The sequence below is a fragment of the Amblyomma mixtum genome, chromosome 2 (assembly GCF_055824585.1).
Source record: "Amblyomma mixtum isolate Tamu chromosome 2, ASM5582458v1, whole genome shotgun sequence".
Classification (NCBI taxonomy): domain Eukaryota; kingdom Metazoa; phylum Arthropoda; class Arachnida; order Ixodida; family Ixodidae; genus Amblyomma; species Amblyomma mixtum.
The window spans coordinates 198,717,739-199,006,096 of NC_143013.1; the positions used below are offsets into that span (position 1 = coordinate 198,717,739).

Consider the following 288,358-nt stretch of genomic DNA (forward strand, 5'->3'; position numbering starts at 1 on the left):
AGAAAGATACTGCACATTTCCTTTCCTCAAAAAGAATTATTCCACTTACAGTGCGCTATACCACGAGAGAGAGAGGCGAACAAACAAAACACAATTTGTTCACTGAAGCTTAAACGGTGGCTCGGGCGGTCAACGCCCTTCTTATATTTTCTCGCTCCACGTCTGTCTGTTCTTCGCGCCAAGGCAGGCGTGCACATACACACAGTGTCGGCTGTGCAGTCTCCTTCTCGTGCTGGGCGCGCGCCCTCATTGGTCAAAGGCCGGGTGTGGCTTCGAAGAGCATCTGGAACTTTGATTGATTTATTTGATTTATTGGGTTTTAACGTCCCGAAGCGACTTAGGCTATGAGGGACGCCGTAGTGAAGGGCTCCGGAAATTTCGACCACCTGGGGTTCTTTAACGTGCACTGACAACGTACAGTACACGGGGCTCTAGAATTTCGCCTCCATCGAAATTCAGCCTGGCGCGGCGCCGCCGCCGTCGCGCGAGTGAAGAGGTAGAGGACATCTCTTACGCAAGGCTACGCTCTCTCCGTCAACATCACGTAGAAACGACTCGGACAGTCTAGAACAATCGACGGCAATCCCCCGCGCACAGCGTCAGAGAGCGGTGGGAGAGGGGGCAGCCACACTCACAAGGCTAGTCGCTCTCCAGGGGTTTCTTCTCCCCCGTTTTACGACGCGCGCCAGCGAGAGCCTTCCGCGCGGCGCTGCTTTTTTTTTTATTGCGTAAGCAATACTGCACCAGGTTTCGAGCCGTCGCGTGGGCCCCGGCGGTGGCCACGGTTGATAGTCCACAGGGAGCGGGAGCATATATAGACGCTTTACAGCGGCGTATCATGGGGGCTGCCATCTTTGATCACGTGACCACGCCGCCATTACTCGCCTCTTGATCGCTCGGCGCGCGCCTCGTCGCGACGGCTGCGGCGTCTGATGTTTCGGTTCCGACAGGCAGTGTTGCGGCTGATACGGTTGTAGAGGAGTGGGAAGACGACACTGTGGTTGGTGCGAAGCTTCGAAGGACATGTTAAAACCGCAATTTGATCACTTTAGGCGTGAAAACGTGATCGGGCTTCATGTCGCGAAGAGCAGCTGAGTTCTCCGCCTGTTCGAGGCAACGGGTGGATCGCCTGAATGCCGCTGAAAGCTTTGCTTATTATTTTTTTATTGTTATTATCTAAAACACCAAAGTTTAATGACCCTGCGGCTGCGCAGGTCGTTGTCGTATTGTGTACATGCATGCAGACACTGCTCTAAAACGTTCACATGCACATCGTACTCATTTGTTTACAACTTGTTAAAAGTGCTCAGGAAGCCTAAAATATTTTCTGTTGGTTTGCTAAACAAAGGAAGGCGACAAAAATAAATAAACAAACAAATGTCACCCAATCAAGTAGTACAACGCATCAAGCAGCCTTCACAAGACTGCATGCAATTGTTTACAAGGATTCCGCGATATAATTGTTATAACGTGCGCATGGCAGAGCGTTCACTACACGAAGTTCACAATTATGTCAGCCTCACATAGTATAAAATTGTGGTCCGCTCCATGCTCGATATGCGGACATGATATTGCTCGAGGTCTCGTTGGTTGTAAGCAATCAGCCGAAGTCACTTTTAACGTCTGTCTCGCATGGATCGCGAGGAAGTGACAACCGCGGAGCACAGCAGCTGTAACACAAATGCTTTATTCCGATTGTGGTCCACGAAAACCGCGCTACTTGGAGCGAAGTTCAACAGTAGCACCAAGGGGGCGTGTAATACACGAACTGACGGTAAGCGTTGTCCGCTCGCACGGCTATGCACTGCCCAATATGATGATGATGATGATGTCCTCGGGCTGAATGGCACATACCCACGGCGGGGGATTGGCCAGGGTGCCCAATATGCAGTAGAGGTATAGGAGCGTAAGTCGTCTTTTTTTTTTCCCCGACGTTTCGGTGGCAGGACAGCTTGTTCATGCGGCTGTGTTGCGCACTTACCCTCGCAGATTTTCGAAGATCGAGACCTTTCTTTCTATATTCGCTGTCTTGCGCTGGCGAACATGTGTTGCGTTCGCCCGTTCGGAAAGGGTGGATGCCCAACGGGCGCGAACAGGGGCAGTACGTATTTGTGCAATTCGGTTCCGTGAAGCTCGCAAACGATCGCATCCCGCCCCTTTAACTCTTTGTCGCAATTCTTGCAATCCACAACAGAGCATGTATTTTCTCTTTCCACATTTCCACTGCTGCGTCGAGGCATACACGCCGGCGACTTACGAGGCAAGTAATGGTGCCGTGTTCCGAGCGCACGTGGGGCGCCATCTAGTCTCAAACGGAAGAACTGCGCGCTGTAAACGGTCTATAGGAACACTACGGTTGACCTTGAACAGCGTTGCTTCAGCCGCGCTCGCCAGATGGAAGCGCCGTGGGCGCGCCGCGCGGCAGCGGCGCCGAGCAGTTTGCTCTGTCTACGACAGATGGCCGCTAGGCCCGCCGCCCGCCAGTTCTGGGCTTCGAAGCCGGCGTTAGCAGCATTGGCGCGCAGTGCATCGATGGCATTCGAATAATATCGGTTAAGCAATTAGCCTCATTTTTAGTCTGACCACATAGATAAAAAATAACACCGAGTAGGAAATTGGTCGAGTTGGGGAATCTACCCAGGGTCCCCGGAGTGATAGACGAGCACGCTAACCACTCCGCCATGCCAGCTCGATAGTTTGGAATGAACAAAGGCGCGTCTAGTGAACACGGTGTCATCGTTCACTCCCATCTTCTTCCCTTCCCGTTACGGCGAGGTACAGGTGCCCACCGAGATATGCGAGACAGATACATTTCCTTTCTCCAAAAACCAATTTACCGACCAGCAAGGTGTGCAGCCGAACGAGCGATGGCGTTCTGTGCACGCCCTGGCAGCGTGGCGGAAGGGTCACGTGACCAAATATGGCGGCGCCCATGCTCCCGCGCGGTTAAGCGTCTTAAATGCGCGCTTGCCTTGGTGTGAATGTTTTGCTATGCAGTCCTCTAAGGAGAAGCGACAACGACAGGAAGAAGCGACAACGTGCACAAGAGACGCCAGAACAGTGTGAGGAACGTCTTGCAAAGCGTCGTGCTAAGGATGCAGCTCGGCGACAACGTTCTACCTCGCAGAGTGGTTCCACGTCATCGGTCACTGATGTATCTCAACACCTGACTGCTCGGGAACGCCGCAGTGCTACCAGGCGAAGGCAACGCGCCGAAGAATCGCCAGAAGAACGCGCACACCATTGCTTACGCAATTTACCCGGTTTAACCAGAGCTAAACCACTGCCAATTTTTTTTGTTTCTTGCTCAGAAGGGGAAGAGGTTGCGCTTTTACCCTCTCCTGGTTGCAACGGACAACGACGACGGTGACGCCGCGAAACGCAGAAACGGACGCCTAAGAGCTGCGCTCTAAAATGAATTGAAAGTTGGCGCATTTAGTGTCCTCCGTTCCGTCATTGTGTTACGCGCGCTACATTTGAGGTTAGAAACCCAATATTGCAGCGGGTCAGAACAGTTATACTAGAAAGCCAACATTTTCCTACCGTCAGGAAACAGCTGTAATCGTCCGCACCAAGAAGCGCAACAGACGATCGGGGCACATTTGCAACCGAAGGTCGGCCTCCCTATTCCTCTCATTAGGACATCTGAAGGAAAGATTGGCTCATGATAATCTGCTATTCCTCTCAGTAGGACATCTCAAGGAAAGATTGGCTCATGATAATCTGCTATTCCTCTCAGTAGGACATCTCAAGGAAAGATTGGCTCATGATAATCTGCTATTCCTCTCAGTAGGACATCTCAAGGAAAGATTGGCTCATGATAATCTGCTATTCCTCTCAGTAGGACATCTCAAGGAAAGATTGGCTCATGATAATCTGCTATTCGTCTCAGTAGGACATCTCAAGGAAAGATTGGCTCATGATAATCTGCTATTCCTCTCAGCAGGACATCTCAAGGAAAGATTGGCTCATGATAATCTACATTCCTCTCAGTAGGAAATCTCAAGGAAAGATTGGCTCATGATAATCTGTTATTCCTCTCAGTAGGACATCTCAAGGAAAGATTGGCTCATGATAATCTGCTATTCCTCTCAGTAGGACATCTCAAGGAAAGATTGGCTCATGATAATCTGCTAGACCGACACGGATCTGGACATGTTTGTACATGCAGTGTGAGACACGCATAGCTCTCCATCTTTTCTCAGTAATATCACCGCACCGTCCACCCGAAGGTTGTCCAGAGTATCATCGAGCAGGCGAGCAGCGGGTGTTGTGTCACATCAACAGAACAGCCAAGCATACGATTCTCCAGCTGGGAAGCGCTCCCAGCGCATGCTCAATCTCGTTAGTTTCGCCACTGCTGTCTTTCATGGGACGCTGAACGACCGACTGGCCGACGCTGCCGTGATATTACTAAAACAATGGAGAACTGTACATGAGAAACGGAGGTAAGTGTACTTGAGAAACGGAGGTTGCTGTGACGGTCCCGATGCTCCTGCAGCACGCACATTACAGAATTAAGACTTTTTTTCTTGAATTCGTTCTCGACTCTTTTCGATTTAGAGTCTACTATAGTAGTAATGATTAATTTCCTGGAATACTTTCATCATATACTTGAAAGCACAACCGACCGTGGAGAACTTCTCGGAATCGCAAATTTTAGGTGGAATCGTCGAAATCACCCATGACCGCTCTAACTTGGATGCCATAATTGACCTATAGGACATTTGAATTGCGCATTTTATCAGGAGAGCTCCTTTAAGTGCATTTCACCTAGCAACCAAGGAAACCGCTGCGGAGACTGCAGCCTGCAATCAAAGCCGCATATTCTTCGCTGCACACATCTCATTTTTATTATTTTTCAGTTTTCACAAATAATGTGGCCGCCTCCAGCACTGGTCGACCTCGTGTAAAAATGCGCGTCGCTCTCTTGGGGCGCGTCTGGGCGACGCTTCTCGTCCGCCAGGAGGTTCCTTGGTTGCGTTACGTGCACAGAAGAACATGCGCCAGGCTCCAGAATAATCCAGACCGCATACCTGCTGGCGTTCTTCTCGACATACGGCGGGCGGGCCGACCGGATGTAGCGCGGGTCCCTGCGGCACCCTCTTCTCAGCGAGGCTGGGCGGCGGCTGGCTGCAGGCAGCGGGCTGGCCGTCCTTGGCCACCATGTTCATGGGTTCGGTTCCTACCACGGGCTCGCGGCTGGCTGCCGGGGGGGCGGCGCTTGCCGCCCTGCTCACACATTAACAACTTGTCAACTTTGACAGCGATAGTTGTTGAGACCACGTTTCCCATCTCTGCTACGTCGTTGACGTTGGCGACGTAACACAAAGGAGAGCGAAAAGGAAAGGGAGCGAATGCAGGTTCAGCGCACCAGGTGCGCCGATTGGTTAGAGTGCAAATGCGGCCACGAATCAGGACATGGCAACGCGGCGCGCAGGGTGGTCCGAACACAGACAAGTCGCAAGTGACCGCGCAGCGACAAAAACCCAGCGCCACCGGTGCTCCGATGTCCGCTACACATCGCTCTTGTGGTGCGCTCAACATTTAAGATACTTCGAGTCGATCCGGTTCCTCACGTTCTCTGCTAAAAAAAGGTTTATCGCGATCAACCGACCGAGATGTTCGGGTCATCGTCATCAGCCCGACCACGTGCACTGCAGGACAAAGGCCTATCTGGTATCCCTTCAATTAACTCTGTCCTGTGCGAGCTTTAGCTACCTTATCCCCGCGAACCTCCTATCTTATCCGCCCATCTGACCCTCTGACGCCCCCAGCTTCGCTTGCCCTCTTTGAGAATCATTCACGAGAACACGATTTATCCCCTGCTGCATGTGAAACTTGACCACCTCCTCCTCCTATGAGTATAACCCACGGTCCTTAGGTTTTTGGCTACCTTATAATTATTATCCAGCGATTTCCGATAATTTGATAGGTCTGTCTACTCGACTCATGAATTAAATGTGGGTTTGACTCTTACAAGTGTGTAACATGAATACGTGGGCGTGTTGGTCAGACAAAATTCTTAATGAACTATGAGCACTGTTTCCTCGTCCCGTCTTCTTTCGGCCTCATGCCGTTGCCCTGCCCACGAAACACAGAAAGCGCTAATAGACGTCTAAAAAAAGTCTCGTAAAAAAAAGCTTGACATCTAGAAGAAGTTTCACCTAAGCAGTTTTTTAGACTTGGACGTTTACTAGCCATCTATTAGCTCTGCTAACGCTACGCTTGTATACGGCTAGAAAACTTCTGAGGTAGAACTGTTCTAGAATTTTTTTAGACGTTACTTTTTTTTCCGAAATGGGTGCCTGTATTATTTTACGCATTTCAAGACTGATTTTAGTGCTGCTTTTAAACCCTCTAAAGCTTTAAAAATGTTATAGTTCATTTTTCTGGTATACACCACTCAAAAATGAACTCAAAACTGATTTGCAATGACCCGAACAATGAGCCCACATTACAAGGGATGTATGGCTGTAGTAATGAGCCATAAATGTATGTGCTAGCACACTTTTCAGTCACTGCGTTACTCTTTATTGAATCCAGTGCATACACTCACACAAAAAAAAGAAAGGGACCAGGAAATTAATGCTAGAAGCCATGGAGCGGTAAGCACTTGGATGGCGGGATGTGGATGACACTGAAGAGCTCGCTAGGTGTTCCAAAAATCGCTTTTCTTGCAAGGAGGATGCCAACTAGACGGTAACAAGGGGAAGTCAAATCCAGCTCTGTTCAGCAGCCTGCAGAAGTGAAAAATATTAGAGTAACCAAAAGCACAGTCAGTCAGGTGCATGTAGAATGGCCAATGAGGAGTCGGAAGCAAATAAGACCAGGAAATGGCAAGGAGTGACAGCACAGGCAATAAAATAAGCTAATTAAAAACATAGATGCATATGATGTCACTGCAAGCGGCATTTCAGCAGAGTGCTACGGCTCACCATAAACTCAAGAAGTCAATCACTGTGGAGGCCTTTAACAGAAGCAAAATCCAAACAGCGTGCATGGACACTGAAAGCCAAGCAGTCAATAGCAAGTGCACTGCCTTACTGTGATGCACACTGTACTCATAGAACCTCCTAAGCGGCATCTTGCAAACAGGCTTTCTCTTACCTGCAAGATGTGGCTGAATCAAATGTGGTTGATGTTTGACATCTTGCACCGTCGCATGAAAACATAGCAGAGATGCTGCTGTCCTGGTAATGCCTGCATCACTTCAGTAAACACCAGAGATGTGTTAAATCTTGGACCTTAACTTGACGGCCACACAGGGCACATCTGAAAGATAAAACAAATAAAAGTGCGTGTGTATAAGGTTTCTAACACTGCATTGCCAAAGAAGCCCTTTCTAATCCGTACGATGAAGCTCAAACAGTGGGCAAGAGATTGCTTACACCACTGCAAGAGATTACTGACACCACTGCACAAGAAGCATTAGTCCAGATTCCCACCTCAGAACTGAAACAATCTCCAGGCCAAGTCGTCTGAACAACCAAGTACAAGGTGCTGCTATTAATTTGCGTGAAACTAGACCAGGTCCTTGCTCCTCCGGCCAACAGTTGGAGTTCTAAAGGACAAACAAATAATGGGGCTTGTGGAATGAACATTAGCAAAGAGCCTAGACATATACAAGAAATCATGAAGTGAAAGAAAAGGAAGGAGTTGCAAAGCGTGCTTACCAAAACTTGAGAAGTTGAGCAGGCAAGGAGGTCCTCTGAAAACCACTGTTGAACAGCCTGTACCCAAAACGAAATGTACACAGTGAAGTAGGGACAACGCCAGCTGTGCACGGTGCAATGGTTTTCCGAAAAATAAAAGCTGCCATGCCTGCAAAGAGCCGTAGTACTTCACTGCACTGTCAAAACAGCCTGCACACATACAGAGCAGCACCACTGAGTAAACTACCTTTGTGCCGGGGCTCTCAATCGCAATGAAATAAAATCTTGACGCAGTTAAGATAACCAAAGCCTTTTTAACGCGAGTTTCACTGATGGCAATCACAGCAAGGAGAATTGGAGCACACAGGTGGCCAGATGAGAGTCCTTAGCAAGAATACCGTTCACCTTGTCATCGCCTTGGTAAAGAAAGCAACTCGCATGCGATAGCAGCCTATAGCTAGTTGTATCCACTTAACAAAAGCTCAAATACATGCAAATGCCCTGTTTTAATACATTCAACGCTGCACTTTGGTATGTAAAACACTGGCTGATACTGTTTTGTGATTTGTAAACCAAAGGTTCAATCAGGCGCGTTAGTGGCTTAGCCGGCAAAGCCGACACTTTCACCACAGAAGAGATATGGAAGGTTACTTACTTTTGCGGAAAACGAGGCTCACATCTCAGTGCAACACTGGTAGTAAACGATACCGCAGAAAAAGAGGAAAATGCAAACTGCAGCGGCGTGAAGTGCCAACCAGCGCGGAAAAAAGTGCGCAGCGAAACGTACTACAACGTGCGCAGCATCCGCTTCGCGCGCGTAGCTATCGCTAGCCTCTGCAACGCCAAATGACCAAATGAAGTACTAAATTTCTAAACGTAAAAATAAACAAATCATCAAAGAACCAAAAACCAAATTGAATCTAATACTTTCATGTAAAACTAAGCACTTGCAGCTTCCACTAAGATTTTTTTTCTGCTTTAAACGGCTAAAACCACTTTGGCAAACTATCCTGCATCGCCACCGTGCGGAGCGACACCAAGCAGCAAGCTGCGGCGTGACTCAAGAAAGATTGGCTCCAAGATACGCCGCCACGAAAAGATAGCGCGCGGGTGATCTGCGCGATAAACCGCGCGAGCGAGGCTCAGCGAGCTCGGCGAAGGCGGCAGGAAGACGGCGAAGGCAGCGTGCGCTGCGCCTGTCAATCCGCATGCTGCCGCCAGCTAGCCGAGGCGTACAGAGGCGTTCGCAACATGAAGCAAATTTTTTCACTCGCGTCGGCTTTCAGGGCAATTATATGTTACCTAAATCCAGCCTTACGAGTGGCGGGTTAGCTGCACTCGATGTGGAACGTGATTCGGGCTCCGCAGGAGAAAACGCGCTTTCTGTGTTCGAATACAAAGAGCGGTCTTTGCACCGGCGCGCCTGCTCTTCGAAACGTCAAGCAGGCGAACCATCTAATTTATGTGCCGTGATTTACAGCATGTTTAATCCACGGTGGCAACTCTATGCTGATTACTGGCGCATCTCCTTGACGTGGTCTCAAGTTCCACGTGTTAGAAACAAGTCTAGAAAACGTCTGACTACAGATGTTTCACAGAAGTTTCACAGCAAACGTCTGACTGCAGATGTTTAAGAAACGTCGCAGAGGAAACTTCTTCTTGTCGACATCTATGAGACGTTTGAACACAGCGCAAGACGTTTGTAGTCATTTGAAGCTGTTCTGAGACGTTCGTAAGACGTTTTGTGTTTCGTGGGTGGTATACTAAGAATTATTTCTTATAATTGGATTATTTAATTTATTTCCACATTCCTAACTGGACATTCCATTCGGTTCCATAGTTCCAACTGAATAGTCCAGCAGGTTCCCTAATTCCATTTGGATAGGTCAGTTGGTTCTTCTATTCCAATTGGATCCAAATGGCAGTGTTCATTTTTCTCGAGGTTAAATTGAGCTAGGTGTCTCCGGGGACTATCAAATCAACACAGGCTCGACATACGCCCCGGTGTGGGCGGAACCAGTTTACAGGCAGTGTTTTTCAGCCATTGAAGTCTGTCGTCCCGGCGGTTGCTGCCTGCACTCTATGACAACTAGTGTTGAGCCGCAGCTGAGCAATATCGGCACTCTACCCCCATACGCAGCGCCCTTAGCTGACTCAGGCGATACTGCACAGCAGTTGCTGGCAGTATAGTTCGAACTGTTGCTCACCCGAGACATTCCACGGTGGCCTGGTCTCGCGTGACGCCCTCCCGGACGACCTCCTTCGCGGACGGGGCAGGTGTTCCGGTCGCGTCCGCAATCGCAGTCGCTTCGTCTGGCCCGGAAGGACGCTTCTTAGACGGGCGTCCCGACTTTTCAGGCGTCCCACCAGCGTGCCGCGTCCTACTGGACGTGCCGCTGCCCCCGGACCGCGACGTCGTGCCCGACGAGGGCTGCTCGTCTTTCCGTCGGCGCCGACGCACACGCCGTGTCCCGTCGTCGCTCCGCTTGCGAGCCCGGCCCGGAGCGGGCGCCTTCTCCTGGTCTCCTTCCATGGCCGCTCTGCCCTGGAGATCGGGCGCCCTTGACGAAGATTCCCCGCCCTGGTGACACCGCGAGGTGGATCGACTTCTGCTGCGGCAGGTTTCACGCTTTGGGCAGCGTCTCGTCGGGGTAACCAAGGGTCGGTCCCCAGCTGAGGCTTGCGGACAGCTAGTCGGTAGCTCTCGGTCGTGAACTGCTGCGGCTCAGCGGTTCGTAGGAGGCTGCCGCGCGCCTATCTCGTGCTGATTCGTCTTCTCCGCGTTCCGAGCTATGCCGCGTGCCTAGGCTCAGTAAAGTCGCTGCAGCTGTGGGCCTGCTCGTGTCCATATTCTCGGAGAAAAATTTTGAAAATTGGAAAACTGTAAGATACTGTGCTGGAAATATTGTTGGTAATGGTCCATTCTTCCGACGTGTAGCAAAATCTTTTTTTTTTTAAGGCTGCCATATAAAACCAATGGGGAACGCTGTTGACGATAACTAAAACGTTAATAGAAAAAAAAATGCAGGACTGCCGTCGGGTGATCTGCGGATATAAACATTGTTAGAGTGAAAGCTTGCATTATACGAGAAAATTGCTGTCATCAATGGTTTTCCGCTCAAAAATGCTTCTGTTTAGAATTGTTGGGTATGTTTCTGCGTTTTTATTCTGAAATTGTTGGCTCTAACTCGAAAAGACGGTGGCGGTGGTGGTGAAAACTTTATTAAAGCAAAGATGTTCAGCCCTTTAGGTCTCTGGGTCCCCGCACTGCCCCACCCGCGATAAAACGTTCATGGAGAGAGACCGGGTTAATGCGCTCCTACGTAGTTGCACGTGAACGGATCTACGTCTTCCCCCCAGCACATCTAACGACCGACTCCTCAAACTCGGTGTGCAAAACACCTTTGAGGAGCTCAAAGAAGCTACCTTTACGGCACAAATATCCCGTCTATCCAACTCATAGGCTGGTCGTACTTTATTGTCCCAGTTGAGCCTGACCTCAATTACAGAGCCTACCGAGGGGGTCCCCCTTTCTGCTACCCTCCGCTGTAACCTCAACGTAACCCCCATACCCAAGAACATGCACCCTGAGCGAGACAGGGAACGCAGAGTAGCAAGGGCTCGGTCCCTCCACAAACATTATAGCTAGGCCATGAGGTGGTCTGTGTGGACGCAGTGGACTATACGACAGGCTCCCGTATGGCCCTGGCGGTAGCCGACAATAACGCAAAGCTTCTAACCTCCAGCTCAATCATTACCAATTCGACCACAGAGGCAGAAGAGGCAGCCATCGCCCTTGCTCTCATTTCTACATCTGCCACAAAAATTATATCCGATTCCAAATCTGCCATTTTAAATTACGCCAAGGGCTACATATCCAGCACCGCTGCTCGTTTACTACGTTTCTGGCAGCCCCGGCACCTCATCACCCTCATCTGGACGCCAGCACATGCTGGCCTCCCTGGCAACGAGGAGGCTCATTCCCTAGCCCGAGGTCTCACATTCCGGGCAGGAGTCGAGCCCCCTCTACGAGCCTCGGAGCGCCTGCTCTCCTTCCGTGATATTCTCTCGTGCTACTGTGACGTTCCCGCCTGTCGGGGGTCAGTCACAATGCAACACAATATTTGTTGCCATCTACGGGTTCTGCTGAAGCGAGGAGAAATGAGCCAACACACAACGCCTCCGGGTCAACCTCATTTATTCACTCTCTGCCTGAAGGTGAAACTGGGGGTTCCGCTCACCGCTGTCTTGTATCAGGCGTCGGTGCAGTCCGGCCAACAGGTGCCTCGCTCTCGGCTGCTATGGTGGGGTGGCGCTCAGCCTGGTGATGGTCCCACGTTTCGGCGACTATGACGGGTTGAGGCGTCAGGTTTCTTGGGCGTCTCGGCTGGCGGTACTATGACGGATTGTGGCGTCAGGCTTCTTGGGCGTCTCGGCTGGCGGTCAGTTTGCTGCGGACCCCTCATGTCCGGCTTCGCCGACTACAGACCAGCGCGATCTGCCACCGTTCACATCGCCCGTCTCTGCTCGTTCTCTCCTTTGTCTCTTCTGTCTCCAACGCGTCTCTCTGAGGATTCTCTTTCTTTTCTTCGGTGTCCTCCTCGCCCAACGGTTTTTCGCCGACGCTGCTCATGCAGCCGACCAAGGGCGCCCGCCGATTTTTCCACGAAGCCGCGGCCGTTAGGACGCGAAGGCCGGCGGCCCCGTTGGGGATGTGTCGAAGGGGATCAGGTGTCCCTCGGAGGGCAACGGTTCCCCTAAACCAGCGCCTCGCCTCCTCTGTTGGGAGCCCTCCTGGTGCTAACTTGCCGGCCTCCCTCGCCGCCTCGAGCCGTTAGTAAGGCCGTTGCGTTGCAAGACACTGCTGGCCTGTAGGTCCGCGAACTCCGGGAAACTGTTAGTGACGCGAGCGTTCCGGCCTACCCTCGGCGCCGCAGGGTGCCGGCCTCTTCGCGAACGCGGGGCTCCTGTTCAGCCGAAGACGCACCCCTCTCGAAGTTGACATATTTATGAGGGTCACGGCTGTCCTCTCTCTTCTCGCATCGGAACCCGGGGTGGTCTCTTCCAAGAACCGCGGCTTGGTCACGCGACCACGGCATTCGAAAACTCGGCCGTCAACGGACAAAGCGAGTCCTCCTCCAGCAGTGGAAGAGAGCAGCCGCTCGGGGAGCCAGCCTGCATTCTCCAAGGGCCTGGGGCCCTCTTTTCTTTTGGGTCAAATTCCCTTAATAGAGAAGGGACCCAACTCCTAGCCTTCACCGAGTCCACAGCCCGTACCTCGCAACATGGCCGTCTGCAGGCGCGCATGCGCGCACACACAAACGCACAAACTTGCCTGTCTCTGCGCCAAAGGGGGGGGAAGTTGGGGACGCATTGCAAAACGGGCCGCGGGGATGCGTGTGGTTGCGCTGGGCTCCCCGCGCGGCCTCTCCTCTTTAGCCCTCTGGCTACTTTGCACGTCTTTCTGTTGCGCCCGCCGCATTCCACACAACCGCCTTCGCTGACATGGCAGGGCGATAATTTTGAAGCCAGACACAGTGTCTCTGGTGCTAGTCGGTGGAGAGAGTTCTTTTGGGCCATGCCCAGGCCTCCCGTACACAGTCATTCACACTACCCAGACAAACGGAGGGAATACGCACCCCCAGCTCCATCCCTCACCATAGCCCAGGCTGCACATTGGCGACAACTATAAACCCGGACTGCTCCATAGACTGCTCCATACCCAATACTGCTGCATGCCCGATATCCAGACCAATTCCCGTCATCATGCAAACTTTGCGGCAAACCAGGAGACTTCTTACACACCCTCCTCACATGCCCCACCTTCCCTCATCCCCCATCACCAACCACGGCAAAGTCTTACTGGGAGTCTCTTCTGACCAGCTCGTCCAGTCAAGACCAGCGCCGGATCATCTCCAGCGCTCACAGAAGGATTTCGCTCCAGGGGCTATCCTTCGCGTTGTAACGGTGCCTCCTCCTCACATTGAGGAGGCATCCAAGTGCCATGTAGGGGGCTTGCCCCCCCCCCCCCCCCCCCCGATTTACATCATTGGCAATAAACGTTTCCACCACCACCACCAAACGTTCATGTGATGGCGCTCCGTGACGTTGATGGCCCTGCTGGTAACGATCTTTTGCCGAGCGGACTCCTTGGATCGCAGTGAGGTCCTCCCAGTCCTCTCAGGTCTTGAGTGCTGTGGTTCCAGTGGGGGGAGGTTCCACCAGGCAGTCCAGAAGGATGTGGTAAGGGTGGACCTTGGGATGCGCAGAAAATGCAGGCCGGAGATGAGGGGTCGTAATGAGAGAGAAGATTGGGGGAAGGGAGCGTGCAGGTCTGGAGTCTCCTCCAGGTCGCCTGCTCCCTGCGGCTTAGAGATGGGTGGGGTGGTGGATGGGTGCGACGCTCCAGGCGATAGGACACTGTAGCTCGGCAGAGGTGTGCACGCGCTCCCGCGAGTCCCCAAGCGCGAGGACCGCCTGAGCCCCCCAAATTAACCCCTGGGGCTAAATTATCGGCGGACTGAATCCCCATGCCCCTAGTGCGCAGGCACCCAGATGAGCTCTGCGTGTCGCGGTAGGTTTCGGGTTGGCCGCCCCAGCAGGCACCGAGCTGGTGCATGCACCCTTATGCGATAGAAGTTGAGTACGGCCGTTTTAGAGTCGCTAAGGGATTGGCCCAAAGTCGGGCGGTATTAAGGCGGAAGCCTTTAATGCCTCATCGTTGTAAGCAGGAGCTGTCGACAGAGAATGTCACGCTTTTCAGTTGGTCGAAACGGTCGTCACGTCACAGTGCGCGAATTTCAATCGGGGCCAATTGTACTCTGGCTACTAACCATGCAACCAATTAAAGGGGTCGTATAGTGATGCTCCAAGTAAGTTTGAGTTTAGTTAATTGCTTACTTAACTAATTAGTCTAATTAACCTTTCTAGTCCTACCAGATAAATAAATAAAACCAAGTAAGAAATTTGCCGAGCTTGGGAATCGAACCCCGGTCTCCGGAGTGCGAGTCGAGCACGCTTCCACTCCGCCATGCAAGCACGATGGTTTGGAATGAACAAAGGTGCGTCTAGTGAATACGGTGTCTTCGTTCACTCCCATTTTCCTCCCTTCCCGTTACGGTGAGGTTTAGGTGTCCACTGAGATATGAGAGACAGATACATTTCCTTTCCTCAGAAACCAATTTACCGACGAGCAAGGCGTAATTGTCCGTGTTTCAGATTGGTCCAAATTGTCGTGACGTCACCGCGCGCGAATTTTGACGGGTGTCCACCGAAATATGTGAGACAGTTACTGCGCAACTTCCTTTCCTCAAATACAATTTTCGACTAGTGTCTACTCCGATATGTGAGACAGTTAATGCGTAATTTCCTTTCCTCAAATACAATTTTCATTTTCTTCATTACGGCCCCTCTTTCTTCTTTCACTCACACTTCCTCCCTTCCTGTACGGTGCGGCTCAGGTGTCCACCGAGATGAGAGAGAATTACAGCCCCATTTCCTTTCCTCAAAAAGCGTTGCGTTCAAAGGGCAACGCATCGCGCCGAACGGGTGGTGGCGTTCCTTGGACTCCGTGGCAGCGCTACAACACGCTGTCGCGTTCCACTTCTAAAGGCGAAGCTTAAGCGTCATTAATTGGCAGTTAATTAATGCACCAACAAAATGTGCAGTGAACAATCACGTAGCAGAATGCAGCACTCAGGCTTTCGCCTTTCAGCACTAGCCGCTAAAGTTCCTCGTAATTTTTTGTATAATGCACAGAGATAAATCTGAAAACAAAAACAAGACTTGAAACTGAAAGAGGCGAAATATATTATTTTTGATGTTGTTCTTTTTTCATTATTTTGTTATATATTTAAATATGAATTTTTCGTTGAATCATATATGTATAATTTCAACGTGACTGCATTTTTACTGTTTTTTTTATTCGAGCTGTTTGCCATTAGGCATAATGAAAAAGGGAAAGATAGTTATAAAAAGGAGTGTAAACAAGCCTCCCTTAAAAAGCGGCAAAAGTTCGCGATAAAGCGATTATCATGAGTCCACTTGCGATAGTCGCCTGCAACGACCCATCGCAGGCCTCGTTTTTACAGAATGGTTGATAATTTAAGATTTTCTGAGATCGTGTGCAAACTTATATGTACAAAAGTTAAAAACACCCTTGTGAAGAGAGTTGGAAATTTTTTAGCGGAGTATAATCAACAAATTGGATAGTGCGGGTAGCACAATCACAATCTAGAAAACGTTTGTGTACGTTCACATATGCATACATATGTATACACACGTACATCATGCATCACATCATCGTTTCCGGTCCTTAGTGGCGAAAAGAAAGACGAAAAGACTCGCACTCGCTATAATCCCTGGATAAGTTTTCACAGTGTCCAGTGACTCTAAGAATCTTAGGAAAGAAAAGTGGAACAGAAGATTTAGAGCGGATGAATGGGCATGGATAAAAACTACGGAGAATGTTTATTACATTCGAATGGGAGCGAAAGCACGGATTTGTTCTACGTAGAAGACGACGGTGAGCAGGCAGTGCCGCGGGACGGAGCAGACGAAAGTTGATGAAGACGACACTCTCCAATGCACAGCGCAATCTTTCAGCAATTTTCGTGAAATAAATTCTCTAATCTTCTCGCCCGTTTATTTTCTTGCATTGTTATTATAATTATTATTACGTATATTTTTTTATTTCTTACCCAACGCAAGACCATTAGGTCCAATTTACCTTCTTCATTTTGGCTCTCCTCACTGAATCCTGGCCTATCCCCCGTCGTGGGTAGGTGCCATGTCATTGGCAACAACAACAACAACACGAGGCGTGTTGGCTGCGGCGATAGTCTAGTGGTATCGCCGGATGAGATCTATTCGCGCACTCATGGATATTGATTCAATTCCTTTTCCCTTTTTCACTGCTTGACCTCTAACCTTGATGAAGGTCAAAACTAGGCATTTGGCGATAGAAGCACGAGGTCTCGTAGTGAAGCTTTCGCTTCAATATATCGTCGAACAGACAACGCCTACAAATGCGATCACGGGCCCTTTACGGCGCGGTTCAGGTGTCCACCGAGATATGCGAGACAGGTACTGCGCCATTTCCTTTCCTCAAAAAAATTCAGGGGGCACTTTGACTGTCTAAAGTGCGTAGAGGCGAAAGCGTTTTCCGCACCACTTTCAGTGCTTCTGTGGCACTGGTGGCGTCACATGTAATTGAGTACTAATTACTAAGTGATGACAAATCACTAATTAATGGTTAATTACTGATTAATGCATGAATACTAATTAACTGCTAATTAAGCTTAAGCTTAAGCTGCGCCTTTAGGAGTGGAACGCGACAGCGTGTTGTAGCGCTGCCAGGGAGTCCACGGAACGCCACCACCCGTTCGGCGCGATGCCTTGCCGTTTCAACGCAACGGTTTTTGAGGAAAGGAAATGGCGCAGTAAATCTCTGTCATCTCGGTGGACACCTGAACCGCACCGTAGAGGAATGGAGGAAGTGGGAGTGAAAGAAGAAAGACGAAGATGGCCCGTAATGAAGAAAATGAAAATTGTATTTGAGGAAAGAAAATTACGCAGTAACTGTCTCACATATCTCGGTGGACACCCGTCAAAATTCAGGGGGGGGGGGGGGGTGCACTTTTTTGACCTAAAGTGTGGTCACTGATGTGTGGTTAAGATGTTAAGCTTCGCCTCTAAGAGTGGAACGCGAGAGCGTCTTGCAACGCTGCCAGGGAGTCCATAGAACGCCATCGCCTATTCGGTTCTACGCCTCGCTCGTCGGTAAATTGGTTTTTGAGGAAAGGAAATGTATTTCTCTCTCATATCTCGGTGGACACCTAAACCTCGCCGGAAGGGAAGGGAGGAGGATGGCAGTGAGCGAAGACACCGTATTCACTAGACGTGCCTTTGTTCATTCCAAACCATCGAGCTGGCATGGCGGAGTGGATAACATGCTCGTCTCGCACTCCGAAGACCGGGGATCGATTCCCGAGCTCGACCAATTTCTTACTAGGTTTTATTTATTTATATGGCCTGACTAGAGAAGTTAATTAGGCTAATTAAGCAATTAACTAAGCTCAGTCTCACTTACTTGGAGCATCACTATATGGTCCCTTCAATGGGTTGCATGGTTACTAGGCAAAGTACAATTGGCCCCGTTTGAAATTCGCCCACTGTGACGTTACGACCGTTTCGACCAACTGAAAAGCGTGACATTCTCTGTCGACAACTGCTGCTTACAACGATGAGACATTAAAGGCTTTCGCCTTAAAAACCAATTTAGCAATTTTAACCATTCTGCCCGGCTCGGGCTCGATATTACCGGCGGTCACCAATAGGCAGTGCTTCCCACATGCGCCATAAATGCATGGCATACTGTTCTTAAAATGTTTGTCAAGCGCCAAATAGGCGCTTGTTAATTTTCAATAAAAGGGCTGATATGTTATTTAAATATTAATTGAGCGGTTAATATAATTGCCAAACACAAAGGTGACCCGGTATATCTGTAGGCGTTCTCCGCGTGCTCGCCGACAACATCTCAGTGAAAATTAGCCTCTTTCTTTAACAAAATGCCAAAGTTGTCCGTTTCGAACACGCTGCTGCGCTCCAGGGGCATTGCGCGTTATATATGTTTATAATTTTTTATTATTATCCTGAACAGTCAAAGGAGTTGAATCTCATTTCATGAAGACGCCTCAAAGAGCTTGTTCGTCAGATGTTGCAACCTTATGTACCGGCTCGAACAACGTATTGCTCGCATCGGGCTCCGCAGAGTTAACACGCTAGGGCGCGTCCGGGTTATAGATTTCTTTTCTCCTCTCCCTGTGCATCGTCGGCTGCTTAGGCTTTTATGTGCTGTCCGACGGCGCGCGGCTTCGATCGAGCGCAGATGGCGACGGGCTGACAGCCGAAATCGAAACATTCCGCTCTTCGCAGCTCAGAAGCGCAATCGCCATCGTGAAAGTCCTCCCCGTCTTATGCTTGGAACCTAGTACAACCAAGAGCACTAGGAGCTTGGAAAAGCGACGTAGTCCCATTAGCCGCTTTTTTGGATGCTTACGGATTAAAGCACCATCTAGGAGCAACACATCAAAGCTCTTGCCATTAATCGTAGTCATCTTTAAAGTGTTATTTTTTATTTTGCGTTTTAATTTATTTTTGGGTCATTATGTTTACAGATTTTTGTTAATACATCTCTTTCAGGAATTTTGTTGCAGGCGATTGTGCGTTTGTTAAAAATCTCGGAGTTTGCACCTTGAACGCACTTTATGTTTATTGACCGCGGGCGGCGCGGCAGTCTGTAACACCCGTATTTTGGCGAACTTGAACCGCCGTTCTTTAATGCATGAAGCGGATGGGAAGGTTCGCAACTAGAAATTTCAACAAGCTCTTCCCCTTTCCTACATTTCTTCTTCCTCTCTCAATCCACCGGGCCGCGGCCGTCCGGCAGCTACGGCAGCTTTGCTGGCTTTGCGTCGGCCATTAGATCCTGTCCCAACCGAGAACGTTCGGACCGGCGCACATCACAGCCTCCTCAAAAACTGTTCCAGGTATGTCGTAACCCGTTCCTCTCACTAGCAGCTGCTTTTGGCTTGTTCGTCACAGCTTATGAGGCTCCCGAAAAGCACGAGGCATTATTTCACGGGCAGTCATGCCACACTGCACGAGCGACGTCGCCTCTCTCGCTCACAGAATTGACACGTTTGATGCAACCCTTCCTTCGTATGTTTTTACTTTGTCGTGTTATCACACCCACACAACGACAGAGCTGTCTGCGCCCGTAGCATTGGAACCCTTGTTCACTTCCATCGTAGGTGCACGTTCGATTCCAACCTGAGCCATCGGCTCTCAGGGTTGCACGGCTTTGACGGCGTAGGGTAGCACGCATTGCACTTGCTAAGGATTAGAGGTATCGAACCGCTCTCTTTACCGTGGAGATGTCCCCTCTTTGCTATTTCATTTCGCCTCGAGCGTACCCGCTCGAGCGTACCCGCGTACCCGCACGCTGGTTAGCTGGACGTGCGAACTGCGAAACAGCTGATGCCCCTCGGCCGGCCTTATCCCGAGGAAAGTTGACTGCACCGCCGCTATCTGCGGTGCGTGCAGTGCGTGCGTGTTTTGTTTTTTTTTGTTTGTTTTTTTTTTCACCGCTGCGTTCTCGTGTCCTTGGGTTGATGGGGGAGGCAAAGGGATATGGGATGTGGAAAAGGAGCGTTTCCTTTCCGGAAGAAGCAGCGTCCTACGCGCCTGCCCCCTCGCCTCATCTTGGAATCGATCGGCGTCGCGGCCTGCATTGTGCGCTAAGCACGCGAGGCTGGACCCGCTGTTTAGCGAGGGCAGCGGTTCTAATGCAGCGTGGTACGTGGCGTTGCGCTTAGTACAGTTCTCAGGGGTCTCGAGCGTGCCATTTCTCCCTTCTCTCCCCCCTCCCCCCTTTTTTTTTGCGTTTGTGAAGAATGTAGGCTATCTTGTGTTTTTCTTAGTAGCGACTGCGCATTACAGAGCCACAGTTGCGGCGCGTAGTGGTGCTTTTCCGGGTTGCGACCTTCGCTTACAACAAAGAAGAAAAAAGTGACAATGCACATAATTGATCAACTGTTCATGCCATGTTGAGACATGTGTTTTACCTGCGTTTTCGCATACTTTAACATTGGTTTCTTGCAGCTGGAAAAGTCTTAGCAGTTTGTTATGACAATTCAGTTTGGTGGATTGCCATTTTCTCTTGTTTGCAAAGTTTCCACGTCATACTCGCCCTTATTTTTTTCTGTCGCATATATATTCATGAATAAGGATTTCTTCCTGTCAGTTTGCAAAGTGCAAATGGTTGTTCGGTCATTGTTCATTGTAGATGTTATTGTGAACATGCATTCACGCAGCCTAGTAATACCTAAGGGTGAAAAAGCAGGTTCCTAAGCTAGCTGGAAACGAACAGATCGTGTAAAAAAAAAATTGTGCGCATTGCACCTTACTTGAACTCTACTCCCCCCCCCCCCCCCAAAATGGTATGGTTTTAATGTAGCTAAACCGAGTAGACATGCCAAAGCATATGTTTAGCCTGGTTGGCTAATAGTTTTTCTTTGATGGATCGTTAGCACATCTGGTGACGATATTATACTCGGGTTAAGCTCTGATCAAGGTTAAGTTGATCTGATCTGTTCACGGCACAGGTGAAAGTTCATGGAAACTATAGTGTGCAGTGCACAGCGCAAGAATGTGTTGCAGTTTAACACAAGGCGTGATCAGCTGCAGCGATAGCATAGTGCAGTGGACAGTGGAGCTGATCCATTCGCGCTGCTGCAGGTTCGAATCCCAGTCGTGGCAATAGTTATTTATTTATTGAAGGTCAAGGCTTCAGCGAGGAATCTGCTTTTGCAGCTTTGGTCGGGAAGTAGAACTTTCGCTCTAAAAATTGTTATACGTGGCGACAGCTTTCCTTGTCAATGAAGGGACGGCTACAATGGCAGAGTATCCATAACGGTCTCGTTCCATCAAATAATTTCGCCGCATGACTCCCTGGTGCATTTCTCTCTCCCTGGTACTTCCATTCTATCGCTGGTGCAGGTGGTGCTATGCATGGAAGTTTTTTGTAACTAGATGCCCCTAGCAAACTCGTATTGAAGAAAACTGTTTCTTCCTTGACTTTGAATAATGAATATTGACAGTTGTACTATAAATATGCCTTAAATAATGAATATTGATGGCGTACCATGTTTTAACAGAAAACTAATGACTGCAAGTGGGAACTATATTCTGCTGCATAGGAAAAGAGGGCATGCGTCAGTTCTGAAGCTTGCGTTCCATTGCCAGAAAAAGTCTCGGAGAATAGTAGCGCTTTTGCTGGGCATGTACCACCATGCATTCCTCTCCCCTTTACAAAAAAAATTAACTCGGGGATTCTCCCGAAAAAAAAACCTTAGGCTATTGAGAGGAGTGCATATTTGTAGGCACTTCCTTGCATCTATGGAACACGTCTTACAAAAAATAAAGGAAACTCCTGTCAGCATACATGCTCCTATCTTTAGCATGGTACACCAGTTTTATCGTCTGGAGGTGAGAGAGCAAAAAAAAAAATGGTTTAAACTTTTGTGTGCATCTAGCAGTCTCACCTAATAGCTTTGACGCTTTTAGCTTTATCCTTTCTGTGGGGTTTTATCCTTTCTGTGTGGCCACCGTGGTGGCTCAGGGGTTATGGTGCTCGGCTGCTGACCTCTAACACGCGGGTTCGATCCCGGCCGTGGCGGCCGAATTTCAATGGAGGAGAAATTCTAGAGGCCCATGTGCTGTGCGATGTCAGTGCACGTTAAAGAACCCCGGGTGGCCTAAATTTCCGGAGCCCTTCACTACGGCATCTCTCATAGCTTGATTGACGTTTGGACATTATACCCCGTAAACCAACCAACCTTTCTCTGGGGGTGGTTGTGTCAGACGGGGCCACCAGTGCGCATTTGTTCCAAATGTTTGCAAATGTGTGCTATAATAATGGAAAAACGAACAGTGCTGTCAGCAGAAATTAGTGCATGAAAAAGTGTGTGGCACATATTGCATAGGCCTACATGTTCTGTGGCTAATTATTTGGAGCGGTATTTTTATGCACACATTCGCTGTCTGTCCCAGCAACCTGGGATATGTGCTACAGCTAATGGTTGCACAGCAAAAGGTCATATTTTTGAAACATTCATAGGAGCAAGAAAGCTGCCTTGCCGAGCACTAGACAAACGATTGCCTGCTGTTGCATGCGCACTGTTTAAGAAGCAAAAGGCCATTGCGGCCTGTAGCTGTAGTTACGGGCTGATGGCCTTTACTTGCTTTTGACAAACGGCTCCCAAAAAATGTCGGCTGTCGCAAGAGATGGCGGAGGTGTTAACAGCTGAGCAGCAGTCATTGTCGTGCCTGTGCTCTTGACCTTTCCTGGAGGGCGGTGAACGTTGGGCAGCCTTGAGCAAATGCTCCAGTCCTACGATTACTGGGGAGAAAACATTAACACAGCGCCATCTGTTGGGGTGCATCTGCTTTATGTGACAGCATGTGCACAATGTCTTCTGCACATCTTTAAGGCCGCTCTGCTTTCAACCTGGTAGGCTGCTTTACTCTCGGTGCTTTGCTTTGCAAGCAGAGGAAAAGGAGGACACGTGCATAAGTTTTTACGCGCATCTTTAAAGGAAGGCGTAATTATTGCTTTGTGCAGTTCTGTAGGAATGCACTGAGCTGCCGAGGAGTTCTTGCTATACCATTGTTGTTGAATTCGAAGCTTCTCAAAACTATTCATTACCCGGGGATTTGTAGAGAGGAGATGCTGTTTCTTTTATGAGTGGCTTCAGGCCGACTTTTCATAAGTGCACTGGCTTCAGTGCTGTATTGGCACAAGTAGAAAGGTTTGGAAAGAATTTTATGGGTCATTTTACTGCAGGAATTTCAGTGGAGAGCATTTTGCAATTAATGGCTGCCTACAAACTTAGCTCCTATGTCAGAGTTTACTCATTCATTGTGCTATGGCAGACATTTAGGTTTTCTTCTAAAACTTCATTGCTCCATTATTATGTGTGTGCATTATTTCAGTTGCAACTTTCCTTCAATTAATAGGTGCTGATCCTTTTTGATATGGCTTTTTGATTTGGGTGTGTGTTTTGTAGTTTAATGCAAGGGTGAAAAGCACCGTGCCTCATAGAAGTCTCTTAACGACAATGAAAAGTGCTGTTTTTAAAGATTGATTAGGTCGTGGTATGTTGCTGGCACACAACTGAATTTAATTCAATTTTATTTGCATCATATCACATGACACTAGAAGTGCAAGGAAGAATTGTCTCAACAACAACTTGGCAAAGCCCCACGCTCCCGTAGTGGCATCACACAACAGTGGCAGAACAGTGCAGTGGCAAAAAAGAATTAAAAGAGCAATAACAGTAATAATGCATTCACAAAGAAGTGCTTCCTGTATGTCAGATTATGTCTGCTTTTATATTAACGAAAACACTTTGTTTCCATTAAGGAACAATTCTTTTTTAAGTATGCAGTCCTTGCTTTATGCAGTTTGCCAGTAAATGTTCTTTAGTATTATTATCACTAACAAGAGAAATGTTCTGGGCAGGCAGCTTCACCTCCTATAAGGCTGAGTGTAACTTTACAATGAACTCCGCACCAGGCATAAGTTGTGTACTAAAGTGGTTAACGTAATTTTCGGAAGTAATTTGTGAAATTTATCTGCAGAGTTGTCCTCACTTCGTCAGTGACTGGAATGCCAGTTGTGTGCAGCATGCCCTTATAAACAAAGACAGGGGAACAGGTTAGCTTGGACACACACTAAAAAATGTAGCATGGCCAAACACAGACATCAAAGAAAAATACTGTGACTGCGGCTTGATTAAGTGTTGTTAAAGTTACCTGATTGACGTTACGCGTGTACGACCCATAAAGCTTATTAAGTGAAACGAAACTGTATAGTTCATCAGCCATAATTCTTTCGAATTGGTGCCTAAAAATGTGCACCTTTGTTTTAATTCAGCTCGGAGATGCAGCTAAGTTAGTGGGTTGCTGAACACTATTTTGGGATGCCCATATTGGTGGCCTGCTGATACTGGGTCCAGTTTTGCGCACACACAGCTTAAAATCATGTTAGTAGTGTTTTCTGTGAAAGCAGGGCAAGCATGCGGTGTTCTTCATAAATGAAATGCTGCATATAATGGTAACGTGGTAGTGTGAACTGCCTGCATTGTTAGCAGTCTATGTTGTTTATTGTTTAAATATTTTTCTGAGCAGTCGTGTCAGTATTGGTATGAGAAACCCAACCGTTGCTGATTTTTAACACGACAGTGTTAAGGCTCCTGTTCTACAGAAATGGTGTCGTTGCGTCGTCACTGTGAGCGAAAAACTCGGGGAGGAGCTACCTAGGTCACGTGACTTTGTGGCATCATTACGACCTGACCACCAGATTGTGAGCAAACTGTCCACCGTGCCAGGCGGCTGAGAAATAAATGATAGGTCACAAGAGGTTGCTCAGGAAGAGCAACCTGTATTGCACAAGCCCCACTGGTAGTGGGGCTTGTGCAATCGCAGGGCAGTGAGGCAGTGGCAATCGCAGGAATGTGGCTGGCCATCGCAGGGCAGTGGGGCATCAATTAACCACTGTGCCGGGAGTGGTAGGACCTGTGAATGTTAAGTCGAGAGTGACCAATTCCGCATCTGTGGGCATTAACCCATTAACGCTATCCTATCATACACTTGAATTGGGGAAGGGGGGGGGGGGGCTTAAGTGTCCCCTGCAATTTTCTCCTTGCATCCCATTTTAGCATAACTGGGCAGTCAATGACAGCTTTGTGTATCTGTTGTGCTTATCTTTTGTGGCAGTCCTGCCCGTACCTCCAGTACATGTTCAGTCCAAATGGCAATCTACACGCAACTTGTAAAGAAAGCAGACGAACATTGCCAGAGTCCAGATGCTTGCCTGCTGCTTACAGAGGAAGAAACACTTGTCTAGAATGCCCGGGCTGTGTGTTCTGAACATGAAAGTTGCTACCAAAGCCGTGGTGGTGACCAGGAAGGCAAGAAATGACTATGCAGTCCTATCAGTTTAACTGCACATTATGTCCTGGCCATTTCAAACCAAGTGTTATTCATAGATATAGTGTGTTAAGTCCTAAACATGCCCAGAGCGCGTAGCTCAGTTTTTCTAGGCAAGCATTCTGCCCTCTGTACATCGTAAGGGAGATAGCTGGTAGTAATACAGCCGCGCACCCGAAAACATTCTTTTAGTTAGGCAGCAGGACTTCGAGTTTGTTTTGTTATTTATTTATTCTATGTTTTAGTGCGCTAACACTAGAAGCCTCAGTAGCGAAAAAGCCGTTCTGTGCCGTGGTGATGCTGCATGCCAGCTGCAGACTAGTTGAAAGGAGGCAGACTGGTTTAGCTGCAGCCAAGTAGAACTGAGAGTATCACACGTCCCTCAGCCTAGTGGAAAGGAGGCAAACCGGTTTAGCTACAGCCAAGTGGAACTGAGTACCGCATCTGCTGCAGGCAGACTGGTTTAGCTGCAGCTAAGTGGAACTGACAGTATCGTGCATCCCACAGCCTAGTGGAAAGGAGGCAAACCGGTTTAGCTACAGCCAAGTGGAACTGAGTACTGCATCTGCTGCAGGCAGACTGGTTTAGCTGCAGCCAAGTGGAACTGACAGTATCGTGCATCCCACAGCCTAGTGGAAAGGAGGCAAACCGGTTTAGCTACAGCCAAGTGGAACTGAGTACCGCATCTGCTGCAGGCAGACTGGTTTAGCTGCAGCCAAGTGGAACTGACAGTATCGTGCATCCCTCAGCCTAGTGGAAAGGAGGCAAACCGGTTTAGCTACAGCCAAGTGGAACTGAGTACCGCATCTGCTGCAGGCAGACTGGTTTAGCTGCAACAAAGTGGAACTGACAGTATCGTGCATCCCACAGCCTAGTGGAAAGGAGGCAAACCGGTTTAGCTACAGCCAAGTGGAACTGAGTACCGCATCTGCTGCAGCCTAGTGGAAAGGAGGCAAACCGGTTTAGCTACAGCCAAGTGGAACTGAGTACCGCATCTGCTGCAGCCTAGTGGAAAGGAGGCAAACCGGTTTAGCTACAGCCAAGAGAAACTGAGTACCGCATCTGCTGCAGCCTAGTGGAAAGGAGGCAAACCGGTTTAGCTACAGCCAAGTGAAACTGAGTACCGCATCTGCTGCAGGCAGTCTGGTTTAGCTGCAGCCTAGTGGAACTGACAGTATCGTGCATCCCACAGCCTAGTGGAAAGGAGGCAAACCGGTTTAGCTACAGCCAAGTGGAACTGAGTACCGCATCTGCTGCAGCCTAGTGGAAAGGAGGCAAACCGGTTTAGCTTAAGCCAAGTGGAACTGAGTACCGCATCTGCTGCAGGCAGACTGGTTTAGCTGCAGCCAAGTAGAACTGAGAGGATCGCACGTCCCTCAGCCTAGTGGAAAGGAGGCAAACCGGTTTAGCTACAGCCAAGTGGAACTGAGTACCGCATCTGCTGCAGCCTAGTGGAAAGGAGGCAAACCGGTTTAGCTACAGCCAAGTGGAACTGAGTACCGCATCTGCTGCAGCCTAGTGGAATGGAGGCAAACTGGTTTAGCTACAGCCAAGTGGAACTGAGTACCGCATCTGCTGCAGCCTAGTGGAAAGGAGGCAAACCGGTTTAGCTACAGCCAAGTGGAACTGAGTACCGCATCTGCTGCAGCCTAGTGGAAAGGAGGCAAACCGGTTTAGCTACAGCCATGTGGAACTGAGTACCGCATCTGCTGCAGCCTAGTGGAAAGGAGGCAAACCTGTTTAGCTACAGCCAAGTGGAACTGAGTACCGCATCTGCTGCAGGCAGACTGGTTTAGCTGCAGCCTAGTAGAACTGAGAGTATCGCGCGTCCCTCAGCCTAGTGGAAAGGAGGCAAACCGGTTTAGCTACAGCCAAGTGGAACTGAGTACCGCATCTGCTGCAGGCAGACTGGTTTAGCTGCAGCTAAGTGGAACTGACAGTATCGTGCATCCCACAGCCTAGTGGAAAGGAGGCAAACCGGTTTAGCTACAGCCAAGTGGAACTGAGTACTGCATCTGCTGCAGGCAGACTGGTTTAGCTGCAGCCAAGTGGAACTGACAGTATCGTGCATCCCACAGCCTAGTGGAAAGGAGGCAAACCGGTTTAGCTACAGCCAAGTGGAACTGAGTACCGCATCTGCTGCAGGCAGACTGGTTTAGCTGCAGCCAAGTGGAACTGACAGTATCGTGCATCCCTCAGCCTAGTGGAAAGGAGGCAAACCGGTTTAGCTACAGCCAAGTGGAACTGAGTACCGCATCTGCTGCAGGCAGACTGGTTTAGCTGCAACAAAGTGGAACTGACAGTATCGTGCATCCCACAGCCTAGTGGAAAGGAGGCAAACCGGTTTAGCTACAGCCAAGTGGAACTGAGTACCGCATCTGCTGCAGCCTAGTGGAAAGGAGGCAAACCGGTTTAGCTACAGCCAAGTGGAACTGAGTACCGCATCTGCTGCAGCCTAGTGGAAAGGAGGCAAACCGGTTTAGCTACAGCCAAGAGAAACTGAGTACCGCATCTGCTGCAGCCTAGTGGAAAGGAGGCAAACCTGTTTAGCTACAGCCAAGTGGAACTGAGTACCGCATCTGCTGCAGGCAGTCTGGTTTAGCTGCAGCCTAGTGGAACTGACAGTATCGTGCATCCCACAGCCTAGTGGAAAGGAGGCAAACCGGTTTAGCTACAGCCAAGTGGAACTGAGTACCGCATCTGCTGCAGGCAGACTGGTTTAGCTGCAACAAAGTGGAACTGACAGTATCGTGCATCCCACAGCCTAGTGGAAAGGAGGCAAACCGGTTTAGCTACAGCCAAGTGGAACTGAGTACCGCATCTGCTGCAGGCAAACCGGTTTAGCTACAGCCAAGTTGAACTGAGTACCGAATCTGCTGCAGCCTAGTGGAAAGGAGGCAAACCGGTTTAGCTACAGCCAATACTGCATGTGCTGCAGCCTAGTTGAAAGGAGGCAAACCGGTTTAGCTAGCTGCCGCCAAGTGGAACTGAGAGTATCGTGCGTCTTGCAGCCTAGTGAAAAGGAGGCATACCGGTTTACTTGCAGCTACAACCAAGTGGAAAGGCAGGAACCATGTCGCACCAATTGCTGCTTGGATTGTCTGTAAAGCCATCAGAACCCAGGCGAAGTCTACATGCATATTATGCGAGCGCACCTGCGTCACATTTATTTTAGGAGTAAATTGGGGGTTAATCTTTGAATGAATAAATTTATTTTTGTTTTCTTTTCTTATTCTGCATTGCTCAAAGGTGTATTTTTTTAGTACATATAAAACTTGAAAGAAGTGGGCAGGATTTCAGAGATGTACACACGAGTAGTGATTGACTACATTAAAGAAGTTTGCTTTTTGTCACTTTTTTGCTAATCACGCTCATGAACAAAAAAGTCAGTCAGTCAGCGACTTCATTTGGGATATGATTGGTTTAGGTTACTCAAAAAGCTTTAAGACTTTCTACAAAGTCACTCAGCTTATCCACGCTGTGTTTACATTAATAACTTCTTAGAATTGAACCTTTTGTCAGAAATATGATCTGAGCGCAAACAGTTCAATACTATGGGGAGAATCCGAGGAAGAATCTTTGAAATGGGTGGCTTATTGTTGTGGAAGACATTGCAGCGTTGTCATATGTGCCGGTTTGCTGCCTAAATACTAGCGAGCCTTCTTTTTTTATATATGTGTCCCTGAGAGAAGTCAAGTCTTCACCATTTTCTAACAGGGCGAGTCGCGTATTGATATATGGACGTTTGCGTCAGGTGAGTCTGTTGTCAAAACGCCTCCTCTCAGGACTGTCAGAAACCACTTGCACTGCAACTTTCACCGTGCTAGTATGAGAGAAGTTCGACAGTCCAGCAAGCAATATGGCAGCGCCCAGAGAACCCTTACGGCAAAAGTGTGTAATGCAATTGATTTTTATCTGCTAGTTATTACAGTAATGGTCGGGTGTTCCACAAGCATTGGAAGCCACCGCAATGCACGATGGGGTTACTTGGAGCTGTCTAAACCGCCTAGAAAAATTACTCCGTTTGAGTGTCACCATTTGCTGGCAAAAACACAGCAAAAACCATTGCTTGTCAGCAAGTCTTGTGATGTCTGAGGTGGCTGCACCGACTCTTTGATGGCTTTCTATTTCTGTTGGTTACGGAAATGTTCCTTAAGCTCGTAGCCATGAACAGATACACATCAGTTAAGGGTTTAAGCAGGGTTAAGGGTTAAATCAACAAGCAAAGCAGGATATCTGCAGTTGCTAATTAGGCTTTGGTGGACATTTTGAAACTCACTTCTCTGCTGTAGCTGCTGATTTCAAAAGGACTTTTGCAATAAGCATTATTAAAGTATCTAAATGCATATAATTACTTACCGTAACCTAGTTGTGAGGATGTTGAAAGGAAGCTGGAAATATATATTCGGCTGCCACTACTTCTGTGCTGTAAAACGTTAGCCTTGGCACTGACTTTGCTCCAACAGAGCATTTCTGAAGCGCGCGCCATTTTAAAGGTTGCATGTCAGGCATTATAGCAAAAATGTTTGCAAAGGTGAAAACTGGAAATGTCTATTGAGTTGGTATATTAATGTTGTAACCGGTTGGAGGAATAGCGGGAAAATTTGCGATCTGAGAGGGAAACATTGCCTTGCTCTATTGGCAGGCCTTGCTGTTTGTTGCAAGAAGTTGCTGAAGAAAGGTAGAAAGTCTGGAGACAAGGCACACAAAAGTGTCAGGCTTGCTTATGTTGTGTGAGTCATGCACAGAGAAGGTTAGCAAAGAAATGGGGCCATTAATTCAAGATAAGCTCATTGAGTGCTGTGTGAGGAAAAGAAGTTCATGCGCCTGTGTGTCTCTGTGCAGGGAAGGCCCATGAGTGTCACATGGAGAGTGGACAGGGACCCCAGGAGGTGGCAGTGGACTCAGGTCAGGCATCGACGGCGGCACTGCTGAGGGACGGCCTTGGCCAGCTAAGCCTCGGTCCGGCCGATCCGGGGGCTGCCGCATCAGCGCAGCCCCCACCTGCTGCGGCCCCTCCTGTGCCACCCGCCAAAGGGGGGAAGAGTGGCAAGCGTGGACAGGGCAAGAACGCCAAGGTGACACTGCCTGCTTTTTCCCTGATTGCATCCACATGTGGCATGGTGTGTCACCACCTGTTAGTAAGACCCGTGATTACAGGCGCATAGATGTAGCTGTAACAGCCACTGCCTCTCCTGACTTGCGCCGTCATTTCTGAACTTCTCTTGCACTTTCTTTCAGGCACCTTGTAGCTCAAGCTGTTTCAGAGTTGCACGCTTCATTTAGTTTGTTTTGGCTTTGACACTACGGTGTATACACTTCTGTCCTGCACCTTGGACACATCTCCTTGCTGAGCCTGATACTGGCAGCTAGCGTGCCAGCAGAGTAGTGCCCGATTGGTGCCACAATGGTACACCAAGAAAGACAAGGACCAAAAGTGGAAGACGACGCAACTAAAACTGTCGGTGTTTTGTCTTTGTCCACCTTTAGTCTGCGTCTGGTTTTCTGTCTCGTGTTGTCGAACCGAGCACGGGGAACTAACTGTCCCAGTTATTTGTTTTAAGAGTAGCACTGCTCCCTTGTGCTGCTTTTACAGATCCACTTTTGTATACAGCGTTGAAAGACACTGCAATGCAATTTGAGTGCCAGCATACCATGTATTACAAAGCTTGCTGTAGTCTGTCTAAATAGTGTGCTCTGATTGCTTCTGTGTAAGGCAGCTAGAGTTAGTGAACTTGCTGGCGAACAGATTTTTTTGCGGAGATTTAGGCATTGCCCTGTTTGCCACTGTTAGAAGCTGTAAGCAGGCTTTTGAAAGCGTTAGCTCTTACTCATCATGTTTTGAGATTTCGTGGGGTCTGCTACCACCCTGAGATCACAGCGCCATCTGTGGCAGCAACTAGAAAACAGCACATCTCGCACTGAGACTTGTAGCGCTATCTACAATAGCATACAACAGCTAACGCTCATTACTTCGTCTTCCAGACGGTGGCAGGCGTTTTCTTTTTTACTCAAGAACTTGCTGCTGTCCTAGCTGGAGTTCACTGTAGAACATGAGGGAAAGAATGCGACATAGGTGTTGTGAGACAGTGCATTGTTAGGAAGAACTTTCTGCGAGCTCATTTTTTACTTGCGGTAAAAATGGTTTCCGTCATAGGCGTGAGCTCACAAAAGCTGTGCCGCTGGTGTGGATGTGTGCAGGCCAAGCGACAGCAGCTGTCCCTGGCCACGTGCGAGCGTGGCCGCCTGTCTCTCAGCGACCCCAGCAACCTGCGTGCCAATGCCTCCCCCGCGGTGGCATCTCGGTCCCCGCTGGCCGGCCGGCACCCCTCTGCCCCGCTGAGCGCCAGCCCTTCGTCGTCCCTCTCGGGTGCAGCCTCCTGGGGCCCCACACGGGACCGAGCAGGCTCGGATCCCCGGCGCGGAGGTGCGAGCGGATCAGCCGCATTCCTGCCACCTGGACTTAAGGAGCAGCACGCAGCTCACCGCTGCAAGCGCACGGGCGGAGGCCCTCCCCCTGGCAGCAGGTAGGCTGATCAGTGGCCGTACACTCCGAAGCAGTGCAAATACAGCTGGCACTGGGCTGAGTAAAATTGCCTCTCTCTAGCTTACTTTCTCTGGTCACTTGAACATCAATACTGTACCATATACCACAGGCTTTCTCCGTAGAGTCAGTGAAAGACCTGTTGAGTTGTTCCAGAAGGGGCGCAGTTTGCTCTCGCATTAGGATAAATGCTCAGGTAAGTTGAACAGTGTTATACCATTTGTTTGGTTTCCCATACACTAAGTGTAACATAAATCTGCTGTGAAGTTTTTAATTAGGGAGATAAACACATTCTACCCCGATTAAGCGTGGCTGACACGGTCCAAAGCAGCCAGGACTCCACCGCGTGGTTGCGTACGCTACCGAGCGCACACCAACCATAGAGGGCCTTGCTCTGCGGGAACAAAGGAACGACACACTGGCTGACACAAACAAGGCATTTATTGCTACAACAACAATAACGCCAGCTAGCAACAAAATACACTGAGGAATCGAGGACATCCGACTCACCAGCACGGTTACGAGCGAACGTTCGCCCACACTAGGGCAGAGGGAAACTCTGAGGCCGGACGGGATGAGCTGTGGGAGAATGTTTCCTGCCCCACGAGGCTTTGCCATTCACCCCGCCAACGAAGAGCGGAGCGTCGCACGTGAACGTCAGTGCGCTTCGCAGGTCCCGAGCCGAAGAGGGCCATCTCCCCCGCACGCACAGCAATCACGCCATCCATGGCGCTCATGTCTCTGCAACGCCGGCGCCCTCCCTTGCTAGTTAAAGTAACTAACACGTCTAAAGAGGGCACATTGTGGGGAAGCAGCACTGTTAAGGAGGGTGCACTGTGGGGAAGCCAACCACAGGGGCAGAGGTCCCCGCACAGTTTAAGATGTACTGTGTTGCGTGTTTCTCAGTAAAGAGGAACTTTTGTGCAGACTGTCTGTGCAGCGGTACTCATGGAGCGTCCATGAACACTCTCGAGGCAAACAAGAAAAAATGTAACCAGGTTTACACCATGGTGCGCAATGCACGAAATTCTGCAGTGGCGGTTGGATGTAGAGAGATACGGTACCTTATCTGTTATGCACTGCGGCCATGCACAGCAAGCACAAACAAAGCACATCCAGTCCCACACTAGCAATCTCACTGCAAAGAGCGCCATGGCGCTTGAGCTTTGATGGGTGTGAATCCTGCTGGAATTACACACAGTTGCACACAGAAGGTGTGACACTGAACGAGTTGTCGCGCATGTTATGGGAACTCTCGCACCGCACTGTCACACGTCTCCGTGTGGGCCCAGTTTCATGGCAGTGGTGGCAGCACAGCTGCCGCCGCCCATGTCACGTGTGTTCAAGTTGCACGTCGCTAGCACGTTGTTAGTGGCAGCTGCTCGCAACTCTGTTCAGCCCAGCTTTGTTGCCCGCACATCAGAAGAGGTGCGCAGCTGCTGCGGACACCGCCAAGGGATTTGCATCGAGCATACAAGTAACAGCTGTCGCTGTAAAAAAAAAATGGCGGCTGATTTAGTGCATTTATCGGATTTTCAGTCTTTTCATTTTCGCATTCCTTGTACCATTTCGCATTTGCGTGCAAATTACCATCAATATACACCTCGTAATTATGATGTTACAGCAATCCAAAAATGCTGTATCACACTTACTGCACTTTAAACTGGGCAAACGACACACAGTTTTCATCACCAGGTGTTTGGAAACTACGCGCTACACTGCGGCCATTTTGGTCTCGTTCAGAAGCGTTCGCTCTCGGCTTTATTTTCCTTGCGAGCAGCAGCCCTGTGCATGTTGTCTTCACAGCAAAAAGGAACGCCAAAGTAATGTGCAGCACATGCTGCTAATGGCCAGGTGAGGCATGTAATCAAAATGGCGCCTTTTGGTTGGCTGCGGCAAGCTAGCCTTGGATAGCAGGCGCCCTGCGGCGCCATTTTGTTTTTTTTTCCGACCATGCTAGTGCAACACGAGAACCATGCTGGGAGGTACGACCGCTCTGTGCACAAGTTCGGGCGAAAGTGAGCGAAGGAGAAAAAAAGCGTGTTAATAACGCAACAGCATTGCATCTTGTGACTGCTGATCAAAAAGCAAGCCCCAGTGCAACGCAATTACCCGACAGTTGTGCTGCGGGCGGCAGCGTTCCACCAACTCTGCCTGGCAACGGCGATGTTCTTTGTTCAGACTGCAGTCGTGTATGAATTGATACCACGCCTGTCACAAAGAGTGACGTAATGCGAGTACTAAGTGCCCGTGAGCAGGCTATGCTTGATTGGTTCGAATCGATGCCGGTGACTGCATAAAAGACCCCGATCTTCACTGATTCAAGGGGTGTGTCCACAGCATCGGCCACAGACAAAGCTGCGTCATATACTGTTATCGACCTCAAAATTTGCAAACATTCTTTTGGGTGCTGTGCAGTGCAAAACATGTCAGTCGCATATGCATGAGGGATGGTTGCAAGAGACAGTGCATGTGACCTCACCATGAAACTTGTCACACTGTTTGACAACTGTAGTGAGATAGCAGTCGAGTGGAACTCACGGAGGGTTGACGGCAAGAAAAAGTGCAATCCTTTTGTGGTAAGTGTGCTTACTAGTCATGCAATGCTGTCGACTGCTAATGGCCAGACAGCTATAAACATCGATTGTCTCGCCATAGAATGCACAACAAGACATTTCAGTGGCACTTGACAAGCACTATTCATCTTGCTGCCAACTGAGCTGCCAGAACCGCTATGGCACAGGCCGCACACGCTGTGGTGAAGGTGTATGATGACGTGTTTTGAGCACAGGGAAACATTACCGCATGCTGTCATGGCACGCAGGTGACATGCGGGGATTCGTCCCAAATAGGCATCGGTGCCGTAGTGTAACTGTTCAAGGGTTATGTGCTGGACTATGCGGTACTATCCAACTTTTTTCTGGGATGTGAAACTGGCCCCAAGCAAAACACTGGTAGGTACGAACTTTGGAAATCACACCACCAGTGCCGGAAAAAAACCACTTGCAAGTCAAGTCAAATGGTGGTGGAAGCAGGCAATACTCTATTTGAGGAGTGGCTACAGCAACACAACCTACAGTGGAGACAGTTACAAATTCAATGCCATTCAAGATTCGAAAGTCTGTGGCCACATTGAGGTGGCCACAGAAGACTGCAGTAATCATGTGTGGAAGCGCATGGGGCCAACGTACATCCTCTTGCAGGAGCACGGCGGTGAGGGCAAGCAAAGCCTCGGTGGCAGGGGCCAAATCACAGCCAAGCTAGTTGACAAGCTGGCTGTATGTTATGGCTGGGAGCTAAGATCTGATTTAGGTGATGTGGATGCTGTGCAGCAAGCCATGATGGCAACATAATACCACAGCACATCCACTGATGACTGCCGCAATCACACCTTGCATCCCACTGGAGAGCAGTCTTGGTGTGCTTCACAATGCAGCAGAAGCTAGACAGGAGCCTGAACCCAGGCACAGTCTGCCAAGCAATGTGGCTAAAGGAATGTTTATAATCACTTGTTGGAGAAGACCTTGCTACAAAGATGCCTGAGGTTGGGGGTTTTAGTGCACTAAAAGTACCCCCCTGCAAGAAAGCATGCTCCTTGAAGAAAGCTTCCTCACACATTTGCACAGAGGCGCAGGGAAGCTTTCTTGCGAATGTGGAGGTGGCATGCTTGCTTGCCTGCACGTAGTACAGATCTGCGAAGTCAGATCTTGGCGTCGTGTGTGGGTCATGTGCGGCATGTTGCCTCTGGTGGACGAAACAGTGTGTAGGCTGCGAGTTCACCTACCCTTTGACTTCAGGTTTAAATCTAATTCGGTTGCTCGGGCAACATAGCATCGCAACACATGCTTTTGCGGCGCAGAGATCTGACAAGGCCATTTAGCGTCATGTGCATGTCACCAGCAACAAATGGAAGGGGTTATTGCGCACCTGCTTGTAGAGGTGGTGTTAGCCGTGCTGCGGAAGGAACCAAATAGGGGAAAGGGAGAGAGAAAACTACGATCAGGGGATTTCAGTCTTGTGGTTAGCCAGCTGAACGCTTTAGGAGCGCCGGTGATGGGTGTATAGTAACAGAAAAAGAACACAAACGGCTGTCATGGTGGAAGAGGGAGTTTGAAAAAGACTAGAGAAAGAGAAGCCTGGACGAATGCCATTTTCAGTTGGGATGGTGGGAGCTTGTTTCATGCCCTCCCTCTTGAACTCACTACGTCCATAGTGCACTGAATCTTCTCTTTGCTAGGGGATATTCAAAATTCTGCAAGTGCGCTTTCCCGCATAACAATGTTGTCCCAAACAAGATGGCTGACCATGCGTTTCCAGCTGAAACAAAGCAAGAAAGTCTGTTTTTTTGTTTGATTCTTCCAAAATACGGTTCTTGCATTCTATCCAGACCTTTAGCGCCTGTCCTGTAGCCCACGTAGTTCCTTTATAGCGAAGTCGGCCATCTTGTTTGGGGCAACATAGTTATGTGGCATGGCGCACTTGCGGAACTTTGAATATCCCCTATTGCAAGGCAAATTTCTATTCATTGTTTTCATGTGGCATATGTATTTGACTTGCGTGACATGCATTTGAGCATGCCCTGCTTGGCTGTTGCGATTTTTGTGCTGCAGATCTGACAGTGGTTCAAGTCCACTGGCTTCTTCATCCCACGTCCGCCGGAGTCCCTGCAGTCCGTCAAGTGCGGCTACGTTATCGGAGGGCTCATTTCCTTCCAGCCGACGGAGCTCAGGTACGCGGTGCCTTCACTCACTGCGGGTGTTGGGCATTGACTGCAAGTACGAAGGGCAAAGCTTTCGTTATGTGGTCTCACCATTGTTGTTCACTGCATAACATGGAGTAGTGAAAAGCGGGAGTACTGAAAAATGCATCTTGCATCATGAGAAAGAGACGCATAATCGAGGCTCCTCTGTAGTAAGAAAAAATTTCATGGAAAAATGCCGGTCCTATGTAAGGGCCGCACCCCGTCAAAACCACTGGAAAAAAAGTGCGGCCCTTATATGAGCATATACGGTAAGTACAGGCACTGACTAGAATGGCTCAGTGCATACCTTGACCATATTTTTACAGAATTGCATGGATAAGCTGCAAATACCCTGGTCGCGGATTGCAGTTCTGATAACCCCTGTGTCCAGAGATATGTCACTGAGGTAGCGGTTGTCATTGGGGAACGTTCCTGTCGGGGATAGATTTGTATTCCTCGCGTGGAGGCACTTTCTTCCATTCTGGGAGCTGCCGGTGACTTGTCCGTTGCCCTCGTGTGCGTATTGCAGAGACCCACCTGGCCTCTCCATCATTCTCATCGCAACGGCCAAAGGCCAAGGAGCGGACTACCAGGGTGAGTGCCACATTTTTACTCTGTGGCTTTCTTATGCCTGTGTTACCTGTGGCAGGAAAAAAAAACTTACACTATCAGATAATGAGTGCAGGCACGAGCCTCTCTGATACAGTACTCTGATACAGTACTCTGATACAGTACTCTGATACAGTACTCTGATACAGTACTCTGATACAGTACTCTGATACAGTACTCTGATACAGTACTCTGATACAGTACTCTGATACAGTACTCTGATACAGTACTCTGATACAGTACTCTGATACAGTACTCTGATACAGTACTCTGATACAGTGCTCTGATACAGTGCTCTGATACAGTGCTCTGATACAGTGCTCTGATACAGTGCTCTGATACAGTGCTCTGATACAGTGCTCTGATACAGTGCTCTGATACAGTGCTCTGATACAGTGCTCTGATACAGTGCTCTGATACAGTGCTCTGATACAGTGCTCTGATACAGTGCTCTGATACAGTGCTCTGATACAGTGCTCTGATACAGTACTCTGATACAGTACTCTAATCTAATACACAGTACTCTGATACACAGTACTCTGATACACAGTACTCTACTCTGGTACACAGTACTCTACTCTGGTACATAGTACTCTGATACACAGTAGCCTGATACAGTAGCAGTACTCTGATACAGAACAACTCTGATAACAGTAGCAGACCAATTTTTCAGACTCCAACAATTAGAACTTGCACAATATTTGAGGCTTTGCTGCGGAACTGTTAGGCACCTCATTGGAATGTGCACATTTTCACGGCTGATATTTCAGGCTCTGTGGAGTTTGGAAGTTTGATTTTTCGGACTAAAATAGACGCTAGCAATGCTGTGGGAATTGGTTCTCTACGGAAAGTTCTTTTCTTTTGTTTTTCGTCGGAACTATGCGGTACTCTGCTGCCGTCATTGCCACCTGAGGTAATGGCACGCTCTTTGTGGCCAACGAGATGGCTTACCTGTCTTGGTCTTTGCCCTCGGAAACAGACTTCTTGCATCGCGTGGCACATTCATTCGTCCACGGCATGACCTGTGGCTGCCTTGCACTGTCTGGTATCGTGACGTGAGATGGTGCGGACATGACGAAAGCATGACTGTATATTATCACTTGCAAGCGGAACATGGGGAGTGGCAAAGATTGTGATTTTTTAAAGCTGGCTTTTCGCAGAAAGATTTTTTTTTTTTGAAATTCGTGGATGTTTCAGACTGATTATTCGGACCATTTTCCGGGTCCCGTAGAGTCTGAAAAATTGGTCGGCAACTGTAGTAGCCTCAAGGTTAATAATAAAGGATAAAAATACGAGCAGCCTTCAGGCAGGGAGAAAGCCAAAACTGGTGAAGATGATTTTGCAGGTTGGTAGACAGTAAATAGTCTCCTGTTCGAGCTGCTATAAATTTTTGGAATGGCCTGCCCCAGAAAACAAAACAATTCGCATCATAGTAATTTTGTTCTGTGAAGACATAAACAATGGCGATCTGCTTTTCAGATCACACTGTGGCAACGGTGTTCTTTTCAGTTCTGTCAGGTGCTTTACTGCGCGCATGCTGTCGGGAGAGTCAGACTGCTCCAAAACAGTACAGGCCCCTATGTGTCAACACTGCTACAGAGCTACAGGACTGGCTGCAAAGGAAACGCATGCCAAAACTGCTAGACTCAAAAAGAAAACCCCAGTGATGCGCAAATCAGTGACCAAAGCGGTGCACATCTGTGCTGAGCTGGCTGGCAGATGTGCGACCAACAGCCGATGTTGCCACGGACCGGCGCAAAACTCGGATGCAAAACCGAAACTACGAACCCGGACTTATCTGTTGACAGGCCCTCCGAACGGCATCACGGCTACCTCTTTTTGCATACGTCGAACGTCCGTGGGCAGCACTGTAGCATGAAATTTAGGCTTGATGAGTGATAATTAGAAGCTCATTTGCTATTCTTATGATACCTCATTTGGCACCTTGTTGAGAGCCCGTCCTAATTAACTGGTGTGAGCACAGATTCATCCCAATTAACGAGGTCCGATGTGGGCATTGACTAGAACCTTGCCACCAGTCCAAATGATCCAGGTTTGTGAATGCACAACAGTGTAATTAACTATGTTTTAGTGTATTCTTTTTGTTAAATGTTGCTGCTGCATACTGTTTCTGCGGCATAAGCCGCATACGCAGTCAACATAAAATCGACAGTTGTCATCGTCTTGCACATGAGCAGAGTTATTGCTGAAGTGTGCTTTCTTTAGCCTGCTTTTGTCTGCTTTACAAGCCTTTTGTGAGTGATCTTGTTTTTGCACCGTGCAGCTCAGCACTGGGCATGCGTGCACATTTTAGTAGGGAAACAGCTGATGTTTGTTTTCTCGTGTGCTTTCACCCTGTGCAGTATGAGGCGTACATGCCCCTGTGCGAAGTGCAGCAGGCCTTGAAGAAAGGGGAAGTCGTGGAGGTGAGAGCCTTGACCTTCATCACTGCATGCCGTCTTTAAGAGTGCAGTCACCATAAGAGTAGTAGCAGTACATTACAGTTGGCTCGCTGGTAATGCATGCCATGGCAAATCATTGCCATGTTGCGACAGTTTAACCTCTCGATGTAAGTTTTTTAATTCCTGAAGGCTGCCTCCATTGAAGTGCTTGTATTTGAGACCATGTAACGAATGTGCAGCGGCGGTTGACCTTGATATAATGAACTCGCTAAGCCAACCATCTATTATCTTGTGCTGAGTTAAGAAATTTGGGAGAAAAGTTTCATGACGATAAAGCATGAACTAACATAAGAGGAACGTCAGCGATCGCAACGAGCGACTGCAGTTGAGTTGTGTCGTGCCCCCGCCTTTTCCATTCTCCCCACCCCACTTGTAGCTGTGTTGCGCGAACCGCGGCATAGCTGGCGGCAGCTGTGTTGCGGCAGTCACGCCTATCAGTGTGATCGCAGAACATTTCTCCGTGTTTGTGACTTCAAGTAACGCTGTTTTTTGTAACATTTTCTAGGTGATTTCACCTACATTTATTTCTTATTTTGGTTTCCATTGTGCAATGTCTTTTCAGATCTTTTTGCAAAAACTTCACGTAACAAAAACATGGATGCAACGAAAAATCCCGGACTTTTTTCAACTTTGTTATATCCAGGTTTAACTTTTTTTTTTATTATTGCCAGTTTGTAATGTAGGACTCTGCTAACACATTGTAGTGGCTTGTGTATGTGTGTTTGGTAGCTATGTGCTACATCAGCCTAAGGTTATGACGGCAGTGCGCATACTTGCGTGCTTGTTTGGCGACAGTGTTCAGTGTCATTCTATGTCTCGCATTGGTTTTATGAAACTGAGCGCCACTTTCTCGCTCTGCAGTAAACTGGCATTTTGGTGCACTCAGCATAAGCCTGTAGCCGCGGCTGAAAAACAGGCGCTGCAGACTGAAACGCTGGTGTGTGCGCATACCCCAGCAGCATATATTGGGCCAATATTATAGCATATATAGCAATATTAGAGCATATATTGGGCCAATATTGGGGAATATTGGGCGAAAGACCAGAGTGAGACCAGGCATTTCCAACATTGGGCCAATCACCCATGCTGCTTGGGTGGGGACTGCAGCCGAGTGCAGAAGCGTCAGTCTTGTGTGTTTTCCTTCTCTCTCTCTCTCGCAGGGGGTGCTGCGCATCAACCCGAGGAACTACGAGGACTCCTTTATCAGTGCGCCGGTAATCCTCGGTAGTCCTATTTCGCTGGCTCCTTCCTCTTTCCCCTCTCTCCCTTTTTTTTCTCTCTCACTCTTTCTCATCTTAACCTCTGGTCTTAACCTCTGGGCCTCTCACTAACCTCTGCTGCTGGTGGTGGTGGTGGTGGTGCTTTAACTGCAGCCCTGGCCAGGTTGCTTATTCTCAAGCAAACGAGGCTTAACGAGTTATCCTGATGGAACCGTGTGTTGGAGGATAGCCTAGCCTTTCCATAGAAATAGCTGGTTGACAGTGAAAAGAGTAAGGGGGGACGCGGCAAATGAAATTGGTCTGTCGGGTCAAATTTCTCATTTTTTTTTGCTTGTGTGTGGGTGGTCCTCAGGTCTTCAATGGTCTCGAATCGAAACGTTAGTGAAATCTGCAGTAGAAATTTGGAAAAGGATTGCATTTTTTTTACGCATGGTCATTGAAAATTGTGATTAAACCGTGCTCGTGGTAGTCCCAGCCACAGTGCAATATATGTAGGTGGGGACACAGTGGCCTGCGCCATGGACAAAGTCCCCTAGTTCCTCTGGGCACCGTGAGCTCTCTTTGATTGGTGGCCTGTTTGCGAGCATTGTTTAAGCCTGTTACACGTGTGAGAAACGCTGCCTTGATGACAAAGTGACACTCTTGCGTGGCATTCTTTCGTTTGTTCACTTGATCATTGGATCGTTCTTTCATGGCTGCCTCTTGTGTCCACCACTGCACACTCATTGAATGCCCACATTATAAAAAAAAAAAAAGGGGAAAAGTCAGATGCCAAGGAACGAGCACCAGGCAGTAGCATTCAGTTTCTATGGCAACGAGATAGGTCGTGTATGTTTTTCTTTGACCGCGAGGTAGCACCGCTCAGCCGACACAAGACGTTGCAATCACAGGCCTGGCCAGGAGGTGCACGAGTGGTACTTAATTTGGCCACTGGTGTCCGGCGCGTTTCGCATTTTGTGTCCCCACCTATAAATCTTGCACCGTGGTCCCGGCGCATAGCAGATTCCAAGGCTTTCCGACTGTGGAGTACCACCATCTTGGTATCACTGTGAAGAACACAAATCGGAGCTTCCAATCGCCACAATGCTTCATTCATCCGAGTAAGAGCAAAAGTAAACAAGGTGATCAAAAAACAGGAAAAGTAGCACTGCAATCAGCTCCTTTAGTCTCGAGGTAACCAGTGAGGGCCTCCACTGGCTGTGGTGCGTACATATCAGTGACACACTTGGCACGTGTGCGTCAAGGTATGGTGGGATCCCTAGAAATCCCTAGTGGTCCCTAGTGGTCCCTAGAAATGTCTGCTTCGGCAGCGTGCTTGGAGTGTTCAGCATGTGCGTTGGGCGAATACGGCAAGATTGCACTCAAATGGCTTTGTCTTGCTAGCTTCGGGGACAGCAGTTTCAGCACAGTAATGATTGAGGTGATCGTCCCCGCCGTGCTATCGAGCTGATCTGCCCAGGAGGGTTTTTACGATTGTTTTTGCGAGAGATGTGGAAAAGTGAACTTTGAGGTTGATTTTCTCAGCTTTCACATTTTTTGCTGTTGCTGTCGCTCATCCTTTCGGCATTTCTTAATGAATGACAGTAGAATGATACTTTTTTTGCACATGAGTGCTTAGATGTTCAGCGCAATCAAGCTCTCAATTTTTCTGCATATGTGAGCAGTTGTTTCTGAAAGTTATTTCTGCAAGAAATGTTGAGTAAATATACGTTCTTTTATTTATTTAGGGATACAAAACAGATCTCATAAACTTGAACCTCGTTATAATGTAGTTGAAGGGTCCCGGCGATTACTTCGTTATACCCATTACTATTTTATAAACAGTTTCGTTATAACGAGGTTCAACTGTAGCTTTATTGCACAGAACAGGTGTCCGTGAACATGCTGAAATCAGAAACTAGTGCATTTTCTCTGTAGTTTATTAACTTTGGGATGACTTAATAAGGGTGTTAATTGTCGTTACTCGGTAACTTAACAGCTAGCATCAAATAAATGTTGCTCTGAAATGCGTATAAAAAGTTGCATATCCGTACTAAATTTTATTGCATTTCATTCAGTGATAATGAAAATAGTTCTAGCTGCCGCGTCCCCCCTTAACTGAGCATAGAGCTAGTGAACAAGCTTGTTTCAATGAAGCCTTAAGACTTGCAACATAAGAAGTCCTCAGTTAATGGCATTTATGGCTCTGCTGTAAAATCACTTGCAGTGTTTTCTGCATGCAAGTCTGGCCCTCGGATTTGAAGTGCCGGCACTAGGATTACATCAGCGGCCAGTGCCTGTCAGTTTTCCTGGCACTAGGAATAAATGTTAGGCACTTGCGCTGATGTGGTGCACGGGTCAGGTTGATTGGCACCTAGTTTGAATTGAGTGTGCAAAGCTGTGTGCACCGCACCATATGCTCACTGCTCGGTGTTAACCCATATATGCCTAGTATCATACATATAGGACACCACATTTTTTGGGCAGTAACTCTAGAAGTTTATCGCATAAAAGCTTGCGTCCGCTAGCTTGGGTTCAAGGGGTTCTAAATGTTTCCTGTGCAAGGGTTGTTTTTTTGTGCGTTCAGAAAGATCTGCCATTCTTCTCTGGACACCATTTTTGTGATTTGACCAAATCGGCTACATTGTAATTCTGCAGGGAAAACAAATAACTTTTACGCGTTGTCCCAAGGAAAGCAGCGTGCATGATGAGAAATGAGGTTTTAACGGTGTCGAGTGTTTGAAGCTCTATGACACTTAACAGGTAGCGAATTAGCCTGGTATCCTGCTCTGTAGGATGACGCAAAAGTTGGTGTTCAGTAATATAGATCCGCTAAAAAAACGATGATTCTAAATTGTGTAGTGAAGTAAACATTTTATAGCAAGACATCTTTTTTTCAAATTTCTGAAGTTCCGGCATATATGGGTTAAAACTCCTTTTGAGAGCAGCTGCCATTAGATGTACCCCAACACGAGGAGTCAGACTGCCGGCACAGATGCCCAGTGTAACTACGTTGAAGTTGCGTGTTCGCACACTTGCAAGGTTTTCCAGCTGAGTCACTTTGCTGAGAGTTTGCACCATAGCTGTGCTCAGGGCTGCGGTTCTTTTCCTTTCGTTCTTTTGCTCTCCTGCTTTTCTGTAGGCTGTTCTGCTGCTGCTGCTTCATGCTTGGCCTCCACTGTGTGCTGCTCTGCATGCCGTATGCTTTGTTTTGAATGTTCGCCTTTTTTTGGCAACAATGTTTGTCAAGATTACAGGGGAAGGATTGTGTGAGTGTGGTAATTGCGTAAAGTGTTTGGGGTAGCCCTCAAAGTGGTGTGGATTTCTATCGAAGGGGCAATCACTTGTTAGTGTTCACCCAAAAATAGCTTACGAAGGAAAGCTTTGAGGTGTGGCAACTGTGCTCATCTGCGATGCATGATGCGATAGAACCTTGTTAAGGAGAACAGGTAAAAAATGTTGATATTGCTTGATTTAGCCGATGTTAGTAATATAAAAGTTCTTCAGAAATGCACGCAAGAGTGGAGTAAAGCTGGACCAGTTGGTAACTATCCATCAAAAAACAGCACAGAGAAAAACACTGAACACACAGGGAGAATGGACAGGACAGGAGCGCCCTGTCCGTTCTCCCTGTGTTTCCCATGTTTTTCTGTGCACCATTTTTTGATGGATGCACACAAGAGGAGCACATTTAGCTGGGGAAGGGACGGCAACATAGGCGAACTTCTACAGAGCATGGAAAAGACTTTTTTTTTTTTTTCCGAGTGCCAAAAGCCAGTTAGGTTGGCTTCCCTGCATAGCAGTGCCAGCACTGTGTGATGGTGGGTTGAATGAAAGCCATTGCAGTTTTCATCGCCTCCGTCACAGCCGATGTGAGCGCATGATGGTTACTGCACCTGTCCACGCCATTGCTTCCGCTGCACCATTGATGGGTGCGATACGCACAAAAATGAATGGAAATGGTTGAACATTTGACGGTTGAAGTTCAACCGTAGTGTTGCAGCTGCTTCTATGCTCCTGGTTGCACTTGGGGACTAGCGAGATAGCCGTTTCTCAAGTGGCATTTTTAATTATGAGTGAAAAATCTACAACACACTTGGTCACCACTGCAAGAACTGCCACCAGGTGGCACTACTGTGCGCACTTCTTTCGTGCGCGGTGGTGGTGGCTTTTTTTTCTAACGCGTGACAGTGTGCGTGTCATTCTGCTGTTAGGCTTAGCCAGGTGCGCACAATCTCAAGCCATGAGAGAGCGAAACTTTGGCCAGTAAGCACGAACGAAGCTCGCAAACTTGCTTGCTGCCTTTGCACAGCCTGCATTGCTCATTTTTTGAACCAGTGCTGCTTTGCAGGCGATACGTGAGCAGAGGTTGCTCTTTGGCTGTGCATTTTCTTTAGAGCACTTGGTTCTCTCTTGCACTGGCATTTGCGATTTGAAAGCACCAGTTTGAAATCAGTCATGGTGGTCCATGTTGCTAATGGAAGCCACCTCAGTCACAAGTTTTATGAGACTGACTGAGAGTGGGCGCATCTAGTGCTTCCCATTTCTGGCAGCAACCATGGATGGCCGTGGCTTTGTTTATCGGCAACAGTGTTGAGTCGGCAGGTGACTGGCTACCAGTCAGTGACTGTAGCAGATCTTGAAAAAAGTTTTCACTGCTAATGGTGGCTTTGGACGCGTAGCTGTAAAAGTGGGGAACGGGCAGAACAAAATGTCTGCCTCTTCCTCACTTTTTGTGCCCGAGAATTTTGGAATTTAGTTTTCTTTGCCAATTTTTGTTTTACAATAAACAGTTGAGTATATTTCATACTGTACGCAAGTGTCTTCCATGCTCTCTTTTTTTTTTTTTGTGATGAGACCAAAACGGCTTTGAATGAGGCGATTTCGAACCATCCTGAGTCCACTGTGTTACATTCAAGCTTCAATGCACACTACATACGGCAAGTTTGTGAAATGTAATGGCCTACGTCACAAATGCACTTTTAGTAAATCAAAGCACGAGAGTGGACAAACGAGGTGAAGTGACAGCGAGCTGAGACATTCCACCAGGTCCCCACTCTGACATTACCACAGAAGCCAAAGCTCATCTTGTGGGGCCTAAAAGTAGTGCAGTCACTGATCAATTGAAAGAAGTGCTGATTTTTAAAGCTTATTTTCTATTTAATCAGTGATTGGAGATGAAATGATGGCCCGGTGTGCTATTTGTAGGCAATGAAAATGTGGGGTGGTGTGGCAGTGGCAGCAGATCCACTTCGGAGTGAGTCACTCTCAGTTGTAGGGCATCGCTCTGGTTATGACTTCATTCTCATAAGTGCGGGGGGCTTCTATGCAAAGGTTAGAACATGGTTTCAGTGTTTTCACGGCATGCAGTGTGAAGCAAGCTGTTTGGAATATCCACTGGAGTTGTCTAATTCATGGTTCAGTAATGTGCTTTGCATCTGGCATCCCATTTTGACACAAGTCTTTGTGCATATGCAATGACAGCACACACAACACTCTACTGTATTAACGTAAGAAGTTGGGCTAGTTTATACGTGTTCATGGTTAGTGAGCGCAAAAAAGACGAAGAGAAGAAGACGACAACATGACAAGCACTCACTTGCAACTGAACGTTTATTGGGAAAAACAGTTATCTGTACACAAAGAAGCAAGAGACTAAAGTTCAGTGACGCTGCACCAGGTATCTTAATCAGGAACGGATTACATGCGCATCAACAAGAGATCTATAGCAATGCAGTGAACTCTACTGTACTTCACGATTTGTTCCCCTTGCGACGGCAGTAGGTTCGCATCACCAGCTGAATGGGTCGATTATACTGTTTCATTCATAGCAGCCAATGCAGCAAAAGCTTAGTGCGCTCGTAAAACCATATTACCGCGTCACGTATCATCTCTTCTTGAATCCTTGGTGAGTGCTTCGGTATAGGACGGAAGTTCTAGCATAGGGAATCGCGGTCGACGCTTTGATGCACTGCGTGTTCACGCCTTCTGGCAATAATTTTCACTGAAGGAGTCGGAGCAATATGCCCTACCATCCGCATATCATACTACCACATGTCACTTTTACCTCTCCAGAGTCTCACCGAGTCCGTAAGAGGTAAAACGAAGTGCGGGAGATTGTATGATTGTATTCACGGTACTTAAGATTTGTTGCAAGAGAATATACCTTAGTCTCACCGAGTCCGTAAGAGGTAAAACGAAGTGCGGGAGATTGTATGATTGTATTCACGGTACTTAAGATTTGTTGCAAGAGAATATACCTTAGTCTCACCGAGTCCGTAAGAGGTAAAACGAAGTGCGGGAGATTGTATGATTGTATTCACGGTACTTAAGATTTGTTGCAAGAGAATATACCTTTGTTCACTTAGGTTGTATCGGTTGTATGGCAAACTACTTTTCGAGATTGTGCTTAGCCTGTGTGTGAACTCGCATGCTAGCTTTGGCAGCGTTGACTGCTATATATGAAAGTGAGTATAGGTGCAGGCAGGAGGAAATTTTCCGGACGTCCGCAATCTCTATACACCTGCGTCTGGAGAAGCTAATTCGTATAAGCTCGTGTTTGGTCTCTCTCTCTCTCTCTCCTGCTGTTGCCAAGGGACGACGCCTGCAGGCAAGACATTCACACAACACTGGGGAAGCGTTGCTTTGTGGTTCGGGCTTTAAATGGAAATGTAATACATTGGAGCCAGAGGGAATTTTGCTAGGAGTGGGTTGCCCAGTGTGTAACACTGTAAAGAACAACATATTGGCCAGTAACATTTCAGGCGATTTCTGTCGCTCATTAGCATGCACAGGATAAAAAACAAATGCCACATGGGCATTGTAGCATATCACGGCGGCTGTCACGTTGCTTAATTAGGGATGTTTGTTTGATACTGCGGATTGTTTAGGAGGTGGCGGGGCGTTGACAGTCAGAGCAAAGTAAACATGTCATTTATTTTGCATAGAGTGACTGATAGCCCATGTGCAGTTTCAGGGCACTAAATCCCACGAACCAAGCCTAACGATTTGCTAATTATTACTAGACAGTACAGTTTTAATGTTCTTCAGGCCAGACAGTGTGTACATGCACAACATTAGTTTTTTCTTTTCTTTTTTACAATTGCTTGTGTGCAGGTTCTTGCTTTTACTTCACACAAAATGCTTCTGCTCATTTGTTGCAGATATACAAAAAGTGATGATTGTTTGCAAACTGCCCAGGCCATATGACAACACAAAAAGAGAAACTTTCACTAACTTATCCTTTGGGCTGCATAACATTACCACATGGATGGCAGGACGATGTAAACTATACACCTATACTCTTTCTGGGGACAAGTGAAGGGCTGGTGGTGTTAATAAAGTCAAATGTAATGAGCCATGCATCCATCTGCTGATTTTCTCTACATGTATTTTGTGTAATCTGGTGAAACCGTGTTAGTTTAACCCCCGTTAATTCGGAAATCGTCTCGGCCAACGTTCATGCAAGTCTGTGGTGTCGGACGCAACTGGGCTCGCACCAGATAATTGGGACGGGCTCCTCGCCGGAGGCAATGTCGCGGCACAACCGGCACAGTGAGTGATCGTCCAAGTATTTCGCTTACCCGCACACCTCGGATGTGTGACAATGTTTGGAGGCTTCTATCGCTTCCCTTTTCGTTTTCCCTGCAGGCTGCGGTGTTAGTGGCCTAGTCGTGCATCAGATAGCCAGATAAGTACAGTTTTACGCAGTTTCAGACGGTGACTGGCACTGGGCTGGTCGTTTCATTTTCTCACCAGGCGTACGGCCGGTCTCGATGCGCGCTCGCTCTCTTGCGGCCTGTGCATGAGGGGTAGTTGCTACCTATCTTCGCAACTCTCCAGGGGCGCTGCGAGTCAACCCTCTCAGCTCGAGTGGAGCAGCTGAAATACACCATAGGGGTAGCCTCAGCGCGCTCTGGTTCGGTTACTTAGCACATATTGCTGAACAGCTGCTCCGAGCTGTGAAAAAGAACTTGACAACCGTATCTTATGCAGCCACTGCTATCAGCACGCAAAGCAGGGAACTAGTAGATGGCTCTCAAAACATTGAAGTCGGCATGCAATGATGACGTGTAGTGTTATCGGGTAGGGCTGTAGCATTTGCGACTGACAGGAATGAAAGTGAGGCCAGATATTTCAGGGCGAAAGCAGGAGTTAGGAAAAATTTATTTTCATATTCAAGGCTCGCACAGCCTCTGTTGGTACTTGGAAATGTAAGAAGACAATAACAGCACTTGCTATTTGAAAATGTTCAAATGTATCTGTGCCATCTGTTCTCACTGCACGAAACACACCAGATCAGAAAGATCCATTGCTGTTTGAAACTCCGACATCGTTTCACATACTTAAAAGAACTGAAAAGAATAGCAGGCACTGCTTGTAATGCTTGTTTTCTTGTGGATGAAACCAGATAGCGTGTCATTTTGGTTTGCCAATTTCTTTGTGTAGTTGACAAGAAGAATTCACAGAAAATTCGCAGAAATCAGATGTGCTAAGCATTTGGTGTGACTTATGTCAACAGCTTTCGGGCAGCATAGCAGAGGTGAATCTTCTAGATGTGGTTCAAAGTTTAGTTGCAAGGCTTTGAGAATTTTTGATTGTGGGAGATCTTTCACCGTCTTTTCAAAAAGCGCCGAAATCATTTCCAGGAGAGCTAGACACAACGACTTTGGACAGTGAAGTTCATCATTCTCTTGAGTATGCCGAATTTTGTACAGAGGACTGCTAGTGTTGTTCGTCGTCACAAGCATGTAAGCAAGGCTTGCGAAGCATGATGTAGCCGTATAGACGACTTCACGTGGCAAACCTTTTGTTCACACGTTTAAGCACAGCGACACAACAGCACACCATAGCCACAATAATGATATGCGCAGCTTCACTTCACAAGGTTCTGAGATGCATATTCATGAAAAGTCTGATGCAGAAAACCTGCTGAGAAACGTGACCTTGTCAGCAGGACGCGCAGAGCATGAGGCGCATGGCAGACCTTTTATTCACAAGTTAAGGGGGGACGAGGGTCTTAAAACTAACTTTTTTATTTATGGCTGGAATCTCATGAAATTCTGCACACAGATGCGTTTTTCTCTTCTGATTCCAAATATGTAATCATATTTGAGCTGGTGGTCTTCAATCTTGAAAAGTCTGGAGTGTAATTAGGTAATTTCTTACGCAGCTTTAATGAACTTTCTCTTTGTATTTTGTTGCTTTTATTTAGATGAATTGATAGCCACAGAATTCCCATACCCGATGACATTCATGCCATCCTGACATACTATGTCGAGAGTAAAACGTCTCAGTATTTGACACTGCAACTCGTTAAGCTAATTGTAAATTGCTTTTTATATGTGACCTAAACAAAAAGAGAATGTCATTGGGTATAGGAATTCTCTGGCCATCAATTCATATAATTGAGCCCCGCCGCGGTGGCTCAGTGGTTACGGCGCTCGGCTGCTGACCCGAAAGACGCGGGTTCGATCCCGGCCGCCGCGGCCGAATTTTGATGGAGGCGAAATTCTGGAGGCCCATATGCTGTGTGATGTCAGTGCACATTAAAGAACCCCAGGTGGTCCCCAGGCTTTGGGATGTTAAACCTCCATAAACCAAACCATAAACCAATCATGTAATTGAAAGCAACAAAATGCGCTGAGAAAGTTCATTAAAGCTGTGTAATTAATTACCTAATCACACTCTAGAATTTAAGATAACTTCTGATCTAAGACCATCAGCTCAATTATGGCTACATTTTTGGAATCAGAAGAGAAAAACGCATCTGTGCGCGAAATTTCATGAGATTCTAGCCATAGATAAAGAGGTCAGTTTTAAGACCCTTGTGCACCCTTAAATGCAAAACCAAGACTTGAAAAAATGGGCCGTGCACGTCGGCTGCTCAAAACCAGCTCCAGCGCTGCCGCAGGAACGGTTGGCTCTCAGTGCCCTCTCGCGGAGACCAGCTGTGTTGCAGTGCAGAAAAAAATGCTTTGTTCTTTCAGTGCCTGTTCAGGCTGTAAGGAGAGAGAGTGTGCACGTCGAGACCGGCCGTGCTAGGAGATGTTTCGTCATTCCATGTTACCCTTGTTTCCATTCCTGTGGTTCAAAACTCGGGAGAATATTAGAAGGAATATTGTTGAAATTACAATGCAATCTCAAACTCCTCAGGGCAACCTTATCCAAGGCTCCTCTGCTGAAGAAAAAAAAAAAACCTGCAGACGGCACGCTGAAATCTGGAAGCAGCGGATATGCCGACTTTGAGAGGCAGTGTTTCAGATCTGCATGCTTCAATTGAGCGAAGCGAGGCCTCGGGTATTTTAATGCACGCAGCCTCGCGCGCAGTAGCATCTGCTGCCATCGCTGTCCTGTCACTGCTTGGTGTTTCAAGCTGCCAGTTCTGTGCCCATTTCCTTTTCTTCGCTTTCCCTACTCCACAAAATTTCTTCTTTCTATATCCATAGCCACCTTCTCCTTAGCACTTGCTTACTGTGCGATTTGCCCACAAGGTCATTAAAAAGCTAGCTTCTCCTGTTGGCTCTGAAGTCTGGTGGCAAAGACAGGTTTAGCTACCTTTAAAAGCTGGAGAGAAAAAAAAATCGCACTAGTATATCCATGTCTCGGTTCCAGATATTCTGGCGCATTCTTTAGTTTTATTTGATATGTCCCGCTGAATTTTGCACATTCTTTGTTTAAATTTTCCACCGCAGAAAGTTAGGGGCCTTAAGCATGGTGCCCTTATCCCTTTCAGGCGCCATTTTTTGTTTTGACTGAAATCAGTTTTTTCACCAAAGTTGTATATTCAGGCCTCGAGAAAGGGAATTTGTTAGTTACCGAGCGTGAAAGACCAGTGAGTAAGTTCTTGCAACAATGTGCTGAATTCCGTACAAAGTGTGAGATTTGTTAGAAATAGTAACATCTCGTGTGTCAGGTAAGCACCCTAGGGATTGTTATGTTTCGGAGGTGCACATTGCACTCAGAATTGAGCAAAAACAATCGTCATTTTCACTCTGGCAAAATCTGTCTGCACAAAAGTGGCGGACGAAGTGCTACCTAGCTCACTGTTATTTACTGCGTTCGCTACATGGTACAAAAAAAAAAAAGAGAACTTATTTGCTACATGAAGGGTGCTCAATTCGACAGAAATAATGAAATCACTACTAAGTGCACCAGTCTCTGAGAAAAAGCTGTAAGTTTGCCGCGTATGCAATTGTGTACAAAGCGCCTGAAAGAATTATACTTGCATCGAGCCCTTTTAACTCTTTCCCTACTGCGCCCATTGAGCATCGTTAGCCCGCTAACGATCATTTCATGCCCCGATTTCAGAACCCTCTGCGTTGCTAATGACCACGCTGTAGATGTAGTTTGTAGGCCAGGAACCAAAGTTTTGTTTCCGATGTAGTTTTCTTTTGTTCCGCGAGGGGGCACTTTCTAACGCGCTGCGAAGAAATGAAGACGCGGGACCTGCGCTCATTGCCCGCCTTGTTGCCCGCAGATGACACCTTTGCCGCTCGACTTCGGAGCCTTCCGCGTTGCTTACAGGCACGATGCGCATCTGGCTTGTAGCCGGAGAACTGAAGTTTTGTTTCCGATATAGTTTTTTTTTTGCCCCTACGAAACGGCATTTTTTTAACGCACTCCGAAGATGCGGTACCAACAAAGTCACTTGGCAGCCTCCGCATGCGCTGCACGCGCTCTAAAACATAGCAAATCTCAGGACTCCGTTTCATCTGCGAGTGATTTAATCAACGTCCTGCGCAACAACGAACCTGAAAATGTTGCAAGGTGCTGAAGATGATTCAGTTTTCACATCGGTGATGATAGAAACCAGCCTGAGCCGCCGCGGTGGCCCAGTGGTTATGGTGCTCGGCTGCTGACCCGAAAGACGCGGGTTCGATCCCGGCCGCGGCGGCTGGAATTTCTTTGGAGGAGAAATTCTAGAGGCCCGTGTACTGTGCGATGTCAGTGCACGTTAAAGAACCCCAGGTGGTCGAAATTTCCGGAGCCCTCCACTACGGCGTCTCTCATAGCCTTAGTCGCTTTGGGACGTTAAACCCCATAAACCAAACCAAACCAGAAACCAGCCTGAAGCACAGGCGGCCACGCTCCGATGCACAACTATAGGGCTTTCAGTTATTGTTTTGTAGCAACAATACTATTCAAAACAGAAATGATATTTTTTTTTCAGAGAGTGGCCACTAGAGTAACAAACATTTTGCATATTTCAGAACATTTTTAGCATCTTTTTCTTTTTAAATACAAGCATGTTTTTGCAAGTTTTCTTGAATTTTTTTCTAAAATCTTTTTAGCAAATAAAATTTTTTGTTGCAACATGCAATTTATTCTTTAAACATATGTTAATAGAAAGCACCTATATTCAGCTCTGTCTTTGGGTATTGCAATCAATACTGAATGTAATAGTTTTTACAGAAAAAAAATGTTCTGATGTTCTGAAACCTTCAGAAAATGGTCATTTTCCCCATGGTACGGAAAGAGTTAAAAACGTCATTTATCTTAACATTCGGGTGCATCAACCAGGTGACCTCTTCGATGAAAATGGTAGTGATGGATCTAGACATGCCCATTGATTTGGCACCTTTTTTACTTCGGATTTCAAAATGTTCAGCCTCAGCCGACGCACAAACGCTAAAAGTCGTGAAGAAGCATTGAAACTGCAAGCTTTGCCGTGAAAATTGCAGAGTTAGACATGTATGACGAGCATTTTCTTGGGGGGGGGGGGGGGGGCCTGTCTAGTCTTCCGGCTTTGAAGAATAGTACAATGAACACAAGGGGTAAATTTTTTTTGCTTAAAAAAATGTTGTACCGCCGCACATTCTTCAATTTTCCCACTTCATATTTCTGTGTTGGTCACAGGTGTTCTGTCATTAAGTCATTTTCATTTTTGGTGTGCTGTTACTCAGCTGATCCTTGAAAAGATCCTTTAGCTGCATTTTGGTTTACTACATTAAATAGTGTGGGTTTTTAAGTGGACACAGGCCACCACCCACCGCGGGTTCGAGCTTCGCGCGAGCCAAGGACCCCGATCAGCCGTCACCACACACACCCTGGGACACCGCTACTGCGCACTCAACCTCTGCTGGGAGGAGAGCGATTCGCCGCAAAGAAATAGGCCTCCAAGTTCACAAAGGAGACGTTTATTCACGTCGTCCTTCAGCAGTACACACAATAGTCACCCCGTCCCGGGGGCGCGCGAGGAGCAAGGCTCCGCTGCGCGCACGAAGCGACTCGAGTAATGCGCGCCGCTAGCACGCCGCTGCAGGAGAATGTCCCCGCGGCAGTGCTGTGATCTCTCTCTCGTGTCGACCATTGGGCCGGTTGCGAGAGAGAGCGGGCATTCAACGCAAGGTACGCCTGTCAGAGGTCGCTGGACCCCGCTGGACAGGCTCGAGCCGCTGCAGGTCAGAGGACACGTGCGGGCGAGCTCGAGTAAGCACTGGTCCGAACGGCAAAGGCCGGCACGGACAAACAGTAGAGTACGCACCTTACACTGTCTAGGAGGGATCTCTCTCTCTGGGCCCCGCTCGGACGGTCGCGCGGTGCGCGGCCGCCCAAAGCGGGTCCCGAATTCCCGCCAAAAGGCGCCAATGGCAAAGGCCGTTGGGGAGCCGGGGCGGAGCTGTGGCCAAATGACAGTGATTAGTCACCTAGCCGCCTCTCCACCGCCTGAGGCGGGAGCAAGGGAAAGAGGAGAAACAACGCGGGAAGCCGGCACAGCCACGCAGAGGCAACGGCGGGAAGCCAGGATTCCCACAATAGAAATGGCAAAATTCAGAGTAATTTTGTTAAGCGCGCTACAGTTATACCCCTGTCAAGCGGGCAAGTTAAGTGCACTTAAGGAGAGTGTACTTCGCTGTAAGTACACTTTGCCGCATCTAAACGACGCAAGTGGAGTGTCACTCGCTGAAGAGTGCACTCCGCTGAGAGTGCATTCACGGACCACACTTTGCTGGTCGATTGCGTAGCCTCGACGCCAGCGGTTCCAATGTACAAAATTTATAGTGCATAAAAAGTACTTACAACTTTATTTTACGTGCTATAACACTGTTTTCAGAAAAAAAGTTGCTTGGTTATAGCTACAAGCGAAGCAACAAAACAACTAAACGTGACCAGATGCAACATTGCTGCCCGCCGCCATCTTGTTTGTTGTCAAAATTCTGGATAGTCTTGGCTGATCTTGGCTTTTCTTCTGTTTTCATTTTTTTCATCGCTAAAAACTGTTGAACCTCGTTTTATTTGCGCTATCACGTTAAGCAATCAAATATTATGAGTCTTTTTTTTTTTTCCATCGTCCTGTTCAGAAATTCCGCTCATTTTCTGTCGCCATTTTTTTTTACTATGAGTGCACTTTGCTTTCCTGTTTAGCACCGCGTAGCCCAAAGTGTCACTCGGGATGCCGAAGCGCACTCCCCGTAAGTGCACTTAACTTGCCCGCTTGAGAGGGGTATAAGACTCCTTTTATCCCTGGGGTGAGAACAGAGTTAACACACATGGTTGATATTGCGCAGCACCCTCGTCTACTGTCGAGGTAGGTTCGAAAGAGTCTGTTTATGGTGAGCCCTACTGAAAAGAAAAACTGCGGCCTAACACACATTTGGCCGTGTAAACTGATAGCTGAATGGCTGGATACATGAGGTAATAAAGTAAATGCTGGGCTGCATCCCATGGGGCTCATTTTAAGAACACAAATTGTGCAAGATCCCTTGGACAAGGGATCTTGTACCGTTCTTGTGTTGGGTACGCACACCTTACTATAGTTACCATATTGAAAAACAAAAGCATGCATGTGACGTGTGCGGAAAAGTGGTTGTGTTGAACCCCATTTTATTTTCACGCACTGAACGGGAGAAACGGCACTCTGCATGGTTTTATGGTGAACACACTCCACCCTAGCTTGCTATGCAGAAAAGATGCCTTTTCTAATTCGTGCCATTTAATGTTTTTAAAGAACCAAATTTTTAAACTATGACATTATAAAATGTAACACGAAAGCACATGTTTAATTTTGCATTAGACACATGATAGCCTTAGCCAATTATGTTCCATGAAGCCTAGCATAAGAAATAACCTTTGTGGGTCTGAATGAAGCCACAGGGATCCTTCACAAACTGGTGTAGTGTGGAACGATCATCGGCATGTAGGCATCACTTATGGAGCGGCTTGTAAGGGTATATGAAGCAGTACAAAAACTAGTGTGGTTTACTTGTAAGTCTCTGGACTACTGCATAATTTCTGAAGCGTATATCAACTTTCTATGCCTGCTTTATTGGGGCAAAAATAACAGAAAACATAGCTTTCCTTGTAAAAATAGTAGTAATTTAAGAGGGCTTTCTCACTTCAAATTCATATCCTTGATGGCTTCTGAATGAAATATTAATATCTTCAACTTTGGGCTGCTTTAGTTTGGAACAGATCTTTGTGTCAATTGGCTGTCGTCTAAAGCTCTGTTTTGCAGATAATTCTGTTTCTTTATAACTCGTAATTTCCCAGTCTCCTTACTGTATTGCACTTAACAGCCAGCGCCTCCTTTTTGTGTGAATGAACAGGTTCAGTGACAGCATGGGGACATTCACGCTTCTCGTTGCTTCAAGTAACTGCTTACGCTCGCCCATTTTTTTTTATTTGTCTATTCATTATTCAGCATTCACTTAATTTGTATCCTTTTGCCACTGTATGTAATGGCTTTCAAATCTTTTTACGAAGTAATGCAATGTCTTTTCTTGGTAGTCGTCATTGTAGACAAAAGATGTGAGGGAATAAACTGTGTCCATACTGCACGTCAAGCTGCACTATTTTAGAACGAGGAAAGTGAAATCAGTTTTGTTGCGTTAGTCTTAATAGGGAAGCCATTGGGGAAGCCAATGTGCATGTGCATTATACATTTAAGGCCTGCATTGTAGACCTGTCTCGCATGATAGTATTTTCCGTAGGTGCACGGTTCACAAGTGTTGCTGGTTTACCACACAGTCGCTGGCACATATACATATACTGTTGCACCTGTGGATCTAGAATGGAGGAGTTCTGGCGATAGATCAGTTTGTATGTGCTTTGCACACAATGTGTGGGTTTTATGCTCACCATCTGATATATTCTCCGAAATTATGTGCATTCTGAATCAATTAAGAGAAATTGCTTGTTACTTCATATAAAACGGTGCGGTTGGCTTGTGTTTTACTTGGTTTCACTGGTTGTTGGCATCTTTGTTTCGTATACTAAAATACCCCTTCACCTTTACATTTTTTTTTTTTTTTCAAATTTGATGCTGCATGCATTTTATAAAAGTCATTGCTGAGGCATAGTTGTCTAGTTCTTATAGTTTAACTGTTAAGTATGTGGTGGCACCATCGTGCAAATATTGAGGAATAAGCAGGCTTTCAAGCGAGCCTTCAGATTTTGTCTACCACCATGACTATGCTCTGCAGTGGGCATAGTCGGGGCATATGCCCTGCAGTGGGCATAGTCAGGCTGATGATGATAACGACATGAGTAGTACAGTTGAACGAGTGACCTTCGCTGCTGTGTAGGTGGTTCATCAGCAGGACACAACTGCGCGAGCCTCATGGAAGTGTAGCCCAGCATTGGTTGCCATGCGGCTGAGTGTCCTCGTGTATTTTCAGGTGCCAATAAGCCTCCAGCTTCTAGGCCCAGTGCCGCATGGCCTTGAGTTGTTGACTGAAGTATTCACTGCTTGCGTGTAATTGCACTGCTTGCAGCACGGCCTCCTCATAGAATTTGTGGAGGGATCAAACGCAAGAATAATAACTGTGTATTAGATAACGCTCCACACTGTCCAGACAAGTGAGATATGTGTTTTTTTTTAATAAAAAAAATGCATTCGTATGTCTTAAAAATCGTGGCAGACATAACTGATACCAATGCTTCCATGTTTTTGCGTATTTGATAAGTAAAGAAAATATCACACGAAGTCTAGAACTATATCAGTCCGAAACCAGCCATGCAGTGCATGCCGCAGTGCAAAAACATAAAGGCCATGAAATGAGCAAGTAGAGCACACAAATTTTAATGAATCTTTGTCGCTCATTTTTGTGCATATGCAACGGCCAGGAAAAAATCTCAACAACGCTTTCCTCTGTTGCAGAGCAGCTGTCACCGGTCATGTATTGCGAGTAGTAATTGCACCGAAAGTTTAGTCACAACAGCGAGCACATGAATAAACGACGAGTTCTGCACAATATGCATTAGAAGTGCGAAGATAAAATGGAGTATTAGAAATGCATTATTAGAAGGGGGGGACACTTATGCCATTACATACTCTGCCGCATCAATCGGATTCATCATCTGCAATTTTTTTTTTTTATTTTTGCCGTGTAATGGCTCCCAATTTTATTTCGCATTATTATTATGCTCAACCAAGAAACCGTAGTAGACTAGGCCAGGGAGCAGAGTGGCGCTGCCTCTCAACTGGTGAGGTGCACAACCATTTCTCGCAGTTCCTCGCTTTTATGTCAGAGTTCCAGTAGCTGCACATGCCTGTGCACATTTTCTTGCATAGCCCGCACACCCTGTCGTTCACATTCCTTGTTGGCACTTTACTGCAGCTGTGAAAGCTGAATGGAAAGTTGCACGGCAATGCCATTTCTGTTATATTTTGTTGCAAAAGCAACACTCCAAAGCCAAAGCGAGACCTCGGGTGGCCACCATAGCTACGCTTACCTTGTTTCAATTGGTCAAAATGATCATGACGTCACAGTGCACGAATTTCAAACGGGGTCAATTGTACTTTGGCTAGTAACCATACAACCAATTAAAGGGATCGTATAGTGATGCTCCATGTAAGTCGGACTGAGTTTAGTTAATTGCTTAATTAACCAATTAGCCTAATTGACGTTTCTAGTTGGACCACATAAATAAATAAAACCGAGTAGGAAATTGGTCGAGTTCAGGAATCGAACCAGGGTCTTTGGAGTGCGAGACGAGCACGCTAACCACTCCGCCATGCCAGCTCGATGGTTTGGTATGAACAAAGGCGCATCTATATAGTGAATACGGTGTCTTCGTTCACACTCATCGACCTCCCTTCCCTTATGGCAAGGTTCAGGTGTCCACCGAGGTATGCGAGACAGATACATTTCATTTTCTCAAAAACCAATTTACCGTCGAGCAAGGCGTCAGTGGCGTTCTGTGGACTCCCTGGCAGCATTGCAAGACGCTGTCGCGTTCCGCTCTTAGAGGCGAAGCTTAACATCTTAATTACACATCAGTGACACAAGCAGCAACAGCGCGCTGACGGCTTTCGCCCCACTGCACTTTAGGTCAACAAAGTGGCCCCCTGAATTTTTTTTTTTTGTTTCTGCTGTGAAAAACTGAAGTTCTAGCACTTGATTGTTTCACCGTTAAAAAGAACTAGCTCCTCCAGTCTAGGCCTTGGTTATGTCTCAGAGCCACTTCATTCCTTGTCACTGTGAAGAGGCCACGAGCAGCCATTTGACGAAAATGTTGTTTTTGCATGCCTGACTCGTGGTCATTGTCATGATCAGCACTGGTCAATGCTGGTGGTGGTCAGATGGATAGCACTGCAGCAGCGGGTGCAGTCTAGCTGACAGTGCCTCCTTCTGGTGGCGTTTCAGGACAGTCAGATGGACATCTATATTGGCGGTCTACATGACCGGAACCGAGCCCTCAACGGGGATGTCGTGGCTGTCCAGATCAAGCCACAGGAGGAGTGGAAGGCAAGTCTTTTTTTTTTTTTTTTATGGCTTAAGCGTTTACAGGCTTCTGCAGAGGTTGTGTCATTCGTATAAAATGATTCTAATCACATAACCAGCAGTGCAACTGCAGTAACAAATGCCCTTGTCACCATCTCATAGTCGTCTTTATTGGCATTCAGAGACGCTTGATATAAGAAGGTCACATTTTATTTTGTTCTCATTTTCTAACTTTTACTTCTCGCGTCTCATTTTCGTAGGTCGTGTGACCAAGTAGTCATATTATGGGCTCACGTCACCCGTAAATCAAGTGAACTCACCAACACATTCTCTTTTAACATCCTATCTTCCACACTAGCTTTGCACGTATGGCTGATGCAAAGTTTTGTTTCATTACCTGTGTACTTTTTTTTGTCTGTTTGTGCTCTCATGCATACCATGCCGAGGCAGTATGGTTGATTACTTGACCATACTGCTGTCTTATTGCTAAACATTGCTAGAAACATCACTTTTGCCTAGCTGTTTTCATTGAAAGTGGGCATCGTTGCAGGAATGGTTGCCAGGTTTGCTCTCTAATCCTGATGGAGACTTTTATCTCTTTATTGGGCATGCATCTCCTGTTTGCCTTTTTGCATTGTGCGCTGCAAACAAAATGAAATTACATGGACAACCCTCATTCTTGTATGCTGCGAGAAGTGAGGCCACTTTGTAAGAAGCAACCATAAGTTGACGGTAAAGTTCCAGATTACGCTGCATGAACGCAACGTAACCTAACGTTAAGAGATCGGAAGCGGGTGGAGTGGCTGAGGGAACAAACGCAGGTTAATGACATCCTAGTCGAAATCAAGAGGAAGAAATGGGCTTGGGCAGGGCATGCAATACGAAGGCAAGATAACCGGTGGTCCTTAAGGGTAACGGAGTGGATTCCAAGAGAAGGCAAGCGTAAAAGGAGAGGCAGGAAGTTAGATGAGCGGATGAGATTAAGAAGTTTGTAGGGATACAGTGGCTGCAACTGGCAAAGGATAGGGTTAATTGGAGAGGCATGGGAGAGGCCTTTGCCCTGCAGTGGGCGTAGTCAGGCTGATGATGATGATGAAGCGAATTCAACTCTGCCTTCAGCTACCTTGACACTGCACTGATGAGCTTGTATGTTAACATCGATGTGTGCCAGCCCAGAAGAAAAAAGAAACTTGGATGGCACTTGACAGAGTGCAGTGCAATAGCGTTGGAGATTCCTCCCACACAGGTCCTCGTACCACTCCTGGCGCAGTGGTGCAGCGGTTAAGCGATGCGCCACTGCCCCGGCAGGTGACGGTTTTCAGACAATGCTGTAAACGGCTGCTTTCACGACGCGTGTAAATGAACGCCGGCTTTTCTCATGAACAGGACCCCTACTGCTATCTCATTAAAAAAATCTTGGGGCCTCGGCACGGCACCAGCCAGTGAATATGTGCCTCGAAGAAGGGTCTGCAAAGCTGTCCCCGGGCGCATTTCAGATCCTGTGGGATCGCATCCACCTGTGGGAGCGCAAGACGGGAGAGTCCATTCACGACGTACTGGAGAACTCAGGCCAGAGTGCTGCGGCTGCAGCAGACAAGGAGGCAGAAGGTGCGCAGGAAGACAAGCAGGACGACGACATGCTGTTGGAGGTGGGTGGCTCAGCAGTGTCTCTCCCTGCTGTCGATTGGTTGAGGCACTACGCCACCACGGGCAACAAATAAGTGCCGGTGTAACAAGCACGTTCAGGCTGAGGAAATGTGGAGTTGTTTTTTGTGTGTTGTATAGTGCACCGTCCCACAGGTAATTGTGTTGACGTCTCCTTGCCACAGACAAAAGTTTGGAGAAAGCAAGAAGCACCACCCAGAACGTATTGCTACTGGTGTACCTAAGTTATTCTGGGGATTTTCTGCGCAGAAATGCATCTCTTGTACTTCTCCCACACATGCTGGGTAGTGGCATGCTGCTTGTGATGTTTGTTGCTGCATCACTGTTAACATATTGCAGTTTATAGCATTCTTTGCCGCTAGGGTGGTCGGGAGCCTCCAGCCAAAGCTGTCCATCAGTTTCATTACTCCACACTGCAACCAGAGATCTCAGCAACAGTCTGCCATGCGAACCATCTTAGAGTCACCTTCTGCTACATCTGCCATCGCGGGTATTCATAGCTTTGCAGCCACAACCTGTGCAGTCAGAATTCATCGATGCCTTCTTGAGCACCACCTCCAGAACCTCCGTTCCATCTTCTTCTTTTCCTCTCCCATCTGTCCACGTCATGTGCACATTTTTGTCTTTACTGGCACGTCATCTTCAGGGCCATCTTCTGTGTCCTCTTCAGAAGCATCACACTGGAATTTTTACATTGGTTTTTAGCCAGCACATTTAGTTGAGGTAATTGTTTCAACGGAGACATGCATTCGTGAATGGGAAAACTAGCTTGGACACTCTTTTTTTTTTTTCACTCTGGAACTAGTTCGGAAATAGTATGGTTGTGAGCTGGCAGTACTTACTTATGTTGAATTCCAATGGCAGATCGGGATCAAGTTTTTCTGCTCGGTTTGGATCAGTCGTATTCCAATGGTAAAATGGGAGCGCGAGTTGTATGTTCCAATGGCAGATCGGGATCAGGCGTAAATCCCGGATCGCTCCGTGGAGCAGCAATACTTGATCCGCCGAAATCGGCAGATTTGACTGCAACCTCGCGTGACGTTTTCTTTTCCGCCACGTCTGCTTCCGGTCGCGACCGGCAGCAGCCGCTTCGTTCCTGTCGTCGCTACGTGGCGAGCCGGGCGAGCCGGGCACTTTCCAGTCAACAGTGAACGGCAACGATCTTGCTTCGAGCCGTGCGGCACTGATTTTGCTTCATGGAAGTGACAGTTCCGACTCGGGCACTGAAAGCTCAGAGTCCAGCATTGAAGATTCTTCTGAAACGGACAGCGAGTGTGAAGCTGCCGGCCTGTATATGCCTGCCGCCGGCATCAGAAAAATGCGCTATGATCCCGGCCGCGGCGGCTGGAATTTCTTTGGAGGAGAAATTCTAGAGGCCCGTGTACTGTGCGATGTCAGTGCACGTTAAAGAACCCCAGGTGGTCGAAATTTCCGGAGCCCTTCACTACGGCGTCTCTCATAGCCTCAGTCGCTTTGGGACGTTAAACCCCATAAACCAAACCAAACCTATTCTTTGTTCACGTTCATAACAAGCCCTGGAGTAGAGGAATGTAACAAATGAATCATTTTTGAGGATCGTTGGCCAATAACGAGTTGCTGGTAGAAGTGATAACTGCGATACAAGCAAATTTCTTCCTGATGCCCAGTGCGGCTGGCCTGCTGTCTGCTAGCTCCGCTGCTGGAGGCATCGCAGAAATCGATCATGTCTTTATTTTATTATGATACGAGGAACACAGTAAAACGGTGACGCGAGTAGCACCTTTACTACAGCGCTGGCCAGTTCCGAAGCGCCCTCAGCTGCGGCATCGATGAAAAACATTTAGGCTTAGCGACGCCTACGGCAGCCAGGGAGAAATGCTGTCCGGGGGGCAGCGCAGTTCGTCGCTCGGCATGTCCGCGTGCGGCGTCGTTGCCGAAAGCTCGACTGTCTCGCTGATTGGTTCAGCGGCTTGCGTCTCACAGTCGCGAGGCTGGAAAATCGAGCAGCGAGCAACTTGCCTGCGCGTCGTTCGCCACTTCTTTCGTGAACGGTAGGGACAGGCTCACTGGCTCTCCGAAGACCGCGGCCGCATACTCGCGTGTTCACGGAGAGTGGACCATCCTGTACATACGCTTTGGTTTTGGCTTTACATTCCGGCCTTCGTACTACCTTCTTTTTGTTTCGCCGAGACGGCGTCTGTCAACGCAGAAATCGCGCCTCGCGCAACTCCTGTCGGACTCGAACACGAAGCTAGCAGGGCGTCCGCTCCGGCGGCGCGCCTAGTTTCCGCGGCTCGCCGCTGCGGCGCTGGCGTCGCGCTCCCGAGGGAGCACTGGCATTCCAATCGCAAAATGGGAGGTGGCGAAGCTACGCGCTCCGACGCGCTCCATACGCGATCCTACGGAGCGGTCTCGATCTGCCATTGGAATTCAGCATTATAGATAGTACTTTTTTATTTGGTTCATAGTCTTTGCTGTCTGATGCCGGTCGTTCTTGTCCTTTCCGTACAGGCAAGAATCGACCTTCCTCAAAAGGGTGGCATACAATAAAACCTCGTTGATGCTTTTTCTAAAAAATATCCGCTTTAAAAATGTATTTATCCGGGAAAAGATATGATCCAAAACTAGTGAGATTTGGAAAAATGTGACTTAGAATGAAGTACAAAGGCATATATTTACACTTCTCCTTTAAAGGTGGGTTAGGGTTTGTTGGTGCAAGGTGTGAAGAACTTTTGTGGTACTTGTAAGCTTCTATCGTATTTGCATTGTCTTTAGCGCAAAACAAACAGCAACGCGCCCAGGTCAGCAGTGGTGAGGGTGTAAGTAGCTGTTGCCGTCATCATATTCGGATGTCTCACCTCATTGCACTTATTCTGCACGGGGGAGCCACTTTTGTTGTCCCTGGGGCCAGCCTGCTCTCACGCATCGTCGATTTGGAGTGGTTCGCCCCATTTCGCTGCGGCGATTCAAAAAAGAAGTTGTGCTGCTGTTGGTTTTGCTCGTTGTTGCTGGTCTCCTGATGTCGTGCGTCCCATACTGTGCTGCTTGTATGTTTGTGCACGTTTGGATGACCATTAAACGTAACACACAGTGATTGGTGAAATTTAGAGCATACTTAGCGGGAAATCGTATGAGCTGGGAACATTTCAGTGAGGTTCTACTGTACTAGTGGAGGGTTTTTGCTTCTAACAGGACGACGAGGAAGGGTGTCCCGACGAGCTTCCCGAGTCGCCAATACCCACCTGGGACGGGTCTTCGCCCGACCCTGACGCTCCTCGACCTTCGGACACCATCGAGGTGCTTGGCATCGAGCGTTTGATTGGACAGGTTAGTGCACAGCCTTATAGCACAGTGGCATAATTCTTTCTGCCTTTGTGGAATGCAGTGTTAAAGAGGGGAGCAGTCTGTCTGATATATTTTCACATCTGAACGTTTTGATCCAAAAGTCTCGCATATTTCTGTCATCGAACTGATCTGAAGAGGTGAGTCCAACGAGCACTGCCTTTTAACCCACCTAGTGGACTTGGACAAGTCAGGCTCGTCATAGCTCAAGATGAGTCTAGATTGTTGTTTATTTTCTGGCACTCTGTGTCCGGTTCAAGGCGAATAGGGCACGTCCAAAGCATTTTTTTTTTTTTTTGTCGACATATGGCAGCACTGGTACTAAATGACCATTTTGGTACCATTTTTGAAAAAAATGTGTCTGTTGGGGCGTTAAATCGGGGACAGATCATGCGTGAATTCCACAGCTCATAACCAAAGAACTAGACACCGCACTGGCACTATTTTAGTCTCGTTTGAAATTCTGTGTTTTGATCGTTTTTTTTTCTTTCTTTTAGGCAGCACTGTGGTCCCCATGGTCACAGAAAGAACAAAAAAGGAAAAAAATTTTGTTGCTGGAACACACTACGTTATTGGACGAACTTTGCTAGTACTACCGTATATTGCCAAGTGAAAGTCGCCACCCCCCCCCCCCCAACTTGTAGCTCTAGGTGGCCAGACTAAGTGTGCAGAATTGTTAGTAACTGTGCTCGTGTCCCATCTTGCATCCCCTTTGGTGGCACCTGATTGGCTGAAACACCGGAAGGAGATATGGCATATACGAGCCACCGCCCCTGCTTTCGGCATATCGGCCAATCGGGTGTCTCCAAAAGGGACGTTGTTGAAAGAGACGCAAGCTGAGGATACAAGCCTTGGTTTCTGTTTCTTATCTTTGTCATATTTGATAGGGTGTGCGCTAAAAAGACGTACACAGGAAAAAGATCGAGACGACAGGAAAGAAGCTCAACTTCCAACTTTAATGATGACAAAAGAAGCCAGGCGCACTTATACAGTGGAACCTCGATTATACGACGTTCAGGGGACCGCGCGAAACCGTCGTATAATCCGGGTGTCGTATAATCGAAAATCAAAGAATGCGGCCAGTGGCGCTCGGCCTTGCGCGGAAAACTGTTGACCGGCTTCAAGCCCGCGGCAAGTACGCCAATCAGATTAAAAAAGACAAAACCCAGCATTTGTTTGAAACAGATTTGCAAAAAAATCTTTATTACCGTTTAAAAAAAATCGGTAATTTTTTTTTTTTTTTGCACCTTTGCCCAACCTCGGCGCATCAACTTTCTTTCAAGAGATGCCACGTCCGGCAGTAGGTCGCCAACATCGTCGCGCGCGCAAGCAAAGCGCCGGATGTTGTCGACGCTCTGCAACACGTCCGCGTAACTAGGAATGGGAGCGCAAACCTAACCTCTGCATCGTTGTCCACTTCCTCGGAAGTTTTATCGTGGGGCACAAGCATCCATTACTTCCATTACAAAAAGCGCAGTGGACGCCGCTGTCCTCGCTTGGGCGAGCCGCGAGCGCGGCCTCGCCCGCTTATCTGTTTTTTCATCAGCGTCGGCTCCTGCGGACGGATCTGTTGCTGCGACCGCGTCTTATCTTTTCTCTTTATCTTTCCTCTGATCTTTTAACTCTCCTCGGCAGCGGTGGTGGCTTGGCTCACGCCAGTAGGCGGGCCCGTGCGCTTTCCTTTTCATCCTTCTCTCAGTCACAACAACAACACGCAGGCCGCGCCTCCTTGGGACTCCGACTGCACAGGCTCGACGAAAAAGAGCAAGTGCACTTGGCGGCCTCGGCAACGCTCTCTTCCGCGCAAAAACGGGGGTGCTTAGATTCACATGCAAAGTTGTTTTTTTTTTCAGAAATTTTTTTCCGAAAATAGGGGGGGGGGGGGGGGTGCTTAGAATCGCGAGAATACGGTACATCCCGGCCTGCGTTTGCTGACGACCTTTTTTGACGGACGGTACGAGCTAGCCGTCGTACGAAGCAGGGTCCTAAAATTTGCGTCGTATAACCGAGGTTTTTAATGCATTGTCTCTATGGGGGTTTTGCCGGGACCGCACAAATTCGTCGTAAAATGCGGGTCGTCGCATGACCGGGGGACGTATAATCGAGGTTCCACTGTATATCCGCTAATAACCAGATATGAGCTGCGCGATGGAGCGTGACCCCAACAACCAAACAAAAGACAGCGCAAGAAATGCATATCTAAGTGACATTAAAAGAAACCCAAGAATGTGAACATATCAAACACCTGCCGAGGTAAGGTAAAAAAAAGTGGGATTCATATCGGCTGATAACAATGCATAACAACATGGGAAAACAGAGCTGTAAGAAAGATGACACTGCAAAAGAGGATAACACCATAAAAAATGCCTAACAACATGACGAAATTTATAACAAAGAACAAGTGAAAGATGGAGATGAAAACCGTGTAAAGGGCGGTAAATAAAAGCACATTAGAACATCTAAAAGGGCACTAAAATATAGAGAGGCGGACGGGTTAATAGTCTAGATGTACCCATCCAAAAGGGCAAGTTCATTTCTAGAAAGGTTAATAGAAGGCGTGCTAACGCACTTGTCTTTCCTGTGTACGTCTTTTTAGCGCACACCCTATCAAATATGAATATGTACCAACTAGCCCGGCAAAAAGCGTTACTAATGCACTTATCTTTGTCTGGCTTCCCTTTTGAGTACAGGGAGAATGAGCACGAAAATGATGAAGAACTTCTTTCAGCAAGAGCATGTTCAGAACTCTTTCTACGCAACCTCTCAAATATAGGTGATGCCATTCAGAAAAAAATGACTGTGAGAGCTGAAGCATAAAAATGCAAAGTATTTTCTTTCACTGTTGAATTAGTGGTCATTTCCATGGTATTTTGCACAGTTTACTTTTATTTAACTTGCAGCACATTGTAGAAGACATTCATATCCATTGCTTAGGCCGCCGCGGTGGCTCAGTGGTTATGGTGCTCGGCTGCTGACCCGAAAGACGCGGGTTCGATCCCGGCCGCGGCGGTTGAATTTCTTTGGAGGAGGAATTCTCGAGGCCCGTGTGCTGTGCGATGTCAGTGCACGTTAAAGAACCCCAGGTGGTCGAAATTTCCGGAGCCCTCCACTACGGCGTCTCTCATAGCCTGAGTCGCTTTGGGACGTTAAACACCATAAACCAAACCATAAACCAAACCATATCCATTGCTTAGTCTTTTGCTGCCAACTTCATGCTCACAGTGTGCCATTCTGCTTATTCTCTCTGTAATTGGAACTCCTGGTAAATGGAATGTATTTCCCTGGTCCCTTGAGGTTATGTTTAAAGAGACTCCAGTGTAGTTTTGCAGTGGACAATCTCAGAGAATTGTGAATGCATTGCGTTACTCTGACAAACAAGGTGCAGGAAACTTGCTGTAATAAACTGCAGAGATGCTTAAAGCCATCTCTGTTGCTAGGTCTATGTACTTCTTGCAATTGTCATGATGGAGCAACAGCTGCATCGACAGCTTCAGGAGACAGTGTTGCCAGGTTTTCTCTGTACAGTAGTACTATACAGTAAAATTTTGATCGTGCATATTTCACTGGGTCAGGAATATTCGTGTCAGCTGAAGTTCACATAAAGATGAACAAAGCCTGTGTGATCGCAGTCCTGTGTAGAGCACGCAACATGCTAATGCCGTCCCACGCTCTCTACCCACATAAAGTTCTTCAGCTGTGCTGTTCAGAGCTTGCTTCAGTGTTGCTAGCAAGTCCTCAGATGTGTTGGGGCACCCTCAACATGTTACTTGCGGCCGTGGCTCTGACTTATATATCATCTTTTGTGGCATGGGAGAGGGTTCAAAGTACCTGAAATTCTATCTTACACAGTGCACTTGGGGCGAGAAATTTTACAAATTTTAAGAGCGTTCGCTCTTACTCATCACGTCTCGAGATCTCGTGGGGTCTGCTACCACCCCGAGATCGCAGCGCCATCTGTGGCAGCAACTAGAAAACAGCACATCTCGCACTGAGTCTTATAGCACCACCTACAGTAGCATTGTAGAAACAATCACCTGTCGCGTGCCAATGATGACGTCACGGTCCAATATGGTGGATAGAGGTGGAACTATGCGAGTATGCCGTCTGGGGACAAAATAGAAAAGTAGCCTAATCACCCTGCAATACATCACATGGACTATAGATGGTGCTACCGAACAGCTAACGCTCATTACTTCAGCATCTTCCAGACAGTGGCAGCATTTTTTTTATACCAAAACTCGTATCAACCATGAGCTTGTCATCGAGATTATGCTGCAGTATGAAAGTGTGCAGCGTCAGTGACCAGCTGGGGCTGTTGCGTCTACGGGTGGTCCACTGAAACTGGCGGGCAACCACAGGTGCAGGAGTACGTGCAGATGCAGCGCCGCAATGGCAAGAGCAAGAACAGCCGGAGGCCCGGTGCCCGCCCTCCAGGTCGCGTGCCCATGCCCTGCTCCCTGGAGGCGTCCCTGGCCCCGCTTCCCTCGGAGCTCATGGCCACCATGCTGGACGGGGACCGGCTGCCTCCACAGCCAGAGCCAGAGCCGGTTGGGGAGTGGCCCGCCACTGTGGACCCCTGGGCCGAGACGGAGGACCTGGGTTCCACCATGGTCTTCTCACCCGAGGAACTGCTCGAGGTGGGCACCGTGAATGAAGCAGGCATGGCCAGAATGACTGGGCATGTTGTGGCTCTCCATGTGCTAGGCAGCTACAGCCAGCCGCTGTTAATCCTCCCTTACTTCTCTGCAGCCTCTAGCCATCTATACAATAAAGGTTTCTTAATTGACTTATCTTGAGAGATGGGAAGAGCGAACTTGATTCTAAAGCAAGGTTAGAAACTTTCTCAAGTGGGCCTCTTAGTCCACAAGCCCTCCCATCCTGCGAAGCATGATCGATCACCTTGAGCTGTTTTCCAGCTTGTTGTGTGGCCAGAAGGGTGCTTTCTCAGGAGGACAGCAATGTTTGTTCCCGCTTCCATTCCCAGTAGGTTTGGATGGGGAAGGGAATGGGTCTACGTTGAGACAGTGATGGGGGTGCCAAGGGAAGAGTGGAACAGGTGGGCAAACTGGGGAGATGGGAATGGGTTGGTTTGAAGCTGCCTCCAGTGTGTGCTTTGTAAGTGGCCTAGAATGGAGTGGGAGGATGCAGTTTTGCCTGTAGTGTATCACAGTGCATTGGTCGATGGGCTCATTTTTGTTGCTAGCTTATGGATAGGGTTGGGGAGGCCATCGGCCGGCACCCGGACACTAAGCTGATGGGTGAATGCATGAATGCACTCATTTCTGGGGACACCCTCCAGCCCAGGATCGCACATAACAGCGGTTTGTTGCCGTGGTGCTGGTACCACAGGTTGTCAGTAAGTGGGCTGAACATTAAGGGGTGGCACCTTTGCGGAGAAACCCGTCCTCTGCTTGGGAGTCTATACTGATGGTTCAGGAGAAGGGTGCAGATGGGTGCTATAGACAGATGTGGCCAGGTATTCTGCCTCTGTGTTGTTTGTAGTTCTGACAGTTGCTGCTCCTAGGGTTGTGCAGGTGTCCAGGAAGATGTCTCTGGGGGCGGTGCCTGGGATTTGGGGGTGCGGTGTTTTAACTGTACATGGGATGTCTTGTCCTGTGAGGTGGGATGCGTGTTCTTTCCTGCAGCCTTTGTGGTAGTCTGGGTGCATGTTTCGGAGGAGTGGTCTCAGCTGTAGGTTGCCTTGTGGATGTGGAGTGCGGATTGTTTAGCTTCGGGGCGCGTGTATTTGCCAGGTTGCAGTCTAGCGTTGGAATGCTGGTAGGTGGAGCCTAATGAAGTGTGTGATGGACCTCAGAAGCAGCGAACCTGGGAAAGGTCAGTGTAGCTGTTTGGGCGAGTAGGTTGCTCGTGACGAGAACTGTAGTGCTTGAAGCATGGAGGCAAAGAGAAAAGCTGACAGCACATGGTCTTACTTTCGACGCACTTTATTCGTGGCTTGTTCAGGTTCTTTACGATTTGGGAGCGCCAACTTGCTCTCTGATAGGCTGGTGGAATTTTGTTTTCATTCTTCAAGGTAACCTTAGCCGGCCAGCAATAAAGTCAGTTGATTGTTTGCGAATACCTGCTTCCCTCTTTGTCCCTGTGTTTGAAGGGCTTCAGTTCATGTGGTTTAACAGCACACTGTATCAGTTCATATGGGACAGGAGCTCTGTACTAACGAAGCTACGACCAGGGCTATACTCTGCGACAGCTTTCTGAGAACGTCTTGACCTGTAGCACGGCAGCAGGAAAGCAAGCCAGCAGCCTTCTTCCAGATATTCTTAACTGTGCAGCCTTTCTACAACACTTTGAGGGAAAATGTATATTAGGAATTTTATTAGAAATTTTAGAAATTTAGAAATATTGCCGCGAATGTTTATAGTGTTTGATTGTTCATTCTTCAAAGCAGCCGGCACTCCGCTTTATCGCTTTGATTGTGATGCAAGACACACCTAGATTTATTTCGATTTATTGCATCCAGGCGGAGCCGATTCTACGGTGTTCCAGAGTGTTCTAGTAACTTTCCACGCTTTATCTCGAAAAGTTCGCTATCAGACTTAAAAAGAGCATGGCCGAGAGTGGCAGGGACTCGGTTCAACGACCGCCGAGCACGCTTGTTGCTATGCCGCCAAGTGATTCAGTTCTTTGCGGGTGCAAGTCAGCCGAAATAAAGAGTTTCGTTTCGAAGCCATTCTCGCTCTTTTTCCTGTTCACCGTACTGCAGTCACCACTATGTGACAATGTAAATTAGGATTTTTTCTGGACATAACAGGGAAATTTTGTGAGAGCAGGATTAAAAGTATGTCTGATATGCCAGAAAAGTGTATATACATCAAGAAATAAAAAACTTCTTGCTGGCAGCCGCGTTCCCCACGTAGCTCTGTGGTGGGTGCAGTGCTCCCATCATCAGCCCCAGAGGATGGCAGAGGAGTTGGTGGTTTGCAGGTTCCCGAGGAGGAGAGGCGGCGCAGGCCCTCTTCTCCGCCCCTGGGGTGTGCAGTGGCCCCCGACGAGCTGAGCGGCGAGGAAGACTGGTCGTCGGACGCCGAGAGCACGGGCAGTGTGGCGCTCGAGCAGCACCTCGAAGACATGGCCTTCCTGCAGGCTTCCCTGGACGCACGCAACAACAACAACAACAATGCCCCTGGCCCCAACAGTGGCCACGAGGGGGACAACACGGGGGTCACCAGCACGGGGCGCCAGTCAGGCCAGGCAAGTGTGGCGGAGCGCATCAGCCGCAGCTCTGCAGCCACAGCCAAGGAGGTGAGCGGGGGAGGGGGAGCTTGCATGCCTTTTCCGCGTTGTATGTTTCCCTCTACAGAGGAGCGCCGATTGTGCATCTCCCTGTTGTGCGGCGAAAAACGGTGCATTAGGCATGGTATTATACTGTATTTACTCAAATGTAACCTATGGGGCGACTGCACAAGCTGCCCAGTGGGGAAAAAGCAAAACTATGAATGTAATGCGAGACCAAAACGCAAAAAAAAAAAAAGTATCTATGAAATCGCTGATTCTGACTGCGGACAGAGCACAGCGTCATCAGACATCACTGGCTCCACCTTGCTCGCGGACGGCGCGGGCTTCACAAGCCAAAATGGGCACATGGGCTGCAGCCTGCTGCGCTTTCAGAAGGGCAACTCTTGAGAGTGGGCGCCCTCATCACTGAGAGAGCTCCCAGAATGACCTCAATTACTGGAATTTGCGCTTGTTTTCTCTTTTGCTAGGATGGCGGCGCTTTTGTGCAATCCAAGCGGTGTAGCTGGCAAGGTTCCATCGCCTGTCCATTTCCATTGTGCTAGTGCAGTTGTGCGGTGCAGGAGGAGAGGCTTATGTAATTGGGGCCATTAAGGGAAAATAAAGGACGATGATCATTATAACATGTGGCACCTGGTTTCCCTGTCCATCCACTTTTTTCGGTATCACCCTCCGTCATGTGCATGTGGGCCACGTCCACCCACGGACAAGGCGCAGCCAGTGATGACATCGGATGATGTGGTGCTCGGTTTGCAGTCGAAATCAGTGATTCCATCCATCGTGTGAATCGGCCTTAATGGACCTTGTGGCTAGCACTAGCTGTGTTTTTCAAAAGCAGTCACTGTTCCTCGTGTTCGGAGGCAGAGTTCTCGGAAATTGAGTCCTACTTCTCACTCTCAACCTCCCGGACATCATCACCGGTGCCATCAAGGTCATTCGATGTGGAGCATCTCTTGAACAACCTACCTTCATGTCATGAGGCAGGCTGCCCCAAGTGGCAGGCACCCACTTGGCAGTCTGGTTCAGGTCGGAGTGTGGAAGAAATGGCATGTCTTCGATAAGGGGCACTGTACGTCATCATCCTCATCAGCCTGACTACACCCACTTGTGGGTAAAATGTCTCTCCATTAACCCTGTCCTTCGCCACTTGCGGCCACCGTATTCCCGCAAACTTCTTAATCTCGTCTGCCCACCTAACTTTCTGCCGTCCCCTGCCACGTTTGCCTTCTCTTGGAATCCACTCCGTTACCCTTAAGGACCAGCGGTTATCTTGCCTTTGCATTACCTACATGCCCTGCCCAAGCCCACTTCTTACTCTCGATTTCGACTGGGATATCATTAACCCGCATTTGTTCCCTCACCCACTCCGTCCGCTTCCGATCTCTTCACGTTACACCTATCATTTTTCTTTCCATAGCTCGCTGCGTTGTCCTTAATGTAGGCTGAACCCTTTTCGTAAGCCTCCGTGTTTCTGCCCCGTAGGTAAATGCCAGCAAGATACAGCTGTTGTGTACTTTTCTGTTGAGGGATATTGGTAAACTGCCATTCATGATCTGAGAGAACCTGCCATATGCGCTCCACTGTGGTGGAGCGCATAGCTCTAGCCCAAAATTGTACACATGTGAAACATTGGGGGGGAGGGACATTGTTGGCTGTTTCGAAGTTGTGGGAATGGCCCATGGCATTTGTGCAGCCAATGTGTCATGCATGGTTCTTGTTTACGACACGAAAGGGCCTAGCGCAGTGCCTTGGCAGCCTTCTCTGTGGACTGTGCATGGAACAACCCGTAAGATGGTCCGGTGACGTCAGCCCAGGCAGGCTCAGGAAGCTGTAGAGAGATTGCTCCCCGCATCTTTCCAGGTAGATGGTGTGGTCAGGCTGCCCCCTCCGCCTTCTGTGCCAGCACCGGGACTGGCCGACCCCAGTGCAGTGGAGACAGCACCGAATGGCGGCTGGGGACAGCGACCGCTCACGTGGGGCGTGACTCCCGACACCGGCAAGGAAGCAGCACCGGAAGAGAAGCCTGCTCCTGCAACAGAAGGTGCGGCTGGTGCAGGCCTCAGAAAGGGCACCAAAATGCACCAGAATTTTTTCACTTCTCCACTTGTGACCTGAAATCGCACACTGCCCAAGTCGGAACAGAGTAGTGAGACAGGGTCGGTCTGTTGGCTTGTGCTGAATCCTGCCGTCTTCGACCCTTCTGAATTTATTGAGCTGCGTGCTACTGTGGTGTTTGACCGTGCCTTGAGTGGCGTGCAGTCAGCACATGTGGCCCTGTCTTTTGTGCGTGCATGTGTGGTTGCATATGTGCGATTATGCTCAGTCCCCTGTCTGGTTCTCGCAAGCTACCGCTTATATTTGATGCTCTCTTGGATTGGTATTGAATGGCACCTGACGCCCAGCACTCGTAGTGCACGTGACGATGGGTTGCAAAAAGCAGAGTGCAAAGCTATATGTATGTTGTCCGTGGTTCTTCTCATGTGAGGTGGCGTGCTTGCATCCTAGAATTTTGAATACCTACCCACTTTCCAGACGTTTGGAACCGCAGCCACATATTCCTTGAGCTCTTTTTTGAACTTTTTCAACATGCTGTGTGTCGTGCATGGCAAACATTGTCACATATCCTGTTGCACTCTCTGCACAATGAAGTTGCTGGCCACGTTGCGAATGAATGGGGCTGTGTTGTGCTGGGCAGTTGACCTGCTCGGGAGAAGTGGCCGTCACACGCTACTTGTTAAGGGCTGAGTAGGGACATTTGTCACTCCCACTTTTGTGCCATCCCTTGGCAACACAAAGTAATCGCACTGCTTTATCGTTGTAACGCTTTCAGATGCTCCGGCGGAGACGGCACCCAAGGTGGAGCAGAACGGTCCCGTCAAAGCCCGCAAGGGCAAGAAAGTGCCCGCCAGCCAACGGCGCAAGGGGAAGAAGATGCGCCAGAAGGGGGCGGCCTCGTCTGGCATGGAGACATCTTTCCCACAAAAGCTGGAGCAGCAGTCACAAGACCAGCCACAGAAGCAGCTGACAGTGGCAGACGTCCTGCGGCATCCGCTCTCCAAGCGCTTTGTCCAGCGCACGGGAAGGGTGGGTGCGGCCAGCCTTGCTGCTTGCTTGGGCAGTGCTAGAGGTGGATGTGACTGGGAGGACAGCTCCTGTTTCTGTTGCGTGTGACGTACAGGATGCAGAAACTGTGGGACAGGGAGGATGGGAGTGCCCGTCATTGTGTACAGCTTCAGCGCTGGTGTTGCTGGTGAGGGGAGTTGTAGTAGGGTGGGAGCTTGGTGAGTTGGATGGGTTCGTTTTATAAAAAGTGTGAAGCACGAGAACACAAAAATGGTAACCAAATAAGAGTGCTTAGTGCTCATTTCAGAGGGTCTGCCATGAAAATTTTACGGTGTGAGCAGTTATGTGCAGTGCATCTCGAGCCGCCACATGGATGAAGCCCGTCCAAGGTTGTTGATCGAAGGGGCCAGTGAAGGAAGGAAAAAGGGACGCAAAGGGGAGAAAATGGAGGGGTACTGTTGCGATAGAGGGTTCAAAGATGAGATGAAAAAAAAACGCTGGCCAGGAGAGAAAAAAGAAAGATTTTTAGTTGGTCTAATCGGTTCTGTTTCTGCCCCAAGCGGCTACAGCTTGGAAGCAGAGTGCTCGGTGAGAGAGTGCTCAGTAGAGATTCCCTGCAGTCTTGGACAAGGTTCGTGCGGAGGACTGCGCTGGAGTGAGAATGTGGGAAGTGTCAGCACGAAGCAGTATCCATTGCCACCGCTCAGCCATTGGTTTACTGGGCTCGGTGTTTGACTAGGCCTTTGCCTAGTTAAGTGAATTTTTTTTAATGATGAAGACACAGCTATTTCAGTGAGTTGAAGCGGCCCCCCAAAAAAATGCACAATTTAGCAAAGGTGGTTAGTGTGGGATTATAAATGCCTATGGGAGGCTGAAGAAGCTAGAAAAGTGTTCATGAGAGACTGCATCTCTGTAGTGTTAGAGCATGCTTCGTTGTCTTTCAGCGTAACCTCGGCCGCGCTGACATTCCTCCTCTGCCCAGGTGGTGCACATTCTGGAGAACAAGAGCTCGCGGGTGACTGCCGGTGTGCTGCGGCTTCTGCAGGACCGCAACCCGACCTGGGTGCTGTTCTCCCCGAGGGATTCGCGCTTTCCCCGACTCATGATCCCCTCCCAGGAGTGCCCGCCCGGTCAGTTCCCACTCAGGGAGATCGGTCTACGCTTACAGGAGCTGCGGGAAGAGTGTTCAAATGTTTTGAGTATTTATTTGATTCAGGCTTCGAAGCGAATGGCAGTAACCAGGAACATATTAAAGGTGCACTGAAGAGGAATCTGAACTTGTCTTTTTGCCACGGGAACTCGATCTACACGTTCCGAGCTTTCTTAGAAACTGTGATTTACTGCCCTGTGTGGCCGATTTCCCCAATTAAATCGAATTAACGTCCGGCTCCCGCCTTTTTCTTTTTTAATTCTCCCCCGTACGGTGGGCGGAGTCGACCAACGCGTGGAGCGCCTTTCACCCAGTCCCGTGGCGGCTTGCCGCTCTGCCATCGGCGGAGTAATACGTAGTAGTCCGTAGTAGCAAATAGTCCGCGCGTATTTTTATTTCTTCGGGCTTATTTTGCGGCTATATTATCTGCGAATGAAACTATTTATTCATGGAAACCTAAAAAACAAAATAAAGCGAAAGCAAAGCCTCCACGGGACTGGGTGAAAGGCGCTCCACGCGTTGGTCGACTCCGCCCACCGTACAAGGCAGAATTAAAAAAAAAAGGCAGGAGCCGGACGTTAATTTGTTTTAATTGGGGAAATCAGCCTCACAGGGCAATAAGTCACTGTTTCTAAGAATGCTGGGAACGTGTGTATCGAGTTCCCGCGGCAAAAAGACATGTTCAGAATCCTCTTCAGTGCACCTTTAAGTGGAAGACAAGTAGTGCAACTCTAAGGAACACTTTTATTGCTCACAATTCTGAGTGCTTGAACTGGGCACATATCAACAAGGTTGTCATGTAAATTTGGGCACATGACGAGTATTCCACTGTGTGGAATACTGGATTGAATGTGCACTTCCTATGTTTTTTAAAGTTTCTTCATTTGAGAAGCGTGCTCAGAAGTGAACACAGTGATGACAGCATTTTTTACTGTAGCTTATGGAGTTCGAGCAGGCTTTTTCTTTTTTTTTTAACCCACCTGATTGACAGAACCTGAACTTTGACTTTTGCAGGCTTTTTTGAGCGGACAGCCGACTTTGCCAACACCCTGTTTCTCGCAGAGATGACAAAATGGCTGCCAGACTCCACCTTCGCTCAAGGGTGAGTGACCTTGGAAGTCGGCAAAATGTCATCACTGGTCATCGCCCGCTTTTTCAAACCTGTGTCAGGTGATTTCTGGGCTGCTTCCTGTAGTGTCGCTAAGCTCTGGTTCACGAGTCTCCACTTCCTTGGGACTAACTGTCTGAGCTGACGATTTTAAGTTTAAAGCATGATTGCCTCTTCTCCTTGAGTGAATTGCGGCAGTGTACGTCAAGCGAGAATCTGTTCCAAAGTGGAGGTAGTGCGGTGATCTTTCCAGTGAAAAACAGGGCTGGGAAAACAAATTGAAGCCTGCAAAAGAAAGGAGGGGGTCTCTGGTGATGTTCTTCCCATGACTTTTCAGTCGGGCTTTGCGCTGTAACCCGCTGAAGGTAGTCAGGTAGTGCCCTGATGCAGGAGCAGCACTTGGGCTAGACATCACGTCCGTGAGTGACATGATGTGTATTCAGCTGGCCATCTGCATGCTGTACTATCAGCAACGAATGAAACGCGAACGAGAGAAGTGCAGTGTCAAAACTATAGCGCCAGAATATTATCGCCTCGAGAGGAAATTGAAGTGCGGTTGATTAGCACTTCGAAAGGACAGTCTTTCGCGCCTTCGGTGTGAAACTAGCCTCCACTAGTACTGAGGCTCCCCCAACTTAGAGCTTCTCATATTGCTGTCCGTGGTCAATTTGTCTTGTTCACGTAATATTTCTTGCTTATGGCTGAGGCTTGTCCGAAGGAAGAGAGAAGAAATGCGGCTGTATACTATGCGCAGGCGGCTCATTCGCCAGCTGGGCCCAGTGGGCAGCCTGGAAGTGGAGACGAACGCCATCCTCGAGTCGTACGGGATAGACCACGCGGACTTTGCGCCAGACATCCTCAACGACCTCGGGGTCAGCCCAGGGTGGAAGGTGCCTGAGGTCAGTGCGTCAGATGTGTCCTGTCTCCTGTAACAGGTGGAATAGCCTTAGAAAGAGCAGCTCATCGAAAGCTCGGCGTGACCGGCGTTGTTGCGGTTAGCTGGCGGCATGAGGCTTTACAGATCCTAACGGACACACAGCACATCTTTGCATCTGCAGCGCAAAAGAACGAAGGTGACAGAGAACGACTATCCTCGTTCTTATTCTTTTGCTCTGTAGGTGTGAATTGTAACTGCATATCGCCAGTTAGCCCAACATTTAGCACTTCCGACACAGGTCATCAGTTGTCTCTGCAGATTGCATACTGTAGCAGCAGTCAAGTGCTGTGCCTTCTGTTGAGGCAGCAGTATTTGCAGTATTTGTCTGCACAGCCTTTCGTGGTTGTGTTGATCAGTTGGAATGGCAGTGTGATAAATTTGCAGTCGGTGTGAATAAGGCTGTGTGACTGTTGCAGTTCGCACAATGCCCATTGCAACAGTCACACTGCTTTATTCGCAATGAGTGGCATAGTGTCAAAATGAATGTTCGCAAACGTCGGACTTGAGTGTACCACTCTAAACACGAGTACGCCTGTATGGGTGTAAAAAGGGCGTGAATGGGGAGTGTGCTGGAGGAGAGCTTGCTCCCTTTTCACTCCCTTCTGTTAAGAGTGCACGACCTGTACTGCACTGCCACTATTGAAGCCGCAACTATCGAAGCAGGCAGGTTGTGTGAATGCTTCTTTTCGAGGGTTCCTATTTCTGTACGCTTGTAGGAAATGTAAAACGCACGGAAATAGATACGGGAGTTTGTTTTTGAAAATGCCTGTGCACTTCAAGTGCACAGTGTTGGTCAGAAGTCTTTAACGCCGAAGGCTTTTCGCTCCAGCTGCATAAGAGAGCCATTGCAACACTATTAAAGACCAAATAACCTTGAAATGCTACCGGAAGGTTTCTTCGTGTGATGGAGACACTTCCTGCTTCACTTGTGTCTTGAATGATCTCCTACGCGGAGCATTGTAGGGAGATTCATATCGCTGCAGCTGAATGCTGGGGCCTTAAGACTTTTGACCAGGACTGTACCTTCGTTAATGTGTAAGCTGCGATGACCGTTGTAGTTCAGCGTCAGCTAGTGCTAAGTTGAGTGGTCCGTGTTTGAGACAGTGTTCCCCCATGGTGACTGAATGGTCTCCAAAATTAAGCCCTGGCTCGCTATTCTGCGCCTGTTGTGGTGAAACACCTGGAGTGGAAAGTGTCCTGTGGGTGCAGGGGCCGTATTAACTGCCCACAGTCGTGGTGGGGAGGCAGATGGTGGCATGGTGGTGGCCGTGCAGGAGGACCTGGTGGGCCGCAGGGACTTCCGGGACCAGCTGGTGTTCACGGTGGACCCCCAGACGGCCCGGGACCTGGACGACGCCATCTCGTGCCGCCGCCTGACGGCCCCCGAGGGGGAGCAGCGGGAGCTGTGGGAGGTGGGGGTGCACATTGCGGACGTGTCGCGCTTCGTGCGGCCCGGCACCCAGCTGGACAGTGTGGCCCAGAAGCGGGCCACCAGCGTCTACCTCGTGGAGCAGGTCAGTGGTCAGCTCTTCGTATCGTAAGAAGGGTTAATTGGAAATTAAGAAGCAGTACAGGCAGCATACTGTCAAGCCAGTCTGTATTCTCTCTACTTTCTCCTTTTCTCTCATGCATGCGAGTGCATGCAGTGTACCTGCCACACTTCGTCTTCATCACACAGCTGTTGTTCCAGAGTTTATACACCCTGCCGACAGGCTAGAAGTTCTATGCGTGAAAACATGCTCTGTATGTGTGGAGTCAATGTTTACATATGAGTATTTTGTATTCAGTGCATGAATAAAAACGCGCTCTGACAGTACGGTTTATCGTGTATACAGTCGAACCCGGATATATCGAACCCGCATATTTCGAATTATTGGCTATATCGAACACACAGATTACCCCCTTGAAAATACTATGTAAAAGTATAGGACAGTTGCGTTGTATATCGAATTCCATTTTCGCCGGATATTGGATATATCGAACGCCGCGCCGCGCCCCTGGAAGGCGCGCTTTCCCCAAAGACATTCCTGTCCGGTCCTCAGCCGCCTCAGCGGAGAACATTTCCGCAGTCAGTCAGCAGGCGCAGGGCCCCCGTTTTTTTTTTTGTTCCCCGTTTTTGCGCCCCACCGGCGCGAGCTTTCCCCCTCCTCCTGTACCGCCGGCATGTGCTCCGTCAAGGTCATTGGAGCTTAGCGAAGAGAGAGTGCGGCATGGAGCAACACCCTCGAGACGCGCGGCGACGGTTCTAAGCCACGCTTCTTGGGGAAAGAGAGAGAGAGAGAAAACGGTCGCTCGTGGGCACATCGTGGGTCTGGAGAAAAGAGAGAGCTCAGAAAAAAAAAAAAAAAAACGAAGCCCAGAGCGCCTATTTTTCTCCCTGATCTTTCTTTTCCCTCTGTCGTTCCTTCCCAGTCACGTTGACTGCCGCTCGCATAGGCTTCGCTCTTATCGCTCCATCTGCGCCTCGCGTTTTTTTTTTTTTGTGTGTGTGTGCCTGTGTTTCAACGCGCGACGTGAAGCAGGCCCCAGTAGCCAACTGTTTTGGCAAGGCAGACCTTGAAGTGGCCGGAGATGAATGCCCGGAAGATTTAGATGACGATGAGTGCGTGGACGACGCGTTTCGCGACTTGTCCAATTTTCTCGGCGCCGTTCCGTCCGAAGTGACTGTTGAGGACTTTAACGCTGACAGCGAACTTCAAGCGGTAGCTGGCGTTCAAGACGCCGACTCCAGCGACGACGAGGGCAACTGTGTTGTCGAAGAAACGCGTCCGTGCGCAGCCACTGAACTGCCGTCAGCGTTAGCCGTTGCGGCGAAATGGAAGGCACTGCGCTCTCGCACCTGGACAGTCTCGAGAAGATCGAGGCCAGTGTTTTGAACTTCGTTTCCCAGGGAAAAAAGCAGCCCAAAATTAGTGATTTTTTTTTCCGCGAAATAAAGCGCTTTCACATTGCGTGCCCATACTATGTGATTCGCGGCTGTTCCAAACGGTAAGCCACAATTTGTTATGATCGGGAGTGCAGTTTTAGCCTATATCTGTATATCGAATTTTCGCTATATCGAACTATTTTCCGATCCCCTTCGAATTCGATATATCCGGGTTCGACTGTATAAAGAGATGGCAAAAAGTTCGTAAGTTTTTCGTTACATGTTTTTGTTATATGCACTTTTTGCATGAAGACTCAGAAGGGCAATGCAGAACAGAATTCAAAATGAGAAATGAATGTAGGGGAAATCGCTTTGAATGTGTTTACAGCGCCAAAAACGCTACCATGGCTCACATAATGCCACTACAAGCAGGGAGATAGAAGCATTATGCTGGGCTAGAAGAGCCGCCACTATAATCCGTTTCATACATAGCAGGTAACACTGCCAAAGCTAGCGCGCCTGTTCGCGCAGGCTGGAAGTCCGCCCGCAAAAAGTAGTTCGCCATACAACCAAAGCCAGCGCAAGCTTATTTCGTTGCAACAAATCTTAAGGGCCTTGACTGGCACCTCCTGGACTTCGTTTTGCCTCTTGCCACATTGTCATCCTGCACCGCGTAAACGCACTCGTGTACGGGCCGCACCCCGTTTTCGCGAAGAAAATGTTAAAAAAAAAAAAAGTCCGTGTAAGGGCCGCACCGAAACTTTCGGAATGCACGCGCCGAGGCCTCCGCGATCGGCTCCGGCTGCGCGCAACGGGCGCTTGATCGCGGAGGCCACACACGCGCACAGGAGCTTCCAGACGCCGCCCACGGAGGGCGCCCAAGGCCAAGCTCATCATCATCATCGTTTTCCTCCGCCGCGAGCTTTCGCTATCTAATCGCCATCAGCATCTCCAGCTCGTTTTTTTTTTTTTTTTTGTTGCTGTCAAGTGCCGGGATTTGCGGTAGCGCGATAGTTATCGTGGTTTATGGCTTTGCCGCGGAGCGTTGATGTTTTAGCTCGACGGGCAAGCACCTTAACAGCTACACGGCTGGGAGTTTACTCTCGAACGCGGCAAGCGTGCGGCAGGTCGGGAAATACGACGTGGCCGAGAAGTGCGGCAGTTGCGAATGCGGCGTCCCTAAATTTTCGTACGCGACTCCAAGCGCCGAGGTTTTCGCGGGCCTAAGTCGGTAACGTTTCCGGCTGGAAATGAAGCTTTCCAAACAGACGTTTAAAGTGAGCATCCCTGAAAACTGTGTGCGGCTGTTCTACGCGATGTCGTTGTGTGTGCTGTGGGTCCGCAGCAGCTGCGACGGCAGCAGCACTAGTAGGGACTAGTAGTCAGTTCAGCAAAAACTTTGTTGAAATAAAGATTGGGAAGCGGGGGGTGGCGAGGCGTAGGCTTGCAATCGTGTAAATACAGTATTGATCACAGTGCCAAGTTCGGGGTGCGCCTATTATGCGCGGAAATAAAAAAATTGATTTTTCGCGCCCTAACTAGGGGTGCGCCTATTATGCGAGTGCGCCTATTACGCGAGTAAATACGGTAAGCCCGAAGAAATAAAAATACGCGCGGACTATTTGCTACTACGGACTACTACGTATTACTCCGCCGATTGCAGAGCGGCAAGCCGCCACGGGACTGGGTGAAAGGCGCTCCACACGTTGGTCGACTCCGCCCACCGTACGAGGCAGAATTAAAAAAAAAAAGGCGGGAGCCGGACGTTAATTCGATTTAATTGGGGAAATCGGCCACACAGGGCAGTAAATCACAGTTTCTAAGAAAGCTCGGAACGTGTAGATCGAGTTCCCGCGGCAAAAAGACAAGTTCAGATTCCTCTTCAGTGCACCTTTAAATGGCGCCATCACCAGCGCGGTGGCCGGCGGCACTGGAGGGTAGGGGTTGGCGGCCGCTGTGGCGGCTGTCTACCCTCTTTTCCACGCAACCTCCGGAACTCGCAACTAACTACTCGTTAATTCGAGCCCTGTTAATTCAGAAATACAGATAAGTACTGTCAGCGCGGTCCCAGCCAACGCCCATGAAGGCTATGACTTCGGGCGGACAAATTACGTGCGAAAAACTTTTTTTTTTCCTTTTCGAGTGCCGTCCATGCTTCCACCCATCAGTCGCCACAGAAGCACACGGTCAACCGCGATCGTGACGCAGGCTTTTAGCATATCGTTCGCTGCAAAAGGCGTTTGCTGCTATGGCGCGTTCCAATGATTGAGTGGCAGTAGATGGCGTCCGCCCCAATCGCCCCAAGCGAGGTTTGCGTAACCTGACAAGCGCTGGCACTCTGCCAAGTTCGCTTCCCCCCCTTGCTAGAGCTAATGCCAAAAGTAAACACACCGTGATGTTATCGCGACGCAGCATCTTGGCGTGCTGCCAAGAAATATGTTGTTTACTGTGATGGTGCGAAACGGAGGGAAGCATTAACAACTGACGTTTTTTTTTTTTTTTTTCAAATTCTTAGGCAAAAATCAGAGGTGGGTGGGTTCATTATGTGAGCGGGTTCGTTACTCGGTACATGTACCGTAATGCAAATGGTTCTTGTCAGTTTTTTTGCGGCCATTCGATAATTCGAACTTTTTTCCTGGCCCCCTGAAGTTCGAATTAACGAGCTTTTACTGTATCAAGGTCGACTGCTGCAACACCTTTGTTACACGGAGTTCACAAGTGCACGCACTTCAGTGGAGGCGGCATTGCGGAATTGAAAAACTTCGTAACATTGCATATTTTGCTACATGTAGGTTCGTTAAATCCAGGTTTTAAGAGGTAGCTGAGGATCAGTAGTGAACTCTGCTGTTTTTGCCATATGGCAATGAAATGTGGCTTGCGTGCATTTAGTGATTGAATACAAAAGTTAAATACCTTAAATGGTTTTAACATTCTGAATTTTTACATGCTCCGCGGCCTTACGAAACTTGCAGAAAGCCTAACATAACACCAAATCAAATCATGGCAGATGCCTGCAGTCACTCTTTACCCAAAGGAATAGTTGATGCCGAGAGTTTCTCCAAATACTTATGTCAGCCTAATTCTTTTCTACACAGTGTTATATCCACGCTTACATAACGCACTCATTATCATCGTGTTCAATTAGCGGCAGATTAAAAGGATGAGAAAGTAGGTAGAAATTTCAGAAAAATCATTGCACAAAGAATTTATCTAGGAACGCAGTACAAAAAACGACATGGATGTCCATCAAGCCATTTTTGTGCTATACTTTCTGCACGCAGGGCAATAGGATAAAAGAAAAAAACACTTAAGAAAACTGGCATTGAAGGTGTATGAGCAGTTCATGCCTGTCAAATTGCATCGAGGGCTGTGTTGTTTAGTGCCATATTGCTGTCCTTTCATTTATTCGTCACTGCACGGCTTGCATGAGTGCGAATTTGTGCTTTGTTGTTAACACCAAGCAAGTGAAAAGCAGATGCAGAATGCTTCATTTTAAGCTGTTTCCTAGGCAACAAATCTTAGTTACAAATGTCCCTGAATAGTGTGCCACCAGCCAGGAAAATGTACATTGTCATCCTATCTATATGTGGTTTGTATTCTCCAGCTGAACAGTTGAGCATCTTTTGTTACTGCATGTCAGCTTGCAACTGCAATTCTCAACAATACTAACTGAAAGGCCAGCACCTGCTTAAGCTTTATTGCATACCATTCTGCCACTAAATTGCTGCAGTGTACCAAACATTCTGGGGTAACAGTGGTGTGGTAATTGCACCCAGAGTTGCCTGTTGTCCCAGCACACTGGGACACGGGATGACAACAAGGAACTGGTATGTCATACACTATTCCTCACACTTTTTTGGTCTTTAGTTTTAGGCTGTCTTCTGTGCCCTTGCTGATTTTGGAACTGCATCAGTGCATCAGGGATTCAAGTGACTGATCTGATGAACATGTCGCTGAGAGCGAAGTGAGTGCTGAGCTTTATAGTGTCAGTGGCTGTTTCTGGTTTGTTTCAAAGTTACGTAATCTGCGTGCAGTTTTTTGAAGCCCTGTGGTTGCTCGTGCAAGTTTTATGACAGTGGTAGTTTTGTGACAGCATGATGCTTGTCAAGATCCCGAGTGCTCTTGCGACCACTTCAAAGCATCTTAATGTACAGAAAACTATTCACCACTTATTTAGAGCTGCTCTATAAAGTGTGTAAGTTTGCAGGTGTTTTGAACGTTGTTCATCATGATCATCGTCAGCCTGACTACGCCCACTGCAGGGCAAAGGCCTCTTCCATGTCTCTCCAATTAACGCTGTCCTTCGCCAGCCGTGGCCACCGTATCCCCGCAAACTTCTTAATCTCATCCGCCCACCTAATTTTCTGCCGCCCCCTGCTACGTTAGCCTTCTCTACGTTGTTCATCTGGTGTTAAAACTGTAATTGGAGATGTGTGGGAAAGGCTCTTGTCCACCTCACTGATGTGCACGTGGCTGATGAGAAGAGAAGTGAATGAAATGCCTGGATGACATGACTGATGTGTGTAGGTGATCCCGATGCTGCCCCGGCTGCTGTGCGACCACCTGTGCAGCCTGCACCCCGGGGAGGACAAGCTGACCTTCTCGGTGGTGTGGACGCTCACCTCCGACGGTCGGGTGCTGAGCGAGTGGTTCGGCCGCTCCATCATCCGCTCGTGCTGCAAGCTCAGCTACGAGCATGCCCAGGTGGGTTCCTGGGCACACCGCCGTCCCTGAACAACCTGCAGCCACTGTGGATGCGTGTTTAGGGGGCTCCTCGGTTCTTCCGAGAAACCGTGGCACACACCCTGGTTTTTCGCAGTGCAGTAAAGGCTTGTTAACTCAAACATCAAGGGACCGGAAAAAAACTTTGAATTATTGATTGATCCCGAAAGAACTGCTGAAATTGCTGGTAGCTCGGTAAATTTTTTTGGTTAAAGACTGGACAAAGGTTGACTGATTTTGAGATGAGGACAGCGTAGCATTAGCTTTATTGTGTTCATACTGCTTGGGACATCGAAGCAAAACTGCTCCAGAATCTTAAGGGCCTCCCATATCCGTCACGGTGCGACGCGGTGGAGCTGCATCGCTGCTGCATTAGAACTATCATGAGCGGCGCCGTCACGAATGTGTTGGCTTCACTGCATGACTGACATGTGAGGAGCATGCAGTTTCGGGGCACTGGTAGAACGGAACCATGTGGGCGCAAGCGATGGAAAGGGTGCCAGAGTGGTGAGAAAAAGGGAAGGGGGGGGGACACCAACTGCACACCAAACGGCTTCCAAAACAGTGCTCAGCTGTGTTAGGTTGGCTGGCCGATGCTGGCTGATGCTGGCTGAGCCACTGCAACTGTGAGCTGGTGTCAGAGGTGCACAAGCGACTGTGCAGCATTGAATTCGGGGTTTTGAGTATGGCTGTTCGGACAGCCTTTTGCCACGCCGGTCACACCTGGATGCAGCCTCTCTTCGGGAGCCCAGTCAAATTAACTGGTGCAAGTCCCATGGTGTGCAAATTAACAAGTGCCCAACGCCATAGACCTAAATGGGTGTTGGCCAGGACTGAGCCAGCAGTTCAAACTACAGTGAAAGCTCGTTAATTCAAACCTCGATAATTCGAATTTTCATATAATTCGAACTATACTACTTGGTCTTGCCAATCTCCGTAGAGATCTGTGTATAAAAAAGCACGTTAATTCGAAAGCGAGTCAGTTCCGCTATGGATAATTCGAAATGCACGCCACCACGTCTGGGCGGCTTGGCACACAGCACATGGCCAAAAAAAAAAAAGCACCTCCTCATAGTTAGAGGCTGCGCACGTCCTAAACGGGGACAGAAGATGGAACCAGATAAAACCGTGGAAGAGTGGATAAAGCCTAAGTGGTGGCAGCACCGGTGCGGCAGCGGTGCCGGAGGGTAGGGGTTGGCAACCACGGTAGCGGCTGCCTACCCTCTTTTCCGCGCAACCTCCGAAAACTGAATACTCGTTAATTCGAGCCCTGTTAATTCGTAAATACGGATAAGTTCTGTCGGCGCGGTCCCAGCCAACTCCCATGAAAGGCTATGACTTTGGACGGGCACTACCAATTGCGTGTGAAAAACTTTTATTACTAGTTGCACTTTCAGCCCGTCGCGTAGCGAGGCCGGTAGCTACCATATTAGCATATTGGATTGGATTGGATTGGATTGGATTGTATAACCGATGCATCACCACAAGTCTAACCACAAGCACCACCACCAGCTACACTACCAGCTGAACCATGGCATAGCTACGGATATTGCTTTTGCAATTACCGGGCTTAACCAAGCTAAGCCACAGCCATTTTTTTTTTTTTTTCGAGTGTCGTTCATCCTTTCACCCATTGGCCGCCAACGGAAGCACGCGGTCAGCCGCGATCATGACCCTGGCTTTTAGCATCGTTCGCTGCAAAAGGCGTTTGCTGCTATCGCGTGTTCCGATGATTGAGTGTGTTCCAATGCGAGTGGGTTCTTTATGCTAGTAAATACAATACATATACCGTAATGCAAATGATTCTTGTCAGTTTTTTCGAGGTCATTCGATAATTCAAACTTTTTTCCCGGTCCCTTGAAGTTTGAATTAACGAGCTTTTACTGTACTGCGTATCGGATTTTTTACACGTTGCTATGTATAATTTAATGATGATTAGTGAATGAAATATGGCCCTAGGATATTCACGTCCTCAAAACTATGGAGAGTTTCCAGGATTGGGGTAGAAAAAGATTGGAAATGGCGAAAAATTCGCAAGAAGACAGGCCGATGGGAAAAGTAACCACATGGTGCGACTGCGATTCTCTCTTGCTTCAACTCTTGCATCAATTTCTGGTCATTCTGCAAAGCTTCCTTTTTGTGCATTAATGTACATGATGAAAGGTGGAACAGTCTGAGCGCAGATTTGGGTTTAAATTTGTGTGAGCCTGGAGGCCTATCAACTTTGCACTTGCTTTAATCAATGGCTGGAAAGTCTAGCCATCCGAGATGTATAACTCTGGCTGCCCATATGCTGCTGGGCACGGCTTTCCTAGAAACCCAGAGTGTGCAACAAGCACCCTGCCCCTTGCAGGACCTGCTGGATGACCCCGCCCAGAAGCGGGAGGCAGCAGGCGAGCTGCCCCAGGTGCTGGGTGGCTACACTGTGGAGCAGGTGGCCGAGTGCCTGCGTGTGCTGCGGGGCATGACGGAAGCCATGCGCAAGCGCCGCTTCAAGGGGGGCGCCCTGCGGCTCGACCAGGTCAAGGTGGTCTTCTCCCTGGGACTGAACTTCCAGCCGTACGGCTTCTCCGTCTACGAGCACACCGAGAGCCACAGGTGAGGGGGGGGGGGGGGAGAAAGGGCGGACAGTTGACCGGGGCAGCGCGCATTGCAACTGCTCATCATCATCATCAGCCTGACTACGCCCACTGCAGGGCAAAGGCCTCTCCCATGTCTCTCCAGTTAACCCAGTTGCAGTTCGCCAGTTGCAGCCACCATATCCCCGCAAACTTCTTAATCTCATCCGCCCACCTAACCTTCTGCCGTCCCCTGCTACGCTTACGTTCTCTTGGAATCCACTCCGTTACCCTTGAGGACCAGCGGTTATCTTTCCTTCACATTACATGCCCTGCCCAAGCCCATTTCTTGCTCTTGATTTCAACTAGGATTTCGACTCGGAGTCTAAAAGTTGGGAAATTTCCTGCGTTCGCTCATTGCGATCACTATTGCTCCTCTCATGATGACTCGTGTTTTAGCATCATGGAACTTGTGGGCCATTCAGCCAAATTTCAAGTAACGCAGCACTGTTAATGACTAGTTGGCGTGGCGAGTTTGCTATAATCGAGGTCGAATACCACTACCAAACCTGGGTGTCCTCGCCCTCACTTCGTGAGGATTTCACTCTGTGAGGTGAGGATAAGGGAGGATCAGCATAAATTTGTGAGGACGAGGGTGAGGGAGGCAAGACATGATGAGGTTAGGGCGAGGAAGGGCAAGAGGCACAGTCTGAGGGCGAGGGTGGGGGCCGGAACTTGCTTCACGCTGAGGTTTCTTGTCTGTGCAGCCTATTGTGGATTCCCTCTAGATCTTAGGGCGAAGGTTCCTGGGGAGGACGTGGTTTCCGCAGTCAGGAAGTACACGAGGCGAACACTAAAGGCGAGGAGACGCACACATTTCCATCACCTTGTCTGTGTTGCAAATAAAACAAAGGAAGTGCAAATGAACAGCCACAGCTGGGCTTCGAAGGAAAAAAAAAGTGCAAGAAACTGCAAAGAAGTGGGAACAAAAGCCATAAAACAGTGGGCACACTTGGTGAACAATGCTTTACGATAGACGACAACTTTTGAATGACCACCGACCCAGCAACGAGCCGTGGGGCTTTGACACGTTCTGCTTTCGAAATGGCCGCCGCCTGGCGACTTCGGGTGGGTGCCGATGCCTATTGCATTGCACCGTGTTGAAGTGTAGCAGTTCCCCTGTCCAGGTACCTTTATGGGGACTTCCGGAAGGGGGAGAGGGGGTCGAAAGTGTAATCTCACAGCTTCTGCCTCTGCCTCTGTCTTCTTCCGCCCCTCCTGCTGGATTTCACGGAACTAGGACGCTCCATAGACATGAACTTTGAAGAAAACCAGAGCAGCCTGCATGAGTGGTATCGGCGATTTATAATGGAACTGAAACGCGATTGTGTCTGCATAGCTAGCGCTTATCATCTGCATTACCACGCGTGTTGCAGAAATGCGTCTTCATCGCATGGCTCTTGCTCGCGTGATCTTAAGTCATGTCTTCCTCCTTTTATCGCCTTTGTGCCTCTCTGCGATTGTTTTTGTGTGTGTTTTCGAGAGAGAGCGGAACAGTGCAAAGATACTGCTTTGCGCTCTGGTTTGGCAGCGGGTTTGGCAGCGGCACCATCGGTGCAAGTTTGGTAGAGAAAAGGCCTAGTCTGCGAGAAACTGCCAGGCCTTGTACACACGTTCAGACAGCAAGACAGCCACAAACAGCAAAGAAGGATCCCTGTGTTGTGCATTCTGTCTGACTGTTCTTTGTATATCTGTAGCGTCGAGAATTTAATAGCTTCCCTTGCTTATTTGGGAAAGAATGCATCTTCTTATGCTCGCTGTCACTTCAGTGTTCAAATTGTCGCACGATTCCAAGCATCAGTTAATTTACTGGACGGCCAAAGCTTTAGAGCAGAGACAAGTCGTCTTCCCTCCTTACGGTGTGGAAATATAGGCCCCGGTTGAAGCTTTCTCTTAAAACAAATCATAATCTTAACATCTGCTTAGAGCATATTGCTAACATAACTGCGAAGTTACAACGTTCGAGCCCTCTGCTACGGCGTCCCTCATAGCCTTAGTGGCTTTGGGACGTTAAACCCCATAAACCAATCTTTTTTCGTGAAGCGAGACAAATGTGAGGCGAGTAAGGCAAGACCCATGTGCTTTGTCATCAAGTCATTTGTGGGGATTATGAGCAGTAAGCGACCAACAAGATAAAGTGATGCGATTATATGTTGGTTATGTAACCGTCCTCACTTTGTATAAGCAAGCATCCTCTTATTTTGTTGCGTTCTTTTGTTTCAGAGCTTCTCTTATTTGGACTTAATGCACTATGAATGAAGGAAGCGTTTATTTTGAAAGCGGAGAAGCGCACCTCTCTGCGGAGCACGCATTCCCGTTCAGGCTAGGTTTCGAGCACTGCAGTTTCAAGTTGCAACGAAACGGCATGAGTGAGCAAGCTGCCATTCTAGAAGTTCAAGTAACATGAAGTGTGTAAATGCCTGTGCTTTTTTTTCCTGTGCACTTATTTAAGGAAAAGACAGGACTAACCCAGCGGGCTGACTGTGCGACATAGTCTTTTAAAGAAGTGCGTGTTAATGAGAAAATTTGGGCTAACATGCGGCAATCATTGCAATGGTGTGTTAACAAATTTTGCCACTGTCTGTTCAAATTGATATGCTTAATGTGGAAATTGATGATTGGATGGCTGTCTCGAGTTTAACCCATCGCAGCACGGATGGAACGTCTCGCTTTATCATGTTTTCACCACGACGGCACCGCTGCTGGTTATGGAATACTTTTTGTTCGGTCTCTTGAATGAGAGCTGTTTGTGCTGCAACTAAAAGGCTCATATCAGTGTTAATGGAAGCAGCTCTTCTTTGAAGAAATTCACCATAACAAGCAGTGAGGTTAGGTGATACGATGTTGCTGGTCTTCATTGATGATGTTCCCACTTGTTTTCTGGCCTGGCGAAGCATTGCAACAGGCGGAGAGAACACTTTCGTCAGCTGGATCCATTTATTTACAGTTAAGCTGCAAAGTATAGTCCAGAGTTTGACGGAATACCGTCTGGCGAGGAGTGAACATAGCGTAAATAATGTACACTCGCCAAATTCTTCAAAAAAGGAAACGACATTTCGGGGCCCGTACGGGTCCCCTTGATCACAAGAGCACTGCATGGAACGACAGTGGCTTATACAGGGTTAAAATTTCCTAGTGAGCGATTGTAGATTTCCGGCAGATTACCACGTGTCCTGTTAAGAGCATGCTTTGTACTATGTACAGTGAAAGCTCGTTAATTCGAACCTCGATAATTCAAATTTCGAATAATTCGGACTACACTGCTTGGTCCGGCCAAGCTTCATAGAGGTCTGTGTATAAAAAAGCCCATTAATTCGAAAGCGAGTCGGTTCCGCTACGGATAATTTGAACTACGCGCCGCCGCGCCTGAGCGGCTTGGCGCACAGCACGTGGCCAAAAAAAAAAAAGAAAAAGCATCTCCGCATAGTTAGAGGCTGCGCAAGTCCTAAACGGGGACAGAAGATGGAACCAGATAAAACCGTGGATGAGTGGTTAAAGCCTACACGGCGCCATCACCGGCGCGGCGGCCGGTGGCACCGGAGGGTAGGGGGCGGCGGCGGTGGCGGCTGCCTATCCTCTTTTCCGCGCAACCTCCGGAACTCGCAACTAAATACTCGTCAATTCAAGCCCTGTTAATTCGGAAATACGGATAAGTACTGCTGGCGCGGCCCCAGCCAACGCCCGTGAAAGGCTATGACTCCGGACGGGCGCTACAAACTATGCGCGAAAAACTTTTTTTCTTTGCAAGTGTGGTCCGTCCTTCCACCCATCAGTAGCCAACGGAAGAACGCCGTCCGCAGCGATCATGAGGCCGGCTTTTAGCATCGTTCGCTGCAAAAGGCGTTTGCTGCTGCTATCGCGCATTCCAATGATTGAGTGGCAGTAGACAGCCTCCGCCCCAATCGCCCATGGGACGATAAGGAGAACCTACTGAAAACGAGGCTTGCACAACCGGACAAGCGTTGGCACTCTGCCAAGTCTCTTCCCCCCTTGCTAGAGTTAACCCCAAAAGTAAACACACCGTGATGTTATCTCTGCGCAGCAACTTGGCGCGCGCCGCCAAGAAATGCGTTGTGGACCGTGACTGCGCGAAAAGGAGGGACACGTTTTTTTTTTTTTTTTCGTTCTTTGGCAAAAATTGGGGGGGGGGGGGTCATTATGCGAGTAAATACCGTACATATATGTACATATATGTACATATATCGTAATGCAAATGGTTCTTGCCGGTTTTTCGCGGCCATTCGATAATTCGAACATCGGATAATTCGAACTTTTTTCCCGGTCCCGTGAAGTTCGAATTAACGAGCTTTTACTGTATATGGAATGATTCCAAAAGGAGGCACGATGAGAAGTTTTTCTCTCTATGGCAATGATTGATGCTTCGTCCCTATGAATGGGGTGTCCTGTTGATGTGTTGTGTTCCGCCAAAGCATTAGATGTCGAGCGGCCGTTCACGACGTCATTCTGATGCTCTTTGAGCCTTCGTCTGAAATTTCCAGCTTCGCCAATGTAGGCAGCGTCACAGCCCTGGCATGGTATCTTGTACACCACACCAGGGTATCTTGAGCGTTCTAGGCGGTCTTTAACTCGGACCAGCTGCTGTTTTAAAGGAAACGTCGTTTCCTTTTTTGAAGAATTTGGCGAGTGTATGTTTGTTATTTACGCTATGCTACAAAGTGTCCGGTAGGTAATCCCATTAAAAGCTACAAACTCACTCTCGAGCAGGCCGGAGTCCACACCAAGCGGGATCCCCATCAGCCTCCAACTATTCAAGAGTCTAACACACAAATACAAGTTAAACACTGGAGAATCAGGCCGGAGTCTGCACCAAGCCAGACCTTTGTCACCTCTGAGTTGACTGGATCAAACCACCTCGTTTGGTATAAAGTCGGTCGATTCATACACTTCTCTCAGATAAACAATCATTTGGCAGAAATCTTAACATTCTGCCTGTTCGAACTGCCAAGCTCCCGAGCTGTGCTTGCAATGTCGTAGTCTTCGTCACCTACTCGCGTTCACGTGTGTTAAACTGCTAGTCTCTTGCTCTGTGGATTGTAAACATGGTCTTCCTCATCTTCTGTCCGTGTGCGTGGAACTTCATGAGACGAGCATGCAGAAAGCCGTACGCAATGACAGGAGATTAGAAGCAGGGAAGTTCACTTTCAAGACCGAGTTCTATCGCAACATCAAAAGGAATGGTAGCTAAGTGGCTTACAAACTTTCGTTGTTCCGAGTCTGCTCTGTGCTTTGCACTTCTTGTAAGTGTCATGATAAATGCTACGTCATTTTGGCCATCTCGCGCAGTTAAAAAAACTCTTCTGAGATGTGATTATAGCGACGTCCATCAAACTGTGTCACTCCATGATGGCGCGCATGACTTTCTCTGTCTTGCCTGTGCCACTATGCTTACCACTCTTCGCTGCTCCATTTCTACTAGGACATGCCCCAACATGCAGCTGGCTGTTGTAGGCCATGTTCAGGACAACTTATCTCAACTGCCACTTTCACTTTGTCATGCTCTATAACATGGGGGTAGATTCTTGGGCAATAGTTTGGAATTTGGGATTACACGGAAGTGGTTGCAGCTCTGGTGTTGTGGCACTGAGTGCAAGGTTGAGGTGGTTTAAAGCCTGGCCTCTGCAGCAGCGCTTCAGTTTAGGTGGACTGTAAAGACCATTCGCGAAGTGAGTTTTCAGCAATCCAATAATCCAGAGCCCTCCAATACCGTGTGCTGCTTAACAGACTGTTTTGGTTACATGCAGAGATACAGAAGTCATTGGAACAGCTAAGTGCAATAGTACCGGATATGAACTATTCTTTGCACTGTGTATCTAGAGTCGCTGCTGCCAAAATGGCTCCCTGACCTTGTCAAGCTGTGCGCACAGCTTTTTGTCAGGAAAGCCATCAACATTGTACTACCAATGTTGAAAATAAAGTTGGTTTGAAGACACAAACAACGCAGCAGTGACTGACCAGCGGCGTGCCTGATGGTTCATCCCTCTCGTGTGCACAGGCTAATTGAGGAGCTGATGCTGCTGGCCAACATGGCGGTGGCGCACCGGTTGTACAAGGCATTCCCCGACCAGGCCTTCCTGCGCTCCCACCCGCCACCGGACGACGCCCAGATGGTGGAGGTGGAGGCACTCTGCTCAGCCCACGGGGTGGCCCTTGACACCACCACAGCTGGCACGCTGCAGGTGGGCGACTGTGCCACCCTTTTGCCACCAGTGGAGTGCTCGGAACTTGCCGTTCACACCATCATGTTGATGGGATCGTACAGGAATCTGGACTTGGCTTGCTCTGCAGAGGGAGCCATTCTCTTTTCATGCGATGCCCCGTCCTTTGACATCCGGGCATGCTACAGCTTGCTGTAGTTTCTCGCAGATTCTGGCCTTTTCACTCACTTCAACAACACCCAGTTCAGTCTAGCCGAGACCCTTACTTTTTTAAAAATTTTGCAATAGTATTCAGCGGGGAATTCCCCTCCCATACTGTGCATTGTTCGACTTATGCATAACCTGGCTGCATCAGTCGGGCCTCCTTTTCGCCCCCTCCCTCCGTTGGGGTTTTCTCTCCTTGCGGAGGCCTTTTCAAACTGCATTCTTTGCCCTCTCTCCCTCTCCAGCAAGCCCTCCCTTCTCTCTCCCCAAACTCAATTTGTTGGGTTAAATCCACACCCCCCCCCCCCCCCCCTCACTGTATATCTCTTTGCCCCAGTCACCCGCACAACGCTGCAGTGCCCTGTGTCCCCCTCCTCTTCGCCTCTCCTTTCTATTCTTTTAATCCCCATTTTCCCTACACCAGTCTGGTGCAGTTGCGGACTTAGCTCAGTGAGCAGTTACATATGCCAGGGCTTCCCTTTCCTTCACTAATCACATCCTTACTCTGAAGTGGCAGAGTCAGCTCTTCACAGCTGTAGTAGCTGCATAATGTATTCTTGCCCACATTCACTTTGGTTCTCTTCATGGGCCTATTCTAATTGATTGATCATTTCCAAGCCTGCAATTCTCTAAACTTTTTTTTTTTACAGCCTGTGGTAGAAACTTTTGAAGGGGGAAAAGAGCATTGCAAACAAAAAGTAGATACAGGTGGAGGCAGACTAATGGGAACATTGTAGGCATCTGCCTTGGCCCATGTATAGCTCTGGGCAGACTTAAATCATAGAGCCCATGCTCATGGTGGCATGCAGAGATGCAGCGTTTAGTGCTACTGCCTTTGCATTTGAAAATTTGGTGCTTGAGGAAAGGAAATGGCACAGTATCTGTCTTGGGTATCTGGGTGTACACCTGAACCACACTGTAAGAGAAGGGAGGAAGGTGGGAGTGAAAGAGAGAGAAAGAGGTGGCCATAGTAGAGGGCTTGTTGGAGCTCTGGACTCCAGAGCGCCCTAACCACTGAGCCACCCTTGCCACCCTGCTTGTGCACCTCTCTCTCTCTCTCCCCCTCCCTCCCTCCCTCTCTGGAAAGTTGAGAGGGGAATGTGTAGTGGAATTCAGGAAGACTGCTACGTTTTACTGCCAGCCATGAGTTATCCGAAGTCATTAATCATAGTTATTCACCTAAGTTCCAGTTTCTTGTCTTTGTTCAGAGGAGGTACCACAGTGTTAGCATTCAAGCAAAACACCCCAAGGGTCTCCTAACCGAGATCTTGACGAGAGCTCAAATGTGCTGAGCCTGGTGTCTGTTCTGTGGTGTGTGCAGGCCTCCCTCAACACCCTGGTGGGTATGGATGATGAGCTGTCGCATGCCAAACTCAACGTGCTCACCCACATGCTCTCCAAGCCCATGAAGGTAAGGCTTGCAGACTGCACTCAAAGAAGGTGTTCCAGCTTTGCTGGAAGAGATCTGGGGACTGTTGGGGACAGAGCAACGTAGCAAAGCCATCACAGGCCAGGCATTTCTATGCAACCGTGGGGTACTGCGTGGCTTCCAGGCCGGTCAACCGCCACTGGCAATTTACCACCATCGGCCTAATTACGTCCACTGCTGGACAAAGGCATCTTTCATATCCGTCAAATTAACCCCCTTCCTGTGTCAGCTCCAGCCGCCTTTTCCTCTCAAACTTCCTAACCTCATCCGCCCACCACCTCACCTCTGCACGTAATCTGTGCCGCTGTGCGCGATGTAAATCATTTCTGAAGCCTTTAATGGCTCATTCTCCCGTCTGGCGTTACATCCAGCGCCTGGGTTGACTCATCGACGACCGCAGCTGCTATGACTCATGGCTAACTAGTCATGACTGGTTAATGACTAACTAGTCATGACTGGTTAATGACTAACTAGTCATTACTGGTTAATGGCTAAGGAGTCATGTCTAAAGTCATTGTTAACTAGTCATGGCGGGTTAATCACAAACTAGTCATGACTAGTTAATGACTAACCAGTCATGACTAGGTTAATGACTAGTTAGCCATATGACTAGGTTAATGACTAGTTAGCCATATGACTAACTAGTCATGGTTAATGACTAGCTAGTCATGACTAACAAGTCATGACTAAACAGTAATGACTGCTTATGACTAGTTAGTCATGACTTGTGACTGACTAGTTATGACTTGTTGACTTTCGGCTTCAGATGTAATGGACGGACAGAGTTATGGACGCGAGTATGAGCCAGTAAAGCATTCACAAAGAAACACAATGGTGTGGTCTCAGTCGTAACAAACATAGGCAGTCATTGGCAGTCAAAGTAGCGCAACGAAGGCTTTCGCCTAGCGCACTATAGGCTGCCAAAGCACCCCCATAGTTTCTTTTTTTTAGCATGCACACGTTTATGTGCCAAGCGTGATACATTCCTGGGTAACCTGAGGAAATTGACTGTTCCATTGCATGATGTCTCTTGCATCATGTACCCTGAGGGCTCCCAAACTGAGTGGCAATCAGCGTCAAGATCACTCCTGAAGTTTTTAGAGGACACTGACCTTATGAAACAGTGGTAGAGACGCAATCATTCAGGTCAGTGACTCAGGCAGAGTGATTGCGGACAGGTCACTGTGAGGCTAATCCCACCTGTACATTCGCGGCATCACCACCACCTCACTTTCAGCCACCCCCTACTGTACTTGCCCTCTGTTGAGCACTGGCAATAACTCCATTTTATGGTTTGGTTTATTGGGGTTTAACGTCCCAAAGCGACTAAGGCTATGAGAGACGCCGTAGTGAAGGGCTCCAGAAATTTCGACCACCTGGGGTTCTTTAACGTGCACTGACATCGCACAGGAGACAGGCCTCTAGAATTTCGCCTTCATCGAAATTCAGCCACCGCGGCCGGGATCGAACCCGCGTCTTTAGGGTCAGCAGCCGAGCAGCAGCCCACTGAGCCACCGCGGCGGGGCCCATTGTATGGTACAGCATGATTAACTTTTTCCGTACCATGGGGGAAATGGCCATTTTCTGAAGGTTTCAGTACATTTTTTTTTTTTCAGTTAAAACTTTTGCATTCAATATTTATTGCAATACCCAAAAACAGAGCTGAATAAAGGTGCTTTCTATTCATATAAGTTTAAACAACAAATTGCATGTTGCAACAAAAAATTTTATTTGCTAAAAACGAGATTTTAGGAAAAAATTGAGCAACACTTGCAAAGACACACTTGTATTTAAAAAGAAAAAAATGTTAAAAATTTTCTGAAATATGCAAAATGTTTGTTACTCTATTGGCCATTATCGGCAAAAAAAAAAATCATTTCTATCTTGAATAGTATTCATGCTACAAAACAATAACTGGAAACCCTACAGTTGTGCATCGGAGTGCGGCCGCCTGTGTTTCAGGCTGGTTTCCATCATCATCGATGTGAAAACTCAATCTTCAGCGCCTTGCACCATTTACAGGCTCGTTGTTGCACAGGTCATCGATTAAATCACTCGCAGACTAAACGGAGTCCTGAGATTTGCTATGTTTTAGTGCGTGTGGCGGGCATGTGGAGGCTGCCAAGCGACATTGATGGTACCGAATCTTCGAACAAAACTTCAGTTCTCCGGCTACAAGCCAGATGCGCATCGTGCCTGTAAGCAACGTGGAAGGCTCCGAAGTCGAGCGGCGAAGGAGTCATCTGCGGGCAACATGGCGGGCAATGAGCGCAGGTCCGCGTCCTCATTTCTTCGCAGCGAGTCAGAAAGTGCCCCCTCGCGGGACAAAATAAAACTACATCGGAAACAAAACTTTGAATCCTTGCCTACAAGCTGTATGTGGAGCGTGGTGATTAGCAACGCAGAAGGTTCTGAAATCTGACCATGAAATCATCGTTAGCGGGCTAACGATGCTCAGTGGGCACGGTAGGGAAAGAGTTAAGGTCCCTAGTTTCCCGCAATTCTGCAAAAATCACAGATTTTAGCATTTTTTAACAGAATTTTGTGTTAGCACCCACATCCTCTTTTTAGATTCTAGTGTTGTTGCGGGAATGAGTCCCTTCTTTCCGTATCCCCACCCGCCTTCTCCTCTGCACTTGCACGCCGCACACATTGCCAAAGGATCGTTAAAAAGCTGGCTTCTCCTTTGGCTGCCAAGTCTGGTAGCGAAGGTCACTTTAGTTGCCTTCAAATGCTCCAAAAAAGAGAATTCACACTATATATTCATACCTTGATTCTGAACATAATGCTAGGTACATTGTGATGGAGTGTTTGATGTCTCCTTTGCAGTTTCACAATTTCTTTGTTCTCCATTCATGGAATTCAAACTTTTCTGCTGCAGAATGTTGAGACTTAAACGGAAGCTTAAATGGTTTAAAGTTATTCAAGAATTTGAATCTATGAAGCTTCTAAGTAAATCTTTTTAATTACCTTTGCACTAGAATTTAAAATGGTGACGTAATCATCGATTAAAACCGGAACAATGTTCAGGCTTGTCCTCACTGCATTCGACAATGTGGGGAAACTTGTTTGTCACTGAAATTTCAGATGTCCGCTGCCTTCGCCTGCTTGCTGCAGTGCTTCGAGTGATGCCACCAAACAATGCTTCCTGGGCTTCACCTTCGGTGGCATTTGTTTTCTTCCATGAAACAACAGTTTCTCTGCTGGAAACGTAGCGCCATCGTAGGTGACGTCATTATTGGGGGGCCTCTGCAGACCGTTGCCGTGCACTGCAGAGGAGCCTGAATGCCGACACTGCTTTATTCAGCGATTATGCCACCATTTCAAATGCTAGCGCAAAATGATTTCGCAGGCTTTGCCTTCATATTTCACACATTCGGCCCTTTTAAACTCTTCGAATTCTAAAACCTCTTTCGTTACTCTTTAAGCTTGATTACGCCTGGCTCAGGACAGGGCTAACTGGACATTATTATGAGAGGCCTTTGCTCCTTCACTGATGTACACAGGCCGATGCTACTCATGATGATAGCTGTGTTCCTTTTTTGTTTCATGCGCACAAGGAAGGCGAATGCTTTGTTCACAAGACAGACTTTGAGGCCAGGTTTTAGCATTGGGTGTGGCTGGCAACACTGCCACAGGTAACTGGCACATAGCGTGCACACTGAAATATCAATGAGAATTCTTCTGATGGCATCTGTTGCTGAAGCCTGGTTGGAAGCTTGGGCTTGAAACTACAGTGGAAGCACATGTTGTGTGGTCGCTATCTTTTGCGCTGGGAATTCTTTGAGAAGTGAAGTGTGTGCGCCCGCTAAGCCAGCAACCACTGTTGCTGTTGCGCACATCCCCCCCCCCCCGCCCACTGTGTGGACGCTCTCGTTCAAAGTCGATGAATGTGTTTGTGCTGCAGATGGCTGTCTACTTCTGTGCGGGGCGTCGGGAGGACCCGTTGTCGTTTGCGCACTATGCACTCAACGTGCCCCTCTACACGCACTTCACATCGCCCATCCGCCGCTACGCGGACATTGTGGTCCACCGGCAACTGGCCGCTGCCCTCGGTGAGTGCCGACGTTGGAGCGTCACTCCACTTCTCGGGTCTCGGTGCTGTCTAGTTGCCATAAGCAGTCATTTACAGTTGCTAAGCAGTTTTTCGGATTCTTTATGGAACATGAAAACGTCTGAACACTCTTGCAGTCCAAAAAATGAAATTTCACCACAAAAGTCTTATTACTTTTAACTTCTAATAGCTGATCTGGACAGGGTTAATTGGAGAGACATGGGAGAGGCCTTTGCCCTGCAGTGGGCATAGTCAGGCTGAGGATGATGAAGCTGATTTGGCAGTCGGTAGTTTTGTGCACATTCTGAAGCTTCACATGACTCAGTCTCACTGCGCATCATGTGCGCAGACAACAGGCGGCGACCACTGTGCGGGCTGGGACACTTTTTTTTTTTTTTTAGTTCCAGTGTAATCCATGTTCAGGTCAGAAGCTCAGTGTTATCACTGTCCGCATGTCACAGACAAACACACAGGCCGGCACGTAGTTGTGGAAAGCAAACTTGCCACTTTGGAAACTGCGCTGCGCTCACTGTACGGAAAGCCTGAAACGAAAAGGCACAGAGATGGCAGTAATGTTAAGAAAACTGACAACGGCCAATGCAAGCACTCTGTCGATGCTGGCCTTCGTATTTAGGTTTAGTGTCCAGAGCCGGAAGCCTATCTCAGAACTGGTGGTGCAGTATTGTATGCATTGTACGGTGGCTTGCGTATAATGAGAGGAATTCTGCCTTTCTTCCAAATGCCAATGTTGATGGTTCTGTGAAAGAACATTGGGAGCAGTGGTGCAGTTTGGCATTGATGTGAGCCCCTCACTTAGAAAAGGGCGGGCATCTTCTGGTTGTTGTTTCCGTGAAGCCATACACCTCCCACGTACTTGGGCACTGCCTTTTCGCATATTGAGGAAATGAAAGGACTTGGCATAGATGAGTGCTGCAAACTGCGACTGCTATTGAACTTTGTGCTGCAGACAATGTCTGAGTATTATACATAACTGAAACCACACGTTCGCAATATGCCAACCCATGAAGAAGCACAGTCCGACCCTTTTAAGAGGCTCTCTTTGAGCTTGTTCCACTTTATTTGATCAAGTTTACACATTTTATGCTAGCTTGGGTTAATGGTGGTGGTACTAGGGAGAGCGCAGATGAGGTCTGAAAAATGAAGTATTAGTTGCGTTCAAAATTTCATCGCTCTTATACAGTCAAGTCCACTTATAACAATACTGGTTATAACAATATATCGGATATAACAATGGTCGGTCATGGCACCATCAGCTTTGCCATGTGTTCTATGGTAAAATAAACTGCTTATAGCAATGCTGTCAAGGCACATTATTGGTTATAACAATTAAATCTGGTAATTGAGTGTCAACCATTACAGAAAAAGAAAAGAAATGCTACAACCACACCAGCAAAACCATGCTTACAACACAAAAGCGCGCATGTGTGGGGCCGACCAGTGGACTAAGCTGGTGCAGCAACGCCACGAAAGCAAAAGAGGCAGGCGTCATCGCGTCAGGAGAGCTGCTGCATTGCTGCATTGGCTACGCAGGCCATGCGTACCCCCAATCAGTTGGTGCAGCGCGCGTGCATGCAGCCAGCGCGGTTTTTCTCTTGTCAGCTGTCACCGCACCCTTGGTTCTGCATGCTTCTTGAATTTCCCATAAGAATAGCTTCCAGAAAGCCGGCTTGATTCCTGTGACGTGGAGGTGCGCAAAGCTCCCGGTGGCGCAGTGATTGGTCATCGGTGAACGTTGTTCCGGTTCCCTCAAGTTCGATTTAACGAGCTTTTACAGGCATTAGAACAATCAAACCCCTCTGGGTATTTACTGTCAATAAATGCTCTGAAGTTTGTCATCCTTTCTTTTTTTTCGGCACAACCCTGTTATAACAATTATTGGTTATAACAATGGTATTTCCATGGCACTTGAATATTGTTATAAGTGGGCTTGACTGTACAGTGGGTATATGGAGTATGTCGTGGTGCTGCGGAGGAGTCTGAATAATCAAGCATGTCCGAAAAATCTGGGTCTGGGTTTTCTGTTGGCGACTGTAAACCTCAACCTACCGTGCCGAGCACAAACCACGGCACAGAATGACACAACACAAACACTTGTGTCATGTCAGTCTTGGGCCATAGTTTGCACTTGCGAGTGTAGGATTAGCTACCGTGTATGACTGACTAGCCGGCATCAATGCGATGCCCCAGGGAAGCGTGTCCCAGAGAAATGTGCTCTTATACATTCGGTGGGCACAGGTGAATTGCAGCTGCCAACTGCTTTTTGGACCTCTGTCAAGCGCGCAAAAGAAAGTGCACTCGCCAAAGTGCGCACTCATATCGGAGTGCATTCACAGAACGCACTTTGAGGGCAGAGTGCGTAGTCTCGCCAGCAGCGACTTCGAAGACACGATGTGTATATTGCATAAAAAGTACTTACAACTTTATTTTGCATGTTATAACACTGTTTTTAGAAAAAATTCATTCGTTATAGCTACAAGCGAAACAACAAAACAAAGGAACGAGATCAAATGCAACATCACTGCCCTCCGCAATCTTGTTTGTTGTCAAATTTCTGGATATTCTTGGCTGGTCTTCGCTTTTCTTCTATTTCTATTTTTTTTTTATTATTAAAAACTGTTGAACCTTGTTTTATTTGCACTATCACGTTAAACAATCAATTATTATGAGTCCTTTTTCTTTTCCACTGACCTCTTCAGAAATTTCGCCGATTTTCAGTCGCCATTTTTTTTTTTTTTACTACGAATGCACTTTGCTTTCCCGTTTAGCACCGCATAGCCCAAAGTGTCACTCGGGGTGCCAAAGCGCACTCCCCGTAAGTGCACTTAACTTGTACGCTTGACAAGGGTATTAGACTCACTGGGAACCAGAGGAATGTTCGAAAAATAAAATTTATTGAGAAAAAAAACTTGTTACTTCAACTTATGATTGCAAAGTCGCCATATGAAATGTGTTGGATAGTTTTATGCAAACGCAGGTGCTTCTTAAAGTAAATTTTGCCACGCATCATGTGCACAGGTAACGAACAATGACAGCAACTGCTTTCGTAAGCTCGTTGTTCGATGGCTGTTCTACCTTCTGTATGTCACCTATGCTTGGAACAGGGTCCAGGTGTGAACGTGAATGCATTGCAATGGGCACTGTGCTGAACCTGTCGTGTGGAGGGCACTAAACAGAAAGGCAGAGTTTGCAAGGCAGAATTGTCGTACTGGCCTTTGTACTAACTGGGCTGATCGGTGTGGCTCTTTCTTTCTCCCCCCCCCCCCCCCCCCCCCCCCCTCTTTTGAGTGCAGGCTGTGGCCCTGAGGTGGAGGCCAGCATCGATCAGCTGCAGGCGGTGGCGGACCACTGCAACGACAACAAGTACAAGGCCCGCACGGTGCAGGAGATGAGCACGGATCTGTTCCTGCATGCCTTCGTGGAGCAGTGCGGCTCCTTCGTGGACCGGGCCATGGTGGTGGCCGTGCTGGAGCACGCCTTCGATGTGCTGGCACTCGGCATCGGCATGGTCAAGCGCGTCTACTGTGATGTGAGGGCGCTTTCCTGCTCCGTTGTGCAGGGCATTCAATCCCATCACCGGAGTGGGACATGCAACACTACTCTGGAGACAACTCTGATGCTTGCACTGTGGCTTCCGAGATGCTTAAATGGGGCAGAATAATTCATCGGCATGTCTGAGCAGCAATTAATGGTCATCTCCAATGAAACATTACTTTGGCTAAATGTCTCTTGTTGGGATTGACATGTCATAAAACAAATTGTGGCGAAGTCCTTGAGTACAAGTACTGTGGTTACAAGTGTTTATTAAAAGGTTCTGTAGCAGATGAGGCAAGCACCTGGCAGGGTGTTGTGAAGTGAGGAGACTTGCTGGATATGACGTAGGTATAGAAAACTGATAGCCCCCCCTCAACCGTCAAAACAGTCCTATTGAGAGTAAATGAAAAACAGTTGGTGTGAAGTGAAGGACTCGAGGCTGAAATGCCACTTGGGAGTCCCAGGTTTCACTCTGTGTGAAATTTCATCAGAGATTACCATGCTGAAAAGCTGTTCAGCCATTCGAGGCACGAACTTGAATGCCACTAATGGACACACATGCCGCGTGCATTTGTGAATTTTGGCAAACGGTGAGCATCTGTAGGAACGGGGGCAAACGGGGGCGATCTGTATTCTTTCACGTGGCACTCTGATAGGGTCCTTGCCTAGGTCATCACGAATTGACAGTCCACATCGCCTATGGGTGCTCCGGCCAAAAAAGCAGTTTTCGCAAGCGTAGATGACACGAAGCAAAATTAGTCCCTCCTCGCTTCTTCGCTGGTGTGTTTGTTCACAGTGCTATAAATTCATGCGGTCAGCGTTCACTTTCTTCACAGTACATACTTGTAAAACATGCCCACCTGCTATGGTTGCTATGGGCACCAGCTAGCCACCAAGAAGCATAAATGCCACTCATTCTTTTATTGGTGTTTTTACTTTTAAAAAAAAAATCGCAGTTGCATTTATGGGCCGAGAATTGGCCCTTAAATCCGCAAAAAAAAAAGTGTGACCCTGACACGCGTTTATACGGTAACTTGGATTTTTAAACAGCTGTTAGTGAGGGTGATGGCAAAGGAGGGTAAGCAAGTTTTCTGAAGTGAGGGTGAGGGAGGAAAAGTAAAAATGAGGGCCTTTGCCCACCTCTGGCCCATTACATGGAGCTCACAGATATGCATGTTTCAGTGGTCGGGGGGTGTTGGGAAATAGAGAAACTTCGGAATATTCGGGAATTCACCACATGGAGGTTCGTTACATCCAGGTTTAGCTCTGTACCAGGAGTTTCTGGTAAGCCTGCCGCTAATGTTTTAAGTTAGGTTTCTTGAGATTCAAAGACGCTTTTTGTGGCATAATGACATTAGTGTTGGTGAACACCAGAAAGCAGTCAAATCATGATGACTAGTAAAGTGATTCAAAAAATCATGTTAACTAGTAAAGGGCTTCAAAAAAATGGGTTGCGTGCTTTGAGGAATCACTTTTTCATTTAGGGCAAAAGGCAGGAATAAGAGCCAGGGTGAGTGAACATAGTCTGGCATGCATTTGAAGCATGCATTTGAAGATTATAAAGCATCAGCTTTATAATCAAGTCAAGCTTAGAATGTATAATGCGTGATATATGTACTCTCCATTTGAATGCATCACATAACAAAGCACTCAGTACCTGACATCAAGGTCAGGATATTTACAGCTGGCTGGAGTTCATATTGTTGACATGTGTTCGAACACATCTCAGTGGCAGTGTAAATGATCGATTGGCGAACCATTGGTCAAGCTTTAAGGGGTGGACGAGGGTCTTAAAACTGACCTTTTTATTTGTGGCTAAAATCTGATGAAATTTTGCACACAGATGTGTTTCTCTCTTCTGATTTCAAAAATGTAGTCATAATTGAGCTTGTGGTCATAGATCAAAAGTTATCTTAAATTCTAGAGTGTAATTAGGTAATTTCTTACACAGCTTTAATGAACTCTCAATGCATTTTGTTGCTTTTAATTGCATGAATTGATAGCCAGCAAATTCCCATACCCGATGACATTCTTACATTTTTGGTTTAGGCCACGTATAAATAGCAATTTACAATTAGCTTAACGAGTTGCCGTGTAAAATAGTGTGACCTCTTACTCTCGACATAGTATGTCAGGATGACATGCCTTTAGAGAAAAACGAAGAATGTCACTGGGTGTGGGAACTCTCTGGCTGTCAATTCATGTACTTAAAAGCAACAAAATGCAATGAGAAAGTTCATTAAAGCTGTGTAAGAAATTACCTAATTACACTCCAGACTTTGTAAGATCTAAGACCACCAGCTCAAATATGATTACATATTTGGAATCAGAAGAGAAAAACACATCTGTGTGCAGAATTTCATGAGATTCTAGCCATAAATAAAAAAGTTAGTTTTAAGACCCTCGTCCCGCCTTAAATGTCTTGGAGGACGGCTGGCATAACATGTAGCACGAGGGGGCTACTTCAAAGCACGCCACAAGGGTGACCAGCTAGTGGTCCAGCCCTGACTGCTCAGCAGCACCTTTGTCCCACTGTGGGGTCTCTGAGAGCCCCCTGCCCTGTGTGTGTCTCTCCCTGTGCAGAAGCTGGGACTGAGGGACTTCACCCACTCCATGGAGGGCGGCCGGCACTCCCTGGAGCTGTACTACCAGTCGGCGCGCTCGCCGGATGAATGCGTGGCGGTCCACGTGGGCGTGTTCGAGCTGCTCGACATACTTATCACAGCCGTGCCCAACGACCCCCTCAAGTACCAGGTGAGCTGGGCGCGGTTGCATCTGCCACTGCTCTTCCTCTCTTAAGCGCCTTTTCCTCGTTCACGCTGCTTACAGCTACGGGATGACACGCGTGCCTGTTGATCTGCGCCTTTGCTTTGCCAGTGCAGTAGAATCCCATTGGTGTGTTCCCCTGGTTTTATTTATTTAATTATTTATTTACAAAATACTGCGGACACTGAGTCCAAGCAGGCCTGGGTGAACAAGTCAATCAAGAGACAAAAAAAAATGCAACATTTCAAAAAAGAACACAATATAGTAAGAATTGGTTAAAACTCATGGGACAGTGGTTTAACTAGCCGATTCCAATCTGTTATTGTGCATGGGAAAAAATTAAAACTTGTGTCTGTTCTGGCTAATATAGGGGTTAGAGAACTGGGATGGTGTTGACGAGTTTGTCTGGTTGGTGCCGGCGTTAAGTATGATGAGGGATCCAAACCAAGTTTGTTATGTAATAAGAGAGAAATAAATTCTAACCTAAGCTTTCTTCGCCGATGTTCAAGTAGTTCAATTTTATTAATCTCCATTAAAGTGGTTGGGGAGTCAGACCTTGCATATTTATTAAAAATAAACTTGACGGCTCTTCTCTGTATTCTTTCCAGATTTTTATGCGAAGCATACTACTTTAGCTACCACTTCAGCCCTTCACCGTGGTTATGCGCCTCCAAATCACGTGATACATGATGTCACATCACGTGACACGATGACGTCACGACAGTGGAGAAACGGGGGCCCACCTCGCGCCGTTGCTGTGGTTGTGCGCCTCCAAATTACGCGACACGATGATGCTTCGCATTCTCCAGGCTTAACCGAGTTAAGCCTCAGCCATTTTTTACGTTAGATTTAGTATACGGGTCCCACACTATGCATGCATATTCGAGTTTAGGTCTAATTATTGAAGAATAACAAAGTAGCTTAATGTTAGAAGGAGCATTTTTTAGTTTATGTCTTAAGCAGCACAATTTTCGAAATGCAGCAGAGCAGATATTGTTTATGTGCAAGTTCCACGATAGATTGCCACTTATGTTTACTCCTGGGTATTTGTAGTTGGATACTTGTTAAACAGGGAGAGAGCCTAATTTATATGTGTAGCTATGAAGTATGGTTTTTCGGGTTATCGGCATTTCAGGAGCTTAGATCCACTGTGCCTACTTTTAAATATTGCATCTCCACTAGCTGCGTCTGTCTGTTCAATTTGGGAATTGAGTTAAATTGTGGGGTCATAGTAAACGCAGGCAAAAAAATTTATCGATTTGTGGAGATATATTTCGTATTAGTGGGTAGTATACAACTAGCAGCAAAAATCTGCAGAACTGCATCACCATGCTATCGGACTTTGCGCTACTGGCGTCGGGAACTTGCTGTGCGCATGTGCGTCCTTGTGTGCTATCAGGCACAGCTTTTTCCTCGCTTTTAACAAACAAGCATTATTTCCCGCAATAAGGTGCTGCCCGCTGCAGGCTTGTGTGGAGTCCGTTGTACCCTTGTCATAAGGTGCCTGCAGAAAAGTGAGGTCAGAGTACATGCTGCCCTCTACTCAATGACAATGCAACACCAGTACCGTATTTACCTGTATACAACATGACCACGAATGTAGCGCAATGGGGCAGTTTCAGGACCCACCGCGGTGGCTGAGTGGTTAGGGCGCTCATCAACTGAGCCGAGGTACCCGGGTTCAAACCCGTCTTGGGTGAGGGCAAAAGGCATGTAGTAAAAGCTCGTTAATTCGAACTTCACGGGACCGGGAGAAAAGTTTGAATTATCCGATGTTCGAATTATCGAATGGCCGCGAAAAAACCGGCAAGAACCATTTGCATTAAGGTATATGTCCCGTATTTACTCGCGCAACGAACCCACTCGCATAATTAACCCACCCACCCATCCTCCGATTTTTGCCAAAGAATTTGAAAAAAAAATAAAAAAAATGCGTCCCTCCGTTTCGCGCTGTCACGGTCCACAATTCATTTCTTGGCGGCGCACCAAGATGCTGTGCAGCGATAACATCACGGTGTGTTTACTTTTGGCGTTAGCTCTAGCAAGGGGGGAAGCAAACTTGGCAGAGTGCCAACACTTGCCGGGTTGTGCAAGCCTCGTTTTCAGTACGTTCGCCTTATCGTGCCATGGGCGATTGGGGCGGACGCCGTCTACTGCCACTCAATCATTGGAACGTGCGATAGCAGCAGCAAAAGCCTTTTGCAGCGCACGATGTTAAAAGCCGGCGTCATGATCGCGGCGGACCGCGTACTTCCGTTGGCGACTGAGGGGGTGGAAGGATATGGACGACACTCGCAAAGAAAAAAAAAGTTTTTCGCACGTAATAAAGCACCCGTCCGCAGTCATACAGGCGTTAGCTAGGACCGCGCCGACAGTACTTATCCGTATTTCCGAATTAACAGGGCTCGAATTAACGAGTATTTAGTTGCGAGTTCCGGAGGTTGCGCAGAAAAGAGGATAGGCAGCCGCCACCGCCGCCGCCAACCCCTACTCTCCGGTGCCGCCGGCCGCCGCGCCGGTGATGGCGCCATGTAGGCTTTAACCACTCATCCACGGTTTTATCTGGTTCCATCTTCTGTCCCCGTTTAGGACTTGGGCAGCCTCTAACTATGCGGAGATGCTTTTTTTTTTCTTTTTTTGGCGACGTGCTGTGCGCCAAGCCGCTCAGGCGCGGCGGCGCGTAGTTCGAATTATCCGTAGCGGAACCGATTCGCTTTCGAATTAACGGGCTTTTTTATACACAGATCTGTATGGAGCTTGGCCGGACCAAGCAGTGTAGTTCGAATTATCCGAAATTCAAATTATCGAGGTTCGAATTAACGAGCTTTCACTGTACTGTGGGATGTCAGTGCACATGAAGGATCCCCAGGTGGTTGAAATTGTTCTGGAGGCCTCCACAACCTTCCTTTCTTCTTTCAACTCCCTCCTTTATCCCTTCCCTCATGGTGGGGTTTTGTGCACCCAGATATGTGAGACAGTTACTGCACCACTTCCTTTCCTCAAAACCAAATTTTTCAGCTTCAGGCCTCATGGCAGTGAAAAAAATATATATAACGCAAATCAGTTTAAGCTAACTACAGTAAAACCTGGTGGATGGGTTCTTGGTTCACAAGATTTCCTGGTTTGCTCAAAATCGCTGACATTAAAAATGTCCCATAGAGTTGCACTGTATTTCTCACTGTTGATACGTTCCAGGGTAACTCGATTTCCTGGCTACTGCGTTTACAAAATTTCTTCAAATTGTGGTCGTATAATACATTTATTGACCAGCCACGCCTGAGCAAACATACATTGGGCTGAACATGGCACACGACTTGAAGAGCTGGAATGCAGCAGCAGGCAACGCTTCGGAAGCTACGGAAGTAGTGCGTCCACCAAAAACGTATTACTCCGCGAAGTTTCATTAGTCCGTCTCGAAACCTCGGTTAGTGTCTGGAAGAAAACAAAGCGCAGTATAAAACAGTGGCAGCGCTGAAAGTCACGGTCGAAGCTCTGAGGTGCTCAGTGTTTGGGCCCTCTGGGTGTAATTTTCATTGAGTGTGTACTACTTTTTAGGCACACATGTAGTAAGGGCAGGACGAAAATGTTACAAGAAGTAAAACGAAGTCCTGGAGATTGTCATTCACAGCACTTAACATCTGTCTCAACGAAATATGCTTATGTTCACTTTAGTTGTAGGGCGAACTACTTTTTGGGTGTGGACTTATCCTGCGAGCAGGTGCTCTAGCTTTGGCAGTGTTGCTTGCTATGTATGAAACGGGCTATAGGTACAAGGAGAATACCCGCCGCGGTGGCTCAGTGGTAAGGCGCTCGTCTACCGAGCCGGAGTACCCGGGCTAGAACCCGAACGCGGCGGCCGCGTTTCGATGGAGGCGAAACGCAAGAGGTGCCCCTGTGCTGTGGGATGTCAGTGCATGTTAAAGATCCCCAGGTGGTCGAACTACCACTACGGCACCTCTTTCTCTCTTTCTTCTTTCACTCCTACCTTCCTCCCATTTACGCTGAGATATGTGAGACAGATACTGTGCCATTTCCTTTCCTCAAAAACCAATTTACCAATTTGCAAGGAGACCAAGCACCATCACCACCAACGAGAGTATAAAGCCTCTACTGACTCTCTCCCTGATACGCTTTGCTTCAGTGATCACGACGACAAAAGCACTGCCTGGAAAGCTGGTGGCACGTTGCCACTGTGCGGCAATTTTGGCCATAGACTGCCATAGAGCCGAGTGTTAACATCATATTGTGTGAAAGACTGTTTGCTTTTCTTTCTTTTTTTCTTTTTGTTCTTGGCTTAGCAGTGCATTACACTCCACGGCCCACCCGTTAAATAGGGTAAAGCCGCCATCACTATCACCAGCATTTGGGAGAGCAGTTTTTGTGGGGACGCAGCACGAAGAGGAGAAACAGTTAGGTTTCTTCGCGGCGCATAAAGGCAAAGGGGCGAAGCATCTACGAACTGCAGCGGTGTGCTTACATACAAGCAGGCCGTATTTGGGGAGCACTGCTTAAAAAGCAAAAAGGCAGCAACTGTCAGCTGCTGCTGTGGGTTTCCTGCAGTACTTAGGTGCAAAGGGGCAAAGCATCCAAGAATGACAAGAAAAAGATTGCGGTTACTGTCGTCATTGCTGTCGTTGCACCGGATGCTTTGCAAAGTTCCTGACTGAATTGTGCGAGCACTAGAAAAGCATCTGTTCAGATCTGGTGCCAAGAAATGCCAACTGACATTTTTATGAAGTGAATTTGCCAATAAATGTCTTTGTACCTCATTCAGCAGTTACATTCTTCAAAATTAGGCGGTTTGGATCGTACGTTTTCCCGGATAATACATTTTCTTCCCCAGCGTTTACGTATCAACAGAGTTTTACTATACGGCCGAGGCGTCGAGGGCCCGGAAAAAAAAATGGAGGCAGCAGCAGAACTGCGGAGGGAAATGGATACGTTAAGCGTGCTCCAGGGTGGTAACACACGCATTACCACTGTCGGGAGCCTGTGAAACTAAAGCAGGCATATGCTTTTAATAACTGTTGTGCAGTGGCAGACTGGGTTGCTCTCCATGATTGCCAGTCTTCAAACTGTCAAGTGCTTTGTTGTTTATTCTCTGAGCCAAGTGAAAACTGATGGTGGCGGTTGTCAGGGCTGACGCACTGTGACATGTTGTGCAGGTTGTTCTCAAGCCTCCCCCCGACACAGTGCCCCTGACGCCTGCACCAAAGTGAGTGGTTGTTTCTACTTTCAGGGGTGGCAGGGGTGCCCTATAGTAGCACGTATGTAACGTCATTGTTTGTTGTTCCTGATTGGCCGCTGGGGGGGAACAGCCCGAGGTGCTAGATTTGTGCAGCATTTTTGTGTGAACCAAGAGGATGGGTAATCTTGCCATTGCAGTGCACTTAATGAAACTCAAAGCTTGCTGGACTGCACAGTAAAAAAGCATGCAAAATAATGTGCACTGAAAGGGGCTCTGAAAGGGGTTCTAGCAGAGTTACGGTATGCCTGTGATCTTAAAGAACGCCGCTTCGCGAATATCCTCCAGCAAGAATTCTTTTGATGGGCTTGTAGAAGCTGAGTTGTCTGTGGTCAAAAATTTGAATGTAAGCGTCGTCGCACCTTTCCCTCTCCTCTCGTCACTTTTTGCACGCTGGAAGGTCGGCGCTCCTCCACCGGCCCCCACCAGGGGGGTGGAGTTTCCAGATCCGTCGGAGCTACGCCTCTTATTGGCCGCGGTCGTGGTAGCTGCCCGACATGGGAACGAATCTAAGCAGTAGCCATCTCTGAGCAGGTGTACACAGGAGCGGTGCAAGCATGAAAAATTTGGCTAAAAGGACTCTCCAACTTTCGCATGTGATTATGGGTTCTCTGCTGCGTGTACAAGTGTATTCTTTGACTCAGGTGTTCGTGACAGCACAGTGTAGTGATTGAGCAAGTTGATGGGCTCCCCTCGGAAGATGCTTCAGAGCCCCTTTAAGGGGATTGTGCTTCAGCCCCTCCAGTGCGCTCGCACAGTGTAAAACGGGAAAGCGGAGTGCATTCGTTGGTACAGAAAGGGCAGCTGGCTAAAAAGGAAATTTCTTGAAATGACAATGTGTAAGCGTAACCTTCAGAATTTCTTCTTTAGAGCAGTAGAGCACGTCACAACGAGCGTAACTTAATTTTTGGCCACGGCCGTATTAAATTTGAGGTATGGTAATAGTGTAGTAAGTCAAGACAAGCTCCTAGCACTTTCCGAATCCAGACAACATAGCAGGCTACAGCGCCTGTTAATGATGTGTTGTTTTGCTGGTCGCTTTCACAAAACCATTGCTTAAATAAAAATATACCGTATTTTCCGGTATATAAGACGCGGCTTTTTTTCAAAAATCTTGCTGGTGCGTCCTATACAAGGGTGCGTCTTATATGCGACTTTTTCTGTTTTTTTTTTTTTTTTTTTTTTTTTTTGAGTTCAAAAATTACTCAGGTCCATGTTCAAGCTTTTTTCACCGAAAAAACATCACTACCAATGACGCGGTTTTAACACGGTTAATACTTCAATACGGGGACCACCGAGAGCAACTTTATTATTAAACGGTGGGGATGACGACTTCCGGAATCATAAACCCGCGATCGTTTCGCAGGCCCCAAGCAAGAGTAATGTGAAATGCCAAAAGATGGCGACAATCGCTTTTCTCGCCATTGTCAAGACAAGCCGGCGTTTCTTTCAGTCACCCTTTGCAACTTTGTTTGCTCCGTGTATGTAGTGCGAAGAAAATGTTTCAGCTGGGTCGCCTCCAGAAATGGGCGTGCTTTTTGATAGCACATCTTAAGAACAAGACTTCGAAGGTTTTAAGTTAATATAAAATGTTCTTATGGACATAAGGAGAGTTCCTTCGTTCTTTTTTTCTTTTTTTGCTAAAACGTGGGCGGGTATGGCGTGAGTGTTGCCTTTTTCGATCACTTAGCAGTGCTTAAGAACTTCTCACAGGTAAGGTGCATTTTGCAATGGTCGCACAAGCATGTTTAATTAAGCCTCACTAGCCTAACTGGGTAAATTGGGATGCGTCTTATACACGGGTGCTTCTTATATACTAACTTTTTTCAATGACAGCCTGCATATATGGGGGGTGCGTCTTATACAAGGGTGCGTCTTATACACCGGAAAATACGGTATGTAACAGAAAAAATGAACTTACTTATATGTGCATTTGGTATGTATTGCATTTTATGCCCAAAAAATCACTGCCGTCGAGACTACATGCTCGGCCCTCAAAGTGTATTCTGTGAACGCCCTCCAACCTGAGTGCACTCTCTGGCAAGGGCACTTATTTGTGCTGTTTAACTGTGCTAGAGCTCGTGGCCATGCACAGACCGGCCAAGAATTGTCAGTTACTCTTCTGCCGCACTGTTGGCTAAGAGTCCAGGCAAACTCGAGTGCAGCTCATGTCCCTTCTTGTGGTGTGGCAAACCCTGTAAAATGGGCTTTTAATAGCAGGGCAGTGCCACTTTGTACAGATAACAGCAGAGCCAGACACTTTTTCTGCGCAAAAAGCCCCTGTAGTGCACAGTGGCAGTGCACATTAAGAGACTCGGGTGGTTGAAATCAGTCCGGAGTTCCCAATGTGGCATCCCTCATGGCCACCCCTATACAGTTTTGGGTGCTGGTTGTGAAAAAACTTTTTCAGTGCCCCTAGTCGGGAGCATGCAGCTTTGCGACGTTGAAACTCTAACGCTTACCTTTTTCTTTTTTTTATATCGGGAATTCCCAAACATTCAAAAATGTTTTGCAGCAAGAATAATGTTCGTGTATTATTTTGTTCAAAAGTTATAGCCAACTGTCGAACAGGTGGTGAACAGTTCTGAAACCGAAACTGATGAGGTTTGGTAACAGAAAATGATAGCTCAGCGATAATCAGCGGCGTATATTGAAAATTTTCTGTTTTGTTTTAGTCTGATATGTAAAAGATTATTCAAAGGCAATTTCTAAGGCTTTGTGTGCGCTTTACGCTATCGCTTTGAATGCCACAGGATCTGTCCTTCAATGATGGCAGCAGAAGTACAGCAGATATTTTGAGGGAAGCAGGCATCGAATCTGGCCACCACCCTCTCGTAGCATGTTGCACCAGCGACCAGTACCGTGTGAAGAAGGCCCAGCGTCAATCAACGGGCAAGGCAAAACATCTCCGCAAGAAAAGACGGGCAGCAACAAATGCCATAAGAGAGCTCGTGTCAGCTAAGGAGGGCCCTAGCTATGAACCTGGAGGATTTTAACTTCCTAGGGCGTGATGATCTTGTTTCCACAAGGATTGAAAAACATTAATCTTGTTTTCCTCAAAACTTTATTTCTCGCACTTTCGTGTTGTGCAAACAGTGACAACTTCCAAATCAATAAATATTTTTCAATGAAACTTTGCACGCTCTTTCCTTTGTTACTAGCCTGTGCAATGAACTAGGATAAATGAAATCGAATGGTGAGTTTTGATATAATCATATTTTATGTCAAGGAATGTAGGCAAAAATGACACATTTTTTGTTTTCTGTAGCGTTTTTGCTATAACTTTTTTCTCAACTATCGGATGGCAAAGATCCTAGTTGCTTGCACAGTATGGTTAGTTGGCTAACTCTGTGCTGAAAAGTTTACAATTCCTGCTCTTCATTCACTAGTTATGAGTGTTTGCATAACAGCCATGTTTGGGCAATTTTTTGTGAATAATAAATGCCAGCATGGCTTTTTTCACTCTTTTTTGCTTTTGAATATCATATAAAATGGTGCTCTATAAAGTAAATGTGAAATAAAAATTTAATGGTCAAAATTTTAAAAAATTTTGAAAAAGGTGGCGACATACCTTAAGGGTATTAATAGTAAAGTAGTGCCGTTTAACCATTAATCTCCTTCAGTGCCATCCCCAAGAATGAGCGCTGCCTTTTTAAAGTCACTGAGGTCACTGATGTGTGTCCTTCCTTTTTCTTTGCTTACGTGCAGTTTCAGAAAAGAAGACAGGGGGGCCAAAGGGCGGCAGAAGCGGTGAAAGTGCACCTGTGGCCCCCAGGATTGGCGAAGATGATGAACTTGTGGGTGCCGGAAACAATGAAAATGGACTCCTGTTGAAATTCTTTCTCTCTGTCCAGCTTTTGCTGTTTCTTTTTTTTATTTTGCATGACTGCGGCTTTGAACGCTGCCTCTCTGATGCTGTTTATTTTGCGACGTCGCTTTTTGAGACTCAAATGGACTTTACCGTGGGCTGTGCAGATTGTGATTAGGACAAATAAAAGGCTTTATTTCATACACCCGTTGGACTGCTGTTGTCAGTTTTCTTTGTGTGTGTTTATGCAAGCAGTGATCACAAGCTCTCTTTTGTGGTGTTGTGAGTCCTCAGGAACAACAAAAAAACATGGTTGCTCTTTAGAGCCTTGAAGTTAGGTTGATCCATTTTTACTTAGCCAGGTTGATTATAGCAGTTATCAAATATTACGTTTTGGAATGCAGTGAGCAGTGTGTGCAAAGCACAGTGCAGTTAAGGGGGGACGAGGGTCTTAAAACAGACCTTTTTATTTGTGGCTAGAATGTCATGAAATTTTGCACACAGATGCGTTTTTCTCTTCTGATTTCAAAAATGGTCATAATTGAGCTTGTGGTCTTAGATCAAAAGTTATCTTAAATTCTAGAGTGTAATTAGGTAATTTCTTACGCAGCTTTAATGAACTCTCAATGCATTTTGTTGCTTTTAATTGCATGAATTGATAGCCAGCAAATTCCCATACCCGATAACATTCTTACATTTTTGGTTTAGGCCACATATAAATAGCAATTTACAATTAGCTTAACGAGTTGCCGTGTAAAATAGTGTGACCTCTTACTCTCGACATAGTATGTCAGGATGACGCCTTTAGAGAAAAACTAAGAATGTCATTGGGTATGGAAACTCTCTGGCTATCAATTCATGTAAATAAAAGCAACAAATTGCAATGATAAAGTTCATTAAAGCTGCGTAAGAAATTACCTAATTACATTCTGGACTTCGCAAGATCTAAGACCACCAGCTCAATTATGATTGCATATTTGGAATCGGAAGAGAAAAATGCATCTGTGTGCAAAATTTCATGAGATTCTAGCCATAAATAAAGTTAGTTTTAAGACCCTCGTCCCCCCTTAAGTTTTGATGTCTCATTTTAGTCTCTGGAATGGAAGTTGGTGCTATCTTGAGGTTTGTTTCAGTGTGCCACTAGTTAAGGTTAACCAGATAACAGCACTTGCCGGATTAAGGAATCCAGATGGTGCTGTTATTTGGGCGTTTCAAGCTGAAAGCATTTCTGATAATGAAAATGACAGTGTTTTTGTTCAAAGAACAGTATGTACGGCTGCAGCCAAATTATTATGGAGCATGCTTCAGTGTTAGAAATTTTTTCACGTGTTCCGTAGAGAAGGTATGGTTTCTTGGCTTAATATGCAAGTGCATCTCTGGATTGTACTGACATGCATTATTTCCTCATTTTTGTCGGGTATGGCATGACAGAAGTTTGACCACCAAAGCATGCTCCGTAATGTGTCCAGGACTGTACATCCACCTCCTCCACTTGTGCAGAATGAGACCAATTGGTAACTATAGCTAATTGAGAGAAGCCACAGAAACCAAGGGGCACAGGGGCACATGTGACCGGACGCGTAATTCGGAGGTCGTGGGTTCGGATCCCACCGGCAGCATGTGGTTGTTTTTTCTTCTGCTTTTCTAATCAATTACCTTTAAGCGATAACATATTCAGTAATATTCTAAATTGATCAACACCACAAAATAAATTAAAAAAATCCCCTGTGGCCCTTGGTTTCTGTGGCTGTTGGCTTCTCTCATATTTATAACGAGCCCCTCATTCCCCTTCCCTTGTTTGCTTTATAGCTAATTGAGTGAGGTTTGTGCTTGCATCATGGACATAAAAGATTTGTGCTGATATGGTTGCTACAGTTTAAAACAGGCTGAATGTTGTACAAGAAATGATGGAAGCACGAATTGTCTAGTAGGGGGGTGACTTAGCAGACATGTTTAGGGATAGGATGTCTGGACTGTTGTCGATGCCATCTGAGCAGTTATGGATATAGGCTGCATGATTAACCAGAACTCATATTTGCACATGCAGTGTAATAAGGTGTAACGAAACCTGCTGTGTTGGCTGATGCAGAGCAGCCCTGAACTGCTTAGCCGAAGGTCACAGAACAGAACCCAACTAATGATGGCCGCATTTCGAGCAAGGTTAAACGCAAATATGCCCATGTGCTTATGGGTGTTGGTGCAGGTTAAAAGAACTGGGGGTCCTGTTCATTCTGGAACCTCGCTGCATCGTTTTTTTGTAGCCCTAACTATGACAGTGCCCCCTCCCTATGAGCTTCACTAAATAATTATTTGCACTAATGACAGGAAAGGGGACCATAAGGTGCAGCTGAATTGAGGCAAAGAAGCGTGTGCTGCTTGCAGAAAAGGCCAGTAGTGAACCATGACGAAATTTTGATTTTTTAGGAAAGGAAATTGTCTGGGTGTGGAAGGAAGAGGTGCTGTAGTGGAGGGTTTCAGAACAATTTCGGCCACATGGGGATGTTTAACGTGCACTGACATCGCGCAGCACACGGGCGCCTTTTGCGTTTCGCTTCCATCGAAACACGGCTGCCGCGGCCGGGTTCGAACCCGGGTACTACAGCTCGGTAGACGAGCGCCTTAACCACTGAGCCACCGCGGCGGGTAAGCGCGCAGAAATTGAAAACTGGTTTTTAGGGAACGAAATGACGGGGTGTCTGATTTATCTAGGTGGACACCCGAACCGCGCCGTAAGGGAAGGGAGGAAGGTAGGAGTGAAAGAAGAAAGAGAGAAATAGATGCCGTAGCGGAGGTTTTGTGGTGGTAAAAAAGTGGAGGGTTCAGTGGCGCACTAACTGTCTCGCCGTGAGGGAAGGAAGGCGGGAGTGGCGAGCTCCGGAATGAATGAATGAGCTGTTTATTTAGAAAAGGAGGCTCTTGTTGGGTTGTTAAGGGAGGGAAAAGTAGGGGGTCTATTGATACATGAAAGGGCAGCATATGGGTGGCCTAGCCACGCTTTACACTGCTTTGAGGCCACTTAACATTTTTGCTAACTATTTTCAGAGCCTTAAATTTATTAAGGTTTAATGCCTCATACTGTCGTTATCAGCCGTGTCGGCAGGTGTGTCCGCGTTTTGACGGGTGTCCACCGAGATATGCGAGACAGTTACTGCATAATTTCCTTTCCTCAAATACAATTTTCAGTTCCTTCATTACGGCCCCTCTTTCTCTTTCTTCTTTCACTCCCACTTCTTCCATTCCTGTACGGTGCGGTTCGGGTACGTGTCCACCGAGATGACAGAGAATTACTGCGCCATTTTCTTTGCTCAAAAAGCGTTGCGTTCAAAGGGCAAGGCATCGCGCCGAACGGGTGGTGGCGTTCCTTCCTTCCTGTACGGTGCGGTTGCGGTGTCCACCGAGATGACAGAGAATTACTGCGTCATTTCCTTTCCTCAAAAAGCGTTGCGTTCAAATTGGGCAAGGCTAGCAAGGCACGGTACGTGTACTGCCTGGCAGCGCTACAACACGCTGTCGCGTTCCACTCCTAAAGGCGAAGCTTAAGCGTCATTAATTAGCAGTTAATTAGTATTAAGGCGAAAGCCTTTAATGGCTCATACTGTCGTGACCAAGACGTGTTAGCAAATTTGTCCGCGTTTCAGATTGGTCGAAATGGTCGTGACGTCACTGCAGGCTAATTTTGACGGGTGTCCACCGAAATATGTGAGATAGTTCCTCAAATACAATTTTCGACTGGTGTCCACCGAGATATGTGAGACAGTTACTGCCTAATTTCCTTTCCTCAAATACAATTTTCATTTTCTTCATTACGGCCCCTCTTTCTCTTCCTTCTTTAAATCCACTTCCTCCCTTCCTGTACGGTGCGGTGCAGGTGTCCACCGAGAAGAGAGAATTACAGCGCCATTTCCTTTCCTCAAAAAGCGTTTCGTTCCCATGTTTCGTTCAAAGGGCGACGCATCGCGCCGAACGGGTGGTGGCGTTCCATGGACTCCCTGGCAGCGCTACAACACGCTGTCGCGTTCCACTCCTAAAAGCAAAGATTAAGCGTCATTAATTGGCAATTAATTAATTAATTGGAAGCAAAGGTTAATTAATTGGCAGCAATTAATTGGCAGCGCTAAAGTTCCTCGTAATTTTTTTCTACTTTCTTTTTCCTCGATTTATTCAGCCTTCCTTACAAACCTCACAGGCCTACAAAGGAGTGCGCTTACTCAGCTGGGGTGTCTGTATGCAGGACACTGCGCAGATCATTGCCCACAAAATGGGTCATATCATATGCGTTCCAGTAGATAGGCGGAAATAAAGCGCACAAAACGTACGCAGCCAGCATCTGTTGCATGTATCGCATGACAACACGGCACGCTGACTGCTATGCAACTCTTGCAGTTTCGGATTCAGTTTTGTGCCTAACCACTGGGACGCCTAGCGGAAAGAAATAGCAGAGAAGCAGGCCTAGAAGAAAGTGGAATTTTTCAGTTTCTCGGTGTTTTGCAGCTGACGCGAGCAGCCGGTGGTCAGTGATTCTTCGTCGGTGTGCCCACAACTGGATGCGTGAACTGTTTGCTCGAATAAAATGGTTTCTTCGCAAATGCGTTTTAGGCGACTCGTATGTTGACTACGCGGCATTGGTCATCCATGTTTTCCCCCGATGGTTTGTTGAGCCCGCGCTGGTGTTGAATGGAAGGTGTTGCCCGACACTCGGTTCTTTTCATCTCTCGGCAATGTTAACGTAGGAAAACGAGATCGCATAACGTGCCATCATGACTATTAAAGTCTTCTTGGAGGCGACTCCACTCGTGGTGGATTTGGAATTTCCGGAGGGCATTGAAGAAGGTACGTCGTATGACTTAGGCTTAGACGTTCACACTGTTGGAGCAGCACAAAACTTAAAAATTCGTTTTAACTGGCACACAGTGAAGTAAGAATATATTTATATGTTTTCGACTGTGATATATATTTGGTATACTGCGATCTGAGCAAAAATCATTAGCTTTGGCATTGGTTGAAGACGAAAACGTCGTGTTGAACGTAGCGCCATAAAATGCCGGATCATATTTTGCATGATTGTTGCAATGTTCGCCGGCCTTACACAAAAGCGTAGAGCTACTGCTTTGCTGAAAAGTTTGCTGAAAAGTTGCTGCGTTGTCAACAACCGTTTCTGGCGCTTCTTCGGAGCGGGAAGAAATTGTGTGTTGGGCTGGCACGATTTGGCGGTCATAAGTAAATGGTACGAAGCGATAGTTAGTACTGATTATCTGGGATGTGGCGACACAAGAATAGTTAGATCGCAGGGCGGGTTGTTTCAAACGGTAATTGGCGTACAACCACAGTTGGATGCTGTGATTCATGAATAGGATTTGAAGGAGCACCGTTAGACTGTAGGGCAGGTCGTTTCAAACACAGTAGTGGTGTACTACGACCACATTAGTGTATGCGCGTCGGATCTCGCTTGTACGGGTACTCGGGAATCAGCCTACAATCGCGTTGTATCACGACCTCCTCGCGTATACTCGAAACTTTTCTTTCTGCACAGGTGGATGTCTGACGATCATCTTAACAGCACCGGGACAGGTAACTGCTGTCTCTACAGGAAGCGTTAGTAAACGAATCACCAATGGTGATGTGTGTCGTTCTGCTTTGCTCGTTCTCGAACAGAAACTGGTCGGCGAGGAAAAGTCGGGAGTACAGTTCAGCCATGTCAACAGTAAGCACTTATCATTACGTTTCGTAGATTCGCGACCTGCGCATTTCCTTTTTTCTTTCATTTCTTTGAGAGGCCATGGACGTTCTTGAGTCATTTTTACACTTAGCACAATCACAATTTATTTCCAAATTCTGTTGGCCATTCCAGGGTGTGACAGGGTAGTAATAAGTTTACTCTGACATAATTGGGCCAACAAACACCGTCCTGCACACTGCGATCCACAACCTGAAGCCTATATTTTGCGCATATGTGCTCGACGCAGCCAATCTTCACCGGCAGTTTAGACAGCTGTGTATGAGTCGTCCTGGTGTTCCAATAAATGATGTCACTGAAAAGGATGCCACTCCTACTAGCCTCTCTTTTGTGCCACTTGAGATTGGCTGCTCCGTGAAGAGTTGGTATTACTTGGTGAAACTTCATAAAACCTACTGATTTGCATTTTAAGGCGAAAGACTTTAATGCCTCATCGTTGTGGACAGAAGGTTGTCAGCAGAGGTGTCACACTTTTCTCTTCAAACCAGAAAAAAAATCTTCGTGCACGATGGGATTCGAACCACCATCCATCCTTTCCGCAGCCGCGTGTGCTAATGGCTACGCTACGTCCTGCCAACGCATATGTAGTTCTCCTTGTCTAGGACGCTGGAGAGTGTTTGCAGAAAGGCGTCGAATCAGACGGATGCCTCCCAAACGCCCTCCAGTGTCTCCAGCATTGAAGATTCACAAGTGACGGCGTACTAATTAACATCTTAACCACACATCAGTAACACAAGCAGCAACACCGCGCTGAAGGCTTTCGCCTCAACGCACTTTAGGTCAACTATGTGCCGTCCTGAATTTTTCAGCCTTTACCTAGCACCTGAAACTCACTTCAGTACCATTTAAATGCACACATTGTTCATGCTGTCGAGTAGACTGCCAATGTTATGCATCTGTTGGAACTTGTTCACTGCCTTGCTAGAGCTTGGTAGCTGCTCGGCTAGTAGATGGACTCAGTGGTCATGTATTATGTCATTGTGGGAAGTACATGGAACTGCTATGGTTCCGCACTTCATGTGGACACCACCGTCATGTGAAGCTATGCAAAGCTGTGATTTAACTTCATCAAGCACCCCTGTGTTCACCTAATAAGTGGTCGACCCTGTACCACCAAGAAGACTTTACACAGTGCCTAGTCATCTAGATGACAGCTTTTTTAATTATCTTAGTTGGTAGAGTGACTCAACAGCATGAACAATGTGTGCATTTATATGGTACAGTGGTGAGCAGCCTTGTCTAGAGCGCTCGGGCGGTGCACTTCCTTGCAAACAAATCCGTATTTTGTTGCAGCCTCTAGGGTCCAGCTGCAACGCTTGCACGGAAGTAGCGCCAGATAGCCTCGTAAACAAAGCAGGCACGAAAACTTTGCCCTGTAATGAGGGGCTGCTCTCTAATTTCGGTTTTTGTTACCAAGTGCGCACTGCTCAAGCACTCTAGACAAGGCTGCTCACCACTGTACTGAAGTGGGTTTCAGGTGCTAGGTAAAGGCTGAAAAAGTCAGGGGGGCACTTTGGGATATAACCTCAATTTCTCGAAGCTAAGTTAGCAGTTGCAGAAAAGTTCCTTTTGATCTGGGGCTCCTCTTTGGCACCACTGCTGAACAAGATTGGTTGCTCATTTGAGTAGGCCAACTAGGCAGTCGTTGTATTGATCCAGCTTGTCAAACAAAGAACAGCAATGAAAGAAAATTCTGGCACAGTGCATACTTCTTAGCACAATGGGATGATCGATAACCAACTCTTCGAACGCCCTGCACCGTTCCACTAGAATGCTTGTAGCTCATGGCTTGGTGGTAAATTTACGATTTCAAGTAGTTCAAACAAATGAAAACACACTGCTAAAGCACTGCTAATCAATACAGGGGCTATGTTTCAGCCCAATGTGCTTCAGAGAATTCCCCGGAATGGAATAGATTTTAAGTGAGGCAAACCAATAATACCCCCTTGAGAACAGCCTAATGGCCACCAGTACAAGATGTACTGCTTTCATAATCTTTGCAGACAAAGGAAAATTTGTCCTGTTCTGAGGTGCTAAACCAGAACCAGTGACCCGCGAATAGTCAGTCTACCAACTACGATAACTAGAAAAGCTGTCATCTAGATGACAAGGCACTGTATAGAAGTCTTCTTGGTGGTACAGGGTCGTCCACTTCCCAGGTGAACACGGGGGTGCTTGATGAAGTTAAATCACAGCTTTGCAGAGCGTTACATGACAGTGACATAACTTCCTGCTCGTTAGTTTGCAAGTGTCGACCATATGGCACATACATGTTTGCCTTATGAGTAGACGACCCTGTATGTGCATGATACAAAAGGTTCTAGAGTGCAGTGGGCTCTCAATAAATTGAATTCGCTTCATTCAGACTTGCAGTTTGGTCCTATTAACATCTGTGGTGTTTTAATTAAAAAGGTTCCTTTTAATTTGAACTCCATGTATCTTGAACAAATTCAGCTACCCTTCAAGTTTTAACCATCAAGACGTGACTGTATATATCGTGGATGTATTACAGTAATGTTGCCCTTATGATTGTGCTCACCATTATCTTGGCATTCGTGTCTTGCAGAACGAATCTGAACTTGAGGCATGTTGTGTAAGCATTACTTGCTTTGTTGTAGGTGACGTCTAGCCTGTTATGCAAAAAGCAAACATTTTTCCCCAATTGTTGCACCCTGACCAAACTATAAAAATCGGGTTAAATCCAATTTCTGCCCAAAATACTGCCATTCTGAACTGTAACGGGCAAGTACGAACAGCTGAAGTTACCGGAGGAAAATTAGTGGATATCTTTAACCTGTGTTTGATGGATATTTTTAACCTGTTTCAGATATATATATATTTTTCAAGTATTGTTGGCTGTAAATCTTTGTTAAGCAGTTTCATTCAAGCCATGGCTTTGGTTAAGGATAAATGTTCCAGTTAGAAGCAAACCAAGCATCTCATGAGCATTGTTGGGTCAAACCAGCAGTGTATTGCTCGAACAAGTTTTGTTATGCATTCCAAATGGCAGCTGTGACATTTTGCAGGGTATGTACAAGTGTGTATATAGAAATATTATGGATACAGACTGTAATGGACACCAACAAAGATATGCAGTAAAGAATATTGTAATTTTATCATTATTTTCTTGGTTAAACCTTTGATTCTTAAATTGTGTGTAAAAATGAACAGCGAATAAAGCACTGCATGTACAGGAAAAACAGTGAGCTAAATTGGTGTGCAGTGCATAATTATTTGTACTGGTCAAAATAACCGGTATTATAGAATCATTTTTGGAAAGCCGTAATTTGCACTTGGTTTTCAGTGAGCAACCTGTTGTCGTATTCTTATCACCTGAAATCTGGAGAAATTGAAGGTGGAAAATGAAGGGCCATAATTATGAGCTTGCAGTGCCTAGACCCTGGAAGTATCGCAAGATTGCTCCGAATTTGAGGCATTTAGCTGTCCACGATCCCTTGCTTAGCTATGCAGATAGTTAGAAAATTGCAGTCAAATTTATGGGAAAATTAAAATCACTGGTTGTTTAAAAACTAGAAAACAAGCTTTTAAACAATAGAAAGGGACCAGAATAATTTGCTACACTCTATGTCAGTATCTATTGGAATCATGTAGTGATATGTTGATTTAACATATGTCCAAATTTTGCCCTGCAGTGTCATTCTTTGTAATGAGTCTGGGAGTCAGCTTTGGAAGCATAAATTCCATGGTCATGCTTGATGGTTTATTTCTTTATCCCACTTCATGTGAGACTCTGCATTTCCTATTTGAGCTACTTATGTAAGCTTGCTTTTTTGGTACTTCAAATGAACAACATGCTGCCTGTCAACAATGCTTGGTTACATGTAGAACGGTCACGTCAAAACTGATGTACACAAGAGAGGACAAGACGGGACGGACGAGTCTTGTTCTCTCTTGTGTACTTCGGTTTTGATGCAACTCAATGCAACACAGAAACTTCGCTGGACATCCACAGGACATCCCTAGGATGTCCAGGGTAGCTTCAGTGCTCACTGGGAATGCATCCTGCTGAACAGTGCCAGGCTTGATAACATAAATCGCCTGGCACTGAGTGCAGCTTCAGTTTAGCTTTTTTTTTTTACTGTAATTCATATAGTTCATCAGTTTTAGTTGTATTTGAAAAAAATTGTATGACATCAGGAGGGCTTTGTAGTCACATTTTCACACCCATAATTTTTTTTTCTTTGGCATCTAGAATTTTAAAGTAACTGCTGCCACTCTATGCTTTGCCTGCTGGCTTGCTTGCAATGGCCACATTAGTGTGAAATAAGATTTGTGCTTTTATTAATAACTATGATAATAATTTAATGCCTTCATTTTCATCACAAGGGGTAGAAGAGGCTGGGAGCAAAAGAAAATTTCACTGGACAAGCTGTCCCTTCTTCAGAGAAGGTACCGTCTTTGTCAAAAGTAACCAGGCTGCCGCGAAGGCTGTAGGAGCAGGCGCGGGGCTGTGCGGCGGCGTTGAGCTCGCTGTCGCTGGCCACAAGCAAATACAAGAAATTATTACAATGAAGCATTGCAGTCAATTATAGGCATAGTAACCAGGGGGCTGGCAGAAAAGATTTTGCAGATAAAAAAAGAAACAGATAAGTGGCCTCGAAAACCGCCAAAGGCTGAAAAGCTTCCCCCTATGCATGCACTCAAGCAGTTTAAAGAGACAGTCCGCAACGCAACTCGGAAAAACCATATTTAAATTTTGAGGTCTGTTACCTTGCTTTAATTTAGACGCATCAAAACGAGCAGAAAAATTATTTTTTTCTTATCCATTTCAGCTATGGTGTACAGAACATAAGCAGGCATAGTTACACAGCGAAAAACGCGAGGTATCTACTTCAGCGCAGTTGTCCGTAACGAAAGAAGAGCATCGCTGCTACACAGTGCACCTCGCTCCGAACACGTGAAAGCGCAGCGCGTGCATCTTACGAGCCTAGTTTTATCATCTAACAAACAAGGGTGCAAAGTTACGTCAGCTGCTGCACCCTCGGAGCGGGCGAGCGCCGGCCAGCAACAGCGAGCACAACGTCGCCGCGCGCCTGCTCCCACAGCCTTCACGGCAGCCTGGTTACTTTTGACAAAGACGGTACGTAGTCTCGACAGGAAAATGGGTGTAGTGTACAGAATACCTGGACAAACAAGATGAGCAGTTGTGACAGAATTATAATAATATACAATCAAACAGAAATCAAAAAATAAATGTTGTGCTTGGTAGCAAGGCTCACGATCTTGCTCACAGGACAGGACATAGTTTGGGAAGTAGAACCTTTTAGCTGAAGCCACTCATTTGTAGCGGTAGCAGAATGTTACATTGGGGACCAAGGCAGTAGGTACTTCATTTTATGGTCCTCGAGTAGCTCTTGGTTTATGAGCTCACACTAACTTCAATTCGATAAAGGCATGAAGAGGTGATCGGATGCTGTGCATCTGTGCAAGATTTTTCTGTTCACACTATCACTAAGAGCATGATAACTAAACCTGCCAATGCTCCTAATAAGTGTCTGCGCAGTCCTGCCATTTGCCACCACGTGCAAAAGAAGGCACGTGCCTTTTGGCGAGGCAGTACTACTCCAGAATCTCCGACCGCAGGTTTTCTTTCATACCTTGGGAACTGTCAGCATTTTCACAGATGCGTCTATTTCACATGCCTGCAATGTATTTCTGTAGAAAGGTTCAGAAGTTGAATTTGTTCCCTTGGTATTTGCTTGTAATTTCAGCAGTTTTGTTGAGCCTGGCTGGATAAATATTCAACACTTTCGACTCCTAGATTTAAAACCCCACAGAGATAAGAAAAACCCCATCTACTATTGGCATCAAAAGTTTGCGAGGTGGCGGAGCTGCAAAAAATAAAAATTATTGTAAACCCTGAGGGTGAATTGAAATTGAGTAGTCCACTCTGCAACTGTGTGTGCAGCTTGTGATGTGTTGCACAGTTGAGTGGTTGCTACAGAGAGGGAACTGCCCAACTTGTCGGGGTTTGACATGGCAAGGGGCTGAAGAGCACCATGATGGCACGAGTCAGTCTGCAAAACGCCGGAAATCATGGCAGATCTATAGACATAACGTAACTGTATTTAGTTTTTATGTAAAATGTGTTAGAGTTCCTCATACCAATGTGAACACTGCACAACTCACATTGTGCACTTCTCAGTTTTAGTATGCGTGCATGAGATGTGCCATGATTCGCATCTTCAGTGTATCCAGCATGCTGCAAACTTTTGGGGACGGCAGTACGTGATGGCATCCGTCTATGAATGATACTCTTGGTTGCCATGGAGGCTCGAGGCAATGCCGTTTTTTCAAATCTTGAAAGTCATCCATGCCGAATATTCTCCCTAATCCCACGAGAGTACTTGGGCTGTCATCTGGCTGTCTGCCAAAATTTACCTGCCTGTGCGCGAAAGGCTTCCCAGAACAACTTATATGAGGGTGTCACTACAGGCCAGGAATCGCGGGGTAAATTTATAAAAGATGGTATTTACGAATGATAGGAAAATTTATCTGTGTTCTGAAGAAATGCTTTGGAACTGATGGCAACTGCATTAAGGAATGCTAAAAGACTCAGCATTCAGGTCAGAAATCGTTATCCATAATCATCATCATCATCAGCCTGATTACGCCCACTGCAGGGCAAAGGCCTCTCCCATATCTCGCCAGTCAACCCTATCATTATTACTTGTATGCAAATTATTTCAGTAAAACTAACTGAACTTGAGGACCTGCTGTCTGTTGAATGAGATTGACAAAAGCTGTTGTACAGAAATTATGAAATTTGGCTCAATGAAGCCCTTTGACTACGTCAGAATGTTTGCTTATTGACTTACATTTGGTGGCAAACTAATCGTTGTTCTTATCACGCTATTAATGTTAGGAGGGAGGGGGGGCAAATGTGAGACTTGTAGTCAGTGCCAAGACTCCTGCAAGTGCAAGATGAAATGTATACAAGTCATGTGGGTGCAAGTAAAACTTCAATTGCAGTCTCGCGAGCGTCCTGTCTTATTATATGTAGCCTAGTGTGTGTAGTGTCTGTAAGTTTGCTATAAGAGATGAATTTAAGAGGACACGTTATTGTTTATGGCATACTCTTCAGGCTACTACTCTCAGAACACTGATAACATGCAACTTGCTGATCCATCTCAAGTTTCTGCAGAGCAATTCATTAGTGTGCATTGTTTGGTCATGCGCTTTTACGCACAGCATTGATGAACCAAAAATAAGTTCTACTTATGTCTTTGGTGCTGCCATTCTTTTCATTTTCCAAGCTATATTGGCTGATGTCTGCATCACAACATTGTTGACAGAGCATCTTGAAAATTGCATTCAAAGCCACTGGTAGTTTCAGCTGTCATTGTCTTGCACTTAGATGTGAATGGGACGTTGCCAAGAATTACATATTAGTGTGGTGCATTGCATTGGTGTTGTATACTGTAGTAAAGTATGTTGCTCAATCAGAAGCCCAAGTACGTTGGGACACTGAGTGCTGTATTGTTGTCTTTTAGATGAGATCATCCCAATCGTTCGTACAGTCACCGTTGAGGATGACCTTGCTGTAAGTCCCACCTTCTCTGCTGTCTACCCGGGCCATTTTACGTTGGATGTGTACAAATAGGCCAAAACTGTCAATACAGATTTTTCCTACTGTGCTGTCAATAGCGATAAAACAAAAGAAGCGTTTGCGTCTTTGGCCCTCCAGCGATCTTGCTGGCATTTATTATTGCAGTTCTTGCTCAAGAACCTGTGCTAGCCTACTTGGGTATACCTAACTCTATAGACACATAGACCTGGTGAAAACTAACAACTGTAGCTATGTCTTGTGGTCAATAATATGGGGCACACTCCCGAACACTATATATATACGAGGGGGTACCCAAAAGAAACCGGACTTATTTTTGTTTGGACCTATTTGTTCACATTTTAAGCACAGACCTTCAATCTCCTTCAAAGTATTCCCCACTTGCAATGATACGCTTGTCAAATCTTTCATTCCATTTTTCAAAACATTGTTTAAATTCATCTTTTGTGATGCTTGACAGTGCCTCCGTCGTTTTTTTCTTCACCTCAGCAACATCAGCGAAACGCTTTCCATTCACCTATTTTTTTTTTTCATTCTAGGAAACAAAGAAAGTAGCACGGGGCAAGGTCGGGAGAGTATGAAGGTTGAGGAATAGAGGTCATGCCATTTTTGGTCCAAAATTGTCGTAGAGACTGTGTGAGCAGGGGCATTGCCATGATGGAAAAACCAGTCACCCGACCGCCTCAAATCTGGCCGCTTCCACCGCACACTGTTGCCCAAATCTTTTCAAAACATCCAAGTAGAAAGCTTGGCTAACTGTCTGACCCTGCGGAACAAATTCTCAATGGACGACTCCTCTCACGTCGAAAAAACAAATCAGCATTGTTTTGAGGTTTCGTTTCACCTGACGAGCTTTCTTGAGGCGAGGTGAATTTGAAGTTTTCCATTGACATGATTGTTGCTTTGATTCAGGATTCGATTCAAGAACATTTGAGTTGTCCCCATAACATCGTCCTTGTACGTCTTTCTTAATATTTCAAGAGTTTCCATTCAACTTTTTCCGAGCAAAAATCAGAATTTCACTGGCGCACGCTGTTCACGAAAATCAGCCATTACAAAAACGACATTCACACAAAACAGTCGTCACTCTAAAACTCTGCCCAAACTAGTCTGACCTCCTTCAACGACGGCACTCGGCTTACTGACTCTGGAATGTTCGTTCTATGCGCTCCTAGTGGCAAAACGCGGTACCACAGAAGCTTTGCCAACCCAAAAATTTATTCCGGTTTCTTTTGGGTACCCCCTCGTATATATATTGTCACGTAGCAGTTGGTACAGGTAGCGCCGCGTCCAGACGGCAGAGGAACGCCAACACCGAGATGATGCCAGCGCACACCGAGACGGCCAGGATGGAACGTCGAGCTTCGTCTTCTTCAGCAGCGAACCGCGTGGCGCACGAGCTGCGTGCCGAACAGCCGCCGAGCGGCTATTGTTGTAGACGCGGCATTACCCTCCCTCTCGGAAAGAGCATCGGCCCGATGCTTTAACAAGAAAATAGAGAGAAAGAAATAAAAAAAAACACAGTAACACACAGCACTTAGTCACTGAATGTCTCGCGAAAAATAGGGCTTCATCCGCACTACATGAACAATCTCTGGTCTCTGCTGACGGCGAGTAGTCTGGGAAGCCCCATCCGGGAGAACTTCATAGGTTACGTCACTTAGCTGACGGAGAACTCGGTAGGGGCCGAAATACTGCTTGAGCAGTTTTTCGGAAAGACCACGGCGTCGAATGGGGGTCCATACCCACACTTTGTCGTCCGGGGCGAACGTCATCAGTCTGTGGCGGCGGTTGTAACGTCGGGCGTCACGGTCTTGTTGGTTCATGATGCGCACTCTTGCAAGTTGTCGAGCTTCTTCTGCGCGAAGCGTGAACTCCTGGGCGCCAACGTCGGGGTCGCGGCCATCATGGGGCAGCATTGCTTCCAACATTGTCGACACTTCGCGGCCGTACAACAGACAGAAGGGCGTCCTCCGCGTTGTTTCCTGTTGAGCCGTGTTATACGCGAAAGTAATATATGGCAGGATATCGTCCCAAGATCGATGCTCAACGTCAACATACATGGACAGCATGTCGACGAGAGTTTTGTTGAGGCGCTCGGTCAGGCCATTCGTCTGGGGATGGTAGGCGGTTGTTTTCCTGTGAGTAGTGCCACTCAGCCGCATGAGGGATTCCAAGAGTTTGGCAGTGAAAGCGGTGCCTCTATCTGTGATAATTAGTTCTGGAGCGCCATGGCGGAGGACGATGCATTCCACGAAAAATTTCGCAGCCTCGGCTGCTGTGCCGCGCTGGAGGGCCTTGGTTTCAGCGTAGCGCGTAAGGTAATCGGTGGCAACGATAATCCACCGGTTTCCCGAAGATGATGTTGGAAAAGGGCCGAGAAGGTCCATGCCAACTTGCTCAAACGGGAGTCTGGGCACTTGAACGGGATGCAAAAGTCCAGCTGGCTTGACAGGGGGTGTTTTTCTTCGTTGACAATTACGGCACGTGCGCACATAGTGTCGTACAGTCGCTGCAAGCTTAGGCCAGTAATAGCTCTTTTTGATCCGAGCCAGAGTGCGGGCGTAGCCGAGGTGACCTGCGGTGGGCTCGTCGTGACACGCCTGCAAGATTTCTTCACGGAGATTCGCTGGAACGACGAGGAGGTAGTCGCTTCCGGTTGGAGAAAAGTTGGCTTTGTACAGCACGTTGTTGCGCAGACAAAAGGAGGACTGGGTTCTTGCGAAGGGCTGGGGAACCTCCTCGGTACGTGCTTCCAGGAAGTCGATGAGAGGTTTCAACGCCGGGTCTTCACGTTGCTGACTGGAAATAGTCGCTGCGTCTACGGCTGCGATGAGAGGAAAGTCCGGTTCGTCGTCGTCGAGCGCAGCTTCGACTGGATATCTGGACAAGCAGTCGGCATCGTTGTGCTGGCGCCCTGATTTATACACGATGGACATGTCAAACTCCTGAAGGCGTAAGCTCCAACGCGCAAGGCGGCCAGAGGGATCCCGTAAGTTCGTCAACCAGCAGAGACAGTGGTGGTCGGTTACAACTTGAAAATGCCGGCCGTACAGGTAAGGTCGAAATTTTGTCACAGCCCATACCACGGCAAGGCATTCTTTTTCGGTCGTGGAATAATTAAATTCAGCACGAGACAGAGTGCGGCTGGCGTATGCTATTACACGCTCAGCGCCGTCCTGCCACTGGACGAGTACAGCACCGAGACCCACGTTGCTGGCATCTGTGTGGACGAGAGTCTCCGCACGAGAATCGAAATGACCAAGGACAGGCGTGGATTGCAAGCGTCGCCGTAATTCATCAAATGCCTGCTGCTGCTGTTCTGTCCACGCGAATGGGACGTCCTCTCTTGTAAGATGCGTCAACGGTGCAGCAAGTCGGGAAAAGTTGGCAATGAACCGCCGGTAATACGCGCAAAGGCCCAAAAAACGCCGGACCGTTTTCTTGTCCGAAGGAGTGGGAAAGTTGGCGACGGCAGCTGTTTTAGCAGGATCCGGCCGGACTCCACGATGGCTGACGACATGGCCCAGGAAAAGGAGCTCCTCATAACCAAAGTGGCATTTCTCGGGCTTCAACGTCAGGCCGGCAGATCTTATAGCCTGTAGCACGGTCAAGAGGCGCTGGAGGTGTTCTTCGAACGTTGGCGAAAATACAACAACGTCGTCCAGGTATACCAAGCACGTCTGCCATTTCAGGCCCGACAAAACAGCGTCCATCATTCTCTGAAATGTTGCCGGAGCTGAACACAAACCGAAAGGAAGGACCTTGAACTCATAAAGGCCATCCGGCGTCACGAACGCTGTCTTCTCGCGATCCCGCTCGTCAACTTCGATCTGCCAGTAACCACTTTTTAAGTCCAGCGAAGAAAAGTAGCGCGCGTGCCGCAGCCGGTCAAGAGAGTCGTCAATGCGTGGTAACGGGTAGACGTCTTTCTTGGTAACCTGGTTAAGCTTCCGGTAGTCAACGCAAAATCGCAGACTACCATCCTTCTTCTTAACCAAAACCACAGGCGAAGCCCACGGGCTCCTCGACGGCTGAATAACACCATCCTGCAGCATCTCTTTGACTTGTTCAGCTATGGCTTCACGCTCCCTCAGTGAGACACGGTATGGGTTTTGTCGAATTGGTCGGGTACTGTAGTCCGTAATGATGCGGTGCTTAGCGAGAGGCGTCTGTTTGACTGCCGACGTAGACGAGAAACAGTCTTGGAACTGATGCAGTAGGCCGACTAGGCTCTCCCTATCGGCTGGGGGTAAGTCTGGGTTCACGTCGAGGATCAGCTGAGGTGTGCAAGAATTGCACGTTTCGCTCTGGAGGGCAAGGCAGTCGTTAATTTCAGCGATTCCCTCGAAGTATGCGACCGCAGTGCCCTTGGCGATGTGTTGCCGTTCGGTCCCGAAATTCGTTAGAAGGACATCTGCCAGGCCGTTCCGTAGCGTGACGATACCCCTCGCGATGCAGACCCCATGAGAGAGCACAAGCGCAGTGTTCTGTTCTGCTACGCCGTCAGCACTGCACCGGTCGTCACAAATGACAGTAGCGAGGGCACAGGATCGCGGAGGCACGGTCACATCGGCGTCGATTATGCGCAGGGCCACTCTGCGGGGTTCGGTGTCGGCTGAAATCGTTCCAGGGGTCGAAAATGTTACCAGACGATCAGGAAGGTTTATGATGGCACCATGCTCACGCAAGAAGTCCATTCCGAGGATCAGGTCTTTGCAGCAGTGCGGCAGAACAACAAAAGTGCCAACAAAAGCAGAATTGGCAATGGTGACTCGAGCAGTGCATCTTCCGACAGGCGTCATGAGGTGACCGCCAGCAGTACGAATTTGAGGTCCATCCCATGCTGTCTTTACCTTGCTGAGGCGATCCGCGAGGTGCTTGCTTATTATCGAAAAGTCCGCGCCTGTATCAACTAAAGCAGTCACTGGGTGCCCGTCAACGTGAATGCGGAGGTCGGCGCTAACTGCATCGGTGTCAGGGAAACTCGGGTTCACAGAATCGGGCTGCGGCGGCATCGGGATCTCGGCATCGCGCTCCGGCGGCGTTCGGGGGTCTTCGTTATATCCGCTGTCAGCAACCTTCCCCCCTGAGGTCGCCGCTTTCAGTTTCCCCGGCGCGGGCTTGGAGACCGGCCCCGCCGTCCATCTGGGAAAGCCTGGCGGCTGGGCGACGTGATGCGTGCGGGAGACGGAGATCGGGGTCGGCAGGTAGAGGTGGTGTCATGGGCAGCAAGGTACTCCTCTATTTCGTGGGGTCGCTCACCGAAACGGGGACAGGGAGCGTCACGTGGGAAACCCCGGAGGCCGATTTCACGGTAGGGGCAACGGCGATACAGGTGGCCGGCTTCCCCGCAATGGTAACAGAGCGGCTGCTGATCAGAAGTGCGCCAAACAGCCGCCTTCCGGGCCGGTGGACGCATGGCAGGTCCTCGCTGAGGCCGCTGGTAGAATGACGGTGACGGAGCGGTTGGCGGCGGCGGGTGGTACGGCAAGCGTTGCACAGGTGGCAACTCGGAACGGAGAGCCGCGGCGTAGCTCATGGGGCGTGGCTCCGGCATGACTGGAGGAGGCGGTGAAAATGCTTGGCGAATCTCGCCGCGCACAACCTCGGTAAGAGCCGCAGCCGTCGGATCAGAAGAGGCAAGGGTCAGGTTCTGCAGCTCTTCACGGACCACCGCGCGTATGAGCTCACGCAGCGACGCATTGTCGCTGGACACGCTCAAAGAAGCCGCACTGGCGCTTGGCTCACCGCACAAGGAGTCATTTCGGCGGCAGCGCTGATGCAAGGCCCGCTCAATGGCGGTCGCCTCTTTGATGAAGTCGGCTACCGTCTGCGGGGGATTGCGGACCAAACCAGCGAAGAGTTGGTCCTTCACACCTTGCATCAGGTGGCGGAGCTTCGTGGATTCCGCCATATCGGGGTCAGCACGCCGACAAAGACGGGTCACGTCCTCGGCGAACATGGCAACGCTCTCATTAGGCTTTTGGACGCGGGCGTCCAGGAGGCGCCGCGCACGATCCCGGCGGTCCGTGCTAGCAAAGGTGTCCCGGACCTGCTGGCGAAAGGTATCCCAGCTTTGGAGATCGGCCTCCCTGTTCTCGAACCAAATCTTGGCTCCGTCTTCGAGGGCGAAATACACGTTCCGCAGCTTCTGCGCAGGGCTCCATTGGTTGAAATCGGCAACCCGCTCAAACTGGTCAAGCCAGTCTTCAACGTCTTCGAAAGTGACGCCATGGAAGCTGGCTGGCACGCGGGGTTGCTGGAGCGTCAAGTGTGAAGCGCTAGCCTGCGCCATCGTGGTATGCTCACCAGGTCGATGAGTGCGTGCCTCTTTTGGGAGAAGACCAAACTCTGGGACCAGTCCCAGGAGGCGGCGGCTGCTGCGGTGAACGGGCGTGCAGACAAGGGGTAGGTGGTCGGGACTCGATGAGCGGCTGTCTGAAGAGGTGTTGGACATGGGACGTCGAGCCCGCAACCTCCACCAGTGTCACGTAGCAGTTGGTACAGGTAGCGCCGCGTCCAGACGGCAGAGGAACGCCAACACCGAGATGATGCCAGCGCACACCGAGACGGCCAGGATGGAACGTCGAGCTTCGTCTTCTTCAGCAGCGAACCGCGTGGCGCACGAGCTGCGTGCCGAACAGCCGCCGAGCGGCTATTGTTGTAGACGCGGCAATATATATATATATATATATATATATATATATATATATTAGCTTTAAGCGATAACATATTCAGTAATATTCTAAATGGATATATATATATGAGAGAAGCCAACAGCCATATATAATATATATATATATAGGGAATAAATTGAACACCTAGCATACAGTTCAACCAAAACATTTGACGTCAGTATTGTAAAGGTGTCAGTGCCAGAATGCTCTGTTTTCATATGACCACGAGAAGAAAAATTATCACGTAAATCATTACCGGTTCATGTAGCTTGTTTCATGTTTCATGCACTTCATCCTTTTGTGCTTGAGCTTGACCTTTTCTTCGAAGAAAAATGCGTGTGGAGGATATCCCTTTCGAGGTCACGCTGTATCAATGCATAGCAGTCATGAAGGCACATCCAGCAAGGAAATGTTTCCTTTTGGGGCCAATTTTCATTGACGTTACAAGAATTTCAAATTAGTAGTGCAAAATCAGGAAGTTAGGGAAGATGTAGCAAGCAAGTGTTCTGAGCAATAGGCGTAGGCTCCTTGCTAGAGTGGCGGTTTTGGATGGAACATGTGTGTTGTGAGAAGGAGCTGCCGTAGTGTAGAAACAAGAGTACAATGGTTCCATCATGGCTCCTTTCCACATACAGCCGAAGGCCAATTTTGGAGATGCAGAAAATATGGTCATCTTAGTTATTCAGATAATGTCACACAACTGTCCATAATGTGATACAGTTATTGAAGGGTTAATTTTTTTGCACCAATTTTTTTTTTCTGAAGTGCAAAAAAAACGAGTTGATGACCCTAGATGCAAAACTCTTTGTCCAGATCACTGAGGAAGCTTCCAACACCCGAGACTACATTTTATATTGCTGTAAAATTTTAGAGCAAGCCGAAAACAAGAGTACTTTCAATTGTTTTTTTTTTCAGGCATGCATCCAGACTCTGCAGAAGGTCAAAATCGAGGCGCCACCATTGCCCAGTGGTGAGGGTGCACTTCTCTGTGGATGTCATTTGGATTTGTTTGGGAGGAGGAGTAGTTAGACTTCCTGTTTACTTCTAGTCTGGCATCCTGTATATCATTGAGTGCTGATTTGAATAAGAGGAACTCATTTAATATTTATTTTTGTGCGGCTGCTGCTCTGCTACCTTCATGAGGACCTGTAATGGCCTGTGGTGGTTTTTTATTGGGTCATCGAGACATCAAAGAGCAGATAATTCCATAGTTGCTTCTCACATGCTTCGTACAGTGTGTGGTGGACTGTTGTGAAACATATTTGCCTGAAGAAATAATGGGAAAGTTCGTAAACCTCAGATGCCAGGACATTAAAAATGCATGCTGGCATTTAAACCTTGGGCGACATCTATCAACATGTCACACAGTCAAATCATTAATTTTAAGTCAGCTTGCATAGTTTTGTTTTTATCTCATTGTGTCTGAGTTGGTGTTGTGAGCAAATGTCTTTAACTTGAAGTGAGGGATGCAAGTTCTGCTTAGTTGGGATTTGTCTTTTTGTGTATTGTACCCTTCGCCACTGTGCTTACTGAAAAAGCAGTTAAAGGGAATCGAAAACCTCCTCACTGCTCTCGTCCAAGTGTCTTTTGATCTTTTCCCAAACTGTTTCGTCATGCACTTGTGTTCTGTCAAAGGATGTAATAGAATGCTGCCATTGGCTGGTCTCCTTATGCAAGATGAGAGGTGGATGCATTCACAAGTGCCTCACTAAGGAAAAGGTTAAAAAAATATAATACTATTACTAATGCACTTGTTCACCAATGGCCAAAACGTTGGGAGCACTGTGTGCATAGCACTGTGTGGTGCATGAGCACGGGTTCCAGCCCTGGGCCTGTGCGGGCACCTAGCAGGCTAGTAGCGCTGAGAGGAATAGTACTGGAGGAATGGCAGAGGAATGCCATTGTGTCTGAGGGGCTTGTTTTCCTGGCCCAATTAATTTGCACCAGCTGTCACTTTATGGGATCACTGATTACTGTGGCCTCTCTCCTGCAGGAAAACTGCCCTGTATTGTCAAACTGGCACCCAAGGTTTATGCAGAAAAAGAAGTGAGTCCCCCCATTGACTCATCTTTCTCACTTAGGGCTTTCTCTTTTTTTGCTTCTTTCCAAGATTTCTGCTCTCAGGGGCAGAATTTATTGTAGATTTGTTTTCATATATCTGTGCTTGTGCACTTGACGCATGCACGCGCGCACACACACACACACACACACACACACACACACACACACACACACACACACACACACACACACACACACACACACACACACACACACACACACACACGCACATACGCAGTGGTGGTTTCTGCTAGTGGAGAACCTGTAATGATGTTAAAACATTAAGTTGGGCTAGTTGGTAACGGCTTGAAGGAATCATATTCTTAGCGGTAAGAAACAGACACAACACCAAGAGTATGTGTCCTGTATGTGTGTCTCTTGGTGTTGTGTCTGTTTCTTACCGCTAAGAATATGATTCCTTCAAGCTGTAATGATGTGCTACAGAAAAAATAATAAAAAAGTAGCAGAACCAATTGGGAATTTTTTCAAGAATGAACCAACTAGCCCAAACATAAGTACTTAGAGCGGTGACATATGCAATGTGCAACCAAGTGGTCTGTTGAGCGGTGTTGTGTCAGGGCATGTAAGCAGCTGAGGCCATCATGCACCAAACACAAGAGTAAAGTTGTGTGCTTATATGTTAAAAAGCATGCCACACAACAGGAAGGCATGTTATTTGGGGCCTGCGAATATTACTTTTTCAAAACTGCATCGAATATGAATAATGTAGCTCTTCTGCTGAATTGAATACAAATAGTGTAGGTAATAACGGAATTGAATACAAATCGAATAATTTCACGAATATTTGCCGCTTTTACTGAAAATTCTCACAAAACGAATAATTGTGCAAAACAGCGAAGTGCGACCAGTGATGTGGGTACGGTGTTGTAACTTGTGGAGTTCTGGCTATAGCCACCAAAAGATGCAAAACTGGGTATAGTATTAATTCTGTCTATCATATTGTATGTATAGAAAAATTACCTTTCTTTGTTGAAGATGAAAGTGAATAATCTAGTAGCAGCACATCTTAGTAGGTGAGAGGAGCAAGAGTTATGTGTGAGCCATTGCCTCCGATCAAGATTGCATTGGCCTTTGTGAGCTTTCGATCGAGCTAGCGTCGGTGACGGGAGCGGTCACATACCGCGTCGGCTCCGTGACAGATCGCAATTAATTGCGATACATCAGCTTTTCCTCCTGCAAGCCTGGTATCATCGATCGTAGCATATATTGAGTGGTGCACTTCTCCTGCCATCTGCCTTGAGTCTAAATTCATCGCATCTGCTACAAAACATTTATTGCGAAGAAGGGCTTGAGGAGAAACTCCAGCCAATAGGCCTTATGCAAAATTGCTGCTATATATCGGAGAAAAGAAGAACCAGTGGAAAGCCGCCATGTTGGAGGATGACTGAAGCTCGTTCCGCCTCTGCTCTCTGGATTTAGGCGTGCCCTGCGTTAGCTTCCTTACTGCTGTGCTGGCTCGAAAATCTTATTTCCTGTCACTTGAGCCTGTAAACATGACTGAATGGTCAATTGACCTGTTTCTGCTGCCCAAGTTTCCAAGTGACTTCGCAGACACTTACTACGTGTCCAAACCACTTTCCGAACGCCACCAGGTACGGAGCTACAAGTTTTTCACGGAGTCCTACGTCATTTTGCCGACACTAAGCACCAAGAAATGTACGAAGAAGTGTACTTTTCGTTTATGGCTAAAAATGTTTGCGAACGGGCGTCCCGCTTGAATTGCTGTTGTTGTGGTAGCGTTTTCTGTGTTGCGTTGGTGCCGAAAGCAAACGATAGTAAACCTCGCGCTCATGTTGGTGGTGTCAAAAAAAGTGGCCTCTCAACATGCGACGCTTTTCATTTTCTTTGAAAAGTTCATACAGCATTTGTTTGTTTGCCCTAGTGCCCTAGAGCCCCTAGTTTGCCCTAATGCCCTAGACAGAGAAAGAAAACACTTTACTATTATTAACGGGCATAGACCGTTAATAATATTTACTATTATTATTATTAACATAGACCCCCTAGGTCCCTGCACGACCCCACTACACAAGTGTTTACCATTCTTGGACTATCGCCGTTAAAAACGGGTAGCCCGTGAATGCAGCCGTGTCTATGGTTTTACCACGATGAGCAAGCAGTCGTGCAATGAGATTTGTGGAGGATTCTACACGCATTATACATTCCCGCTACTTGTTGGAACTAGGGTACCGCTTGAGCGGCTTCCCTTACGGTCCTTTCTTTTTTTTTAATCAACACATGACTTCGTGGAAACCGGCCAGTTAAGTGAAATCGCTACATGCATACAAGCCGTTGCTCCACAAAATAGGCACCTTTCCCTGGTCTAACAAAAACGATTGACTGACTTGCAGAGCGCAAACGTTCCATGCCATGGGCACTTGAACCTTGCTAGTGTTTCCGTTGAAACAAATATTCCCACTAAAAACTAACGCGTGTAACCGCTGTGGCGGATAACGCTAGGAGCGACGGTTCTCGCAAAGCGCGACCCGTACCACTGAACAGCTGATCACAATTACTCTCTTGCGAGGCCGATAATCGCAGCACTTTACAGCCAATCGCAGGAGAAAAACAGCCTTGTGTGATATTTTCTTTGTGCCTACAAAGCTTATGTCTAATTTCATTTGCTACATGACGATAACAAAATGTGTTGCGCGATGTCTCTACATGTAGCGATGGTTCTGCAACATTTGTGCTGCGGATGTCGGGGATCGCAGTCCAGAAATAGAAATGCGCTCAAATCAAATGCTCTTGCCTTTTTTCCCAGGGCATCTTTGTGAGCCTTCTGCGTACAGCAAGGCACTAAGCAATATGTGGGCATATTGAGGACGGTGAAACTCGAGCACGCGCGACGAGCGTGTACCAGTATGTGCTGTGAATCCGGCGGCTATCCTCCAACATGGTGGATCGCACCCGGCAACCGCTAGATGGCAGTGCATTTCGCATAAGGTCTATACCATCTGCTGGTTTTTTTTTTTCAACAGAATTCTGGGAGTGCAGTAACACAAGTGTGCTTCAGAATAGTGAAATGAATACAAATAATGCATGGTGTACAAGTCCGAGTTGTAGCTGCAGGAGGTTGCAGCCTGTAAGTTACACGCTGAGAAAGTGTAATACAGATTGGTTTGATAGATGGGAAGGAGTAAATGCACGCTAAATGAAAAGACAGAAGGGCACTGTAGCATGTACAGCAAAACTAAACTTGAAGTTTGGCTGTACTGCCAGGATAACAGGTTAAAAAAGAAACGAAAAAATAGTCACAATAAAAATTTTTGATTTCCTGAGAGCCTATTTGTTTTTAAGGATGCACTTCAGGCTCGTGAACTCGTATGTGATTTGACGTTAAATTTACCATCTTTGAATTACCCCCGTGTCTTCAGGTCACCACAGAGCAGGACCTGTCATTTCCACCCATTGGCAAGGTGCTCGACTGCCTTCCCAGCAGCCCCACCATGTTTCCAGCTGGTAGGTTACCCACTACATCCTGTGGTGTGCAGGTGTTGTGTGTTGTCTATTTAAATTGCAGCTTGGAATGTCAGGTTCACTACGCCATGTGGACACTTGATGGAACGACAAAGGTTAACCAAGCTTAAGAAGGCATGGGTACGGGGCAACGGCCGCAATTTTTGACCAAGAAATGCGTGTCAGGTCATAGTTGCGGTTGATTCCCCAACCCTTCGAGAACCTGTGCACAAAGTTCCATTTCAGTCAAAATGCATGCTGACATTTACAACCCTGGGAAAAAATTCAGGGTGCACTTTGACGATCTAAAGTGCACGAGGCGAAAGCCTTTCTACGCTATTTTGTCTGCACGGCCGTAGGCACACACAAGGCGGCCGTGGGGGCGACTTGGATTGGCTAGTCGTGACCCATGACTAACTAGTCATGATTGGCTAATGACTAACCAGTCGTGATTATTTAGTGACTAACTAGTCATGACTAATTAGTTGATAACTAACTAGTCATGATTGGTGAATGACTAACTATTCATGACTGACCAGTCGATTGACTAGTCATGCTTGGTTAATGGCTAACTAGTCATGACTTACTAGCCATGACTAGTTAATGACTAGTTAGTCATGACTTGTGACTAGTTATGACTCACTTCAGATCTGACAGACAAACGGACAGTCACGGCCGCGAGTATGAGCTATTAAAGTCTTTCACCTTAAAAATCCATTGACATGTTGCACAATCCTAGTCATTAATTTGAAACTGCATGTGAATGCCATTTCGAAAATGTGCCAATGATGTTCAGCAGGAGCTGATTGGGGGAGTAAATGTTAACCTCATTGGGAAGGTGTCGTTTTTCACCCTTTCCAATATACAAGACCTCTGCAGAGAACAGAAGGATGTTTCACTTCAGTCAGTACAAAGTCATTATAATAGATTAATTGGACGGTAGATTGTAACATGCTGATAGTTCTGAAAAAGCAAATCTTGAATGAATTGTTGTGAAGTAAATTTTTAAGTTTTTTTTTTCTTTTTGAAATCAGTTCTTGAAATGAAAATGCTGGCTTTTGAAACAGCGAGTCTCTTTCTCAGTTCTTGACTAAACTTCAAATCTAGGAATGCTGTCATTCTGACAGAAGACAACACACACAATTTGTGTGAGGAATTTAAATGTTTTGTGTAATTTGAGTTCTTTAAGTTTTGTGTAATTTTGGTTGTTTTTAAGGCTCATTTTTGTACAGATAGTTCTTTGGGAGGCTGTCTATCTCTCGACCAATGAGCTGATGCGGAGTGCCACAGTGGGCAGGTGGCAATTGCATTGAATTTATTTGCATTAATTTCATTGCCACTTGACCACCATGGCAGGTCGGTCATCTGCCTTTTTGTGACGCAGATGGATGGACGCTGGCTTTTCTCAAGAACAGGACTCCAAATGCTGTTCCGTTAGAATATGTATTGGAAGGGTGTCAGGCAAGGAGTAATCTCTCCACTAATATTTAGCACGTGTTTACGGGAGGCATTCAGATATCTATATTTGGAAGAGTTGGGAGTAAAAGTTAATGGGGATCACCTCAATAATCTTGCTAAGATTATTAAGGTGTTACTAAGATTATTAAGGTAAGGTAGTACCTTGCTAAGTTACTTAGGGGAGGGATGAATTGCAAAGCATTATCAGTGACCTGGGTAGGCGAAGCAACAGTAGGACTAAAAATTGATGTGCAGAAAACTGATGTTCAAGAGTCTCGGAAAGGAACAGCGGTCTGCTGTAGGTTGTGAAGCTTTGGAAGTGGTAAGGGATAAACTTGAGGGGACACTTTAGCTCCACCTTAAGGGTGTGATATGATAGTGTTAAAGGGCAGCACTGGCATTTTTTCTAGCTTCTCTGATTTTACTGAAACTTGCACATTATGTTTTCCGGAGGTCTGGTCTTTTGTACCAAGTTTCGCAGCGGTGTGGTGTTTTCTTGTTAACAAAAGTGGCTTGAAATTAAATGTTGGAAAGCGCAGCGAGATGTGGTAGAGAAAATGATAGATGCAGCATTAAGGGACATGAAAAGTGCAGATTGGTGCAGGGAACTAACATGAGTTAATGTCATCCTAAACCAAATCAAGAATGTATGGCCTGGGCAAGGCATCTAATGTGAAAGTAAGGTAACCATTGATTGTTTAAGGTAACAGAGTGGATTCGAAGGGAGATTGAAAAGCATAGGGGTATGAGAGATTCATATGGGTGATCAAGATCAGGAGGTTTGTGGGGATAAGGCGGCCATAGCTGGCACAAGGCAGGGTGGATTGGAGGGGTGGGCCCTTTGTCCCGCAGTAGGCCTAGTTAGGCTGGCTATGATGGTGATGATGAAAAATGGTTTCATGTAGTGGTGCTCAGTAAAATTTGGCTCAGTCAACAGTTTAGGCCCAGAGGAAGGAAGCTGGGGAGCTCTAGCAGAACAGATGGAGTTGGAACTGGAGTTGGAGTGTTACGGTATTATGTATTATTAAATAGCACCAGATGGTGCTGCGCTTTGTAGTTAGATGTTTTTCCACTAGACAGAGGACGGCCCCCACTGCACACCTTGGGTGCTTACACATGGGTGCATATAGATCCTTACCTTATATAGATCAATACTTTTTTTTTTTTCAGTCCAGCAGAAGCATCCGTGCACTGTTTTCTTATCGTTCTCTTGAATCTACACCAACCCCCAAATGTTACACTGAGTTCAGCTGTTGTTCTTGCTGTACAGTTTTAAACCACTGTTGTCAGTGGTGCTCTCAGTGTAGCTTCCTTTGAGATAGTAAATTGATTCCAGGCAAACCTTTTGGAATTTTGAACACTTTATCTAAATTTAAGAGGGATGTCCGAGTGTAAGCTAAACTGCTAAACATTATTTTTGTTGAGAAAATTGAGCTTTTTTTACTTTTCCGACTCAACAAGCAGATTCTCAGTGGGCAACTGCAGAGCCAAAAGCTTTTGCAGTTCTCGATTCAGGGAAATAATTTAATGCTGCCTCTAGCTTTCGTCAGACTCAGATTTAGCCACATGTGTGTGTCATAGTGTTACTTTGGTGGCGAGCAGATTTCCCATGTGGAGACCTTTTAAAGCTGAACAGTACGAGTGTGCATCATTTCTCTGCAATGCATCCGCTCAACTCTGTGTCCACGTTTCATGTCTTCAGGGTCTCCGGATGCATCTGGAGCCAGCTCTGAAGAGGATGATGATGATGAGGACCTTGATTTTCAGGTGAGCTTGGTATGCAGTGCGGCAGATTTTAATGAAATCCTGGTCGAAATCAAGAGGAATAAATGGGCTTGGGCAGGGCCTGTATTGCGAAAGCAAGATAATTAACCACTAGTCCTTAAGGGTAACGGAGTGGATTCCAAGAGAAGGCAAACGTAGCAGAGGGCGGCAGAAAGTTAGGTGGGCGGATAAGATTAAGAAGTTTACCGGAATACGGTGGCTGCAACTGGCAACGGACAGGGTTAATTGGAGAGACATGGGAGAGGCCTTTGCCCTGCAGTGGGCGTAGTCAGGCTGATGATGATGATGTGACCTGCCTATGAGCTGACCCTTATTCTTGTTGAAACTAAGGGAAACAAGTGGACCTAGGCCAAACCTGTGCTGAGTAGAACAGCTTACTGGTTGTCTGGTGTTCTGTCAGGGCAACATGGTGGGCATGAAGGGAATGGAAATGCCATGGTTGACATAGTACTAGATGAAGTGTTAACCCATTAGCGCCCAGCGTACTTTTAAAAGTACATTTAAATTTTTTATGATTTCAACACGAAAGATTGAATTTTTCTTTTCAAGTTGGTAATGCTTCTGTCACCAGGGGATCGGCCAACGCCCCTAAGCTAAGAAGGCGCGTTTTCTTTTCTCAGTATGCCTTCTTTCCATAGTGAAACTTCACAATGTTTATTTGCCATGCACTCCACCGGTAGTCGCTGCCTTATAATTTTCTTGCGGCCATGTTTATGTACATATTACGCCAGTTTCAAGTATAGAGCAGCACGAAAAACGAAAGTAAACATTGGATGCTTTGAATGTCCCGCACCTTTGGCTTTTTTTGCTCTATGATGAATTATATCCGGCTGTACTTTCTATAGTACACTGGGTCTTCCTGTGTGCACAACGGCGCCTGTTTATTCAAGGTCATAGGTCTTATGGGTCTTTGCAATTCGTGAGAAAAAAACACTTTTTCTGCTCAGCGAAGCCTAAGAGACTGCTGTGCTTGTCGCCAGCTATCCTGAATATGGCGATGGTGTGATTTTAATTGGTTCTAATAAAATTTTCATTATAAAAACTGTATGTTCGGTACAACAGACGGTTACTGTTATGCATTTCACACCTGCTGTGGAAAGTCCTTGAGTTCGGAAAAGAAACTTTTGCAAGCATGCGTTGTTCTGTCGTTGGCTGAGGCGATTTCAACGCTTAGTGACCATTTCATCTTTTTTGTCAACCTTTTTACCAGTCAAGACATTCTTATAACGCTCCACCGGGAGGAATTTCGAGCTACACAAACCATTTGCCAAAACGGGTTTTGGAAATGTCTACTAGGCCCAAAGAAAACGACGGAATAGAAGCAGCGAGGAAAAATTGGTTCTTGCTTCAACAGTGTAGGTTACGTGCTTTTATTGAAGGCTAATGACAATAGTGTAGTCAATATGGCCTGCAACTATAACAGCTTTCAGCCTACATGTTTTGTAAAGTGGTGGTTGGCTAGAGCGCACGAAAAACAGGAATTCTGTGAGCCAAAACTTCCTTCCTAATACAACAGTGGTATGGCAGGTGTCGACCTTTTGGATCAAGCCGTCAACTGCTACTACTTGGGCATCAGGGACAAAAAGTGGGAGAGGCTGTTGACACGAAAGGTCCACTTTGCAATTGTGAATGCCTGAACAATCAACCAAATAGCTAGGGACGAGCCTGCTGACGATTTTTGCTTTCGCGAGAACGTTACTCGTCATTACCTACGCCATGATAGGCAGCAACCAACGGTTCGCAGACAGTCTGGCTCAACCGTGTATGATGCTTCTCTGAAAAGGAGAAAGCTTCCTGCGCAAATTAGGATATATGCGGTGCCAGTAGAGTCATAAAAGATTCATGAGGACTTCTAAGAGGTATTACATCACCCTTTGTAAAAATCGCAGACATTAAAAAAATTCACGCCACCAAGTAGGAGTGGAGCGCAGTAGCCACATGTGCTATGGGGAAGGCCCAGCGTACTATAAAAAGTACACCTGTGTAACTTCGGAACGAATGAAGCAATCGTAACGAAATTTAAGTAATCTGTTTTCCTTTATAAGAGAGCATTATGTGCTAAAAATGAAGAAAATCCCTCAGTTAGATTTTTCTTGGGCCTTAATGGGTTAAGGTCAGAAGTCTACGCATCTACTCTGGGTGCGGTTAGCAGTGATCACAGGTTATTGGACAGCATTGGAAAGGGGCTTTGCTCTGGCCTGTAGTAGACTTTGCTGATATCAGCTGCAGTGGTGCTGACTGATTCCGTCTACGAGATGGAATTTACATTTCTCATTGTATACTACCACTGTTACTGTGGACGTTATTTCCACCAAACATGCATTACACTCTTCTAGCCAGTCCATTTTCACTATGCACGATGATCTATGTGGTGGAGAAAGTGGCTTGTTGCATGAGGGCAACCCGTCTTCTAATTGCCAGGTCCCAGCGGCCTTTGGTGGACCCAGCAGGCAGCAAGGTGAGTGGCCACACTTTGTAGCTTGATCACCCTGCGGAAATTCTTAGTTCAGTTGTTCTCAGTCCTTTTGTCCTCGGGGGAACCCCAACGATCTTCAAAATGTACTGAGGTGGTGGTGAAAAACTTTAATTTGCAAAGAGAGTTTGAGGGTTAAAAAACCCTGCTACATGGTCGGTATCCTTAGTCCGGGACACCGCACGATGAGGCCCCGTCTCGCGCCCGCTTTACTAGAGCCCTTTGAGACTCCAGTGTGGAGCAGTTGAGGAGGGCAGTCTCCCATGCCTCTCGGGTGGGGGTGGGGGAAGGGGGAAGGTGAGGATTCTGAGTACATGCCCACACCATGTGAAAGATATCGCAGATCTCTCCACAGTGCGGGCAGCGTCCATCTGTGTTCGGATCGAAGTGTTTTGCTATGGCAGGACAGAGAAGAGTTCCTGTCTGCAGGCGCCGCAGAGTTCGCTCCTCCGCCTTACTCAGCCCCTTGGCAGGTACTGGGTAGAGACGGTGGCTGTCGCAATAATGAATTAGGATTTCGCGGAACCGCAGAAGCGGTTTATGAGCTTCTGAGCCAGGAGAGCTAGGATGAGGAGCCCGGTGTGTGAGCGCTCGGGCGGCCGCATCAGCGGCCTCATTGCCTTGTAGACCCTGGTGGCCAGGAGCCCAGATCACTTTTGTGCGAGTTGGATCGGCGGGAGTGCGTCTTAGAATTTGGGAGGCAAGAGGGGATATTTCGCCTGCAAGATAATGTTCACAGGCCCGGCGAGAGTCCGTGATAACTGTTCTCGATTTTGGATCGGCGGCAGCGAGAGCTATTACGACTTCCTCCGCTCGCGTTGAATTTGGGGCCCGAAAAGATAGCCCATCGACATTCATTCCCCGGTGGACTACGGTAGCCGTGAAGAATCCCGTGGGCGACGGCCCTGTGATGTCCACGTAGTAGACGCCCTCTTTATAGCCATATTGCCTCTCAAGCGTGCGAACCCGTGCTTGCCGTCTGCCTTCATGTGAAGCCATGTCCATGTTACGAGGGAGCGGAGCGACCAAGAGCATGTGGCGCCACAGCACCGGGATGTTCTCCGTCCCCTCTGGTATGCATGTGTGTTGGATGTGTAAGCGGTTAAGCAGGCGGCGCCCAGGCACCGTCTGCGATAGCCGCGTATATTGGTTCACGAGGTGGGCCTCCCGCAACTCCTGATAGGAGTTTACCACTCCCAACGCCTTCAGTTTGGCGTTGGAGGTAGCCACCGGGAGGTCCAAGTTTGGCGTTGGAGGTAGCCACCGGGAGGTCCAATGCTCGCTTTGTGTTCCTTCCTGCCTTTCATAAAATGGCCAAATTCAATTAATAACGACTGCTGCTAGAGTGAGACAGTCTGCTACTACAAGAAGTTGCAGTATGGTCCCTAAATAAAGTGCGCTCTGGTTCTGCGGCACCCGGTTTCAGAACTGCTGGCTTAGTGGCATTGCACGCATTTACTTTTAACCGCACCGGTTCGCTTACCGTTTTGTCACCTTTGAGATGTGCCACGTTTCACGACAGTCAATGGTGGGCGCCGGAGGAAGGCTGTTTGTTGTGCCTCTGGGGGCTCTTGGTACATTCAGTGTCGTCTCACAAAAAATTTCCGGCTTCTCTGTCACAAAATTTCCTAAGTAGGTAATCTAAATGCTACAGCATTTCCTGCTGTAAGAACGTGGTTAATAAGCCCCCCCCCCCCCCCCTTTTTTTTTGCAGATTCATGCATTTCAGTAATCGCTGTTCTTAATCTTCTGATCATGTGATGCAGTTCTTTAAACTGGTCAAAGTTTTTCAGGGCGAATTACTTTGAAATCATTCTGCGCCAAAAAAACCATCGTGTAAGGACCGGGATACTCACTGTTAAATTGTGCACTGTTAGCTTGATAATGGCAGAAATGCTGTGACGCTGTTAAGACTGTAGCTGTTAAGAATGTGAAGTTTTTGAGTTCCTGTATTTTGCAGCCCATAACTCGCACCTTTTTATAAGTTCTCCCAGACCTGCTAATTCTATTTATTTTTTGGCTGGTTATGTATACATAAAGTTGGATGCTTGTGTAATGCACAAAACTGTTAGTGGTCATTACAGCAAATTCAAATTTATGAGTTTCCTTATACCTGCTGTCTTTATGACATACACGAAGTCCTCTAGTTCATTAAGGAAAACCTTGATGTGGCCCTGACTACACCGTTCAGTGGTCTTAGCAATAAAAATAAATTAAAGAAGTGCTTACACGCTCTAAACAAACAGGCTTTCGTTCTATCCTAGGGAAAGCCGTGGAACAATTAATTTTCTAGACCTTTCTAACATTGTTCAGTGTTCCCAAACGTCATTGTCACTGTAGCATTCTGTCGATCATCTGACTAACTTCTTAAAACATTGTCCATACCATACACAGACGTGATGAGACCAGTTTTCAGAAGAAGGATTCAGAAATTGAGCTTTACACTCTGTGTGCCTGGTTAGCCATCTTGCAAAATGAAGTCTACCTCATAAGGCCCATTGTGGTGAAAGGTGCAGTTGTGGACAACTTAACCTGCAACGACGGAGCGCCGGCCAAAAATGACCAGTCACTCTCTGCAGTCACGAAAACACAAACTAATAATGAGACGAGGTTCTTGTCTTTACTCTTGTGCTGGTGTTTATGTCGTTACTGGTTCACATTCTCATAGCTGTACGGCAGCACTGGTAGTCATGTTTTATGTCGATCATCATTGCATATATCGTATCAGGTTAGCCTGCCCTTGACTAAATTTTTGGTCATCCTCAGTTCCGAGATTCAGTACAGAATAGTTTGAAGCTATGCTTGACTCTTACGTTGGCAGTTATAAGGTGCAACGGTGTATCGGATACATTGAACAATATAGTGGACATCTGTTAATTTGAACATGCTTAATTTGAACTTCTGGTTTATTGGAACTCGCACTTTGGCCCTAAAAAAGGCTCCCCTAACTTTCAGTCTCAGTCAGGTTAGAATTATTTAGGGTCAACAGTCTTTAGTGACAAAAAATTTCCCCTGTCTTGGCAAACAAAGTGGATTGAATGAAAGATGACTTTTTTATGCTTCTACGTATAGAGAAAAAATTCCAGCAAGAGCAAGAGTGTAGATGAATGTTGGTTACGGCCATGTGAACACATGGTGCTATTCGCAAGGAAATCAAAGCCCACTCAGCTGGGTAGCACTTAAGTGAATTGCCGCATGGCAGCAGTAATTATGTAACAGTGGAAACACATTTGGCAAGTTGCACGTGCAAATTGTAATTAGTCACATTCTGACCAAATGTAACACACTAATTTTGCAGTAAATGCAGCTTGTAATAACTACTGAAAAGAGAATGATGTATATTTACTCATACAACACTGAATGTTACAGTGGTGAGGCAAGAAATGATGGGCCTTGCTTTGAGGAAACTTAAAAATTTCAGCATAATAATTGTATTATGCTTCAGTATTGAGTGATGCTAAAGAGTCAATTTTAAAGTTACTTGCAATTTAAACGAGTGATATTGAGTTTGAATTTTTAATATTCGCTCACCAATGCTCATCACAAGACAACAACTGTCGTGGCGTGTGTGTGTTAGTGACCTTCTCTGTTTGTTAGTATAATGGCTATCTGCATCTCCGAAAACAGGGTCCGTTTCATTATTGCCCTGCATAGAAATGCCCACTCGCTCACTCACTGAGTGGCCGCCAATCTAACTTGTGTTATCTGCTGTGAATTCATGTGCAATAACAATGCTGCAATGATTTTCCATCTGTTTTGCAGATCTTCCAAACCTCCCAGTTGCGTTGGTGAGTAGTATACCAGTCAGACATGCACTTCTTCTTTCTAAGTTGCCAGTTTGTGGTTAATGAGCTGCCTAGCTAAAGCGTTATTGGTTGGCGAATTTTGCATCTAGCCTTCCAGCTGCCAGGCTGTTGCGAATTTGATTGCAGGGTTTGCAACATTTGTCTATGGAAAGTGCTGACCTTAGTGGCAGAGGGGCAGGAACATTATTTTAAGCAGTAGTCTGTTGGGCATACCGTCTTTACTGAAAGGATACCCTGTTATGTTTTCGAATATGTGAAAGTTGTGAAGGTAAAAATTAGTATAACATACTAGAAATGCAAAAAAAATTGAAACGACTCCATTATTTAGATTTCTGCATGCTCCAGTCGTCACATATTCAGTTGTGCCCATTAAGAATTAAGTGAATTGAGAGTGTCCTCACAACTGCGTTCGTACCAGTGGTTGCACTGGCGATGATTTTTGCCATTTACTGTGCGATCAAATTCTGAACAACGCTCCAGACAAGCAGGGGTAAATCTGTCAGTTTCACTGAAGATAAAATTTAACATTTTGATGCACCATTTTTTTTCTTTCCATCGAAATGAAATATTTTTTCACCTAAATAGTAAGAAAGAAAATTTGTTAGTTTTCGAGTGCAAATACTAGTGAATTATTTTTTTGCTGGGATGTGCAAACATTTCATACAAAGCGTCATTATTGATGGAAATAGCAACATCGAAATGCTGCGACTTGTCGAGTAAAAGCTCGAAGGACTATGGAAATAATATTTGTTTCGAACATGCACAATGCACTTGAAATTGCGGAACAAAAATGATATTACTACCAGTGGAAAAATATGTCTGCACTGAAATGGCTAACTGCTCACTGTTTTGCTAAATATTCTTTACTGCATTTGCTATATGGCATAAAAAAAAAAAACACCTAATTTGCAAGAGGGATATGAAATTCACCTGAAACAAAGAAATGACTGCTAGGTGCAATCCACTCCCAGAAAAAGTTGCGAGATTGCTTTGTACACAGTTATGTACAGCTTCCAATTTTTTAACATGAATGCGTGAATTGCGCTAACATGAATGCGGTAACATGAATTTAACATGAAGCGTCGAGTGCCTGGTGCAGCGGTGCCGAGGTGAAGCATAGTGCAAATCGGGAGAGGGAACGAGCATGCACACCGATCATGGCGCTGCAGCTAGCGTCGTCTGCTTCGGCTGTTCTGTTTCATGCCCAGCAACCCCCGTGCAGCAAGCTTTATGGCCGAGTTCTCAGAGCGTTTGTTTTGTGTTCGATCTGCTGTGTGTTTGTGGCTCTGGACGGGTACGAAAGCATAGCGTTCCAAGCATGACTATAGGCCCCAGCTGCATTTGCGGGAAGCATCTCGAGAGATTTGCTTTAGCGAAATTAGCGCGGCAATATCGAGGGTCCTCTTCAATCAGTTTTTCGCAAGTAACGATTGCAACTGGTTTGTTGGGCATGCTAGGCTGTTCCCAAATGTATGCTCTTTTCACATTCACCCACGCCATATGCAGTGAATAAAAGCAATCGCTCTCAGCTTCTTGGCGCTCCAATGCATAATAGCCGATGATGGGTAGGGGTTGCTTCACACTAATCAGAACAGCCTGGCCGATGAAGCTTACTCCAGCTGCACGAATGGTGGGCGTGCCCTTGCATGCTTTTTTCTCTTCTTCTTCCTGTTCATGTTAAAAAATTGGAAGGGTGTACATGGCATGTCAGTGAGTTAAATTAAGAAGATGGTGCAGGTTTTATTTCATTGACATGGTAAAGTGTGTGTTGAAACTTTTTTTTTTTAAAGCTCAGTCATAACAATTGGTTCACTGTGCATACAGTCACACTGTGCTTACATATACTTTTTGTTTTGTCTGTTTTTTTTTTCAGGAGGACTCGGACAATGCGGACAGCCTTGCTGCAGGTACCCTTGATTGCATTGTTATACTACTCAACTCCCAAACCACTGAGTGTTATGCAAACTACTCAGTAAGATTAAGGCAGGTGGAACTTCCACGAACATTTTGGTATCATTTGGAATCCAACTGACTTTTGGACTTTAGTTTTGGTTCCAATTGTATTTTTGGAATTTTCAGTTGATTGTTTTTTACTGAGTGGAGTTTGTGTTGGCTGTGTGCAGGATGAATCTGCACTGCTGGTTACTCGTGAGAATGGCAATTGGCTGTGTTGTTTCATCAGCTGCTCTGATTGGGTGGCACATGAGTGCCGGTCAGTTATGAGCTGGTTTTGTGCACAGGCACATGTTAGATTCAGCCATAGCCTGTAGAGAGCTTACATGGTTGTAGTAAAACTGAATTCACTCCTGTGTTCATTGCACTCTACTTTGGCAGTTGTGCATTTAATCATCAGCACCTCTGTGTTCAATTTTGCACTGCTTCACTGAAAAAGTTACTGCTTATAACAATGTGATTACCATCCACGTATTGAATCAAATGAATGAATTAATTTTGACATTTCTCAGCAACATTTTGGAATGTAAATGGCATTTCACACAGCTTAGGTTACCAAGTAGGAAGGCTTTTATATGCCTCTGCTAACTTTCCACCTTTCTCATACATCATCTTATGCGTTGTTTAAGATCGTAGTTCCTTGAATTGTGAGGTGTGAAGTTGTAGATCTGTTGCTCACATTTTATTTTGAACACTTGCTATCCTCAGTGCTCGATAGTGGCTTTCACACAGATATTGGCTTTGAGTTTCTGATGAAAGTTTTAGCACTGAGCTGCACTAAAACATACACTCGGTTATTTTTGTTTCATACACACACCGCTAAGATTGCGGAAAAGAGGTGCAGCTGTATGGAACTGTTATTTTTTACATTTTCTGTGCCATATCGGTCCATATGTAGTAATTATCGATTGTAACAATCACTTTTTCCAGCTTTATTATTATTATTATTATTTATGATTAATCTCATTACGGGGCATTACTGTATTTTGCTGTTTACTAATTCTTACAGTCGTAGTCAGTCCCAAGTCTCCAAGCGTAAAATCGTCCAGCATATTGTCTTTAATTTCGCTACATATGCTCTTTCTTTCAGATTGCACCAAACATTTTTTTTTAATCTGCTTTCCTAGGGTGCGTACAATTGAATGGTGTAGACGTATCATGTCATGATGTGTTGGTCATATATTGGGGCTGATGAGTGCTGCACAGTGTGCGCACAAGTGTTGGCAGCGTGATTACGCCTAGCTTCTTATTTCTTAAAGGCGCACTGAAGAGGAATCTGAACTCGTCTTTTTGCCGCGGGAACTCAATCTGCACGTTCCGAGCATTCTTAGAAACTTCGATTTATTGCCCTGTGTGGCCGATTTCCCTAATTAAATCGAATTAACGTCCGGCTCCCGCCTTTTTTTTTAATTCTCCCTCGTACGGTCAGCGGAGTCGACCAACGCGTGGAATGCCTTTCAGCCAGTCCCGCGGCGGCTTGCCGCTCTGCCATCGGCAGAGTAATATGTAGTAGTCCGTAGAAGCAAATAGTCCGCGCGTATTTTTATTTCTGCGGGCTTATTTTGCGGCTATATTATCTGCGAATGAACCTATTTATTCACGGAAACCTAAAAAACAAAATAAAGTGAAAGCAAAGCCTCCACGGAGCTGGCTGAAAGGCACTCCACGCGTTGGTCGACTCCGCCCACCGTATGAGGGAGAATTAAAAAAAAGAGGCGGGAGCCGGACGTTAATTCGATTTAATTTGGAAAATCAGCCACACAGGGCAATAAATCGAAGTTTCTAAGAATGCTCCGACGTGTAGATCGAGTTCCCGCGGCAAAAAGACAAGTTCAGATTCCTCTTCAGTGCACCTTTAAGATGTCGGAAAGGCCCTGTGTGCATTAATGAGGTGCACTATGGTCATACCGATCATATCCCTCATCTTAGTGAATTCTTTGTGAGCCTCACAGGCTCATTTTCGGGCTTGTAAGGAACAGCAGGTGGCAATACGTATGTATTCCGGATGACTTGGCTGTAGTAGGCCATGTAGTGTAGATACAGCTGTGGCCATTCAGGAATGTGTTTGTCATTCTCAGATGTTCTTGTTTCCAGAGCTTCCTGCCAGTCCCAATGTCCGGACTTGCACCGTGTGCGACTACGTGACTGAATCTGCGTGAGAAAGCTTAAGTCTTCTGGAGTTTGCTTTGTTGCTCAGAGTGCAATTCAGCCTTTACAAACCTTTATACCACTGTCATCATTATCAGCAACCTGACTACATGCACTGCAGGGCAGGCTGTAGGCTGCCGTCAAGGCAGATATGACATTACTTCCTAAATCTGTTCAGCCTTATGAAGTAACCTAAATGTCAGGCTTTGTGAGAGCATGTAGGCACTGTTAGCAAACCAGGAATGAGGCAAGTATAAATTAGGAGAAGTTTGTGAGCAAACTTCTCCTAATTTATACTACCTGTCTTATTCCTGGTTTGCTAAACTTACGGTATGCATTTCGAAAGGAAAAGAAGAAATAATTTCAGTAATGGGGACACATATAACCTTTAGTCAGTCAGCTGTGGAATTCTCGTGGCCCCTTGCTTTTCCTGCGACAGTTGCTCTCGTTGGCCGTGGTTGCAGGGACGACCTGCGCTACCACATCCGTCTGCATGCGGTGCAAGGGGAGCTGTGCTGCAAGCTGTGCCAGCGGCAGTTCCACACCCTGGCCGAGTTCAAGGAGCACTGCGACCAGCACGCCCCCAAGCCACCACTGCCACCTCCTCGTCCCACTGCGGTGCAGCCCCGGAGGCCTGCTTTGCTCTCGTGCGGTTCCTGCGGCAAGCTCTTCCGCTCACAGGTACCAGGGGGCAGTAGCTGCCACCGTTTGTCACTCGAGGGCGCTGTGAAGAAGTTCGTCAAGCTGGGACCAGTGACAGTTGTGTTGAAGTGCAGGATGTACCTTAGGGGCCGGGTTTTGTGGACAAAAGCGGGAGGCACCACCTTACCACCTATCCAAGCGGCACGGGTAATCGCCCCCATATTGGAAAACAACATTTGCCGATGCATGTCCGATATTGGCCCGTTTTGCTGTGCTGCTGGGCTAGTAGGCTACACCTGAGCTCCGTGTCAGTTGACATGAGCAGGGGATGGCCGGAAAGCTACAACTGACCATGTAGCTGGTTCTGGGCCACTATCTGTGGGCGTGCGATGTGCAAATGTGTGCTGAGGGTCTGGCTACCAGCTATTGTCTCCGCTGTATCTTCTGTGGCACTATTGGGCAAATAAGAGATGGAGCATGAACCGTGGCACTAACTTGCCGCACTGCCACTGCAGTCGAACCCGGTTGTAACGAACAGCATGATTTAACGAGATTCGTTTGATACTATATGGAATAATTCGATATACCCGAATTGGCTTATAACGAACTTGAGTAAACTTATGTGCCAAATTCGTTATATACTAGGTTATGAACAGTGGAGCAAAAATGCACTGATGGGAAAAAAACTATGCCAGTCACCATGAAGTCTACTCCGAAATTGATTTATTAGCAAGAATTGTACACCTATTTGTAGTAGGCAGTGGTTTTTTTCCTGAACACTGTGTTTAGCTCCATCAATGAGAATCACACAACACACAACATCATTTCAGCAAACTCCTGCACGCTTCACTGTATTCCTGGGCAGTATCGTCACAGCACATCGGTAGCAGAAACAGCTTTGCGAAGCGTTGGGCAGTCATCTTCCAGAGTGGCCCAGAGGTGGTACCTCGAGATTGGCACCAGACACCAGCACGCTGGAAACAATTTCAGAGCCCAACAGGCTCGGTAGCACAGCTATGTTGTCGTCAGCCGCATAAAAATCCTCGAAGGCAACTTCTGTTGGCACAGTATGTGGAACATCAGCGAGCTCTTCCTACAGCGTAGCAATGCCATTGCCGTCTTTTGCTGCACACGGCGCACTTGCAGTTTCCACGCCCTCGTTACACAGTCCAGCATGGCGGAAGCAGTTCTCTCGAGCTCGGTGGTCTCGAGCGTCTCGAGTCACGTCTTGCCCAGCACAACTGATCATTTCAATTGCGGCCAGCAAATTATCCTCCAGCGCATCATTAAGCTGCAGCTCAACTACTTGCTTCTGGTAGCGTGCGTTGAATGCATGGATGCCTTGATCAAGTCGCTGTTCGGTGGCAGGAAGCAAGGCTAATTGTTTTTGAGTGAAACGTCACAGCAGTGTGATGAGCAGTTATCCAGGAGGAAGCAACTCTTGCCCCCGCTCGTTGCAAGCTCCTTGAAAGGGCTTGCCAATGTTTTGTCGTCATTATGCAGGATGAAGCGCCAATAAGCAAGCGTACAGCAATGCAGCACAGACAGAGTCTAGAGAACAGAACAGCAGCACAACTGACTTGCAAATGTGGAGAGAGAAAGCATGGAGGACGATGATGCTGATTAGCGTTCGTAGGCAGCCTTCTCTTGAAGCTAGTGCGATTTGTCCGGAGCTTCCAGTGCATACCGTATTTACTTGCATAATGATTGCACTCACATAATTATCGCACCCCCAAATTTTGTTAGAAAAATTAAATTTTTTTTATTCCCCGCGTAATGATCACACCCCGAACTTGCCGCTGCAGTTTGCCGTGTACCAAGTCGAGTCGACGATGATTGTACTTGCCATCTGTCTGACAGATGGGACGTGCAGCTCATCATCATCATCATCAACGTTTCCCTCCGCCGCGAGCTTTCACTATCCGTATCGTCATCAGCATCACCAGCTCCAGTTTTTTTTTTGTTGCTGTCAAGTATCGGGATCTGCGGTACCGCGTTAGTTCATCGTGGTTGGTGGCTTTGCTGCCGAGCGTTGCTGTTTTAGCTTGACGGGCAAGCACCTTAATAGCTACACGGCTGGGAGTGTGCTCTCGAACACAGCGAGCGTGCGGCAGGTCGGAAATTCGACGTGGCTTAGAAGTGTGGCAGTTGCGACTGCGGCGTGCCTAAATTTTCGTAAGCGACTCCAGGCGCCGTGGTTTTCGCGGGCCTAAGTCGGGAACGTTTCTGGCTGGAGATGAAGCTTTCCAAACAGTCGTTTAAAGTGAGCATCCCTGAAAACTGTGCGCGGCTGTTCTACGCGATGTCGTACGTGCTGTGGGTCCGCAGCAGCTGCGACGGCAGCAGCACTAGTGAGGACTAGTAGTCAGTTCAGCAAAAACTTTGTTAAAATAAAGATTGAGGGGCGGGGGCGGGAAGGCGTCAGCTTGCAACCGTGTAAATACAGTATTGATCACAGTGCGAAGTTCAGGGTGCGCCTATTATGTGCGGAAATAAAAAAATCTGATTTTTCGCGACTAGACTAGGGGTGCGCCTATTATGCGAGTAAATACGGTATATAGAGCTTGTTAGGGCGACATACCACCTATTTTCTTCTCTAGTGCTGTTCAGGTTGTGAAGGTCAAGCAAGGAACAAATTAAAGGCACACTGAGCACAGTTCCTCTATCCAGTTCCTCTTCTTATTACAAATAAATTGCATGACACTTTCTAGCTATGTTGATTTTTTTTTCTGCACCAAAAGATGCATTCATTGCTGAGAAACTGGATTTATTATTGTAAATTTTTTATTCCTCTGCTTGATTCAAACTGTCGATATAGGGACTGAAAAGAATTCTGTGATCACTGTCTGGAGTGGACCTGTAGCAGCAGTTAAAGGGTTAGTGGTGCAGTGGCAACATGGACCATAATATGCCAAACACAAGGTGATGTGGATTAGTTATGGTTAACAAGCGAGAGTTTCAAACACATTGGGTGAATTGTGGTCAATTGTCTAGCCTATTTTTTGGAAGTACATAATTGAAATTGTGACCAAGCCAGTGAGATCTGTAGTAGAAAAAATAGTACTGACGTCATCGTGGTTTTTGCTTGCATGAACGGTTGACAGTGGTGATATCATTTTCATAGCCTTTTTTTTTTTCCCTTATAGAAGGTCTATTTTTGGTGAAAGTAGTGTATTCAGGACGGGGCAATCTATGGGTACAGGCCATCAACAGTTTGTCCCTTTAATAAGCAAAACCACATTGGACCCTCAAAGGAATCATGGTAACGATAAAGGGGTCATGGTAAGGGGTCATAATAAGAGGCCATGGTAAGGGGTCATGGTAAGGGGTCATGGTAAGGGGTTATGGTAAAGGGGTCGTGGTAAGTTGTACCACTGCACGTCCCTCTCTCTTATTACTGTGCAGGCCTGGCTCGAGCGCCACATAGAGCAGCGCCACGGTGGTGTTGACGATGAGGCCGAGACTGATGTGAACGACACCGAGGGCGGCACAGTGGGCAGGGGCCCTCCCACCCTGCAGTGCTGCGCATGCTCGCGCACCTTCTCGTCGGCGTCCGCCCTGCAGGTGCACGAGCGGCTGCACTTTGAGGGCCAGCCCCCGAGCGGGGAGCACGCCTGCACCCAGTGCGAGCGCTCCTTCACCAGCTACCGGGGTCTGCGCATGCACCAACGCAAGCACACCCGCCAGGCTGGCCAGCAGGGGTCGGCCGCCGCTATGAAGGCCGAGCCTGCCATCGAGGTGACTCCCTTCTCTCGTGCAGTGCGGCTCACCGCTGGCCAGTTTTGTTCCCTCCAAACCGTACTCATGTGGCATCTGAAGCACAGTAGAACCTCACTGATACATTCTTTTTTTCTGATGCATTAAAAGGAATTGTATTGCCCGGGAGAGCGTTTAATCTTCATATTTTCAAAATTCTGACAGCCGCTGCAGTGGCTTAGTGGTTATGGTGCTCGGCTGCTTACCGGAAAGACGCAGATTTGATCCCGGCCACAGTGACCGAATTTCGGTGAAGGCAAAATTCTAGAGGCCCGGGTACTGTGCGATGTCAGTGCACGTTAAAGAACCCCCAGGTGGTCGAAATTTCCGGTGCCCTTCACCACGGCGTCCCTCATAGCCTGAGTCATTTTGCGATGTTAAACCTCATAAACCAAACAAAACCAAAATTGTTACAAGAATGAAGTACAAAGGCATTTGCACACACTTTCACTTAAAAAGGAGGCCTCTCAGTACTTGTTGGTGCCAAGTCTGAAGAGCATTTCTAGTGGTTCTAGTGGACTTCTATCCACATCTGCATTGTCCTTAGTGTGAGAAAAGCTTTGCAACCGGCAAGGGCGACAGTAGCCGATGCCTTTGCACTGTTATCGTCGCCATTTTTAAATGTTTCGTTTCATTGCAGTTATGCACTGCGGAGAAGCCACTCTGGCAGCTGACTGCCGCATGTGGCTTCGGGCTAGGCTTGCTCGCACGTAGTCGCTGGCTTTAGGATGGTTCATTCCAATGTAGTTGTGCACTGCAGAGAAGCCTTTCTAGCTGCTGATGGCCACAGCACTTCTGTGTCACATGTTGCCAGTCTTGGCCTGCTCTGTATCTTACGATCAGAATTTGACAAAATCATGAACATACTTTCCGAAAAATTGTATCATCCTGAAACGTATTAGCCGGATTAAAAAACTCTATCGGATGTTTTTGTCACTCACGATTTTGAGCCTGTGAACCAGGAAATCATGCGAATCAGGAATATAGTATTGGCGAGGTTCTGCTGCATTTTTCTATTCCCACGTTTTTTTGCCACGTTTTTTTTGCAAAGAGCCCCATGGCAAAAGTACACAGTAGTGGCCTGCTGTGTGGATGCTGTGATGCCTTTTTGGTCTACCACATCCCAACTTGCTGTGGCTTCTGCAGACGGCGGCTGCAGCAACGCCTTTCATGGCAACCATGGTGTCCGCCATGCCTACGGGTGCCGCGACCGTCTTCTCAGACGTGCCCATGGCAGCGCTTCAGGACGCTGCCAGTGAGGAAGGCGACAGCAACACCGGGGTGGCAACAGCGGCAGTCGTCGCCACCGAGACTGGAACAACAGCTGTGGACGAGGGCAGTCATGAGCGTAAGGGCTGGGCCCACCACTCTAAACTAAAGTGGCTGTTTGGGCTTGTCGGTCAGTGATCATGGTTAAAGAATGCAGTGCGAAAAGACAAGGACAAACTAAGAAGTGGACAGGACTGGCGCTGACTACATTCAAAGAAACGAGCAGCTTTTATACTGCCATCCAAGACCCTCGTGACCAGATAAAGCAGCAGGCGTGGGAAATCTATCTAGCACTGAAACACATCATTGCACACAACATGGAAGAAACAGCACATTGAGGAGATGCAACGTCACCCTGGTACCTAAACACTGCATGACTAAATGACCAGGAAGAGCCAAAATAAATGAGTAACAAAAGAATGAATTATCGTCGTCTGCTTTGCTTCGAATTTTACACAGTTTTGCTGTATTGTTTTGGCTTCTGTTCTCTGTTTCTGCCAATTGCCTCATGATGAGTGGACAGCAATAGACGGTAATTCATTCTTTCATTATTCGTTTATTTTGGCTTTTCCTGGTCATTTAGTCATGCAGTTTTTAGGTACCGAGGTGACGTTGCTTCGCCTCGATGTGCTGTTTCTTCCATGTTGTGTGCAATGATGTGTATCAGTGTTAGATAGATTTCCCACGCCTGCTGTTTTATCTGGTCACGTGGGTCTTGGATGGCATTATAAAAGCTGCTCGTTTCTTTGAATAAATGTGTTGGTAGTCAGCGCCATTCCTGTCCACTTCTTCGTTTGCCCTTGTCTTTTCGCGCTGTATTCTTTAACCACCACTCTAAAGAAGGCCCATGGCAGTGGGGTCACAACTGTAGATGCAAGCCCCAGTGTGGGCAGAAAGACAGATGGGTGTGTCGTGGCTGACATGAGGCTGCCAAAGAGCGATTCTTTTCCTGGGTCATTATTGGTCCATGCATGAGCCTTCTTGCTTGCAGCAGTGCTGAGGGACAGGCACGCAACTGGTTGTAAAAAGAATGCAATCCTCTGGGTTCGCAGGAGGGAATGGTACGACAAAATGTACAAGGCATTGGAAGAACACATCATGTTCTACCATGCTTGCTCAAATGTAATGTGAGTTTTTACACCAGAAATTGAAGAAAGAAGTCACTCTTCATGTTATAATCAAATGTTCAAATTAAAATGAAATATCGTACAAACGCATGTAAGGGCCGCACTTTTTTTTCCAGATTCGGGGGCCAATTTTCGAGTGCAGCCCATACATGCGATGTGCGAATTTTTTTTCCTTTTTGAAGTAAAAACACATCAATGGGGGAGTGAGCGGCATTTATTCTACGTTTAATCGTCACTCGTGGGGTATTTGCACTCTGAGCTGGTGCTGTGCCGTGGTGCACGCTCATCCCAAAAGAAGCCGCGCAGCATGTCCGCTGTCGAGCATAGCCGTTGTTCTGCACTTCCATCACAGAGCAGAGCAGCTCTTTTTCCAGTTCAGGAAGCTCGCACGGCTTGCCTCGGAAAGTGCACTTTTTGCAGCTGGTGTTTCTCAGTGCACCCTTTTGGTTGCACGATCATCGGAAGCCCTTCTTGGCCACATTGAATTTCCTGCCTGCTGCATGCTTGCCATGTTCGAGAGCCGTCTCCCAGCCATGTAGCTATTAAGGTACTTGGCCATCGTGCTAAAACTGCAACGCTCAGCGGCAGCACGCAAATACCACAACCGCCACAACAACTACGATGAACGCGCTAACGCGCCACAAAAAAAAATTACTCAAGACGCTTTGGAAATGGTAAAGTGTGCTTGGCGAAAGCCTTGTGGTCAACCCACTGCCGCTTTCCCGAACCACTTGGCACGGAATCACTGGGCCGCTTTGGAGCCACGCGTCTCACTCACTCAACTGCAACGAGACGTCTGGCGAAAAAGCGACGGTGTAGCTGCCACCGCCAACGCGCGCGCACTTGTTCTACCGCTACTGTGTGACGTCACGGTTGCTATGCACAGCTGCGCCCACCACCGGCGTGCCGATTGCTAAGGAGAGGAGGGGAGAGGCCACAGTTGGCACGATTCCAGAAGCGTGACACCTCTGCTGACAATCTTCTGTCAACAACGATGAGGCGTTAAAGGCTTTCGCCTCAAAAGGCAGGATACTGATGCCGATGTAGATAGCGGGAAGTCGCGGCGGAGAAAAAAATTGATGATGATGATGACCGCGGTCTCAGGCGCCATCCATGGACAGCTTTTGGAAGCTCTTGTGTGCGTGTGTGACCTCCGCAATGAAGCGCACCGTTGCTCACAGCCGGAGTCGATCGCAGAGGCCACGGCGCGTGCATTTAGAAGGCTATTCCCGCCTAGGTCATGGAAAGTTCGGGTGCGGCCCTTACATGGATTTATTTTTTTTAAACATTTCCTTCGGGAAAACGGGGTGCAGCCATTACATGCGTTTATATGGTATTACGTGGAGACAGCACACTATGCCATAATTACTTGCACATTGGTTGATGCTTCATGCAGGTCCGCCCCTGTACGTCGGAAAACAGAAAAAGAGAAAGGTAGAATGCCACACTAGTCGACCAACTGAAGCTTCGAGCTTCAGATACCAATCAAAACATATTAGAGCAGTGGTTGAGCACTCAGAAACTCCTTGCCAGACATGGTGTTCTTGTGTACTGAGCTCGGATTGTACGCATCATCCCAACGAACTGCAGTAGAATGTGCACGACTTGAGGGCATTGGAAAGGCCTTCGTTTCGTTCGTTCTCTGAAAGTTCAGCAGACTCCCTCTATGTTTGCAGTGCCATTGATGCTGCACGCTAATGGCAGTGATCTGCTTTGGATGCACAGAAACTGTGGCGTTGCTATTGCATGCGATAAAGCGCTCTCACTACTTTCCTTGGCATCGCTATTGGATGCACTTTTTGGCGACATCGAACTTGTGCAATTTTCCGATGGCTTCACGCAAGGTGATGACTCGTTTAAGGGGGGAGCAGCTTTGAAATCCCAAAAATGGCCAAAAAAAAAGACTTTTTGTAAATTATTGTATCCACTTCTGTGCCTCGTTTTTTTTTGCTGTCCTAAAGTTGCATTGCTGAGTTCGACTGGGAAGTACTGTTCAAATTATTGTTTCGTGAACAACAGTGGCTGAGTGTTTTTCTCTATTACAGTTTTCTGCCTAGATACTACACACCTTGTGGAGCAGACTTCTTCACAAGTGTTTTGTCTATTTTGACCCCCCCCCCCCCCCCCCTTTTTTTGCTGCATATCTGGGGCCTTAGTGCAGGTCAAGGCGTTCTTTATTTTTTAAATTTTGAAATTTTAAACTTTTTGTATGAAATTTTTTTGAAAACTGAAATTTTTTCTATGCGAAAAAAAAATTCTAAGAACATCTTGATCTGTAGCATGCCACTAGAAACGCAATGAATGCTGAATCAGTCTTCTGCCATATTTTCTTAGCTCTGCGGCCTTTCCACAAGGCTCAGAGGAAAAAAATATATTGGAATTTTCTGGCAATGTAAAATATATTATGGTTAGGCTTAGAAAAAAAGAACAAGAAAAAATGCCCATGCCTGTGTCACTGGCGATGTAACAAAGAATAGGTTGGGGCAACCGAAAAGGAAATAGAAATAATAAACCCCTGCCTGCAACAGTGAAATTTTGAGTGATCACAGTATTAAGTTTAATATGCTCAAAAAATTTCCTATAAGTACATCAAGAAACAAAAAAATTTTTGCCTCCTTAAATGTTGCTGAGAACGGCCACTGAAATTCAGGAGGGATGACTCTTCACTCGGTTTGGCAACCTGGAGAAGTATAGTTTGTATGATAAGGCATTCAAAACGCATGGTCGGCACGGTGACGGCGTTGCGGGGCTCTGCATTTATCTTTGTATCTGTCTTATGTGGTAATCTTTAGTGCGGCTCTCCTGAAACAGAAAGGGCACATGAAAGCAATTTGTTGAGGTACTTTTGTTCGTTAGCTTCTACTCATCTTTTTGTGTACTGCAGCATCATTTCTCATGTTGCATATCTGTTCTTTCATTTGTCTTTTTTTTTTCCATTATGCATTCATAATATCAACCCTCGCATTACAATCATGGTCTATTACACTCAGGTAAATGCGGTATCTTTCTTCTAATGTGCCGTTCCTTCCTGTGAAACTACGTGCTAACCAGATCAAGTAGCCACTGTTCTCAAGCTCCATGTTCATTTTCTAGCGTTGATATTTCACTCATTGGACTTGTGTTGCAGTCGGATACAAGTCAAGAAAAAAGCGGATCTTCCCCGTCAAATGACCTCCTTGAACCAATTCTCATGAACTTGTTAACCTGAGTAGCGTGACAGTGCGGGGAGTGGCAGATGTTATGACACTGGCATTGTTATGACACTCTCTGCATTGTCATGCTACTCATGCTAGCAGGTTCACGAGAATCGGCTGACGCCACTGGCTGGAAAAAGGTCCTTTGATGGGGAGAAGCTGCTTTTTTTGTTGATTTGTGTCCAACTATTGTGCATGACTGCCTTAAATGTAGTTGAGCAAAGGACACTGCGCTGCACACTGTTCTGTTCGTCCTTCGCTGAGCTGTGTTCAGGAGGGCAGTGCACGCTTGTAGCAATGTTTGGGGTGCACACCTGCAGCAAATAAATTTGCTGCATCAAGGTTCAACAAGAAAGTTTTTATCGTGTGTAATCTGTATGAGTCGTTTTCTCTCCTTTTCAGAGATGAGCACAAGAGATTTGTGCCTTGTGCGCTTTGCTTGTCCAGTTTTTGGATTCACAAAAAAAAGTGTGTTGTCCAAGGGCTGATATTAGGGGTGTGCGAATATTCAGAATTTCAAATAATAAGCGAATGTGTTGATATTCAGTTCATATTTGATTCAAGAAGTTGACATTCGAGAATTTCCAAATATTCGGCAGCGATCAAATACCGCGCCGACATTCATAAATCCAACTGTAGAATAACAACAGTAGTAGGACAAGTTATCCCAGGATCGAGTCTAAAGGGTCAGGAGGACAGTACAAAGTCTTTTTTGCTTTTCTCCAACATTTATTGTGTAGACTGATAGCTGCTAGGCTTACCTGATACAAAAGTCCGCTAGTGGGCTTTTCCACATATCACACATTATGAGAACAAGATGGGCAGCGCTGTTTTTTGTTTGATCTTTCCAGATTTGTTGCATACTTAACACCCACACCCATGACACTCGTCCTGTCGCCTTTACAGCTCTTCTAGCATGAGCTCAGTTACCTTGTTTTGGTCAACAGTGATATATGGGAAAGCCTTGTTGGATTTTGTATGGGGCTCCCAAAGGCAGCCTGAGTTAAGGTGTCACAGGCAGAGCAAGTGAGCGTGTGATAATCCAGCCTGTTGAATGGTGAATCGTAACCCGTGCACCTGTGACGTGTGCATAATGGCAGCTGTGACAGCAATAGAATGGCCGCTGTCGCTGGGCCAAACAATGGCCTGGCTCCGTAGTTTCACCTTCTGAGCTTCTTCACGAGGCTGCGATGACGGCGGCTTACAGCCATGCATTTGCCAGTCGTCCGAATCCATCTATGTGCCTCTTTCGAGCTCCATCTGGTGCGTTGCTGGTCTTTTTACAACCAGTCTCACCATTCCGGTGTTAATGTGTGTTCCCCTCGCTTAAGTACGCATTGTTCTGCCAGCATGGCGAAACTGCGCTCCTCAAGGGCTGCTTGTTGTTTTGTGTTATTAGAGACTCCTCTCGCAAGACTTCACCACATTTATGGAAGTTTTGTTGTTTCTTTTATAGGGGTTCAAAGCTGGGGGGGGGGGGGGGGGGTGATTTCTATAACTCGAGCTTCGGATAAACCGGTTGTTTAGTCCACTCCCCTCTGGTTTGAAAATAATGAAGTTTTACTCAGTATGTTATTTTTTTGTTCCCAGTCATGTGTCAATCCATAGATTTCATTTTTTCGCTCATTTTGTGTCACCACCTTACAGGTAGCATACTGTTATGTTGTCTAATCAAGCAGTATACTCTTCTGCGCATGTCGTTTTTTTTTTTTATGGTGCTCAGTCAGCCTAGTTTTATTTATTTATTTAGTTATTAGTATCGCCTCACAGGCTCCAAGAATGGAGTATTGTGTGAGGAGGGGATTACATAGATAAGGGTAATGACAGGAGCATGAGCAACACGTTTATACAAAAACTTATTGACTGTTAGTACCGGTCACTGAAAAGTTTTGTTTGTTTTGGTTGTAAATACCACACCTTATTTAAAAAAAAAAAATTAAGGACAACAGTGTTTTCCTGTTTGTTTATCATCTGAAATTTTTTTCGTGCTGAAGAAATATTTGATATTAGAAGGCATTTTCTTTCTTCACGTTCGTATTCAATTCGTATTAGAAAATTTCAATATTCGTGCATCCTTAGTCGATATCAATCTCGGCAAGTACCAGTTTTGCTGGAGATTCTTGTTTCCGCAGTGCCTCTCAGCTTGATGCAATTAGTACTAGTCATTCAGTGTTAACTGTGGGGCTGTGGAAACCTACCCAGCAAACCAAAAACCTCTCGGAGACGTCTAGCTAGACGTCTCTGAGAGGTTTTTGGTTTGCTGGGTAAGGAGTAGCTGCCCCGACAGAGCTCACGGCACGACGTCTTTTCACAAGTCGTTGATTGCCTGTCTCCTCTCACCTGGGCGTTCCCCAGAGATGGTGTTGGACAGGGCGGGGACCGAGTATGCGTGCCCGCTGTGTGGCAAGCTGTTTGAGCGGGCCCTGAAGCGGGACCACCACGTGGTGCGCAAGCACACCAAGGCCTACCCGCTGCAGTGCACCATGTGCCGACGGGGGTTCATGTTCCAGAAGAACCTCGACAAGCACTTCCAGGACGCCCACCACAGTGAGTGTCCACAGGCAGGGTAGAAGGCACGCACAGTTTTCTTGTCCAGACTGGGTGTGAGTGAAAACTGAACTCAAAAGGGTGGTAAGGTGGAAAGTTGGGCGAGTTGAATCTTATTCATGATGTAGTTAGCACCAAAAACGAGGACCAAAGTTAGTTAGTTAATAATAACAATAATAATAATACTTTATTTCCACCAAATCAAATACAATTTGATGGAGGAGGGGAGAAAAAAAGCGGCTATCCGCTTGACGGAGTTCTCCTCTCCTGTTCAGACGGCAGTGACAGAAAACGAGGAACTAAATTGAACATCAAGTCATACATGAATAAAAACATCAATATAAGCAATGTCTATAACCGAACAGAATACGCAGAAATCAACAAGGGGTATCAGCAACGAATAAGGGGTATCAGCACAGTAGACACAACAAAGCACTCGTGTTGTGTCTTTCTCCCACATTGGTCCTCGTTTTTGGCGCTAACTACGTCATGTCAAAAGGGTGGGCAATGTTTCTCTCGACTGTACACTCGTCAGTGCAAAGTTCCTCTCTGTGGCAAATGCAGCTGTACCTAGTCTATCAAATTTGACCTGCTGTCAGTTTAATTGACACGCATGAACCCCGAAAGGGTAGCACTACCAAACTGTACTGTCTTGTGAAGGCATGGTGCAGTTTGCATGTGGAGCTATCATCTCCTTAAAAAAAAAACATGTTTTCGTTCTTGTGCAGGTCACTACATGGTCACGACAGCACCTGCCTCGTCCGCAGGCGCACAGCAAGAAGCTGTGAGTCTTTTCGACGGGTTCTTTTCAGGGATTACAGTGCATGGGAGTACTGACTCGGCTACTCGCCAGGGTGGTTGCTCTGTGTTCTTAATGGGACCCTAAAATGATTTTGATGCTGATGCAGACAAACCCACTTATAACAGTACTGGTTATAACGATATATCGGATGTAACAATGATCAGTCGCGGCAGCATCAGCTTTACCATGTATTCTATGGTAAAATAAACCGCTTATAGCAATGCTGTCATAGCACATTATCGGTTATATCAATTAAATCTGGCCATTGAGTGCCAACCATAAAAGAAACAAGAACATGGCAAAGCAGCATGTGTGTTGTCACATCTTCCCCTATTTTTCACTAACTTGGCCACGATCCCCGCTGCGCAGATTTCACGCATCCCAAGGGTAGCGTTACTGCGTCAGGCGAGCTGCTGCGTTGCTGCATTGGTCATATTTCTGCCTTGAGGCTTCATTAATGTGCCCAGCTGTCTGTACTGCATACTGTTGTTTGCTTCATTTGATATCGGCTCCACATTGGGACATCTACTTTAAACAGGGAAACAAAAACTGTGTGGGAAAACAGATTAATGTTTATGCTTCAATTATTGCACCATTATGACAAATTGTGGCCATCATTTGGGAAATGGCTGAAGCGAACAAAATGCACATGCGTGACCCAGAGCACTGACATGGTCTGTCTTTATTCCTTTTCTGTCTTGCGCCTCGGAGCAGCTGTGCCTCTTAGTGTCACGTTCTTTCTCCGCACATGACAGTGCACCAGTCCTGAACTGACGTGAGCAGGAACAAGACGCACAAAAAAATTCTTGCAGTAAAGATGCCCGAGAATGCATTGTGGTCCCACAAAACAAGCAAGCAGGGTTGCAGGGTTGTTGGGAGCAGTTTTGCAGTAGCAGTAAATTTAAACAAAGGTGCAGTAGAGGCAAGAACAGCGCTGACTGGAATGCCAACAGGAGTCTGAGGATGATGAGAGCCCCCCCTGAGGTCTTGAACTGTGTGCTGCAGGCGTCTGGGCCCTGCCTGCCGCATTTCAAGTGCAACTACTGCACCTACGTCGGGGCTGCCCTGGAGGACATCCAGGGGCACCTGTCCTCCCACCCAGAGATCCGCTTCTACGCCTGCGACCACTGCGACAAGGAGTTCTCGAGCGAGGTAAGTCGTCTCCACTTCCCCACTGCTGAGAGTCCACTTAATTCTCTTCTTCCGCACGATGCTGCACCAACAGTGTGTTGAACGTTCGACTATGCTCTACGTTTAGGCAAGTAAATTACTGTTCACTTAACGTGCAAGTAGCTAAAGAACTGGAAGACAAGTGCCAACAAAGTGCCCTTCATTCATCTCCAAGTCATTCATTACATGTCCCGGTGTTGATCGTCGCAGGTCGACACTTTGCCGGCACTTCACCGGTCTATTGAGCAGTTTTACTGTTTAGCACTGCGATAGCTTTTAGAAAAACCTTGTAACAAATCTTAACTGCAGTTTTATAGCAGGCTCTGGGTAGAAGACCTTCAAGTCTCTGCAAGCAGGTAGTAGTAGATTGCTGCATCTTTTACATTTATATGTGAACACTTATCATCAAGCTTAAGGCGGGCATAACAAAAGTGCACATGTAAGACTGCTTGTTTCTTGCAGTGGCCCTGTAAACCTCTAGTTTTAATTAGCACGTAACTGAGACCAGTCACCCTTGCATGGTTTCAGAGAGCATCAACTGCAACAAATTCAATAGCTGCTGCACACTCCTTTCACCCTCCTGTGAACTCGTGCTTTACTTACAATGCCCGCTGGCAGTGCAGGCCTTGTTGCCTTCACTTTGGTGCTGTCCTCCCCATGTAAGTTGATATTCCAACTCACTACAGCAAGACTTTTGTTTGAGTTACACAGTTGGTGAACTGACATAGCTAATGGAACACAACATCTTGTCTATTGTGTTTTCTCTTCCTTTCTTGCACCATTGTATTCCAACTCACAGTTGATAATGCATGCAGCCTCAGTGGAGATTCTTCAAAGGGGTTTCATAGCTTGCGAATGCTCAACCATTTTTGTGATTCTACTTCCCAGTGATGAGGCAAACCACTGGCTGCTTGGCATCATTTCTAAAGACTATCCTTCTGTGGCCCAAAACAGCAATAAATGTAATGGCATGTATATTTTACCTACACTGGATGGCTGATAAGCCTTCATTGCTACTGCCAGAGCAGCTGTGGACTGTCTCCACCCTGGCTTGGGAGGGAGACCTTGAGAAGCTTCTCTCCGGAATGCTGGGGAAGACACAGCCCATTGAAAGAGCTTTCTTAGCCTCCTGCAGACTGCTGTTTCTAGATTCCTTGCTGCATGGAGAGGTTTGGCTATGCTACAGCCATGCTCTCGCGCTGCACCAACAGATCCGGTACCAGCGGCATGTGGAACGACGCCGGTGCCAGCAGCGTCCCCAGTGTGACCAGTGTGGCAAGTGTCTGAGCAGCAAGACAGCGCTGCGCAACCACCAGCTCTGCCACGGCCAGGACCGCAGCTTCAGCTGTGAACAGTGTGGGGAGAGCTTCAAGACCAGCACCACACTCAAGTACCACCAGTGAGTGCCTCCATGTCGGCACTGCAGAGTACTGCTGATAGATCAGGCAAGCAGTGGAGCCAGCCTGCAAAAGTCTAAATCAAGTGCAATACTATATATATTGCGCTGCACTTGTGGTTTCTGATGCATCATGGCTGCTGTGTTGAGGCCGCTGCAGCAGATGATCTCCTCATCTACCTTCAGGCTGAGTGAAATGGGTCTGTGATTTGAGAAGAGCTGCTCACGTCCTAAGAGCCTGTGCTTGCAAATTGGAAGTCTCTGCTTTGCCATCCATTGCTGATTTTTTAACCTGGGAGTGGTATCAATAGGGCTCCACTGCTGCCCCCTACAGGGAGCTTGCAGAGGCTGTGCTGCTTTCAAAATAGCGTGATGAGAGCATTTTAGGCATTACGTTTAGTGAAGATGACACAGTGCCCGTGACAAAATGTGTAGCGCTTTATACACAAGGCCGGAATGAAGTAAGTGGAAGTAAGTTACCGAAGCAGTGGCCTTGTGGCAGAGCAGGTACCCACCGGCGATACAATGGGTACACGCTTTCTCCTGCCTCATGCTCAGCTTTTCTGGGTGAAATGCTTGCAAAAAGAATCTGGACCACTGTTCCATTGACGGGCCAGTGATTCGTTCCGCCGTCAAACAACCCTAAATCCGCCTTGTGCGGTAGAAGCTAATTTGTGGCCCTTTTTTTCTGATCCGTCAAGGCAACTGTGGTCTAAGGCCCTTTTCCCAAGCATTTCACCCTGAATAAGCCGAGCACCAGGCCAGGGGAAATCTTGTACCCATTAAAGAAACTGGTGGGTATCCGGCGGCGCGGGGGATCGAACCCAGCACCTCCCAAATGCGAGGCAGATGCTCTACCACAAGGCCACGCTCTCTGTCCTTCGTGTGTATTTTAACGCTAGCAATATGTCGCAGTCCGTGGATCAGAAGCACCAAATAGCCCTACTTTACTCTTTAATCATGTGTTATCCACTTTTCTGCGTCCTTATGTTTCAAGCACTACTAGTTTTGTCATCACCCACTCATCCTGTTTTACAAAATGCTGTGGGAAGCTTTTTTTATTTCATTTTGTCAGGCACATAGATTGCGTGTAAAGGAGTGATATACAGATGTGTAGTGGCTACACAGCATTGCAATTTCATGCAGGGACTTGCTTTCTCCCTGGACTGCAACGACAGCAGAACCAGTGTGCCGTATACTGTGGAAAGACAGAAGTGCTGTCAGAATGCAAAATGGGTCCTGAACTGTAGCCCAGTGAATGCATAGCGTCCCCTTTACGCAGGCAGGCGAAGCATGGCACCAGCCGGGCGTTCAAGTGTGAGCACTGCTCCAAGGGCTTCAACTTCCTGGCGCAGAAGAAGCGCCACGTGAGCCGCGTCCATCTCCGCCAGACCAACCACGTGTGCTCCCTGTGCCCCATGCGCTTCATGACGCGGCGCGAGCTCATGCTGCACCTGCTGTGCGGACACAAGTGTGCGTACCATCTGTTTACCCAGCCCCAAACAAGGAGTTGTAGAGGTTCTAGGAGACCTGTGGTTTCTCAAACGGCTTGAGTGTATCCTGCGGAAAGCAGAGGAGGTAGAGTAAAACCTCGTTGATACGTTTTTCAAAACAACTCTCTCAAATGCTAGAGCACCATTTTTATTTTGTTGTTGTAGTTGTGGTTGATGATGCTTCGCCTCCTTGCATCGAGGCACTGCGGAGAAGCGACCATGGCGGGTGGCTGCCTCTACATTTTAGCTTGTCACGTCGATGCCCGCATGCTTCCATTGCACGTGTGTGGCTGTTCAATTAACGTATTATACGATGACAGTTTGTCAAAACTTTAGACGTAGTAGCCGGGAAATTGTGTTATCTAGGAACGTTATAACCGGGAGTAATATAGCGTAACTTGGCTAGACATTTTTAAAGTCTGCGATTTTGAGCGTATGGACCGGGAAATAGCGTGAACCGGGAATGTGTCAATGAGCTTTTACTGTGGTTGAAGGATATGATGCAGTGTAATGGTTTCGAATAATACAGCATTAAGGTTTTTACTTAAGGTTAAGGTTATTACTGGTTATGTGACAGCCATCAATTAGATTGATGATATACAACGAGGTACCTTCTGCGCACTGTTCTTTTCGCATGCTCGACTAAATTCCAAAGGGGCCTAGTAAAGCTTCGCACGCAGTTCAGCTGATGCTTACTCCCAGGGAAGATGTCAGGAAATCTTTCTTTGTCAATTCGGAAGCACTAATGAACTGACTGTCTGCTTAAATTTCAATACTTTCTGACACTGAAGGTTTATTTATTTATTTCCAAATACTGTTAGCCCTTGCGAGCAGTTACAGGGTGGGAATGGTATAATCAGTCAGTACAACACAGTTCCAGCTCTTTTACAAAAGTTTCAAGGGAACAAGTTTTGTTGAATACGTGTCGGTCAAGGTTATTCCATTCTATAATTGTTTTAGGCAGAAACGAAAACTTATAGACATCAACTCTCGGCATGTATGACATAACTGCGAAGGGATGGTTAGTACGCGATGACAGTCTTCCGGGTGGTCGCAAGTACAAGCTGGAATCCAGATTGAACATATTGTAATAAAGCTAATAAAAAAACTTTAGCCTAGCAATTTTTCTGTGAATAGCCAATGTGGGTAACTGTGCTCGTAAAAGAAGTTCTGATACGGACTGCGTTCTTTGGTAAGACAAAAATATAAACCTTACTGCCAATCTTTGAACACGTTCAACCTTTTCTACAAGATATTGCTGATTCAGATTTCAAATTATGCTTGCGTATACCAGAGCTGGTCTTACTATTGATTTATTGGCTTTGTTGCTAACTCACCTTCTGATGTGATAGTCCTGTTAAAGATTCAAAGTGGTTGACCTTTTCTGCTTGCACTGGTGTGTGTCTGTGGTGTACTTAAACAGGGTGTGCCTAGATAAATGTGGCAAGTGCAATTTGCAGATCCGCCTAGGTGTTCTTGTATGTTCGATTCATAATCTGATTGCACGATGTACTCTTCTAAATTTTTTTTTTTTCATGTGCAGTCCAGCCAGAAACATCGGAGAAAGGGGGTGCCCTGATGCCTGATGGAACGGTTAGTCTCTCTTTTCCTTCCTTCTAGAATTTCCAGCATGCACCAGTGCTCCCAGAAACTTATCATTTTGCTCGGTTGTAACCTGGCTTCTTTGCAGCATGTGTAATGCTCGTGAATTACAGTGTCCTGCATTGACCTCGTGTGCTTTGAATGTCCCACCGTCACTTGCTTTGTCAGAGCATTAAGTATTAGAAGGAGTCGCACTTAGAGGAAAATGTTGCACTAAGTTGAGTTGTCTTCATCAGGAATCGTGGGGGCTGTAGGATCAAGACCAGCGATCTTTTGGCTTCTACATGGGATTTTTGAAAGGTGACAGAGAAGTAAAATTAGAAGTAAGATTAGGTCATCAGAGTCTTGCCAGTACATCTTGAAACATTGTAAATGAGCTAGTGGCTGGGACAATAAACAGGAATGTGCATTCAGACTTAACAGTGTCACACTATTGTGGTGTTGCTAGTGTTATCATGTGTTCCCTTTGTAATGACACACAATACCTTTCCATCAAACCTTTGGTTGTGTCTGTGAACATCTGTTTGGGCTCTCGGTTGGCTCACTGGGTATTGGGGATTGGGGGGGGGGGGGTTCTGTATGTGGAGCCTTCATTTCTAAACTCTTCATTTGTGTGTTCATACTGCTTTACTCCAGAATACCCAACAGTCATGGAGTTCACAGAGCATTGTGGCAGCAATCTGAATACTGTGCTTCAAATCTTGCTTTGCATTAAGCAGCTTTTTGTCAGACGACATGGTGTGGAAGCAAAAAATAAAAACCAGACACACAAAAAACAACAACAGAAGCACCAGCTTTCTCTTCTTGCGGATAAAACCTTTGAGACCATCCTAGCCATCATGCATGCTTGCCTAACCTTGAGAGTGGTTTGTCTGTCGTTTTTGTTATGGAATAGCTACAATAATTGTCATTGGCATGAACATAACCTGTTGTGCTTCGCTAACCTAACCACAGGTGCAGACACATATACACACAGTGCACTGAGTCGCCGTCATCATCAGCCTGACTACACTCACTACAGGGCCTCTCCCATATCTCTCCAATTAACCCTGTCTTGTGCCAGCTGTGGGCACCCTATCCCCGCAAACTTCTTAATATAATGCTTCCATCTAATCCTGTGCTTCTCCCTTGCACCGAGTAGAAGCAAGCAAACATTGCAGGAGTTTGTGTGGAAGTGGATGATCTTTCCTGAAACAAGCGATGTCTGCCCCAAGGGCATCTTATGAAAACGCGTTCACTCTCTGGGATCTCTTGCTTAGCTCACACCTTGTTGGGACATAAGTCTGCCGAACTGAACAGCATTCTCTGTGTGTAAATAAACACTGCCCTTTTTCCCCAGTCAACTGCCTATGAGATGCCAGTGAGTGAGGAGACAGGTAGTGCAACAGTTGCATTCAGGATGGTGGGAAGACTCGGATCAGCGTATTTCGCTTCCTTCCTTTGTCGAGGGCTCTGGTTCTTCGAAGCTGTTTGAACCATTCAAAAAAATTTTGGGTACAGTTCCTTGAGTGACAAAATTCTGGTGCTTTCGGTTCAGGGATGACTGCAGAAGTCTTGATGCAAATGTGCTGATCAAGTTGCTCTGCCATTGCGAATGCCGCACCAGTACTGTAAATCTCCTCATTTAATCACGTCTTGGTGCCACACAAGTGGACAGAAATGAGGGCTATGATTTCTGTATGTAATGTTAGCTTGTCACTGTAGCAGACAGCTAAATCGAGCGCAGTCTGAGCCACAGGTTTCCGGAGTCCATAAATTAAACACTTTCTAGATAGACATTGTATTCTGGTGTTCTCTAAACTGAACTCTCTAGTCAGCACCTGTTTATGTTTTAACGCAACAGTGTTAACAGCCCCTGTCGCAGAAAAGCCAGTGTCAGCGATGGCGGCGTTGGCCATGAGCGAAAAATCCCAGAAGCATTAATAAAACCGAGCAGGAAATTGGTCGAGTTGAGGAATCGAACCAGGGCCTCCAGAGTGCGAGACGAGCACCTAACCACTCCGCCACGCCAGCTCGATGGTTTGGAATGAACAAAGGCACGTCTAGTGAATACGGTGTCTTCAGTCACTCCTATCTTCCTCCCTTCCCTTACTTATAGCGCGGTGCAGGTGTCCACCAAGATATGTAAGACAGATACATTTCCTTTCCTCAGAAACCAATTTTACCGATGAGGAAGGTGTACAGCCGAATGGGCGATGGCGTTCTGTGGACTCCCTGGCAGCGTTGCAAGACGCTGTCATGTTCCACTCTTAACGGAAAAGCTTAAGCGTTCTCCAAATTTTTGTCCTTTGTCCTATGCTTTTTCTTCGAGCCTTCCTTGTTCTCTTCACCTGTGAAGCAGCTGTTGGAGCCTTACATATGCACCCTCCCCACCTCTCCCGTCTTTGTGCAGAGTGCGCCCAACCTGAAGCTGTTCCGGTGTGAGCACTGCACGTACATGTCGTACAGCCGCAAGGGCTACCTGCGCCACCTGGTGGACCACACGGGCGTGTGGCCCTTCGCGTGTGACCTCTGCAGCAAAGGGTTCATCGAGCGCAACCAGGCCGAGCGCCACATCCGCACCGCGCACACCAGCGAGAGCTACCCGTGCCCCCGCTGCCCACGCGTCTTCGTGCTGCCCTCCAGCTTCCAGGAGCACCTGCAGGCGCACGAGGAGCAGCGGGGAAGCGCCTGCCCACAGTGCGCCAAGTACTTCGAGACCCAGGGCCTGTATGACCTGCATCTGCAGGTATGCGCAGGCACCTGCCTGTCTCCTCTCGACCGACTGTTGCATCGATCAGCGAAAATCGAAAAAGAATTATTTCGGCCTAACTGCTCGCTTGTTAGGGCTTCAATATTGCACCAAGGTGGCATTTGGTGGTCAGTTTTGTTTCACACTTCGTTTGTTTGGGGTACTTGCCTGATTCGGTCAGCATTAATCAAAAATCTCCATTGTCTATGGTGACGGTGGACCGAAAAGGCAAGGTTTTGCAGCAGTCGTACCCGTAGCGCCATCTGTGCCCGCCGGAGGAATGAGAGCTCTAGCATTGAGGCTGCAGCGAAACGCAAGAGGGGTGAAAGTGGCTGTGCGGTTGGTTTGAAAGTGCTTTCTTGGCTATTTTATCAGAATTGGGTGCAGAAAACATTGCACGCAACTGCCCCTCCCCTCCCTTGCGCATCCCCCATGAGTTTCTCCGCAGCCTCCCTGCGCGGTAGAGTGGTTGTTCGTCGGTAGGGCGCATGATGGCGCTACCGGCATCATTACTGCGAAAGCTTGTAGTTTTGGTTCGCCATCGCCACAGACGATGAAGACTTTTGATTAACCTTGACCGAATCAGGCAAGTACTCCACTTAAACGTAATATAAAACAAAACTCACCACCAAATGCCACCTTTGTGCAAATTTTGAGCCATAACAAGCGGGCAGTTAGGCTGAGGAAATTTTTTTTCAATTTTCTCTGATTGATGCAACTGTCGGTATAGTTCAGTAATGTGGAAGTGGCAAAGAAAGTGACAACATCTATGCTGTGCTACGTAATGTGCGAAACACAGCCATAGCTGTTAGACTCATGTGGCACGCAAAGATGCTGTAGAATGTCATGGAGCAAAACAAGCTCCGCTGGCGTGACACCTGGTTGTGAGCACAACGCATTGACATGGCACTGTGCGTTCCATCTGCATTCATAGCGTGCAGCGTAGCACTGACGCACATGCTGTGTCACACTGCTATCGACGCATGCATATATCGTCTATTCCCACCACGTGCTATTGGTTACTACACACATCGTGGTTCGCGTGCTTCCTTGACACTGGTGCCCCATACCGGCTTCTCCGTGCGGTGTACCCTGTCACTACGCCTGTGCAGCAGTGGTGGACGTCTCCCCTTGTCCTAGATTCCACACTGCTTCATTCTTGCATTGCTGTGCTGCTTCTTCTTCCTGTGCTTTTTGCAGTGCTTCGTTGTGCCAGCTGCGCCAAGCACTGCAAATGGTGTTCCTCTCCCCCCTCCTCTGTAGCTTCCACAGTGCTGCACAGTGCGGGCGCTGGTACTAGCACCTATCACATTAAAAGGCAGCGATGCAGGAGTTGTGTGATAAGGCAGAGCAAACTTGATCACACAGAATCAAGTAGGGATGAAAGTTTAGAGTGGTGAGCCTGTGTTACGACAGCCAGCCAGGGTGCACTCAGTTTCAGTCAGGCCCTGGGAAAGTAGGCCACGGTGGAAAGGCGGCAGCATTCTGGAAGCTGAAGCCACTGCCTATGTATCCTCAAAGGCGCAGTTGCAAACCCTTGTGGACAGACATCTTCTCCGCTTCTCCGTGCGGTGTACCCTGTCACTACGCCTGTGCAGCAGTGGTGGACGTCTCCCCTTGTCCTAGATTCCACACTGCTTCATTCTTGCATTGCTGTGCTGCTTCTTCTTCCTGTGCTTTTTGCAGTGCTTCGTTGTGCCAGCTGCGCCAAGCACTGCAAATGGTGTTCCTCTCCCCCCTCCTCTGTAGCTTCCACAGTGCTGCACAGTGCGGGCGCTGGTACTAGCACCTATCACATTAAAAGGCAGCGATGCAGGAGTTGTGTGATAAGGCAGAGCAAACTTGATCACACAGAATCAAGTAGGGATGAAAGTTTAGAGTGGTGAGCCTGTGTTACGACAGCCAGCCAGGGTGCACTCAGTTTCAGTCAGGCCCTGGGAAAGTAGGCCACGGTGGAAAGGCGGCAGCATTCTGGAAGCTGAAGCCACTGCCTATGTATCCTCAAAGGCGCAGTTGCAAACCCTTGTGGACAGACATCCTGGTGATTGGCAGCAGTGCTCATCTACTTGTGACTGAGCCATGCGTGATCGGTCTCGAGAAGAGAATGGCAAATCAGTCTCTTGTGTTGCACTCCACCCACTAAAGTGTTTGCTTGCCATTCGGAATTGCATTCAATCATTCGAAAGATCGGTGCACGTATTAGTCGAACCATGCAAACATTTGAGCTTTAAATTCAGATCAACTAATAGGGTAACTTGTGTGTACTAAAATTATCGGGTACTTGTTCCAGCCAGTGTAGAGGCAGGGTGCTGTAAACCTCTTTTTACATGCTTCGAACCAAACTCTGAATAAATGCCATTTTTTTTTGTTACCTTTGCTTTGTAAAGTAGTTTTGTTACCATGTTTGTGTATCATCATGATGATCAGGTTCTCAACTCAGAATCCACATGATGTGCACAAAGCAAGCTACACTAGACGGTTGCATGTTTTGAGGCACATTTTGTAGCTCACTTAGTTTCAGTCCCAAAACAACTAAAGCTTCATGTGCTGTCTCCTGCTACTACAGTAAAGCCTTGATAATATGTGACCAGGTTATTCATAATCCTCGTTAATTCAGATTTTTTGTGGTTCTGACATTTGCCATGCAAATTTTACCGGGTAGATTGAGAAGTCAATGCACTGCTGATCAGATAGTTCATCAAGATAATTTGCATCCTCGTAGTAATGCCTGGCCTGCAAACTGGCTATCGGAATGGCCCCTTCTGATTTGCTCGCCACTGCTTTTCCCGCATCTTACCATCTGCCTTGTACATTCGTCAATCAGTGCTCTACGTATCAAAGGTCTAGAATGTGACTGAATTCTCCACTAGTGTAGTGCATTAAATAGCTTATGTCGATGTGTGTAACGGAGTGGATTCCAAGAGAAGGCAAGCGTAGCAGGGGGTGGCAGAAAGTTAGGTGGGCGGATGAGATTAAGAGGTTTGCGGGAATACGGTGGCCGCAGCCGGCGAAGGACAGGGTTAACTGGAGAGACACGGGGGAGAGGCCTTTGCCCTGCAGTGGGCGTAGTCAGGCTGATGATGGTGATAATGATGATGTGCACAGGGGGAACACACTAGCATATTTGGCACCCAGAAGATCAAAATGCATGCGACAAACCTGTGTGGTCCGACTGAGACCAACATGGCACCTTTCCCTGCCAACCATTTCATTTCATTTCATTTATTGAACCCTCAAGGCCAAAGGCATTAAAGAGGGGAGTGGTTACAAAAACAAGAAAATATATAAATAGATGCAACACATGATACAAAACAAAGTATTATCATATTCCTGTTATACAATGCTAGCTAGTGCAGAACGAAAATGCTGGCTATCACTTATGTCGACGATATCTGCGGGAAGGCGGTTCCATTCGCGTGATGTACGAGGCAAGAAAGACTGAAATGCAGTTACAGTGTTACACGTTTCAATGCCAACTTTGTGACGATGATCAATGCGGTTTGACACGTATCTGGGGGAGGAAATGAGGGCATCATGTAGCATGGGATGATGGTATAGTTTATGAAAGAGGCTCAAATGAATTGTCTGCCGGCGGGATGCTAAAAGAGGCAAAAAAAGATTAGCTTCCATGCTTGTTACACTTGCGGTACGGTTAAAGTTGGACAGGATAAAACGAGCAGCGTTATTTTGAACTAGCTCAAGCAAAGTTATCAGTTTTTCATGATGGGGATCCCATATGGCGGCAACGTATTCCAGATTAGGGCGTATTAGTGTTTTATGGTGGTAATGTGGCTGGCGATGCAGGCGCACTCCCGGGAGCTGCACTACCGGTGCCACACGTGCGGCCAGGGCTTCAACAAGATTGCCTCGCTCAACTTCCACGCCATCGTGCACAAGCACGAGAAGGCGGGCCCCAGCACCTGGAGCCACGCATGCGAGGTGTGCAAGAAACGCTTCAAGTACCCCGGCAGCCTGGCCGCCCACCGCTACCGGCACTCACAGGACACCGTCTTCAAGTGCGACCTCTGCCAGGTCACCCTCCACTCAGAGGTGGGCCTCTTCCTTTTCAGGTGGCAGCTCACGGAAGGTGCCTTTTGCGCATTGTTTTCTCTAAACAACCGGGACAGCATGCACTTGTATCATGTAGACAAAACAAGCTGACTGGCTACTACTGAGACAAAATAGTCTCAGATATGTTTCCACTCATATGAGAAACATCATAAGTAAGTAAAACAGCGACTAGACACGGGACGAAGGGAGAACAACACAGCACAAGGCGCTTCTTCCTTCGTCCCGTGTCTAGCGCTGTTTTACTTACATAGGATGTACCAACTTGGCCAAGCCTCCGCCTTAACAACAGAGAAACATGGCCTAACTTCACATAATAAATCGGTACCATTAAATGCCTGGTGGCAGGCAGTGACGACAACTGATGCCCGCTTTGCCATTCAAGCACAAATGCTTTATGGGGACAGCGTGGTGCATGTGTTCTTATGGTGCCCTGACATTATGTCTGGCAGCATAACAATTCATCATCATTGCTGGGGGCAATGTAATGGCTGTGCTGACTTTGGAGGCACTTAATGTGGAGCTGAGAGTACCAACGTAGGTAGGCTAGCTGGAACTGTTATATGTCATCACAGATAGGTACGCGCGTATACTTTTAACGCATAAAATGGGCGTAGCCTCACTTGCGTGAAGCCTCTAAGGATGATCAAGTTATTTCTGCCTTCAGTATTGGGCGAGGTATAGCAAGGGCTCACATTCGACCCTTTCCCTTTTTCCTCCCCCATTGCAGGGTGTGTTTGAGGCGCACATGCGTCGCCACCGGGGCGAGAAGCCCTTCAAGTGCCCCTACTGCGACAAGGCGTTCACGCTGGCCATGTCGCGGCGGCACCACATCACCCGCTTCCACACGGGCGACTACCACATCTTCTGCCCCATGTGCCACAAGGGCGTCGTCTCCAACAAGATGCTGCGCCGACACGTGGTCCACGTGCACGGCAACATGCTGGGCGACACCGGCAAGCACACCAAGGCCGCAGCTCTGCTTCTCAACGCCGTCTCCGCCGTGGCTGCTGGAGGGGGCGACGCAGTGCTGGCCGAGGAAGAGGATGTGGTCGAGCTGCAGCACCATCAGGTCATCGCGGGCGCCGAGGCGGAAGACACGCTGAGCGTGGCTGACGACGGCACACTCACCGTTACGCTTACGGCCGAGACGCTGCCAGCCGATGCTCTGCTGCTGGGTGCCGTCGAGTCTGTGCAGGGCGTCGAGACTGTCGTCGAGACGGTCCAGTTCCAGTGAACATCAGTGTCGGGAGTGGCATAGGCGCCGCGGTTGTCTGCCACATTGTCGGTGACCCAGTGATGCAAGCCAAAGCAGCATGTCGGGCATGTCAGGCAGACAGCATGTCGCATGTCGGGCAGCATGTCAGGCATTCACAGAGCTATGCACATTGCCTTGAGAAACCTGAGCTCTCTGTTGCATGCGACAGATTCCGAGGCTTCAGGAACAGCATAGATCTTTTCAAGTGGACCGGTTTGCAGCGTGGAACTACTGGTTGCTGCCACCACAAATTTCGTGTACAGGATATGTTCTACGTTTTATATAATTATACATTTTGCCTGGAAGCAGTTTAAATACCTGCTTTGTGTGCCCGAATGATATTCTTCCAATGTAAATTTGATACATACTGCACATCAGCTGAAGGCATCAAATTTTATTGTCCCATGTGCAGAGGAGATAACATGCACTTGCACAGATCAGCATACTGATTCTTGAATATTTAAAGGTACTTTGTGAAACTTTTTGTGTCAAACTTTTTGTTCACAGCTCTTGGTGAATACCTGAGCTGTTAATAGCTTCGGTGCTAGCGGTATGCACCAGTGTATTTCTTGGTGTCGGAACATTCATGAGATGCCTAAAGGTGCATTTGTGGGGAGATCAGAGATGCTGATGTGGTTCTTTTCAAAGCTCCAAATTGCTTTGTTACATCTTGCCCACAAGTTCCCTTTTATATCCTTCCAAAATTTATAATTTCTGCAAACGTAGTCATATCAAGCACACTTCACATGAAGATGTTTGCAGGAATGCCAACAGTATAATTGACAAAACTATGTGCAGACTGTTGTTTTAAGGCTTCCTTCAGTTGTTTTGCAAGAATCCCAACGGAAAGCCAACATAGCTGTGTGAAGATTGCACAGTTAACCCTTTGCGGTCCGAAACTTTTACCCGCTTTCCGGCTGTCCTGGTCCGAAACTATTTTGCCAGTTTGTGGCGGCGCGATGAATAACACGAACTGTGGAAGAAAAACTCGCAGGATATTTATTTTTTCGCTTGCATTTTGCAGGCAGCTCCTCTACCGATATTTGAGCTGCGTGTGATAGCGCTCAAAGCAATCTCCTGGGTGCAGGCCAGGGTTGTTACTGCAGGTTTTGCAGAAAAACACAGTTTCCCTCCTGCCTCCTTTTGTTTTTCGATCGCTACAAACAGCACAGTCCTTGCTGTTTCGGCTTGGGAGCTTGTAGATGAAATGGCTCTTCCCATCTAGCCTTTCCTCGCACTCGTTCCGCGCAGATGGGCCTCGCTTTTTGGCTCTAGCCCTCACGTCACCCACCAGCTGTTGGATGAGGTTGCGGCGGTACTGCAGGTGTCGCTGTTCTTTCTCACCATGATTCTGCAGCTGTGTGCGCCTCAAAATAAAGCTATTGACAATGGAAACCTCTAGAAGCCAGAAGAAAAGCTTTCGCCACCATTTCATTGTCTTTCGACAGAATGCGTAGCTCGCACAGTAATGATCCGCACGGTCAACTGCACCCATATGTTCTGTATAGTCACATATGACCATTGGTTTCTTCGTTGTCACTTTCTTTCCTCCTGCTCGTGTCCTTGTCACTTCTTTCAGAGATACATTGTGGGAAGAACTAAGTACCGTCACTTGACGCTTGTCTCTCCAAGCAAGCACCATGTAGGAGTCTCCTTTTCTGTAGGCTGCCACTTCGCCCTTCTTCAGCTTTTTCTTGACCTGCTGTGGCATTTTCTTGCGATTTGGCATCACAGTACCAGTCAGTAGCACTTTCTGTAGAAGCAACTCCTCGGCAAGCATTGGCGAAGTGTAATACCTGTCTGTGTAGAGGTGGTAGCCACTCCCCGGTGTAGCTTGCTGCACTTTCTGGAGCAGGTGGAGAACAATCCGGCAGGTGAAGGGGAGGTCGGGGCGAATGAGACTGTCAGTTGTTGTGCTGCCGTAGTAGGGCTCAATTGCCGAAATGTACCCCGTTAGGCAGTCGGCAAGTGCGAAAACACGCATGCCCCATTTTGTTGGCTTTTGAGGATTATAGCATTTGAACGAGACACGGCCCTTGAAACCAACGGTGCTCTCATCGATACAAATTTTGGGGCCGGCTCTGAAATGCTCTCTGCATTTCACGTCGATGTATTGCACAACGTCCCTGATCTTGCTCCCGCGAGTTGCCGGCCGACCTGAAGAGGCATCATGGCATGGGGCAACGTGCAACATCCAAAAGATTTGCAGAAATCTTTTCCGGCAGAAAACATGCGGAAAGAAAGGCATCTTGTTTAGAATATCTTGGCTAAAATACTCCTTCAGTTCTGGTTTTGGATTCAAAGCCATGTTTATAATTACTCCCAGAAAAGCTTTGAATTCTGTCAAGGTCACGTCTTCCCAGTCCTTCCAAATTGAGTTCTTTGGAAGCTCACCGGCACTCGAAATCTTCTCACGTGCATACCGGTTCGTTTCGCGCACAATATTGTCCATCAGCTCGTCTGTAAAAAACAGCTGAAAATAATCCAGCTCACAGTTGAGATTGCAAGCGCTTACTTGTGATCCTGCGTTCGCGACAGTGAAGGGAAGTTGAGGAAAATCAGGCACATTATCCGCGTACACTTTCCAGTCCGCAGCACGTGGTCGCGCACTGCTCACTTGTGTGTCAACAGAGGTGCTGTCTCCACCGCCGTCGTCGTCTTCGTCACTAGCTTCTGTCGAATCACTGTCATCACTATCTGATGGAGGCACGTAATTCTCTTCCTCACTGAAGTCATCATCGCTTTCACTAAATGCACCACCGTAAAACGCACGCGGTGAAAAAGTTGCCATGCTTAGCAGCGAACCGCGCGAACGTTCTGTTTCGCGCCCGAGAGCGCTCTCTTATCCAGAAGCTGTGCTGAACATTGTGCTGCACCCTAGTGCAAAGAAAGTAAAATTCAACAAATAAAGTTTACTTAACTCTCTATAGATGGCGCAGCATGTAAAACAAAAATGCGCACGAATCGCAGTGAGAAAAACCGCGAAATTTAAACCGCGAACTCCCTTGTCGGGCGGTGCCCGACAGCGGACCGCTACGGCCATGTTGCCTTGTCGGGCCCTGCCCGACAACGGACCGCAAAGGGTTAACCTCACCTCTGCTGCCTGAGTCAACACATACATGTATATCTACTGTTGTCGAGCATGTCGTTTCCAGCGCTTGGCTGAATGCAGTGTGCCCTTTTTCTTTTGATTGTATCGAATTGTACTGTTGCCAGATTAAATGGCTGTTTCATACAATTAAGTGATCAGTCTCATGTTATTTTAATGAATCAGTTGGTAGTTACTGCTAGAACTGTGGCAATAAAATATCTGTACTTACCTGAACGTGTATTCAGGACATATCGGATAGAATAAGCAGTGAAAACTTCAGTATAAGTAATGTTTAATGAACGATTTCTTCAGCTGTAGTTGATACGAGCAGCATGTAGATAGTGCTGAGACGCTCATGCAAGTACGTTATCTTCCGAGGCGCTTAGGATTACACATTTTCACACAGTGGAAGGACAGATGACAGCTGCACAAGGCTTCTTTGCACTTTTATTATGTGATTGAAGATGGAAATTCCTGTCATTGTTATTTTTTGTTCTCTTTTAGAGATGTCTGTAGTGCAACACTCTGGAGGCCCCAACACCAGTGCTGCACAGAGCAGCAACGAGAATACGACTTCATGTTTCTGCCTGCTTTTTGCAGTGAAAGATTTTATAGCTTTAGTTTAGCCGTATAGCCGTGCATTCTAATGCGGAATCTACAGCATCAGCCATAGGACCTTAATTACTTAGTGAATTAATTTAACTTAATTCAATGGTCACTACTTGCCAACTGTGGCAAAATTGGTGTGCATTTCAATCGTGGGCGTGTTAGAATCGAGTAAATGCGGCAATTCGAACTACTGGCTCAGTCCCAGTTAACACCTTGTAAATGAATGGAGTCAGATCCTTGCTAATTCGGATAATATGGGTCTGGCACTGGTTAATTACAGGCTCCTGAAGGAGGCCTTTCCAGGTATGACTGGCGCGGCAAGAAATCGTGGCATAGCCCTACACAAGACCAAGAGTTCCGTTGGTTTCATGCTGCAGAGTTGCCCGTGCACCTCTGACGTGCGCGCGACGGTAGTCGTCACGATGAACGAATAGCGCTGCCTCTGAGAACAGTCCAATCGCTTAGTTTTGATTTTGCTTTCCCGAGCTTCGTGCTCGCCTGCACGGTGTTGGCTCGGTGCCGTTTTGGACACTGATGGGCCTGTCGCGATGTTTTCTTTCCCATTTTTCTTCCCTCTCACCGCTTCAACGTTGCTGTGCAGTTTCCATCGCTTCCCTCCGCATGGTTCCCCATATGGCCAAGATACTAGAACCGACCTCTAAATTTTACGATTTCCTGTGCAAAGTCTCACACACCACCTACTGTCTTTTGTAAGACATACTGCTCTGCACAGTACTTATCTAAAACCCTGAAATGAATTGTACAGGGTACAGTTGGCACTGTACCCTGAAAGTAAAGTATGCCACAAGAAAGAGGGTTGCATCTTACTGTAGACTACGAAACATGCAACCCTTTAAGGGGGGACGAGCGTCTTAAAACTAACTTTTTTTATTTATGGCTAGAATCTCGAACTTTAGCACACAGATAGGTTTTTCTCTTCAGATTCCAAATATGTAATCATAACTGAGCTAGCTAAAGGTCTTAAATCTTACAAAGTCTAGAATGTAATTAGGTAATTTCTTATGCAGCTTTAATAAACTTTCTCATTGCATTTTGCTGCTTTTAATTACATGAAATGATAGCCAGAGAGTTCCCATACCCAGTAACATTCTCAGTTTTTCTCTAAAGGCATGTCATCCTGATAAACTATGTCAAGAGTAAAAGGTTGCAGTATTTGACACTGAAGCTCGTTAAGCTAATTGTAAATTATTTATATGTGGCCTAAACAAAAAAATAAGAATGTCATTAGGTATGGGAATTCTCTGGCTATCTATTAATGTAATTCAAAGCAACAAAATGCAATGAGAAAGTTCATTAAAGCTGCATAAGAAATTACCTAATTACACTCTGGAATTTAAGAACTTTTGATCTAAGACCACCAGCTCAGTTATTACATTTGTGGAATCAGGAGAGAAACACATCTGTGTGCAAAATTTCAAGAGATTCTAGCCATAAATAAAAAGGTTAGTTTTAAGTCCCTTGTACCCCCTTTAACAGTAGGCTGTTTAAAGCCTTGTGGCAATAGGCAAGGCAACGTGGCCACATTGCAACTGACATCACTGCTACTCTCTCTACTCTCTTGCTCTATTTTCACTGGCTCGAACCCTCTGCATTTCAATGCAACCTCCAGAGAGAGAAGCACACACTTGTTGAATGACACTTGCTGCAGCAAGTAACTGTGCCTGGGTACTCTAACGAGAAAGCACTCGTGAACGAGCTTTCCCAGAACTTACAATGGCAGTCACAATAATGAATATGGAGCATGCTTCGCTGACATGACTCCTTACCCAGCAAAAATTACTATGTAGTACTTTATACATCGGACAATTATTGCAAATTGCTCAACCCTTCCGTTATGTATTTCAGCAAGCTTTTTAAATGCTGTTCTATTACTGTTGTATTTTGTTCATTGTTTTTCGTGAGCGATTTTTCCCACTTATGTAATGCCCACATGGGGCTTCGAGGCTAATAAACTGGAAAAAAAAAGCAGCTACTGTGCTTGAGTAAAAACCCAAGAAATTTATATTTTTTTCCAACTTTTCTGAAGTTCTAACATCAAAGTGTGCTCACTGTTATTTTGGCTGCACCTGTACAACTGTCAGATGGTACGCAGTCGTGCAACATATTTTCGCCGGGGACAACTAGTAAAAACGAGAGGTCAGTAAAGGTGGAGAGATATCTTTAATCAACAGCACTTATAAGAAACTAATTAAGTGGCAGTGAATCAGATTCCTTGGGAACTGGATAAAAAAAACCACCATGGACATATTAAAAATTTAGTGGCAACAACAATATTAATAACAAAGGAAATAAAACTTCTCAAGCCCAATGTAGCCATGACACCAATCGCACAACTCCAAACTCAAGAAGGCACTTGGTGATAAAAGCATGCGCGTGGCTACAAAGCAGAGTTGAAACTTCACCGACCACTACGAAGCACTGCCACTGTTTTCGGTGTGCATAATTTGGCTAAAAAATAGTACCACGCACCAACAAAATATGTACAGGGTGTAAAACCGTAAGACCGTAGCTGTCCAAAGTGACACTACAACTCACTGACATGCACTCTTGCAAAATAGTAAATCATTAATTTCTAATGTGTCATATCTTCGCAATAAGGACAAAGTTTCAAAAACAACTAGAGTTCAACTTATGTACAACTCTCGGGCAGATTCACAGGACAAATAGAACAGCGCACAACAGCTCAGCTCGGCGCCTGCTAATGCCTGGAATGCAACGAGCCAAGGCGGTGACCGGACTGAAAATGTGCACCGGAATGAGGAGTACAAAACGTACAAAAAGAGAAGAAGTACTTTTTGCTCAGTACAAGTGGTACCATAAGGCAGAGAGCCCCGGACCCACTGCAGATGGCTCGGAGACACAAGCTCCCACTTCCTTGCATTTGTACCTATATTGAGAGAGAATACCAGAGATTCTCCAATACAACATGGAACCGTAGCCACGGAGGGAGTTTCATTAATGTACAGGCACTGCAACAAAAACAACACCCATTCAGCATAATGTGTCATCGCAAGACACTGGCAGGCACATAACGCCAACACTGAGAACAGTCCACCTCCAAAACCTAAACACTAGCAGGCACTGGGTGAATCCACGAACACTCGCAGCATTCGTGCAGGAACTCTTCCACAGGCATCCTTGCAAAAGTGGGGAGGAACGCAGCAACGCACCGAGAATCAGGCAGGCACAACACTGTCTCACAGCACTGCGCTTGCACCCTCAGGTAACTACGAGCTTTGTGACAGTGACCAGCCAGAGGAAAAGTCAACAACAGTGACAAGCTCCGGGCCTCGGAAGTGTGTGGCTGCAAGTCGCTAATGCCTCGCAAATTACTCACAAAGTGAACAGCTGATGCCAGTCGACAGGCACCGGAATACAATTCCAGCCAATCTCTCCGTGTTCAAAAGCAGTCTTTGCAGCTCGGGCCAGCATTCGAACTTTCCGAATTTGAACAGTAAGTCTGCCTTTGAACAGCCACTGATCCAGTGTGCCTTCGAAAGGCACAGTGTTAATCTCCATACAAAAGTGCCACGGTTTCGTGCCTGGAGCACTAGCGAGGGTCCACTGCTGCGTCTCCCCGACTGACAGGTGCCACTACTTCGCGCGGTCCTCAGGGGCCCGGTGCATCCGCGGTAGAAGACTGATGCGAAGGTCCGCGCTCTTCCTGAACGAGCCCACTGAGGTCGTCCTGGGGCTGGCTCTCCTTGAGGCACCCCTTGCGCAGAAGGAAGGGCCGCAGGATGACGTCGTTGTAGAGGAACATGCCCAGGATGAGCACCACGAAGCCGACGATCTGGGTCCAGTTGAAGCTCTGCCAGCGGACGGACAGGGAGAAGAGCCAGATGACCAGCGTGCGCACGCTGTCCAGGACCATGCGCGTAGTGGCACTCAACTCCTTGGTCACGCTGATGCCGGCAAAGTTGAAGAAGGATATGCTCAGCACCGTGCCTGCGCACACAGAAACAACGCACATTAATACATGCACTGCTGCTGGCAGACACAAGAATGAGTCGGTCCGCAAGACATCACGATGATCCTTAGGCTGAAGCAACTGCTCTTGCAACAACTGCTGTTTATCACCAATACATTTTTCCAATTTGCCTCTCACCCCGTTCTGTATGGCCAAGGTGTGCAATCATATGGTTGGGGGACGAACAGTGCAAGAAGAGAAGAATGGGCTTGTCGAGAAAGAGACCATATGAGCAGCTTCAACGTCTCAACTTCCAGAGTATCGTTTGGTTTGGTGTATGGGGTTTAACGTCCCAAAGCGACTCACGCTATGAGAGGCACCGTAGTGAAGGGCTCCGGAAATATCGACCACCGGGGTTCTTTGACGCGCACTGACATCGCACAGTACACGAGCCTCTAGCATTTCGCCTCCACAGAAATTCAACCGCTGCGGCCGGGATCGAAGCCTCGTCTTTCGAGTCAGCAGCCGAGCACCATAACCACTGTGCCACCATGGTGGCTCCAGTGTATCATTACAAAAAAGAGTCAGCTAAGAGTACACAGCCAGTCCGAGAATTTTTTGACAGAAGCAGAAAAAAGAGCCTTTGAGAAAGTAGAACACCACGATGCAGCGAAGGCTCCCCTTTACTGAATGAGCACACACTCAATGCTTGCGTTGTTCAAAATGGGTGTCTGCAAGTGGAACACCAGCAAATTTCACATATGACACCTGTGCATGGTGTGTACGTGTACCCTATGCCAGCTCGTCACTTCCCACTCTCCTTTACACCTCATTTGTGCCCCTTCTTCATGGCAGGGTAGCCAAGTGGATTCAAGTTTGGTTAACCTCCCCGGCTTTTCTTCCACCGGTTCGTAACTATTTACAAGCAGCAGCTTACAACACAACAAAAACCTGGCTGATCAATAGTGAAACTAGTAAGCAAAGCAACAACTACCGGAGTTCCCAAACTTGGCCAGAACAATGCCAAAACGGGTGCTGCACTGCTTTCTCACTGGGGAAACCAAAGACCTAAATCACACATGCAATGCTAAATCAAGTTATTAGCTACAATGTGCTACGCCTGCAACAATCAATATCATTTTTTTCTCGTGCAGCAGCTGACTGGAACGGCCTTCCCGATAATATTGCTGCCATAACATGTTCATCATCATTTTCAAGCACTGTTGATTCCTGCATTTTGTAAACCCCACCCCTTATGTAACACCCTGGAAAAGGGTCTTTAAGGAAAATAAAGTGAAGTGAAGTGAAGTGAAGTGTCATTAACTTCAAAGGACCTCACCTGCACAAACACAACTGTGGAATACTGAACAGCCAAAGCAAAGCCTGAAACGTCCGATCACTGATTTCTCATGGCCCTTGTTATAAAACCACAAACACACCACTGACACAATGGTGCATTTACCACGGAATAACACAAGGGCCCCTCAGAGGGAAGAAAATGTTTGCACTAAGAACAAACTCGGATGCATGTACGAAACCCAGACAAAGAAATTGTAATTCCTGCACAAAACTGCATGCCCGTAAGTGGCAGCTATGACTGGCACAGAGCAATGGACCAGGAAGAAGAGCCCCAGGAGAGGAACCAGCGGACTCACCGATGACACCGGCGCAGACCTGCCAGCTGTTGCCGATCTGGATGAAGCCATCAATGGCGTCCTCCAGCTGGCCACCGGGGTTCTGGAAGATGGTGTTGCCGGCCGGGATGAAGTACATGGGCACCAGCAGAAGGCCCAGCACACAGAAGCCAAAGAAGCCTGCAAGGAGCGCCACAGAGAACGGGGTGTGTAAGCACCGTGTCCATAATACTATGCCTCGGCAAAAGGTAAACGAAACTGACACTATGAGGCTGCAAAACTGCACGAAAAAAGTTAGCCTTCACCTCTGGCTGGCATCACTAAGGTGGCCGTGAGAGAGAAGCAGAACAAGAGAATGCACGAAAGGCACACAGCTCCATGAATCAATGCACTGCGTACATGGGAGTTTTATAAGGTTTCCGAACTGTTTGCCTCACAAAAAGATTCAGCTGCACAAAGCTGGGAGCCCAGTGTATGCTGAAACCTTGATAACTCTATGTTGGAACTTAAAAACTATTGCGGGAGGCACTTAAAAACTCTCGTCCAAATACGAAATAATCAACTTGCACAGCAGTTCCTAAACAGTAGACCGTTTCAAGCCAGAAGGCCAAATCAAAAAATTTCTTTTGTGCATGAGGTTGTCCTCGCACTGCGCTAACTCTCACCTTTGTGAAAAGCTTTGTGGCAGCCAGCTTGCTCAGTTGCATTAGTGCTCCGGACCAGAGATGGCCCCAACGGAAAAAAATTAGGCGTGGTTTAGCTCTGGCTAAGCCTGGTCATTGCATTAGCTGCGACGCTTTTTGAGTCGTGCAGCGCGTTCTTCTGCTGTCTCTCGAGCGAGTTGCCTTTTTCTAGCTTGGTCCTGTCGCAGTTTCTTCTCTTTAGCGCTCCCCATAACGACAAGATTCCACCGAGGTGAAGCGCGCATATACTCCCCACGAAGCACCACCTCCTCACCCTCTACCTCGGTGGAGAGCACACATCTGGTGGGAGCGAGCGACTACCCGTGCGGCAGTGGCGCGGCGCCAACGACGGCGACGCCATCTTGCGGAGCTCAGCTGAAACGGTTGCTAGGCAATGGCTGTTCAAGGCCATTGGTGCCTACCGGCTACGCGACGAGGCGAAAACCTGGCGTAGTGTTGCTAAAGCAACAAAAGCGTTGTTCACAAGGGGGATGTTCCCACACTTTCAGACTGACTGGTGCCAACAGAAGCATGGGAATGCTTTTGCCCGTAACCGTGGAAACACCAGCAGCACCAAAAGCAGCATTCTACAATAATTCCTGAGCAGTGAACTTTTGTCGGGAAAAAGCTGCAACTCCTTACGAAAGGAACACAGCCAGGAAAGTGCTACTGCAGTCGCACTCTTTGCACACGCTCTCAACGAGTGTTTCTATTGCAGCTCAAAATAAATTGGTTTTCTGGGAAAGCAAATGGCGCGCAATATCTGTCTCATATATCTCAGTGGATACCTGAACAGTGCTGTAATGGAAGGGAGGAAGATGGGAGTGAAAGAAGAAAGAGGTGTAAGGGAAGGGATAAAGGTGGGAGTGAGAGAAGGAAGGAAGAAAGAGGTGCCGTAGTGGTCCACCTGGGGATCTTGCACTGACATCCTCGCAACACATCAGTAAAGGCACGGCTGGCACTTGCCTTCCCAGCCGACGGCCTGCAGTGGAGCCACCTTGTACTTGGTGACAAACTTCTCCTCGATGACCATCTGCGAAGCAGTGATCACCTGGGCCAGGACGATCAACAGGTCACCTGGGAAGATCAAGGCAGACCCCAGCAGCATTTTACAAGAGGCACAGTTGCAAATATCGGCTGAGTGATCTTTATTTACAGCAATGCTCAGAAAAAAAAAAAAAAGAAGACATGCACCGAAAATTTGGCGCCTGTATTCCTTAATACGGCAACTGACAATGACCTGTTGCCATCGTGCTGCTGGTTTCATGTATGTGCTTCAACTACTCTGGTGAAATGGCTTGCCTTTAAGTAGCTCACTCAGACACTCTGGTAAGCTCCTTTACCATCTATCACTATGCTGCTATGTAGCCCTGTGCAGTTGCATGTGTGCGGATGGCAAGAACTGTCTGTAAGGCACCCCACACCTAGCAGGATCGCTTAGCAGTGTATGCTAGCAGGTTGAATGCATGAAAAATGATGCTGTCTCATTTATATTGTCATACTTGTAAAAATGTGCATTAGACCAAAGGTAACCTCAGTCACTGCAGTTAGATTTTAAGCAAATAAATTTTAAACATACTGGTCATAGTTGTATTAAGCATGCTTAAAGTCAAGCAAAAATGACTAAAGTCGAACTACACCATTTAATTACATAAGGCACTGAAGAAAAAAAAAACCTAAATAGCATTTAGGTTGCCTGCTATGGTGTCTACAATGTCTAATGTTCTTGCTGTTTTCCCACCAAAACTTCAGTTGGAATTGGTTCCATTGCCATTACATGGTATGCATGAGTCATCACCTTCTAGAATGCTAGAGTACCTTCCACTGGATGATCATATCATCATCATCATCATCATCATCAGCCTGACTACACCCACTGCAGGGCAAAGGCATCTTCCATGTCTATCCAACTAATCCTGTCCTTTGCCAGTTGCGGCCCTACATCCCCGCAAACTTGTTAATCTCATCCGCCCACCTAACTTTCTACCACCCCCTGCTACGCTTGCCTTCTCTTGGAATACACTCCGTTACCCTTAAGGACCAGCGGTTACCTTGCCTTCGCATTACATGTCCTGACCAAGCCCACTTCTTCCTCTTTATTTCAACTAGAATATCATTAACCTGCGTTTGTTCTCTCACCCACTAATTCAACCCACTAATCCACCTTAACTCACCCACTAATTCACATTAATCCATCTTCTGGGGTAAGTCTACTTCCAAAACTTTTTGGGTCCTTTGGAAAATTTCGGAGATGCCCCAGCTTCGAAATTTGGTAATGCCCTATGACTGGTCCACTGGTGGTCACGTGCTGTTGACATCACAATCCTCTCAATGACATTCACAGATCCCTGGCGAGTCCTCATACCACTCTTAGCGCAGTGGTGCGACCGTTAAGTGATGCGCCATTGCACTGCAATGGCAGGTGCTGCCACCGGTGGTGCTTGTGATAACCAGGTATAAAAAAAAAAAAAAACCTAAACAGCAACCTGTCCACCTGCCATAGGTGGGCAGGTTGTGACAATGCCACAAGGTCACGTGGCTAGGGATTTTCTTCACATATTTTTCGCAGACTTTTCGCTCATGGCCAATGATGCTGACACAGGCATCGTTAAAAAGAATGAACAGACCAGGACGGAGCAGGCGTGCAGTAGGCAGCCATGCTTCCAGCCCGGCACCCACCAGTGATGATGCTGTTGGGCCCCTTGGTGGCATGGCTGTCGGGGAAGAGGATGTCCGACAGGCCGACCACCACCAGGCCGCACATGACGGTGAAGATGCCAAGCCACTCGTACGTCCGCAGGCGCCGGCCCAGGAAGGCCACCGACAGCAGCCCCGTGAAGATGATCACCGCACCTGTGCGTGAGGGGGGTGGGGGGAAGGCATTACTCGCGCTGCGAACTCAATCCATGAATAGCCACGAGCAATGTGCTAATCAAAGGCACCACTAGGGCTCTCATGCTTCCACGTTTGCCTCTAGTAACCACAAATCTTCAACAATGCATTCTTAAAATTAACCGGGACCTTTATTGTCATACGCTTTTAGTCACATGATGTGACCACAGCCATATGCTAAGCAAAGAATGCACGTGTGACATTAGGAAGAGAGCTGGCATAACCGAACATCACTGTCACCAATGCATTGCCAGTAAATGGAGTTGTGTACGAGTGCCATTTCCATGTGGCTCACAAAAGCATGGCAGGTGCCACAGCACAAAGGCCAAGGCACTGAAGTTAGCAACTCGTCAATTCCAAAGTTTTCTACATGAGCACAAGCAAGATGTTTTTGTACCTTATCTGTTTTTACCTAACGTATACCGCAGCGGTGCAATTAACGCCAGCACCTGCAAAGCTGGCCCTGCTTGCAGTTGGCAGCAACAACTTCACCTTGCAACTGAACAAGAAGCGCTGAATGTAGTAACTGAAATAAAACTAGGCTAATATTTCAGAGCCCTAGGAAGAGGCACGTTTGTGATCGGGTACCAAGGTACAGGAAGCAGTGAGGGAGTGCATCTATCCAGTCCAGGAAACGAATGAAGATTTTTACCATGAGAAATGCTACGACAAGAACAAGGTACAGGAATTGCTTGCAGCTCAAGTAATTAACAACAGCTGACCAGCATCCTCCAAAACGAAGCAGCATAACCAATGCATCTTGCCAAAACTTGCCCATCACTAACTAGCAGGCTAATGAAAAACACTTGAAAGGAGTGCACACCAACCAATGGAAGATATAAAGGCAACATTCCGGAACAGAAAAGAGTAACGTGCATTAGTGGACTCAACCAAACGTGGACAAAACACACTCGCTGACATCGGGTCTCGCAATGAGCCCTCTCCAGTTTACAAGTGTAATGCCAGGCAGGAAAGAATGCTCACGAAACGTGAAAAGTGGCAAGTTCGACCACAACACGAGCTAGACGTGCCCGAATCTGACATTTCCCGATTACGCCTAAATGTGACGCGTAACAAGCGTAGGCTGCTGAACAGCGTCTTGCCCATTGCACAGTGAGGTCCCAAAGTGCTTTCCGGAGGTTTGGAGCATGCTTGGCCGCCTGGTGTCAATTTCACTACACCATAAGCCCTGTGATGAAGAAGCGATAGACGCTACCATGCCTCACTGCAATCCACAACCAAGTGTGCAGACAATGCCAGTTTTTGTTTTGTTTTTTTAATTAAACGCATGCTTGCGTTACTAGACTAGTTTTTGTTTTACTAATTTACCTATGCTTGATAAGCAAAGTGCTCAGATACAAGAGAAGGACTGATAAAATGGTTTGGTTCGGTTTATGGGGTTTAACGTCCCAAAGTGACTCAGGCTATGAGAGACGCCGTACTGAAGGGCTCCGGAAATTTCGACCACCTGGGGTTCTCTAACGTGCACTGACATCGCACAGTACACGGGCCTCTAGAATTTCTCCTCCAAACAAATTCCGCCGCCGCGGCCGGGATCGAACCCGTGTCTTTCGTGTCAGCAGCTGAGCACCATAACCACTGAGCCACCGCGGCGGCGACTGATAAAATGAGTCTTTCACACGGCAAGTCTACATCATTGAAGGCTAGTCCCACTTTTACTAAGCAAGGCAAGTTCACTGGCTGAGACAATCTGTGAAGACTATGGTGAAGCATCACAGACATTCATTTATTGGCATCACAGATCCCTGCGTCTACTGTGATGAGTGCTTTATTCCCAATTGTAGAAAAAAAAACTTGGCGCAATGGAAGAACTGAAAGGCACTCAAGAGACTGTCCTGTCTCACAGTATCTAAGACAATGACCGCATTCCAGACATTGTGTCGATCACAACACCGTGCTTATCTTACGACTGTGGCCTCTACCTGATAAGAGCCATGGGAGTGACCTACTCAATCTGCCAGCCTGCATAGCATGCGCCGACAGCACTACCGAAGACATTACCGCAGCAGCATTGCTGATAGGGGCCCATTCTACGGCTCAAACAAAGCCGGGTGAAAACGAGCTTGCCCTAGAATGCTTGCCAGGGTGGAAGAAACCGCCCGAGCCCTGCTTTCTCCCAGCTCTGTCACTTTTACCCATTTTGCCTCTGTGTCAGTGTGTCAGGTCACTTTACTTTTGCCTGTATTCTGTGCGGTAAAAAGATAACAAAACTACTATCTATCCTCTATCTCTATCCTCTAAATGCACAAGCAGGCAATGCTACAGCAGCGCATTGCAGTCTGGTCGGATGCGACATGAGAAGGCACTGAAGCTCTGGCCACACTGAGGACTGCCGAACAGAATTCCTCTGTGACAAAAAGTAGACCGTCGTAAAAGATTTTCTTGCTACCAAAACAAGAAGTTAAGTGCGAGACAAAATTATGAGCTCAAGAATTGCAATGCATCCAGCTTGTTTGATCAGTCAAGCTTTAAAAATTGATTTTGTTCATTGTGGTCCAATACAGGATGTTGTGGACAGTGGCCAGTATTACCAACTGTTGTTTTCTCAAGTTGTATCCTACTACAGCTTTTAAACTAACCTTCCACAAACATGAAACGTTTTTTTTTTCAGAAAATTAAATGAATTAGGTTTGTGCATATGTCCTGTTCAAAAAATCAAAAAGGTAGCATGGAGGTGGCCAATCGTGGCATGGGTCTGAAATTCCTATGGAGTTGAACTGAAGCCTTCAACAATGATATAACTGCATTGCACCATGTTCGTGATCAATTTCGACTGCTTAGCACAAAGACACTCTTGTATTTCACCACAGCTAGGACTGAACCCACAACCTCCTCTGTAATATGCAGCCACTGAAGCACCGGGATTTCTAAAGAAAAGGCAACACTAATTCCTTTTCTGTCTTCGGTGAGCAGCTCTGTTCGAAAAACACCTGCAAGTGCTAACCAGCAAATGTGCTACACTAAGCCATAAATAATTTATACAGGCAAAATGGAGCGACGACTACAGCCATACTGCTGAGCTCGAAAGGAAAGGCATTAAACGGGCACCCTTCAAATTAAGCTGAAAGGACGGGACGGAGCCAAGACGTTCATTGGAGCTCAATGCTCAGAGAAAAACTGTCCATCCACATTCAAGAGCACAATGGCCATGAAAACTATGACGACTACCATTTGACGCTCACTCAGCCGCTCCCTCAGTGGCTGAAAAGTGGAAACGAAGCGTGGGCGACTCACCTCGCAGCATCTGGAAGCTGGAGGCGTAGGTGAGGTTGAGCCCGACGTACATGATGGAGGTGCCGACCAGGTCGCACATGGCAGGGGGCAGGAAGATCAAGGGGTTGAAGTCTCGGCTGCCGCTGACACTGGGTGGCAGCTCCACCGGCTCTCCTGCCTTGGCCTTGCGTGAGTAGTACCAGAAGACCAGCCGGAAGGCCAGCAGGCACGACAGCTCACCCAGGAACATGCCCACCGCCTGTGAATGCCACAGGGCATCATCAGTGCTGTGTGGCTGCTCTTCATAGCAGCAAAAAAACTAACAATGCCACGCCCATATCCTTTGCAGACAAAGCACAAAGTGGAGAAAAACTGAACCTAGCAGCCCTGAGAACATCTGATGGTGAAAGCCCACCCTACTTCCACCCAAATATCAATGCTTCAGCTGCTAGACCCACCCCAGCAGTTTCAGAAGCATCAGTTTGACAGAAGCATAGGCTGTGATGCTCCTAAAATTGTTCACATTAACCCCTTCACCGTTTTCTTATGTCAACGAATTTCTTAACAAAACTGCTTATTTTTTTTATTCCTGATTTCAATTAATATTGCAATGAAAACCATGCATTCGATCTTTAAAAAAAATATCTGAAGCAAACATGAAGTCAAATTAGCATATTGAAGTTTATTATTCCTCGCAATACAGAAAACCAACTTCCTGCAGGTAATAAGCGATAAATATATTCAAGCAAGTCATCAGGTGAGCTTATAGTGGTCTAACCGGGAGCTGCGAAAAAAAGGAAACCGAGGGGGTCGCGTAGGGATGTTGCTGACGTCGATCTACATCCACTGTCGTGCGCTCGCGATGTTGCATCAGAGCTGTCCTCTTCTTCATCGGAAGAGCTGATCAGCACAGCGTCATCACTATCGTCCTCGCTCCCTGAAACAATGTACACTTCGGTGTCTGAATCACCATCGTTTGAAGAAGGTGACGAGGAAGAAAAGCGTCTTTTCCGAGAAGACGGCTCAACAAAACACGCATCGCCTCCGCCGGACGCCATTTTTAAAACCCAGGTTGCCATACGAAAAAAATGTTTATGCGGTAGAAGAAAACTAAATTATCAGGTCAGTGCTGCCATCTGCCGACTAAAATGCCATCTAAGCCCCACACGAGCGCTGCTCGTCCGAAACGCTGAAAGGAAGAACCTATTCGGCGAGGACGAGCTACAGTCGTCCAAAACGGTTTGGGGACGGCTTGGCAAAGACGAGCGCAGCTCGTCCGAAACGGTTAAGGGGTTATTGCACCTAAAGTTATACGGGCTCTGGATTTGTTTTGTCAACTGCCCATAAACTGAAACACCAACTGCAGATGCTGAAGCACCTGCATTCTAATATGTGGTGCCATTTTTTTCTTTTTCTTCACCTGTGTTCCAAAATGCTGAAGCATACATGGTGCATACATGTACCGTATTTTCCGGTGTACAAGACGCACCCTTGTATAAGACGCACCCGCCATATATGCAGGCTGTCATTGAAAAAAGTGGTATACAAGACACACCCGTGTATAAGACTCACCCCAATTTACCCAGTTAGGCTAGTGAGGCTTAATTAAGCATGCTTACGCAACCTTGCAAAATGCACCGTACGTGGGCGAAGTTCTTAAGCAACGCTAAGTGATCGAAAAAGGCAACACTCACGCCATACCCGCCCACATTTTAGCATAAAAGAAAAAAAAAGCGAAAGAACTCTATCTCCAGAATTTATTTTTACATAAAACCTTCAAAGTCTTCATCTTTGGATGCGCTATCGAAAAGGCAACGCGGCTGAAGCATTCTTTTGCACTACGTACTTGCAAAGGGTGACTAAAAAAAAACATCGGCTTCTCTTGGCTTGTCTTGACAATGGCGAGAACCGCGACTGTCGCCATCTTTTGAAATTTCATGTTACCTTTGCTTGGGCTCTCCTAAACGGCCGCGTGTTTAAGATCCCGGAAGTGGTCAACCCCGCCGTTTCATGGTAAAGTTCACCTAAAAAAGTTGCGCACAGCGGTCCCCGTATTGAAGTATTAACCACGTTACAACCGCGTTATTGGTAGTAATATTTTTTCGGTGAAAAAAGCTTGAACATGAACCTGAGTAATTTCTGAACTCGCAAAAAAAAAACGAAAAAATCGCATATAAGACGCACCCTTGTATAGGATGCACCAGCAAGGTTTTTGAAAAAAAACCCGCGTCTTATACACCGGAAAATACGGTATGTATGGGTATAACTGAAATCTTATTTTCTTCATGTCTTTCTCATACTACCGTTGATGCCACTATGCGAATAGGAAGTCTGGAACTCTTGAAACTGTTTGTGCAGCTTTTTCTGGCATTTTCCTCACGACGACTGGTTTCCTAGAACACAAAAGTCTGCACCTTTGAAGAACTTTCGGTTCAGGGCATTGCCAAATCCCATGAAGTAAAAACCGAGTGGCATTGCATGAAGAGTTCGGTTCGCCACTATCCCGAACAGATGCTTATTGTAGCTGGCTTCAAGTCCTTCCTATCTCCACTTGCTCAGAAGTACGCAATACTGCACTGTAGATAGACACACCTGTCATCAAGCATCACAGTTCTAAACACCCATTGCTCCGAAAACCAAACCTTTCATCCCTTTCTGATGCGAAGCAGTGACAACTGCCAATGGATACAACGACACAAAACTGGAGGAGGTCTCTGCACCATCGCCGCAGAAATGCTGCTTAATTACCCCATTTATAAATTGGGTTTACTGCTGCTGCTTGCCACACGCAACATACAAACAGCACTGAATGCAGGATAATATAAGGATAATGCAATATAAGGATAATGAAATAGAATAATATAAGGACCAAATGCAAGCTAGAGGCCAAATAATGGAGCAATAAGAGTGTCCAGCGCCGAGGTCAGGTAAACATTTTGCGCTGTGCACCTCAAAAACCTAAGACTGCTCGCATATTTGAACGCCGACGTGTTGCTTATTCAGAAATTCCAGATGTTGACGTAAATGTAGCAAGCAACAGGGGCTTGATATCATAAACAACATGTTCTATTCTGCATACGATACTTTCTGGCGCTCCTTTCTCCTGTATAAAAGGCAAACAAAGTGTGGCAACATTGGACATGTACAGTCTTTGTCAAAAGTAACCAGGCTGCATGGTTTGCTTCTAGCTTGTATAGTGGAGCCCTTGTCGCTTTGTTAAAGATCGAAAAGTGTTGGAAGGTACGAAGACTCCCAGTCCTTACCTTAACGACTATTTCAGCTTCGGGGAAGCTGTAATGGCTGCACTCTGCGAGCTAGAAGCAAACCATGCAGCCTGGTTACTTTTGACAAAGACTGTACACACTTGTTACAAGTGCAATTGCAACTCAAACAACCGAACACGGTGTGGTATGGGAGGCGTAACATCCAGAAGTTGCATATAGCTACGAAATATGCCATAGTGAAAGGTTTGGATTAATTTTGACCACCTAAACACGCACTGACATCATACAAAGCATGGGCATTGTTGCATATCACCTTCATCAAAATGTGGCTGCCACGGCTGAGATTCGATCCCATGTGCTTGGCCACAGCATGCGAACACTACAGCCACTAATCCATCAGAGCCACTAATCTACCACTAATCCAACAGGTAAACTGAACAGACAGAGAAATTCTAAATGGGTGCAATCAATATTGGGCAACTCTGAAGGTGTTCACCATGTTGCACAGCACCAGAGTTTGGGACAAGTTCGGAGAATCTTATCACGCTAAAAATAACATGAAAGAAGCCAACAGCCACAGAAACCAAGGGGCACAGGGGATTTTTAATTTATTTATTTTGTGGTGTTGATCAATTTAGAATATTACTGAACATGTTATTGCTTAAAGCTAATTGATTAGAAAAGCAGAAGAAAAAACAACCACTGCCGCCAGTGGGATCCGAACCCACGACCTCCAAATTACCAGTGACCAGAGGAAAAGAAAATTCTGACACTTGTGTTTGCACATTCTTCTCTCTTTCTCCCTATGGCCTCATTATTCTTAACCTGAAGGCATTACTATAATTACCAGCTTAAGACTTTGGCACTTGTTTTTCTCAGACATCCTGCTTTGCTTAGAAGAGCGGAAAGACGGGCAAGTTGGTTGAAATGCATAGCTGAAAAAAGCGCGAAAAGGAACACACAGTCGAAAAGAAAGAATTACAAGGAAAGGCGCTGCTCACGTTTATCTTTTAATGCACAGCCTTTTGCAATGTTGCAGTACAGACGCGGTAAGCTCAAAGTTCCCTGCATCAGAGGCAAACCTGTCAGTAGAACAGTGTTTGTCTTATCCCCTTCTGTATGTGCGCTGCAGCATTATGGAGAGATAAACGCAAGAAAGAGTAAAGTGCGCTTTGTAAGCAATGCTGATAAAAAGTGCAGGCTTGAATGCAACAGTGAACACAGTGTTGCTCTGCTAAAACAAGTAGTTTCTTTGCTATGTAAGCAACAAAGTTGCTTGAGTCATGGGTGGGGTATTGTATTTGGTTTATGGGGGTTTAACATCCCAAAGCGACTCAGGCTATGTATGAAGGATAGCGTAATAAAGGGGTTTGAAAATTTAGACCACCTGGGGTTCTTTAACGTGCACCGATATCGCACAGCACATGGGACTCTAGCATTTCGCCTCCAGATGGTGACGAGGTGGAGCTTCCCGGTCTGCAAAGGCTTGTGTAAGTTAACGGAGCAATGCTTTAGAATGCAGAACTGTCATAATACTACAGCACCACCATCTCACTATGACCCTGACTTTTGTACTTCGTAAATTTTGCCCTTTGACTGAGTGCAACTCCAACTGCCAACTAGCTACAGTGTGCATTTCAGGGATAGTGACCTTTTCCAGTCAGAACCAAACTTAAAAAACTGCTCTGTGCCCTTCTTGTCATCAGCCTTTTTCAGAATGAACTCAAAAAGTCCAACGGCAACTTGTAGTGGACTGTCTCACTATACACCCAGTTGACGAAATGTTTAGGGGAATCCCCCAAGGTGGAGTAGATTTGTAATAAGGGAGCAATTACTCATTGACGTCCACCCGAGCGCAGCCATACGGCTACAAAGGAAAGCTATACAGCTTTCTCAGAAACTTCGTAGTTAAAGAAAAAATTCGTCCTGTTCCGGGGATCGAACCCGGGACCACCGCTTCACCGGAGCAGTCGCTCTACCAATTGAGCTAACCGGGACGGCAAGCTTATGGTAGGGCGAGAGCGAATTGATCAATTCCCCTAAACATTTCGTCAACACTGTTCCCACTTTGAGTTATTGATCAATTCGCTCTCGCCCTACCATAAGCTTGCTGTCCCGGTTAGCTCAATTGGTAGAGCGACTGCTCCGGTGAAGCGGTGGTCCCGGGTTCGATCCCTGTACCAGGACGAATTTTTTCTTTAACTATGAAGTTTCTGAGAAAGCTGTATAGCTTTCCTTTGTAGCCGTATGGCTGCGCTCGGGTGGACGTCAATAAGTAATTACTCGCTTATTATACACCCAGTTATTTTAATTTCTGCATATTTTTCAGGGACTGTGTGCATACAGGTTCTTTTTTCTTTTTGCATGCTTGTTAGACAGGAAGGGACAGAAGCCCAAACCCGAGAGTTCCTCAGCATCTTCTGAGAGCCGCTTTGGTTCCCAGAGGTTAAGGCTATCCAGAAGCATCTGCCCTGGATGTGGGAGAAGGAGGTTATCAGCTTCCAAGTGATGATGCCGGGCACTCACCAGATTTTTAATGGGCGCAAGCATCCCTCCTGGCCTGATACTCAGCTCCCTCTCGAGTGAGTTGCTTGAAGAATAAGCGCCAAACCCCAGCTTGAGCAGGCCAAATGCGTTTGCCATGCCGCTGTTTGCCCAAGCTGCCCTTGCGCCATTAAAAATTGTGAGGAGGACACTTTTTGCAACTAAAGTGGTGAGAGGACACTATGCCGTGACGACTTCCGGTGATTGTGACGTCGCACCGTTCCCGTGGCTATATCGATACCCAAGTTGTACATCTTTCGGTGATCTTAAGAGTTAATTACGCTTAATTACACATTTTCCCATCTAATTTGACACAAATCCGACGTTTTTCAGACCATTCTGTGACGATTTTCACTATGCCGTGACGAATTCCGGTGGATGTGACGTCGCACCGTTCCCGTGGCTATATCAACGTCCGCGCTTTTCCACGCAATTTCGACATTTTTGCCTACGATTAACTAATTAATATAGAGTCAAATTTGCCTTCCAGGTTCATTTTTCCCTCCTCTATGTGAAGCAATCATCGGTTTTCTTCTATCTCTTTCAGTTCCCAAGTTCAATGCGTGGGACATGCTTTGTTAACGGACGACAGTATGAGCCATTAAAGGCTTTCACCTTAAAATCCAATTGTCATCATGGGTTGGATATCATAATAAGAGCAACAGTAGATGCAAACTCCGCATGAACATCCCAATAAAGTTTCTCTCTCTCAGATCATCTGAGAGGCCAAGTACCACGACAGTGCCTCACGATTAAACAATCATTCCTCTTAGTCGTCACAGCCAGAAAGAATGAGTAATACAGCAGTAACGTCCCATGACCTAACTTACTGGCAGTCTGGAAATCAAGCACCTATTGTGCACGCAAGGATACAGTGCTCGCAGAGTGGCCACAGGAGGAGAACAAAAGGGCTTATCACACTCCAACCGGCTGCGCTGACAGATGCACCAGCGCAGATACGAAGAAACGAACATTGCTCGCCGATTACGGTCAGAAGGCCTACAAATAATTGTCAAAGAAAAATACGGCTTCCTGTTGAGACAGACCTGGGCCCGTATTCTGGAAGTGTTCACCAAGAGGACGCGCCTGCTTTGATCTGCGCTAAGGGCTGGAGCCTCATATGCAAACAAGCCAGCTGTGTGAAGACAGTTGACTGATCTTTACTGTGACATCATCGCAGCTGAAACTCCCGACTGTTGAAGAACTTGTGCTGTGTTTTGTTTGCAATTTATATTAAAGCATTCGAAAGCAAGCACAGGCAGCCGAGTGATTTAAATGCGGTCGGAGCTTCTAGACAACTAATGTGATCTGAAATGGTGAGTGCAGTTTTTTCCGCTTTCTCAAGCAACAGTGTGGCCGAACAGGAGAAGCTGCACTCACTCGGACGTGTCCATTTAGCGGACATTTTAAGAATACAGATATATGCCTAAACAGGAAGCTTCCTTTTTGGTGCCTATATGCTCTGCAAAACCTGTGACATTCGACAGAATAGAGCACCGAATAGTACATGGAGGAACAGAGGGAACTTGAATGGCGATACAAACAAGACTCTGAAGATGGTCTTCCGCTTGGAGGCATCTACACAAACAAGGCTTGGCAGATTGTTTTTTCTGACACCACTGCCTGCTTCTGATCAAGCATCAACCTCAAGGTACCTTTGAAGTCAGGTGTTAGCTCAATTACAGAGCAGTACACGATGGACACCTTGGAGAAAATCGCTCAACACCTTTTAGCTGCACAGAGTCACTGGTGCAAACTGGCTGCTCTTCGAAGCTGGTCACAAAATGAAAATTTATTAAAAATGATCTGAAGACACCTTGGCAATGAGATACTGAAGACTGGACTTTGCTATGAAGCTGTTTATATTTCGGCCTCCTCAGCATTAAGGAAGACCTTGCTGTCTATGGTAGACAAAGTGGCTCTATACAAGCAGTGTAAGGTGGGGCTTCTCACCCCATTTCGTGGGTTACTCATACCATCGTTCCTACTTGTAGCCCTATGACCTGGAACAGAGCTATTACTTCATCTAATGGATCCTCTTGTTCCCCATTTCTCAACCACAGCCACAGGCCTTCCTCTGCCTTAATAAAAGTTTACTCATTCATTCGTTTCCTGCTTCGGGGCAAAATTCACGGCCAAACTTCAAGAAAACACAACCAATGAGAACAGAACTTGGCGTGCTGCTATTAAAGGTTCAAGCAAGTCCGGACACTCCCACGTGAACGTCGTCACGAGGTGCACCTTAGCCATGCTTTGACATAACTTGCATCACTAATCCCAGATGAGGGCCCTCTAATGGCTGGCTTAAGTATTCTGGCAGAGGTGGCTGCAATCAAGATTTACGACCCTGTGTTGTGCTTCCCCTTGTGTGCCTCCAGCTGCTATAGAGGCATCATTCAGGAAGTCTGTCTGTGCACCTGTGATTGACTCTGTAGAAAGCACAGCCTTTCCCAAAACACTTACGACCCATCCATGAGCGTCAAACACTGCTGGGTGGAACTAATTAGAAAGTACGAAATTAACATTCCTGCTCGCATTCCTAGGAGATACTTGCTAGAGCCGCACACCGAACAAAAAAAGGCAAGAGTGCAGAACCTTGTTCAAAACGCTGTGCCCAAGCATTTCCAGGCAAGGGCATTTGAAAGCAGCGGGTTTATTACATAGTACAGAGTTTATCACACCTGTCTAGAGTGCTCCAGCGGTGCCGTCCGGTGGAAATAAAGCAAAATTCTAAAGAAGGCATTGCCTTTCGCTGATAATACTTGCACTGGGGAGAAGCCTAATAGACATGTGCACCACACAGGCACCAGCGCCTTACCCCCGGCAAAGCAGCTGCGATAAGATTTAATTTGCTCCCCAGCACACCGGTCGAGCGCTCTAGACAAGTGTGATTGACCCTGTACTCTTATTACAGATCAGAGAAAATAACACATGCCATCATTTCCGAAGGAATCGAACCAGCAGGCATGTTAATCCCAAATTCTGGCCAACTGTACGACACTGTCATGACTAGAGTGAATTCACATAATTATCCAACACACACACACACACCCTGCTCCGCGAGTTAATAGGGCGCAGAAGAATTGCAGCTGTTCTAATTCAAGCTGGAAACGGTAACTAACGCTCAAGGGCAGCTTTTCAGTACTCGAAAATTTTGCTAAGCAGCTGTGATTCACAACCTAAACAAAAGCTCGCACAGAAAGCGCGATATATATGCCACAAGCTAACGTCCCCACTAGTGCTTTCATAACGCTCGCCACTTGGTACTGGATATTCTCTTAACTGGTCTTCGTTAGGCAAGAAACGTTCAGGAAACTGAAGAAATGCGCGACTTATTTTGACGCACTGAGGCCAGCCCGGCCTACCGGCAGTTTCCGAGATATGGCCTTCTTAATTACGTCTCGGAAGGTAGCACTCATTAAGCGCGCACGCCCCCGCGACAGCGCGTGCTTTAAACTGTACGAGTACCAACTACGAATGGTGATTCACACGCGTTTGTGCTCTAACGCGCCGAAAGTTGCGCACGGTTGAAAGCAGCCCCAAAGCACGCGGAAACAAGACGGTCCATCATTCATAGAGTTGTGTCACGAACGCACGTGACGATTTCTCGCGTTGAGTCACCGCGCCGCCGGGGCTGAGCCATCGGCCGAACATGTGTCTTGAGTTTGAGGTCGGTGCGAATGCTCTCACGAAAGTTTAGCCAATAAAGCAGAAAAAGCGACGCGTAGTGACCGCTCCAGAGGAGAATTAAGCAACGCCAACGAGGAATTTGCCCGCTTTTGTAGTCCAATGTCCAAGCCAGCGCGACTGATCAAGTGTCACAGCAGCACATCACGAGGACGCGCTTTTCACAAGCAAAACAACTTACCTGCAGGAATGGATGGTCGAAAAGCCTCAGCTTGCCGTCCCGACCGATCGAATAGGAGTTGTCCGCCCATCTGAAATCAAATGCGAACGAAATTAGGTTTCCTGAACCCTGGAGTTTAGTGTTTCACGCTACGCGTGTAAAATCGCAAACACACTCAGAAGCCACCCATGCGCTGACAGGTTTTAATGAAAACGATACTTTGACGATAAACATTGTTTCGGGAAGCCCACCGTACGCTGGCTGAGAAACGAAAGTTGGTGTCAGCTCAGACTTACTTTGTTGCCAGCGTGTTGATGGAGCCCGTGAATACGAGCATGAGTGCGAGGAACACTTGGTACTTGGTCCAGGCCATTGTTGAGGAGTACTAGCAGCGATGCGACGCAGCTGGAACCGACTTGCGCGACGCGCCGCAGGCCGTGGTCGGAAGGTGCTATCCGTCAGCGGCGAAAGGGAATGCGGCGTGCTTGGTCGGCAGCAGATCTGACAAGGCGTCGGAATACGCCCCCCGTCACGAGGCCGCGGCCCTATCAGCCACTCAACTTGCCGATTGCGAACTTTATCGCCCGAAGAAAGGGCCGCGCGAAATCGCTACGAGAAGATTATCGACACTGTCTGTCACTGAGGCGCTGCGGCACACAGCTGACTCGACGGCGCGGGTTGACTCGCGACTAACACGAGCCACTGCCAATGGCGCAGGCGAGGCAGTGTACTGCTGACACGGGGCAATGCAACGTTCAATCCAACGACGCAACGACGTTGGCTCAACAGGCGGAGGAAAAGGGAGCCCTCGGCTAGCCTCTGTACCTCGGCGATCCCCCTGCAGCACAGCAGCGCAGGCCGACGTTGCCGAAGCGCGCACAGCAGCCTTGCACCCGCGCGAGCCGCGTCATCTCATGCGCAGAAATCAACACGCACGCACAAAAGTGTATTTGTTATACGACAGGTGACGCTTGCGTAGGCTTTCTGCGCTACTGGCGCGAGTTTCAAATGTTTTGCTCCTGTATCGCTGGCAATCTTCATCTCACCATGTCCACAGTAGTCAACAAATTCAATACATTTTTTTTTCCTGTAAGATCTCAGCCTTAACAGCAGCTGCAACGAAACGAACTGGAGCTCAAGAAAATTGAAAAAAAAAGAAAGAAAAGCGCATAAGGCTCTTTGGTTTTGTGTGACCTAATTGTGTGCACATGTAGATTTTGGATGCGCGCAATGAATGCGCATTATGTATAACTCAGACTCCCAGTTGTGGTTACGTGATGAATGCATATGTGCTCAGATGTTTCTCAGATTTATCCTTCGTTCCACAACATATACATATTCAGACTTGCGCACATACACATATGTAGTTGGTAAGTGCGAGGTATGCCTGCACGTTGTAGGCAAATAAGTTTTCTTTGTCTTTTTCGTTATGTACAGTACTTCGTACATCGGGAGCCATATAATCTGGCGTCCGAAAACTGGCCCCACTGGAGAGATGCACACGGGTGTACAAGGGAAAAAAAAAGAGTTTGTATTCTATCTCCGAAAACAGCTGGGGACGAAGACGGCTGAGTTTATGAAAAAAAAAAAGGAAGTCAAAACTAGTGGCTTTGGTATAGTGCCTAGAGTATTCTAGGCACTATAGCTATGGGCAATACGTTCAAAGAATGTTCTTAAATAAAGGAGTTCTCGTATGTGTTCTTGCCCGCTGCATGCTCAGCTGCAGCTGATTATAAATCTTAGAGCAAACTGTTAATTTAATGAATTCATCAAGCTATCCTGTCTTTTGACGTACACTCGCCGTCAAAAGTAAATGGAAGGCGACTTTGTCAAAAAAAATTTATTTCTTTAAATCTACAGCATAATGGTCAATGTTTGTTGGTGCACAGAGCAATTCGCACAATCACAATTAGGCTGCACATATGTATACATTCAAGGATGCGTGAATGGGGGGGGGGGGGGGGGGGGCAATAATGGTTAAATTTTTTCGTTAATATTGCCTTCCATTTACTTAATTCTTATGGCACCTGTACATTGCATTGGCTACCGTTACAAGTGACTCATTTTTAGGGTTTGTGAGTTGCACTGCATGTTTTATTTCGACAGTCTGATTGATACCGCGGGCGTTTCACCTGATATCTACAGTTTTTGCGTGCACTGGAGAGGCTGCTTAAATTTGCTTGCAAGGTTGTCGAAAGCGCTTGTATTTTGCCGCAATGTAGGATGGTGATGAAAACGTCTATTAAAGAAAAATTTGTTGGGGCCACAGAGCGCCGAAGGTAACTGTGTGTCCGACATTACTTACGGTGGGCTACACTGTTCGCCATAAAAAGGGGATACCAGCAGTATAGTTCCAAAATTAGTTCGCACGTCTTACTGTATCATGATGCGCTACACTGCTAACAATGCTGTGGCGAAAAAAGCGCTCTTGTAACCCCAGAAGTCTACCTTTGAAAATTGCAAAACAAATACCTGGAATACTTTAATCCACAACTCCGAACAATTAACAGCCAGGCGTACATATATGCACGCTCGGTGCGAACTCGACCAGAGGCACAAAATGAAAATCTTTTTTTTTCTTTATTGCATTTTCACAACGGGTACAAAGAAGTAAAACTTGTCAGCAACACTTGCACTGACACGGCAGGTTAAAATTTTTTCAGTTCAACCAAGTCATCCAACACATTTAACCAAGTTGGCTGATCAGGCAGTGCCTGATACACTTCCCTCAGACGTATGACACCTTCAATGAAATGCTCGTGTGGGGATCTCACAACTACTTCTGCATTGTTGAATTGTGTCCTTGTTTTCCATAAACTATGGAGGCCAAGGAGCGTAATAGTGTCATACGGGATGTCCTGTTTTCCTACCGGTAGCAATGCGGGTGTAGCGGTAAATCTTCCTTTAAGGTTCTTTGAAGCACATCCCAGAAAAAAACCGCATCCCAACAATCTAAAAACACGTGATAAATCACACATGCATACCTGGATTATAGTTTGGTGGTGGCACAAAAAGAAGCTCCGCGGGCTAATTGACCGTGACCCCCGCCACTGTCACGGCCACACCCATTTTTTTTTTTTATGACTGCTGCTGATGCTGCTGCGGTGAGCCAGCGGAACAGTGCGAGAGTTGGGCCGTTCTGTGGGTAGAACTGCAGGACGGTGTGTGTGTACATCACCGTGGCGCTGAGGGAGGTTTTTCCCTGCGGAGGGGCTTTCTCCTCGCGTAGAGTGAAAGGCCGTTGCGCTAGGGCGTGCGTGCGCCCAGTGCCAGCGTTGGGCATTTTGCTCGCGTTCGAACCGCTTTGGCCGAGTGGTGCCTACCACCTTTAGCAGGCTGCGAGGTTGTTCGAAACTGGGCTTGGCCCGCAAGGGGCACAGCGGGGTTTACGGAGCTTCTCCCAAGCGTACACCCCTAAAGGAAGCCGAGCGCCAGGCCGGGGGACGCTTGTACCCAATTTTACCGGTGGGTGTCCGGCGGTGGGTTTCGAACCAACCACCTCCCGCAGCCGAGACGGGCGCTCAAACCACTGGGCCACGACTGCGGTGACATTGTATGCGCACCAAATAGCCTTTTATACACACAGGTACAGTTTTTCAGTTATTTCAACCGATGGCTGTTTTCTATTTATTTTCCGGAGGACAGCTCCAGAATAATAGATCCAACGCCCGAATACTTTCGGCGAACGCTTGAGCATCGTCGACGTCGGCCGCAATACTAGACGGCTTGTTCAACGCTCCTCTTCGCATTTGTCACTGGGATGCTGTACTTCTTAGTGTGAGTCGGCGAACAGTGCGCATCGCGGCAATATTTGGAGTCATATTATTTTATCTCCCTTCCAGCTCCGAGAACGGGCAACACTTCTACTTGTACACCAATTGCGAAACTCCGGTTAATATCTGTGGTGGCTTTAGCATAGAGTTTCTATGGCGTTTAGGGAACAGATGGTTCCGCCACCTCTGAGCCAAAGGATTAACTACGGTAGGTCATGTGATGTGTGAAAAGCAATTGTAGTTACGTTAATTCCGGAAGGCGGCGCAACCTTTTCTTAACATTTTTATTCTGTTTTGGTTTGTCATAAACAATAACGAGGTGCTCGACAAATTTTGAGCCTGGCGACAGTTATGTTTTATATTAGAGGAAAGCGTTATACAATGCATTCGTAGACTTGGTAGTTTTCCTTCCTATAACGAGATGGCGCCACGGTCGATAAATATATTTCGTCTGCTTCTGTTTTTCTGTCTTCAGCTCTTTTTGGTACCCATATGAGGCGTCGGCAGGATTGCAGCGGAGAAATAAGACCAGTCTGTTCTGAAGTCTGGTCGTCTGGTCTGAGACCAGCAAAGCTGATTGCTCACTTACATCACAAAAAGACATGCATACAGCTATCGACGCTCCTGGAAAGTGGTAAATCGCGCAGCTCGCCAATCAAGTCCGGCAGTTCGATCATAACAAGCTGTTTCACTAGTGCCTCCTCTATTTTTACAATGCCAGCCGGATCGGTCGCTTCGCAATGGGAGCCGTAGGTACGCCTCATTTCAGTTAATTGCCGCGTTGCGGCGGTAGACAGATGGTAGCACTGCTTGCGCCATACTTGCGCATGGGCGCGTAGTTTCACGCGGTGGTGATGGCTGTGGTCTACTCCTGCACCACGCGTCTGTCAGATAATTCCTTCTTACCCCTTCTCGCGTAGCTCTCGCTTCGTCCGCGGCGCGGCGCTTTCTCCAGCGACAACCGGCACAGCACAAATGTACAGCACAAAAGAGAACAGCTTAGAACTGACTAGTCTTAACTGGGAAAAGGCGGAAGCGAATATTCCTAAAACCACATCCGCAGGGATAGACGAAATTCCAATTAAGCTGATTAATGAACTTGGCCCAAGAAGCAAGGCCGCGCTGATAAAAGCATTGCAGGCAGTCATAACAAATCAGCAAATTCCGCACAGCTGGAGACAGAGTAAAATGAATTTGATTTATAAAGGGAAAGGAGATAAGATGAACATAAAATCCTTCCGTCCGATTACGATAACATCTGTTATGTACAGGCTGGCAATGCAGGCGGTGAAATTAAAAATGCAGTCATGGGTAGAAGGGAATAGGATACTCGGAGAACTTCAGAATGGGTTCAGAAGGGGTAGGCGGTTAGATGATAGCCTGTTCGTGCTTACCCAATGCATAGAAATAGCTAAGGCGGAAAATAGACCTCTGTTTATAGCCTTTCTAGACATAAGCGGTGCATACGATAACGTGAACAGGGAACTCCTGTGGAGCATATTGAAAGATTTAGGTATTGGTGATGAGGTAATTGATTTTCTACAGGAAATCTACCGAGATAATGAAGTTGAAATTACATGGGAAGGGAAAAAAAGTACCACAACTGTAGGGGTGCACAAAGGATTAAGGCAAGGTTGCCCTCTATCACCGCTGTTGTTCATGCTTTACGTGATAAATATGGAAAGAAGGCTAGAAGAAAGTAATCTGGGTTATAATCTATCGTACAGATTAGGCGGAAATGTAGTTGAGCAGCGACTCCCGGGTTTAAATGTATGCGGACGATATTGTACTGTTAGCAGGTAGCCAGGAAGATTTACAAACTTTGGTTAATTGCTGTGGAGACGAAGGAGACGCTCTAGGATTCAGTTTTAGCGCAACTAAATCAGGTGTGATGATTTTTAACGATACAACTGATCAGGTGCTTACAATACAAGGCCACGAAATACCCAAAGTGGCCGAATACAAATACCTTGGGATATGGCTAAACGAAGGGCAGATATACACGGAAAAGCATGAACAGGCTCTTAGGGCAAAAGGACGAAGAGACGCCGGGATAATGAAACATAGGGCATTATGGGGGTACAACAAATATGAAGTACTAAGAGGTATTTGGAAAGGAATAATGGTGCCGGGACTTACTTTCGGCAATGCGGTTCTGTGCTTAAGGGCAGAAGTTCAGTCGAGATTAGACGTAAATCAGAGAGCTGTTGGAAGATTAGCACTAGGTGCCCACGGCAAAACCACAAACGAGGCAGTACAAGGGGATATGGGCTGGGCATCGTTCGAGGCACGGGAAGCTAAGAGTAAAATACTATATGAAGAACGCCTGAGGAAATTGGACGATAACAGATGGGCAGCTAAGGTATTTAAATATTTATACAGAAAGAACGTTGACTCACAGTGGCGGAAAAGAACTAGAAAACTAACCAGTAAGTATGCCGGTCATGAGGACGGAGAAAGAAAGAGCATTAAACGACAGGTTAAAAACGCGGAAGTTAAAAATTGGATGAATTCAATGGAAAAGAAACATAGTGTAGAACTATATCGATTCTGGAAAAAGCAGATCAGGAAAGAATTTTTCTATGATAACTCAAGAGGCAGTGCCCTACTTTTTGAAGCTAGATCAGGTTGTCTTAGAACGCGCAGCTACAAAAAGAAATTTAACGAAGAAGATGACACATGTGCAGTGTGTGGTAGATCTGTGGAAACAATTGAACACCTCATAATCAAATGTGATGGTATCCATCCGGATGTCGATGCAGGCACAGTCACTCTTTCTGAGGCCCTAGGGTTTAAAGATAACAATGGTCATGTAAATAAATTTGCAGTGGAAGTCAGCAAAAAGCGATTGGAGGATTGGTGGCTGAAAAGCAGAGATGTGGCATAAGGTTAGAATAGTAGGAAACCGTAGGAAAAGTTGATGGAGAATCTTAATGAGAATTGCCAACACAGTAAACAAAAAAAAATAATAAATAAAGAAAAGCTGAGCATGGTGGCAATTGCCACCACCCCGTTTCAAAGGGGGCGCTCCTATCCATCCATCCATCCATCCAACCGGAGAGGCAGCTTTGCTCGCCGTTTGCAGATGGTGGCCTGAGGCGTGCGTTCCGCTCATCACTTGGGGATGGCGGCTGTCATACTTGAGGTGCTGTTTGAGGTGTTTGCACCGCTTGTTGCTGTTCCTTGCCAGACGAGTAGAGCGTTGTAAGTTGTTAGGTTCGTTCGTTTCGTGGCATCATTGTTCGCGAAAATTGTCTTGCGAGGGTAAATGGCGTGTTCCGCGACGCCGACGAGGTGTCCTCGCAGCAGCAGTAAAATGGCACCAGTTAATTATGTGCAGTAGGGCTACTGCTTACAATTTTGTGCGAAGTCTGGATTTTAAGGCGAAAGCCTTTAATGCCTCATGCTGTCGTTAGCAAGCCGCCGCGGTGGCTGAGCGGTTATGGTGCTCGGCTGCTGACCCAAAAGACGCGGGTTCGATCCCGGCCGCGGCGGCTAGAATTTCTTTGGAGGAGAAATTCTAAAGGCCCGTGTACTGTGCGATGTCAGCGCACGTTAAAGAACCCCAGGTGGTCGAAATTCCCGGAGCCCTCCACTACACCGTCTCTCATAGCCTGAGTTGCTTTGGGACGTTAAACCCCATAAACCAAACCACTTAGCAATCCGTGTCGGCAGCCGTGTCGACAGCCGTGTTGGCAGCGTTTTGGCGGGTGTCCACCGAGATATGTGAGACGGTTACTGCGTAATTTCCTTTCCTCAAATACAATTTTCAGTTTCTTCATTACGGCTCCTCTTTCTTCTTTCACTGCCACTTCATCCCTTCCTGTACGGTGCGGTTAAGGTGTCCACCGAGATGACTGAGACTTACAGCGCCATTTCCTTTCCTGAAAAGGCGTTGCGTTCAAAGGGCAAGGCATCGTACCGAACGGATGGTGGCGTTCCGTGGACTCTCTGGCAGCGCTACAACACGCTGTCGCGTTCCCCTCCTAAAGACGAAGCTTAAGCGACATTAATTAGAAGTCAATTAGTGTTGCGCGATTAATCAGTAATTAGTCATTAATTAGCAATTTGTCATTACTTCATAAATTATGTGTGACGTCATCCAGTGGTGACGTCACCAGTGTCACATAGGCAAAGTGGTGCAGAAAACGCTGTCGCCTCTACGCACTTTAGATAATCAAAGTGCCCCCTGAATTTTTTAAGCTCGTTTGTGTGAAGCTGAGGAACTTCGCTGCACAGACTGTACAAAAGAAGAGGACCTTTACGTGTTTATTTACATATATTTACAACTATTTACAGTAATACTATTACAACGATTTGCATGCACCTGCAGATATATACATATTATAACTCATTGTATTTATAGCCATTTGCATTTATAGAATTTGTGTCTATTTGGTTGTATTTACAGTGATCGGAAGTTTGCATTGTAGCGCGCAACCACTTTTGTACGCGCGAGGAGGAAAAACCATCTCATGCGCGAGCGAAACTCAATGAAACAAAACACACCTAACGCCCAGGTGGAGACGCCAGCACTGACGCCAGTTCGAACGCCCCCATGTGTTTAGTCGCCCTCTCCTGCGGCTCCGAACGACAACGCCGGTAGAAGAGATGCTGACGCGGCGCCGAAAAAACGCTGCCTTGCGGTTCAGCCTTTACGGTGACTGCCCCTTAACACGTGCTGAAGCGGACTTGATTTCTGTTTTATCTGCCTCCTTTTCTTCAGGCCGCTGCGGTGGCTCAGTGGTTATGGTGCCTGTCTGCTGACCAGAAAATGCGGGTTCGATACAGGCCGCGGAGGTCCAATTTCGATGGAGGCGAAATTCTAGAGGCCCGCATACTGCGCGATGTCAGTGCACGTTAAAGAATCTCAGGTGGTCAAAATTTCTGAAACCTTCTACTACGGCGTCCTTCATAGCCTCAGTAGTTTTGGGACGTCAAATCCCATAAACCATTACCCTTTCCTTCAAGCGCTTTCATTTAGTTTTGCATCGTTTGATTAGAGCCTGGTTGTAGTCAGGACCAGGTAGAACTTCCCAAATCCTTTGGCAACAAGTTCATTTTAGAGCGCAGCTCTTGTAAATTGGTTTTTGAGGAAAGGAAATGGCGCAGTATCTGTCTCACATCTCGGCGGACACCTGAACACCACCACCTAGACGAACTTCTAGGTGGTGTTGACCTGAACCGCGCCGTAAGGGAAGGGAGGAAAGTGGGAGTGAAAGAAGAAAGAGGTGCCGTAGTGGAGGTCTCTGGAATAATTTCGACCACCTGGGGATCTTTTACATGCACTGACATCGCACAGCACACGGGCGCCTCTTGCGTTTCGCCTCCATCGAAACGCGGCCGCCGCGGTCGGGTTCTAACCCGGGTACTCCGGCTCGGTAGACGAGGACCTTACCACTGAGCCACCGCGGCTCTTTGGCGCCCGTTTCTGCGTTTCACGGCGTCGCCGTCGCCGTTGCCCATTGTAACCACCAGTGGACACCTTAGTATAGCTTTAAGCTGAGGAACCAATGTAGCGGAGTGGACACCTCAATCGTGCTTTAAGCTACGTGGTAGTAGTGACAGGTGTGCGCTGCATGCGTTGGCATTGACAACGTTGTGCCATTTTAAGAAAAGGAAGTGGGCATAACTGGCTCCCTGGGTCAGTGGACGCCTGAATCCAACACCACCTAGACGAACTAGGTGGTGTTGCTGAATCGCGCTTATAGGTACGTGGGGTGATGAGAGATTAATTGATGAAAAACATATTTATTTGCTGAATATTTGTAGAACATGTGGGTGGGCCACCTATAATTATAGTCCGGTGGTCCACTGCATGGTTATTGCTGCTACGCTGGCCTTCCCCACCGGCCAGTGCTGACGGTCAGGATCATCGCTGAGCAGAATAGCCTCCCACAGCTCCTCTGAGGGAGAGATGTGGGCTGCAGGCATTGAAAATGTTGTGCCAGAAACGCGGCGCTGAAGCCACGTCGGCGTTCATTGTGTTCATTGGGGTTGGCGTTCACAACGTTTTACACTCCGATCATTTTAAGGAAAGTAAGTGAGCGTAACAGCCTCCCTGGGTCAGTGGACGCCTGAATTGCGCTTGTAGGCACGTGGGGTGATGAGAGAGAGGTGTGGCTGCATGCGTTAGCGCTCACAACGGTGAGCGAACTCTCGCGATCAACCATTAACTGCCCAGGGTAGCAGGTTGGGTACTTTAATGTACATATAAAGACAAACAGGAATTTCTTACCACTTACGCGGGAGAGCATCCCGTTCCGGAACTGTCGCCGCTTCTGCAGGGCTTTGGCGCGGGCTGCCCTGCGTTCTTCATCGTGCTCGGAGTGCATGTTCTTATAGGGATGGGAAGGATGATGAGATGGGAGAGTAGGACTAAAGGTGGTGGTGGTGTAAACTTTATTGGCCATGACAAATTACAGGTGGGGGGCAGAGCCCCCCTCATGGCCTGCGGGAGTGGCCCACACAGTGGGTTCCTCCCTTACAAATGGTGTGCCAGACCCTGGAGGGCCAGCCTGTTAGAGGCACTGGTGATGGCGAGTCGTTGGTCTTGGAGTGCTGAACTGGACATCAGCTGTTCCCAGTAAGTGAGTGCCACCTCTGGGGGAGGGGGGTGCGGGTAAGTGGAACAGGTGAGCAGAACATGCAGAAAGTCGCCTGGTTTGCCACATAGTCGACAGGAGGAGGAGAATAGGACTAAAGGTAGGAGGTCTCCATCGGTAGGATGGGTGATAGGAGTGATACCTAGCTGACAAGTAGAGTGCGGCCTGTCGCGGTACCCGACAGGCGAGTCAGCTCCTCAAACGTGTTGTGGGTACCGAGGTTGAGAAGCCGGGCACTAGAGGGGGGGGGGGGGGGGGAAGAGTAGGCGGAGAGTGACTTTTGTGCAGTTCCTGAGGAGCGCGTTGACGAGGCCCAGGATGCGAATCTTGGAGACTCTTGCGGAATGGGGTGGTTTCCTAGCGTGAGTGCGATGGGAGTGTTGGCGGGGTTGTGCGGCCTGGGGCGGTACAGGAAGAGTTCCGATTTGGAAGGGGAGCAGGCTAGGCCGCCGCGCGCGCGAACGTACGAGTCGATGGTGTTGAGGGCCGACTGTAGATTGTGTTCCATGTTTGCATCACTGCCTCGATTGGCCCAGACAGTGATGTCGTCAGCATAGAAGCTGAAATGTACGTCGGGAACTTGGTCAAGTTGGTAGAGAAGTTGGAGATGGGCTATGTTCAAGAGGATAGGAGACAGCACAGCACCCTGAGGCGTTTTCCATGCTCCCAGTGAGGCAGCGGAGAGCCGGTGGTCGCCCAAGGTGAGTGTGGCTGTGCGTTCGTAGAGGAAGTCTCGGGCGTAATTGCACATCCGCGGACCTACGCCTATGGCTTGGAGGCCTTCTAGGACGGCTGCGGGTAACCCAACGCTGGAAAATCTTGCATGTTTTAGAGCGCAGCTCTTATGCGCCAGTTCGTGGGTTGAGCCGCGTCGCTGTATCCGCTGCCTTCGGTGTAATCGAACGCGAGGAGTCCTATCTCCGCGCATGCAGGCGTTCACTCGGCACGGCCGAGGAGTCCGCACTCCTCGAGACCGGCCGTGCCGAGTGAACCCCTGCATGCGCGGAGATAGGACGAGGCTAGGGAAGGGGAGCTCTGTCTCCGGCAGCACGCAACATAGACGGTCAGTCTAGGTGGCGTTGCACGCGCTGCCTCCGCACAGTAGTGCTACGCTCCGCTCCGTTGGCGAGCGGTGCTGGGAAATGTGTTGCACGCGATAGGTTTTCCCCGTTGGCCACACCACTCGCAGCGCTGTCTCCCTAGTATAAACCGTCTGCTTGTGAACCAGGCATCGGTGCAGCAGGTCCACCCATTTCTCCGACCGCAAGCCACCTTTACGGCAATCAAAGACTGGGAGAGGAGTGTTCGATGAAGAAAGAATGTGTGTAGAAAATAAAGAGTGCTCTGTAACTGTTGTGGGTTTATGAGCGGACACAGGCCACCAACCACTGCGGGTTCGAACTTCGCGCAAGCCAAGGGCCCCGATCAGCCGTCACCACACACACCCTGGGGCACCGCTGCGGCGCACTCAACCTCCGCAAGGAGGAGAGCGAGTCCCGCAGAGAAATAGGCCTCCAAGTTCACAAAGGAGGCGTTTATTCAAGTCGTCCTTCAGCAGGTACACAAACACTCAATAGTCACCCCGTCCCGGGGGCGCGCGAGGAGCAAGGCTCCGCTGCGCGCACGAAGCGACTAGAGCAATGCGCGCCGCTAGCACGCCGCTGCAGGAGAATATCCCCGCGGCAGTGCTGTGATCTCTCTCTCGTATCGACCGTTGGGCCGGTTGCGAGAGAGAGTGGGCAATCAACGCAAGGTACGCCTGCCGGAGGTCGCTGGACCCCGCTGGACAGGCTCGAGCCACTGCAGGTCAGAGGATACGTGCGGGCGGGTTCGAGTATGCACTGGTCCGAACGGCAAAGGCCGGTTCGGACAAACAGTAGCGTACGCACCTTACGCTGTCTCGGAGGGATCTCTCTCCGGGCTCCGCTCGGACGGTCGCGCGGCGCGCGGCCGCCCAAGCGGGTCCCGAAATCCCGCCAAAAGGCGCCAATGGCAAGGGCCCTTGGGAAGCCAAGGCGGAGCTCTGGCCAAATGACAGTGATTAGTCACTTAGCCGCCTCTCCACCGCCTGAGGCGGGAGCAAGGGAAAGAGGAGAACAACGCGGGAAGCCGGCACCGCCGCGCAAAGGCAACGGCGGGAAGCCAGGATTCCCACACTGTACAAACATGCAAACGCCCGCAGCCAGAGTGATGGTTGTTGTTGCCACTGTTGCAGTTGTTGTCGCTGAGGTTGCTGCTGCGGTTGTACCCACCGGTTTTGTAATGAGTACGAGATTTCCCTCGGCCTCCTCCTCGGCTTTTCTAGGGTGAAATGCCTGGGAAAACGGTCTTGCACCAAATCGTTGCGCTGACGGGCCAGTGATTCGTTCCGCCGTCAAACAACCCTAAATCCGCCTCGCGCGGCAAAAACTCTCTTGTGGAGCGTTTTTGTTGTTGTTATAAACAGTTGAAACAGGTCCATGCAGCTTTACAGAAACCGAGGATAATGCTCTGGACAGACGGAGCGCTTTGACACGGTGGGGAAAACATAAGCGCCAGGTGGCTTCTTGTTTCTTCGTTTCATTTCCAGGCAACTTATGTCGCTCAACCAGACAAACAAAACCAGGAACAGTGTGGAGTCCTTGCTTCTCCTTTCCTGCAATCACAAGTGACTGACAAACATTACTTTGTGAAAACAATTAGGGCGCTATTTTACAGCCCTGCGCTAGCTTTTGCGTCAATAAGTGGCACATCTTGGCTGAATAGAGCGCGGTGAGCTGAAGTGTGTTAAGCCAGAGAGGGAAAGCCGCGATGAAGCCTAGGCTGCTGCCGCTACCTGGCATGCTATTTGTGCTGGGCGAGCTAGGACTCCAGGTACAGAGCGAGGCCCGTCTTGCCGCGGCGCCACTGTGCGGCCTCCTGGCGGTCGCCTGCTCGTGCAGCTCCTCTAGCTGCGCCTGCAACAGCTCTGGTTCCTACTGCAGACACTTCTCCGCATGCTGCAACAAAGGGAAGAGGTAGCAAGGGCACGATGCATAGGTGCCGAGTTTCCAATCTGTCGGGGGGGGGGACTTGGGCCTAGTTAACACACTCTCTCTTTCTTTCTCCCCCTGCGAGGACACGGACCGCTCCCGTCGCGGCGACGACCATCCCCCCTCCCTTCCCCTCCCCCTACATCCCTCTACCCCTTCCGCTGGTCCCCAAGAGTGATGTCACCAACTGGCCAACATACGTCGGCACCAGTATCCCCCCCCCCCCAAGAATACCTCATAGTAATTCACGTCAAGTTTGCCCTCCCCTCTTCTCCGGGCATGCTCCTTGTCAAGAGATATTTATTTATTTATTTTACTCTCGGAATACATAGTGTACATTACAGAAGGGAACGGCAATTCACAGCAATATAGAAGATAAAAAAAAAACTAAGGGGGCCAAGTACTGATCCCTGAGGAACCCTAGAACCAAGTGGTACAGTAGAGAAATCAACGTCATTAATGCTGACAAATTCTACACGAGAAGGAAATCCACGGATACAGTTATGAACTGCGGGTCAATGTCCAGCACACTGTTTATGCAACAGCAGTGAGTTATGAACTTTATCGGATGCTTTAGAAAAAGTCAAGACATATGCAGTCGCGTGAAAAAGCGGGTGAAAAAGTGCCAGTCGTAAGTGGAGGAAAATAGTTGTATGTAACAAGAGAAAAACTTTCGGAAGCCATGCTCTGTTAGAGAGAAGAAATTGTTATCTTCAAGTAAATTAACAAGATGAGTAAATTGTGGAAATTACTGGGGGAACAGCTTCCCGCCCCGCACTCCACTCCGCGGAGGCAGCGTTTCCCGGAGGGGTTCGTGCTCCAGGGAATAAAAGGGAGGGGCGACAAAGCGTGAACACTCATATGCTATTTATTACACTTGCAGTTAATACACAGAGCGGGCCAGCTAGCTAGAAAACATCAACGAGGCATTCCTCGGAAGTAGAAGGCTGCGTAAGAAGGGCTTTCGCGGCTTACCAGATGGGGCAGGGGCGCGACTTCGGATATGTATGGGCGGCGAACGTTTGTATGCGCCGACAATGGCGACCGGATATTCCCTTGCGCGCCGCCTTCTTGGTGCAGAGCCTTCCCCGAGCATTTGCTGGGGGAGGTGACGAGAGCGCACGTTTACAGCGCTCGCTTCGCTGCCTGAAACCAGAAGTCCAGCGGCCAGGCACGACGGAGTTCCATGCACCTGCCGCGGAAGGTGACGGGAGTGCGCGGCTGCAACCACTCGCGACGCTGGCCGGATCCCAAAGAGCCTCTCACCGTCTCCGCGGAGTTCCGCGTAACTTTCGAGGTGGCGCTCCCGTAGCTGCTTTCGCTTCCCCCACGAGGGAGGTTTTCTCCGCGCCTTCCCTTGTTCTCCTTCTCGTGGAATGCAATCAGCTACCTTTAGGAACCATCGGTTGTCTTGTTTTGGGGTTACATGCCCTGCCCAAACTCATTTCCTCTTGATTTCAGTGTGGATATCATTAACTGGCATTGGTTCCCTCATCCAGTCTGCTCTCTTCCTGTCTAATAGCTTCGTACATATTGCCCGCCACTTCAGTCCCTGGTTATTAGTAGCATGTGGTAATGTGCTGCCGACTCCTGGACGGTTGTCATGCTCCTACACCAAAGAGTGCTCGTGTCGTCTGCTTGCATGTTTCTCACATCCCGTTTTTTAAGTGCATTTCTCCCATCTTTAATAAGATGCAGTAGCACTACAAACTACAGCTCTTGTAAAAAGTGTTCACGCCAAGGGTTTTGCTTCCGCACTGGACTGCGGGTGTGTATGATGCCGTGGTTAATCCACTTTGCCGGTCATCGCGATTTCATGCTATGGGGATAGCAAATTTAAGACGTTTCGTTGCCTTCTTTCTTCGGAGGGGCACAGGTCTCTCCAAACTTGGTTATTCGGCGGTGATGAAGATCGAGACCTTCGGCGGTAGAGAAGATGAAGACGAGGAAATATATTTACAGAGATATGCAAGGTTGCAAACTGCAAGTAACAGAAACGAAGCCACACAGACAAATTCAGTGCGTGCAACTTAAAAGAACTGATCTCACACAGAGAAACACTCTACATCACCTTACTCATCCAACAAAGGTTGATGCCATGATACTTGTATATAGAAGTACTGTCATAAAATTTAAGAGCGTGAACACGGGAGGGCGTGGCAGATAGCCTCAAGCCCTACTTGGGGCGATACGCGGCGGCTGCTTTTAGCAACGTGGTGGTAAGGGCAGTGTTGTCGGTAACGCATTACTTTTTTCGGTAACTTAGTAACGTACTCGTTACCATTTCGGAACTGTAACGGGTAACGTACTTACGTTAACATTTTCCGGTAACGTGATGTGTCACGTTACTAGTTACTTTTTATTTCAATTGTCCCCCTCCGCTTCTTTTTCAGAAAAACAAAAACGCCGAAAATAATGTTGCAAATAAACAAAATCTACAGGTGTTCTCGACGACCCTTGTTGAGGGTTGCATGCATGCCAGGGAACACCTGCCATTGACGACGTACTCAACTAAAAACACACTTGTCTTCAACCCCAAACCACTCACACACAAAACTCTTTATCTAAAGAGTGGACGCATGACAAGCTACCAATGGACCATTTGCAGAAATCTGTAAGTCAGTTTCTCCGTAAGCTTGTTCTCCAACCAAAAGGTCTCGTTCCCAGGCGACACTCTCGCATTTTTTGTGGAAGCAGTTCCCTCTTCTGAGTAAACTAAGGAATCTCGCCAGTTTACTTCAAGATGGCCACTAGAGAGCCGTCCAAAGTATTCTAGTTCACTATAGTCGAAAGAGTACAATGGTACAGCACAGAAAAGGGGATTGCAGTCAACCGGCTGTAGCACCGAAGTAGAGGTAAAAGAAGGAAATGGGCCTTTGTCGCGTGGGGGCAGTAGTGAGCTACCTCATACTAAACTTTCTAAAAATTTTCTGCTCAACAACACCGTCGCTCCAACTTTCTCTCTTCATAGCCATAATACAACCCCCCCCCCCCCCACCCTTTCTCCCCTAGCCAGAACAAGGAACAACGCACTCCCCACAGCACTGTGACAAAGGACGGCCTCCCTCCTTTTCGTGCCTGACTCTGCTGCAAGCAGAGCGCGACCATGTGGAGTTTTCATTCGCTTGAAGAATATGAGCCTGTCGCAGGGTTCGAGATCTTTTGGTTGGAAAATAAGCCTTGCAGAGAAGACGAGTTACAGTTACAGCGAAGACACACTGATTAAAATTTATGGCCATGGAGTAACGGCAAAGTAACGTGCGTTACTTTTTTTTGGTAACGGTAACGCGTTACCTTTTTTGTAGGTAACGTAGGGCGGTAACGCGTTCTTCTTTTTTTAGCGTAACGAGTAACGTATTTAGTAATTTTTTTTTTGGTAACGCCTACAACAGTGGGTAAGGGTTATGCCACCTTGCCAGCGTCCAGCAAGCCGTAGGACACACCTTCCTTTCCACTTTGTTTACGAAAGCGGCCGCTGCGTATCGCCACTAGTAGGGTTCGAGGCTATCTGCCACGCGCTGCCGTGTTCACGCTCATAAATTTCATGACTGTACGTGCTAAGCACAGATCCTCTAGCTAGACAGAGAAAACTGGTGTCTAATGCTTTTCTCCCATTTTTACAGGTTTTCGGAAACAAACAAGGTAGAGGAGTCATATTTACGGGCCCGCCCTAAACTTCGATCAGCAATGAAATTTTTATATAGAGCAGCCACAGCCCTTGAGGTTAGGCGCACCCTCGAACGCGGGGCTTGGCGGGAAAAAAAAGAAACAAAGAAAAAATTCTGAACGCCCTCTCCGCACGGGACTCCTTGCCCTGATCGCGTGATGGTCTTTTCATTTACCTTTTCCCCACTGCACCTGCGTGTCGCTTCTCGAAGACTGACGAGTTCTAGCTAACCGGCAGGGCGAGTCAATTGCTGGCTGATCGTGTAAGTGTTAAATGGCGGAGGCAGAAAACGAGCCCCGCGACGCTTCGTTGTGCTGCGTAGCGATCGGACTGTGATAACGTTGGCACCGCGGCGGATGACGTCCGGCGGTGATAGTGGAAGTGCGGGCTACAAGAACGCGGTTCGTGAAATGAACCCTTGTCACTTTCTGGTCGTTCACTTGGTGTGCCTGTCGTGACGTAACAGTGGCGACGAGGAGTGGATCTAAGCGAACGGCTGGATCGAACTAACCGCCTCAGTGGCGGTGTTAAAGCCATGCCTGCCGACCGCCCCCCGGATTTCGTCGAAACCGATGGCGCCTGGGAAACTTACGAGATACGCTTGGAAGCGCACTTCGAAGCGCATGGCATCACGGATTCGGCTAGGATGCGAGCTTGGCTGGTGGCCTCATTACCCAGCTGCGCAGTCAACGTGCTACGGGTGCGTTTCCACCCTACAACTATTAACCAGCTGCAGTACAGTGACATCGTCAAGTACCTGCGAAACTTCTAGGCACCCTAAGTTTGACGAAATATCCGCAAGCTACAACTTCTTCACGCGAGTGCAACATGAAAATGAAGCCGTGCGGGAATTTATTGCTGACGTCCGCCAACTTGCCGAGAGCTGCAATTTTGGTGGCTCGTTGGAGCGTATGATCCGGGACCGCATGGTTTGTGGGGTACGAGACGAGAGCACCCAACGCCACCTGCTCACCTCTCGCACTCGGACGTTGAAGGAAGCCGAAGAATTCGTCCTGTCGGCTGAAAAGGCCATGGAAGACGCGCGACGCATGCAGAACACCGAATCTCAGCTCATAGACACTGCTAACTTCGTCAAAACGACACGAATGCCAAGGAAGGCAGCAGAACCTGCTAGGACGGACATACACAACAGCCAGCCGTGTGATCGTTGTGGCGGGGTATACCACCAAACCAACGAGTGTCGTCACGTACGGACGGTCTGTCACAACTACAGGCAGCACATACCTGTCCAGAGTGTGGCTGGCACACCGCGAACGGCTCGACAAGCATGCGGGAGCGTACACCTTTTCCGGATGCACTGAAGAAGACTCGGACGATGGGGACGCACTGTATGCCTTAATCGCGCGAACATCCGGGAATGAAGCGAACATTAAGCCCGTTTTGCGCGAAATAATTTGGAACGGCGTTCCTCTTACCGTGTTGGCTGACACCGGAGTGTAATCTCAAAGGCAGTTTTCCTTAGACACTGCAATGTGTGGCCTGCATTGCAGAAGACGATATATAGGGACATATGTTAGGTTGGAGCAACCTTAAAAGAATGAAAAATAAGAACCCCCTGCCTGCACCACATACGTACCCTAAGGTTATTTTGTTTTCGTGGAACACAGTCTGTCGTAGGCCAGCTGGAACTGACGGCAACCATGGGAAACACTTCCGTGCAGGGCCGCCTCATCGTCGTTGACTTACCAGGGCCGACGCCTTGCGGCCGCGACATCATCCCGTAGCTTCAACGCGACGGGCTGGCCGTTCCTAGGGGCCAACACTGTCGCATACATGCAAGTAGGGTCGGAACTCGAAAATGAGATCCTGCAAAAGCTTCTCGGTGAGTTAAGCGATGCATTTTTCCCCCGGACTGGGGCTATGCAAAGGGCCCCCTGTGAGTCTTCATTTGAAGGGGGGGGGGGGGGGGGGGGGGTTAACCCCTCGGATCTGTAATGCGCGCACTGTCCCCCATGCACTGAATCCGATGAACTCCGAAGAATAGACTGGCTGGTGACCGAAGGCATGTTATCACAAGTTCCAACCTATGGGCGACGCCGGTGGTACGAGCTGTTAAGCTGAATGGTAGGCTGCCATTTTGTGGGGACTTCCACTTTATTGTGAATGCTGCGACCGAAACCGAACAGTACCCAATGCCAAGGGTAGAAGATATGTTCGCAAGTCTTCACGGGAGTGAAGTCTTTAGCACGCTGGGTCTTCTGGATGCATATAATCAGCTACAGTTGGATGAAGATTCCAAGAAGCTTACCGTAATCAACACGCACAATGATCTTTACTGCTTCAATCGCCTTGCTTTCGACATCTCCTCAGCGCCAAGAATATTTCAACGTCGTACGGAGCGGTGCTTAATGGCATTCCATGCGTACAGGTATACCCGGACGATATTATCGGTGCGAGAAAGCATGAGACTACTGGGTGCTGACGCAGGCGCTACTACGGCTACGAGAGCACGGCCTCCGGCTTAATCGGGATAAGTGCAAGTTCTGACAGGAAAAGGTCACGTTTTTAGGCCACTGCATTGACAAAAATGGCCTTAGACCGAACGAGGACAACGCAGCTGCAGTTTTCAGCGTACCTATACTCCGTTTCATACATAGCTGTCAACGCAGCCAAGGCTACGGCGCCTGTTCGCGCTCCTCGTCCGCATCGTAATGTAGTGCGTCAAAAGTGAAAAGAGTAAAGAACTCAAAATTAAAGTTATTATTGGTTAATATTGCAGTATAATGATAATGGTGTTTTATTTTGCAGAAAGATTGCTTTTTCTTTAATGTTCTTCAAAACAGAGTGCCTTAGTTTTCTGGTTTTTTTTCGGCTCCTCCTGTATCAGGTTTTCGCAGCTAGGCCGGCCGGCGATGTCGTCTGCTTTCGTCTTTCGGTTTCCGAGAATGCGAAAATGGCACCGCTATCTCCTACTCGCTTGTTTTCTTCGCCCACTGCGGCTTTAAAAACATCTCCTGCTCGCATATTCTCCAAGCTGAAGCCTCCGAAAATTTCGAAAGACTGCAAGCAGGTGATCGTCAACGTTTACTGTAGCGTAAGGAAGCGCTTCCCGGAGAAGACTGCGCGTGATGTTCTCGAAACTGTGGGCGAGGTGACCGGGGTGAGCCCTCGGACAGTTGCGAGGTTCAAGAAAGAAGGTCTCTCTGCTGGAATAAGATCACCTTGTGTGCCGCATGCTAAAAAGTCGCTCATTGCCCGAGAAAAGCACTTCGCAATCACGTCCGTCGCCAATACAATACAGTGCCTTTTCCCTTCGAAGCAAGTAAAGAGCGCTGTGTTTTTCAAGGTAGGCATTAGAGTTTGACAGTTTCGACTTTATACCTAATGATTATTTTAATAAAAATAAAAAAGTGAAAAAAAAAACAGCAAAAGCCGGGAGTCGAACCTTGGCATCTTGTAAAATGAACACACAGGCGCGCGCTTCGTACCACTCAGCCACGACGCGAGGCGGACGGATACATTTTGCTTGTTTTTTGCACAGGACTACTTTCGTACCTTTGGCAGCGTTGCACCATCGATGAGTGAACTCAAAGCCTTCTTAGGTCTACTGAATTATTATGGCAGATTTCCGCCCCGAATGTCTACCATGTTGGCACCCTTGTACGGTTTACTAGCGAAAGGCACGAAGTGGCAATGGCGAAACCAGCAGGAAGAAGCATTTCCGGGAGCAAAGACACCGTTATAGAAGGCTAATTTCCTCATACATTTTGATCCAAGTAACCCGATTGATCTGGAACGTGACGTGTCATCGTTCAGTGTGGGAACAGTCCTTTCCTATCGGATCGGAGGGGTACCGTATTGGATTTAAATCTCGCACCCCGCGCAAGGCTGAAAAGAAATACTCGCAACTGAAGGAAAATGCACTGACCTTGGTATCTGGCGTTACACGGTTTCGGTACAATTTGTATAGAAGGCTGTTTGTGCTAGACACGGACCACAAATCCTTAACACGATTGCTTAGCCCCGATGAAGTTATTGCCCGGATGGCCGCGGCTCTCATCCAGCGATTGGGCCTGCTCCTTGGAGGTTATCAGTATAACTTAGGTTATCGCAAACGCAACGAGTATGTAAACGCGGACGTTCTCAGTCGCCTGCCTGTGCCAGCAAGAAAACCGGAAAACAGCCGGACGGAATTGCCGGAGTATGTTTTCTACTTGCTGACATTAGAGCAGGGCCCAAAAATTAGTGCATCTAACTCGGAAAGACTCATTGTTGCAGCAGGTCTCAAAGTAGATTGGGAAAGGACGGCCCACACATCTGACCGAAACTAAGTCGCGGTTTCGACCCTTCTTCCACAACCGTAACGAGTTCACAGTAAGTCGGGGACTTATCTACTGGGGTCACCGCGTAGTGGTACAAAAAGCGGCAGCATCGCATTTTCTCGAAATCTTTCACGATACTCATTCTGGAATGGTAACAATGAAGAGCTTACTAAGGCAGCCCAACACCATTGGTCGAACGTCGGGCAGTTGTTGGCAAAAATTTTAACGAACATCGGTCCTACGCCGGCATTTGGGCCGAGCGCTACCATTTCGGCACATTGGACCCACTTTCATGGCAGTTTAGGGCCAACGTTCGGTCGATCGAGCGGACAACGCAGGCCCGGCGTTCGTTCTGCAGCATGGGCCAGTAAAGGTCTCATACTGGCATCCAACATTCAAACATTAGTGTCCAGCTTTTGAGTAATGGTATCCAGATTTCGAATAATGGTATCCAGCTTTCGAGCATTGGTATCCTGCTTTCGAAAACTGGCACATGAAAAATATAACCCACTAGCCAATGACCAGCACTCTGGATGTGGCGCTCTACGTAGCAAATATTCATAAATGAGGATGCCAAAGAATTCCTGAAGAGGGACCCCTTTATTGCATTGAGTTACAAGAATCAAGCTTCTAGCGCACGCAGGATAGCTTGCGATGCCGCCAGCCACCATGGGGAGGAAAGAAAAGGGGGCCAAGAGCATGGTGGCAGAGACTGTGGAAAAATCATTTGTTTTCAAGTACGGTGCGTGCCGATCATTCAAGTTGGACAACGCAGCTCGGCAAGCTACTGTGGCACGGCTAAATCATCTATAAAGTGCTTAACGGAGCTGTCCTCCAGTGAACTGATCAGTCATATCCGAAGTAATCGTCGCACTCCTCTTGCTAGACGACTGTTGCACTGCATTGAAACAAATTCTTCGTCCAGCTCTTGCACGATGACCTCACGAAGCGCCGAGCCTGCAAATAGATGCATGATGTCATGATAAGCCTAATTATGGCCGTCACAGGACAAAAACACAAATCATTAAATAACAGTTAATTTCGTGAGGCAGTCTACGTGGAGACACTAGCAACATATTTTGAAGGATAATGTTTAATTTATACTTAGGAACTAAGACCACTTTAGTTGCACAAAGTGGATTTTAATTTACTAAACTTGCCGTGTGCGAAATGGTTCATTTTTAGTTTAATGCGCCGTGTCGCATCCCCAGTAAGCATATTGCCGCGAATGTACAGGGTCTGTTCTGAAAGTATTAGGACTGGTTTTTTCCTGGGCGAACGGGCGGACGAGATTTGGTCTGCGCGTGCACGATCGTTGAAGGGGGATATTTGGAATGCTGGGGAAAATCGGCAGTCGGCTCTCGGCCGTTGAAGAGAGGAGGTCGCTTGTACTGTGAACCCCTGTCGAAACGTCTCGTCACGCCGAGCGTTTACTGGATCAGCGATACGCGATCATATTTTGAGTAAATCTTCGTAAAACGGACAAAAAGACTCACAACATGATTAAGAAGGCCTACGGTGACGCTTCCATGGGTAGATCAGGTGTTTTTTGAGTGGCACAAGCTTTTCAGAGAAGGTAAGGAAAGAGTGGAGGAAGACGACCGCTCCAGACGCCCTTCGACCAGCAAGACCAACGAAAATGTGTAGCGAGTGAAACATTTGCTTAACAGTAATCGTAGAATGAGTATCAGAATGATTTCTGATGACTTGAGCATTCCTCAAACCCAAGTTTTAAATATCGTGACAGAAAACTTATCCATAAGGAAAGCGTGCGCGAAGTTGGTGCCGGGAGTGTTGTCAGAGGAGGAAAAGGCCAACCGGTAGGATCTTCTTCATTATGTGAATGAGGAACCCGATTTTTTGCACAGCACAAGGCGGAAACGCGGCCTCAGCCCCCCTACAGCCTCGACTTGGCCCCGCCAGACTTTTTCTATACCCGAGAATAAAATGGACGCTCGAGGGGAAACATCACGGATCGCTAGAGGTGGTTCAACAGGCCGTGACGAGGGAGCTAAACAGCATTCCGGTCCAGGCGTTCCTGGAGGCGTACGAAAACTGTAAAACTCATTGGCAGAAGCGTGTAGGTACGGAAGGGTGCTACCTTGAAAAAATGTAATCGTTTGTACTATTATCTTGAATAAATTTTGTTTAAAAAAATGAGTCCTGCTACTTTCAGAACAGACCATGTATGTAGAGTTCGTTCGTTCTTCAAAGCTGCCGTCACGCCTGTTTATCGCTTTGTTTTTGATGCAGGACGCGCCTAGATTCATCTCTATTGATCGCGTCCAGGCGGAGCCGATTCAACGTTATTCCAGAATGTTCTAGCAACTTTCCAAGCTTTATATCGAAAGTTCGCTATCAGCTTTCAAATAAGCACGGCCAAGAGTGGCCGGCATTCTGTTCAACGACCGCCGCGCACGCTTGTTGCTACGCCGCCGCCGAGTGATTCAGTTCTTTGCGGTCGCAAGTCAGACGAAATAAAGAGTTTCGCTTAGGGGCCATCCTCGCTGTTTTCCTGTTCGCGAGACTGCAGTCACCACTACGTGACATCTGGTGCAGGTGCTAACGGATGTCCCTGTCGCCCTCACCCCCTGGGAGCCGCCAAAGCAGCCCGAGCCGTCTGGAAGAAGATCGCGAGAAAGCCGCAGAAGCTGCCTCAACTGAAGATGAAGGGCGAAGCAGCAGGCCGTCTCCAGAGGCGTCCACCAGAGTTCGGACTACTGCCGGACCGCACGCGAGCAAGGAAGGTCTCCTCAATTCCGACGTCAACCATGGCTACGACACCAGACCTCATTATTTTGCACCGACCCCGACTGCCGCCCACGTTCAACGGTTCACCGGGCGAGGATCTTGAAGATTGGCTGGAACAGTTTGACCGCGTCACCGTATTCAAGAGTTGGGATGACCAGACTAAAGTAAGACAGGTTTTCTTCGCTCAAGGACCAGCCAGAATTTGGTTCTGCTGTGCTCTTGCCCACATTCCGCTAGCCTCTCTGGAAACCAGCGCCGTGCGCCCGTCGTCGTGCAAAGCAAGCCCAGACTCTCATCGGACATGTCGCGGCTTGCACCATGAATCATCCCGGCTCGCCGGCGCGGACCCTTCCTCCTCGTCCTCTCTGGCTGTATTTGTTTTTCAGTCCTGTCCGGGACTACTTGGGGACTCGAGTCAGGTATTTGTTTTTCTCGGGCAGCAAGAAAGCTCCGCCCACCTTCCTGCGTCGCTATGGCAACGCGTTCGTTTTTCGCCTGTGGCAGTTCGCGGGCTGCTTGGGGCTGCGGGGAGGCAGCAGACGACAGCTGCACGCCGCGGTGCCAGCCATATTGAGTTAGACTGTGTGTGCATTTTGCGTACTTTTCGTCTTCCTGGAGGACGATATTGTGCGTTAAACCTTCACATGGGGTCCGTAGCTGCTCTCTGAGCCATCGTACGACTTTGTTCTTGCATCTTCGTTCTATTTTCTTGAAATCCACTACACACGGACGCGCATTCGGAGCGGCGAGCGCGTATTGTTTGCTCGTGTCTTCAAGGTTCTTGTTCGCTTGTTTTGCGACATGCTGTCTGCGCGCTTACCTGAAAGCATCGCAGGTGAACCACTCGTATAATGGAGCAGCTGTAGCGCTTGCTGTCAACATTTTTTGCGAAAGCTTTCGTCTATCTGCCTATTCGGAACGAGTTGGGCTACTCTGTGCAAACTTCGGCGCGAGCAGTAGCGGCGAGCATACCTCCGAAGCTGAGTTCTGTAATGCACCTACACTAAGCTGACAGTACGGTCCTCAAATCGACTCAGTATCATGATCGAGCGCAGGGCGTTGCTTCGGCGTCGTGGTGGCCATGGCTTGCGTCGTCTGCTTTAGATGACAGCGTCCAGGTACGGTAACCGAGGGGGAGCCCGGCTTTGGCGGCGAGTCCGCAAGCAGCCTATGGCAAGTAGGTCATGTGACCATGACGCTTTTCCTGTCCGAGCGGAAGCCGAGACCTGTCAGCAAGTAGTCCGGGACTGGAAAAACAAATGCGGCCACTGCCGGCTCGAGACTCCTACAACGCTTCGCCGGCCGCCCTTTTCCAGTCTGCAAACCTTCAACGGCCGAGCCCTCCCGACCATTCGTCCAGTTTGAACGGTGGCCGGTGCCGTGACTTGATTGGAGGGTTTGAACGGCTGGCTGCCGCAACGGTCACCGGAGGCTTTAAAGGGGTTGTGAAAAGAAAATGAAGCTGCCCGATTTTAATTTTTACTGCTTCCATAAACATTAGACATGCTAATTCCGAAATATTTCGACTCAATTTTGAGTCTGCATTTAATAAATCCCGTTCGAAATCGCTGCCTTTTTGAGCTCATGAAACGACCATGCGCCGCCGTCGGCTGGCACACGCACTACTCGACTACGTCATTTTAAGATCTTCAGAAACGTAGAGATATCTTCAACTTTCGTTTGCCCTAAAATAATAGCTTTATGAGAAATTCAGAAAGTGAAACAAGGTTTTCCAATTATTTGCACGCGTAATTGCACTCTGTTAAACTGCAGCGCGTGGTCATAGATCAATCACTGACCTGGGACCAGTTTCGGTTTCGGTTCTGCTTCTCCATCCTCCTTGGCTTCAGTATCAGTGGCTCGACATAGCCTTGTTTACGTGAACCTATCTAGGTGGTGTTCCTTGACAGCGGTGGTTTGAGTCGGAGAATCGAGCTGAGCAAGGCCACCCCATCTCGACGACTCTCTGTTTACATGAACTCGATACGAACGAGTCAGCTATCGCGGCGCGGATCGGCTCCGCGCTTCTGTTCTTTGCTGCAGAAAAATATATTCCAGAAGCGTGAAGAGGGTTAGGCATAATTTGCAGATGGGGCTGCGAGTCAACCCACCCCTTGCGATAGAGATGAAGACTCGAGTCCACGACCGGGTTCGGACGTTCACGGTCGGGGCTCCCGCAGGTAGAGGTGTCGCGGTCTCTCGGCATGACTGCTACTTGCCGGGCGCGCGACGTGCCGTTGCGAGCGGCGTAACAACGACTGACAGCAGCTCGCCGCCTGCGCCCAACCGATGTCAATGACAGGCCGCACGCGGCGCGTCGCACTGACAAGGGGCAGAATGCGAGCGCGCAGAGCGCCAGCGTCATAATGACGTGGGGGCGCGTTTCTCGCGGCCGGCCTGTCAGCCTGGATGCCGGCCGCCGGCGTCAGAAAAACACGCTAGTATTTGTTCACGCAAGCACTGGAATAGATGAATGCCAAAAATGAATCATTTTTGAGGATCGTTGGCTGATGCCGAGTTGCTGGCAGTATTTAATTCGGCGATACAAGCAAATTTCATCCAATGACCGCTTTATTTACTGCCTGGTCGCCGCTCGCATAGCTGGCATTTGCTAGCTCCGCTGGCATCGCGGAAATCGAGCATATCTTTATTTTATTATGGGACAGGTTCACAGTTAAAGGGGTGACGAGAGTAGTACCTTTTACTGCGCTGACCAGTTCCGAAGCTCCCTCAGCTGTCGTATCGATAGTATCGATGCAAAACCAGGTAGGCTTAGCGACGACCAGGGCCGCCGGCCTCGATCGCAGCTTCGTCGCCCGGCGCGTCCGCAGACGGCGTCGTTGCCGAAAGCTCGGCATGCTGCCACTGCTCGAATAGGCAGCCTTTCTGATAGCATGGCGCTGTTTTGTCTTTTCTGGTGCGAATGTGAAATACAGCGAGTCTGCAGGCCGGCCGGCAAACCTGGATCCCGTCCGCTGGCGTCATAAAAATGAGCTAAATATTTTTCTTCACGTAAATAATAAACTTTGGGAGCAAGAAGTGTGGAAAATAGATCATTTTTTGAGGATCGTTGTACAATGCCGAGTTGCTGGTAGAAGCAGCAACTGTAATACGAGCAAATTTCTTGCCACAACCGCCGCTCAGCTGCCGCATGCCCGTTGCGGTCCGGCTTGCGCGCCTGGTGTCCGCTATATAGCTCCACTGCCGAGCGCACCGCAACAATGACCATATGTTTTGTTGTGAGACGATGCTGTTGACAGTAAAGCGATGCCAAAAGCAGGCATTTTATTATAACCCAGGCTACTTCCGAAGCGCTGTCCACCGCGGCTTCGATGCGAACAGGCCTAGCGACGACCAGGGCAGCCAGAGAGCAGTGCAGTTCGTCGCAGGGCGCGCCCGCGTCCAGCGCCGTTGCCGAAAGCGCGCTACGTGGGCAGGCGTGCTTTGTGGCCGCCCGAGTGCAGCCGGCAGACTTTCTGATAACATCGCTATTTTGTCTTTTCTGGTGCGAACTTCAGTAGCCAAGCAGCGCGCAGGCGCTGGTGTGCGGTGGCAAAGTGTTACACCGGATGTGGGCCGGGCATGGCGCAAAGATGCTTGCCGCTCCGTGTCCCTGCTTGCTGTAGGCGGCAGTTTGCAAGCGGCGACTGGTGCGGCGCGCTGTCCAAGTTTTCGCACATGTGTCAGCTTGACAGCTAGCAGACCCCATTCTGAGCAGACGACGGTGCCACATTCGAATCAATATGCGTGCTGTAACCTCGGTCAACTATGGCTAAACAGGCCTCGCTAAGCCGCCATGTTGTGTTGACGACAGAAGCCTCTGATTGACTTCTTAAAATGACGTTAGCTGTGAGTTGAGGGGGACGCGCGCTGGGAAACCGAAATTTAGTTTTTTTCGCTATTCAATCAACCCAGACGATGAAACGAACCAAAGTATACTATAAAATGAAGGGTCAGAATTGCAAATACACACGTCGTTCAAAATTTTCGCAAAACGTTTCACGACCCCTTTAAGAAAAGGTTACGCCACTTTCCAAAATTAACGCCACTACGTCAGATGGCCTAGGGTAGTTAAACCTCTTGCTCATAGGTGGCGAAACCATCTGCACAGTCGCTGAAACTGGCCACCACAGATATGAGCCGGAGTTTCGCAACTGGTGTGATACAAGTAGATGAGTTGCCCGTACTCGAAGCTGGAAGAGCGATAAAATAATATGACACCAAATACTGGCGCAGATGCGCACTGTTCGCCGACTCGCACTGATGAGAAGCAGAGCATCGCAGTGACAAATGCGAAACAGGAGCGTTGAACAAGCCGTCGCGTATTGCGGCCGACGTCAACGATGCCCAACCGGCCGCCGAAAGCGTTCGGACGTTGGATCTATTATTATGGAGCTGTCCTCCAAAAATAAAGTAGAAAACAGCCATCGGTTAAAAAAACTGAAAAATTACACATGTGTGTATAAAAGCCTATTTGGCGCGGTTGTGCCAACACCGCAGTCGTGGCCTAGTGGATTGAGCGCCCGTCTCGGCTGCGGGAGGTGGTTGGTTCGAAACCCACCGCCGGACACCCACCGGTAAAATGGGTACAAGCGTCCCCCAGCCTGGCGCTCGGCTTCCTTTGGGGTGTACGCTTGGGAGAAGCTCCGTAAACCCCGCTGTGCCCCTTGCGGGCCAAAGCCAAGTTTCGAGCGCCCTCGCAGTGTGCTTAAACAGACAAGCACAACTCCCGTTCCTCAAACGTGAGGATAAAGTATTCCTTCCTCTGGAAAGAACTCCCTCAGCGCCCTACCCACTATCGCCTGCACTGATCCGCTGACAGCAGCAACAGCAGCAGTCATAAAAAAAAAAATGGGTGTGGCCGTGACAGTGGCGGGGGTCACGGTCAATTAGCCCGCGGAGCTTCTTTTTATGGCGCCGCCAAACATAATTCACCATGTTTCGGAACGCATGTGTGATATTCATACTGGCCGAGTTGGCACCGAGCGTGCGTGTGCTGTTCGGAATTTTGGATTAAAGTACTAAGGGTATTTATTTCACCGTAGCTGTTTTGCAATCTTTCAAGGGAGACATTTGGGGTTACAAGAACGCTTTTTTTTTTCGGCCCAGCATTGTTAGTAGTGCAGAGCATCATGATAACAGTAAGACGTGCGAAATAGTGGGCTTATTAGCTCTTAGTGAGTAGCTAATTTTGGAGCTATACTGCTGGTCTTTCTTGCGGACAGTGTTGCCCTCCGTAAGTAACGTCCGTTCATAGGTTTAATTTCGGACACACAGTTACCTTGGGCGCTCTGTCGCCCGAACAAGTTTTCCCTACACAGCGCAAAATTCGAAGGCTTTCGAGAAGCTTGCAAGCAAATTTAAGTAGCCTCTCCAGTGCACGCGAAAACTGTAGAGATTGGGCGAAACGCCTGCGGTAGGCCACATATCCGTCATACTGTCGACATAAAACATGCACTGCAAAGCGCAAACCCAAAAAATGAGTCAATTGTAACTGTCGCGAATGCAATATGCACGTAAAAAGACAGGATATCTCGATGAATTAGGTAAATTAACTGTTTGCTCTAAGATTTATAATCAGCTGCAGCTCAGCATACAACGGGCAAGAAAGCAGACGAGACAAACTATTTTCTTTAAGAACATTCCTTCAACGTACGTAATGCCCCTAACCGCTAGATTCAACCCCCCCCCCCCTTTTTTTTCATAAACTCAGCCGTCTTTGTCCCAGCTGTTTTCCGAGATATTTATGTTTTTTTTTAATTTATTTATTCAAGTTACCCCTAAAGGCCCTCCAGAAGAGGGTATTACATAGGGGGGGGGACACAATCATAAGTAATCGCGATACATTTTAACGAGTAAGTGTAACAAAAAAGCGTTAATTAAAACATAAGGCATCACACAAAGAAAACTTGAACACTAACAAAAACAGCAAACATTTACACATTTCCGTCACAGCGAAGAAGCTCATGGAATTTTTTATTGTCAGTTTCTGTGGCAATGGCAAACTATTCCATTCAGTGATATTACGCGTTTAACTTTGAAAGAATGATCACGGCGTGGAAAGAGAGCACCAGGTGACTGAAACAAATCACGGCGTAGGGATGGGTGGTGATAAAGCTTATGGAAAAGGGTTAAGCGAGCAAGTTTACGGCGATATGACAAATCTTCCAGTTCGGCACGTTTTCTTAATGCTGAAACGCTTGTGAAGGGTGAGTAGTCTGAAAATATGAAACGAACAGCACGGTTTTGCAAGGATTCAATGTTAGTGATAACGTAGGCTTGAATAGGGTCCCAAATGGCCGCAGCATATTCGATTTTAGGGCGTATTAGAGTTATATAAGCAAGCTTTTTAACGTGTATAGGGGCGTATCTGAGGTTACGTTTAAGAAAACCAAGTGAGCGGTTAGCAGATGCTAGGGTGAGGTCGATATGGTGATGCCATGTTAGGTCAAACTGAAGGTGCACCCCAACGTACTTGTATGTTTATGTTAGTTCCACAGTGTTGTCATTTAGAATATAAGTGGTTGGAATACGAGCTGTACGGCGAGTGAAAGATATTAGTTTAGTTTTAGAGACGTTTAATGTCATTAACCATGATGAGCACCAAGAGCTTACTGCGTTCAGGTCAGATTGTAGGGATTGACGGTCACTGTCTGTAGTAATGTTACGGTAAATTACGCAGTCATCAGCGAAAAGGCGAAGTCTAGATGTTACACAGGCAGGTAAATCATTAATATAGATTAGAAAAAGCAAGTGGCCCTAGCACGCTTTCTTGTAGTACCCCAGATGTCACATTAGCAGAGGAAGAGTTAGAATTATTAACGGAGGTAAACTGAGTTCTAGATGATAGAAAGTCCTTAATCCAAGCGAGCACGTTAGGGTCTATATTAAGCTGTGCTAGTTTCAGTAGAAGTCTTTGATGAGGAACCCGATCGAAAGCTTTTGAGTAATCCAGGAACACTGCGTCGACCTGAAAGCCCGCGTCAAGTGATAGTTGTAAGTCATTAATAAAGCCAGCTAATTGAGTATCACAAGAAAATTCCTTGCGAAAACCGTGCTGATAATCGAAAATAATGTTATGATCTTCGAGATAGCTGATGACTTGGCTATGAATGATATGTTCAAGTAGTTTGCAAACAGTGCTGGTTAACGAGATGGGTCGATAGTTTAATGGAGAGGAACGCTCACCTGATTTAAATATAGGTATTACTTTGGCTACCCGCCAGTCATTAGGAATTAATCCGTGTGATAATGATTGCGAAAACAAACAGGACAACACAGCGCTAATGCTTTGGGATGTGTTCTTCAGCAACTTATTGTTAAAGCCGAGGTGATCCGAACTATTAGTTATTTTAAGATTGTTTAATAAAGCTAAAATACCGGTTTCATTAATAACTATTTCAGGCATGCAAATATCTTGGATTATCTAAAAAAAAAGATAGAAAGTAAACTCTTTTTTTTTTATTGTACATCCGTGTGAAACGCTCCAAAGGGGTCAGTTTTCAGATGCCCGTGTACTGTGCGATGTCAGTGCACGTTAAAGAACCCCAGGTGGTCGAAATTTCCGGAGCCCTTCACTACGGCGTCTCTCATAGCCTTAGTCGCTTTGGGACGTTAAACCCCATAAACCAAACCAAACCAAACCAAACCAGATTTATATAGGATTCCCGATGTACACGTGCGTACATAACGAAAAAGACAGTTTGTTTGCCTTCAACGTGCACGCGTAGCTCGCACCTAGCAACTATGTGTATCTGCGCATGTCTGTATATGTGAATGTTGTGTACCGAAGGATAAATCTGAGAGAGGTCTGAGTACATATACATCCATCACGTAAAAACAACTGGGAATCTGAGCTATAAATAATGCGCATTCATTACGCGCATTTAAAATCTACATGTGCACGCAATTAGGTCACACTAAGAGAGCCAAAACCAAACAGCTTTGTGCTCTTTTCTTTTCTTTTAATTTTCCTGAGCCCCTGAGCGTCCGTGTCGTTGCAGCTGCAGAGAGAGTAAGGCTGAGACGTTACAGTAAAAAATATATATTGAATTTGTTGAGTATTCGAAGCTACTCTGGGCATGGTGAGATGAAGATTGCCAGCAAGATCCAGGAGCAAAACATTTGAAACTCGCGCCAGTAGCACAAAAAAAAAAACCTACGCAAGCGCCACCTTTTGCATAACAAAAACACTGCTGTGTGCGCGTGTTCATTTCTCCACAAGAGATGGCGCGGCACTAGAACAAAAAAATTTCAAAGTGGTTTGCGCGGCTGCATGGCCCTCGGCACCTTCGGTCCTCGCTGCTCTACTGCTGGCCCGCAAGGTGTCGAACCGGAATTCTTTTTGGTACGGTTCAAGTCGTGTTAACATTTTTCGTGTTCCGTTCCGGGTTCGGCTCCAAAGCGACATTTCGTTCCGGTTCGAACCGGTTCAAACGGGTTCAAGACAAAAAACTTAAAACGTAGATGGGTTCTGATCAACCTTGTTATGCTGTTTGGGATAAGTATTTAGTTTATGATGGAGCTCAGTAGATATGCATTTGCAATGAAATCTATCCTTTCTCTTTTGCGGAGTCTTATCACACACCATATTTTACTTCCATGCTTCACTCTTTAGCATTGGTGTGCGGTACAGTAATATATTTCTCATGCGCAATCTAATAGCGCATGCAGCGCGGGGTGAACTAATTACGTGCTTTAAAAAACGCTTAAAACTTCTGCAGATGCGGGGAATAGGATGCGTGCTATTCGGCAAGTGCCAAGCATTTTTAATTTTTTTGACAGCCTACTGCACGCAGGGCATTCGGGACCTTGCTGGAGGGTCTCTGGATTGCAATACATATACCAAAACACAAATAGAAATTTAAAACACGAAGTCGAAATTTTTAATGACGAGGGGGTGATGCAAGAGGGGGTGTGTGTCGCTGGGGCTCAGAATTGCGTACTGCAAAGGCGTAGGTCAAATTTAAGCTGGAGCTTCAACTCGAGGCGTCGATGGCGGGGAGCCAAGCGCATGCTGCACTTCTTCGCGGACGATTTCCTCAGGGGTCCCTACTTGACGCTTGCTAGAACATGGTAACAGGCTTCGCAGCTCTTCCTGTACAACTTAGCGGATGAGATCCCGCAGGTTGCCTCCAAATGCTGCGCCATCCGAGAGGGTAGTCGAGGCCACTTGGAACTGTCGAGGAAAATGACGGGCTCGTGCTTCCAATATTTTCTCAATGGCGGCTGCTTCACTAGTGAATTCAGCGACAGGCTTCGGTGGATTGCGGGTCAGACCACCGAAAAGTGCCTCCTTAGCTCCACGCATCAAAAGCCCCACCTTCTTCTCCTCCGTCATGTCAGGATCGGCAAGTCGAAAAAGCCGCTTCATGTCTTCTACGTACGCGGTCACAGTCTCATTCGGGTGTTGGATGCGTGATTGTAGAAGCAGCTGAGCTCTTTCTTTTCTGACGATGTTTGATAATGCCTTCAGGAACTCTCGCTTGAATGATTCCCACGTCGCTAGGGCAGCTTCGTGGTTTGCGAACTGTTGTGATTTGGCATCCCACCGCTGCCACCACTTTTCGGGCTAGGCCTCCGAGCCTAGCCCCAACACGTTATGTACAATATGTACAAGGGCTTTTACATGATAGATACGCGGGCCGAGAGCACAAGGGGCTAGCACAAAGAAGAAGGGCGGAGCCCGGCGGCGAGCGTAGCTCCGGCGTGATCGCTCCTCTGCTGCCCGTCTGCTGCTCGGGCTGCTCGCTTGAGCGTCGTCGACGTGGGCCGCAATACTCGACGGCTTGTTCAACGCTCCTGTTTCGCATCTGTCACTGCGATGCTCGACTTCTCATCAGTGCGAGTCGGCGAACAGTGCGCATCTGCGCCAGTATTTGGAGTCACATTATTTTATCTCCCTTCCAGCTTCGAGTACGGGCAACTCTTCTACTTCTATTACAGCAGTTGCGAAACGCCGGCTCATATCTGTGCTGACCAGTTTCAGCGACTGTGCAGATGGTTTCGCCACCTCTGAGCAAGAGGTTTAAAGGGACACTGAGGAGAAATTGAAGTTGACTTGCATCGACAGAATACCAGCTCCTGATTACAAAAACGCCATTCATACTGACAACAAAGCTCCTGTAACATAGAAAAGAGCAAGAACCAAAATACAGGTATCGCCGCCACAGGCCAAACTCGCAAGTACAAGCTTCATGGCGTCATAAAACAAAACAGTGTTGCTAGAACCAATAATTCTAGCAACACTAGGACACGAGAAGCTACGAATCACTGAGGCGCAGCAAATGCATGCGCAAATCTCCTTGACTTCGCCAGATGGCGCCACGTACCCGATAGCTACGCGCGCTCCTGCAGCGCGGGGACCAATCAGCGCTTGCTCTCAGCGGTATGGGGGCTCCCGGTATTTCGCTAACGGTAACAAGGTACACGGTATGCTAAAGGCGTCTATTTGCGAGAACTTCGTTGACGACTTCGAGAACGGGATCCATTGTAACGTTGGCAAAACGCCGGTGCAAATGTAAACGAAGCGACGGCCGCAATAGCCGATAGATGCCTACAACGTGCGGCCGGCGGTAGCTTTCTTTTCGGCTGCTGCTGGGCCGCACTGCTGTCCGCCAGAAATCACGGAGTCTGCGTTACGTCATGTGAATGTCATGTTTCACGTCACTTAGTTCTGTGTCGTCATAGCAGAATCCCAAGTTTGAATCAGAGCGGCGGGAAAAACTATTTCAACTTCGAATCCAAATTTCTTAGAAATAAATGCATCTTTCGCTGCCGGCCAAGTGGCAACAAAGCCATGAAATGCCGAACTATCGGATTTTGCTATAAAAAATATTAATAGAGCTCTCCTCAGTGTCCCTTTAACTAACGTAGGCCATCTGACGTAGTTACGCTTATTTTGAAGGTGGCGTAACCTTTTCTTAACATTTTCTTATATTCTGTTTCGCTTTGTCATAAACAATAAAGAGGTGCTGGATAAATTTTGAGTCTGGCGACAGTCATGTTTTATTAATAGAGGAAAACGTTAAACAATCCATTCGTAGGACTTGGTAGTTTTCCTTTTTTTAATGGGATGGCGCCACGGTAGATAATAAAATTTCGTCTGCTTTTGTTTTTTTTATATTAAGTTCTTTCTGGTATCCATACGAGGCGCTGGGAGGATTGCGGCGCAGAAAGAAGACCAGTCTGGTCATAAGTCTTGTCGTCTGCTCAGCTGGTCTGTAGGCCAGCAAAGCTGATTGCTGAATAACATCACAAAAAGACATGCAGACAGAGGTCGACGCTCCTCGGAAGTGGTAAATCGCACAGCTCGCCAATGACTTAGACAAACTTTATTATATCAGATAATCAGGACAGCAGCCTCGCCATCCCGTCCTTGTCAGACGGCCGAGATCCCTTGGGACCGGGAGGCTTGGAAGGCATATCTGATGAGTTCGGGCAGTTACCAACAAGCTGTTTCACCCACTCATGCTCGAAAAAGTGCGACTAGACGGCGGCACCTGCAGTGGCGCAAACACCGAGGGTGGGAAGTAGTCGCGGCGTCCATCAGATTCCCCCCCTTAAAGGGACACTGAGGAGAGCACTATTAATATTTTTTTTATAGTAAAATCCGATAGTTCGGCATGTCATGGCTTTGTTGCCACTTGACCGGAAGCGAAAGATGCATTTATTTCTAAGAAATTTGGATTCGAAGTTGAAAAAGTTTTTCCCGCCGCTCTGATTCAAACTTGGGATTCGTCTATGACGACAGAGGACTAAGAGACGTGAAACGTGACGGGCACATGACGTAACGCAGACTCCGTGATTTCTGGCTGCCAGCAGTGCGGCCTAGGAGCAGCCGAAAAGAAAGCTACCGCCGGCCGCACGTTGAAGGCATCTATCGGCTATTGCGGCCGTCGCTACAGTCGCTTCGATTACGTTTGCACTGGCGTTTTGCCAGCGTTACGATGGATCTCGTTCTCGAAGTCGTCAACGAAGTTCTCGCAAATAGACACCTTTAGCATACCGTGTACCTTGTTACCGCTAGCGGAATACCGGGAGCCCGCCTACCGCCGGAAAACAGGCGCTGATTTGTCCCGATGCTTCAGGAGCGCGCGTAGCAGCTGGGCACGTGGCGCCATCTGGCGACGTCAAGGAGATTTGCGCATGCATTGGCTGCGCCTCAGTGATGCATGGTTTCTCGGTTCCTGGTGTTGCTAGAACCATTCGTTCTAGCAACACTGTTTTGTTCTATGATCTCATCACGCTTGTACTTGCGAGTTTGGCCTGTGGCGGCGATACCTGTATTTTGGTTCTTGATCTTTTCTACGTTACAAGAGCTTTGTTGTCAGTATGAGTGGCGTTTTTGTAATCAGGAGCTGGTATTCTGTCGATACAAGCCAACTTCAATTTCTTCTCAGTGTCCCTTTAACTTGGGCCATTTGCAGCCTATGAGAGACGCCGTAGTGAAGGGCTCCGGAAATTTCGACCACCTGGGGTTCTTTAACGTGCACTGTCATCGCACAGTACACAGGCCTCTAGAATTTCTCCTCCAAAGAAATTCAACCGCCGCGGCCGGGATCGAACCCGCGTCTTTCGGGTCAGCAGCCGAGCACCATAACCACTGAGCCACCGCGGCGGCTATGTTGTTAGTTGAGGCATATTACAGGGGCGGATTAACGGGCAACTTAACTCACGGCGGCGGTCGTTGTAGACGGGAGGATTATATTGACGTTCCTTAACCGTTTCAGAGCGCAGCCCTTTGGCGCCCCTTCTTGCGTTTGGCGGCGTCGCCGTTTCCCCTCGTAACCAGAGCCGTATATAATATTCGGTGATAATGGAATGTGCAGAAAAATTGCTGATGTCCACCTGTTCCGCAGTTTCTCGGATAGTCATACGACGGTCCCGCATCACCCCAGCGTTCACTTCGGCAATGGCCTGGTCATTTCGGCATGTTGATGGCCGAGCGGAGCGTGGCTCTCCCCCCACCGATTTGCAGCCGTCTTTAAACCAATTGTACCACTGCTTAATCTGTGTGCTGATCATAGCATTGTCACCGAAAGCCGTCTGAATATTCCTAATGGTTTCTACTTGGCTGTCGCCGAGTTTCTGGCAAAATTTGATGCATTATAGCGCTGCTCCTGTCGCTCCGCCATTTTCCTTGCAGTAAAAAACCGACGAGAACACTGCGCACTGCCTAACTCAAACGCTGCGTCCCAGTGACTGACGCTATCGGCAGGCAGGAAAAAATTCGTGCATGCGCACGAAGGTTCAAGGTAGGCTGGGGCAAGCGTGCTTGTTTCATATCGATCGGGTGGTCGCAAAAAAAAAAATAAAGTCGGATACTTTTCTAACAGACCTCGTAGTTTTGGTTTGATTTATTGTGGTTCAAGGTGGTTCAGTAGAGTGGCGAGGATCGAAGGTGCCGAGGCGGGCACCGCAGCCTTGCAGCCGCGCGAACCACTTTGAAATTTTTTCTGTTCTACTGCCGCGCCATCTCACGTGGAGAAATGGATACGCGCGCACAACAATGTTTTTGTTATGCAACAGGTGGCGCTTGCGTAGGTTTTTTTCGCTACTGGCGCGAGTTTAAATGTTTTGCTCCTGGATCTTGCTGGCAATCTTCATCTCACCATGCCCAGAGTAGTTCCCAATACTCAACAAATTCAATATATATTTTTTACTGTTACGTCTCAGCCTTACTATCTCTGCAGCTGCAACGAAACGGACGCTCACGGGTTCAGGAAAATTAAAAGAAAAGAGCACAAAGCTGTTTGGTTTTGGCTCTCTTAGTGCGCATCTGCGGCAATATTTGGTGTCATATTATTTTGCCTCTCTCTTCGAGCTTCGAGTACGGGTATAGTGATGAGTATTCTAGTTCACTATAAGTACGGGCAACTCTTCTACTTGTATCACACTAGTTGCGAAACTCCGGCTCATATCTGTGGTGGCCAGTTTCAGCGACTGTGCAGATGGTTTCGCCACCTATGAGCAAGAGGTTTAACTAACGTAGGCCACCTGACGTAGTTACGTTTATTTTTGAAAGTGGCGCAACCTTTATTTAACATTTTCTTATGTTTTGTTTCGGTTTGTCATAAACAATAAAGAGGTGCTGGATAAATTTTGAGTCTGGCGACAGTCATGTTTATTAATAGAGGAAAACGTTAAGCAATCCATTCGTAGAACATTAACAATAACTTTGTACTTTTCCTTTCTTTAATGGGATGGCGCCACGGTAGGTAATAAAATTTCGTCTGCTGTTGTTTTTTTATGTTAAGTTCTTTCTGGTATCCATACGAGGCGCCGGGAGGATTGCAGCGCAGAAAGACCAGTCTGGTCTTATGTCTTGTCGTCTGGTCAGCTGGTCTGTAGGCCAGCAAAGCTTATTGCTGAATAACATCACAAAAAGGCATGCAGACAGAGATCGACGCTCCTCGGAAGTGCTCAGCTCGCCAATGAGTTCCGGCAGTTCCCAACAAGCTGTTTCACCCACTCATGCTCGAAAAAGTGCCACTAGAAGGCGGCACCTGCAGTGGCGCAAACGCCCAGGCTGGCAAATAGTCGCGACGTCCATCAGCCCCCCCCCCCCCCCCCCCGTAACTTGTGCTATTTGCAGCTTATTTTGTTAGTTGAGGCATATATTACAGGGGCGGATTAACGGGCAACTTAACTCATGGCGGCGGTCGTTGTAGACGGGAGGATTATATTGACGTTCCTTAACCGTTTCAGAGCGCAGATCTTTGGCGCCCGTTCCTGCGTTTCGCGGCGTCGCCGTTGCCCCTCGTAACCAGCGGTGGACACCTCAGTCGCGCTTTCAGCTGCAGAACCAATGGAGCGGGAGCTTGCAGAGCGAAGAAAAGGCGCATAACTGCCCTCTTGGAACAGTGGGCACCTCAATCCTGCTCTAAGCTATGTGGCGGTAGTGACAGGTGTGCACTGCGTGCGTTGGCATTGACAACGTTGTGCCAATTTAAGGAAAGGAAGTGCGCAAACACACCCTGGGTCAGTGGACGCCTGAACCGCGCTGGGGTGATGAGAGAGAGATGTGGGCTGCAGGCATTGACAATGTTGTGCCAGAAACGCGGCGCTGAAGCCATAGGCTGTCGCGTTCATTGCCTTTGGCGTCGAAAACGTTTTACACGCCGATAATTTTAAGGAAATGAAGTGCGCATTACTGGCTCCCTGGGTCAGTGGACGCCTGATTCGCGCTTATATGCACGTGGGGCGATCAGAGTGAGTGGGCTGCATGGGCTGCGCAGACAATGATGAGCGAACTCTTGCTATCAACCATTAACTGCCAGCTGCCGGGGTGGCAGGGTGGGTGCGCTGCCTATCCAGCGTCGGAACGGAATCAACGTTACAGTCGCCAAGCCGCTTATAGTTTTGGTTTGGTTTATTGTGGTTCAACGTCCCAAAGCGACTCAGGCTATGAGGGACGCTGTAGTGGTGATGGTGGTGAAAAACATTTATAATGCAATAAATATTTACAGAGAGGTGATTGGGGTAGGCCCTATTGGCCCTTTCCCCTAACAATACTAGGTGTAGCCCCTATTCCGGGGCCCCATTGGCAAGCAACGCCGCCCGCGTCCGGTGAACCATGGCCTTTTGGGTCTTTAGGTCCTGACAGCCGAGCAGGGCCGCCTCCCAGTCCTCTCTGGTGGGGTTGGGGTTGGGGGGGATAGATGGGTTTGATTGACACGCCCAAACCATGTGGAAGGTGTTAGCCACCTCCCCACAGAACTGGCACGTGCCATCAAAGGATGCGTTGAAATGTTTAAGTACCGCCGGGCACAGTACAGTGTTAGTAAGAATTTTGATGAGGAGGCGCTCGTCAGCGCGATCCAGTCCCTTACAAGGGGCCGGGTAGCGCCGGTGCTCCTCCTTGTAGTAATCGGTGACGTGTTTGAATGTAAGGGCCAGATTGTCTGATTGGGAGTAGGTGCCCAAGGACAGGGAGATAGCCCGGGGAGAGAGTGCGCGGGCGGCCTGATCGGCCTGTTCGTTTCCCTGGAGGCCCTGGTGACCGGGGGCCCAAATCAGGTTGCGTGGAGTTGGATATTCGCATCGGCAGCTATATTCCAATATGCGCCAGGCAAGCGGGGGAGCCCAGCCCAACTCATCCCCCGCTTGCCTGGCGCATATTGGAATATAGCTGCCGATGCGAAGATCCAACTCCACGCAACCTGATTTGGGCCCCCGGTCACCAGGGCCTCCAGGGAAACGAACAGGCCGATCAGGCCGCCCGCGCACTCTCTCCCCGGGCTATCTCCCTGTCCTTGGGCAGGGAGATAGCCCGGGGAGAGAGTGCGCGGGCGGCCTGATCGGCCTGTTCGTTTCCCTGGAGGCCCTGGTGACCGGCAAGCGGGGGAGCCCAGCCCAACTCATAGCCGCCGCGGTGGCTCAGTGGCTATGGTGCTCGGCTGCTGTCCCGAAAGACGCGGGTTCGATCCCGGCCGCGGCGGCTGAATTTCTTTGGAGGAGAAATTCGAGGCCCGTGTACTGTGCGATGTCAGTGCACGTTAAAGAACCCCAGGTGGTCGAAATTTCTGGAGCCCTCCACTACCGCGTCTCTCATAGCCTTAGTCGCTTTGGGACGTTAAACCCCATAAACCAACCAACTCATAGTTCCGACAGGCCCCTCGCGAGTCGGTGATGATGTGTTTCGACTTGGGAGTAGTGGGAGCAAGAGCAATGGCAATCTCCTCCGCGTGTGTTGCGCTGTAGGCTTTGAAAGTGAGCCCGTTGACTGTGTTTGTGTTGTGTACGACTGCGGCCGTGTACCACACCCCGTGGTGTGGGCCGGCAACGTCCACATAATACACATGTTGTTGGTTACCATAGTATCGCGCCAACGCTTCCGCGCGCGCCTGGCGACGACCGCTATGGTCTTTTCTGGACATGTTGCGGGGAAGGGGTCGGACCCGGAGGGCGCGTCTCCAGGGTTCTGGCACTCTCTCCCTTTCCTCAATATGGTAGTCATGTTTGATGTGTAGCGGTCCAAGAGGCGGCGACCGGACGTGGTCTGTGCAAGACGCGTGTATTGGTTGACTAAGTGGGCTTCTCGAAGCTCCCGGAATGTGTTTACCACGCCCAAGGCCAGAAGTCGCTGGTTGGACGTGGTGACCGGGAGGTCGAGAGCCCGCTTGATGACTTTCCGGTGGATGACCTCCAGTTGGTCATCATCATGTTTGCGCAGGTGCAAGTAGGGGGTTGAGTAGAGGATTCTACTCGTTACGAAAGCATGGGCAAGCCGCAGTGCATCCTTGCTTCGTAATCCACCCCGCTTGTTGGAGACCCGGCGGACCATGCGGCCCACCTGGTCTCCCACCGTGCGAAGTTTGGCTAGGGTGGTGTCGACTCTGCGTTGGTGGTGTATGAAGAGACCAAGGAAGCGGATCTCCTTGGACTCCCGGATCGGTCCCGAGGGGAGACTGATGCAAAGCGGAGTTGTGTCCCGAGGGGAGGGACGTATGTGCACAAATTCTGATTTAGATGGGGCGCACTGGAGTCCGCAGTAGGCCGCGTAGTCGTCGACTAGGGTCGCCGCTGCTTGCAGGCAGGATTCCATGTGGCCCAGGTTACCTTGCGTGGCCCAGATTGTAATGTCATCCGCATAAAGAGCGTGATGTATCCCGGGCAAAGAGGACAATTTGGAGGGAAGATGAAGTATTGCCAAATTGAAGAGGAGGGGAGACAGGACCGCGCCTTGAGGTGTTCCCCTCGAGCCGATGGTGTATGGCCCGTGTTCCGCATCTTGTATGCGTATGTAGGCTTGACGGTCTGTAAGAAATTGTTTTATGTAGTTGAATGTTTTGTGGCCACAGTTGGTGTTACTGAGGTGGTCCAGGATTACTTCGTGTTTGACGTTGTCGAATGCGCCTTTAAGATCCAAGGCCAGGACCACCTTGTCGTTGTGGGGACATTCGACAGGATCTAAGATGTCGTGGTGAAGCTGCAGAAGTATATCCTGTGCAGACTTGTGAGGGCGAAAACAGAACATGGTGTCCGCGAAAGTGTGCTGTGTTTCGAGAAAATCGGAGAGTGTCGCGCACCATTGTCTCCATCAGCTTGCCGACACAAGACGTGAGGGAGATGGGGCGAAGGTTCTCCACATCAATAGGTTTGCCGGCCTTCGGAATAAAGGTCACGAGAGCGGATTTGCAATCGAGAGGGAGAGGAGTCTCTCCGTCCCAAATGCTATTGATGTATTTGAGGAGCGCGGCGTAGGCTGCGTCGGGAAGGTTGGCCAAGAGCTTGACCGTAACCTTGTCGCGCCCGGGTGCAGTGCCCCGCTTCATTTTGCTTAAGGCTGCCCGGAGGTCGTGGAGTTGGAAAGGCTTGTCCAGCTTCGTGTTCTCTTCGCCTGCATACGAGTACGCCGCCTGCCGGGGGTCCTTAGTGGTGCACAGGTAGCGATCCCTGAGCGTGTGCGCTAGTTGTTTTGTCGTTCCTGTAAAGTTGTGCAAGGCCCTATGTAATTGGCGTTGGGTTTCCGTGTGTGTTTGTATTGGATCGATGAGAGCGCGGAACAGGCGCCACGTGTTGCGGCCAGACATCTGGCGAGCAGCCGTGTTGCACCGGTCCACCCAGTTAGTGTCGGCTAGCTGAGTAGCATATTCCGCTGCCTGTTGTGTGAGTTCGAGGATGCGGTTCTTTAGGCGTCTGTTATGTTTCTGTTTCTTCCATCGCTTCGTGAGGCTGCGACGGGCCTCCCAAAGGTGAATAAGGTGGTTGTCCACGTCTGTTTGTGTTTCTGTGAGCTGTATCTGCTGTTCGTGTTGTGTGAGTGTAGACGTGAGCGATCTGGACCAGACGTCGTATCCCGACTGGAGGGGGTCTACAATAGGTAGAGAGGTGCGGAAAGTCGTCCAGTCAGGGATACGAGCTTGTTTTAGTGGGCGTTTCAGGGGACGCATGTAAATGGTTGTGTTGATTATACAGTGATCACTACCCAGAGTGTCCTCTGTATTCAGCCAGTGGGCATGCCGTATGTTGCGTGTAAATGTGAGGTCCGGGCAATTAAGTATCTCGTTGAATGGAATTGCCGACACGTGTTGGGTTGGCGGGGTCAGTGTGCAGGGTGAGTCCAAGTGTGGAAAGAAGTTCCGCAAGCTTCCTCCCACGACTGTCCTCCCGGGGGTACCCCCATAGCCTGCTCGGGGCGTTGAAATCGCCGACGATTAGGAGGGGATCCCTACCCGCCACCTGCATAGCTTGAGTGAAAATTTCATTGAACGTGACGTTCTTAAGTTTCGGTGGGCAGTAAATATTTAGAATGTGTACAGGTGGGTCAGACCGCTTTAGGGGCAGCACTGAAACCATCGTGTATGGGAAAGACGGTGTTGTGGGAAGTGTGACCTCCTGCGCAGTGTATCGCTTGTGAACAAGTATACATGTCTGCGGGTTGTGTTGAAATGTAGTGTAGTTTGTTAGTTTGGCACCGGCGCCGGGTTCCTGAAGGGCAACCACGGCGACGAGAAACTCAAAGGTCTCAAGATAGAGGCGGAGATGAGTCCGCTTCTTGTGGTCCTTGAGACCTCGGCAGTTCCACTGCGTTATTGTAAGCTGCTGAGTTGCTCTTGCTCGCGACTTAGGGTTGGGGGCCATGGTCGGAGGCAGAGGGTGGGGTTACGTTGTTAATACTCCCCAGTCCGCTAGTGCCCGGCGCAGACGTGCAGGAGTCTTCCGAAAAGTCAAACTCATCGGGAATAGCTCTATTGAATTTTGAGGGGCGGTTAGCGTCCCTGATGGGTCCTACGCGTTTAAGGACGCGCGGATTGTCTTTTATCCATTTTTGGATAATGTGCGTTACGGCTTGTGTCACCTGTGCGATGACACTCTCCACCTGACGCGCGATGGTATCATGGATAATTTTGGGGAGGTCAGCCAATTGTGTTTCAATTGCGGTCACCCGGGTCTCCAGGGCCGCGGCGCGACTCTCCACAGGAGGAGGGATCTCCCTGTCATGTTTTCTGCCTCGTCGCTCGACGCGGGTGGAGTATGGAATTGGGATTTGAGCGAGTTAAGCTCGCTGGCTAGTTTTTCGTTTTGAGCTCGCGCTTGAGTTCCTGCGTCTCGGCGGTGCTGGTGAGGGAGGAGGGGAAGGAGAGGAGGCGACCCTCGCCCAGCTGCCTACCTTGGGTTGGTTGCAGGCGGCGCTGCCAGATGAAGCGCTGAGAGCTGGGAACTCTGCTTCTCCGGGTGGTGGCGTTACTGTTGCTGTCTTGCCAGGGGGAGTGAAGGTTGCCCGATACGCCATAGGTTTTGCTCTTTGACCTGGTTCAGCAGTAGTTGAACCGCAGCTACTTTTGTGTTTCGCCTCCATCAAAACGCTGCCACCGCGGTCCGGTACGAACCCGGGTACTCGGATCAGTGGCGGCTGATCTCGATAAGTGCACCGCCCGAACCGAGACGCATAGCCGCCGCCGTTGTTGTTGTGACTGAGAGAAGGGTGAAAAGGAAGGTGCACGAGACTACCGACTGGCTCGAGCCGAGCCACCACCGCTGCCTCGTTGCAGTTAGAGGAGAGTTAAAAGATAGGAAGGAAGAGTTAGAGAAGAGACGCGTGTCGTAACAACCCCGTCCGCCAAAGCGAAGACGCAGGCTTAAACAACAGATACCCCAAGATCTCCCCTCTCTCCCCGAGCACCTGATTGATAAAGTAAAGTAATGTCTTTGAAGGAGTAAGCTGGAGTGAATTCGAGTTCCTGATCGTTGGGGTCGGAGGGGTATGTCCGGTGGGAGAGCGCGCGGGCGGCGGCGTCAGCTGCCTCATTTCCCTCAAGGCTCATGTGAGCAGGGTCCCAAACGATACGACGGGGACAGGGGACGCTATTTTAAGGCGATAGCCTCTAATACTGTCGTGAGCAGCCGTGCCCGTGTCGGCATCCGTGTCGGAAGCCGCGTCGGCAGATTTGTCCGCGTTTCGGCGTCAGTACCGAAAAAGAAACGGCGTCGAGGCTGGGAATCGAACCAGGGCCTTTGGCGTTTGAAGCGGAGACGCTACCACGAAGGCTCAAGGTTTGGTTTCGGTTTATTGGGGTTTAACGTCCCAAAGCAACTCCGGCTATGAGGGACGCCGTAGTGATGGGCTCCGGAAATTTCGACCACCTGGGGCTCGTTAACGTCCATTGACATCGCACAGCACACGGGCCTCTAGAATTTCGCCTTCATCGACATTAAGCAGCCGCGGCCTGGATCGAAGCCGCGTCTTTCGGGTCAGCAGCCGAGCGCCGTAACCACTGAGCCACCGCGGCGGGCCAAGGTCCGAGCACGAATAAAGGCGCGTCCAGTGAATGAATTGCTTTTATGAATAAAAGAAAAGGAATAAAAATTAAAAATAAGGAAAGAAAAAAGAAAAGGAAAAATAAAAAATAAAATCGACAAAAATCGAAATGAAAAATAAATAAAAGTGACGTGGGAATCATTGAAGCGAGAGTTCCTGAAGGCATTCTCAAACATCGTCAGAAAAGAAAGAGCTCAGCTGCTTCTACAATCACGCATCCAACGCCCGAATGAGACTGTGACCGCGTACGTAGAAGACATGAAGCATCTTTTTCGATGTGTCGATCCTGACATGACGGAGGAGCAGAACGTGGAGCTTTTGATGCGTGGATCTAAAGAGGCATTTTTCGGTGGTCTGACCCGCAATCCACCGAAGCCTGTCGCTGAATTCACCGGTGAAGCAGCCGCCATTGAGAGAACCTTGGAAGCACGAGCCCGTCATTTTCCTCGACAACTCCAAGTGACCTCGACTACCTCCTCGGATGGCACAGCATTTCGAGGCAACCTGCAGGATCACATCCGCTAAAGTCTACAGGAATATCTGTGTAGCCTGTTACCATCTTCCAGCAAGCCTCAAGTAGCAACCCGTGAGGAAATCGTCCGCCAGGCAGTGCAGCATGCGCTTGGGTCCCCCTCCAGGTGGCACCGAACATTAGAGTAGTGTTATAAAAATGTTATGTAAGTTGAAGTAATGTTACATGTTGCATAGTAACTTTACATTAACATTAAAAATTAACATATAACGTTATAAGTTACATAGGAAACGTTACTTTCACATTCTAAACAAACGTTGTTTTAATGTAATCTACTAAATTATTATAATGTTAGAGTCGCAACTATAAAACAACATTGCAAATATATTTCGAGCACGGATTTCCAGACATTTTCTCACTGTTCTTAGAGTAAAGATGTTTTTCAACTAACAGTACCTTGTAACCACATCTCTTAGATAGTACTCGCCATAGATTACATGAAGAGCCCCATTATTTTGTCACAAAACGTTAGTTACTCCCATTCCCCACTGTCACTCATGGGACATCCCGCAGTAGCGAGTATATAAGCTCGGCGGCATGATATCCGTTTGGAGGTGAGTGAATACTAGTTGCTGTGCTGTAGTGTGTCGCTCTTGTTGTTGGTTGTTCGGAAGTGTTGTAAGTTGTGTGCGGTCACCACTGGCAGGCCTGCATGCTTGTCCGGGGCTGCTTCACCATTTTCGAGAATGTTGCATTTATGTTGTTTACATGTTTCGTGAATGTTTGGGGAAGGTTATTCGAACGTTTATATTGCCACCTAGTCTTGCCAGGTGGCGCATACGAAGTAGAGCGACGACGACGAAGTAGGGCTCGCGCCGTGTGGAGTCTGTCGCTGTTGTTGCCCCAGCTTGCCTGGCCTTCCCTTTCGTGCCTGCTAATAAAGCCCCCCTTCGTCAGCAAGTACGTTACAGCCTGGTGGAGGTGCTGGGTACCCGTGAGCCCATGCAAGAGACCCCTCCAGGCAGCCGTCGAGCCAGCCCTGTACCGCTTGACACCCCGGTACATCGCTTCAGCCGGAGGATCCAGGGACTGCCATCGGAGGTTGGACCATTAGAGAGCGGCGCCATGGCGACAGCCGCTCTTCCTCCTCTGCAAACCGCTGCTGCCGCGCCATCCCACTACACCTTGCAGACTCCGCGGATTCCCAAGACGTTCCGTGGGGAACTTTTTGAGGATGTGGAGGACTGGCTCCTTCACTTTGAACGCGTAGCTGCGTTTAACCAATGGGACGACGCAGCCAAACTCCGGAACGTTTACTTCAGCCTCGAGGATAGTGCTCGCACCTGGTTTGAGAACCGAGAGGACGTTCTAATCTCGTGGCATGAGTTCCGTCGTCGGCTGCTGGAGGCCTACACAAGCGCTGATCGTCGCGAACGAGCTGACCGTGCGCTACAATCCCGCATCCAGCTGCCGAACGAAAGCGTTCAGATGTACGTCGAGGACATGACGCGCCTCTTTAGAAGAGCTGATCCGGCCATGCCAGAAGAAAAGAAAGTCCGGCATTTGATGCGTGGCGTCAAAGAACAGCTCTTTGCAGGCCTCGTGCGCAGCCCACCATCGACCGTCGTTGCATTCCTTGCCGAGGCCGCGACGATGGAAAAGGTTCTTCAACAACGTTCTGCTACTTACAACCGGCCCGTGCATGCTGCTGCAGTCACCGAATCGTTTGCCACCGCCGGGAGCCACCCTGACGATTTGCGCGAACTGATTCGCACCATCGTGTGTGAAGAGGTCCTCAAGTTTTGCAGCCCTTCGCAGTCTGCACTTGGCTCGATTTCCGCTCTTGTTCGCGAGGAGGTGCAACAGGCGTTCAGGGGTCCTACCGTCGAAACACCACCTCTGCCGGGAGACTACAGCCGCCCCACCTATGCCGAAGTTGCGAGACGCCCGGCTGCAGCTTCGCCACCGCCGATTCCAGTAACGCCTCCTGCACCGCTGTCCCCAGTTCCACCAGTCCCGTAGCGCACTTGCGGAAGGCCGATGTCTGGCGCACATCTGACAACCGGCCACTCTGTTTTCACTGCGGAGAACCAGGCCATCTCTCCGCAATTGCTCTTATCGACGCCTCGGTCTGCAGGGATTTCGAGCCGATTCGCCCAGACCCCGGTTTGGCCACCGGCCTCCAGCCATTGAAGACTTCCTCGCGGAACAGCGACTTTCAGCCCGTGCGCCGCATCAGCCGCGCTCATCTTCTCCGAGGCGCTCTTCCCCGAACCCGCACAACTCCTCGCGAGCAGTACAGGGTCGCTCGCCGAGCCCTCGCCGGGAAAACTGAGACCAGCGACCTTCGGGGGCGAGGTCGCTGGGAGTCGCTGCGCTGAAGTGATGTTATGCACTGTGCTGAAGAAATGATAATAAAAAGAATTGAATTGAATTGAATTGAAGACCTCCCGCCGCCGCCGCTACGCTCCGACCGTGAACAGATAGCACCGTCATCTGACCGAGACAGCTGCGTTTCCTTGGACATACCTGTTCTTCTCGACGGTCACAGAGTCAGTGCATTAGTGGACACCGGGGCCGACTATTCAATTATGAGTGATAAATTGGCGACTCTTCTAAAAAAAATGCTTACGCCTTGTTCTGTAGAGCATCTCCGTACTGCCGGTGCTCATCTCGTTACTCCAAAGGGTATTTGCACGGCTCGCGTTCAGATTCAGGGATCTACGTTCGTCGTCAGTTGTGTAGTTCTGTGCAATTTCTCCCGCGATCTCATTATCGGCATTGACTTTCTGCGGGAGTATGGTGCTGTCATCGACCTCCGCCAACGAATCATCACCTTTTCGACCAGTAAAGCGACCCACCTCGCCGAAATTTGCCACCGCAGTGCCGCCCTTCGTGTTTCTGCAGACAGTGTCACGTTGCCGCCACGGAGCAGTGTTTTGGTTGAAGTCACTTGCAACGACTTGCATGACGCAGAAGCAGTCGCCGAGGCTAACCGTTAACTCCTGCTTACTCAAGGCATCTGCGCCGCTCGCAGTATACTGACGCTTCGTGGTGGCCGGTCTGCGGTCCTGGTCACTAATTTTTCTAATGAGTACCGGCACCTTTTTGCAGGTACTGCTATCGCTTCTGCCGAACCTGTTACCGATATTCCCGTTTGTTTTGCGTCCGCGGCAGCCGGCACTGACGAACCTTCCCTTGAAAACGTCGACATAAACTACCACCTGTCTCGGGAGCAACGCCTGGCTTTGGAACAGCTGCTGAAGGAATACAAGTCGTGCTTCGCTTCCTCCTCGAAGGTTCGTCAAACACCCATCACGCAGCACCGCATCATCACCTATGACGACGCTCGCCCTATACGACAGCAGCCTTATCGTGTTTCTGCTAAAGAACGGGCGGTTATCCAAACTCAGGTTCAGGAAATGCTTGACGAGGGCGTTGTTCAACCTTCCCAAAGCCCGTGGTCTTCACCTGTAGTCCTTGTTAAGAAGAAGGACGGCACTCTCCGGTTTTGTGTCGACTATCACAAACTGAACCGTGTGACTAAAAAGGACGTCTACCCGTTGCCGCGCATTGATGACTCGCTGGATAGATTACGGCGCGCTAAGTACTTCGCATCCATTGACTTAAAGAGCGGCTATTGGCAAATTGAAGTAGACGAACGGGACCGCGAAAAAACCGCCTTTGTGACTCCAGATGGCCTCTATGAATTTAAAGTGCTTCCTTTCGGTTTGTGCTCCGCCCCGGCTACGTTCCAACGGATGATGGACACCGTCCTCACAGGCCTCAAGTGGCAAAGCTGTCTTGTTTACTTGGACGACGTCGTAGTTTTTTCGGAAACATTTGACCAACATCTCCAGCGCCTGCGGGCTGTCCTCGAAGCCCTCCGCTCGGCAGACCTTACCCTGAAGCCCCAGAAGTGTCATTTCGGTTACGAAGAGCTCAAATTTCTTGGTCACGTTGTGAGCGCTGAGGGAGTGCGGCCGGACCTCGAAAAGACTGCCGCCGGACTCCGAAAAGACTGCCGCCGTCGCACGTTTTTCCCGTTCCGACCGACAAGAAAGATGTCCAGCGCTTCCTGGGTCTCTGTGCGTATTATCGGCGCTTTATTGCGGACTTTTCCACGATTGCTGAGCCGTTGACGCGCCTCACCAGTAACATTACAAAAACATTAGAAAAAAAGGACATTGAAATAACATTTGAGCGTAACAAAAATGTAACATTATCGCAATGTTTCGGTGCTACCTGGGCCGCCATTGACGCGTCCAGTTGAAGCTCCAGCTTAAATTTGATCTACGCCGCTGCAGTACGCAGTCCTCAGCCCCAGCGACACCCCCCCCCCCTCCCCCCTCTTCCATCACCCCGGAGGCGCACCTTCCAAACCAGTACACGCGCTGTCGCCAACGGAGTCGGGTCGTCGCCTTCTTGCTCGAAGACATATCCAACACACCCCTCCAATGGAAGACAGGTTTCACATCCCGGAACTGTGGAGACGTGCCCTCCACTTGCGGCCTCTTCCAGCAAACATGTCACATGAAGACCATAATGGTCGGCGCCTGGCACGAGCGGAAGCGCTAGCCCAATATTATGGCAACAAAACAGGTGTATACTACGTGGACGCCTCCGGCCCTCACCACGGGGGATGGTACACGGCCGCGGTAGTTCACAACAGCAAGACAGTTAACGGCCTCACTTTCAGAGCCCGCAGTGCAACACAAGCAGAAGAGGTCGCGATTGCTCTCGCGGCCTCACATTCCAATCCAAAATACATAATCACCGACTCGCGAGGGGCCTGTCGGAACGTCGAACAAGGCTGCACTCCCTTCCTAGCCTATCGAATATACCAAAATTGCATACGGGATACGGACCCCGCACACCGTTACCTCATATGGGCCCCTGCTCATCAGGGGTTGGCAGGAAACGAGACAGCAGACACAGCCGCCCGCGCGCTATCTCACCGGGCTGTTCTCTCCTCCCCCCCTGATCAGGAACCCGATTTTAATCCGGTCTATACGTTCAAAAATATCGCAACCTACTATCAAGATAGCCATCGCCTTTACCCTAGCCCATGTAAAGGCCTCAAGAAGGCGGATGAGCGGCTCCTTCTCCGCATCTTCACCAATACATTGTTGTGCCCGGCAGCCCTGAAACAATTGGACCCCTCCTTTAGCGGCAACTGCCCGCACTGTAGTGCGGTGTCTTCGGACACCTATCACATGGTGTGGGCCTGCCCCTCCAACCCGGCCATTCCCCCCATCCCCAACCCAACCCGGGAGGACTGGGAGGCGACACTGCTCGGCTGCCACCACTTACAGGCCCAGAAGCCTTAGTCGGGCGCGCCCGGGCGGCGGCTACCGCCACTGGGGTCCCAAACTACGGACCTCCACTTAGTGTTTGTAAGGATCGGTCCCTTACGAGCTGATCCAAGCGCCTCCTGTCCGTTCTGATTAAATGTTTTCACCACCACCACCACCATCACCCCCTCGCCATTAAACATTTCGACTTCGTGTTTTAAATTTCTATTTTTGTTTTTGGCATTTGTATTGCAATCCAGAGACCCTCCTGCACGGTTCCGAATGCCCTGCGTGCAGTAGGCTCTCAAAAAAAAAAAAAAATAAAAATGCTTGGCACATGCCGAATAGCACGCATCCTATTCCCCGCATCTGCACAAGTATTAAGCGTTTTTCAAAGCCCGTAATTAGTTCACCCCGCGCTGCATGTGGTCGTAGATTGTGCATCAGAAATATATTACTGTACTACACACCAATGCTAAAGAGTGAAGCATTCAAGTAAAATATGGTGTGTGATAAGACTCCGCAAAAGAGAAAGGATAGAGTTCATTGCAAATGCATATCTACTGAGCTCCATCATAAACTAAAAGCTTACCCCAAACAGCATAACAAGGTTGATCAGAACCCATCTACGTTTTAAGTTTTTTTTGTCTTGAACCCGTTCGAACCGGTTCGAACCGGAACGAAATGTCGCTTTGGAGCCGAACCCGGAACGGAACATGAAAAGCGTTAACACGAACTTGAACCGTACCAAAAAGAATTCCGGTTCGACACCTTGCGGGCCAGCAGTAGAGTGGCGAGGATCGAAGGTGCCGAGGCGGGCACCGTGCTTGCAGCCGCGCGAACCACTTTGAATTTTTTTTGTTCTACTGCTGCGCCATCTCACGTGGAGAAATGGACACGCGCACAGCAGTGTTTTTGTTGTGCAAAAGGTGGCGCTTGCGTAGGTTTTTTGCGCTACAGGCGCAAGTTTCAAATGTTTTGCTCCTGGATCTTGCTGGCAATCTTCATCTCACCATGCCCAGAGTAGTTCCGAATACTCAACAAATTCAATATATATTTTTTACTGTTGCGTCCCAGCCTTATTCTCTCTGCAGCTGCAACAAAACGGACGCTCAGGGGCTCAGGAAAATTAAAAAAAAAGAAAAGAGCACAAAGTTGTTTGGTTTTGGCTTTCTTAGTGGGACCCAATTGCGTGTACATGTAGATTTTAGATGCGCGTAATGAATGCGCATTGTTTATAACTCAGATTCCCAGTTGTTTTTACGTGATGAATGCATATGTACTCAGATGTTTCTCAGATTTATCCTTCGGTGCACAACATGTACTTAAATATACAGACATGCGCAGATACACATAGTTGGTAGGTGCGAGGTACGCGTGCACGTTGATGGCAAACAAGCTTTGTTTGTCTTTTTCGTTATTTATGTACTATCGCGCTCAATGTGAGTTGCAACGCGCGGTCATCGACCGCGGCTCATTCCGTGGTGTGCCTCCTCCAAACTGTCGCTCGGAATTCTGGGAGAAATTTTTTCCTGAGCGGGGGTGCTGTTGTTTCCTGGAACAGCAGTTTCTCCCAGAATTCCGAGCGACTGTTTGGAGGAGGCACACCACGGAACGAGCCGCGGTCGATGACCGCGCGTTGCAACTCATATTGAGCGCGATAGTACGTGTACAGCGGGAGTCCTATAATCTGGCATCCGAAAACTGACCCCTTTGGAGTGTTGCACACTGGTGTACAAGAAAAAAAAAAGAGTTTACTTTCTATCTCGGAAAACAGCTGGGGACAAAGACGGCTGAGTTTATGAAAAAAAAGGGGGGGGGGGGGGGTTGAATCTAGCGGTTAGGGGCATTACGTACGTTGAAGGAATGTTCTTAAATAAAATAGTTTCTCTCGTCTGCTTTCTTGCCCGTTGTATGCTGAGCTGCAGCTGATTATAAATCTTAGAGCAAACTGTTAATTTACCTAATTCATCGAGATATCCTGTATATTTACGTACATATTGCATTCGCGACAGTTACAATTTACTCATTTTTTGGATTTGCGCTTTGCAGTTTTATATCGACAGTCTGACGGATATGCGGCCTACCGCGGGCGTTTCGCCCAATATCTACAGTTTTTGCGCGCACTTGAGGGGCTGCTGAAATTTGCTTGCAAGAGGAAAAATTTGTTGTGGCCACAGAGCGCCGAAGGTAACTGTGTCCGAAATTAAACCTATGTACGGATGTTACTTACGGAGGGCAACACTGTTCACAAGGGAGACCAGCAGTATAGCTCCAAAATTAGCTATTCACTAATAGCTAATAAGCCTACTATTTCGCAAGTCTTACTGTTATCATGATGCTCTGCACTGCTAACAATGATGGGCCGAAACAAAAAAGCGTTCTTGTAACCCCAAATGTCTCCCTTGAAAGATTGCAAAACATCTTCGGTGAAATAAATACCTTTAGTACTTTAATTAACAATTCCGACCAACAGATAGGTGCACACGCACGCTCGGTGCGAAGTGGGCCATAATGAATATCAAACATGCGTTTCGAAACATGGTGAATTATGTTTGGCGGCGCCATAAAAAGAAGCTCCGCGGGCTAATTGACCGTGACCCCCGCCACTGTCACGGCCACACCCATTTTTTTATTATGACTGCTGCTGATGCTGCTGCCAGCGGATCAGTGCAGTCGCTGCGAGAGTTCTTTGCAGAGGAAGGGCTGCCTAATCCTCACGTTTGAGGAAAGGTCATTGCGCTTGAAGCACACTGCGAGGGCGTTCGAAACTGGGTTTGGCCCGCAAGGGGCACAGCGGGGTTTACGGAGCTTCTTCCAAACGTACACCCCTAAACGAGCCGAGCGCCAGGCTGGGGGACGCTTGTACCCATTTTACCGGTGGGTGTCCGGCGGTGGGTTTCGAACCAACCACCTCCCGCAGCCGAAACGGGCGCTCAAACCACTAGGCCACGACTGCGGTGGCAGAGCACGCGCACCAAATAGCGTTTTATACACACATGTGCAGTTTTTCAGTTATTTTAACCGATGGCTCTTTTCTATTTCATTTTCGGAGGACAGCTCCAGAATAATAGATCCAACGTCCGAATACTTTCGGCGACCGCTTGAGCGTCGTCGACGTCGGCCGCAATACTCGATGGCTTGTTCAACGCTCTTGCTTCGCATCTGTCACTGCGATGCTCCACTTCGTATTAGTGCGAGACGGCGAACAGTGTGCATCTGCGCAAATATTTGGAGTCACATTATTTTATCTCTCTTCCAGCTTCGAGTACGGGCAACTATTCTACTTGTATTAGACCAGTTGCGAAACTGCGGCTCATATCTGTGCTGGCCAGTTTCAGCGACTGTGCAGATGGTTTCGCCCCCTCTGAGCAAGAGGTTTAACTATAGTTTAACTAACGTAGGCCATCTGACGCAGTTACGTTTATTTTGAAGGTGGCGTAACCTTTTCTTAACATTTTCTTATATTCTTTTTCGGTTTGTCATAAACAATAAAGAGGTGCTGGATAAATGTTGAGTCTGACGACAGCCATGTTTATTAATAGAGGAAAACTTTAAACAATCCATTCGTAGAACATTAAGAATAACTTGGTAGTTTTCCTTTTTTAAATGGGATGGCACCACAGTAGGTAGATCATAAAATTTCGTCTGCTTTTGGTTTTTTATGTTAAGTTCTTTCTGGTATCCATACGAGGCGCCGGGAGGATTGCAGCGCAGAAAGACCAGTCTGGTCTGATGTCTCGTCGTCTGGTCAGCTGGTCTGTAGGCCAGAAAAGCTGATTGGTGAGAGAGAGATGTGGGCTGCAGGCATTGACAACGTTGTGGCAGAAACGCGGCGCTGAAGCCATAGGCTGTCGGCGTTCATTGCCTTTGGCGTCGAAAACGTTTTACACGCCGATCATTTTAAGGAAATGAAGTGCGCATTACTGGCTCCCTGGGTCAATTGGCGCCTGAATCGCGCTTATATGAACGTGGGGCGATCAGAGGGAGTGGGCTGCATGCGCTGCGCTGACAATGATGAGCGAACTCTCGCTATCAATCATTAACTACCAGCTGCCAGGGTGGGTGCGCTGCCTATCCAGTGTCGGAACGGAATCAACGATACAGACGCCAAGCCGCTTATAGTTTTGGTTTGGTTCATTGTGGTTGAACGTCCCAAAGCGACACAGGCTATGAGGGACGCTGTAGTGAAGGTTGCCCGATACGCCATAGCTTTCGCTCTCTAGCCACGTTCAGCAGTATAGTGAACCGCAGCGGCTTTTGTGTTTCGCCTCCATCGAAACGCTGCCACCGCGGTCCAGTTCGAACCCGGGTGCTCGGATCGGTGACGGCGGATCTCGATAAGTGCACCGCCCGAACCGAGACGCATAGCCGCCGCCGTTGTTGTTGTTGTTGTTGCGACTGAGAGAAGGATGAAAAGGAGAGTTCACGGGCCTGACGACAAAAATGCAGTGGGCACTTTGGCTCTGTAAAGTGCTGCACGGCGAAAGCGTTTCCTGGCCACTGTTTGTTTGTATTTGCTTTTTTGTTTTCATATTTTGTTTTTTATTTATTTTTTGCTCCTTTTCTTAATTTTATTATTTTTCATTTTTATTTTCATATTTTATCTCTGTTGTATTTTTATTTCTGTTTATTTTATTATTTTTATTTATTAGTTTCCTTTTCTTGACTTCACACCTTTTATTTTATTTATGAAGCCCATGCATTCACTAGATGCGCCTTTATTCATGCTGGAACCTTGAGCCTTTTAAGCAGTGACGCCGAAAGGCGGACGAATCTGCCGACGCGTCTGTCGACACGGCTGCCGACGAGTCTGTCGACACGGCTGCCGACAGCGTCTGCTAACGATAGTATGAGGCATTAAAGGCTTTCGCCTTAAGAGGGTTCACCAGTGGCAGTGTCCATAGGAAATACATGGGAACTTTCAGAAGCTATACCGCGTCTAAATATGGCTCGATTTTCATGAGGTTTGTGGCAGCGTTTTCTTCTTGAATGAATAAAGGAAATGTTGCGGGCAGATTTCATTGTTTAAGTTTCACTTTTTTACCAATTAGACGCAAAGTTCCAGAAAAATGGTGCTTTTAGATATGTAGGTCTTTCATGTCATCTCGTGAAAAAACCAAGCCAAAAATCAAAATTTCGTCCGCAACATTTCCTCCCTTTTTCTTTCTTGATTGTTAAGACACGATTTTTATCCATATCGAAGTTAGTGTTAGCCTTTTACAGGCTCTGAAAGTTGTGTATGTATTTTCTGAGGGGATTTGAATTTCGCGCCAAAATTTACTAGCGCGGCGTGGCTCCATCTGGCGACAGAATATTTTGTCGCTACTGCACTCTACCACCAACTTCTTGCTTGTCTGTGTTCGTGCGGATGCGTTTTTCTTAGAACACGGACGAACTTCATTTCTTTCTTTCCTTTTTTCTTGCTTGGGCTGTATTTCTAAAAGATTCCTGCTTTTCTTTTTTTCTCGAGCTGGTGGTGCTAAAAAGAAGTGAGATGCAAGGCCACACCTACAAGCTACCCCCCCCCCCCCCCCCCCCCCACACACACACAGTAAGGCACTGTTTGCACCAAAACGCAGGTGTGTCGAGTTATCCGGCCAAAAACCGGTTACTGGGTTCATGTAAACGCGCCGTGTCGGGTCAGGAGTCGGGACCAGTCAACTCCGCGCAAAGGGGTAGGTTGACTCAACTCCTCCCTGCCCCGATGTGCTTGTAAACGCTGTCGAGCCGAAAAAACGGAGGGGAAAGGATAAGCGCGAAATTGTTTTTGCTTGCGCCGTCGCATCTCCGAAGCAGCGGTGGCGTGCCTCAATCTTGGATATGTTACCACTGCTCGCTTGCAATGCGAGGCTCGAAGCTTGGTGTCGCTGCAGTTGAACCGGTCTTCACTCGCTAAAATCCAGTTTATGCAAACACGCGACGTCTGGTCCTTCTTTTTACTTTCTTATTACCAAAAATTTCAGGGGGCACTTTGACTGTCTAAAGTGGGTAGAGGCGGAAGCGTTTTCCGCACCACCTTCGCTGTTTCTGTGGCACCGGTGGCGTCACATATAATTGAGTACTAATTACTAAGTGATGACAAATCACTTATTAATGGTTAATTACTGATTAATGCCTGAATACTAATTAACTGCTAATTAATGAGGCTTAAGCTTCGCCTTTAGGAGTGGAACGCGACAGCGCGTTGTAGCGCTGCCAGGGAGTCCACGGAACACCACCCGTTCAGCGCGATGCCTTGCCCTTTGAACGCAACGCTTTTTGAGGAAAGGAAATGGCGCAGTAATTCTCTGTCATCTCGGTGGACACCTGAACCGCACCGTAGAGGAAGGGAGGAAGTGGGAGTGAAAGAAGATAAAGAGGAGCCGTAATGAAGAAAATGAAAATTGTATTTGAGGAAAGGAAATTACGCAGTAACTGTCTCACAAAATTCAGGGGGGCACTTTTTTGACCTAGTGTGTGGTCACTGATGCCCCTAAGAGTGGAACGCGACAGCGTCTTGCAACGCTGCCAAGGAGTCCATAGAACGCCATCGCCCATTTGGTTCTACGCATCGCTCGTCAGTAAATTGGTTTTTGAGGAAAGGAAATGTATCTGTCTCGCATTTGTCGGTGGACACCTAAACCTCGCGGGAAGGGAATGGAGGAGGATGAGAGTGAGTGAAGACACCGTATTCACTAGACGCGCCTTTGTTCATTCCAAACCATCGAGCAGGCATGGCGGAGTGGGTAGCATGCTCGTCTCTCACGCCGAAGACCGGGGTTCGATTCCTGAGCTCGACCAATTTCTTAATCGGTTTTATTTATTTATATGGCCTGACTAGTAAAGCTAATTAGTCTAATTGGGTAATTAAACAATTACCTAAGCTCAGTCCCACTTACTTGGAGCATCACTATACGATGCCTTCAATTGGTTGCATGGTTACCAGCCAAAGTACAATTGGCCCGGTTTGAAATTCGCGCACTGTGACGTCACGACCGTTGCCACCAATTGAAAAGCGTGACATTTTCTGTCGACAACTGCTGCTTACAACGATGAGACATTAAAGGCTTCCGCCTTAATAATTACAGTGTTGTAGGCGTTACCGAAAAAAAGTAACTAAATACGTTACTCGTTACACTAAAAAAAAGGAACGCGTTACCGTTACCGAAAAAAAGTATCGCACGTTACTTTGCCGTCACTCCATGGCCATAAATTTTAATCAGTGCGTCTTTGCTGTAAGAACTCAAGATAACAGTTTTATAAAGCTCATACCTCATATAATTCCAACTTCACAAAGAAAACATAGCTGAACTGAGCAAATTTACAGTAATTGTGGTGTGTATCTGCTTACGAAATTACGCGGAAATTGTGTAGCAACAAAGAAATGTAAATGTCATAGTTCCTCAAAAAATATATTTGCGCACATAAAAAATTTTTTTTTTACTTGAACCTTCGTAATTATCGCAAAAATGCGAGTGTTTACGTCAAGGTGTTCAAGGTCAGCTTCGCTCGCTTAGGAGCTCAATAACGAGAAACGTAGCCGGAGTTGCAGATAGAAACAGCTGGTTGACTGCGATCCCCTTTTGTGTGCTGTACCATTGTACTCTTTCCACGGCTCTCTTAGGGCCATCTTGAAGTAAACTGGCGACATTCCTGAGTTTTCTCAGAAGAGGGAACTTCCACAAAGAATGCGAGAGTGTCACCTGGGAACGAGACACTGACTTACAGATTTCTGCAAATGGTTCATTGGTGGCTTGGCATGCGTCCACTCTTTAGAGAGATGTGTGTGTGAGTGGTTTGGGGGCGAAGACAAGTTTGTGACTGCGTGTTCGTGCTTTTTTTTTAGTTGAGTGCGTCGTCAAGGGCAGGTTTTTTTTTGGCATGCATGCGAGCCGCAACAAGGGTCGTCAAGAACACCGGTAGATTTTGTTTATTTGCAATACTATTTTTGGCGTTTTTTTTTTCTGAAAGAGAGGCGGAGAGGGACAATTGAATTAAGAAGTAACCAGTAACATGACACCTCTAATTACCGAAAAATGTTAACGTAAGTACGTTACCCGTAACAATTTCGAAATGGTAACGAGTACGTTACTATGTTACCGAAAAAAGTAACGCGTTGCCGGTAACGCCGTTACTTGTAACGCGTTACTGACAACACTGCCAATAAATAGCCACTAACAACACGCGTTGGTCGAGTTGGGTTGACCTTGCGCAGCCCGACTCAACCTGACGTTATTGGTTCATGTAAACAGGGCTAAGCAAGAACTCGCTTATGCAATGACAAAGTTTGCGTCCGGCCACCATGCATAGCTGCAGGACGCTCTCGGTGCTTTTGCGAGCCACACTTCCCGTCCTCTTCAGTTTTCTCTAACTCTGATTTATTTCTTTGTGGAATTATAAGCAGGGAAGGAGGTATCAAAGCAAGTAAATCTGTTATAATTTAAATATTTTCACGAGGTGGTGAAAATGCCGTGAAAACACAGACGAGCAGATTAACGTGGTACTGAAACAAGCTCTTTATTGGGCTGCCGTAGAATAGGCGTCTCCACCCACACACGGTCACCTGGCTTGTATTGTGCTTGGAGACGGCGGAGATTGCAGCGTTGGGCGTACGTTCGCTCTTGGTCTGTAATGCGTAGCCGGGCAACTCGTAGAGCTTCTGCACGCTGCAAGCAGGCGGTGACATCAAGTATGTCCTCATTGGTGACGTTTGGCAGCATGGCGTCCAGCGTTGTGGTTACTTTTTGCCGTAAATGAGCCTAAAATGTGTCACATAGTACTGGTCTCAATAAGTGCGCTGTAGTAGACGAACATGACGTACGGAAGGAAGACATCCCAGGCCTTGTGTTCTGCGTCGGCATGCATGCCGAGCTCGTCTGCAATGGTTTTGTTCAAGCGCTGCATGTGGCCGTTCATCTGTGGATGAAACGCGTCATCGTCCGACGGCACCTATACTGTAGCGCAGGATGGCTTGCGTCAGCTGCACAGTGAACGCAGTTCGTGTGTGTCGCGCGGGACACAGTGAAAGAAGGAAAAGCGAAACACACGCTGTAGCCAGAATGGGTGTTCTAGGCGGTTTCTTGGCTATCGTCATTTTCCGACGTTTCCTTCAAAGGTCGCTTGAGCGAGCGAGCCTTTTGTGCTTCGAGAATGTAATCAGGCTCACGAATTGGAAGGCCACGGCTCCTCCTTGGGTCCACGAGCTCAGGCAGCAAGCAGTACATATAAAATTTTTTGAGCCGCGGCAACATCTCGTCCTCCCAAAACGATTGATTCCTGGAAATCGCTTCAGTGCTGATGCCTTTTTTGGTCCACAGCACAAACAAGCACTTTTTACGGCGAGCAATATTCAGCTGTCCTTGCACTTGGTACCAGTAATTACTTTTTGTCTTCAGCTGCAATCTCCCGGTCTTGTTTTCCTCACAGCAGACTATTTTTTTGGCGCGAACTCCTTCTAGTGGAGTAAGGTCCCTCGCTGAGTAAGGACACTTGACTTCAACAAGAACGTCCTCCCCAATGAGTCCGTCCGGGGAAGCGCCAAGAAAGGGGTTCTCCTGGTCAACAAACAGGCCGCACTCCTTCACCACGACGTTGCACTCATTTTCGATTTGCTTGAGTGCTAAGCACTCGTGGTCTTTTCCATACCGAATCGCTTCGGAAGTTATTTCCTTGTACAGGATGTCGCCAACTGTCCGCCCACATCCCGTCGTTGGTTTCATTTTACAAATAGCACCAAACAATGATGCTGTCAATCTCTTTCGCCTTTCTTGTTTCCACAGAGTGCATCCACTCTGCTTCGACGTTGCTCGCTGCAGGTCTTCGATGTTGGTTGCTGATAGCGAAAGCGATTTCAGGAAGGTGTCGGAAGTAGATTTAAAAGCACCGGGCTCCATGTCTGGTAAGCCGTAATCAGCATCGGCACCAGTATGTCGCTCCTTTTCTCTGCGCTTGCAGCGTGAAGTGGTTGGTATCTTCTTTTTCGGTAGCTTTCGCTTTGAATTCCTCCTAGAAACTATCGCCTTCACAAATGATTCTGTGCATCCTCCAAGCTGCCCTCCCGAAATCCTGCGCGCGATTTTTTCGTGGTATGTTCCTCGGCAGTTGAGCGATAAGGAGGCTGCAAAACACCTTGTCTCGTAGGATCTTTTCAAACAATAGTTTATCCTCTTTCCTCCTACAAATTTCGCCACAATGGAGTTGTAATGTTCGGCAGCATTGTTATCGACGTCCATTATTAGGCTCGCCGTGTTTGCAACCACTCTGCTCATGGCAACACAAATTTCTTCACAGATGCCTTTTTGAACTATTTCAGGAAATATATTTTCTTCTCCCGCTTTGCTTCCGGAACAGAAGTAATCAGCGCAGTTAGCGTGGTCTCCGAACACATGATTTGGGCCGTTCTTTATGTCATGAGCAAGATGGTCTATTTTTTCAGAAAACGATGCCTCTTCAGAGCTTCTAACTTTTATTGCTGTTGCAACTCCATGCCGTAGGCGAACAGCTGCTTGGAGAATAGAGTTCTTTAATTTAGGAGGAATTTTTTCTAGCCGCTTCTTCTGAGCGATCTCTCTTATTTTTGCTGCATAGTTTCGAAGTAGGTGGTTCCTGCACTCAATTTTTTCAACCCGCTGGTTGCCATACGGTGCTGCTGCTACGATAGATCTGTAAGTGCTGGAATCGCCATCAGCAATAAGTTTTGTATATTTGATGCCATGTAGCTCAACGCTTTTCTTGAAGCCTTCCACCACAATAGCTTGCTCCATGCTTGTTGAGCTTCCCTGCCAGTTCTTGTGGCACTGATGCTGTTTCGGGGTGGCACCTTGTGGAGTCCGGCCACACATTGCGCATATCTTGTTTTTCACGCCAAGGTACAGGACCTTTCCAGTTCTGTGACCAACGATAGCAGCCTGAAAGAGTAAGACCAATATTAGTCAAGAAGCTGCCCTACTGGCTGCACTGCTAATCGCTCGAACATATAGGTATTTCAGCTTATCATGCCTGCTATTCAAGTGCTACTTTAACACTACCTCTAGGCAGTTTGATGCCTTTCGATCACAACGGTACATAGCCCCGTGTACATGCAGCTAGGTTATGAAAGCGCGGATCTTTTCCATACCTCCCCAATTAGCCGAAAGAACAAGTGGGAAATATTTCAAGTACAAAATGCAGCGCTTTTTACCGCTATGGCAACTAAATAAATTCGTGCACTCACCACGCCTGACGGAGCGTCATATTTGTTCCTGTAGGATCTCTTTGACCACGCACCATCTGCGATGACTGCTATCGTGGGTGTACCGTCACTGTCAATGTCGCCGCATTCTCTTGCCAGCCTTGCCTCCTCTGCGCCCGCTGTTTTCATTTCCTCCCAGGCGGCTTGATTGATAATGTTGCCAACGTCGTCCTCTATTTTCGTGTAAGTGTCCGATGACATTCTTGGGATGTTCATAGACGCAAGCAGTTCGTTAAGGTTTGAGAAGCCACAGCCAATTGACATTATTCCACACACCGCTGATGTGTTTATATCGCCGCAGCCGCTGGAAGCTTGCGCATCAGATGGCGGGTCTGTGTGGATGACATCCTTCCTTCGGCACATCCTGCATACAAGAGTCAACGTGCTTCGTAGACCTTGCTTTCTTTCAGACACACAGTCCATATCCGCCAAAGTGCAGTTGAAGGGAACATGGAGGGCGGTCTTTTGCAAGCTGGTCAACAGGTACTGAAGGCTAACAATGCGCCGCCCTTGAATTCCAGCATTTGCACTGCCGCTCTTTACGGTGGTGATCGCGGGACCTCCATTAGCAATATCTTCGTCGCACGACTCTGTTGTGCTCATCACTGAAGATGACAGGGCACTTCCTGACACCTCGGATTCTTTGATGGGGGCTTCAACGTCTGCCGGCCTTGGGTTGTGCTCGTTGACTTCTGGGGACGCAGAATCTTCAGCAGGGTGGGCAAGGTCGCCACCATAGAGGGGATAGTGTGTTTTGCACGTAGGAGGTTCGTTATCACGAGCTTGCCTCTTTCTGGTGTTCGCAATCAGTGCACCTGCACGTTTACGCTTCCCGTACCTGAAATTCTTTGCTGGCATTTTCTGCTGACTTGTTGCCTGCTGGTATTCAAGCACCTTGAGACAAATCAGGGAACAAAGTATGGCGCACAAAAGTGCCACAAGATGATGGCTACCGTCAGAACAAGCCAAACTCAAGCCTTGTTGGTGCTGAGAAGCGGAAGATGGGTGTCCGGCCCTGGGAACGCTCGTACGAGACTAGGCAAAGTAAGCTGCACGCTGTCACTACAATCGAGGACATCCTTCTGCAGCTAGAAGGCTACGCGGGAAAGGGAAGAAGACCAGCCATGAGCCTTGTGCTTGTAACCAGCCGGAGGGACGACGCTTACAGCAGCATGGTCAGTGCAAGAATGAACCACTGTTTATTGAAGGCACAGCTTTTATAGGCACGAGCAAGAGCGCTGTACCGGAGGGACGACGCTTGCCGGCGTTCTGGGCCAGCCGAGTGGGACGCGCGCCGGCGTTCTGGGCGAGCCGAGCGGGACGCGTGCCGGCGTTCTGGGCAAGCCGAGCGGGACGCGCGCCGGCGTTCTGGGCAAGCCGAGCGGGACGCGCGCCGGCGTTCTGGGCGAGCCGAGCGGGACGCTGTAACCTACTGCGCATTACTGTTGCGCATCGGCGCGATGCAATCACTGATGCGCGGCACTGATACGAACACGACACGTGTCCGTTACAGTGCTAGGAGCTCCTTTCTTTCCTTTTATTTAGAGACTGACTACATAGGTGTTCAACACAATGGAACCTTTTCCGGGTAATGTCCTGCGGATGCACCAAGCCATTTTAACCGACCACACCTGTCTGCTCAGGCGAAACCAGTCACCCCACCTTACCATTGTAAAAGAATTTTCGCAGAAAAGACTGAAGGAAGCTTAGGCGACCCAAACCAGAAACGCTAAATTGGTGGGTTACTGGGAAATGGTCCATTGTATGACCCCCACATCCTTCTGTGCTCAATGGCTTGAGAGGGGGGTCAACTTTTTTGTGCTTCGGTCTCTGGAACCTTGGCCGCATACCTACAGATAGTTCTGGGCTCTACTTTGTGTACGCGGAAGAACGAATACTTTTTTTCGTGTCGCGGTGTAGTTTACACACCTGGAGGGGGAATAGAACTTCCCTCCTTTTTGGGGTACTCAGGTGCTGCCATCTATCGACAGAAAAAGTTCAAATCTGAGTTGCCTTGTATCTGGTGAGCCCTCTTAAAAGAGAGGAAGAAAGAGTGAAAGAAGAGACGCGCGTCGCAACAACCGCGTCCGCCGAAGCGAAGACGCTGGCTCAAACTACAGATACCCCCAAGGCCTCCCCTCTCTCCCCGAGCACCTGTTCGATAAAGAAAAGCAATGTCTCTGAAGGAGTAAGCTTGAGTGAATGTGAGTTCCTGATCGTTGGGGTCGGAGGGGTATGTCCGGTGGGAGAGCGCGCGGGCGGCGGCGTCAGCTGCCTCATTTCCCTCAAAGCCCATGTGAGCAGGATCCCAAACGATACGCCGGCGACAGCGGACGCTGTTTTAAGGCGATAGCCTTTAATACTATCGTTAGCAGCCGTGCCCGTGTCGGCAGCCGTGTCGGAAGCCGCGTCGGCAGATTTTTCCGCGTTTCGGCGTCACTACTTGAAAAATTACGAGGAACTTTAGCGGCTAAAGTGGTGAAAGGCGAAAGCCTCTGTGCTGCATTCTGCTACGCGATTGTTCACTTCACATTCTGTTGGTGCATTAATTAATTGCCAATTAATGGCGCTTAATGGTGCCTTTAAGATTGGAACGCGACAGCGTGTTGTAGCGCTGCCAGGGAGTCCACGGAACGCCACCACCCGTTCGGCGCGATGCGTTGCCTTTTGAACGCAACGCTTTTTGAGGAAAAGAAATGATTTCAGGAAGGGAAATTACGCAGCAACTGTATCGCATATCTCTGTCGACACCTGTCGAAAATTGTATTTGAGGAAAGGAAATTACGCAGTAACTGTCTCGGATATTTCGGTGCACACCCGTCAAAATTCGCGCGCAGTGATGTCACGACCATTTCGACTAATCTGAAACGCGGGCAAATTTGCTAATACGTTTTGGTCACGAGAGTATGAGCCATTAAGAGAGAGAGAGAAAAACTTTATTCACACAGGAATTCGGGGCACGCCCCAGGGTCCCCGCACGACCCCACTGCACTCAAGTGTTTATGTTCCTACGGCCCATAACACTGGCAGCACGGCCGGTTGCGATGGTCTGCACGGCCGGGTCCTCCGAGCGCAGCAGAGTCTCCCAGTCCTCCCAGGTCTTGAGGTTCTCTAGGCCCCGCGGGGGAGGGTCCGCCGGGCAGAGGGAAAGGATGTGGAGGGAAGAAGCGAAGGGTTCTGGGCATAGGGCACATGCGGGAGTGGGAAGGGATGGATGATAGTGGGCTAGGTTAAGGGGTGAGGGGAGAGTGTGTGTCTGTAGTCTGCGCCAGAGTGTTGCGTGTTTGTTATTTAGGGAGGGGTGGGGCGGGGGGTAGAGCTGGCGTGAGGCTCTGTATGCCTGGGTCAGCTATCCCTCACCATACCGCAGGCTGCACATTGGCGACAACTACAAACCCGAGCTGCTCCATACCCAATACTGCTGCATGCCCGATACCCAGACCAATTCCCGTCATCATGCAAACTTTGCGGCAAACCAGGAGACTTCTTACACACCCTCCTCACATGCCCCACCTTCCCTCATCCCCCATCACCAACCGTGGCGGAGTCTTACTGGGAGTCTCTTCTGACCAGCTCGTCCGCTCAAGACCAGCGCCGGATCATCTCCAGCGCTCACAGAAGGATTGCGCTCCAGGGGCTATCCTTCGCGTTGTCGCTGCACGCCGCATGGGCCGCACACGACATTTCGTGGTGACTATCGCTAATGCCAAGCTACCCCGCTACGTGAGGTATCTCGGCTTCACTTTTGAGGTGTTCCCCTACAAAAGCCGGCCGGAGGCATGCTTCAACTGCCGGAAGCTAGGGCACAGGGCGGCTGTGTGCCCCCACCCACGAAAACCAACCTGCCGACGCTGTGGCACAGCACATGACGCTCCTCCAGATGGCCAACCGCCCACGTGCCAAGCTTCATGTATTGTCTGCAAAGGTGGCCACCCGACAGGCAGCAGAAGCTGCAAATACCGCTTCACGTCCTCCACTCGGCCCAAGTCTTCCCCATCGGCCACTGACGCCGATACCGGCTCCAACTCGACGAACCCCGGACGGCAGTCCCGGTCCCGAGACCGCAACCGCGGCGACCACAACCTACTGCGGGACGACTCCTTCCCCCCGCTCGGCAGCGACAGCCCTTCCAGCCGCACTCGCAGCCGTTCCACATCCGCCTTACGCAGCTCTCGGGCCAGCTCTCAAGGCCAGCCGGAGACCAAAGCAGTCAAACAAGTTGGATGGAAGACTCCTGCACAAGTCACCGCTTCTCCACCAGATTCACAGGTAAGGGAGCTGGCAGACATGGTCAAGGAACTACAGCTACAATTGGCCAAAGCAAATGCCAAAATTCTTAGCCTAGAATCAGCACAGGCAAACCCCAAATTGCAACCGCAGCAGGTGGCTCACGCTCCCACATCCGACCCCGTAGGTGATCCACGCATGGACACTGAACAGTATAAACGCAACAAGCGCAAAGCACCTCCCCCCTCCTCACAAGCAGACATAGATGCCAAATTCGAGGCAGCTGATACGCGAATGGCCCAATTCGAGGGCGCCCTCCTTCGACTAGCCCCCACCATTGACCGTCTAGTAGAAAGCTGCGCCACAATGGCAGCCAACATCCAAACCCTTCATGCCAGGCTCGATACTCTCACGAATCCCCAGATATCCGCAACCCCTTTGAAGACGACAACCCCTCCTAACTACCCAGCACCCATTATTGTTGCCACATCGGAGAGTGCAACCGCGCGCTCACGTGCAGGCGGCATTCTTAAATCACCCGTCGCGCTATCACAGCGCCCCGAACCCTACGGGAAACGCGATGGCTAGCTCCCCCTTCACAGTTTGGCAATGGAACTGCAGGGGCTTCAAGGCGAAGCGGCGAGCCTTGGAGCACACCCTGCAGGCCCAGCCGCACACCCCCCACATCATCGCACTTCAGGAAACCTACATGGACACGAAACTTACCAGCTACGCCGCATATAACCAACAAACAACACCAGACCAACGGCCCAACACCGCCATCCTGGTCCACCGAAATTTAGCAGCTAATCATATAGACCTTAGTTACCCCGAGGTTCCGCACACTTTCGTACAGGTCCTACCGAACAGCCGCTCACAAGCCCCACTCCACATCCTCAACGTCTACAGTCCCCCTAGCGACAAAAGTACAAGAGTGGCAACCCTCGTTCGTAAGGCCTGCGCGGCTGCACAAACAGGGATGCTACTCATCTTAGGTGACTTCAACGCGCCGCATACCGAGTGGGGCTACCCCCGCAAAGCGTGCGGTCGTAAGGGAGCCAAAGTGTGGGAAACAGCCCAAACACTGGGCCTGACACTACTCCTAGACCCCGACAGGCCTACTCGCATTGGAAACAGTGTCACACAGGACAGCTGCCCCGATCTCACTTTCGCCCGCAACATCCCAGACGCACGCTGGGAAAACCTCGGCATGAACATAGGTAGCGACCACTATGTTCTCAGCACAACCTTCACGGCTACACACAGCAAAGCCCCCAACCGAACAATCAGGCACACTAACTGGGACGCCTTCCGATACGTGCGCGCCAAACGCACTTCGGCCCCCATAGACGACCGGAACACATGGACAAACTCGCTGCTCGAAGACACCGCCAATGCCACCTCCACGACTACCCAGGACGAGGATGGCCCCTCACCCGACGCCAAACTCATACACATGTGGGAGGCCCAGCGCAGTCTTAGCGCTCGCTGGCTGCGCCAAAAACACAATCGATCCCTCAAGCTCCGTCTCGTTCGCCTCGAGCGAGAGATCGAAGCTTACTCCATCAAACTGAGTCAAGAGCAATGGCATCAAACCTGCGACCGTCTTAACGGCCAGTTAGGATGCAAAAACTCGTGGTTCTTGCTCAGACATCTACTGGACCCAACTCACACCAAATCCACATCTCACAAGAACCTCACCCGTGTCATACACGCTTTTCAGGGCACAAATGAGGAACTCCTCGCTACCCTGAAAGACAAATACATCAATACTTCCACTGAAATTCCCATCCCTTCAGTGTACACGGGTGCTCAGAACACCAACATGGACGCCGACATCACGGCAGGAGAAGTCCGCGCCGCCCTCAACCAGATTAAAACCACCGCAGCCGCTGGCGACGACCACATAACCAACAAGATGCTTCGTAACCTCGAAGATCAGTCCGTCGAGGCACTCACGGACCTCTTCAACCAACACTGGCATGAGGGTCGCCTTCCAGACACTTGGAAGCATGCCAAAGTGATTTTCATACCTAAGCCAGGCAAACGACTCCAGCTGGGCAACCTTAGGCCCATATCGCTCACGTCCTGCCTGGGAAAGGTCATGGAACACGTCATACTCAATAGCCTACACACTCACGTAGACCAAGAGGACCTTTTCCCCCCCACTATGATCGGCTTCAGGACCGGCCTCTCCACTCAAGACATTATGTGGCAAATCCAACACGACATCCTCGATCCGAGACCCATCCGAGCTACACGAACTATCCTAAGCCTAGATGTCAGCAAGGCTTTCGACAACGTGTCACATGCTTCCATCCTGGCAAACCTCTCACAAATGAATGTAGGCACTCGCACTTACAACTACATCGCCGACTTTCTTCATAACCGTACAGCAGAACTTCACATTGCAGACCTCCACAGCGAGAAGATCACACTAGGCACCCGAGGAACACCACAAGGAGCAGTCCTATCTCCGTTCCTTTTCAACACTACAATGAGAGGCCTCCCTCCGCTCCTGGAAGAGATACGTCACATTAAACACTCAATATATGCCGACGACATTACCCTGTGGACCAACTCTGGCTCTGACGGGGAAATCCAAAACTCCCTTCAAACAGCAATCGATAAAGTATACTCCTTTGTACAGGCGAACGGGCTCACATGCTCCTCCACGAAGTCAGAATTACTAGTCATCAGGGACAGACGAGTTCGCTTGCCAGTCCCCGACCCGCAAGAACCTATTGTGCTTGAAGTCGACACACATCCCATACCGCCGGTCCGCACCATCCGCGTTCTGGGTATGTTAATACAGAACAACACGCAAAACTCGGAGGCCATTCAGCGCCTCCGCACCACAGCCAATCAGATCAACGGCCTTATCCGCCGCATCAGCACCCGCCGCAGAGGTATGAAGGAGGATGACCTCTGTCGGCTCACGCAAGCTTTCCTCATTAGCAGGATAGTCTACTCCTACCCCTACTATCACCTCCGCCGGAAGGACGAGGAAGCTGTGAACAGCATTATACGTTCAGCGTACAAAGCGGCACTGGGGCTACCTCAGTACGCCAGCACACAGCACCTCCTCCAACTCGGCATCTACAACACGCTCACAGAACTCATAGAGGCACACAAGACCGCCCAAATCCACCGCCTCTCCCGCACTAAACACGGGCGGCTCATACTTGACCGTCTCAACATCAACCCCATAGGCGACGTCCACCCCACGACGCCCATTCCGATAGGGGTGTATAGCCGCCTAGTTATAAAACCAATCCCCAAAAACATGCTACCTGGCCGCCATGATACGCGCCGTCAGCTGAAAGCCCAAGCACTAGATGCCACATACCTTGCCGACGAACACGCAATATACGTAGATGCTGCACGGCAAAGTGCAAACACATACGTGGCTTGTGCAACCACGCCACAATCTACTCTCGTCACCGCCGCCACAGTAGTAGCTCACTCTCCGACAGCGGCAGAAGAAACCGCCATCGCGCTGTCCATCGCTGACCCACGTACGCGCACAGTCCTAAGCGACTCCAAAAGAGCGATACAAAATTACTCGGCAGGTTTTATCTGCCACCCCGCTGCACGCATCCTTCGCGGCTGCACTCTCGACCATAAGATCAACCTGGTCTGGGTACCCGCCCACGCGGGAAACTCTGGAAACGAAGGGGTCGACCGACTAGCCCGAGGACTAACCAACCGGGCGGCCGGCCCCACGGATCCAGACGCTCTTGCCGAGGCTCCCCAGACCTTTGCCGAAATTACCAACCTCTACAGAGAGATGAGACGCCAGTTCCCGCCTCCACACCCCGACTTGAATCGAGCGCAAGCCAGCTTGCTCCGCAGATTGCAGACGCACTCCATCCTGAGCCATTCTAGAGTGAAAGTCTAGAATGGCTCAGGATGGAGTGCGTCTGCAACCTGCGGAGCAAGCTGGCTGGAGCAAGCTGGAGCAAGCCCCATTGGCAAGCAACGCCGCCCGCGTCCGTTGAACCAAGGCCTTTTGGCTCTTCAGGTCTTGACAGCCGATCAGGGCCGCCTCCCAGTCCTCTCTGGTGGGGTTGGGGTTGGGGGGGATAGATGGGTTAGATTGACACGCCCAAACCATGTGGAAGGTGTCAGACACCTCCCCACAGAACTGGCACGTGCCATCAAAGGATGTATTGAAATGTTTAAGCACCGCCGGGCACAGTACAGTGTTAGTGAGAATTTTGATGAGGAGGCGCTCGTCAGCGCGATCCAGACCCTTACAAGGGGCCGGGTAGCGCCGGTGCTCCTCCTTGTAGTAATCGGTGATTTGTTTGAATGTAATGGCCAGATTGTCTGATTGGGAGTACCCTTCCAAGGACAGGGAGATAGGCCGGGGAGAGAGTGCGCGGGCGGCCTGATCGGCCTGTTCGTTTCCCTGGAGTCCCTGGTGACCGGGGGCCCAAATCAGGTTGCGTGGAGTTGGATCTTCAGATCGACAGCTATATTCCAGTATGCGCCAGGCAAGCGGGGGAGCCCAGCCCAACTCGTAGTTCCGACAGGCCCCTCGCGAGTCGGTGATGATGTGTTTTGACTTGGGATTCGTGAGAGCCAGAGCAATGGCAATCTCCTCCGCGTGTGTTGCGCTGTAGGCTTTGAAAGTGAGCCCGTTAACTGTGTTTGTGTTGTGTACGATTGCGGCCGTGTACCACCCCCCGTGGTGTGGGCCGGCAACGTCTACGTAATACACATGTTCTTGGTTACCATAGTATCGCGCCAACGCTTCCGCGCGCGCCTGGCGACGACCGCTATGGTCTTCTCTGGACATGTTGCGGGGAAGGGGTCGGACCCGGAGGGCGCGTCTCCAGGGTTCTGGCACTCTCTCCCTTTCCTCAATGTGGTAGTCGTGTTTGATCTGTAGCCGGTCCAAGAGGCGGCGACCGGACGTGGTCTGTGCAAGACGCGTGTATTGGTTGACTAAGTGGGCCTCTCGAAGCTCCCGAAATGTGTTCACCACGCCCAAGGCTAGAAGCCTCTGGTTGACCGTGGTGACCGGAAGATCGAGGGCCCGCTTGATGACTTTCCGCAGGATGACCTCCAGTTGGTCATCATCGTGTTTGCGCAGGTGCAAGTAGGGAGTTGAGTAGAGGATTCTACTCGTTACGAAAGCATGGGCAAGCCGCAGTGCATCCTTGCTTCGTAATCCGCCCCGCTTGTTGGAGACCCGGCGGACCATTCGGCCCACCTGGTCTCCCACCGTGCGAAGTTTGGCTATGGTGGTGTCGACCCTGCGTTGATGGTGTATGAAGAGGCCAAGGACGCGGATCTCCTTGGACTCCCGGATCGGTCCCGAGGGGAGACTGATGCGAAGGGGAGTTGTGTCCCGAGGGGAGGGACGTAAGTGCACAAATTCTGATTTAGCTGGGGCGCACTGGAGTCCGCAGTAGGCCGCGTAGTCGTCGACTAGGGTCGCCGCTGCTTGCAGGCAGAATTCCATGTGGCCCAGGTTACCTTGTGTGGCCCAGATTGTAATGTCATCCGCATAAAGAGCGTGATGTATCCCGGGAAAAGAGGACAATTTGGAGGGAAGATGAAGTATTGCCAAATTGAAGAGGAGGGGAGACAGGACCGCGCCTTGAGGTGTTCCCCTCGAGCCGATGGTGTATGGCCCGTGTTCCGCATCTTGTATGCGTATATAGGCTTGACGGTCTGTAAGAAATTGACTTATGTAATGGAATGTTTTGTGGCCACAGTTGGTGTTACTGAGGTGGTCCAGGATTACTTCATGTTTGACGTTGTCGAATGCGCCTTTAAGATCCAAGGCCAGGACCACCTTGTCGTTGTGGGGACATTCGATAGGATCTAAAATGTCGTGGTGGAGCTGCAGAAGTATATCCTGTGCTGACTTGTGAGGACGAAAACCGAACATGGTGTCCGCGAAAATGTGCTGTGTTTCGAGATAATCGGAGAGTCTGTCGCGCACCATCGTCTCCATCAGCTTGCCGACACAAGACGTCAGAGAGATGGGGCGAAGGTTCTCCACATCGATAGGTTTGCCGGCCTTCGGAATGAAGGTCACGAGAGCCGATTTCCAATCGAGAGGGAGAGGAGTCTCTCCGTCCCAAATGCTATTGATGTATTTGAGGAGCGCGGCGTAGGCTGCGTCGGGAAGGTTGGCCAAAAGCTTGACCGTAACCTTGTCGCGCCCAGGTGCAGTGCCCCGCTTCATTTTGCTTAAGACCGCCCGGAGGTCGTGGAGCTGGAACGGCTTGTCCAGCTCCGTGTTCTCTTCGCCTGCATACGAGTACGCCGCCTGCCGCGGGTTCTTAGTGGTGCACAGGTATCGATCCCTGAGCGTGTGCGCTAGCTGTGTTGTCGTTCCTGTAAAGTTGTGCAATGCCCTATGTAAGTGGCGTTGGGTTTCCGTGCGTGTTTGTATTGGATCGATGAGAGCGCGGAATAGGCGCCACGTGTTGCGGCCAGACATCTGGCGCGCAGCCGCGTTGCACCGGTCCACCCAGTTAGTGTCGGCTAGCTGAGTAGCATATTCCGCTGCTTGTTGTGTGAGTTCGAGGATGCGTTTTTTTAGGCGTCTTTTATGTTTCTGTTTCTTCCATCGTTTGGTGAGGCTGCGGCGGGCCTCCCAAAGATGGAGCAAGTGGTTGTCCACGTCCGTTTGTGTTTCTGTGAGCTGTATCTGCTTTTCGTGTTGCGTGAGAGGTAACAGATCAGAGGAAAGAGAAAAAGGAAAGAAAAGACGCGCGTCGCAGCATCAACCGCGTCCGCCGAAGCGGACGCTGGCTGAGTGAGTGAGTAGAAACTTTATTGATTTATAAGATTTAGCCTGCGGTTGAGGTCTTCTTCAAGTCTTCTCTTCAAGTCTTGAGGTTGCCTCCTAGCCTTGGGTGGTCCCCTAGTCCAGGGCTCCACTGAGTCTGGCCACCTCGCTTGCGTGTGCTATGAGTGCCCTTTGGGCCTCTAGCTCGCAGCTGGTGAGCCGGCTCTCCCATTGCTCCGCACTTGGTGTGTCGTGTTTGTGGAACGATATGTTTCTGTCGCATTCCCATGTTATGTGGTAGAGTGTTGGCCTCGCTTCGCACCAAGGGCATGTGGCGCGGTATTGTGTCGGGAACATCTTGCTTAGTATATATAAGTTGGGGAAGGAGCCTGTCTGTAGCTTCCGCCATTTTGCGGCTTCTTCCTTGCTTAGCTCTTTGTGTGGTTGGGGGTATTTGTATCTTAGCCCCCTGTATAAACTTAGTGTTTCAGAGTACCCAGCCCCTAGGCTAGTCCAGAGCTCCTCCGGGGCTTGTGACCCCCCAGCTCGGATAGTAAGCCCTCGAGCTAGTTCGTCCGCCCTTTCGTTGCCCCAGACCCCCGCGTGGCCTGGTATCCAAATTATGTTATGTTTCTCTCTCCTCCCCGAGGGTGTCCCCTCGCTGAGGATCCTGAGTGTCGTTTTGCCTACCCTTCCTTTTGTGTAGTGTCGACACGCTTCTTGTGAGTCTGTTAAAATATTCAAGGGTCTCCCCTTTCTATCCCCCTCCCTCATTGCTAGGGCTATCGCTATCTCCTCCGCCTCTGCTACATTTGATGCCCTGGCCGTGAGGCTTGTTATGTGTTCTCCCTGGTGGTTGACGACTACCGCCACCATTTTATTTCCTCGTTCACCATAGTACGGGGAAGCGTCGGTGTATACCGTGCTGTCCCTGTGCCCTATTGTTTTTTCATAGTATTCTGCTCTGGCTCTCCCCCTGCTGGCATGGAGGTTTGGGTCCATGTTGCGGGGGATGGGTTGTACACTTATGTTTCTTCTTAGTGCGTCTGGTATGTTTGCCTTGTTGTTGTGATGGTTCTCCGTCTCCCGACCCAACCTAGTCAGAAGTGCTCGTCCGGTTCTTGTGTCGCTGAGTCTTTGAAGTTGTGGCTTTATTTGGCATTCACTCAGCTCTTCAAAAGTGTTGTTTAGCCCTAGTTGCATTAGCTTCTCGTTGGACGTGTTCCTTGGTAGATGTAAGGCTATCTTGTACGCTTTGCGAAGGATAGCTTCTGCTTGCTCTCTTTCAGCTTTGATGGTTACGTGGTATGGTAGTGAGTATGTTATTCGACTGACTATCAGGTTGTTCACCAGTCTGATTGTGTCTTCTTCCTTCATGCCATGCCTTTTGCTGGCTACTCTATTTATCATTCGGCCTACTTGCTCCGCCGCTTTGCGTAGCAGGCTGAGTGTGTGGCTGCATTTCCTGCTACCTTGCAGCCACATGCCGAGTATTCTTATCATTCTTTGTTCCGGTATGTTCTGCCCTTCTAGTTTCACCTCGAGGTTAGCCTCTGTAGGGTGCCTTCCTACTCTGAGAAGTTCGGACTTTTCGGTGGAACACCTTAGTCCCCTCTTCTTCATGTATCCTTCAATGCAGGTGGCTGCCGCTTGTAGACTTTCTTCTTTGCTTCCTAGCGAGCCTTCGCTGCTCCATATGGTGATGTCATCCGCATACATTGCGTGTCTGATTCCTTGTATCTGGCTGAGCTCTTTGGCTAGGATGATCATTGATATGTTGAAGAGCACCGGTGATATCACTGAGCCCTGTGGAGTTCCCCTGCATGGTGTTTGAAAGACCTCGCTTCGTAGGTCTCCCAAACCCACCGTTGCAGTTCTGTTTGTGAGGAAGCTTCTCACGTAGTCGTGTGTTTTCTTTCCGCAGTTGGTGGCGTTGATGCCTTCCATGATTGCTGCGTGGGATACGTTGTCGAAGGCCCCTTTGATGTCCACGGCCATGACTACGTTTTCCCCTTTGCTTGGCATTGTATCTAGTACTTCTTCTTTTGAGCTGAAGCAGCACGTCTTGGGTCGATAGATGTTCCCTGAAGCCGAACATGGTGTTGGGGTATCATCCTCCGTCTTCTAGGTGTCTTTGTATTCTTTTAGTGATGATTCTTTCGAAAAGCTTGCCCAGACACGATGTTAGCGAGATAGGTCTGAGATTTTCTATCTGCAGTTTTTTGCCTGGTTTGGGTATCATAACGACTTCCGCGTGTTTCCACTCTTTCGGAACCGTTCCCTCTTCCCAGAGTTTGTTTAAGTATTTTGTGAGCTGTTCTACCGCTTCATCGCTGAGATTTCTTATCAACGAGTTCTGGATCTTGTCCGCCCCCGCTGCCGTGTTCTTTGTCGTTGCCCTTATGGCTTGAATAACTTCTTCTCTTGTTATCGGTTTGTCCATGTCCTGGTTTTCTTTCCTTTGGTATTCTCCTTGGTAGGCTTTCACCTGTTCTTTTCCGTAGCATTTCTCTTTTACTGCTTGGATTAGCTGCTCCTCCGTCCCTTCGTATTGGTGGATCAGTCTTTGTATCGATTTGTTACTTTCTGCTTTGTTCTTCGATGGGTCCATGAGCTTCCTTAGTATTTGCCACGTTCTGGCCGTGCCTAGGGTGCCATTCAGTGTTGTGCTGAATTGTTGCCATCCCTGTCTAGCCAGTTGTGTTGCGTATTCTTCCGCTCGCTGGGTGATTTCTGCTATCTTCTTTTTTAGTTTCCTGTTAAGCTTCTGTTTCTTCCAGCGTTTGGTTAGGCTTTTCCTTGCCTCCCATAGGCCGAGGAGTCGTTTGTCTACCTCTGGTGCCTGTTCTGTGCGGTTAACTTCTTTGGTATATGTATCTCTTATTTGTTTAAGTTGTTGGCTCCATTCTTCTAAAGACGTGATGTCGCCTTTGATGCTTTTGCAGTGGGTGCGGAAAGCGTCCCAGTCTGTCAGTCTTGCCTTGCCTATTTTCCTTCTGATGCTTTCGGCTTCAATGGCCACTCTGATTATAAAGTGGTCGCTGCCTAGGTTCTCCTGTGTGTTTTCCCACTCTGCTTGTTTAGCTCCTCTGACAAAGGTTAGGTCGGGACACGTGTCTACGCTTACGCTGTTGCCTTGCCTTGTGGGTTGGCTCTCATCCGTAAGTAGCTCGCAGCCTGTGCTTTCTGCTGCTGTACATATGCTCCGCCCTTTTATGTCCTCTTTTTTGCTGCCCCATTGCGGGCTTTTCGCGTTGAAGTCTCCTGCTATAACTAGGGTGTTCTGCCCTGCAAGTTTCTTTGCCTCCGCGAAAAGCTTGATGAAGTCTCCCCTGTTTTTAGGTGGGCTATATATGTTTATAACAAAGGTGCTTTTTGCTTTCCTTTTCCTTTTGGGAATTATTTCAGTTATCACGTGTTCTAGCTGTGTGTCTGCTATTTCGCCATGATTTATTGCTGGCTGAAAAAATTCGCTGTGGCTTAGCTTGGTTAAGCCCGGTAATTGCGAAAGCAAAATCCGTACCTACGCCATGGTTCAGCTGGTAGTGTAGCTGGTGGTGGTGCTTGTGGTTAGACGTGTGGTGATGCATCGGTTATACAATCCAATCCAATCCAATCCAATGTATTCTAATCTAATCTAATGTAATCTAATCTCATCTAATATAATGTAATGTAATGTAAACTAATATAATGTAATCTAATCTAATCTAATGTAATCCAATCCAATACGATACAAAGCAATCAAACCCAATCCAATCTAATTTAATCTAATCCAATCTAACCTAATAATGTAATCTAATCTAATCCAATCTAATCTAAGGCCGCGGGTGGTGGCATCGCCACTGCTCGCAAACGGCGCGAGATGGTCGCCCAGCTCTTCGGCGTGACGTCACACAGAAGTCATGCGAAAAGTAATTTCATGTGCACCTTCGTCGCACGGCAAAGGCTTGAAAGTGCAAGTAGTAAAGCTTTCGCTTTAAAAACAGATAAGTGGCCGTAGCCGCGCTTCGTCACCACCTCCCTGGCGCATCTAGTGAATGCATGGGGTTTATAAATAAAATAAAAAGAATAAAAATTAAATATAAGGTAAGAAAAAAAGAGAAGGAACAAAAAATAAATGAAATAGAACAAGAAATGAAAAACTAAAACAAGGAAATAAACAAAAAATCAAATACAATAAAATAAAAATAAATTATTGAAAAAATAAAAAGAATAAAGATAGGAAAAGTAACAAAAATAAAAATGCAATGTTAAAAATAGAAAATAAATAAAAACAAACAGTGCGCTGGGAAAAACTTTCGCCTTGCAGCGCTTAGAGAGCCAACGTGCCCGCTGAATTTTTTGGAGAAGGCGGTAGGCTAGGTACGGTACCCAGCCCTGCTCGACGTTCCGACAGGCCCCTCGCGAGTCGGAAATAATTGTTTTTGAATCGGGATCAGATGCAGCCAACGCAATGGCGACCGACCTCCTCCGCGTGTCTTATGTCACGGGCTCGGAAAGTGAGGACGTTCACTGTTTTGGATTGGTGGACGACGGCGGCCGTGTACGATCCCCCATTGTGGGAGTCGAAGGCATCCACGTAGAATACGCCGGCTTTCGATCCATAGTGGCGGGCCGCGACAGGCTCCGGCCATTTATGGTCCTCACGGTTCATGTTCGCGGGAAGAGGGCGCGCGTGGAGGGCGCATCTCCACTGGGATGGAATACGCACGCGCTCTTCCATGAGAGTGGTGTGTTGGATGTGTAGTCGGGCAGGAGGCGGCGACCCGACGATGTCTTCGAGAGACGTGTGTATTGGTTGGTCAAGTGGGCTTCCCGGAGCTCCCGAAATGTGTTCACCATGCCGAGCCCCAGGAGGCGCTTGTTGTAGGTGTTGACGGGGAGGCCCAGACCCCGCTTAATAATTTTGCGGAGGATGACTTCGAGTGAATCCTCGTCTTGTTTCCGCAAGTGGAGGTATGGAGTCAAATGGAGAATTCGACTGGTTACAAATGCATGCGCCAGCCGCAAGGCGTCCTTACATCGAGTAAATTTCAGGTTATCTTCCTTCTTTGCACCAGGGGTGCCCCGTTAGAGACGGTCTTGGGATGCAGTTAGGATACAGGGATAAAAGGAAGACTGGACGCTTATGTACAGATATTTACATTACATACAAGTTTAGGCACTGGAGACAAATTAAGCGGCAAAAAGACGAAACAACAAAAAGTGGAACTGCCTAACACTAGGGGAGGCCCCTACTCGGCATCGCCGAAGATGCATAGCACCTGACCTTAGCCCAGAACCCTCCTTCCGGCTCCGGGGCCCCGGTTTTAAAGACCTAAAGGCCCGGCCCGCATTCGGTAGCATGCGATCATGTTACACTCTTAACATGATTGGTTTACCAAGGGCATGGCCGGCCCTCCAGCTTCCGTAGGGCAAATCACCCTCTCCATCGCAAAATAAAAGTAAAAACAAACACAAACACACATTCATGCGAGCACGTGGAAGGTAAAACATTCTGTCCCTCGCAAAAATAAAAGAAAAAGCAAATGCAAACACACAGTCGTGTGCGATCGGTTTCCCCGATGACCCTCGACCTTGGCGTCGTCCTGGAAGAGGGATTATCGAGCTTGAACGGGCAGTTACCGCTGTAACTGCCACTGCGAGCTCGGACCCGCTTTCCTTTCCCAAGGCTGTTTAGTCGGTGCCTCACCGACATCGGTCAGTCGCGTCACTGGACTCACGCCTTCGCTGTCCCCGGCTAGCCGCGCTGTCACCGGCTATTTGTCATTTTTCAATTCAATTCAATTCAATGTTTGTTTTCCAACTCTAGGTTGGGGGGCACCTCAGCGAAAAAGCAGTTTCTCACTGCTTGAGAGTGCCGGGGGCCCTCGCATACATCAGCAGGCGACAGTTTTAGCAGGAAGCTGCTTTACATGGAACATATTACAGGCATAAACACAGGCATAAACACAGGTATAAAGGCAATATAAACGCAGGTATAAACACAGGTATAAAGAATAGATATGTGGTTACCGAAATAACAGTGCAATCTCATGGTATTACCAGAGGGATACAATCAAAGCATCAAAAGGATAGTTTCAACGTTTCACGAAATATTCGCGAACTTGTCTCCGAGTAAAAGTAGTGAAATCAGCACCCAGTTTTTCATGTTTATTCAGCACAAAGGGAACCTGGTATGTAAGTGATTGCAGTAAGTATCCCGTGCGACGATGCGGTAGAAACCACATGCCTGAAGCACGGGTTCGGGGATCACTTCTTCGACTAGTTAAGCAAGAAGAAGCGGTTAAAAATGCTTTAAAATCTTCACTTGAAAAGAACAACGAGTAGACTCAGCGGAATTCAAAGACAGTCATCTCATTGATAATGCCAAAATCTGTAAATAACTGGCCGGTTGCATGTAGTCGTGGGAAATGGCCAATGTAGCGCAAAGCTTTCTTTTGCAAATGATGAAGAATGCACAGATTCTTAATGCTCGTTGTAGCCCACACAAGTGCGCCGTAATTAATGCGAGAAGCAAAAAGAGCGCGGTAAACTTGGAGTTCGGCTTTCACTGGTAGGAGCTGCCGGCATCGTGATATTGCACCTGCTGCTGTTGATAGGTGTTTTGATAATGATTCGATATTGCTAGTCCATGTCATATCAGCGGAGAAGGTTACACCCAATATTTTAAGTTTATCAACTATTGTTATCACTTCAGGACCAAGTACAAGAGGGTGGTTTATGTCCACATGTTTGTTTCTGGCTTTGAACAGTACACCTTTAGTTTTAGTTATATTAATTTTTAGTCCATTAAGATTGGACCAATCCAAAATTTTCAGCAATTCAGATTGAGCTTGCGCTAGAACTGCACTAATATGTTTGCCAGAAACAAACATGCTCATATCATCAGCATAAAGCACAAATGATGTAGTATTTCTATTTTCAACAGCGTCATTAATATATACATTGAACAAAAACGGCCCCAGAACACTACCTTGAGGTACGTCGGAGGTAACTGTTTGAAAAGACGATCAGATATTGTCAATAGAAACATACTGCTGGCGGTCACGTAATTAAGATTCAAGCAACGAATGACATACACCACGTAAGCCATATGCAAACAGTTTGTGTAACAATATTTGATGATTTAGGTGGTCAAAAGCTTTGCTATAGTCAATAAATATGCCGAGTGTAAGGTAGTTGTTGTCAATGTTGTTAATTATTGAGTTCTTTCATTGTAAGTAAAGCCGTTTCAGTACACCTGCCTTTCCGGAAACCGTGCTGGAGGTCGGTTAGTAAGTTATGCTTCAAGAAAAAGATGTTAATACGTGCAAATATTAGTTTTTCTAGTCCTTTTGAAAATACAGGAAGTATAGATATCGGTCGATAGTTATTAATATCATTCTTTTCGCCCCCCTTATGTATAACGGAGACTCTTGCTTTCTTCGTAGCGGTTGGAAAACATCCTGATTCAAGTACTAAGTTAAATATATACGACAAACAGGGTGCGATGATATCAATAACGTATTTAACCGGCTTTATTTGCAAGTCGTCACCATCTTTGGCATTAATGTTATGTAAGTTCAAAAATGTGGAACAGATTTCTGCCTCATCGGTTGGCTGAAGAAAAAGAGTGTCACTGCAGCTAGATGGAAAGGTGAAATCTGCTTCCAGGCTATCTTGTGTATTTGTCAAGTTGACAAAATGAGTATTAAAGTGTTCCGCTAAGTCAACACCGGAGAGGTTTGTATTGCTTAGAAATTCTGCCGCTGAAAACCTTGGACTT

The 288,358-nt window shown here is 48.1% G+C and overlaps 3 protein-coding genes and 2 long non-coding RNA genes across 6 annotated transcripts; 2 read left to right on the forward strand and 3 right to left on the reverse strand.

The window, feature by feature from the left end:
• Window positions 1-6,653: 6,653 nt before the first annotated feature.
• On the reverse strand, window positions 6,654-8,569 carry LOC149362172 (uncharacterized). Its single transcript, XR_016288982.1, has 4 exons — window positions 7,677-8,569; window positions 7,414-7,564; window positions 7,111-7,275; window positions 6,654-6,740 (listed from the first exon to the last, which is right to left on the reverse strand). It is a non-coding gene; the product is annotated as an uncharacterized LOC149362172 (long non-coding RNA).
• Window positions 8,570-19,053: 10,484 nt separating this feature from the next.
• On the forward strand, window positions 19,054-115,574 carry LOC149362173 (uncharacterized). The gene is made up of 27 exons (XM_089572934.1): window positions 19,054-19,204; window positions 30,054-30,286; window positions 31,410-31,735; window positions 36,363-36,481; window positions 37,023-37,087; window positions 39,466-39,528; window positions 40,725-40,778; window positions 59,354-59,455; window positions 60,928-61,080; window positions 64,268-64,402; window positions 68,776-69,054; window positions 71,363-71,680; window positions 73,532-73,712; window positions 74,502-74,755; window positions 75,717-75,864; window positions 76,899-76,986; window positions 77,747-77,891; window positions 79,204-79,443; window positions 85,323-85,499; window positions 87,871-88,115; window positions 94,149-94,332; window positions 95,837-95,926; window positions 99,852-99,999; window positions 103,310-103,545; window positions 106,134-106,304; window positions 111,482-111,531; window positions 115,270-115,574. The coding sequence occupies exons 2-27, from the start codon at window positions 30,074-30,076 to the stop codon at window positions 115,313-115,315; spliced, it is 4,230 nt and encodes a 1,409-aa protein (XP_089429060.1). The 5' UTR covers window positions 19,054-19,204; window positions 30,054-30,073; the 3' UTR covers window positions 115,316-115,574.
• Window positions 115,575-119,967: 4,393 nt separating this feature from the next.
• Window positions 119,968-184,825, forward strand: LOC149362174 (uncharacterized). 2 transcript variants are annotated; one of them, XM_089572935.1, is made up of 24 exons: window positions 119,968-120,199; window positions 120,900-120,937; window positions 121,022-121,070; window positions 128,618-128,667; window positions 136,287-136,341; window positions 137,365-137,417; window positions 140,828-140,912; window positions 144,070-144,134; window positions 146,574-146,610; window positions 150,388-150,413; window positions 152,305-152,338; window positions 154,479-154,539; window positions 154,997-155,213; window positions 158,580-158,912; window positions 160,077-160,278; window positions 166,876-167,067; window positions 167,796-167,851; window positions 168,875-169,021; window positions 170,251-170,438; window positions 171,718-171,908; window positions 173,472-173,521; window positions 175,923-176,258; window positions 180,066-180,311; window positions 181,060-184,825. In XM_089572935.1, the coding sequence occupies exons 1-24, from the start codon at window positions 120,127-120,129 to the stop codon at window positions 181,564-181,566; spliced, it is 3,291 nt and encodes a 1,096-aa protein (XP_089429061.1). In that variant the 5' UTR covers window positions 119,968-120,126; the 3' UTR covers window positions 181,567-184,825. The 2 variants fall into 2 exon arrangements, with proteins under 2 accessions (XP_089429061.1, XP_089429062.1); XM_089572936.1 differs by lacking the exons at window positions 120,900-120,937; window positions 121,022-121,070.
• A 2,624-nt stretch (window positions 184,826-187,449) lies between these two features.
• Window positions 187,450-208,179, reverse strand: LOC149362175 (solute carrier family 35 member F6-like). The gene is made up of 7 exons (XM_089572937.1): window positions 207,573-208,179; window positions 207,298-207,367; window positions 197,683-197,920; window positions 194,215-194,388; window positions 192,502-192,612; window positions 190,874-191,032; window positions 187,450-189,256 (listed from the first exon to the last, which is right to left on the reverse strand). Exons 1-7 carry the CDS (start codon window positions 207,647-207,649, stop codon window positions 188,919-188,921), a joined length of 1,167 nt encoding a protein of 388 aa, XP_089429063.1. The 5' UTR covers window positions 207,650-208,179; the 3' UTR covers window positions 187,450-188,918.
• A 58,112-nt stretch (window positions 208,180-266,291) lies between these two features.
• Window positions 266,292-271,619, reverse strand: LOC149362176 (uncharacterized). The gene is made up of 2 exons (XR_016288983.1): window positions 269,592-271,619; window positions 266,292-269,286 (listed from the first exon to the last, which is right to left on the reverse strand). It is a non-coding gene; the product is annotated as an uncharacterized LOC149362176 (long non-coding RNA).
• Window positions 271,620-288,358: the final 16,739 nt, after the last annotated feature.

Bases quoted from the DNA above. Each gene is read 5' to 3' on its own strand.
- LOC149362173 (XM_089572934.1), top strand. From the start codon at position 30,074: ATGGAGAGTGGACAGGGACCCCAGGAGGTGGCAGTGGACTCAGGTCAG. The intron at 95,927-99,851 runs GTAAGGCTTGCA...TTTGTGCTGCAG, and splicing joins TGCTCTCCAAGCCCATGAAG to ATGGCTGTCTACTTCTGTGC. The intron at 106,305-111,481 runs GTGAGCTGGGCG...CATGTTGTGCAG, and splicing joins ACGACCCCCTCAAGTACCAG to GTTGTTCTCAAGCCTCCCCC.
- LOC149362174 (XM_089572935.1), top strand. From the start codon at position 120,127: ATGACTATTAAAGTCTTCTTGGAGGCGACTCCACTCGTGGTGGATTTG. The intron at 171,909-173,471 runs GTGCGTACCATC...TTTCATGTGCAG, and splicing joins CCTGCTGTGCGGACACAAGT to TCCAGCCAGAAACATCGGAG. The intron at 176,259-180,065 runs GTATGCGCAGGC...CTGGCGATGCAG, and splicing joins TGTATGACCTGCATCTGCAG to GCGCACTCCCGGGAGCTGCA.
- LOC149362175 (XM_089572937.1), bottom strand. From the start codon at position 207,649: ATGGCCTGGACCAAGTACCAAGTGTTCCTCGCACTCATGCTCGTATTC. The intron at 207,368-207,572 runs GTAAGTCTGAGC...ATTTGATTTCAG, and splicing joins ATCAACACGCTGGCAACAAA to ATGGGCGGACAACTCCTATT. The intron at 191,033-192,501 runs GCAAGTGCCAGC...CGCTCCTTGCAG, and splicing joins GCAGGCCGTCGGCTGGGAAG to GCTTCTTTGGCTTCTGTGTG.